General features: G+C 53.0%; 14 protein-coding genes, 6 long non-coding RNA genes and 1 pseudogene across 67 annotated transcripts; 11 read left to right on the forward strand and 10 right to left on the reverse strand.

Annotated features, from left to right (window-relative positions):
- Positions 1–1,107: 1,107 nt before the first annotated feature.
- SLC35E2B (solute carrier family 35 member E2B) lies at positions 1,108–24,756 on the forward strand. Of its 11 annotated transcripts, none has more exons than XM_072820110.1 (11): positions 1,108–1,204; positions 3,776–3,891; positions 4,465–4,481; positions 11,145–11,522; positions 11,722–11,857; positions 12,250–12,377; positions 13,778–13,898; positions 15,605–15,658; positions 16,139–16,211; positions 18,773–18,918; positions 21,728–24,756. In XM_072820110.1, the coding sequence occupies exons 4-11, from the start codon at positions 11,201–11,203 to the stop codon at positions 21,963–21,965; spliced, it is 1,218 nt and encodes a 405-aa protein (XP_072676211.1). In that variant the 5' UTR covers positions 1,108–1,204; positions 3,776–3,891; positions 4,465–4,481; positions 11,145–11,200; the 3' UTR covers positions 21,966–24,756. The 11 variants fall into 11 exon arrangements, with proteins under 11 accessions (XP_072676211.1, XP_072676210.1, XP_072676205.1 ...); XM_072820109.1 differs by lacking the exon at positions 4,465–4,481 and adding an exon at positions 6,239–6,414; XM_072820103.1 differs by lacking the exon at positions 4,465–4,481 and adding an exon at positions 3,296–3,350 and having other exon boundaries at positions 1,131–1,204.
- Positions 24,757–26,435: 1,679 nt separating this feature from the next.
- On the forward strand, positions 26,436–42,321 carry CDK11B (cyclin dependent kinase 11B). 6 transcript variants are annotated; one of them, XM_072820100.1, is made up of 21 exons: positions 26,470–26,594; positions 27,067–27,190; positions 27,263–27,309; positions 27,973–28,088; positions 30,101–30,228; positions 31,859–31,997; positions 36,459–36,595; positions 37,088–37,210; positions 37,526–37,621; positions 37,700–37,858; positions 38,144–38,209; positions 38,672–38,847; positions 39,241–39,331; positions 40,213–40,334; positions 40,486–40,591; positions 40,822–40,943; positions 41,022–41,129; positions 41,207–41,323; positions 41,442–41,590; positions 41,683–41,872; positions 41,970–42,321. In XM_072820100.1, the coding sequence occupies exons 3-21, from the start codon at positions 27,301–27,303 to the stop codon at positions 42,060–42,062; spliced, it is 2,247 nt and encodes a 748-aa protein (XP_072676201.1). In that variant the 5' UTR covers positions 26,470–26,594; positions 27,067–27,190; positions 27,263–27,300; the 3' UTR covers positions 42,063–42,321. The 6 variants fall into 6 exon arrangements, with proteins under 6 accessions (XP_072676196.1, XP_072676198.1, XP_072676199.1 ...); XM_072820095.1 differs by lacking the exon at positions 27,263–27,309 and having other exon boundaries at positions 26,436–26,594; XM_072820097.1 differs by lacking the exon at positions 27,263–27,309 and having other exon boundaries at positions 26,436–26,594; positions 38,678–38,847.
- A 977-nt stretch (positions 42,322–43,298) lies between these two features.
- On the reverse strand, positions 43,299–45,790 carry MMP23B (matrix metallopeptidase 23B). Of its 4 annotated transcripts, none has more exons than XM_072820112.1 (8): positions 45,459–45,790; positions 44,989–45,128; positions 44,768–44,907; positions 44,536–44,703; positions 44,001–44,165; positions 43,817–43,927; positions 43,600–43,726; positions 43,299–43,519 (listed from the first exon to the last, which is right to left on the reverse strand). In XM_072820112.1, exons 1-8 carry the CDS (start codon positions 45,615–45,617, stop codon positions 43,345–43,347), a joined length of 1,185 nt encoding a protein of 394 aa, XP_072676213.1. In that variant the 5' UTR covers positions 45,618–45,790; the 3' UTR covers positions 43,299–43,344. The 4 variants fall into 4 exon arrangements, with proteins under 4 accessions (XP_072676213.1, XP_072676214.1, XP_072676216.1 ...); XM_072820113.1 differs by having other exon boundaries at positions 44,536–44,634; positions 45,459–45,773; XM_072820115.1 differs by lacking the exon at positions 44,001–44,165 and having other exon boundaries at positions 44,536–44,634; positions 45,459–45,764.
- Positions 45,791–47,034: 1,244 nt separating this feature from the next.
- On the reverse strand, positions 47,035–60,061 carry MIB2 (MIB E3 ubiquitin protein ligase 2). Of its 14 annotated transcripts, none has more exons than XM_072820090.1 (22): positions 59,816–60,059; positions 58,722–58,823; positions 58,006–58,159; positions 57,405–57,499; positions 53,392–53,661; positions 53,149–53,320; positions 52,093–52,199; positions 51,814–52,008; positions 51,508–51,650; positions 51,293–51,388; positions 50,256–50,360; positions 50,010–50,172; positions 49,795–49,928; positions 49,544–49,692; positions 49,302–49,458; positions 49,050–49,210; positions 48,824–48,950; positions 48,516–48,749; positions 47,891–48,069; positions 47,633–47,820; positions 47,475–47,540; positions 47,035–47,394 (listed from the first exon to the last, which is right to left on the reverse strand). In XM_072820090.1, exons 5-22 carry the CDS (start codon positions 53,636–53,638, stop codon positions 47,156–47,158), a joined length of 2,862 nt encoding a protein of 953 aa, XP_072676191.1. In that variant the 5' UTR covers positions 53,639–53,661; positions 57,405–57,499; positions 58,006–58,159; positions 58,722–58,823; positions 59,816–60,059; the 3' UTR covers positions 47,035–47,155. The 14 variants fall into 14 exon arrangements, with proteins under 14 accessions (XP_072676191.1, XP_072676195.1, XP_072676183.1 ...); XM_072820094.1 differs by having other exon boundaries at positions 51,293–51,400; positions 53,609–53,661; positions 59,816–60,058; XM_072820082.1 differs by having other exon boundaries at positions 51,293–51,400; positions 59,816–60,058.
- A 76-nt stretch (positions 60,062–60,137) lies between these two features.
- LOC140625791 (uncharacterized) lies at positions 60,138–67,148 on the reverse strand (annotated as a pseudogene).
- Positions 67,149–75,310: 8,162 nt separating this feature from the next.
- Positions 75,311–77,843, reverse strand: LOC140630258 (uncharacterized). Its single transcript, XR_012028047.1, has 3 exons — positions 77,595–77,843; positions 77,131–77,448; positions 75,311–75,885 (listed from the first exon to the last, which is right to left on the reverse strand). It is a non-coding gene; the product is annotated as an uncharacterized lncRNA (long non-coding RNA).
- A 276-nt stretch (positions 77,844–78,119) lies between these two features.
- Positions 78,120–80,143, forward strand: FNDC10 (fibronectin type III domain containing 10). Its single transcript, XM_072820116.1, has one exon. The coding sequence runs from the start codon at positions 78,120–78,122 to the stop codon at positions 78,810–78,812; it is 693 nt and encodes a 230-aa protein (XP_072676217.1). The 3' UTR covers positions 78,813–80,143.
- Positions 80,144–88,298: 8,155 nt separating this feature from the next.
- Positions 88,299–90,181, reverse strand: LOC140630269 (uncharacterized). Its single transcript, XR_012028054.1, has 2 exons — positions 89,890–90,181; positions 88,299–89,374 (listed from the first exon to the last, which is right to left on the reverse strand). It is a non-coding gene; the product is annotated as an uncharacterized lncRNA (long non-coding RNA).
- A 52-nt stretch (positions 90,182–90,233) lies between these two features.
- On the forward strand, positions 90,234–119,883 carry SSU72 (SSU72 homolog, RNA polymerase II CTD phosphatase). Its single transcript, XM_072820122.1, has 5 exons — positions 90,234–90,673; positions 101,704–101,847; positions 117,198–117,337; positions 117,858–117,976; positions 119,392–119,883. Exons 1-5 carry the CDS (start codon positions 90,594–90,596, stop codon positions 119,491–119,493), a joined length of 585 nt encoding a protein of 194 aa, XP_072676223.1. The 5' UTR covers positions 90,234–90,593; the 3' UTR covers positions 119,494–119,883.
- LOC140630268 (uncharacterized) lies at positions 101,854–115,635 on the forward strand. Its single transcript, XR_012028053.1, has 3 exons — positions 101,854–109,165; positions 111,342–111,596; positions 114,446–115,635. It is a non-coding gene; the product is annotated as an uncharacterized lncRNA (long non-coding RNA).
- LOC140630270 (uncharacterized) lies at positions 117,627–119,490 on the reverse strand. The gene is made up of 2 exons (XR_012028055.1): positions 119,353–119,490; positions 117,627–119,034 (listed from the first exon to the last, which is right to left on the reverse strand). It is a non-coding gene; the product is annotated as an uncharacterized lncRNA (long non-coding RNA).
- Positions 119,884–120,859: 976 nt separating the features above from the next.
- TMEM240 (transmembrane protein 240) lies at positions 120,860–127,093 on the forward strand. The gene is made up of 4 exons (XM_072820120.1): positions 120,860–121,017; positions 121,456–121,562; positions 125,890–126,098; positions 126,305–127,093. Exons 1-4 carry the CDS (start codon positions 120,961–120,963, stop codon positions 126,451–126,453), a joined length of 522 nt encoding a protein of 173 aa, XP_072676221.1. The 5' UTR covers positions 120,860–120,960; the 3' UTR covers positions 126,454–127,093.
- On the reverse strand, positions 124,709–126,140 carry LOC140630265 (uncharacterized). The gene is made up of 2 exons (XR_012028052.1): positions 125,727–126,140; positions 124,709–125,222 (listed from the first exon to the last, which is right to left on the reverse strand). It is a non-coding gene; the product is annotated as an uncharacterized lncRNA (long non-coding RNA).
- An 87-nt stretch (positions 127,094–127,180) lies between the features above and the next one.
- On the reverse strand, positions 127,181–153,246 carry LOC140630260 (ATPase family AAA domain-containing protein 3). 3 transcript variants are annotated; one of them, XR_012028048.1, is made up of 17 exons: positions 152,940–153,243; positions 148,631–148,707; positions 147,817–147,918; positions 147,439–147,498; positions 145,989–146,058; positions 145,520–145,685; positions 145,253–145,322; positions 140,640–140,795; positions 139,627–139,683; positions 139,278–139,403; positions 138,912–139,036; positions 138,378–138,429; positions 137,980–138,050; positions 136,956–137,123; positions 135,551–135,659; positions 127,552–128,105; positions 127,181–127,518 (listed from the first exon to the last, which is right to left on the reverse strand). XR_012028048.1 is itself a non-coding variant. In XM_072820117.1 (16 exons), exons 1-16 carry the CDS (start codon positions 153,139–153,141, stop codon positions 127,941–127,943), a joined length of 1,776 nt encoding a protein of 591 aa, XP_072676218.1. In that variant the 5' UTR covers positions 153,142–153,243; the 3' UTR covers positions 127,181–127,940. The 3 variants fall into 3 exon arrangements, 1 of the variants encoding a protein (XP_072676218.1); XR_012028049.1 differs by lacking the exon at positions 140,640–140,795 and having other exon boundaries at positions 152,940–153,246; XM_072820117.1 differs by having other exon boundaries at positions 127,181–128,105.
- Positions 153,247–153,254: 8 nt separating this feature from the next.
- LOC140630264 (uncharacterized) lies at positions 153,255–154,906 on the forward strand. Its single transcript, XR_012028051.1, has 2 exons — positions 153,255–153,694; positions 154,647–154,906. It is a non-coding gene; the product is annotated as an uncharacterized lncRNA (long non-coding RNA).
- Positions 154,907–157,111: 2,205 nt separating this feature from the next.
- On the reverse strand, positions 157,112–162,441 carry VWA1 (von Willebrand factor A domain containing 1). Of its 2 annotated transcripts, XM_072820118.1 has the most exons (4): positions 162,279–162,436; positions 160,651–161,208; positions 158,653–158,931; positions 157,112–158,529 (listed from the first exon to the last, which is right to left on the reverse strand). In XM_072820118.1, exons 1-4 carry the CDS (start codon positions 162,349–162,351, stop codon positions 158,192–158,194), a joined length of 1,248 nt encoding a protein of 415 aa, XP_072676219.1. In that variant the 5' UTR covers positions 162,352–162,436; the 3' UTR covers positions 157,112–158,191. The 2 variants fall into 2 exon arrangements, 1 of the variants encoding a protein (XP_072676219.1); XR_012028050.1 differs by lacking the exon at positions 157,112–158,529 and having other exon boundaries at positions 158,793–158,931; positions 160,651–160,813; positions 162,279–162,441.
- Positions 162,442–167,341: 4,900 nt separating this feature from the next.
- On the reverse strand, positions 167,342–171,118 carry TMEM278 (transmembrane protein 278). The gene is made up of 2 exons (XM_072820119.1): positions 170,556–171,118; positions 167,342–169,595 (listed from the first exon to the last, which is right to left on the reverse strand). Exons 1-2 carry the CDS (start codon positions 170,829–170,831, stop codon positions 169,335–169,337), a joined length of 537 nt encoding a protein of 178 aa, XP_072676220.1. The 5' UTR covers positions 170,832–171,118; the 3' UTR covers positions 167,342–169,334.
- Positions 171,119–172,461: 1,343 nt separating this feature from the next.
- On the forward strand, positions 172,462–177,737 carry ANKRD65 (ankyrin repeat domain 65). Its single transcript, XM_072820121.1, has 3 exons — positions 172,462–173,490; positions 173,621–174,152; positions 174,692–177,737. Exons 1-3 carry the CDS (start codon positions 173,171–173,173, stop codon positions 175,130–175,132), a joined length of 1,293 nt encoding a protein of 430 aa, XP_072676222.1. The 5' UTR covers positions 172,462–173,170; the 3' UTR covers positions 175,133–177,737.
- Positions 177,738–182,452: 4,715 nt separating this feature from the next.
- Positions 182,453–189,153, forward strand: MRPL20 (mitochondrial ribosomal protein L20). 3 transcript variants are annotated; one of them, XM_072820138.1, is made up of 4 exons: positions 182,453–182,619; positions 182,709–182,819; positions 184,970–185,047; positions 186,897–187,312. In XM_072820138.1, exons 1-4 carry the CDS (start codon positions 182,533–182,535, stop codon positions 187,068–187,070), a joined length of 450 nt encoding a protein of 149 aa, XP_072676239.1. In that variant the 5' UTR covers positions 182,453–182,532; the 3' UTR covers positions 187,071–187,312. The 3 variants fall into 3 exon arrangements, with proteins under 3 accessions (XP_072676239.1, XP_072676238.1, XP_072676240.1); XM_072820137.1 differs by lacking the exon at positions 186,897–187,312 and adding an exon at positions 188,834–189,153 and having other exon boundaries at positions 182,457–182,619; XM_072820139.1 differs by lacking the exon at positions 184,970–185,047 and having other exon boundaries at positions 182,459–182,619.
- A 611-nt stretch (positions 189,154–189,764) lies between these two features.
- CCNL2 (cyclin L2) lies at positions 189,765–198,280 on the forward strand. Of its 8 annotated transcripts, none has more exons than XM_072820123.1 (11): positions 189,933–190,250; positions 190,485–190,559; positions 190,764–190,873; positions 191,729–191,849; positions 192,826–192,890; positions 195,342–195,441; positions 195,647–195,751; positions 195,837–195,978; positions 196,809–196,920; positions 197,004–197,096; positions 197,247–198,280. In XM_072820123.1, the coding sequence occupies exons 1-11, from the start codon at positions 189,957–189,959 to the stop codon at positions 197,599–197,601; spliced, it is 1,572 nt and encodes a 523-aa protein (XP_072676224.1). In that variant the 5' UTR covers positions 189,933–189,956; the 3' UTR covers positions 197,602–198,280. The 8 variants fall into 8 exon arrangements, 6 of the variants coding, with proteins under 6 accessions (XP_072676229.1, XP_072676224.1, XP_072676225.1 ...); XM_072820124.1 differs by having other exon boundaries at positions 189,942–190,250; positions 196,812–196,920; XR_012028057.1 differs by lacking the exons at positions 195,647–195,751; positions 195,837–195,978; positions 196,809–196,920; positions 197,004–197,096; positions 197,247–198,280 and adding an exon at positions 193,477–193,601 and having other exon boundaries at positions 189,765–190,250.
- A 765-nt stretch (positions 198,281–199,045) lies between these two features.
- Positions 199,046–200,656, forward strand: AURKAIP1 (aurora kinase A interacting protein 1). 5 transcript variants are annotated; one of them, XM_072820134.1, is made up of 4 exons: positions 199,046–199,279; positions 199,570–199,654; positions 199,951–200,396; positions 200,482–200,656. In XM_072820134.1, exons 2-4 carry the CDS (start codon positions 199,606–199,608, stop codon positions 200,581–200,583), a joined length of 597 nt encoding a protein of 198 aa, XP_072676235.1. In that variant the 5' UTR covers positions 199,046–199,279; positions 199,570–199,605; the 3' UTR covers positions 200,584–200,656. The 5 variants fall into 5 exon arrangements, with proteins under 5 accessions (XP_072676235.1, XP_072676233.1, XP_072676234.1 ...); XM_072820132.1 differs by having other exon boundaries at positions 199,048–199,181; XM_072820133.1 differs by having other exon boundaries at positions 199,171–199,285.
- Positions 200,657–209,675: the final 9,019 nt, after the last annotated feature.

Genomic DNA, 209,675 nt, shown 5'->3' on the forward strand with positions numbered 1-209,675 from the left:
AGGTCCTAGGCTCACATGATACCATTTCAAAACTGTGTCCCCAGATGAAACCTAAGAAAGATTTTGCTGTAAGAATGTTGAATTTTTATGAATTTGCTTTTGAAATTATCTGGTTATAAACAACTCACTCTCAAAACTCAAGACCACAGGGCAGTCATAAAGTATCTCAGGGTTTTGTGCAAAGAAGAAAAAACTTTTTTAAAAAAAATATTTTATTTATTTATTCATGATAGACATAGAGAGGCAGAGACACAGGAAGAAGGAGAACCAGGCTCCATGCAGGGAGCCCCACACAGGACTCGATCCCTGGACTCCAGGTTCACACCCTGGGCCAAAGGCAGGCACCCAACCGCTGAGCCACCAAGAGATCCCCAGAAAAATCTATTCTGTGAACTTTTGTTTAGATGGATGAAGCCCTTCTAAATACTTAAGGGATGATGAAGACGGCATCATATTATTATGTTCTGAGATAGCCATGTTAAGTAAACACTAATTTGGCTTTTGCTGCTTTCCTTTCTCATTTTTCACCTTTGGTGGGGCTCCTGGGCAGCCCTGGGGGCTCTCTCCCAGGCTTGGCCCACCCTGTGGATGAGCCTAGAAAAAGCCCAACCTGAGAGCACTGTCTGCTAACTAGTCTGAAGTACTAATTTTAAATCTCTGTAAAGAAAAGAAAAAATAAATCGCTGTAAAGAAAAACAAGTGAGGGACGCGTGGGTGGCTTACTGGTCCTGATCCCAGGGTCCTGGGATTGAGGCCCCCCACCCCGCACGGTGGGGCTTCCTGCTTCCCTCTCTCCCTCTGCCCCTCCCCTGCTTGTGCTCTCAACTAAATAAATAGTATCTTTAAAAAGAAAAAAGAAAGTTGGCCTGGTTGGCCTGGATTTCCTGGCCCATCCCTCCAAGTCAAGGCCGGCCCAGTGGTCCCCAGGGGAATTAGAGGCCAGTGCACGTGCGCGCATACACACCCCCGTCTGGGCCGCGGTGGTGGGTTCCAGGGCGCTGAGGCCCGGCACCAGGCCTCGCCCCTAGTTCCGCGGCGGCGGCAGGGGAGCCCAGGGGCTCAGAAGTCCAAGAAGCCGGGCCCCAGGCGCGGCGGCAGCTCTGGAGGCGTCACTTCCGGCGCGTCGCTTCCGGCCGGTGGCATCCGTCCTCCCCCGGCCCGGCGGTCGCGTAGAGCGGGGCGGAGGGACGATGGCCGCCCCATGGTGAGGCGCTGCTCGCCCGGCCTCCGCTGCCTACGGGACAGAAGGGTCTGCTCGGGGCTTCCCGGCGCACGCGAAACGGCCCCGCCCGCGCCTCAGCCGCGCGCAGAGCCCTCGGGGCGTCGCAGCCCGCCCACCCCGACCCCAAGGCCGCGCGCCGCGCGCTCCGTCTGTACCCGGACGCCGCGCTCTCCGGCCGGCGGCCCGCAGCCCACCTTAAATGCTGCGCGCCCTTAAGGCCCCGCCGTGGGGCGGGGTCGCCCCGTGTGTGGAGGGCGCCGCGCCCCCCGCCCGCCGTGCCGGGGGAGCTCGGCCCTCCCCAGAGTCCGGCGGCCCAGTCCTCGAGGCCGGCCGGTGAGCAGGCCCCGAGGCCCCGAGGTGGGCGCGTGTCGTCCAGGCTCGCGGGCGGAGGCCCCGGGCGTGTGCGCCCGGATGCGCACGGAGACCCCGCGCCGCTGTGGTCCCGCGGCCCCGCTGCGACCGGTGGGTGGAGGGGCCCGGCGGGCGCCCCGGAGCCCCGCATCCCCCTCTGCAGAGCAGGGCCCGGGACGCGGGGGGCCGCTCTGGCTGCGGGGAGCCCCCAGGCTGGGTCATTGTCTCGGGGGTGGTGGCCAGTCGGCCCGCAAAACGCTCAATAAAAGAAGCGGTCAGGTTGCCTCCAGTAGCTGCCGCACGCGCTGCGGCCCTAAGCCCGGCCGTCTGGCTCCCGGCCCCCTCCTCCCCCTCCTCCGAGAAGCCCCCTGGCCCACCCCCAGCGCCTTCGCCCGGCCCGACCCGCCTCCTCCCACGCGCTTGCTCCGCCCACCTCCAGCCGCAGCCTCGCTGGCCCGAGGGCTCGCCCGCCCTTCCTGGCCGCCGGGGCCCAGCGGGGTGGGGGCAGCGCTGGGGGCACGGCCTGGAGCGGAGCCGGGTGGCCGACGCTGCATCCGCCCTGGGGCCCGGGGTGCCGTCGCGCACGGATGTCCTGCCGCGGGAAGCTGACCTCCGTGCAGTGGCCGAGTTGCCAGGCTGCCCAGGACCGTCCGTGAGTCGGGCTCCGGCGACGCCGCTGGGTGTACCGGCCGCGGCCACCAGGCCCCCTGCCCCGCGTCGCTCACCGCTGCTGTGAAGGGGGAGCCTGCTTAGACGTGCAGTCTTTGTTCAGTGGCTTCTTTAAAGTTTGGCTTTTTTAATGGAGTGGAATGTACTTTACCGAAAGTATTTGAATTTGCAAGTAACATTTTAAAGCAGAATGAAAGCGTATTTAACAGCATGAGAATGGGCATTAAGAGCGGAATAGAAAGGATTTTAGATGAGACAAATCCACTTGCAATGTAAACAAATTACAAAGTGGAGAGAAGCAAACCAGGATTTTAATGAACGTGGGACTACGCCTGTCAGAGTTGCCGGTTCCTCTGAATCTTGTGTGCTTTTTAAATTGGGGCACATCGTGCAAAGGTCTAAGAACTCTGCTCTCACTTTATCTATGACAAATATTTTTTTTTTCAAAACTTGTCGAGCTACATTATGCCACCTTGGTAATAGGCCAGTGTTTATTACATACATACTCCATTGGATACTCGGATAGTGTCCAGCTTTTCAGTGATAAAAACGACTATCTGTCTATTCCAGTATGTACAAAGGGCCAGCATGACCTTTGTTAAATTGTTTCTTTAGGACAGATTTCTCAGAGATGAAGTTTTTATTCATTTATTTTTTAAGATTTATTTTTTCATGAGAGACACAGAGAGAGAGAGGCAGAGACAGGCAGAGGGAGAAGCAGGCTCCATGCAGGGAGCCCGATGTGGGACTCAATCCCAGAACTCCATGATCACGACCTGAGCCAAGGGCAGATGCTCAACCACTGAGCCACCCAGGTGCCCCTCCAGAGATGGAATTTTTTAATTATAGTGTATAAAACTTGTAGACTTTCAGTAAATTTTATCTAAAATGCCCTGCTGACAATTTGAACCAATCTAGATTTCCTTACCATGTGTTTGAGAACATCTTGAGTTGTTTGTTCTAGAACAGGAATTGTTATTCTCAGGCTGATGAGCCTTGGAATTTAGGACTCTGCATAATTGGCTGGGGAAACATCAACGTCTTTATTTTCAGCAACCTCCAGCCGAACGTTTCTTCAGTGGTGAATGTTCCACGGTGACACTAGCAGGTAGCAGCAGCAGATCCCAGGCCCCTTCCTGTCCCTGAGCCCCTCACTGCAAAGTTGAACAGAGTTCCAGTCCCCCTACCTCCCCACACCTGTTTAGGACATGTTAGGTAGTGGGGCACTTAAAGTCAAGATGTCACGTGTGCACATTCTGAGGACAGCTCTGGGCAGGAGAGCAGTCAAGAGCTGCTCCCTGGACGAGTAAAGATGATTTATTAGCTACCTACTCCATGCTGGTCAGAAAGCGTTATGCCTTAGTTCTTGTTTGTGATACTATCTGAGAGGGAGATCACTCAGACCTTTATCACCAGTGACCTGGGGGTAGCCAGTGCTCCACCCTGTTTCCAGGCAGACTTGAAATCTACTGTTGGCTCTTAAAGCCAATTCTTTCTTGTCAGATGAAGGCTGCTGACCTTTAGTTTTTGCAGGACAAGAATTGCTTCTCTCTGAAAGCAACTTGAATCACATGGTCCAAGAAAGAAGAGGCTGAGGAAACACGGGAGCTGGAGTCCAGGAAGGCATTTGTGACCCCACCAGGACTTTGGTGAGTGTGACCCTTTGAGCTCAGGACCATCTGGCCTGCAGCTTTTTGTGTGTGCTGCCCAGCATTGGATCCTGGAGCAGCTGTACCGTTCCAAGCTTAAACTCCGGGCTAACGGCTGATTATAAACCTGATTTCATTTGATCCACGTTGAGACCTTTGTGTCTCAACTCCGTTTGTATATTGCTATATGTTACTCGTTTTTACTGTTGTCTGATGTCACATTGTATGAAAATTCCCTGCTTGACGTGTCCGTCCTCCTGTGAATAGATAGCTGGGTTTCTGCTGCAGATGCTCTTACTGGTGTCTTGTGGTGCACACGGGCTGGACTATCTGCAGGAGATGTTCTCTAGGATGCAGTGGTTTGCAGGATCATGGTGAAGGCTGCCCGGTGGTGATTATCTAATTGTACCCTCCCTTCTACATCAGTCTGTTGATTTTGTAGTGGAAGGAAGAGCTTTCTTCTCTAACCTGTTTATCAATGGATGTTTGGGTACTTGTTTTATTCAGTAGGTTCTAACTTTGTGCCATCATTATTGACTTTCTCTTTCACACTGCCCCTGGATCTCTCTGGAGAATATTCTGTTCAGAAGGTACACGGGTGGGTTCTTTGTCTTCTGTCTTCACTGTGACTATGTCATTTATTTGGTTTGTGGTTTGGTTCACCTCTGTTTGTATCGCACTTCAGAAATTTTATTGAGTTGGGTTATTTTTGTTTTTTAAGCATGTGGAACATTAATATAGTTCCAGAAGTCATAACTGTCTGAACAGATGCATTTGAGAACTGTTGTCTGCTCATATTCCCTCTCCAATCCCCTTCCTGCCCTGTCACCAGTCTCTTTGGGCTTGGGCTTATCTTCCTCATGTTTATTGTTGTTCAATGTGATTTTATTTTATTTTTAAAAGATTTTATTTATTTATACGAGAGAGGCAGAGACACAGAGGGAAAAGTAGGCTCCATGCAGGAAACCCGATGCGGGACTTGATCCCAGGACTCCAGGATCACGCTGAGTCAAAGGCAGACACTCAACCACTGAGCCACCCAGGCATCCCTTATTTATTTATTTTTAGTCATCTCTACACCAGTGTGGGGCTCAAACTCATTACCCTAAAACCAAGAGCCACACAATCCCCAACCAAGCTAGCTGAGCACCCCTGCTTCATCTCTTTAAATTGCTTGTCTTCCCTGGTTTTCTCTGCTGGAACTTTCATGCTTATTTTTTTTTTTAAGATTTTATTTATTTTTTCATGAGAGAGAGAGGCAGAGACATAGGCAGAGGGACAAGCAGGCTTCATGCAGGAAGCCCTATGTGGGACTCGATCCCGGGTCTCCAGGATCACGCCCTGGGCTGAAGGCAGGCCTTCCACCATTGAGCTACCCAGGCGTCCCTTTCATGCTTATTTTTTCTCCATACTTGGGTTACCGTCACTGTATTATTTTGATTTCAGTCTCTGTGCTGCATTCCAGATAATTTCCTCAGACATTTTTCTGAGGAACATTCTGAGGAACATTTTCAGACGCAGTAACTGTTTTCAGCTCTGTCGTGTCTGTGTAACCCATTAATTGAGATGTTTTGTATTTCAGATTTTTCAAACTTATTTTGAGGAACTTGTAGACTTACAGAAGAAACAACTGTACCTGTATGCTCTTCTCCCAGCTCCCCTCCTGATGTCCTCCATGACTTCAGTGAGATTTACTAAGTATTACCGGTGCATTGTTCCCATCTAAATATCCATACAAAACTACCACTTAACCTGCAGACTGTGTTCAACTGTGGCGAGCTTGCCACTGACGTCCGTTCTCTGATGTGCGCTCCTGTCTGGGTGCTATCCCACATTGCATTCAGTGGCTGTGTTCCAGTGGTCTTTGCCGGTTCTTGACTTTGTGACCTGAGGACTTTTGGGTTTGTCTGACATATTTTCTCGACTAGATTTTCAGTCATGTGTCTGTGGCATGAAAACCACAGCAGTGCCAGGTTCTCCTTTAGTGCCTTAGATCAGGACAAACATGATGTCTCTCTGTCTCTAGTGATTTCAGCTTTGGGCGATGTCTGCCAGTGTCTTGGGCTAAAGTCATGCCTCTCCCCTCTGATTAGATAGCACCTGAAAGGGAGCAGTTTGGATACAAACACATCCTTTTTTCAGCCCTGCAATCGGGCAACTCCTCTCTGGACATTCATCCCTCCTGGCATCTTGGATGGCATCTTGGGTCCCTGCATGGTGTCCTGTCACTCTTCTGCCCTTGGCTTGTCTGCCCCTCCCTGGAGCGCCAGGCAACTGCCCCTCCCCAACGGGCAGCCCTTCTCAGCAGGTAATCTTTGATCTTTGATCCCTATCCATTGATCTTCAGGCCTGAACTGAGCAGGATTTTCTCCAGAGCTAATTTCTTCTCCTGGTACCAGACTACGGGTGTGACTCGGAGCAGGACCCAGAGAGCAGGTCCAGCTTCATGGCCCACCTGCCTCAAGTACCCCCGGCTCCTACTAGGGGATCCTGTCCTGAGTTGGAGCTTCCTCAGAGCCTCTGGTGAGATTTCGCTTCTGCTATCCTACACCTGATTTCCAAAGGCCCTTTTTGATGACATCTCCCTGTGGCTGGTGCTTCGTGTCTCTGGCACCCCCCTTCCTGGGACCTGCTACCTCCTCCTCTGGCCTCCTTCCAGCCCCTTCCTCTAGTTCCTTGTCTTGCTCTTCTCCCAGCTGCATTCTCTGTCCAAGACTCTCCTGGGGGGTCGTGATTTCCATACTCAAAAATCTGTTCTTTGCCTGTTGAATCTTTCAGAGAAGAGTCTCCTGGTCTCCTGCCTGTCCTCTCTGTGATCTTCAGTCCCTGCTTTCTCTGCAGACCAAGGCCTATTTCCACCCCCTAACCCCAGTCCCTGGAGGAGTCTGAGTGCTGTCACTCTCCTGGCTGAGCCCCTTGACATTCTTGCTTTCTTGCTTCTCTCCCCAACCTCCATGGGCTTCTATCTCACCAAACAAAGCAAGGAAGCAGTTGGGAATCCTGGTGTGACTGATAAGTCTTGATGTGAAGGATAGAGGCAGACCCAGTGTCTGTCATGCCTTGGACGGCTCCAGACCTGGTTTTCATATTTGGACTTGGTGTGGGAACCATGAACACTTGGAGGGCTCCTGCCCCTCAGTTACTCTGGCTGGACATGAGGCCAGGGGTCTGCCTGTCGCTGTGCCTGGTTGTCACGTTGGCTCATCACTGGGCTGAGTAGGCTGCCTGTGAAGATGTTGATGGTCACGGAAAGATTGTTCACTGGAAGGTGAGCATTTCTTGGTGGCCCAAGCATCTATCCTGGGCTTCCTGAGCCCTGTTCTGAACATGGGGGATGGGAGCACTGGTGTGGTGGCTGCTGGGGCCCCAGCACCTGATGGTAGCCTCTGTGTGTATGGGAGGAGGGGAAAGTGCAACCTCTCGCGCACAGGAAGAGGAAGCTCCCAGGCACCAAGGAGCAGATGGTGAGGGTGGCCACCCCCAGTTACCAAGAGAGGCCCTCACCCTCTGAAGGTGGGTCTACAGGGCTGGACAGCAAGCTTCAGATCTGGGGATCTGGGGGCGGGCAGGCAAATTAGGTCTACTAGAAGGTGCTGTGAGCCCTGCCCTCCCCTCACCATACAGCTTCCCTGCTTGGTTCTCACCAATGGGCTCTGGCCTAAACAAGCATGGAAGCATGGTGTCAGCAGCTGCGGGGGCTTGGGAACCAGCTGAGGACCTGGAAGATGCTACTCCTGTTGACGAGAGCTCTTCAAGGTGCATGGGGCTCTTTTCCACATGGAAATCTTGAGCTTATAGAAGAGTTTAGAAAATAGTATGCTGCCTCCCTACACACCTGCATGCCCTTTGCTTTCCCTCGAGTCCCATCCTTGCTGTCTCCCCCACCCCATGAACCTGAACCTCAGTTCCCTGCTCCCCACTCTTTTTCAGAACCTTTTCTATTTTCATTTCAAAATAATATTGGGGTTTTGGCATGTTTAACAGCCTTATGGGGAAACATGTTGAATATTTCCTTCTACTGCTTGGTCTTATCATTTCAGACCTCCAGCAGCTTTAAGATTTCCCTATTGGCTCTCATGGCAGAGCCCCGCATCCAGCTGCTGTAGGCCTTGGCCTCACAGATGTGCTATGATCTGTTTCTGCCTCAGTAGACATTTAGGCTGTGTTTTGCTGCTAACAGAAATGCTAGGGGCACTTGAGGTGCTCAGTCAGCTAAGCCTCCGACTCCTGATTTCAGCTCAGGTTATGACCTCGAGGTCCTGGGATGAGCCCAGCATTGGGCTTCATGCTCTGCGAGGAGTATGCTTCTCCCTCTCCCTCTGCCCCTCCCCCACCATGTGCTTGCAGTCTCTCTCAAATAAATAAACCTTAGAGAAAAGGAAAGAAAGAAAGAAATGCTACATTAAACCCCATCCCCAGGCAAAGATATGAGCATGCTTGAAGGGCTCATGGATCCCCTAGAACCACCAGCTCCGTTTCTACAGCCAGCCTCAGCCATGCACCCTGTGGGTCATCTCTTCTTTTATTGTTTCTTGTCACTCGCAGAGACTCTTGAAGGGTCACATCCACACCAATTAGGTCTGGAACCTGCTTGCATTTGTGCTGCTGGGTGTGTTCAGCCTGGAACATTTAGTGACGGAACCCACAGAGCACCTCAATCACCCCGAACAAAACTGTGGGACTGGGCTGGAGAAGAGGAGGCAGAACAGGGGCACTGCAGTGGAGCCGGGCATTGTCAGTGTCCTGAGGCGTTGAGGAGCTCGTGCTCAAGAGGAGGCAGTAGGAGCCCATGGAAGGAAGGGCCAGGCACACCCCATAGGACCAGGTCATACATTCTGGGAAGGCTGCTCTGGTACAGCCACAGTTGGGATGCATGTAGGCAGCCTGGGCTAGATGCGGGTGCTTGCTGGGGCCTGTGGTGCTGAGTTCATGGTGGACAGAAGGACAGATATTGGGGGTCAAGGCATGGTGGGGGGAGGATGGCCGAGTCTCTGGTGCTACCTGTGCCTGGGGGATAGGAGCCAACTTTTGGGCGTGGGGAAAATGAGTCTTAGGTTTGGGGCACCTGGGTGGCTCAGTGGTTGAGCACCTGCCTTTGGCTCAGTCGTGATCCTGGGGTCCTGGGATCGAGTCCTGCACCAGGCCCCTTGTGGGGAGCCTGCTTCTCTCTCTGTGTCTCTGTCTCTTTCTGTGTGTCTCATGAATAAATCAATAAAATTGTTAAAAACATGGGACACCTGGGTGGCTCAGCGGTTGAGCATCTGCCTTTGACTCAGGGTGTGATCCCGGAGTCCTGGGATCGAGTCCCATATCAGGCTTCCAGCATGAAGCCTGCTTCTCCCTCGGCCTGTCTCTCTGCCTCTCTCTCTCTCTGTCTCTCATGAATAAATAAATTTAAAAAATAAAATCTTAAAAAAAATTGTTAAAAACAAAACAACCCAAAGTCTTAAGCTTGAGGAGCTTTTGGGCACTTGTCTGCAGATGAACATCAGAGGGCAGCCCAGGTGACTCAGCGGTTTAGCGCCACCTTCAGCCCAGGGCCTGATCCTGGAGACCTGGGATAGAGTTCCACATCAGGCTTCCTGCATGGAGCCTGCTTCTCCCTCTGCCTATGTCTCTGCCCCTCTCTCTCTCTCTGTGTATCTCTCATGAATAAATAAATAAAATCTTAAAAAAAAAAAAAAAAGATGAACAGCAGAGCAGCAGAGCGGGCAGGCTGAGCTGCCAAGGGAGGTCCTGCTGGAGGTGCCAGCCTACAAGAGAGGAGCTGCCAAGCCCCTGCTAGTGGTGCAGCCAGCTTAGCACCTAGATGCCTCATGCTACACACCGTGGAGTCAGGGATGCAGTGTGATGGAGATTCTTTTAGATGTATCATGGGCAAGAGGAAACACACAGACATCAGAAGCTGTGGGAACAGGAGGCTTGCTAGGGACTCAGGTTTGAAGTCACTGGGGGAGGAGGTGGGACTCTGGCCCTCCTGAGATGGGGGCAGGCAGTTGTCACAGAGGACTTGCCTGGCCGCCATGGGAGAAGCTGGATCTGATTAAGCCTGTGATCTTAGGAAAAAGGACGGAGGCTCACTTAAGAAGCTGCTACCACAGGTCTGAGACCAGTCGCTAGGGGTTTGGTATGCTGCAGGTTTTGTCTAGAAAGTAGACACTTTTAGGGCATGTGACAGAGGCGGACCCCAAACCCTCACCCTGGGCCCAGGGTGGACAGTGGCCCCACACAACGTGATCTGCTAGAAGTGATTGTCATGTGACCCCCGGGGCTGGAGCCCACTGACACACAGAGAATCAGGGTGGTGCTACTAAGGTCTCGGGTAAGGAACTGTCAGAGAACATAGAACAGAAGATGTAAGAAGGAACCAAAAGATCAGGAAAGAACGAAACACAGGGGCCCCCTAGCCGGCCTGGTTGAAAGAGCATACGACTCCTGATCCTGAGACCATGAGTTTGAGCCCTATGTTAGGTGTCGAGATTACTGTAAAAAAAATTTTTTTTTATTTAGTTAAAAAAGAACAAGATACTGTGAGAAAAACTGATCAATTTCAGGTGGAAACAAATAGAACTGGTTAATATATGAACAGTCAGGGTGCCTGGGTGGCTCAGCAGTTGAGCACCTGTCTTCTGCTCACATCATTGTCCCAGGGTCCTGGGATCGAGTCCCATATCAGGCTCCCCATGGGAGCCTGGGATCGAGTCCTATATCGGGCTCCCCACGGGGAGCCTGCTTCTGTCTCTGCCTGTGTCTCTGCCTCTCTCTGTGTCTCTCATGAATAAATAAATAAAATCTTTAAAAATATACGTGTATATGAACAGTCAGGTAAGGGCGTGGGAGAGCAGCAAGGGTATCCATTTGGCACCAAGACCCACCGGCGGCCTGGGTGTGGCCTATCCTCTGGGAACCAGTGGGAAGGTGTGCAGCCCCTGGGGTGGCCTCAGGAGCCTGGGGGTTTGGCGGCCTGCAGGGGGGCATCCTGGGGTCTGCAGACAGTGGGCAGGTAAGGAAGGGCAGCTGGTGGAGGCTGTGGTTCTCAGCACCTCAGGCAGTGGAGATGGTTGCCATTGGGGTCCTTCCTCCCAGCACAGGATGCTTTCACACAGATGTGAAAAGAAAGCCAAAATTCCACGTTTGCAGTTACTCCAAATTGGTGGTTACAACTTTTGAGGATGTTAAGATGTTCACAGTGAGTACTGCGCTTTCCTTATGGCTTGGGAGGGCAAGTCACAGTCCATGCTCTGTCCCTGCAGGTCCTCACCCCAGAGTCAGCCTAACTCATGCTGCCCTTGGCCTTGAGGAGACAAGCATGTCGGCCTCAGCCAAATCACTGGCACTGGCAGAGCTGGTCCCCGGCCCCGAGGACAAGCCCAAGGGAAGGCCGCTCCTTGCCTGGGGGTCTCTCTTTGGCCACCGCAGTGAGAAGATTGTTTTCGCCAGGGGCGAGGGAGCCCCTGAGGAGAATGTGCTCACCATAACCATCACGGAGACCACGGTCATAGAGTCGGACCTGGGCGTGTGGAGCTCGCGGGCTCTGCTGTACCTCACGCTGTGGTTCTTCTTCAGCTTCTGTACCCTTTTTCTCAACAAGTACATCCTGTCCTTGCTGGAAGGGGAGCCCAGCATGCTAGGTAGGTAACACAGGGCCCACCTTCCAGGGGTCAAGGCCAGGCTCCTGGGACTTGCAGGGCAGGGCTGGTTGCATGAATTGGTCCTTGGGAAGGAGGGGCTATGGGTCGGGGTGTCGGATGTGTCTGGGTGCAGAACCGCATGCTCCGTCTGCCTACACGCTAGGAAGGGAGTTCACACGCTCTCCTCTCCCTCCTTCAGGTGCAGTGCAGATGTTGTCAACTACGTTCATTGGATGCATTAAAATATTTGTTCCTTGCTGTTTATATCAACACAAAACCCGCCTTTCTTATCCACCCAATTTCATTATGATCATGCTGTTCGTGGGTCTAATGAGGTAAGGAATCTGATGTTCCAGTTGTGTGTTGCATGGAATGTCTTGGCCTCGCTAGGAGTGGGAGGCCAGTGGACTGACTCTACAACCACGTGATCACAGGCATGTTTCTGTTGTGGACTTTATGTAGTCATAAGAGCTGTCTGGATTTTAGGACAACAAATGTATTGGTTTTGTGGATCTGAATGCAATCAGATTTCTTTCTGGAAGTCATGAGTCTAATTTAATAATGTTTTGAGAGTGATGCCCTTCATTTCAATGGGCCCGCCACTCTGGGGACATGGAGCAGCACCCCACAGTTTGCAGGGGTGCACCTAGGACTCCCCAGGGGAAGCAAGGAGGGGGGCGGGCAGCTGGATCTTCTGTCCCACTGACACTTTTTGGCTTATTTTTAGGTTTGCAACAGTGGTTTTGGGTCTGGTCAGCCTGAAAAACGTGGCGGTTTCATTTGCTGAGACAGTGAAGAGCTCTGCTCCCATTTTCACTGTGATTATGTCCCGGATGATCCTGGGGGAGTACACGGGTGAGTGTTCCTCTGGCCCCAGCGCCTCTTCCCCCTTGGGTAGGGGGTTCTTTCAGCAACAGCATGGTACTGGGGCTCACCTCTCCAAGGTGGATGGTTCACATTTTGTGAACATGCCCTGGTGTAGGGAGTCTCCCACCACAATCTGCAGTCTATGTGGGGCCTGTCAGGGGGACACCCAGCAGAGCCTTGGACTCTATCCCAGGGCCCTGAGCATGCCCACACCCATGGATACCTCCCAACTGCAAAAGCAAGTCCTTCCTAAGGGCAAAACAGCACTTGTAGCCTCCTGTTCTCTGAGTTTTCACACATACAGTCCATCATGAAACAGACATTTTTGGCGGGCTGGAGGACAAGACCACATGCTAGAGAACCGAGGCGGGGCTCACAGGCAGAGTGCTCAACATGCCAGGTTCCCTTCCTTCAGCTCTCAGCCTGGCAACTGCATAGGCCTGGGGGCTGCTTCTCAGTGTGCTGGTGGCTCCCTAGAGACCTGGGTCTGAACAGCACTGTCCTGTGCCAGGAGGTGGCCATTGTCTCCAAAGGTCAGAGTGGAACTCTAACATGGAAGACTCTTTCCCTCGTCTACTTTGAATTTCACAGTAAACTAAATAGTATCTGAAACTGAAGCAACCAGAGGCCCAGTATCCTGTTTCCAAAGTGAGTGCTGTTCCGTCCTGCTCAATGGACTTTTTTTTACAAAGATTTTTTTTTTTAAGATTTTATTTATTTATTAATGAGAGACACAGAGAGAGGCAGAGACACAGGCAGAGGGAGAAGCAGGCTCCTGTGAAGAGCCCAATGTGGGACTCGATCCCAGGACCCCGGGATCACGCCCTGAACCAAAGTCAGACACTCAATCACTGAGCCACCCAGGTGCCCCTCAATGACATTTTTAACCTTTTGTGTCGAGTTTGTTCCTTGGATTTCAGAATGAGGCAGAGAAATAATCTCCACATAGATTGCAGATTGTGGTGGGGGACTCCGTACACCAGGCCATGAAACTGCCCCCACCCCTGGCTCCCCCTTTTGGACAGACTGGTCTGGAGACTGCTTGTCCACCCTCCTCATTCTCAAGCGAATTTCTGTGATGCCCGGCCAGGCAGGGCTCAGGGTCCCCCGGCTTATGCATCTTGCCCGTGGACCCAGCAGACACACCTCATGGAGAAAGGCCTCACAAGTCTACTGGCCTGGGAGATGGTGGCGAGCTTATTGCGGGTATGGACGTTGATGTGTTGTAATTTCCCTCTAGTGTAAAGACTCGGAAGCTGCTTGTTTTTGAATGAAAGTGGAATTAGCAGCTTCCATGAGGGGTATGAAGATGGCCTTGGTGCCCAGAAGAGATTTTGCAGCAGGAAGACTGACCACCACATCTCTTTTGTGTATTTTGTCCTTTCTAGGGCTGCTGGTCAACCTCTCCCTCATCCCTGTCATGGGAGGCCTGGCACTGTGCACGGCCACAGAGATAAGCTTCAATGTCCTGGGGTTTTCGGCTGCATTGTCCACTAACATCATGGACTGGTGAGTCAGGAAGAGCATGGGGACACATGGTGTTATCGGGATGGTGGACATTTAAGTTCATATTAACCCAGAATTACATCTCACAGTTCAAAGCTGGACACATCTGATGCTGCCTTTTCCTAAATACCAAATGCCTCATATCCCAATAAGGTAACCTTTTCTCAAAAAAAAACAAAAACAAAAAAACAACTAGAATTTGACAACATGTGGTCTTAGTATTAAAAAGACTCATTGCAGGGACATGGTTAACTAACAAATGCCGAATGCCCTTGTGGGGAAATGCCTCTACGTTCAGCTAAACAAAGGGGAAGAGGCCGTCCGATGCCTAGAACAAAGGGGCACTTTCTGGTCCATGCCAGGGCCATGAGAGGCCGTGCCCATAGGGGCAGCCAGTGTCAAGTGCCAGACGAAAGGCACCACCTGGGAGGTTCCTTGTCCTGCAGCAGAAGGGGACATATGTTACGTTCTCGGTTGCTCTTTGGATTCTTGAGAGCAGCCATTCTGTATCCTGTATAGGCCATGGTGATGAGGTCCACGCTGAGGCCGTGGCTAGCCCTACTCTTCGAGAAGTAGTGATAGCTTCTAGGTCTCCTGTTTCTGGGAAAGAGAGGAAACAGCCACATGGGTGTTTATTATTGCTTTCCTGTTTAAGTCAGACAGGCTCACCCTGAGGTTTTCAATACTAGGGCCAAGTGAAAATTTAAAAGTCACCTTTAATTTCATTTTTGACATTTAGATGTATTTCCTTCCGGCTTTTTCCCCCTGTATTTGTAGCTCCTAGAAATCTAATACAGCCTCATCATGCATTCAGCCTGTGCCTGGCTCTGCTCCCTCTGTGTGGTCCTGTGAGCATCCCATGCTGGCACCAGGGGCTCTCAGAAACCTTAGCCTTATGATTGCCTCCTGCAAATTAGTGACTCCTTGCCTACATGTGCAGGGAGTGTCTCTTCACATGAGCTCCACTGGAGTTTCTGACGCTGTGCAGGGTAAATGCCCATCAGAGAGACAGAGCCTGTGAGCATCCACAAGGGCCCTTGAGCCATGCTGCCAGGGTTGCCCACAAGATTGTTTTGATTTCTAGTTCCTTAGTGAGGGCTTTAGTCTTTTCTGGTCCTCAATAAAGTTTTTGCATCAAAACAAAATGAAACAAACCTCTGCTTCTAGAGTCCAGAGAACAGAGTCCCTAGGGGAAGTGACAAGCCCTTTGGTTCCTGAGGAAGCTAAGTGCTGTTTCATTTTCTCGTTGGCCACGTGTGTATTTCCCCTGTGGTTTGTCTGTTCCGTTCAGGAATTTTGTCCATTGTTTTTTCACTGGTGTCTTCATGAGCTTAGACTGTTTTGTTCACTTTTTTCCACGTGTTGAGTCCTCAGGTGCCCAGCCTGTGGCAGTTACTGATTTTTGGGGACTCTTGGCTCAAGGTGAGGTTTTATGCAGCACTTCGGTCAGGATTCTCTGACGCCTAAGATCTGGGTGACCTCAGGCACATCACTCAATCTCTGAGTACCTCAGTTTACCCTTCTGTAAAGGGGGCCATTCATGGAGTCCCCCTCACAGTGAAACAACACCCAGGATATCTCCAGGATGGCCTGGCTCCTAGCAGACATGCAGGGCCATCATTGCTTAGAAGGAGGCAGACACGAGGTCCCTTTGAGGTCCACGCTAACTTCTTGCATCGCCAGCTAACCTCTTCTTTTCTTTATTCTAGTTTGCAAAATGTTTTTTCAAAAAAACTCCTGAGCGGGGACAAATACAGGTTCTCGTAAGTATTGTTAGCCCATGAAACTCCCCAACTTTTAGGCCTGAGAGGACCTTTTGCCCCTTTGAGCTTTCAGAATCCACGTAGACCTGACACTTTTCCCACTTGGGCTTAAATGGCTTTTAAAACTACTTTTTGGAGGGGGTGCTTGGCTGGCCCAGTCGGAGGAACAGGCGACTCTTGGTTGCAGGGTGTGAGTTTGAGCCCCATGTTGGGTGCAGAGATTACTAAAAGAAAAAAGAAAAGAAACTTTGAAGAATAAATAAATAAAAGTACTTTGTGGAAACTTGGAAGAAAAACCCCTTATGTTTCCAGCTGCCTTTTAATCTGCGGTAGCCACGCAGACTGGCCATCACACACAGGCCCTCCCTGTCCCCCACGACAAAACAAACTTGTCACGCACTGGGTATTCTAGAGCTGCCTGCTGGAGGCCTGGCCTCTGCCATGGAGAGAGGCCCTCAGGTCCCTGTGTTGCCCCTGCAGGGCGGCAGAGCTGCAGTTCTACACCAGTGCCGCAGCCGTGGCCATGCTGGTTCCCGCCTGGATCTTCTTCATGGTGAGTGTCAGGACACCACCTGGCGCCTGGGCTGCTGTTTACCTGTAGTGATAGTGACTTGGGAGCAGGACGCTTTAACTTTCCAGGTCATGTGGATAGCTCCTTGGTGTCATGGCTTTGCTGCATCATTCACAAAGTGTCAGCAATGTGCCCTTGAGGCAAAGGCAGAGAAAGTGGAAGCCAAACCTTGTACGGGTCTCTGACATGGGCTTGTGCATGTAGAGGCCAATCTGTAGCTGTGGGAGTTTCCTGAAATTTTTGTGTGAGGGTTTCTAGACTTGTTTATTTCTATTTTTTTTATTATTATTATTTATGATAGTCACAGAGAAAGAGAGAGAGAGAGGCAGAGACATAGAGGGAGAAGCAGGCTCCATGCACTGGGAGCCCGACGTGGGATTCGATCCCGGGTCTCTAGGATCGCGCCCTGGGCCAAAGGCAGGTGCTAAACCGCTGCGCCACCCAGGGATCCCTGTTTATTTCTATTTTAAAATAACATGTGCAAAAAAATAATAAAATAACGTAACGTAACATAACATAACATAACATGTGCCTAGCTATAGAGCAATGAACGGGCAGGAGTATATAAACAAGAAAGTCTGTCTCCTGATCTCTCCTGGACCCACTCCTTCCTACAAAGTTCCCTTCCAGACCTGTCTACATGGCTAGAAACATACTCAAATATACATGTATGTAGTATGATTCCACTAGTGTTATAAAAGAGATCTTTTTTTTTTTTTTTTTAAACACAAACAGAACTGGGCTGTTTTGTCCTTTGTCTGTGTTCCGAAGTGTGGCTGTGCCCTGATTTGTCACTGCCCCATCAACAGACACCTGACTGCTTGGTGCATTTCATACAGAACAAGGAGTTTCTTGTGTTATGTCGTTAGCAGATGAGATTGTTTCTGTAGGATACATTTTTGGAATTGGAACAATTGATTGAAAGAATGTGCATACCTGAAAATATTTTTATTGGTAAAATGTACATAAACATAAAATTCACCATTCCAACCATTTTAAAGTGTACATCAAATATGTCCACATTGTTGTATAATCACCATCACCATCTGTTTGTAGACTTTCACTGTGTCCCCATGAAACAGTAGCTTCCCATTTCCCTCTTGGGGGAGGCGAGACTCTGCTTGTCCCTGTTAGGGTCCCTGGCGGGGCCATTAAGTGGGGACGATCCCCCAGACTGATTTAACATAAGCTTCACATGACACGGGGCCCCGAGGAATCCGAGATCCAGAGGGGCACAGCAAGCCTGTGTGCTCACCTGCAGGCTGAGCAGGGAGAGGGGACTGCAGGAGGGCGGTGGCGTGCTGGCTGCAGGCAGATGGGGACAACATTAGCAGGGCCCGCCCAACTCTCCGTCTCTGGCAGTGAGTGTATGTATATTTTTCCTCCCACTGCATGGGCGTCCTCCACGGGGTCCTGTCTCCTGCTTCTCGGGGAGAAAAAGGGAGGTCAGAGCCCTTCTTGCTCTTGCTGGTTTTTTTTTTTTTCCTCTTGCTGTTTTTAAGGGTCTTCAGACCAAAGTAATCCTGATGCCAAAGTGGCATATTTGTGTTCTGAGCTCCTTCACCCCCGGCCCAGCCCCCAGCACCTACACTGTAGTTGGATCCGTAAGGATACAGGTCCTTCAGACAAGTAGAATCCTGTGGGATTTGTCCTCTGGGGACTGGCTTATGTCACTGAGCATGTTGTCCTCAAGGACCATCCACGTAGAAGGTGTCAGCACTTCCTTCATTTTTTCTTTTTAAGATTTTATTTATTCATGAGAGACACACAGAGGCAGAGACACAAGCAGAGGGAGAAGCAGGCTTCATGCAGGAAGCCGGATGTGGGACTTGATCCCGGGACTCCAGGATCATGCCCTGAGCCAAAGGCAGACGCTCATCCGCTGAGCCATCCAGGTGTTCTCAGCACTTCCTTCTTTTTAAGACTGAGGACCATTCCCTGTGTTGTTGGGCCATGTTCTGTTTGTCCACCCATCAATGGACACCTGGGTTGCTTCCACATTTTGGCTCTGGTGAAAAGTCCTGCTGTGAATGTGAGCATGCATATAAGACACTGCTTAGTTCTTTTGGGCTTATATCCAGAAGTAGGGTTGCTGGTTTTTGCAGTAGTTCTCTGTTTAACTTTTTGAAGACCAACCAAACTGTTTTCCAAAGTAGCAGCACCATGTTTCCTTCCTGCCAACAGTGCACGAGGGCTGCAACTGCCCTACAATCTTGCCTGCACTTGTCATTTCTGTTCTTTCAGTTTTGGTGGTAGCCATCCTAATGGGTGTGAGATAGTCTTCTGTTGCGCTGTTGGTTTTTATTTCCCTGATGATCAGTGATGTCGAGCACCTTCTCGTGTGCTTACTGGCCATGTGTATATGCATGTTTAGAATGTTGGTAGATGCTGTTTGGTTGTCACCCCAGAAGGCTATTTTCAGAGCACTCCTCAACAACAGTTTACCCAGATTACTAGGTACCTGTGACCCCACTCTTTTCTGTGGGTGAGCAGTGAAAGGAAGACTGGCCCCAGCAGAGCATTGTTTTTGTTCTGGCACATAGGACTTGCCAGTGATCGGCAGAAGTGGGAAGAGCTTCAGTTACAGCCAGGATGTCGTGTTGTTGCTGCTGATGGATGGTGTTCTGTTCCACCTACAGAGTGTCACGGCCTATGCCCTCATGGGTAAAATTTCTCCTGTGACTTTCAGGTAAGCATAGTAGCTTCCCGAGAGATGAAACATGTCCAGGTAATTTGCAAAGAACAAGGTTTTATTTTATTTTATTTTATTTTATTTTATTTATTTTATTTTATTTTATTTTATTTTATATTTTTTAAGAACAAGAATTTAAATCCAGGTATTGTTATAAAAGGTATTTGTGATTGTCAGATGCTGAAGTGAGGGTCGTGGCCTCAATTTATGATCACTAGGTTGTGCTGTTTTGGTGCTATTTGAAATACAGCGAAGCACATGACATAAATCTTTAGGGAACCTGCTTCCACAAGGAGTCTACACATTAGCATGGAAACTGTCCAGAGTGGTTCGAATATTTTCTGTCTGGACTAGCATGTCAGTACAACTGCCTGTGATGCTGGAATGTTCTTCTTCCGGCTTCTCAGCAGGGGAGCCATGAGCACCTGTGGTGTGGTGAGTGCAGTAAGCAACTGAATTCTTTTTTTTTTTTTTTTTTAAGATTTTATTTATTGGAACCCTGGGTGGCGCAGCGGTTTAGCGCCTGCCTTTGGCCCAGGGCGCGATCCTAGAGACCCGGGATCGAATCCCACGTCAGGCTCCCAGTGCATGGAGCCTGCTTCTCCCTCTGCCTATGTCTCTGCCTCTCTCTCTCTCTCTCTCTCTCTCTCTCTCTCTCTGTGACTATCATAAATAAATAAAAATAAAAAAAAAAGATTTTATTTATTTATTTATTTATTTATTTATTTATTTATTTGAGAGAGCGAGAGCACACAAGCGAATAAGCAGAGGGAACAGTAGGAACACCTGGGTGGCTCAGCGGTTAAGCCTCTGCATGTGGCTCAGGATGTGATCCTGGGGTCCCAGGATCAAGTCCCATATCGGGCTCCCTGCATGGAGCCTGCTTCTCCCTCTGCCTATGTCTCTGCCTCTCTGTGTCTCTCATGAATAAATAAATAAGATCTTCAAAAAAAAAAAAAAAAAAAAGCAGGAGGAAGTATAGAGGAGAGGCAGAGGGAGAAGCAAGAGTCCTTGCTGAGCAGAGAGCCAAGTATGAGGCTTGATCCCGGGACCCTGTGGTCATGACCGGAGCCAGAGTCAGATGCTTAACTGACTGAACCAGCCAGGTGCCCCAAGGAACTGAATTCCTAATTTTATCTATGGTTCCCATATGGCAGTCTTAGGCTCCCATATTGAAGGCACAGCCCTGGAAACTGAGAAGTGAGCCAGTGGCCTCACTGGCTTCTCTTCATTTCTGTAACTGGAAGCGTTTAATGAAAGCACCATTTCAAGACTGCAGTTTTAAGTAACAAGCAGAAAAGCATGAGCTCATGTCACCAGTGGGCCTAGAAACTAACCTCAGCAGCTTTGGCCACATCATGTCATGGAAGTCAGTGGGGCCTTTTTTTTTTTTTTTTTTTTTTTAAACTTCTGAACTGGTGGCAGAGAAGTGGAAGTATCTGCAGTTGTGAAGACCTTGGTGGGCTGGCTTGAATTGCACTGCTCGAAAGCCTCACTCATCAGGCTTCGCCAGTCAGACCTCTGTCTCCCTGTGGCCTTTCTGAGGCAGCTCTCACTCCTCCCTACTCACATTGGTCTGGCCTGGGTCAGTGCAGCAGCTGTCTGGTGCACCAGTCACGTTCTGTATTCTGGAGGTCAAGGGCTGGAGCCAGTGCCAGGGCTGGAGCCAGTGCTGTGCCCTGACCTGGGACTCAGGTAGTCCTCTCGTTTCCTGGGTCCTGAGTGGGAAAGGTCTGCAAGAATGTTGATTTTTATGTTCTCCTGAAGCCCATGGCAGTAACTGTCTCTGTCACAAGTCCTAGTAACCATTTGGGGCCAGGAATTATTTCCAAATATCCCAAACTTTTTCAGCAATTGTTAGTGATAGTTCAAAAAAGGGCAAAAAGCAGAAAACCAATTCTTTTTACAGAAGATAGCTTTTTTATGTATTTCATTCATATCATAAGAGCAATACTTAACTCATGATAGGAAGTTTGGAAAAATACAAAAAGTAAAGCATAAGTAGTCCACAATTCCCAGACACCAGCACTGTTAACAGTTCAATGTATTTCACATTAACTTCATTTTTATGGGGTCTTTGCCTTACTCGCACGGTGCTATTTTCACTGATCAGACAGTCTCCTCGAGAGGCTGGGTGTTGTCCCTGTGGCCTCTCTGGGGCAATTCCAGCTCCTCCTGGCCCATATTGGTCTGGCCCTTGTAGTAAGGGCACTATAGCCATCTGCAAAGTCCTCTTGTTCTTTTTTTTTTTTTTTTTTTTAGTCCTCTTGTTCTTTAGACAGCAAGCTGAACTATTTAGGGGCAAATGTTTACTTAAAAGTATTTAAAAAAAAATGTATCTCAGGGCAGCCTAAGTGCTCAGCAGTTTAGCGCCGCCTTCGGTCCAGGGCGTGATCCTAGAGACCCGGGATCAAGTCCCACGTCGGCTCCCTGCATGGAGCCTGCTTCTCCCTCGGCCTGTCTCTGCCTTTCTCTCTCTCTCTCTCTCTCTCTCTCTCTCTCCCTCTCTTTCTCTTTCTCTTTCTCTTTCTTTCTCTCTCTTTCATGAATAAATAAATAAAATCTTTAAAAAATAAAAATAAAAAAAATAAAAGTATTTCAGTGTCAGAAAAGGATGAAGCATATAAAACAAAATATTTAGTCTAGATGATGGGAATATGGCTGTTCATTATAACCTGTCCCTGCTTCTCTGACACCTTTCCCAATAAAAAGAAAGGAGGAGGAAGCCAGCAAGGGAGTGCCCCTGGCCTGTGCAGGTGGGTGGGCAGGTGGGTCAAACCCAGGCCGTAACCCCCTGTCATTGCAGTGTCGCCAGCACCGTGAAGCACGCCTTGTCCATTTGGCTCAGTATTATAGTGTTCGGCAACAGAGTCACCAGCCTGTCAGCTATCGGCACCATCCTCGTGACAGCTGGTGTCCTGCTCTACAACAAAGCCAAGCAGCGCCAGCGGGAGGCCATGCAGAGCCTGGCTGTGGCCACCAGCCGGACACCAGAGGATGAAGGGGAGCCACTGACCTCCAAGGACCCCAGACCACACCACTGAACTCTGGAAGCCTCGGCAGGTGCCCAGGGCCCCGAGGCGCCGCCCACTGCTGCTGTCCTCCTCGCTGACACGGACATCCAGCCTCCTGGGCCAGTGGGGTGCAGGAGGCTGAGGGATGTGCCGCCTTCCCTGCTCCTTTCTTGGGTTTTCAGTGAAAACCAATGGGAACTAGAACAGGGATCCCAAACGTCAGCTTCCTGGGGTGGAGACCAGAGCCAGCTGCTGCTGAGCCATGGCCACGTAATGTGAAAACCCCCTCCTGCTGACCCTGTGGTGAGCACACTGGCTTCTGCACGCTCTCACTAGCACGCAGAGCTGGCTGCAGCGAGCCCAGGTCCTAGTTCCTCTGTGGGTAACAGCCACAGCTGCCAACATGCACCATTCCTGCTGCTTGGTGCTTGCCATTGGAGGCCAGTGAAGGCATGCCCTGCCCTTCCACCATCTGGGGAGACTGCCCTGCTGAGACAGGCCGAGGTGCCCACTGCCTGGGTTGGAGGCCACAGCAGCCAAGTGACCACAGAGTCAGGAAAGAATGGAAAGGGAACAGAAGGGCACAGTAATAAGGGTCCCTGCTGCTGACAGCAGGCTATTGGGCCCTTGCCTTCCTGCCCTCCCACCCAAGGTGTCCTCTCCACCCCAAAACTCCCAACATCCACTACCACTTAGGGAAAGGCCACTTGTGGAAGGGAAGGTGCCCCGCCCCTTCCAGGGTCTCTGCTGCACTAGGCCCCCTACCTCCTGAGGGTCCCAACCCTTACCTGTGGCAGGCCTTCAGTCAGGGACCCCTAATATAGTGATTGCTGGTTCCAGAGGTGGAGGACAGACATGTGGCATTTACTCAGGACAGGGATATACCGACATTCCTTTTTGTTTTTTGGGCCCCTGTGTGTAACCTAGAGGTGCTCCTGCCATCACCCAGCTAGTCAGGGCCCACACCATACTTTGTCTTGTGGACAAGGGTGTTAAAGGTTTCCCTCATGAATGAATGAACAGGGAAGCGTTGGGAAGGATATTTGGAGTGTTCACAGTTTTTGTCACACTGCACTGAAAATGACAGTGAAGTTTTTAAAGAAGGAAGCAGGTGGCTTCTGGAAGGCATCCCCCACGGCAGGTAACCCGCACTGAACCTGCCGCCTGGCTTGGCCTGCTTCCCACCTCCCAGAACAGAGTCCACCACACTGGGTATCTGAGTCCTCTGTTGAGTTCAGGCTCCTACCCTCTTCACTCTGTTGATCTCACATCCTGGTGGGATTTCTGATTGAGGCGCAGTCTGCTACCAGCCAGGCTTTGCAACCTCTCCATGGTGCCAAGCTGAAGCACTGGGGCATGTCACCTGCAGCCTGACTTCAAGGACGGAGGACAGAGGACATAGTCTCTGAGTCCTGCCCCCACTGAGTGAACCAGCCAACATGAGTGCCTCAGGCACTAATGGCTCCCTCATCTGATTTCCTCTCCCTGTTGTTCACGTCCTTGGCTCCCATCATCTCTTCTCTGGTTTTCCAGTTGGCTTCTTGACTGGAAAATGTAAAAATAGGCCCTCCTAGAGATCAATCTCTTGGACACAAAGAGCAATAATCACGTCTCATTAACTTCTGCCTACTTGAAAAAGCTTGCCATGATGATGGGTTAAAATTAGACCTTTAAAACTACAACCTTTTTTTTTTTTTAATCAATGCCCATATTTTCCACCAAAAACAAATAAAAAACTACAACCTTTTTATGAAGTTGACTTCCTGTGTCTAGAGGACAGGCAGGTGTGTGCTCGCCTGCATACCAAGCTCACCTCCACCATGAAGCTGTTTCTAATGAGACTTTCCCCAGGTTTCTATCCCCTTTCCTCTCTGCTTCCTTCAAAAACAACAGCGAAGAGGACTCGCTGGAGGTGGCTGGGGTGGCAGGATGTGCGTGGATCTGTGAGGACCAGGGGAAAGCACAGCTTCCACAGGGCCCTGCCCCTGCCCTTCGAGAATGTGGCTTCCATGGCCAGCTACTGATGGGATGTGAGCAGAGATCACATCTGCAGTCATCCTGTTGCAAGATGATTTCTGTTGCCTCTCTCATGGATGTGGTTATTTGAGTGTAATGAGATGGGCAGAGCCTGCTTCTGAGCCTCATGAGAGACCTGGGTCCAAGTCTCCTATGGAACCAACCACCTTGCATGTCACCTGCCCTGTCTCCTCTCACAAGTGGCTGTCTGCTAGTTTTGATTTTCCAGATTCTTGGATCAGAAACAAAATGAAGATTTTTTCTAAAGTATTACCAAACGTAATTTCCAACAAAACTGCTTTTGAGACATTGCCTCAGAACACAAGCTATGGTCAGCACTGCCCTCGCCTGGGGCTTACATTCCTTCTTCCATTGACTGGTCTCCGCCCTGAAGCCGTCCACATACTGCATGTCCAGGACAGTCCTGCCAGGAGACAAAACCCATGGCCTGTCTTGGCCATTTGTTGAATGAATGTATAGACATATGTTTTTTATTAGCTCTATGTAGTAGTGTTTATAGTATGTTCTTATTGAACCATTGAAGACATGCTTGTATCAACATTGACACTGGGTGTCATCACTTACTTGGTCATTTCCTACCATGTCCATGGTTGTTGTCTGTGCCTTTGCAAAAAAACACTTCAAACAGGTCTCAAGTCAGGTTATCTGCTACCTACATCGCTATCTAGAGATGTACGTATGTCTGGCTTTCAATGAAACTTCCACTGAAGAGCATAAAAAAATTAAAAAAAAATCCAAGTCATTATTTCCCGTGTATCAGCATTAAAATAATCTGCCCTGGGAAGCTGAGAAGATTCTTGCACAATCCAAAATGTGTCTTTAATTTGAGAAAAATATACATGGTGAATCAGAAACGGTCACATGCTGCACAAAAAACATCGGCCAAGTGCAGTTGTGCTTGTAACCTCCCCTGGAAATGCTCTTCCCAGAACCAGTGGGTTCTGGGCAGGCCAATAGGGTTGACGTGTGTACCACGGGGGTTTTTACATCCGAGTGATGTGCTTTCCCAAGGCCTGAAAGTATTTTCATGATTTCCCTGGGTTTGAATAATTAAACAAGGATATTATTGCAGATAAAAATCTTTTTTTGCCTTTGACCAACATCATACTAAGACCTTCATTCTTTCACAAAATCTGTACATGCTCTGGTTGGGTCCTCTTCATTTCCTTAGTTTATAAAAAAGGAATGCCCCAGCTACCTTGGTGAATCTGCCTGTTTCCTCTGTCCTGGCTGAGGAGCCAAGAGCAGAGGTGAGCTTGTGCTAACGACCCTGCTGCTTGGTTGAAACCTTTCGACTTTGCTGTCTCCGAAGAATTTCTTCCAGTTTTCCTGAGGGTTCCGATTCAGGGATTCATGGGCACTGGATCCTTCCCCAGATTCCAAACGGAATTGCAAGCTATTCTAACTGGTTTGAAACAAAACCAAACCACTTTTAAAAATATTTTTATTTGGGGGACACCTGGACGGCTCAGTGGTTGAGCGTCTGTCTTTGCCTCAAGGCGTGGCTGGCTCGCTGCATGAATCCCTCTATGTCTCTCGCCCCCCCCCCCCCACGTATCTCTCATGAATAAATTTAAAAAATTTTTAAAGCAATCTCTAAACCCAATGTGGAGCTCAATCTACAATCTCGAGACGAAGTAACATGCTCCACCAACGGAGTCCACCAGGTACCCCAAATCTCCGCACCCCTCCCCTTTTGAGTAAAACATACTTATTGGCTGTTTCTAGTCTGTGTGCAGATGCGTGAGTTGAGTCTGAACCTGCCAAGGGGGCGTCCTCGACCCTAGGTCCGGGAGGGTCTGTCACCGAACCTTTCCCACACTGAAAAACTTGAAAATCACGTCCGTGATTGTCTACATCAGAACCAAGGTGTAGGGGCAGCCCCGGTGGCTCAGCGGGTTAGCGCCGCCTGCAGCCCTGGGCGTGATCCTGGAGACGCTGGATCGAGTCCCACGTCAGGCTCCCTGCATGGAGCCTGCTTCTCCCTCTGCCTGCGTCTCTGCCTCTCTCTTTCTCTGTCTCTATGAATAAATAATAAATAAAATCTTTAAAAAAAAAAAAAAAGAACCAAGGTGTATTTGCTTTACACCCAACAAAACAGAATGGACAGCGCGCTGTGTTCAGACGATCAGCACTGTTGGACTCGTGACGTTCTGGTCTCCATCCTCCACCTGGAATTCGGGTTCTGCACCAACAGTGGGCGCGGACCATGTAAGTGCGTCCTCGCTGCCCTCCTGACCCCGGAAGCCGAGGACGGCAGTCTTCATCCACCGCCTCTCCCACTTCAGGTACCTTTCCTATAGACGCCCGTGCCCTCACTGTCCCTGGGGCCCTTTCCAACCGCAAAGCCTGGGAGGTAGGAGAAGGGACCGGGCGGGACCGGGGAGCTGGGGGAAGCGCTTGGGTCGGCCACTGCCGCGCGGGCTCCGGGACCGGAAGTGACGTGAGGCCGCGCGCCGGATGTCCTCGTCGCGAGGGGCGGCGGGCTACGCCCCCGTGCGCCATCTGTCCGCGCCGACGCAGGAAGTGGGGACGCTACTGGCGCGCGCCGGGCGCTGTTTCTCCTCAGGCTCGGGGACCGGCGGTAGCGGCGACGGTAGCAGCAGCGGCAACAGCACAGGGGTGAGTGGCGGAGGGCCGGAGCGGGCGGCAGGCGCAGCCGCCTCCCTGAGCTCTTGGGACCAAGCGGACCCCGCGCGGCGCTGGGCGTTGAGGCGGCGTCGGGCCCGAACCCGGGCTCGTGGCGGCCGAGCCGAGGGACGAGGGTCCCAGCCGCCGCCGCGTCGCAGCGCCCCACGCCGGCCGCCCGGACCCTCCTGACGTCAGACCTCGGGCGCGGGGGGCCGGGGAGCGGGCTCCGCACCAAGGGGCTGTCCTGCCACCGGGGCGCGGGGGCGGCCCCCACCCGTCCGGCAGCTCCCCTCACGCCCCCTTGACGGCGCCCCCCCCCCCGACGGCTGCCCCGACTACGCCCACTCCCATCACGGTAGTTGCCCTCACACCCGCCCCGACGACAACCTCTGCCGCCCCGTCGGCGCCTTCGCAGCCACACTGCCAGCGTCCTGCCCTTGCTCCAATTCTCTTCTCTTTGCAGTGTCTTAACTCCAATGGGTGATGAAAAGGACTCTTGGAAAGTGAAAACTTTAGATGAGATTCTTCAGGAAAAGAAAAGACGGAAGGAACAAGAAGAGAAAGCAGAGATAAAACGCTTAAAAAATGTAAGCCATGTTTTTTAAGTAAGTGGTTTTCTTAAAGGAGATTTAATTTCTTTGCCCTCGTTTTTCCATTAGAACAACGCTTCTTCGGTGAAGTTCTTTTGTACTTCCAAATGTCTCAGGTGAGCCCAAAATCTATTCTAAAATTAACAAAAACATTCAAATACTCAGTTTACATTGAAGACACGTTGATAACGTATTACAGCTGTGTGTAGATGGCAGGATCTACATGGAGCATGAAGTACTTTGAGCCTAAATTCATTAGTGCTATTGAACTAAATTTTCTCATATCAGTATTTCTGTTTGTGGCACCATCTCTAAGTTTGTTAAGGATAGTAGGAAGTTACGTTGGAATTAATATTCTGTCTTTTCCTTTTTTGGTTTGCATAACATATTTAGAGAAACTTTTGGTAATTTTGAAAGGGATATTGGCAGAAGTAGCTTCTGATAATGCTAGTCACCCTTAACTATTTCTGAGATAGCACAAAGTATTTGGCATAAAATATGCTTTAAGGCTCAATTTCAGGTTATATAAACAAGTAGCATACTTGGCAGAGTCTTAATATTCCTGATCCTGTATACTGGTTTCAGATTTTTCATCTCAGTTTCTGAATTTACAGAGTTTTAATCATAACGTTGTATGATTTGAGTGAATGTTTTTTATATTTCATAACATTGGTCCTTTCAAAATATATGTGAAACTTTGTTTTTGGATGTTGGCAAGGTTTGATTATCATTAAAAAGACACTTATCTGTGAGGAAAATGACTTTCTCTTGCTTCTTAGTCTGATGACCGGGATTCCAAGCGGGATTCCCTTGAGGAGGGGGAGCTGAGGGACCACCGCATGGAGATTACAATACGGAATTCGCCATACAGAAGAGAGGACTCCATGGAAGACAGGTGGGGGTGAGGTGCACAATGAGGAAGGTGTCCAGGCTACACATGTGCTTCACTGTGGAGGCAGGATTGGTCCCACCATTACTTTGAAACTGTAGTCGTTTTCTTTTTTATTTTATTTTATTACTTATTTGTCAGAAGAGGGAGGAAGAGCATGTGAGCACAAGCAAGGGGAATGGTAGGCAGAGGGGAAGCAAACTCCCTGCTGAACAAGGAGCCCCATGTAGGACTCATCCCAGGACCCTAGGATTATTACCTGAACTGAAGGCAGAAGCTTAACTACAGTGTCCCCTTAATCGTGACTTTAGGTGTACCTCACAGTTGAGATGGACTCCGCATGGTATCAGTTGCTACCTCACATCTCTTATGAAAAGATTGAATGAGGGGTGACAGTGGCTCAGTTGAAGTGTCTGCCTTCAGCTCAGGTCATGATCTCAGGGTCCTGGGATCAAACCTCACATCAGGCTCTCTGCTCAGCAGGGAGTCTGTTTCTCCCTCTTCCTTTGCCCCTTCCTCTCCACAAGTGGTCTGTCTCTCACTTTCTTTCTCTCAAATAAATAAAATTTTTTAAAAAGAAGGAAAAGATTGAGTGTATATCCCTTTCCTTGCAGTTGTCATTTAGTCAAATCTACCCCATTCACAGGTTACATTTATTTATTCTTTATTACTTTTTAAGATTTTTATTTTTTTGGCGGGGGAAGAGTGTGTGAGCAGAGGGAGGGGCAGAAGCAGAGAAGGAGAGACAGACACCTCACTGAGCAGGGAGCCCGACGTGGGGCTTGATCCCAGGACTCTGAGATCATGACCTGAGCTGAAGGCAAGACATTTACAACTGAGTCCCCCAGGCGTCCCTCCCAAGGTACATTTACATAATTGTGCTGTGTGCTTTTGATGAGTAAAATCACTGCCTAAAATTGTACACAGATAAACCACACTACAGTACTGAAGTATATTAAGCAAGGCCTGTGGGCAGAAACATTTAGAAAAATGTTCTATCTAGCATTTCTTCCTGCCCCACTTGATTCCTTCTTTTTTTTTTTTTTTTTTTACACTTGATTCCTTCTTGTATCCATCTTCAGCGCCCAATTATCCATCAAATAATTTTTTAAAAAATTTTTATTTATTTATGGTAGTCACAGAGAGAGAGAGAGAGAGGCAGAGACACAGGCAGAGGGAGAAGCAGGCTCCATGCACAAGGAGCCCGACGTGGGATTCGATCCCGGGTCTCCAGGATCGCGCCCTGGGCCAAAGGCAGGTGCTAAACCGCTGCGCCATCCAGGGATCCCTCCATCAAATAATTAAAGCCAACCTAACCAGAAATTAAGAAACAGACGTAGGGATCCCTGGGTGGCGCAGCGGTTTAGCGCCTGCCTTTGGCCCAGGGCGCGATCCTGGAGACCCGGGATCGAATCCCACGTCGGGCTCCTTGTGCATGGAGCCTGCTTCTCCCTCTGCCTGTGTCTCTGCCTCTCTCTCTCTCTCTGTGTGACTATCATAAATAAATAAAGAAAGAAAGAAACAAACAAACAAACAAACAAACAAACGTAGATCAAGAAGTCTCCCGGGATTTTGGTCATATAGGCCATTGAAGATATCATTGAGGGACATTTGGGGGTCATTAAATTACCATAATATCTTTTTTTTAACAGCATTGTTGATGTATAAATGATAAATTACATATATATGAAGCGTGCAGTTTGATGTATTCGTATACACTTGTGTGGTTGTCACTGTAATCCGGGTAATGAGCATGTCCATTGCCCTCTAAAGTTTCCTCAGAGAGACGTCGTTATACATACACATTGGTTTTTCACTTATACTTTTGATTTGAGTCTGTATTTAATAAGCAGTCTTGGCTTAAGTTTTGTAGTGTCCTGTTTAAAATGATGGTTTAGATTAAACTTTTTTGTATTCTGAACACTGCATTTTTCTGGGTTGGAGAAGCTCCATGGTGCTCTGATGTTCCTTGCATTACTTTCTTTACTATGATGTGACGCTGTTGTGTCTTATTTCAGAGGAGAGGAAGATGATTCTTTGGCTATCAAACCACCACAACAAATGTCTCGGAAAGAAAAAGCTCATCACAGGAAAGATGAAAAGAGGAAAGAGAAACGTAGGCATCGTAGCCATTCAGCGGAAGGGGGTACAGAAGCTTTATTTTTGAGTTTTTATTTATTTGTATCATGTTCAAGAATGGTCTGTTTCCTATATCATGATCTGCTGCTTTCTCCATAGCACAATTGAAAGAGAAGAGAAAGTGAAATTTTAGTTGAAAGCATAAATATTTTGTGGATCATTCTGATGTTTTTTTCCCCCCTTGTTATGTTTTGGGTTAGTTTAAATGTAATTCTGTCTTAATTCAACAAATATAGGGGATATATTTGCAATATTTATAGCAACTCAGTGTTGAATTAATTTAACTGGGGATAAAAAAGGATGATTGATGGAAGTCCAGATGGGTTTGATGTTCTACCATTATTATTAAAGAGTTCTTTTATGTTTAAGACCTTATGTATTTATTCACAAGAGACACAGAGGTAGAGACAAAAGCAGAGGGATAAGCAGGCTCCCTGTGGGGAGCCCAATACCAGACTTAATCCCAGGACCCTGGGATAACACCTTGAGCCAAAGGCAGATGCTCAACCACTGAGCTACCCAGACGTCCATATTAAGAGATTCTTAAGGATATTAATTAAGATGCCTTGGCATCTAGTTTTAATCTCATTGTTAAAAATGGCAGTTGATGAACAGGGTTCTGTCCCACCAGATGGAAATCCACCAGAAGGAGCTAAGCTTTGTCCTGTGTTCTTTATGAACAGTGCTGTTTGTTGGTTTTTAATTATGAAACTAGTATATAGCTGACCCTTGAACAACACGGGCTCAAATTCTGGGGTCTATTTGTATACGGCTATTTACTGGTAAACCCAGGATGGTACCACAAACCTTTTGCCTCTCTCCTTTTTAATATTTTATTTATTCATTCATGAAAAACATAGGCAGAAGGAGAAGCAGGTTCCCTGCAGGGAGCCCAATGCAGGACTTGATCCCAGGACCCCAAGATCACACACTCAACCCCTGAGCCACCCAGGTGTCCCTCCTAATTCTTCTAATGATATCTCTTTTCTGTAGCTTACAGGTTTGTAAGAGTACAGTAGGGAACACATATAACACACAAAAGAGGTGTTACTCAACTGTGTTGCCACTAAGACTTATTAAATGTTCAGGCTCAGTTATCCTTGGATTTCTGACTGCACTGGGTGTCCGTGCTCCTGCTGTGTGTTGTTCAGGGGTCAGCTAGTGTCCAATCATAGTTTAATACAGAAAATTGAAAGACAAGGCAAGAGTTACAATTCTATTCAGTCATAATCACGTTATTTTTTCCTTGTTTGGAGCCCCACTGCATTGGGTTTTAAGTCCTCACTGTTTGTTTGTTTGTTTTTTTAAACATAAAATTGTGATCATTTTTCCAAGTCATTAATTAAATATTCTTTTCTTCATGGGGTATTTTATTTTATTTTATTTTATTTTTTTTTTAAGATTTTATTTATTCTTGAGAGAGAGAAGGAGAGACAGAGCCAGAGACACAGGCAGAGGGAGAAGCAGGCTCCATGCACCGGGAGCCAGACGTGGGATTCGATCCTGGGTCTCCAGGATCGCGCCCTGGGCCAAAGGCAGGCGCCAAACCGCTGCGCCACCCAGGGATCCCTCATGGGGTATTTTAAATTAAGTTTTGGGAGTTGGATCCCTTTATGTGACACTCTCTTTCTCCTTAGGGAAGCACGCTAGAGCAAAGGAAAAAGAACGAGAGCACGAGCGCCGGAAGCGACACCGAGAGGAGCAGGATAAGGCTCGCAGAGAGTGGGAGAGGCAGAAGAGGAGGGAGATGGCTCGGGAACACTCCAGGAGGGAGAGGTGAGTGAGCGCAATTTGCTAAGGAGCCTGAACTGAGCACTCCTGATGGCCAGCAGCCCCACAAAGTGACGAAAGACACACACAATAACCTGGCAGCATAACACAGATGTGATGCAGAAGTGGTTTGGGAGCCCAGAGTCATGGTGCAGTATTGTAGGGTGGTGCTAACCAAGACATCTGTCCTGCGGGGATTGAGTTTTTACTGCATCTTTATTTATTATTATTTTTAAAGATTTTATTTATTCATGAGAGGCGCGCGCGCACACACACACACACACACACACACACACACACACGGGCGGGGTGGGTGGAGCAGAGATACAGGCAGAGGGAGAAGCAGGCTCCATGCAGGGAGCCCGATGTGGGACTTGATCCCGGGACTCCAGGATCATGCCCTGGGCTGAAGGCGGGCACTCAACTGCTGAGCCACCTAGGCGTCCCTTTACTTCATCTGTAAAGACAGAAATGGGTGTGGGTCTTCCTGAGAAAAAATTGTGAAGGAAATGGAACTCTGTGTGTTGGTTTCCTACAGGTGGAGGCTGCTGGGGGAAGTACTTGGAGCAAGGGGGACGGCCTGGCCATTGTGTCTCGAGACCCTGTATAAGAGTGTGATTTGTACTTGAAGGAAGGGGCATTGCTAGCAGGAGCTGGGTCTATTAACTCAGACGCAGGAGTGAAGTTTCGAGGCCAAATGCATAATGATGGAAAGGGAAAGGAAGGTAGAATAGGAAGAAGTGATATTCATAGATCTTGTCAGCTGTTTCCTGGTAAGGGGGAGGAGGAATTGTAAATACCTCTGAGCTTGGTACTTTAGGTTGGGGCATGCCTTGTGAGAAGGATGGGAGTGCTATGTACTATGTTTTCGTTGCAGTACTGTGTTCGAGTATAGTAAGGCCCTCTCGGAGGTAGCCCATTTCATGTATAGAAATTCTGACACACACACACACAAAAAAAGAAATTCTGACACACACTCTGTGCCCAAGAGAAGTCTGATGTAGAGTGATTTCATCATTTGCTCTGGGCAAGTATTTATTGAGGCCCTGCTCTGTACTAAGCTCTGTTCTAGGTGGCCTAAGCCAGGAAAACCAAGGAAATACATTGCTTAGAGTTCTCTGCATCATAGCAGAAATAGACTGTGGTTTTTTTCAAACAAGGAAATCCTAAAGACTTTGTAGCAGCCTGGGAGCTGAGACACCAGACTCTTAGACATTAGTCTCCAACTACACATCTGTGTGTACTTGGATTCCGAAGAGAAAGCATCTCTTTAGCCCTAGATCTGTTCACATGGGCCAGTAGAAACCAAGTGTTCCAGATTAGCAAGAACTTGAAATGGAGCAACAGAAATTATACTCTGAAGAATGGAGAGAATTGATGAAAGATGAACAGAGCCTCAAAGGTCTGTGGGACAGCATTTTGTTCTAACATCCTATAATTGGCGATCCCAGGAGAGAAGGAAGCAGCACAAAGATTTTTTTTTATATAATGAAAAACATTTATACATTTAAGAAGCTCAGTACCCCAGTAGGATAAATATAAAGTCAAATCAAAGTGAAACTGGTGAAGGACACCTGGGTGGTTCAATGCTTGAGTGTCTGCCTTTGGCTCAGGGCGTGATCCTGGTCCCAGGATCGAGTACCGCATTGGGCTCTCTGCGAGGAGCATGCTTCTCCCTCATTCTGTCTGTCTGCCCCTCTCTCTGTGTCTCTCATGAATGAATGCTCCCTTTGTCTATCTGCCTCTCTATGTGTCTCATGAATTAATTAATTAGTTAAACAGTGAAACTGGTTTCACTTTTCACAGAAGAAAATCTAGAAAGGCAGCAGGAGAAAAAATTACATAAAAGGGGGGCTTTAGTGTGATTGGTGGCTGACTTCTCAGAATCAGTGGGGGGCAGAAGGCAGAAGGTAGTGGAATGGCATGGTCGCACTGCTGAAAGAAAACCTGGCAACTGGGAATTCTGTATCCAGCAAAACTGCTCTTCAAAAGTGAGGAGAGATAAAGATAAACTGGTGGAATCCATTGTTAGTAAGACCCACCTTAAATACTCAGAAAAGACCTTTGTTTTGAATGGAAATGACAGCAGAAAGTAATCCTATTCAGGAGGAAAGAGAAGCTCCAGAAATGGTAAAGGCATAGGTTAACATAACAGAATCTACAAATGTTCCTTATTAACCTAATAAGGTGCATACTGCTATTGCTAGAGCAACTGCTAGGAAAATAACCAACAAAGTAGTACAAACAGGTATTAACATGGCATTCTAAAAAATCCTTGTTTAAACCCAAAACGGGATCCCTGGGTGGCTCAGCGGTTTAGCACCTACCTTTGGCCCGGGACGTGATCCTGGAGACCCAGGATCGGGTCCCTTGTCGGGCTTCCTGAATGGAGCCTGCTGCACCCTCTGTGTCTCTGCCTGTCTCTCTCTCTGTGTGTCTCTCATAAATAAATAAATCTTAAAAAAAAAAAAAAAAAAAAGGCAGAGAAACAGGACCTAAAAAAAAACAGAAAGAAGACATCAAAACAACAACAAAACTAAGTTCAGCCAAATCCGTAATTACATGAAACATGCAGTAGTTTCTATATCTCAAAGGGGTTCTTTGATAGCAAAGCAAGGTCCAGTATGTATGTTGTCTGTAAGGAAGACCTCTTAGAGTGAAGGACAAAAGTAGGGCAAAATTAAACGTGTGGACGGAGATGTATCATACCCACAGCAACCACAGAGCACCAGTGGCTCAGCAATAGGCATGGCATCAGAGTTCTCTAACAAGTCAGACCAGCACTGACACAGGCTTCCCAAAGACAGAAGGGTCTGTACGTCAGGAAGAAGTGATGGTAGTGAAAGAGTATGTGCCTGACAGCAGAAAGAATACATGATGCAAAAACAAACAGCTGAAAGAAATAGGCAGTTCATCAAATCTAATTGGAAATTTCAGTCCCGATACTCTTGTTGATAGAACAACTAGACAAAACAAGGATGTAAGGTGTCTAGAAAGTAGCCTGTACCGGCTCAGTCTCACCTGCATACAGCACTCCATCCACAGCTGCAGAGTACACACTCACTTCAAGAGGGGATATTGTCCAACACAGATCACATGTGGTCCACACAACAAGTTTCAAATCCCAGAGAATTAAAATTGTACAAAGCACACCTTACCACAAAAGGATTAAAGTAGAAATCAACACAAAGCTGGGGAAATCCTCAACTTTGAATGTTCGGATATTCAACAGTCTTTTTCCAAATCACCCATGACCCAAAGAAGAAATTAAAAGGAAAAGCAGGGGCACTGGGTGGTTTAGTCAGTTAAGCGTCTGACTCTTGATCTCAGGGTCATGAGTTCAAGCCCTGCTTTGGGCGCCTCACTGAGCATGGAACTTAAAAAAAAAAAAAAACTTGAACTGCAGGAAAAACACAGCATGCCAAAAGTTAGGGATACAGAAAAAGCCGTGTTGTAGAGTGAGATGTTTTGGTTTTTAAGCACTGATAAACAGAAAAGGAAATTGTCAGTCAGCATCCTGAGCTACCCCCAGAAAGCAGAAGAGAGAAGCAGGCTCAACCCAAAGCAAGCAGAAGGAATGTCCACAGAATCCCAAGCAGAGAAACAGTTTCGTGGGGCAGGCTAGAAGCTAGCCACAGATGGGCATGAGGGGCCATATCAGCTGATGGAAATGTTTTAAAACTGGCTTGTGATGATTACACAATTTTATAAATATATGAAAAATGGAATTCTGTGGTTGGATTTCATGTATTAAATTAGTTTTTATTTTGCAACAGTTTGGACTCTGGGCACATACAGAATAGTTCTAGAATCCCAGCCTTCTGCAGTGGTAGCCTCTGATGGGCCCCAAGTTGGTACCAGTGATTGTACCACAGGCCTTGTTCCATTTTCACCATTCTTTATGCTCATTTCTGTTTGTGTGTACTGATACTCTTTTTTTCTTTTTTAAAAATATATTAGCTTTTTTTTTTTAAGATTTTATTTATTTATTCATGAGAGATAACACACAGGCTCGTGGAGCCTGCCTCTCCCTCTGCCTGTGTCTCTGCCTTTCTCTGTGTGTGTGTCTCTCATGAATAAATAAAATCTTTTTAAAAAATAAATTTAAAAAAATAAAAAGCTCAAAAAAAAATAAAAATAAATAAAAAAAAATAAAAATAAATAAAAAGCTCTTTATGGTGCACCTGAGTGGCTTAGTTGGTTAAGTCTCTGCCTTTGGCTCAGGTTATGCTCTCAGGGTTCTGTGATCAAGCCTTGTGTTGGGCTTCCTGCTCAGCGGGGAGTCTGCTTCTCCCTCTGCCACTCACTTTAATTGTTCTCTCTCTTTGTCAAATAAAATCTTTAAAGAGCCCTTTATGGATTGAACAACCTAAATGGCGATTTTTAAATTTCAGCAAAAAGCTCTTGGGGTAAAAAAAGAAAACTTTGTGTTTGCGGAGAGAGAGAGTTGGGCTGTGCTTGTTGCAGGGACCGCCTTGAGCAGCTGGAGAGGAAGCGGGAGAGGGAACGGAAGATGCGTGAGCAGCAGAAAGAGCAGCGGGAACAGAAAGAACGGGAGCGGCGCGCTGAGGAGCGACGCAAGGAACGCGAGGCCCGGAGGGAAGGTGTGTGGGGGCGCACTCTGCGGTTGGGGTGCTGTTCCCATGGGTGAGCTCAGGGCTGCGTAGTGACCCTGAAGGATGAAGTGCTCTGGATGGTGGCAGAGCCAAGTGGGGACAGGCCGTGGGGCTCAGGCTGGGGAAGGCCACAGTTCCTTGAGGTATGAGGTGAGGGTGTGCAGCCACAGGACCTTCCCAGGCCTGGTTCTGGACAGCTGCACCAGGTGCCACATGTCACTTGTGTCTGCTGCCCACGCTGGTGAGGCATAGGCTTGAAGAGGTAGGTGGTGGCTCTCTCTTTTCTGACCAATAGAGAAGATTCTGGAAGGTCCATGTGGGTCCTCAGAAAGAGTTCGCTGCCTCCATGCCAGTGCGGCCAGGGCTATGAGTACGTGTAGTGCGTCACCACCAGCCAGGGTGTGGGTGGGATCTGATCGAGGTTGGGCTCTGCTGGAGATGGTGCTGCCACACCACCTCCCACTGTGTTTGGCGCCCCAGTTTCTGCACATCACCGAACGATGAGAGAAGACTATGGTGACAAAGTGAAAGCAAGCCACTGGAGTCGCAGCCCGCTACGGCCACCTCGGGAAAGGTTTGAGCTGACGGACGGCCGGAAGCCAGGTGAGGGTGCGCAGAACCTCCTGGGGTCAGCCTGCGACAGCTTTCTGGTGACAAATAGTCTAGCACAAAATTCACTCTTTTTGTGCAATGAAATGATAGGCTCAAGTGTTTTCGTATTGTGTGGTGGGACCATCGTTTGTGTGAAGCCTATTTGTCTGTTGGTGGGGACATTGGTTACAGGTCTTTGAGAGCAGTGTGGGTGAGCTGTGTTGTCCTACAGACCACAGTCTCTGCGAGAGACTGATGGAGCTGCCATCAGGTCTTGTTTATTGTAAAATGTTTTCCATGTTCACCTTTGATGGTTTGTTTCGTAAGTAAAAGAAGAGAAAATGGAAGAGAGAGACCTGCTGTCTGATCTACAAGACGTCAGTGATAGTGAAAGGAAAAGCAGCTCTGCCGAGTCCTCATCAGGTAACCACCGGCTCTGCTGCCACACGGGGAGGGCCCACCACCCCCTGCCATGCACTTCCAGCTGTTTTCTTCCTGAAGCGGAGTCGGGGTCGGGTTCAGAGGAGGAGGAGGAGGAAGAAGAGGAGGAGGAAGAGGAGGAAGAGGAGGAGGGGAGCAGCAGTGAAGAATCAGAGGAGGAGGAGGAAGAGGAAGAGGAGACAGGAAGCAACTCCGAGGATGCGTCTGGGCAGTCGGCTGGTGAGGAGGGCACAGGGCACCATGGTTTCATTTGGTGTTTAGAAACGAGAGAAATCATTTGAACTCTTGATTTAAAAATATTTCCAAACAGAAAATCCTATGGTATCTGGGACTCACATGAGACTCTAAAATTGATTATTTACAGTGGTTCTTGCTTTCCATTAGCTGAAGGAGATCCTGTTTGTGCCTCTAGAGGTTCTGGAGAGCCCTAGAAAGAGGCAGAACCCAAACTTGTGTGGTGCGGGGGCCTTGCAGGTCTGAGCAGACGTCCTCTCTGTCTTACAGAGGAAGTGAGTGAGGACGAGATGAGTGAGGACGGGGAGCGGGAGAGCGAGAACCACGTCCTTGTTGGTGAGCGGCATCCCTGTTGGATGGTCCTTCCCTCCACTGCCCCTTGGCACTGCAGCCCTTTCTGAAGCAAGTAGATCACCGTCTTGTGTGCGTAGCCTGACCAAGAGACATAAGCAGCCAACTCCCTGAGAGATGCGCTTGTGACTGTGGAGGGCCAGCATCCCTTCCTGGGGCCATACTGAGCATTGTCCGGAGTGTCACCATGGCTTAGATGTGGCAGGGAGGTGCCCTCAGGCCCTGAGACAAGTCCTGGGTGTGCTGCCTCTGAGCACAGTCAGCACCTCCTGGTGCTCACAGCTGAGCTGGTAAACCCCAAGACCCCAGCGCCCTCTGTCCAGGATGGTGGGATACGCAGCCCGTATACAGCATCCACATGCCCTCACTGTTCCCCCTGCCCCAGGGCAGGAGAGGGGTGATGACGATGCTTGTTCCTGGTTCCATAATTGGGTTTAATTTTTGAAGTTCCAGAGTCCCGATTTGATCGAGACTCCGGTGACAGTGAGGAAGGGGAGGAAGAAGCCGGTGAGGGCACTCCACAGAGCAGTGCCCTGACTGAAGGAGACTTCGTGCCCGACTCTCCTGCCTTGTCACCCATTGAACTCAAACAGGAGCTGCCCAAGTACCTCCCTGCCCTGCAGGTCAGACGTCCTCCCCACCCCGGGGTTATTTCAGCTTTGCTGATTGTGGACAAGGCCGGTAGCTAAGAACACATGGGGGGGGCCCCTGGTGGGTATCTGCCACCAGGGTCATACATGCAGCCAGGGAAGCCAGGGCTTTGGAGATGGGGTGCTGTGGGTGCTACTGCCCTCAGTGTTCTCTTATTGTGGGGCCTGCAGGCCAGGCCTGGCTCAGAAGGATGGGTCCTTCTGAGGTTTTGTTCATGTTGGTTTTATCTCTTAAGAAGCATATCCTCACTGAAGAAACTGGAGAGGAGGGCTACTCCTGGCACCACCCCCAGATTCCAGGCAGGGTTTACTGCATGTGTAAGTACGGCTGCAGCTGCTGCATCCTCACAACCTGCTGCTTTCCAGGGCTGTCGAAGTGTGGAGGAATTCCAGTGCCTGAACAGGATCGAAGAAGGCACTTATGGGGTAGTGTACAGAGCAAAGGACAAGAAGACAGGTGTGTACAGTGTTGGGGTGTCCCCCGAGGGGGGAAGGGGAGATGTGGCACAGAGAACCTATCCTCAGGCAGGAAGGAGTTTCTTCTGAGGAACATTGTCCATGGGTGTACCCACTGCAATTTCTCGGGCCCAACCTGTCATGTTTACTGTGCACAGCGTCTCCGAGGCCATCTGCAGGCACTGCGACAGAGGCAGGGTGTCCTGCTGGAGCCACAGCCAGTTTGCAGGTACTGAGATCCAGGCGTGGCTGTCCTGGCCTTTGGCACCCTCGGTGTCAAGGTCCTTGAACACAGTTCCAATTCTCCTGGGAGTCCTCCCTCCCCAGATGCCTGGGTATGGACTCATCTTACCTGTGAGCGCCAGCTAATGACTCGTGGGCCCATGAGCAGTTGACTTGTTGGTGCCTGTGGAGTCCAGAGGTCAGCCAGACCATGAGGCTCTGCACTTGCTTGGTTGTGACAGCAGGTACTTCGGCCCCATAGCAGAGTATGGAGTCTGGTGAGCGGTAGCACCTGAGCAGGTGTGTGAGCCATGGACCGGAAGTTTCCCCAGCACCCGAAGCTGGGTATTGGAAACTCAGGGAAGCCACCTAAGACCCTGGTGGATGTTTCTGTGTTGAAATGTTGAGGTTTGCTGAGTCTCATTGCAAATCACAGAGAGAAATGGGAAAATTCTCAGCTATTTTGGACAAAAGCTGGTCTAGAAATAGGCCTAATGTTTCTGTTGGGCAACAGATTTGGGCTTTTTTATGTGGTGCTGATGTGATACGGGACTTTCCAATTAAAACAAGGCTTTTCAGTGCAAAACAAACGCTTCCCAGGTCCCAGCCAAATGTGTGTATGTAAAAGGTTTTCTCAGACTGTCTCTGAATCATTTTCAGATGAAATTGTGGCCTTGAAGCGGCTGAAGATGGAGAAGGAGAAAGAGGGCTTCCCGATCACATCTCTCAGAGAGATCAACACCATCCTGAAGGCGCAGCACCCCAATATCGTCACTGTCCGGGTATGGCAGCCCCCAAAATGTCCATGCCTTGATGCTCATCACATGGTCTAGTTCCCTACCGTCTCTGCATGCCCATGCCCCAGGAATCAACCACTGCATGGGTGGAGCCTGAGAGGAGCAGGGCACCCACAGACCGGCTTTCCTTCTCTAGGAAATTGTCGTGGGCAGCAATATGGACAAGATCTACATAGTGATGAACTACGTGGAACATGACCTCAAAAGCCTGATGGAGACCATGAAGCAGCCTTTCCTGCCAGGTGGGGCCCTCTGGCCAGTGTCTCCAACGAGAAACATCCCATGCTTGGGCTGCCCAAGCTGCAGGCCGTGTCCCTGACCTTGTAACTCTGACCTCCTCATGCTGTGCACGAGTGTTTGCGCATGTGAGGGCCATGCTGAGCTGGGAGCCTCCCCAGGATGGACACACCCCAAGAAGCCTGGTCGCTCCTGAGGTGGGTAGATAACCTGGGACTGACCCTTTGCTCTCTAGGGGAGGTGAAGACCCTGATGATCCAGCTGCTGCGTGGGGTGAAGCACTTACATGACAACTGGATCCTGCACCGGGACCTCAAGACATCCAACCTGCTGCTGAGCCACGCCGGCATCCTCAAGGTAATAGGGCTCACCCCATGGGGCCCCTGATGCCCGGGCCTCGGGGGCCTGCCCATAGCCCACCCTCCATCCTTGCAGGTTGGGGACTTTGGCCTGGCAAGGGAGTATGGGTCCCCTCTGAAGGCCTACACTCCAGTCGTGGTGACCCTGTGGTACCGTGCCCCAGAGCTGCTGCTGGGTGCCAAGGTGAGTGCCGGGGGCTGTGGGGGCCTAACCTGCGCTCACTGCCCCACCAGCCCTGAGTGTGCCCCCTGGCCTCCCAGGAGTACTCCACGGCTGTGGACATGTGGTCGGTGGGCTGCATCTTTGGGGAGCTGCTGACTCAGAAGCCACTATTCCCTGGGAAGTCGGAAATCGATCAGATCAACAAAGTGTTTAAGGTTTGTCTGTGGCTCCTACCTGCAGGGCATCCTGTGAGGTGTACGCAGGCACCCCAAACCAGATCCTTCCCTGCAGGCTGTGGCTGCTCTGAGACATCTCTCTTTGTCTCTCTCTCAGGACCTGGGGACCCCCAGTGAGAAAATCTGGCCTGGCTACAATGACCTCCCCGCAGTCAAGAAGATGACCTTTACTGAATACCCCTATAATAATCTCCGCAAACGCTTTGGGGCCCTGCTCTCAGACCAGGGTTTCGATCTCATGAACAAGTGTGTAAACATGCAGGGCGTGCGCCCCCTATGCCCCAGCCCACGCCCACCCCTACCCCTGTGCCAAGTGTCAATTGCTCTTGTCCTCCCAGGTTCCTGACCTACTTCCCTGGGCGGAGAGTCAGTGCAGAGGATGGCCTCAAGCATGAGTACTTCCGAGAGACGCCCCTCCCCATCGACCCGTCGATGTTCCCCACGTGGCCCGCCAAGAGTGAGCAGCAAAGGGTGAAGCGTGGCACGAGCCCACGGCCGCCGGAAGGAGGCCTAGGCTACAGCCAGCTGGTGAGGGGCAGGGCTAGCAGAGGAGGAGGGAAGGTGTGGGGGTTCCCTGAGGCGGGGCTGGCCCAGCCGGGGCCCCACGGCACCACTTGCTCCCCAGGGCGACGACGACCTGAAGGAGACGGGTTTCCACCTCACGACCACAAACCAGGGGGCCTCAGCCGCGGGCCCTGGCTTCAGCCTCAAGTTCTGAGGTTCTGTACGGAGCCCACCCCAGCCCCATGGGGGCCGCTCAGGAACACTCGGCGGGGGTCGGTGCTGGAGGCAGCATGCAGGTCCAGACCCAAGCCCTGCTTTGTGTGTACTCAGCTGCCACAGGCTGGGACGGCCCTGGATCTCCACCTCAAGTCTCAGACTGCCTGTTCTGTTTGCTTTTCCACGTTTCATTTTTATTTTATCTTGGCTTGTAAATTTGTAGAATTAAATCACATTTTCCTTGTTGTGGAAGGAAAGGCTATATTTTTTCAGATGTGTCAGACTTGCCCTGCAAGGAGTGGGCGGGCATCAGTAGGTGGCCAGTGTGGACAGCATATCCCCGACACGCAGACTTGTATGCTGACCCCTGGGGGCTGTGGTGTGAGAATATAGCCTTGATTTGGAATGGAGCCGTGGGGTGGGTGTGGGGGGGATTTTTCTACTTTTAATCTTCACTCTCCTGCTTCACACCTTCCTGCCCCTCAGGGCATCCACAGACCCAGGCACCCCAGAGCCTGGTGTGTGAGCCCTTGGCCACAGTGAGTTTTGTACAAGATCATTAACGCATTTTAAGACCACAGTAAAATATTCCTGGAGGAAAGCTGTGGTATGTCCTTTTCAGCCCCTAGGGGACTGGTCCTTCACTCGTGCTGCCTGGAGGGGCCTCAGGCCCATGCTCTCTGGAAAAAGGATGGTGGGAGGGTGGGAGGAAGGATGCCTCTGACCCATGTGTCCCGCCAGGTCTCCAGCTCCCAGTCTAGCTGGACAGGGTGTAGCTCTGGCAAAGGGGGCCACCTGCCCTTGCGGGGGCCTTCCACCTGCCCCTTGTATTGGCACTACCACAGATCCTGTCTGGGGCCCCACTCCTGGGCCTCACTTGCCCCAACCCCCATCCCTCTCCCCCCAGAGGCCTGCCCTTCACAGCCTTCCTGCCTCACCCATCCCTGAGCAAACCTACCACATACCCAGGCCCCCCGGGATCCTCGGGTTCAGCCTGCTCTCCCAAAGATGCTGTTCACATTTGGGTGTCAGTTTACCCCATTTCTCCAGGACCAGCCAGGAAAAACCCTCTTGGCCTTGGCTTCTGAGGACTGCACCCACACCCCAGGCCACTGCAGGGAAGTCAGGAGTCCTGGCCCCAGGCTCCCCACGTCAAGCTGAGCACAGGCTGAATGGCCCCACCCCACAGAGCCCAAAGCTGATCCCCCTCCCTTCCAAGAAAGGTTGCGCAGACTTCAGAGAATAAGTGCTTTATCAGCAGCCTCAGCCTGGCAGGACACTCAGCCCCGCACTCGGACTCGCCAGGAGTAGGTGCTGAGCACACGCTGCCGCCGGCGCACCACACACGTATACGTGCCCTCGTTGATGGCGTTGGCAATGATGCTCAGATGTGCTTCGCCCAGCGCCAGGTAGCCAGGGTAGGAGAACTCCAGGGGTTCCTGGTCCTTGTACCAGCTGCGAGGAGGGTAGGAGGGCTGGCCAGGGTCCTGAGCCCCCACTGCCCCCCCTCGGGGTCATGGGGCAGGGCCACTCACTACACTTTGCCTTTCTTGTGAAGGATCTTCTGGCCACATCGGAAGGTCACATTCCGACCCTCAGGCACCAGCCTGGTCTTGGTCCTGGGTGGTGGTGCAGTGGCGGCCACCGTGGGGAAGGGGAACTCTATTCGGTGTGGGGGAAGAGGGGTCAGAGGGGCCACATAGTGCCCTGCCTCTGACCAGACCCAAGCCAGGAATTGGGACCCAGCCTCACCATAGCAGAAGTCACAGCTGCTGGGGCAGAGCCTCTTCATGAGCCTCCGGCGGGTGTCACAAAATCCCCTCCGAGCCCAGGATGTGCACACGAACAGCCGGTCTAGGCAGCCTGCAGGAGGGCAACATGGCCTTAGGGCCGGCCTGCCAGCCCGCTGGCCTGCCCACCTGCCCACAGCACTCACCATAGAGTCGGTGCAGCCCCCACAGTTCATCCTGCGACAGGGTCTTCCAGCCACGCAGAGTGGCATTAAGGTGCATGAGCGCCCGGCCATGCTGTGAGTGCATCAGGCCCAGCGCATGGCCAATCTCATGGGCCGCCACGTGCACCAGGTCAGTGAGCCAAACGCCTGCAGGTCCCGTGGGTCAGGCCCTCGAACCCTGGCCCAGCTCTCCCAGCTTTGCCCACCAGCCTCACTTGCCATGGCCACATCTGCAGTGTGGCCACAGAGCCTCCCTCAGCACAGCCATGGGAAGATAAGAATGTTCCAGGCCAGCAGAGGCAGTGAGCTCGGCCCCCAGGAATGTAACTCCAGCTCCCTCTCCAGCAGCAGGGGGCGGGGGTGGGGGGTGGTTCGGGGCTCCTGGAACCCAGGCCTATGGCCTCCTCCCAGCCTCTTCTTCCTGCCTCCTCAACCCCAAATCGCAGCCACCACCCCCAAAGCCCTCCTGCTCTGCCCACCGAGGTGCAGAGGGCCCCACAGGAGGCCAGGCCATCACCTTTCTTCCAGCTGTAGCGTGTGGGACCCAGGACCCAGTATTCGCTGTCATCAAAGTGGATGCCGCCGTGCGGGGGAAAGAAGGCGTGAGCCAGCTCGCCTGTTGGGCCATCGAAGCAGTGGTGCAGCGCGGAGACCAGGCAGTCCGTATGGTTGACCGGGTAGAAGCCTGGGGGAGCACAGGGCTGAGAGGGGGCCACAGGGCCAGGTGGGGGCGGGGGCACGGCGCCCACCTATGCGCAGGTCGCTGGGCTGCTCAGGGGCCACCTCTCGGAAGCTGAAGGGGGACACGTCACTCCACATGCGAAAGGCAGTGGCCAGGCCCCGCCGGGTCTCACTGGGGCTCAGCAGGTTCCGTGGGAAGGAGAGGATCCTGGGATGGGGGTCAAGGTCAGGGGTGGCGGCCAGGCTGGGCAAGTTCCCTCAGCCCCACCATCTGGGCCCCCGGTCACACCTGTAGGTGAGGTTGAAGTGGTCCCAGCGCAGCCTGGCTGGGGTCAGCGTGTAGCGGCGTCTGCGGGGTGCCTGGAGGGGCAGGGGACTGGGTCCTGGGGTGGCGAAGACACCCACAGGGTAGGGTGCGGCGAGGTCTCCCTTCAAGGAAAGCGAGTACTCTTGGGGAGGAAGTAGGGATCATCCCCACATCTGAAAACACTCAGAGAAAGAACTAAAGAAAATGGGGCGGGGTGCGTGGTTCAGGGACCTTTTTTGGTCTCTGCATTTTCAGGTTTTTCACCCGGCAACGGTGTTACTTTACAGCCTGGGTGGGGGGGAAGGTGACTGACCACAGGCGGGGTCCGAGTGGGTGGAGCCGGAGGCCTGATGCCGGCTTCCCCCTCCCCCTTCCCTCCCCCCAACCAGGGACATGCAGGCTCCTGGACCCTCAGGCCGCTGGCCCCTCTGCCCATCCCCGGCTGCTCTCACCTGCGCTGCGCTGGCCCCCAGCCGGGCTGCAGGGGCCCCGGGCCGCGCCAGCAGCAGGAGCACCGGCAACAGGCACAGGGCGCCCAGCACAGCTCCCAGCCAGCGAGCCTGGGCTTGGGCCCCCGACGCTGCTGAGGACACGCAGGCCCCGAGGCCCATGGCGCCTGCGGACTCGCTGTCGGGGCCTAGAGCCCACTGGGGCTGGGCGGGGAGGCGCTGCAGTCGGCTCCGGTTACAGGGGTGGGTGCTGGGGGAGGCGCGCCCCTGAAGGGAACCAGCTGGCCGTCCCCGCCGTCAGGACAGCCCCGCCGCCTGCCTGGAGTGCGGACCCGGGGCCTGTGGGTCGGTGGCAGCAGCCTGGGCAGGGCCTGCTGGGCGGGGTCACTTGGGGAGGGGGGGACGAGGAGGGCCCAGCAGCAAGGAAAGGGACAGATGCCAGAGGCTCAGGCCCAGGGAAGGGTAGTCAGTTGGGGTCCTGAGAGAGCTCTTTTCCTGGATGGGGTGTCCCCCAGTCCCCCTACTCCTGAATGAGACCTGGGAGTGGAGCCTGCATTCTAGCCAACTTGGGACCTGTCCCCTGCCCTTGGAGCTGCCTGACCAGGTCTCTGAGAGGGGTGGGGATGAGGAGAGTGGAGTACTGGGCACTGGGCAGGGAAGAGGTCGGGGCGAGACGCGGGGGAGGGGGCAGGCGGAATGGGGATGGTGCCAGGGAGGACCCAGATGCGGGAGCTGGCGGGAAGAGACCCCATGGGAGCTAGTGGGGAAGCTCATGGAGTGCGGCGGCTGTGGGAGCCAAGAACTGTTCCCCTGGCTGGGGCCAAGGTCTGGAACAGCCGGATGGGAAGGCGAGGAAACAGCGTCCTGAGGCCGGAAGCCTCCAGCCTCAAAGGGTTATTGGTGTGGGCCCCTCGGGGCTGGGGGACCTGGGATTGGGGACGCCTGGCCAGAGGGACAGGGAGCAGAGGGAGAGGCAGAGGGCCAGACCAGCTGGGGGGCTTGGCTGTCCCCATTCTCCATCCAGGCCTGGCGCCCAGTGACAGCAGCACAGCGGGCCAGCGGGGTCAGTGCCAAGTTGCTGGCCGACAGCCCTGAGGCTCTGGGGGAGCATTCCGGGTGGTTCTTGGAAAGCGCCCTGCCAGCCAGAGCCCAGGCGAGAGCTGCGCCCCGCTCTCCAAGGCTAAATATTTGCCCCCACAGGAGGTCCTCCTGCCCTGTGTCTGCCTCCCACGCTCCATGGTCCCAAGACCCTAGGGGTCTCAGGCCGAAAACTAACACCTCCCCCAACTCCCTGGGTCAGAGGCGACTGCACAGCCTGCCCAGGGGAGGAGGAAGGGGCAGGGGTCGGAGGGAGACACACACCCCCCCCCCCCCCCGCCCCCGACAGACACTGGGGTAATGGCCAAGCCTTGGCTTCCGGGGGACATCACGCTCCTGGGCGCCGTCCTTCCACGAACCCAGGCCAGGACGGTGGACGCTGGACACCGCTGGACGCGGGGGCCGGTCCAGAGCGCAGAGCCAGGGCAGCAGCGGACCTGCGCCACCCGCCCCCACCCCGCCCCAGGCAGGCAACAGACGTAAAAGTCCGAGAATCTTTTTATAAAACACGTGGTGGGGGCTTGCGAAGGCGACGGCGGGACGTGGCTCCGGAACGTGGCGGGGCGCGGCCGGGAGTGCGGGGGGGGGGGGGGGGGCACGGGCTACACGAAGATCTGGATGCGGTCGCGGATGGGCTGGCGGCAGATGGGGCAGGCGCTGAGCGCGGCGCCGCAGGGTGCGCACGCGCCGTGGCCGCACTGGAACACGAGGCGGATGTGGCTGTCGATGCAGATGGGGCAGGTGATGCGCTCCTCCATCTGCCGGTAGCGACTCTGCAGCTCCTCCACCAGCTGCCGCGGCGGGCCGGACGCGGGGGTCGCGCTGGCCACCTCTGTGCCGTCTGCCGGGGGGATCGGGGTCAGGGGCGGGGCGGCGGGGGCGGGACGTGCGCACAGAAGCAGGCGGGGCTGAGCCACCCACCTGGTCGCAGCTTCTTGCCGATGACCACCTGGCATCTGATGCACTTCTTCATCCTGCGAGCGCACTCTGCGGGGGGCGGGGGAGGGGAGAGGAAGCCGGAGCCCGGTTGGGCGGGCCCAAGGGGACCGGGGACATGCCCCCCGGCCCCCCGCACTCACCCTCGCACACAGTGCGGTGCTGGCACGGCGAGAACAGCACCAGCAGCGCCAGCTCCGAGCACACCAGGCACTCGGCGGCCTCGGGCCCCGACGGCGCAGCCACGTGCAGGTTCGTCACGGTGTTGGGGGTGCCAAGCACCAGCCTCGGGCCCGGGGCCGCACCCCCGCTGCCGCCCGCGTGCCTCTCCCTGCGGTTGGAGGAGGGGGCTTGAACGGGCCCGGGGCACCGGGGCCCGCCCCCCACCCCGCCGGGCTCACCGGAAGCGCTGCGCACAGCCCTGCAGGGCCTTGAGTACACGGCCCTCGGCGGCCAGGTCCAGCGGGCTGCGGCCGCGGTGGTTGGCGTAGCTCACGTCGGCGCCCTCCAGCGCCAGGAAGCATGCGACCGCCGCTCCCACCGTCAGCTCCCCGCTGCCCGGGAGGCCTGAGGCCTGGAGCTGGACGGCAGACACAGGCAGGCCGGTGAAGGCAGGCCCTGGGCATGCAGGAGCCTCTCCCAGCACCCGGCCCCTGGGGCTTCGGTGTGAGGCTGCTGGAACAGGAGGGAGGCAGGTGGCCGGGCCAAGCGCCCAGCCAGGGAACTCCGGGGTAGGGGCAGAGTTCTGATGGACCCCACCCTGCCCTGCTGTGTGTGCCCTATCCCCTCTTCCCAAGCCGGCCAGGAGCACATCTTCTCAGGGAACCTGGGCCACTCTGCGGTGACTGAGGTCACAGAAAACATCTTTAGCAAACCGCAGTCCCCTGGACTCACCCACCCCCAAGAAGGCCTGGCTCCCTGGTCAGACACCCACAGTGGAGGTGGCCAGTCCCTCAGGCCCCACTTCTGGCCTGCAGCCAGGCTCTCTGGCCCACCTCTTCAGTACCCAGATCCACACTTCCTCACCCTGGACAGCAGCTGCAAGGGCCCTGGGTCCCCCCCGGCCCCATCTGCTGCCAGGGGCAGCAGCTGATGACGCTGCAGGGCCACGTGCAAGGCTGTGTCCCCTTCCTCATCCTCGGCGTTGACACTGCAGCCCGCGTCCACTAGCAGCGGCACCAGCCCCACATGAGCCTGCTGCACGGCCAGGTGCAGGGGGGACTGGAGCTTACGGTTGCGAACGTTCACATCACAGCGGCCCTGAGAAGAGGTAAAGGCTCAGCCCAGGGACCCCAGGTCAGCCCTGGCCCCCGAGGCCCTGTGCTGGTCCACACCTCTCGGATCAGAATCTGGGCCACTTCCCGGTGGTTGTTGAGGGCAGCCAGGTGTAAGGCTGTGAAGCCATCCTCCTTCTTGGCGTCCACCAGCTGTCGTGCCCGAGCTAGAATCCTCCTGACAGCTCTGTGGGAGCAGGGAGACATGTCTGGGGTCCGGAATGGCCTCAGTGTCCCAGCAGCACCACGGGAGCTTGGCCACCAGCTGCACCCACCCCACACTCACAGCGTGTGGCCCTTGAGGGATGCGTGATGCAGCAGGGTGAAGCCCTGGCTGTTAGTGGCCGTGACATCAACACCTGGCACCTCAGTGAGGACCTCCACGATGCCGCTGGCGCCGGCGCCCGCCGAGATGGCACAGTGCAGAGGTGTGTCCGCGTGTGCATCCTGCCGGCAGTGGTCAACGGTCACCCAGCAGGAAGGTAAATGCCACTGTATCGTTGGGCCCAGGGGTACAGCCAAAGGACTCCGCACTTACAGGCAGGTTGACGTCACAGCCACGTTCACAGAGGACCTTCACCACCTCCAGGAAGCCCCTCTGCACAGCCACATGCAGTGCTGCGCTCCGGGTGCTGTTAAGAGCATTGGCCCCACACCCGGAGCTCAGGAGCAACCGGGCAGCCTCAGGCTGGTTCCTGACAGAAGAGGAAGCAGGAGGGTCCTGTGCCTACTGGCTGGACCTGCACCCCAGCCCCCACCGTGTCCCTGCCAGGGCCTCACCCCAAGGCTGCATAGTGCAGCGCCGTATTGCCCTCATCATCTGCCAGGTCCATGCCCGCTCGTGCCTGCAGCAGCAGCCGCACCAGCTCCACCTGGCCTAGGTAGGCGGCCACCTGCAGAGCGGTCCTGCCCTGGTTCTTGGTGTCCACCTACCAGGAGAGCCAGCAGGTCAGTCCCCAGCCCTCCAGCCCATCCTTGGGGCAGGCCAGTGGAAGGGAGGATGGCAGGTAGGGCGAGTGTCAGGGCCTTGCCTGCTCTGGGTGCCGCCTCAGCTGGTCCAGAGCCCCAGCCATACTGCCCAAGGCCACCTCCACCACCAGTCTCCCTGGGTGCTCCAGGTCACTCTTCTGGGCTCGAAGCTTCTCCAGAGCAACACTCAGGAAGCCTGGGTGGGGCAGGGCTTCAGTTAAGTGGAGGCCAAAGGCAGCCCTGCCTCCTGCCGGCCACCCAAGGTGGGCACACCCACTTTTGTTCTCCCTGGCACGTTCGGCCACATCCAGGTTGGCATCCTCCTCAGGCCGGTAGGCCACCAGGCAGGAGGGGCTGAAGGTCCACAGCTGACCACCGACTGCCACACGCAGGTTACCGTCTCTGAAAACTTTCACCACCTTCCCAATGCGGCCCAGGGCCTAGGTGGGGAGAGAGGAGGGTCATGGGCAGATCTCCCACCAGGTGAGAGAGGTGGGGTGGGGGTGGGATCAACAGTACTCACGGGGGCCATGTCATCTGTCCACTCGCCATGCCCAGCCTGCAGCCGCTTCACTGTGTCAAGGTCATCGATGACCCGTACCACATCGCCCACCCAGAAGGCATTGTGCTGAGTGAGAGAGAGGGGCACATGAGGGGCACCCCCAAGCATGTGTGGCTGCCCAAGGCCATGGGGTGGGAAGGCACCTCCACGGAGCTCCAAAGGACTGACAGGCGTGAACCTGACCCCAGCCCCCATCTGAGAGCTGGATGAGGGCCACAAGTGACCAGGGCAGCCCTGGGTAGCCAGCCCCAGAGCCATGGGAGTGACAGCCATAGAACTGGGCAGTGGCATCCAGACCAGACCAAAGCCGACATGGGTGAAGGCCAAGGCAGGCCTGTCCCTACACACTGACAGAGGAGCAGACGGCATGGCCAAAACTAGTCCGGACCAGCCCAGGGGATGGGGGTGGGGCCCTGGCACAAGAGCCGTGGGAGGCAGGGTCAGGAACCATTCCTCCCCCATCCCCAAGCCTTTCCTGGCCACTTCTCCACACCTGTGCCCTCCCCTGTCTGACTTCTGACATCCCGCAACCCCCAGGCCAGGACTCCAGGTCCAGAGCCAGCGAGAGGGGTATAAGCCCTCAGCCAGGGCCCCCAACTAAACCACCCTGCTCCCCAGCAGCACTCACTATACCCAGCCCTGTGCCCACTGCCTGGTTAAGTGTTCACCCTCTTCCTCAAGGGCCTCCCCACCAGTCCCACGTGCTCCCCACACCACACCCACCAGGACATTTTAGAAAGTCACCTCCCACCTCTAATGTTGCAGTGGGTCCCTCAGGCCAGGAGGAGAAAGGCCAGGGCCTGGGCTGCCAGCCCCCGCCTCCCCCAGCACCACACTCTCATGACTGAGTCCCCTCCCTGTGCAACTCAGCCCCTCTAGACCCCATGAAGCCCTCCCCTCTTCCTTCAGGGCTGGAGAAGGGCATTCCCAGAGCCGAGCAGGTACACAGACGGGGTGCAGAAGCGAACAGTTGGGGCTCAGCCCAGCCCCCCATGCACCTTGGTGAGAGCCCCAGGGTGGAAGGTCCAGCGGGTCTCACGGCCGAACTGCACACGCACATCCCCACGGTCCGTGATGCGGTGCACGGTGCCCGTCTGTCCGATAAACTGTGGCGGGTCACGGAGGCTGTGGCTGGGTGGAGCGGGAGGGCTGGGGGTCCAGAGGACACAGGGACAGGAAGGGCACAGGGGGCTCAGCGGGTGGGGCGGCTCACCTCCGCCATCCTGGGGTTCCACCCGCCGTGGCCTTCCTGCATCTCCCTCAGGATGTCTGTGTCCAGCAGACACTTAACCTTGTCCCCGTGCTGGAAAGGCTGGCTGTCGGCACTCACCCTGCGCTGCAGCTCTGCTGGCTTACCTGGGGGTGGGCGACAGGCCCCCCTCCTCAGTGGCATCCCACCTCGGCAGCATCCCCCACCCCCGGCCATGTCACAGGTCAGCCCCCACCCAGCACTGCCCCAGGACACAGCAAGGGCAGGAGGGTAGCTGGGCAGGCAGGGTGCCATCCCTGGGACCCCTACCAAGCTTCGGGAGGTGCTCCTTGTAGTAGAAGCCACCAGCTGCCTCGTTCACACACTTGAGGTCCACCTTGCCCTTGTGACCCACACGGTACACATTGGTGGTGCCATCAGCCCACGTCACACTGGCCACACTCCGGCCCGTCTCCACATCCCAGCCACGGATGTCCACCACTCGGCCCAGCTTCCCTTCCCCTCCTGGGGAGACAAGGGCCCTGTTGCAGGCTCAGCCTGTGCCAGGAAGCTTAGCCACGGCCACCGGCAGCCCAGACCCTCACTCACCATCCTGCGAACCCCACTCCCAGTCAGGGCCCCGCACCACCTTCGCCCCCTGGAAGATGCCCCTCAATGGGATCCTCGGGAGGCCCTGGCGGGGACTCAGCGTGACCCTGCAAGAAAGCGAGTGGGCACTGGACCATGCGACAAGCAGGGAGGTAGTGCGAGCCCTATGGCCCACCCAGTTGTTGCCCCAGGATGGCTGGCATGGCAGGTTATTGTCCTCCCCTAGGCCACTTGCAGCATGGCCTCGTGCTGTTCCTCCACACCTGGTGCCTCCTAATGAGCCACCTGCTATCAGGGTTGTCCCCAGAGCTCAGTGCATAGCCTGGCTCTCAGGGTACGGCTCGGCACAAAGAATCAGAAGAACCAGTAACACGGACTCCCCCAGAGGTGGCCACAGACCGCCGACCCCTGCTCCCACTCTGGGCAGCAGGTGGCTGGCACCGAGCATGCATCACTCCCTGCCACGTGTGAGACCTTGTAGGTGGGGTCTCGGGGCATCTAGACAGCCACCCCAGCCCCGGGGACACCTCCCAGCTTCATCCACTGCCCACCCTCAGCGAAGGAGGCCCCCTGCAGGCCAACAGCGTCTCCCCAGCTGTGCCTCTGGGTCAGTTCCCAGCACGGGGTGCCCAGGGCTCCCATGGCGGACACTGGCCACACAGCCACACACAGGTCCGCTCAGCGCTCCCTCCTCCTCCACCCCTACAGGGCCACTGCCAGGACAAGACCCTGCGCACAGCACCCACCCCTGCAGACCTGCTCCAATGGTTGGTTTGGGTTACCCTTCCACAGGGGGTGGGGGTCGGTGGCGACCGCCAGGCCTCTGTGGTGACCGGGACCTTGGCCGCTCCTCCAGGAAGCAGCTCAGAAAGGGCTCCAGCCACAGCCCGGAGGGGAATGCCTCCCCACCCCCACCACTCCAGGAGGCCAAGGCCTGCTCAGGCGCATGCTTGCTTGTCCCAAACCTGGGGCACGGGCAAGCTGGGAGGCGGTGCCACCAAAGCCTCGAGCCCTCCAGAGCAGCGCACGGCCACAGGGGCAGCGGGCAGAACTCACGGGCGGGAGTGGGCTGTCTCGTAGCGCTCGAAGGCGTGGGTGAGGTCATGCTTGTTGTGCATGTAGCACTGCGTGCACAGGTCGTAGTCGAAGCAGACGCGGCACTTCCAGCGCATGCCTCGCAGGCCGTGCTTCTTGCAGCAGTCGCAGATGATGTTGGGGTGGCGGACGCCTGGGGGCAGGGCGGGGTCAGCGAGTGTGGACCCTTCAGCCCCTCCCCCCCACCACCACAGCCGCACACACCGATCTGGGCGTTGTCATAGAGCAGCAGGTCGTGGGCACCCTGGTAGCCAGCGCGGTAGTTGGTGCGGGTGCCGTGGTCCCACTGCACAACTACCGTGCGGTCGGGGGTCGAGGGGCTACCATGGCGGCCGAGCTCCACCACTGTGCCCACGCCGCCCTCACCGCCATCCTGCTGGCCCCACTTCCAGTCCACGCCGCGTACCACACGCATGCCCACCTGCACACCTGCCTGGGGGTCTGGGTCCATGGTGGGCAGGACTGCTCCGGGACCTGCAGGCAGACGGTACCCTCAGGCCACATGGAGAAGGCCACACAGGCTCTCACCAGTTCTGGGAGGGCTGCCAGGGACACGGGGGAAGGAGGAGGTGGGGACACGTCTTGGAGAGCTAGGCAGGGAGGGGCATGAGGGCATGTGCAAATGCCCTGAGGCAGAGAGAAGCGTGATAAGCATGTGTGCTACAGCCCAAAGGAGGTGCACCTGGCTACTGGCCAGCAGCAGGGGACACAAGCTGCAGAGATGCAACATGGCACCTGTCCTGGAGGAAAGGTAGGACCCTTCTTTGGAAAGGCCCCTCCAGCCACTATGAGATGCTGTGGTGAACACAGGCAGAGGTCCAGGGGCAGTCCTAGAGAGAGGCCCGTGGACCCCCAGGGAACAAGACTTGGCAAATACCCAAAGAGTGGCCGCCTGTGCTCAGAGATCCAGTTCTGGGTGGTCGGCCATCAGTACACATTTGTTCTAAAATTAATGGATTTGGGACACCCAGGGGGCGCTCAGTCGGTTAAGCATCTGCCCTCAGCTAACAATCCCAGGGTCCTGGGATGGAGCCCCACATCAGGTTCTCTGTTCAGCAAGGAGTCTGCTTCTCCCTCTCCCCCAACTTGTGCTGTCAAATAAATAAAGCCTTCACAAAAACCCAGACTCTCTCTCACGCAGCCAGTTGGTAAGTGACACTGCGCTGACGTCAGGAACCAGTGTGTGCAGGCACCACAGAGGGCTTGTCTCTAGATCATATGGGGAACTCAGATGGACACAAAGCAGGTGACCCAAGAGTAAAGGGGCATCTGCCCAAAGACTAATAAACACAGGTTCCGGCCACCAGGCCACTGCCTCCGAGTGGAACGCTGCCCTAGGGCAGTGGACAGTGCCTGGGGTCACTCAGGGCCCCACTTCCGGGGTCTTCCCTGGAGAATTGTGGCCCACCCACTCCGGATTTGTACCAGAGGGCAGTGGCGGCTATGTACAGAGCAGCTCTGATCCCATGCCCTTCCAGGTGAACTGGTCATGAGATGTGACATACTCCCTGGGAGCACAAACCCACCACGCGATGCACGTGCCAGCTCCGCAGATGTGCAAGGAAAGCCACCAGGTGCCTGCTATCTGAATCCATTTATGGAAAGTACACAAACAGGGCAAGCAAACTCAGGGTGATGGCGGCAGGGAACCTGCTGGAGGCAGCCCCAGGGGCTCTGGGACCCAGGGACACGCTATGTCTTGACCTGGGTGCTAACTACGTGCCTATTCACTTCGCAAATCTGGATCCCTTATGACCTGGGACCTGTGTTAGATGTGTTTCTTCAACAAAGTTTTTTAAATTAATGACACAAATAGATTTGAGTAACTGTTAAGAGAGAAAGTCAACAGGACTCAGAGAGGACCCAGAGACTCCCCGATAGTAAGCGAGCAATCAGCACGCCATTTCTGGACGTGGTCTGCAGTGTTGCCAGCAGGGCCCTGAGGCTGGAAAAGGAGCTAAAGAGCAGACAGGCTCCTTCCAGCTCCCATGAGTGCCCAGTGGCCCCGCCTGGCCACAGGACACTGGCCAGCAATATGGAGGAAAACCGTATCATGCCTCTACTTAGGCCCCTCCCCAGGGTCCTGGGTCCTGCCCCACCCCCAAATCTGACACTCACCATATCACAGGCCTGGCTCCCTCAGGAAACACTGCCAGCCAGCTGAGGCCACAGGTGAGCAGTGAGGAGGGGCAGTGGCCAGGTTTTGCCAGGAGCAGGGGCCGAGCCCCACGGGCCCTCTGACATCCACCGTCTGCCCAGGTCCACGCCAAGACCCATGTCCAGCACAGGATAGGCAGGGAAGGGGCACTGCCCATGGGGCTGGGCCTCAGTCCATGCCCAGCCTGGTGTTTGAGTCAATGACCGCCTCATATTCTCAGGGGTATGAACCACCTAGCCAGCTCCAACGTCTGCACATTCTCCTCCCTCCTGGACGGGTTCCCTATGGCAGCTGCTGCTTCACCTTGTGCAGGCAGGACCTCTGGGGCTTTCACAGAAGCAGGTGGATGTCTTAGGACAAACCTTTCCAACCCATGGACTAATTATGAGCCTTTCCTCAAAGAAACTCCTCATTGCTTGTTCATCTCGAGAGCCTCACCTCTTGGGCCACTTGGCCTCCCCGTACTGCTGCTTCTCAGCCCCCTTCCCTTCTGGTCTCTGGCCCTTGCTAAGGCACGGCACCTGGGCCTGAGACCGCTGCAGGCTCCGTTACCAAAAACTTCTCTCTTCCACAGAGCACAGCCAAGCCCAGGTCAGCCACAGTATGGACGCCCCCCCCCCCCCCCGAGAATGCCTGTGACTCTTAAATGCCAGCAAGCTGCAGATGAGGGGAGGCATCCTGTGGGCTGCACCTGGGCAAGGAGGTACAGCGGGCCCTCCACGTGTGGCCTCAGCCACCTGCCTGGTGCCTGCCCATTAGCAGCTGCTACAGATGTCTGACTTGGACAGAGCAGCACAGCCTGAGCTGGTGGCCTGCTGGCAGCGTGGTGGCATGCCCCTTAATGCACAGGTCCGACCCCCTACCCTGCCTTCCTCTGCCGATCCTCTTTCATGCCAAGAACCCACCAGAAATAGCAGCACTGGGCAGGTCACACTGGGCTACTCCTTGCTCTCCCCAGATGCTCTTGCTGAGCGACACTCAGCTAGCATGCATCTCGTCCCAGGCAACCACAAACCTAGACAAGTGTGGGCAGACAGGCCAACTAAAGATCCCTGATGGCAGGAGAAGCCCATCTGCAGAGCCCCAAAACAGGCTCCACACAGAAATAAAGGACTCAGAGCAGGTAAGGACCCAAGTGGCATGAGCCATTCTAGGGCCAGGATGGCATGCCCTCAACCTGCCCAGCCGGCCACACCTGCCTGCCCACTGCCCTTACACTGCATGATCATTTCCAACAAGACATAGGGGACAAACCAAGGAGAATGAGTTGTAGCCCACGCCTGGCCTGGCTCTATGGCAATGGGCAAAAAATGAGGTGCGGGGTAGAAGAGTGCCCAGAAGTTTCTGTGAGAAGCCAGGACTGGGCTTTAGCCCACGACAGTGCCACGTGGGGCAGCAGTACAGTCCAGCCTGTAGCAAGAGGTGCTTCTGGCCAGCCTCCACTGCATTCACACACAATCAGTTGTACCCCATGCCTAGCAGGGGAACTGCCAGCCTTCCCAGGGCTGTTCCTCACAGGAACCCAGAAACCTGCGTGGGACACAGTCAGATGGGACCCGCTGAGCCGTGGGCTTCCTCCGGCCCCTCACCTTGGGTACCCAGACCAGCACCCCCTGAGGAAGATGGTGGAGGACAGAGGAGCAGCCTGCTCTGGAGACACCCACAGCCTTAGCCCTGGGATCCCCTTGTCTCCCCTCCAGCACCTGATCCCCACCAGTCATGAGGTCTGCCCTCTGCTTTGGCATCTCCATCCAGCATGGTGGCACCTTGGTTCAGGCCTGACCCTGAACCTCCAACAACCCCATTGTCCCTTCCTACATGTCACTATGGGCACAGGGCACTCAGTTCCTGGGCCTCAGAAACATCTCAGCACAGTATCCTAGCACCCTCGTGACGTGGGCCAGGTAGCTTTCCAGGTCTCTCCATCATTCCTTTACACCTACCACTTTCACTTTGCCTGGGCTCCATCACTGATGTCCCCAGGGCCCAGCACACGCTGAGCATGCCCCATGTGACATCGGGTGCCCACCCCTCCTAGTATTAGGACCCACTACTTTACTTCAGAAGGTCCCACCGGGCTGTGCAGGGAGGAGGTGGCAAGTGGGAAATGGACCAGGGTCAGCAGTCAGGAGGCAGCAACCAAACCCAGAGAGGCTAGAGAGAAGAAAAGCACCCGTTTCAGTGGGAAATTCAACCAAAGAGTTATTTTTCTTCTTTTACCAGAAATGCTGTCCTCTGACATTGTCCACAGAGCTTATAGGCTGTAGCCCTGCCTAGCACCCAAATCCCTGTAGAGGCAGTCACTACAGATGTTTAAAACCACTCTGAAGCAGGGCGCCTGGGTGACACAGTCAGTTAAGCACCCAAATCTTGGTTTTAGCTCAGGTCGTGATCTCAGGCTCATGAGATAAGCCCCATCAGCTTATGGGTCCGCTTACCACGGAGTCTGATTAAGATTCTCTCTCCAAAAAAAAAAAAAAAAAAAAAAAAGATTCTCTCTCCCTCGTCCTCTGCCCCTCCCCCCCTGCCCTCAACCCCACTGGTGCGTGAGCAAGCAACAGCTCACTCTCTCTCAAACTCTCAAAAAAGCAAAAAGACTCAAGACAGTCAGAGTGTGAGGACTCAAGGGACAGATACACGTTAGCAAGACTATAACTTACCTTAGCACACAAACCAGTCTCGTGTCAGCATTCCAGACATTTAGCGGCTACTTCTCGGGTCACAAATTTGACAGCCACCAAGATTTCCTGTTGGAAACTAGCAGCCATGCCGACACAGAACACAGCAAACCAAACAGGCAGCCAGCAAGCAAGTCTGGAGAAAATGGTTTTTAAAAGGCAGTTTTACACTTCTGGTATTTACCACCTCAACCAAACAGGCGGACATCTGGGTCTGTTCTGTTGGGTAATAGTTTTTCTTATCTCAAGGAACTGCCAGCTCTTGGAGGCAGAAGGATTTCCAAAACATACCTTAGGACAGTGTAGAAATACGAGATTTTCCCTATTTGTGAATATTTTATTGGAAGAACTTTTAAAAGCCATAAAGATTAAATCCCACTTAGCTAGGAAGTTGGCAAATTGCCTTTATTCAATAGAATACAGTTACATGACACTGACACGACATGCAACAGGCAGCAGCCACCCCTTTCCCTGTGCCTCGGGCTGTGCCTGATGATGCTGTTTGAATCAACACCATGAGGGGCACAGTCGACTGGCCAAACTTGGTGAATCACAGGCTCCTGTCATGTAGCAGCTCTGGCTAAGACCAAGGTGGACATCCTGGGTGGGGGTGCAGGGGAGTCTGGCCCATGAGGGACTGGGGTGAAGCCCTGAGACAGCCCAGGAAACCCAACGAGGCCCAACACGAAGACACCTGCCTTCCGAAGGCCTAAAGTAAGTGCAGGGCTGTCATCACCCGGATCTCAGCCCCGAATCTTGTCCCCTCAGGCACCATGCAGACCGGGGTGTCACAGGGGCACCTAAAGCGGGAGCAAGGCATTCAGATACTTGTTGCACCTGGAGCAACAGGCCAGGAGGGGACCTGCCAGGAAGGACCGGGTTTGCCTGGACTTCCATTTGCCTGCCTCATCCCCAGCCCCACAGGTGCCTACCAGGAAGAACTGTTTGGCACCTTTCCTCATTTCTTCAATCACTTCTGAACGCAGAGGACTGACAAGCAGAATTATCTATCACACACACACCCTCCACCCCACACACACACTCAAAACAACCAAAACTCCTCTGACATGACATCAAACAGTAACCAAAGTATGCAACAGCCAAATCCAAACTATCACACCGCAAGCCTGTCAAGAGCTCACCTGTCTGGCCGTCCAGTCGCGCCCTCCCCCCCGCACCCCCTGACAGTACTGGACTGCAGCCCTGATGCCTGGAGACCTGGGGACTGGCCTGCAGCCTTGCTGAGCTTCAGCGCGAGCCCTGGGCCATCCAGCCCTATGGCGCCTGGGAGATGCCAAGACGCACAGTTAGCACGTCCTACAGGACCGCGGCGGGCAGGGCCGACCCGTCCGCTCCCGCGCTGCCCGCCGTCTACATGCCCATTTCCATGCCAACACCAACGCGGCCAGCGCCGCTCCGGGGCGCCTGCCCCCTGCCTTGCAGGGATCCTCTGGCTCTGGCGGCCTCGCGCCTGCTGCAGCAGCGAGTGTGGGGCGCGCAGGGGCCGCAGCGCCCGAGCACCACCTGCCGCCGGGACTGGAGCCGGAGGGCTGGTGGCCCGGGCGCTGCGGACGTCAGGGCCTGGCACTGCGCCCCGACCAAGACTCGCCAGGGGCAGCGTAGGAGGGCCGGGCCGGACTGGGCAAGGCGGGCGCGCACCCCCAGCGTGACCCCGCCCCGCCAGGCCAGGGCCGCCCCGCCTCCTGCCACCCCATCCCCCCCCTGCCTCAGGAAGCGCCCGGGGCCCCGGTCGCGGCCAGACCCTAGTGCCCCCGTCGACCCCTCCACTTGCCCGGAAGTTTGCGTCCCGCCCGCTCGGCCCGGGGTTCGGGGCTCGAGAAGCGCTGAGTCTATCTGCTAGTGGCCTGCTGAGCGGCCTTGGCGTGTGTAGCAGCCTGCCTGCGACCCCTCCGCTGCTGGCCCCCGCCAGCCAGGCCGTTCTGCCGCGCAGAGACCACCGGCTGAGGCAACCGAGGACCCCGAGCTCGGGGCTCCTGCGGCCGCCGCGCGGCCTGCCGGGAGTTGTAGTTTGCAGCCCGCCAGGGCCAGAGCCGGGGGGCGGGTCCGAACCACGACTCCCAGGAGGCCCCGCGGAGGCGGTGACGCACGCGGCCTCAGGGGGCGGGGCGTGACGGAGGAAGTCCCGGCCCCTGCCCGGACAGCGACGGGAAAGGTCCGGGCTCGCCTCCGTGGCACACGCGAACGGAGAGCGCGTTCACGTAGGACAGCGTGTGACAGGCGTCGTCAAAAGCCGGCGGCTGCCTTGGTGGACCCTTCAGCACGCCAAGGGTCCGGGGAGGCGCGGAGCTGAGCAGCCTGGACAGGAAGGAACTGGGCTCCTCGTCGGGTTGGGCGCCGGGGCCCTAGTGCCCCGGAGGCCACCGAGAACCGGGCTTGTACGGGCCGGGCAAAGAAAGTGGGCCAAGCCGCCGGGAGCCGAGGTCAGCGCCGCCCGTACGCTGAACTTGCGGTCACGCCCCCTCGCAGGGAGGGGCGGGGCCCTCCCCGGAAGTGCGTCACGGTCGCGCCGGCATTACGTACCGCGGCTTGGAGAGACCGGGCGAGGAGACGCGGCCCGTTGCCGTGGAGACGGAGGCAGCGGCCTGCAGAGGCGTTCTCGACCCAGAGTCTCTGAAAATCAGTGACACCAGTGTGCGGCTTTGGTTCCGGCAGAATTGAAGCCTCGCGATGAAGAGCAGCAGTCTTGCCGTCGCCCCCAGCGGCACGTCCTTTCGGCCCTTGTACGGTCCGCCGGCCGAAGCCTTCCGGATCTGAACAGAGGCCACTGCCTTGGGGTTCCCGGTGGACACGCTGTGGGCCACCTGAGGCCTGAGCTGTGGGCCCAGTGAGACCTGAGGCCTGAGTTGTGGACCCTCTGAGACCTGAGGCCTGAGCCCGCAGGCCCGCAGTGCCGCCGCCCCAGTGGTGGCCCATTGTCACCTCTGCCTGACTCTGTCCTCCGCTGTCCGCTTCACACGTACCTGTTGTTCTCATGCCTACATCTTTGCTAAGCCATATTTGGTTTTTCCAGACGCTCTGATGTTTTTGCACAGGCCTACCGATGATCCTGTCCGCCTTGTCCCAGTCCCCGTCCCCGTCCCCACACCATGGGCAGGCCCCTCTGGCCTTGCTCTGCGGTCACCCTGCCTGGAACCCATGCATCTCCCTTCAGTTTACTCTCCCTTCCACTAGCTTCCTGGAAAGGGTCAGTGTCTAGAGTATGTTCTGTGCTCATCTCTGATAGACTGCGCCGCAGACAGTAGAATTCTAGTTGGGAAACGCTTTACCTTCAGAATGTCTCACATAGTACTGTTTGCTTCCCTCCTCCAGGGATGCTATTGAAAAGTACAAACCTATTCTGAGTCCTGGTCGATGGTTTCTTCTCTGCGCATTCTCCCTGAAAGCTTTTAGGATCTTCCCTTTCTCCTTGGTGCTCAGAAGTATCACACCAATATGCTTTGATGTGAGCCTCACTTTGTTCTGTGTACACATTTCTCTTCATCCTGGAGGCTCTCTTTCTTCCTTCAGTTGGGGAACCTAAAAATTCCCCTCTTGTTTTCCTGTGTTTTTTTCTAAGATTTATTTATTTGAGAGAGAGCACACACACAGGAAGAAGGAGAGAGAAACCCAAGCAGACGGCATGCCCAGCACAGAGCCCAACATAGGGCTGCACTCGGGCTCCATCTCATGACTCTGAGATCAGGACCCAGACGCTTAATGGGCTGCACCACCCAGGCAACCCTTGTTTGCTCCTGATGGGATCCCAGTTTGTCAGATTCTCATTGCACTTCTTGGACTAATCCTGTAACTTTATTCTCTAACCCAGTGTTTTTCTGGTAGATATCCTTAAATTTACTGTCCATCTCTTCTCTTGGTTAGTTAACCTGTGATTTTGTGACTTATAACAGTAAACATGCACTTGGTTTGCATCCCTGTTTCTAGCACAGAGCTCCTAAAATGTTTGAACTTCCTAAGTAAAAACAGTCCTAAAGCTCTGTCTTGATACTCATAAAACGCCTCTTTCAGGGATCCCTGGGTGGCGCAGCGGTTTGGCGCCTGCCTTTGGCCCAGGGCGCGATCCTGGAGACCCGGGATCGAATCCCACGTCGGGCTCCCGGTGCATGGAGCCTGCTTCTCCCTCTGCCTGTGTCTCTGTGCCTCTCTCTCTCTCCGTGACTATCATAAATAAATAAAAATTTAAAAAAAAAAAAAACACCTCTTTCAGTCACATCTGCATTTATATTGATAAGGTGGTTTTTGGGAATACTTTGTTAACCTTAAAAATAAAACAGTTGTTTTACCCACAAAAAGTGGGCTTATTTGGTAATAACAGAGAATTAACATGGATACCTGGGTGGCTCAGTGGTTGAGCGTCTGCTTTTGGCTCAGGGCGTGATCCCTGAGTCCCAGGATTGAGTCCGCCTGGGGCTCCTTGCATGGAGCCTGCTTCTCCTCTCTCTGCCTATGTCTCTGCCTGTCTCTCTATGTCTCTCATAAATAAATAAAATCTTAAAAAGAAAAAACAGAATTACATTTCAGGACACATAAGCTATGGCAAAACTACAGATAAGTCCAGAGAACGAAGGCAGAATTGTTATTTTATGGAGCAAGGGGAGGTTGGGAGGGTTGTTTTGAATGAAAGCCCATTGGAGAGAAACAGGAGTTGAGGATGATGATGGTTTCTCACTGGCTGAGCTGCAGAGGCAGTGGATTTCTTGTAGGAGATGCAATGCACATCTTTTCCTATTGGGGCCTGTAATTGACAGTTCTTTCCTGTTGATGATTCTCTTGAGGAGGCCTTTCTTCCTGTAATTGAGATTGAATGCTACAGCTCCTTTCAGCTTCCCCTTCTAGCATTAGCAGTCCACTTTAGTGAGGTTTTCCTTTATTAGTTTTCACGCTCCTAGGGATGAGCAATGGGGAGACCAGCCACGGGATGAGAGGCTTGGAACTCAGTCTCACCCCCTGACCTCCAGAGGTCATAAATAAAATCTTTAAAAAAAGAAAAAAAGAAAAAAAATTGGAACATGAGTGGCGCCTGGATTGCTCAGTCGGTGAAGCGTCTGCCTTCGGCTCAGATCATAATCTTGGGGTCCTACAATGGAGCCCTGTGTCAAGCTCCCTGGGCAGCAGAGAGTCTGCAGCTCCCTCTCCCCTGCCCCCCCCCCCACTCATTTTCTCTCTCTCTCTCTCTCTCTCAAGATTTTATTTATTTATTCATGAGAGACACATAGAGAGGAGAGAGGGCAGAGACACAGGCAGAGGGAGAAGCAGGCTCCATGCAGGGACCCTGACGCAGGACTCTATCCTGGGTCTCCAGGATCAGGCCCTGGGCTGAAGGAGGCGCTAAACCACTGAGGCACCCAGGCTGCCCCCCCCCCTTTTTTTTTTAATTGTCTTTTTTCATGAGAGACTCAGAGAGAGAGAGAAAGGCAGAGACACAGGCAGAGAGAGAAGCAGGCTCCATGAAGCAAGCCCAATGTGGGACTCGATCCCAGGATCATGCCCCAAGCCGAAGGCAGACACTTTAACCACTGAGCCATCCAGGCGTCCCCTCGTTTTCTCTCTTGAGTGCAAGCTCTCTCACTCTTTCTCTCTCAGATGCAATCTTTAAAAATATATATTAAAAAAGAAAAAATGGATGATAAAAAGTTGGAGCAAGAAAGAATGGAACAATAATGGTCACAACTGGGGATCCCTGGGTGGCTCAGAGGTTTGGCGCCTGCCTTTGTCTCTGCCTCCCTCTTTATCTGTGTCTCTCATGAATAAATAAATCTTTAAAAAAAAATAATGGTCACAATTTTCCAGAAAAATAAAAGTAGGCCACAGAAGAGGCTAATGGAGGCAATGGCCATTGTTTACCTCAGAGAAGTAAATTTATGGTGCTGAGGAAGACCAAGGCACTGGGGATGTTGACTCTGCAGTTGGAAACTGCACAGAGGAAGTCTCTGTGCAGTTCCCAAGAAGAACAAAGGGGACCTGAAGTCACCAAAGAATAGGGATTTAGATGACATCACTGGACAAAAATGCTGCTGACTAGGGGCCTGGACGGCTAGGTCAGCTGAATGTCTCACCTCTGATTTCCGTTCAGGTCATGAACTCAGGGTCGTGAGATTGAGCTCTGTGTCAGGTTGCACACTCAGCAGGGAGTCTGCTTGGGATTCTCTCTCCCTCTGCCCCTCCTGCTTATGAACTTTCTCTCTCTGTCTCTGTCTCTCTGTCTCTGTCTCTCTGTCTCTCAAATAAATAGATCTTTTAAAAAATGCTTTGACTGAAATTCTACTGGATTCCACAGACGGAAAAATTTGTCACATAGGCAAAGGTGTACCCTGCAAGCAACAGAAGCCCCTGTGAAGAGAACACAGCCCTGTGCTTCCCTCACTAGGAAGACGGTTGAAAACAGGAAGAGCCAGATCATGTCTCCAGATCTTTGCACGATTCCAGAAGGGTGACTCTCCAGGTAGGGGGCACACTTCTACATCTTTTCCTAAAAGGAAAAACAGATATAGGGGTCGATCTCTGACATTAAAGCTACATGTAATAGAAGTAAAAGTTACTTCCTCAGAATTACAATCTCAAGCAGTAGGAGCAAAGATGGGGAAAAGCAAAGAAATCTTGGACCTTCCCGAGAGAGGCAGAGAAGGCACTCAAGAAATGGATGAACCGATTGGTCCAGAGGCAGTAGGAGCTGATATGGGTATAAATTTGATCGGTGTGGACATCCCAACAGGACCAGCTGTAACGTGAGGACCAGCCACCCTTACTTGTCATGAGCACTGGAGAAGGATGTAGATGAGCATGCCATGACACTTAAAACATTCTGTGCGGGGCATCTGGGTGGCTCAGTTGATTAAGCGACCGACTCTTGATTTCAGCTCTCATCATGATCCTCAGGGTCTTGAGATCAAGCCCCATGTCAAGCTCTGCACTCAGTGGGGAGTCGACTTATCTCCCTCTGCCCCTTGCTCGGCTTACTCTCTTTCGAATCTTTAAAAAAAAAATAAAATAAGTGATGCTTGGGTGGCTCAGTGGTTGAGTGTCTGCCTTTGGCTCAGGGTGTGATCCCGGGGTCCAGGGATCAAGTGCCACGTTGGACTCCTTGCAAGGAGCCTGCTTCTCCCTCCCCTCTGCCTGTGTCTCTGCCTCTCTCTATCTGTGTCTCCCATGAATAAATAAAATATTTATAAATAAATAAATAAACAGATAAATAAACAAACAAATAAATAAAATCTTTTTAAAATAAATAAAATAAATAGAACACTCCATGGATTCTTTTTTTTTTTAAATATTATTTATTTATTTATTTATTTATTTATTTATTTATTTATTTATGATAGTCAGAGAGAGAGAGAGAGAGAGAGAAGCAGAGACACAGGCAGAGGGAGAAGCAGGCTCCATGCACCGGGAGCCCGACGTGGGACTCGATCCCGGGCCTCCAGGATCGCGCCCTGGGCCAAAGGCAGGCACCAAACCACTGCGCCACCCAGGGATCCCCACTCCATGGATTCTAAGGGCTCGTCTCCATACAGAAGTACATTGTGGCTGTGTACATGAAACCATAATCTTCTTTTTCTTTTTCTTTTTTTTTAGTTTTTGGTTTTTATTTAAGTGATCTCTACACTCAGTGTGGGGCTCGAACTCACGACCTTCCGCTCAGGTCATGATCCCAGGGTCCAGGATGGAGCCGCACATCAGGCTCCCTTATCAGCCAGGAGGCTGCTTCTCCCTCTCCCTCTGCCTGTCACTCAGCCTACTTGTGCTCTCTCTCTCTCAGCCAAATAAATCACTAAAAACTTTTTTGTTTTTACTGCAAAGAAAATTTATTTTACATATTGCTAGCTATGAATTTTTATCATTAGTTCTTATATAAATACCACCTCCTGCCACCATCCAAATGGCAGGACCATTTTATGTCCGCATGTCACTCTGTATTTATAAAAAGAATTTGCATGACTTACATAAATGTAACTATCAGTAAAGGTTTAACAATGAAGATGCAATCTAACATCCACAATATCTGATGTTTTGCAGACAGCAATGTACAAGAGATGTACTTTTAATTATCTTTCATTTGAGTTACCTTAGTTAAAATATAAATTGATAAAAAGATATGAAAATATATATATATAAGTTGATAATTTATAAGTTCTTAGTCTCCTAAGGAGATTTTCTTTTTTTTTTTTTAATTTTTATTTATTTATGATAGTCACACAGAGAGAGAGAGAGAGAGAGAGGCAGAGACATAGGCAGAGGGAGAAGCAGGCTCCATGTACCAGGAGGCCGACGTGGGATTCGATGCCGGGTCTCCAGGATCGCGCCCTGGGCCAAAGGCAGGCGCCAAACCGCTGCGCCACCCAGGGATCCCTCCTAAGGAGATTTTCAAACACACGTATAGACATAGAGTGAAAATTTTATTTATTTTTATTTTTATTTGTTAAAGATTTATTTATTTATGATAGACATAGAGACAGAGAGAGGCAGAGACACAGGAGGAGGAAGAAGCAGGCCCATGCCGGGAGCCTGATGTGGGACTCGATCCCGGGACTCCAAGATCGCGCCCTGGGCCAAAGGCAGACTCTAAACCTAAACCGCTGAGCCACCCAGGGATCCCCTGAGAGTGAAAATTTTAAAGAAATATCTTCCATATCCACAACCTCTTGTAATTTCTGCACCATTTTCTCTTCCAGCTGCTTTCCTTTGCCTGCAAGATGGGCCTGGATAAGATGAATGTTTTGCTGGACTTCTTTGATGTCCTGAACTTTCTATAATTCTTTATCTTTCTTTAATCTATTCATTATAAATTTAGTTTGGCACTTCTGTTTGATCTCTTCAACTCTCTTCATTGCATCAGTAGTTGTATTCCATAACTCTCACTGGTATTTGACAGGTTCATTTCTACGGTTTTCAAATTCAAATGAATTATCCACTGTAAGCTTTTTACCAGCTGCTTTACTGAATGCTTTAGTCCACCTGACTTTGTGAGGATTGCGCTTCTTTTTACAGTTTTTATGACACTTGGATTTACAGAATCTGAATACCTTGCAATCATTGTGGACAAACACAATGCCGTGGCTGGGGTAAATAGGACCCCAACAGAAATAACACTTCTCAATACACATGTTGAAAGTGTGTGGGTTCCCACTGACCAAATGCCTCTGTGTGTGTGTTTCTCATGAATAAATAAATTAATATTTGTAAAAAAAATAGAAAAGATTTTCTTTATTCATGAGAGACACACAGAAAGAGAGAGGCAGAGACACAGGCAGAGGGAGAAGCAGGCTACATGCAGGGAGCCCAATGTGGGACTCGATCCTGGGACTCCAGGATCATGCCCTGGGCCGAAGGCAGGGGCCAAACTGCCGAGCCACCCAGGGATCCCCAAGAAAATCTTTTTAAAAAATAAAGACTTATTTATTTGTTTTTTAAAAAAATATTTTATTTACTTATTCATAGAGAAATAGGCAGAGGGAGAAGCAGGCTCCATGCAAGAAGCCTGACGTGGGGCTCGATCCCAGGTCTCCAGGATCACACCCCAGGCTGAAGGCAGTGCTAAACCGCTGAGCCACCCGGGCTGCCCTAAATTCTACTTCTGAAGCTGACACTACACTATATGTTAACTAGCTAGAATTTAAATTTAAAAAATGATAATTAAAGGTCATACATTAAAAAAGTAAGAATCCGGGATCCCTGGGTGGCGCAGCGGTTTGGCGCCTGCCTTTGGCCCAGGGCGCGATCCTGGAGACCCGGGATCGAATCCCACATCAGGCTCCCGGTGCATGGAGCCTGCTTCTCCCTCTGCCTATGTCTCTGCCTCTCTCTCTCTCTCTCTGTGACTATCATAAATAAATAAAAATTAAAAAAAAAAAAGCAAGAATCCCCAGAACATTTACCACAAACAAAATGAAGGGATATGAGCCCTACTAGATGGTAAAGCTTATTCACATCCAAATAATTAAAACAGAGTGGAATCCAGAAGCACTGCATGGAATTCCTGTAGTATTAGGGGTGGGCCTCCCCATCATAAATTCCTGAAGAAAGGGGGGACCATTTAATAAAGTTGATTCTGGAGCTTGTGTCTTGTGCCAGAACAAATCCCAAGTTGATCAAAATTCGACCTGGAATAAATAAAATTATGGCAGCCTAGAGGAAACCAAAGAAGAATCCCCCCCCCTTTTTTTCTCCCTGAAGATTTTATTTTTCAGTGATCTCTACACCCAACCTGAGGCTTAAACTGAGGGCCTCCAGATCAGGTGGCTGTTTCCACCCAGCCAGCCAGCCATGTGCCCCAAGAATCCTTTTTTTTTTTTTTTTTTTTAAGATTTATTCATGAGAAACACAGAGAGAGAGGCAGAGACACAGGCAGAGGGAGAAGCAGGCTCCATGCAGGGAGCCTAATGTGGGACTTGATCCCAGGACCCCAGGATCAGGCCCTGGGCCCAAGGCAGGCACTAAATCGCTAAGCCATCCAGTGATCCCCAGAGAATCCTTTTTTTATTTTTTTATTTTATTTATTTATTTTTAAATTTTTATTTATTTATGATAGTCACAGAGAGAGAGAGAGAGAGAGAGAGGCAGAGACACAGGCAGAGGGAGAAGCAGGCTCCATGCACCAGGAGCCTGACGTGGGATTCGATCCCGGGTCTCCAGGATCGCGCCCTGGGCCAAAGGCAGGCGCTAAACCGCTGTGCCACCCGGGGATCCCGAGAATCCTTTTTTTAACATCAACTTGAAAGTTTTTATAAACGTTACCCCAAATCCAGAAGTGATAAATAATGGGTGTTACATTTTACTACGTAAAAATGAAGCATTTTTGCCTGGCAGAACCCTTACGAGAAAATCCAAAGGACCACAATCCCCGAGTGATTTACAACCAACAGTACAAGTAAAAGTCAAGGGCAAGACTAATTGGTAAGATGAAAAGAAAATCGGCCAAGTACACCACAAGGACAGAAAAAGAAGTCTTTTTTTTTTTTTTTTTTAAGTGAAAGTTCAAGCAGTTTCTTTAAAGGCAAGAACCCACCCCCCACGCCCAGGACACTTCCTGAAGGGGAGAATCACGTGGTTGCTGCTGGGACCCTTGCAGTGCCCCGCGTGACCAGCAGGTGGTGATGCTGCCGGGTCGGCAGCGCCCCCTCCCGGAGGCGGCGTGAAGCGCGCGCCCAGGTTCCTAGAGGCCTGGTTGCATCCGCTCCAGGGCCTAGGCGCGCTGGTTCGCACAGCGTCTGTTCCCGGGTAGCGTGTGCAGCAGGTGTATAGTGCTGAAAACGGAAAGCAAAGCTTGCCAGCCACGGGTTGCTGCCGCAGCCTCGCACTGCATCCACAGGCATCTCATCAGGGAGGAAAGGCAAAAGGAGAGAGCACTGAGTATGCTACGGCTGTAAACACAGGGCGAGGACTCGCTAATTGCCTCTGCGGGGAAGCACACCTGCCGACCACCGTGGCCGCCTGCGCCTTAGGGAACAGTTCCCCAAGCGTATTTTTTATTTTTTTAAATTATATATATATATATGATTTATTTATTTATTTATGATAGACATAGAGAGACAGAGAGAGGGCAGCCCGGGTGGCTCAGCGGGTTAGCGCCGCCTGCAGCCCAGGGCGTGATCCTGGAGACCCGGGATCAAGTCCCACGTCGGGCTCCCTGCATGGAGCCTGCTTCTCCCTCTGCCTGTGTCTCTGCCTCTCTCTCTCTCTCCGTGTCTTTCATGAATAAATAAATTTAAAAAAAAAAAAAAAAAGAGAGACATAGAGAGAGGCAGAGACACAGGAGGAGGGAGAAGTAGGCTCCACGCAGGGAGCCCAACGTGGGACTCGATCCTTGGTCTCCAGGATCACACCCTGGGCTGCAGGCAGCGCTAAACCGCTGCGCTGCCGGGGCTGCCCGCCAAACGTATTTTTATAACCACGTATTTGTGAGCCAGGTTTTGCCCCTGAAAAAAAAAAAAATCGAATGATGAAATAAACCAACTATTGAGCAAGAAGAGGCCCACTTTCCGCAACAACGTGGATTTAATCACTTGAAAGTCCTCAGTGGAATGATGGAAAATTGTGTAGAATGTAGAAAGTGTCATTTTATGTGCATGGCTGAGCTGAGGGAAATGAGTGCAGGGAACCAGGAACCAAAGTGCCCCACCTCCCCACAGAGAGGAGGGGGAGCCCACAGAGGAGAGGGTGGGGGGGGGCACTGTCTGCAGGGGTGGGCGGGGCGAGAGGCACTGCCTGCAGAGGCGCGGGGAGGGGGGGGGACGCTGTCCCCAGAGGCCAGGGTGGGGGGCACTGTCTGCAGAGGGGGGCGGTCAGGAGGGGGGACACTGCCCACAGAAGTGGAGGGGGGTGGGGGGCACTGCCCTCGGTGGGCCGGGAAGGGGGGGACGCCGAGAACCAGCAGGTGCGCTCAGTGTACTGCAGGCATCCTGCCTTCTCTCTGGTCTCCCTGGCCAGCAGGGCCCCGTGTCCTTCAATGACTCAGGGACAAGTGAGCAGGTCCTGCATGATTAGCCACTGGGTGGCAGGGGCGCGCTCACGCAGGGCTGGGAGGAGTGGCTCCGACTTAGACGTTTCCTTGTGTCCTCGTGTCCTCGGGGGACCAGCGCTGAGGACGACGCCTTCAGGAAAAACACTGCATGGCGCAGGGGGGGGGGGGGCGGGGGATCCCTGGGTGGCTAAGCTGTTCGGTGCCTGCTTTTGGCCCAGGGCGTGGTCCTGGAGTCCCGGATCCAGTCTGGGATCGAGTCCCGCGTCAGGCTCCCGGCACGGAGCCTGCTTCTCCCTCTGCCTGTGTGTCTCTGCCTCTCTCTATGTCTCTCATGAATAAATAAATAAAATCTTAAAAAAATCTTAAAAAAAAAGATTTTATTTAGGATCAGGCCCTGAGTCAAAGGCAGACGCCCAACCATTAAGCCACCCAGGTGTCCCAATAAATAAAATCTTAAAAAGAAAAAAGAAAAAGAAGAACACTGCATGGAGGAGGATATGAAACAGAGACTTTGATGCTTTTTAAGTAATGAGACCAGCACAGTTATGAGATTCAGCATAACTTTTTGCAGAAAGGGAGAAAATAGAGATTCCAGTGCTTTCCTCTGGCTTCACAGGGAAGTCTCTCACATGTCCTCCAGAAAAGAACACGTCAGTTTAGATAGCAGTTACTAATGATGGATCCAACCAGAATGTTGGATTTGGGGGTGACAGGTCACACTCTTAGAAGTCCAGGTGTGGGAGAAGGTGCCCTTGTGCAGACAGCATGACCAGAATCACCTTTACAGCATCAGCAGGAAAACAGGAGAGGCTTCTCCCAATGCTCCACGCCAAACTTTCCCAGGGTCTGGATATCTGCGGATGCCAGAGAGCAGGAGCGCTGAGTGTCCCTCTCTCATCCCCCCAAGATCCCTGTCCTGCAGCAGCTGGGAACAGAGCAAGGCCAGAGGCAATAGCTCTCCTGTAAAACTTCTGGAAACACTGGCCTGCAGAGCTCAAACTTACCAAAGGGCGGAGTAGACTTTTCCTAGCAAGAACAGAGCGCCACACAGGACCGTTTTTAGGAGTGGACGAGAGGGTACAATTACATATGCAGCAAGAACAAAAACACTGTGGACATGTTCATGCTGAAACATTTGAGAACAAAATGGATAATTTCCTAAAGAAACTGAGTAGACTTAAGTCAGTAGAGTGTCCTGTGGGGAGGTGGGGAGGGGCCACAATGCCCTGACCACAGCAGGCCCACTCCTGCTCTGCCTTCCTGATGTCCTTGGCCACCACTGGCTGCACAAGGGTCTCTGTCCCAGAGCAGAAGCTGCACTTGTGGGGGGCACAGGGTAACTACAGTGACATTGCGTGTCAACTATACTTCTGTTAAAAAAAATCCTATATGAAGGAGAAAAAAAAAGCGGAAATGAACCTGATGGAAATTGGGTGACCTCTGCGTGTACCTTCTTCCTGACCCTTGGAAACAATACACGCAGATTGTACTCTGCTCTGCTCGCCACTCTTATTGCTCAATTTAAGGCATGTGAGGCCAAAGCCACTGTCTTGCCAAGGCCTGTCCTAATCTGTTCGGGGAGGGGGTGGTAAGGTACAGAGCCATGGGCAGCACCTGAGGGGGAGCCCCATCAGGAGTCCCTGCACCTGCAGACTCCTTGATGGGGTCCTGGGTGGGACATGGCTCCATGTTCCAGCCTCCCAGACCCCCTGAGCCTCAGTTTCCCTTCTACACCGGGTGGAATCAGCCTGTTTGCCCTGCTGGTTGTCACGTGGCCCTTTGGACTCAATGGCCACCCTGTCACACTTGGCTACCTATACTAGGTAGTGAAGGGATTGGGGTCACAAGCCAGGCTTACAGTCCTTCCTGTCCTCGGAGTCTCAGCCATGCACGAAGTGCTGTGCTCCCATCTGCCCATGTCTCGGGAAGCCACTGGAACCCCAGAGCAGCTGCCCAAACCCCAGAGTTCAGAGCCAGGCAGGCCACAGGGACCCTGGAATTTGGGACTTGCCCTACAAGTGAGAAAACAAGACTAAGTGGTGGTGGGGACAGCAGATGGCAGCCTGCTGCCCATACTGCCCTGGAGATGTGCTTCCAAGTACCCAGAACAGTCGGTCAGCCTCTGCACCAGCTTCTCCCACTCAGAAGCAAAGGTGATGATGGGTAAGGCAGGCAGAGGGTCCCACGGCACACCTTGGAGCATCGCCCAGTGCCAGGGCATCTGTTGTTGCTTTCTTTTTTTTTTTTTTTTTTTAAGATTTTACTTATTTATTCATAGAGATGCAGAGAGAGAGAGAGAGAGGCAGAGACACAGGCAGAGGGAGAAGCAGGCTCCATGCAGAGAGCCCGACGTGGGACTTGATCCAGGGTCTCCAGATCACGCCCTAGGCTGCAGGCGGCGCTAAACCGCTGCACCACCGGGGCTGCCCTGTTGTTGCTTTCAATGGTCGTGTCCCAGGGCTGAGGTGACTCTGGTACTGAGGCCTGCCCCTGGGGCCCTGGCATCTGGGGACAGGAGCAGCCATTCAGAAAGTGTTTTCTCTGCCCTCCCTGTTGGCCACTAGTGGCCACCATGCCCTGGGCCTGGGATCTGTGGGGCATCTTCCCCCAAGTTCATTGCTCATACATCTTGATGCCCACTGTGGATGCCTGCCGGGGGCAGGGCAGTGGGGGAGCGGTGGAGGCCACCCCCTCCCCCAGCTCAGGCCACACAGATGGCCAGGCCATGGCACAGTGTGGCCCAGTGGTGGCTGAGGCACTTGCAGGGTAACTGGGCCACACTCCTGCTTTTGTGGACAGAGGCAGGAGATAGCACATGAGAAAGGCCACCTCCTAGAGAGGAACTGAGACTTACCTTCCACTTGAGGTGAAGGCTTTGCCCACTTCCAGAAGCCAGATTCTGAGAACGAGGCATGGCTCCCAACAAAGGCCATCTGCCCCAATGTCGGGTCCAGGGCCTACCCCTTGCCTTGCTAGGATCACAGTCCGACCCTAGTGCCTTGGGGCTCGGCCAGAGCTTAGCTGTCAGGGCCCTGCTTCTCCAGAAGAGAAAGGTGTCCCTGCAACTGGAAGAAGGGAGTGGAATGGTAGTGTTCAGTGCCCTGGGAGGCCCAGAGGGCTGTGGCCCCCACAGTGCTCACACAGTCTGAGCAGCAGCCAGCCATGTCCCTATGTCTCTATGATCCAGGTCCCAGCAGGTCTGCTGCCAGCTTCAGGGAGGCCCCTGGCTCTCTCCAGGCCCTGACCAGGATGACCATGTTTTCTGCAAGCTCCCCTCCCTTGGAGGGGGCAATCCCTAGAAGTTGTCACTTCAGGCTGCTCTGGCTGTCCTGATGGGCAGAAGCATTTCCAGCAGGTAGGAGCAGCAACTAAAGGGACTCTATGGGTGGCCATGCCCACTGGGCTCTGGGACAGGCCAGGAAGCTCATGGGCTGCATGCAGGTAAGGAATGGGCCACAGTGGGGGTGTAGAAAGGATGAGGGCCATGAGGCTTCTGGGGACACCCTTTCTCCTTTATCAAGACTTATTTATTTGAGGGAATCCCTGGGTGGCTCAGTGGTTTAGCGCCTGCCTCTGGCCCGGGGCACGATCCTGGAGTCCTGGGATCGAGTTCTGCGTCGGGCTCCTGGCATGGAGCCTGCTTCTCCCTTTGCCTGTGTCTCTACCTCTCTCTCTATGTCTATCATTAATAAATAAATAAAATCTTAGAAAAAAAAGACTTATTTATTTGAGAGAGTGAGAGAGGGAGGGAGAATGAGTGAGCCTGGGGAGGGGCAGAGGGAGAGGAAGAAAGAGTCCCAGGCAGACTCCTTGCTGAGCGGTGAGGCCGAGTTGGGGCTCGATTCCACCATCTGAACCAAAACCAAGAGTCAGATGCTTAACCAACTGCGCCACTGAGGTGCCCCTGGGACACCCCTTTTTTTGGGGGGACACCCCTTTTAAGGTCAGTGTGGTACCTCCAAACAGGACAAGAAGACTGTCTGGTATTTATTTTTCTGGCACCTTCTATTTATACTCATGATATGAAGTATCTTACAAAAAACCTCTGTTAATGAAATGTAAATGTGCTTTTAAAAAGGTTTTATTTGAGAAAGAGTAAGAGTGAGAGAGAGAGTGTCTGCGCACACGAGCTGGGGAGGTTGGGGGGAGCCCAACAAGCAGCCCCCCCCTCCATTGAGCCCAGCAAGGGTGTGGGAGGTGGAGCTGGGGGAAGATGCTCAGTTCTGCAGGGAGGGCCCATCAGGCAGAGACAGTGACCTGGGGTTCCAAAAAAGAAAAGGGGTCATGGTGGAGGAGTGGGAGGTGACGTTGGTGAGGGTGGTGGTCCTGCATCCAGTGGGACTCCGAGTCTCAACATTGGAAAAGAGTGTTTCAATGTTTATACAAAAGGAGATTTCCTGGCTCCAGTGACTGAAGTTCGGGAGATCCTTGCTTTAGGCAAGGTTGGATCCAGACATTTGGAGCAAACACCCTGGCGGGGTTTCTTTCATCTCCCTGGGGTTGGTTTCATTCTCAGACCAGCTCTTCCCACACAACACCTTTAGACAACAGCTGGCAGTCCACCCCAGCTAGTGGATTCCAGGGGAGCAATCCCCCTTCCCTGCGAGCTTCAGCAAAGGCCTCGAGGCCTAAGGGGACCAAATGGTCTGACTGGCCAAGGCCTGCGTCCCTGGGCAAGGATGGGTGAGTCCCACCCAGACCTCCACAGATGAGGACGAAGAATGGAGCTTCCCAGAGAGAAATGGGGGGTCACTACTACTGGAAGTCAGAATGGTTGTGGGGCGGGTGGGCACCACCCTGGCCACGATGCTGTGGGAGCTCCCTGGGGCTTAGCTTCAGCTGCCCAGTTGGGCCTTGTCTCTTCCCTCTCATGTCAGCCTGGTGGCACCCAGCACCCAGCCACCACACCTGCAGAGTCCAGGCTCCTTCCTCTGGTTGCCAGTAGGACAGCCTAGAAAGGTGGCTCTGGTCAGAGGTGGGGTGACACATCTTCCAGCCCACCTCCCCCTCGCCTCTGGGGTCCTGAGAGAGGCCAATGAAGGGAAAGCTTCTGGCGTGTGTGTGCGAACTTGGGGAACACGCCACATGTCTTCTGCACACAGGAGGCGGTCCATGCTGTTTGGTGTGCCTTGGGCCCTCATCTTTGCAGTTGTGCCCACACACCCTTCTGGGGGTACGGAGGCCACCAGAACCACGTTCAGCTTCCTGGGGAAGGCGGGTGCTGACCTTAAGCCTCCTCCTCCCCTCCCCTTAACAGAGCAGAGATTACAACAGGCTCAGATGACCCTCCAAACCCCACCAGCACCTGTATTTCTGGGCGGGGGCTGCTGAAGGGCTCTTGCTGGAGGCTCTCAGGACTTGGGTCCAGGATCAGAGATGGACTGTCCCTGTGGCGCCAGAGAAAAGGGCCCCAATCCTCCCATATTCCCTTGAGGCTGTGGCTAGTGGCAGTGCAGGTTCCAGGCCCTCACAGAGCCACACCCTGAGACTCGGGTAGGACTAGGGAAGATGTCCCTACTGGCCATTGGCAGGGGTAGCTGTGCAGGTAAAGGGTGGGGGAGTCCCTCAGTCTCTGAGCACAGTTCCTTTGCTTCATCAGCCCAAAACCCTCACATGGGAAGAAAGGCTTTCTCCCATCTGCCCTCCCTAATCCTGCTACAGCTTAACAGAAAGTACACAGGGGCACCTGGGCACAGTGCTTCCCCCACCGTGCTCTTTGCCCCCAGTAGGCAAGATGCCCTGGACCGAACAAATGCCCACAGGGAGGGTGGGGAACAGCAGAGCCCACAGCCCCATGGTTAGCCCTTCTACCATCCAGGAGTTGCCCTGACCGGGAAAAGCTCCGTACTGGAGAGCCCCCAGCCTCAGGACAGGCTCAGGGTATGGGCACCAGATTCCCCAAGAGGGCATCAGGCTGGCTTTAAGTGGATCTCTCTACCTGCCAACTTTCAAAACCCTTTACAGCCCTCCTGTTTCCCGCCTGGCTCTTCCCCCTCCATTGGGCTTCTACCCTCCCTTCAGGCCCAGAGATGCCAGAGTAGTGATCTGGGCCACTGGACAGTATGGGGCCTCCTCTCTCCCCCCACACTGTCACCTGGGACAGAGTGGCTGCAGTTCCTTCCACTGCAAACCGAGGCCCAGGGAGCTGGGATAGGGACATGGGGGTTGCTAGATCATCATCACTTTCTGCTTCCCCACGGAAGCTCCTGAGTTCCCCCATCAAGCTGGGACAGGAGTCCAAGCCCAGGGATCTCTGGACCTGATGGGAGGGTAGAAGCCAGGGCCAGGGCCAGGGAGTGACCCTCCCCAAATCTTTACCCCCAACCCTTCCCCCACTAGGTATAGAGACCTGGAGAGATCCAGTTCAGGGTCCCAAGTAGCTGATGGGGCCTGGTGTTGAGGTCAGGGTCCCCGAGGCTGGTAATGAGGCATGCTGGGCCTGGCCTGGGTACAGGGTCCTGACCCTCAGCCTCCAGCTTTGCTAGAATCTTTGAAATCTGGTGCTGACCCAGAATTTTTGGGGATGACCAGGAATTAGTAAGGCTGGGGGTGGGGATGTGGAGAGGAGGCCTCCATGAGCACTGCAGCTCACACAGGACCCCCCCCCCCCCCATCCCAGGTGAAAACCGTACCTGGGAACTGCTACAAGGGAACCCAAGGTCCACCGCACAGAGGCCAGGGACCACTCCTCATCTCCCTGCCAGGACACGGAGGGGCCTCTCAGCCAGAGACGGCCCCCTGCCCCTGAGGCATTTCTGCTTCAAGTGCAGACGGGTTAGGCAGACCCCTGGCCCTGGAGGGGCTCTAGGAGGGATGGTTCTGAGGTGCTGAGGCCTCCGGCAGCTCCTGGAGACCACAGTAGGAGATGGGGGACGTTCCTCCTTCCCGGGTGGTGCACCGGCTGAACCTGTGGGACCCAGAGCACCGAGAGGGCTCGCCCCGGGCCGCGTCTGTGGGTGGAAGAGACGCGCGGAGGGCTGGTTAGAGCTCAGCCTGGTCTCCGGCAAGAAGCGCGGAGTTTTCAGCAAACGAAGCCTCCTCTCTCCCGCGCCCCTGCCGCCTTCTCCCTTCCCCGGCAGGGCCAACCGACCCTTACTCTGGGTCCCACCGCGCCTCTGGGAGGGGCGGCCTGCGGCACACCGACCCGAGTCCTGCGCGCTCCCCTTGGTCGCTAGGGGCTGCCCTCGGGGGCCACGACCGGGATCCCCAGTCCCCGAAAGCCTCAGCAGAGGCCTGGCGGGGGCGCGGAGGGACAGGAACCCGTTCACTCGGGGACAGAAGACGGGACAGGCCAGTGTGGGTCGCAGGGGCCCCCAGCACCCCACACTCCAGGGGTCTTGCCCCGGTCGCCCCCTCCCCTTCGCGATCCGCCCTCCGTGGGCCGCGGGCCCGCGAGGGTTAAGGGGGGCGGGGCGTGGGGCGGCCCCGCCCCCGCCGCCACGCCGGGTCCGAGCGCGCACGGGGCGCGGGGGCGGGTCGGAGCGGGAGGCGGCGGCGGCGGAGGGCGCGGCGCGCCGGGGAGCGCGGGGAGCGGCGGCGGCGCGGCCCGCGTGACCCTCCGCCGCGCCCGTGAGCCCGCGAGCCCGCGAGCCCGCGCCCCGCCGCGCCGCCCAGCCGCAGGATGCGCGCCCCGCCGCTGCTGCTGCTGCTGGCCGCCTGCGCGCCGCCGCCCCGCGCCACCGCCGCCGCCGCCCCGACGCCTCCGGGTTGGGAGCCGGCGGCCGACGCGCCCTGGTGCCCCTACAAGGTGCTGCCCGAGGGCCCCGAGGCGGGCGGCGGACGCCTGTGCTTCCGCAGCCCCGCGCGCGGCTTCCGCTGCCAGGCGCCCGGCTGCGCGGCGCACGCCTCGGCCGGCCGCTCCCTGCGCGCCAGCGTCCTGCGCAACCGTAGCGTGCTGCTGCAGTGGCGCCTGGCGCCGGCCGAGGCGCACCGCGTGCGCGCCTTCGCGCTCAACTGCTCGTGGCGCGGCGCCTACACGCGCTTCCCGTGCGAGCGCGTGCTGCTCGGCGCCTCCTGCCGCGACTACCTGCTGCCCGACGTGCACGACGGCGTGCGCTACCGCCTGTGCCTGCAGCCGCTGCCGCTGCGCGCCGAGCCCGCCGCCGCCGCCGCCCCCCCGGAGCCCGCCGCGCCCGCCGAGTGCGTGGAGTTCGCAGCCGAGCCGGCCGGCATGCGGGAGATCGTAGTGGCCATGACGGCGGTGGGCGGCTCCATCTGCGTCATGCTGGTGGTCATCTGCCTGCTCGTGGCCTACATCACCGAGAACCTCATGCACCCAGCTTTCGGGCGCCCCGGCCTGCGCAGGCAGCCCTGAAGCACCGGGCGGTCGCCCCACCGGGGCTCTGCCGGCCGGAGACTGGCGCCCGCTCCCCACTCCTCGCTCCTGCTCCCTCCTTAGGATCTCCACGCAGGGCCTGCTGGAGACTGGTAGGGCCCCGGCCCCACGCCTGGGCCTCGGAGTCATTGCACGACCTTTGGAGCCCGGCAGCTGCCTCCCAGACTCCAGCTCGGGACTCACCCTTGGGCCTGCGCAGGGGTGCCAGCCTCGTCTAGGGCTCTCCCTGCTTTCCAGAGGCCTTTATAGGGGCCACCGGGACATAACAGCCCCTTCTAGCAAGAGCCATTGGAACCCCAGGTCATCACCCTGCACCTCCAGCCTGTGCCAAGTTGGAAAAAACAGGCTGTCATCATTGCTTGGTCACTGTGTGCTTTGCCAACTGGAGGAGGCCCCTTGGAGCCTGTCCTCTCCCCACCTCACCCCAGTGGGCTTAGATTAGCGTCGTGCCTTAGTGTCTTGGGCCCACTGCGGGAGCCAACCACCCGTCCTGTGCTGACCAAGGGGTTCTGTGGCCCTGGTCCTGGCCAGAGCCCCTTGAGAAACCTCCTTTCAAGCTTTGCAGGAGCCCCAAGTGTGGGTAAGGAGTGTGCGATGGTGTTCCCCTACCTGGGTGACAGGCTGGGAACCATGATGTAGCGCAGCAGGTGAACCCCACCTGCACTTGCCATGTCCAGGGCTGAATGTTCTCTGACCTTCCGGGAAGCTGGCAGCTCTTCAGGGCTGCGTCTCATTTTCTTTTGTGGGTGCTGCTTCTGATGAGGGCTTTCAGTGAGTGGGGGCAAGTGGCTGGGAAGACGGCTTGTCTCAGAGGACAGTGTTGCATCTGGAGAGCAGAATTGATGCCGGCCTTTCCCGGCACAACTTGCCACTGTGGTGTTTATCCCAGGCCTCAACCACAGCATGATGGACAGCACCACTCCACCTCTTACTCGCGTTGGCAGCCAAGAGCCCAGGATATGGCTGGTGATGCTGCTACCCACTGGACTGTCCCTTTCTGGGAAGACCCAAGCACCCTGGCCAAGGTTGCTCCTTGAGCTGGGCACCTGGCATCACCAAGAGGGGTAAGGCACACCTCGGCTCTCCGCAAGTCCCTGACTGACCATCCTGGACCTTGTACTTCTGGAGTCACTGTGGCTAACCCCTCTCCACCGTCACCCCAGCAGCCTCCAGTGACCCCAGGTCCTGGCTGGTGTCCCCACAGTGCCCGCTCCCTACCTCTCTGTCTTTGCTCGGCCTGCCCCTGGCATGGCGCTGGTCAGGCGTGAGCCTGGCGTCAATGTCTAAATGTCCATCATTTTAGACCAAAACCACTGTCTTGTGTGCTTACTGGGGAGAGGGAAGGGAGGGGTGGGGGGGAAGTGGGTCCCTTTCCCAGTTCCAAAGCACCCTGTTTCAAGCAGGGGACGGGTGCTTCTGTTTGCCCTCAAACCTTGGAAAAGCATCTTTTCCTAGGCCTGCTGTGTTGGGGTGGGGGGCGTTCGGACAGCATTTGCTGCAGTTAGAAATAGCCCAGTCTCACTGGTGACCCAGTTTTGTGACATGCAGCAATTAGGCAGCTCCAGGAGGGTCCCCTCGCCGGCCTCGCCCTTCCTGGGGAGCGGGATGGTGGGCGGAGGGGCTTGGGGGATGTGCACTAGATCACAACCCACCTTCCCAAAAGCCCTCCTCCTCCTTGGCTGTCCTTGGCTGTCCTTGAGATCCTGGAGCTGGCTGTGACCCTGAGGATCAAACACAGCTGGGGGCGGGCCAGGATCTGAGGAGTGACTCATCCCTTCAGAGAGGGCGGGGTAAAGCTACATGTCTAGACAGCCCCTGGCAGGAGTGGGAGGGGTTCTGCTTCTAGCAGTCTTCATTCTGGTGGGGGCGGGGCGGGGGTGGTGGTGGTGGTGGTGCAGGGGGCTTTGCTGGCTGCAGCCCCTCTTGACCTGTTGTGCACTTGGGCATCTTACACAGGGTAGAAGTGGGAGTCCTTGGCAGCCCTGGTGTGAGGAGCCCTGTCGTCCATCCTCAGCTCCTGAGTGCAGTTGGGTTCCAGGACTGGAGCCATTGTGAGGTTCTGTGAGGCCTGCTCTCATCCCTTTCTTGTCCTCCCCTGGCCCTCCACCTAGTTTGGGGCTTCTTTGTGGGGTTGTGCTCATACCAGCTGGACCCAGAAGCCCGTCCCATTAGCTGCTCCACAAGGCTGGTTTGTAGCCTTCTGCTCCATAGAGTTTCATTCCAGGGGCTTCTGGAAGCATTTGAGCCCAGCTTTAGGTTTGCCAAGACAGAGCTGAGCAGCCGTGCCCCAGCACCGTCCAGTAGGGCATCCTGGGTTTGGGAGACACCCCAGAGCTGGTCTCAGGCTGAGCACTTCTTTTGAGTTCCCTGTCATCCTCACAAACTGTGCGTTCTTCATGTGCCCATCATTCTCCCAGGAGTGACAGGAACACCAGGATCCTAGCCCAGCCAGTCCACCCAAAAGACTGACCCATACCTCCTCCATCCCTACCAGCTTCTAGAGGAGCCTCCCTCCCCTGCCCCCTTCTCTCCCTACTTCTCTCCTTGTCATTGTCTCTGCTCTCCTTGTAGCCACTCCGGCTCTAACTGGCCAGTGGATAGACCTGTCACTGTCCTGTAACATCTTCATGGCTGCCCTGGACTCTGCAGGTGGGGTCCAGATACCTCATTTGTGGGTCAAGACTTTTCCTTTCTCATTGGTGCCTGAAAACACGTCAGGTTATTAATTTTTTGATGTGGAATAGAAGCAACTGCTCTGGTCCTGCTACACTGAAGGTTTTCCTGGCCTGTCAGCCTGGCTCTGCCTTTGAAGAGCCATGTAGCCTTTGGAAGCCTCTATTTCTTTCTTTGCAAAATACAAACGGTCCTGGAACCTAACTCACAGGTTTCTTTTAAAGCTTACATGAGATCAGGCAGGTAGAGATGAATACTTATGCCACCAGTTACTGGGGCATAAGTACCTGGGGCTGAGACCCCAGGGCTACATCTTCAGCCTAACCCTATGCAAAATCTAGATTGGTGGTCCTCCTTGAAATTCCCATTATGATGGCTTCTGTGTACAAACCCCTGATTCCTTGCTCACTCCCCAAAGCTGATTCACAGCCTATAGTCCTTGCCCAGCCAACAGGAAAGAGCCACCATCATCCTGTGAATACAGGCCCAAGACCCTCCATGGCTGGCTCTGGGGCTTAGCAGTGATTGCAGGATGCTGACCTGCCTGCCCAGGGCCCCTCCCCACCGTCCAAGGCAACTGCCTGCTCCCCTGGTCCCAGAGGGTGGGCCCAGGCTCCTGCCGTGAGCCTCAGAGGTTGTAAAGCTAGAGAGCAGGTGGGGGAGACAGCGAAAGGCAGAGAGGCAAAGTTTCACAACGAACAGGTTGTGGAGCTGGTGTTTCCCCGTTACCTCAGGGCTGGGGGTCAGGGCTGTTGGGTCTGGCTTTCAGGGACGTTCAGGAGCTGCCAAGAACGCTGGCCTGGGGGACCGGTGGTTTGGCCGCTTCAGCCTGGGTCTGGAGAGGTGGGGCTGACACCCAGAGCCTCCTAGCCCCACCACATCTCTGCCACGTCCATTTCTTCCCTAACTGCTGTCATGTCTTGTTTAGCTTTGATAATATACGCGGTTAAGATCTTTATCTGTTTTCTGGGTATGGCTTTCTGCTATGCCTCTTTTATCTGCAGGGGCATTACTATGCTTTTCTTACTGTAAATCTGCGTGGGGTTCAGCTGCTACTCTGTTCTCTTGGTCACGTATAACAGAGATGCTTTCCCTAGGCTCCTAGGTGAGGAGTAGGGGGGCCGAGATAGCTTCCCTGACATTCCTACTCTGTTAAATGATGTGGGATACAAAGGCAGAAGAAAATTTACATTTCCTAGCTGCCTACAGCCCATTGACAAGTCCTTGTAACGGAAGGACCTTACTAGGGACTTGGCTGTCTGCATGTTAATACCTTGCTGACGGCAAAAAGCAATCTTATCCCGACCTCCAGGACCCTGTGAGTCCATGCTAGCATATAAAAATTCCTTTGGAAACTTCCTTTATCTCTACCCCACCCTCAGACATACGTTGACCATCATCCCCCAAGCACATGACCCACCAATATCCATCTGAAGGGTCTCATGACTTAGGTTTTATTAGACAGTAATAAATGACCTCCCAACAACCAGCCCCCTCAAGGTCCTAGAAACCTTGCTTCCAAATTCCTTAGAGACTCACATTCTCCCTAACCCCCTCCCAACTTGAGTCTATAATGAGCTGGCCCCTCCTCAGGACCCAGATGCAGCTATTCCTGCCCTCCGGTCCTGTCCCAGTGCTTTAATAAAACCATCTTTTGGGATGCCTGGATGGCTCAGCGGTTGGGCGCCTGCCTTCAGCTGAGGGCATGATCCTGGAGTCCCTGGATCGAGTCCCGCATCAGGCTCCCTGCATGGAGCCTGCTTCTCCTTCTGCTTATGTCTCTGCCTCTCTTCTCTCTCTCTGTCTCATGAATAAATAATTAAAAAAAAAAAACACCTTTTTTGCTGGGGCACGTGGGGGGCTTAGTCGGTGAAGCATCTGGCCTTCGGCTAAGGTCATAATCTTGGGGTCCTTGGATTGAGCCCCACGTCGGGCTCCCCGCTCAACAGGGAGTCTGCTTCTCCCTCTCCCTCTGCCCTTCCTCATGCTTGTGCTCTGTCAAATAAACAAAATCTTTTTAAAAAACCAAACACAAATACCACTTTTTTTGCACAAAAGACATCTCAAGAATTCCTTCTTGGCTATTGGCTTTGAACCCTAACATCTTTCCAACATCATTAAATATGTAGCCTCATTGTGTCTGGGATCTGCCTTTCTTCTCCCCTCGTCCACTTTTATCTGAACTTGGATTTCCTTTGCCCTGGTGTCTCCATCCTGCTCAGTTTGGGTTCTTTCATGCCCGTTCCCTTTTTCTCTATTAGCAACCACTCTGATGTGTCCTGTTTGGTTTTTGTTTTTTTTAACTTACCTCAAAGTTGTGCTGTGGATCTTTATTATCTTTACTCAACACAATATATGGGATTTATCCATGTTGCAGAATGCACAAATATTTTTTTAAAGATTTTATTTATTTATTCATGAGACACACACACACACACACAGAGGCAGAGACACAGGCAGGGGGAGAAGCAGGCTCCATGCAAGGAGCCCGATGTGGGACTCGATCCTGAGTCCCCAGGATCACACCCTGGGCTGCAGGCAGCACTAAACCACTGCGCCACCGGGGCTGCCCCTTAAAGATTTTATTTATTCATTCATGAGACACACACACACACACACACACACACACACACACACACACACACAGAGAGAGAGGCAGAGATACAGGCAGAAAGAGAAGCAGGTTCGATGCAGGGACCCCAACGTGGGACTCGATCCCTGGTCTCTAGGATCACACGCCGGGCTGAAGGCGGCACTAAACCACTGAGTCACTGGGGCTGCCCCCCTATCAATTTATTCTAAATGACTAAAAAAGCACTTAACGCTCCTATCAGCAGTACGCTTGAGGTTTTATTTCCCTAATTTCTCACAAATACTGTGTATCAGCTTTCTTTTGCCGTCTGCTAGCTGTGTAGCAGTGACCTGAGGCTGCAAGTTACTTACAATTTTTTTTTTAATTTTTATTTATTTATGATAGTCACACAGAGAGAGAGAGGGAGGCAGAGACACAGGCAGAGGGAGAAGCAGGCTCCATGCACCGGGAGCCTGACGTGGGATTCGATCCCGGGTCTCCAGGATCGCGCCCTGGGCCAAAGGCAGGCGCCAAACCGCTGCGCCACCCAGGGATCCCACAATTTTTTTTTTTTTTTAAGATTTTGAGAGAGTGGGAGAGCAGACAGGGAGGGGCAGGAGATAGAATCCTAAGCCAACTTCTTGCGGAGCGCAGAGCCTAACATGGGGCTCAGTTCCATGACCTCAAGATCATAAGCTGAGCGGAAACCAAGAGTAGGATGCTTAACTGACTGAGCTGTCCAAGCGCCCCACCTACTATCCTTATGAGACATTTGAATTTCTCCTTGAATGAAGTGTTTATTCCTATTCTTTGTACATTTTTCTATTGCTATGAATTTTTCCTTTGGATTTTCAAGAGTTCCACAAATATTCTAGATCAGCACTGCTCAATAGGGCTTTCTGAAATTATGAAACTTTTTTTTAAATCTGTGCTGGGTTAGTTTTCCAGGGTTATTATAACAAATCACCATAAACTGGATGGCTTAAAACAGCAGACATTCCAACAGTTTTGGAGGCTAGACGTCTGAAATAAAAAGGTCAGCTGTGTTGGCTCCTTCTGAAGGCTCTGAGGGGAAAATCTGTTTGGTGCCTCTCTCCAGGTTCTGTTAAAAAGAAATCCTTAATTCTAGTGACAGGAGACCTTTTGTTTTCTACTACGTGTTGTATGCATCTTTTTGGTTTGAAGCAATCCTTGCACACACAAGGAATACAGATACCTTCCTTGGGTGCCTGACTGGCTGTCAGAAGAGCAGGGAACTATTAATACCGGGGTCATGAGTTCAAGCCCTATGATGGACATAGGGCTTACTTAAAAAATGTATTTTCCTGTTTTTTCAACTGGCTCTGATTTTATACCTCTTATATATACCCTTAATGCATATATGCATTATGCATATACCTTTTATATATTCCCTTAATCTATCTAGAGCTTTGTATAATATGTGAAGTTGAGATCCAGCTTTTTATATCCATACACTGAACCAATTTTCCCATCCCATTGTACAGAAACAATCCATTCTTTCCTAGTATGTAGTGCTCCCATCATTTACCATGTTCCCACATTTACATGGGTCTGTTTATGGCTATTGCATTCTGTAGGTCGGTGTGTCTTTTCCTACAGTACCATATTTACTATCTTTATTAAAACTTTATAGGGTGAGTTTCCACATTTTATGTTTTTTTAAATTTTTTTAATTTTTATTTTTTTATTTATGATAGTCACAGAGAGAGAAAGAGAGGGAGGCAGAGACATAGGCAGAGAGAGAAGCAGGCTCCATGCACCGGGAGCCCGATGTGGGATTCGATCCCGGGTCTCCAGGATCGCGCCCTGGGCCAAAGGCAGGCGCCAAACCGCTGCGCCACCCAGGGATCCCAATTTATGGTTTTAAAAAGACTTAATGAGATTTCTAGTTCAAGCCAAGATGAAGATTTTTAGTTCAAGCCAAGATGAAATAACAGGAACCAGAATTATTTCCTACCTGAAAACTAAAAAACACAAAATATGTAAAACAAAAGTTCTAAGCACTGAAGGGCTGTGACCCTTGAGAGAAAGGAACAAATGAATTTTTTTTAAGATTTTATTTATTTATTCATGAGAGACAGAGGCAGACACAGGCAGAGGGAGAAGCAGGCTCCATGCAGGGAGCCTGATGTGGAACTTGATCCTGGAACCCTGGGATCATGCCGAGTCGAAGGCAGATGCTCAACTGCTGAACCACCCAGGCATCCCCAAATGAATTGAGTTCTAAGACTGCTTCAGCTTTCCATTTGGTTTTCAGAATGCGCAGCAAGGAGGAAGAACTTGGGCAGAGCCCAGTGGTTGGCCTGAGCTGAATGGATGGGTCTGGGAGGAAGGGAGGCGAAGTTGGCCAGAGTTCACAGGTGAAACATTGAAGTAAGAAGAGAATACATGGGGATGAATAGCTTAGTACTGACTAGTATGTATGAGGGGACCATGAGGCCAAGAGAAGAACCAACAAAGACAATTAGAGGGAAACCTCCCAGAGCTGAAGCAGAGCCAGGAGCAGTGCCCCCAACAACCAGCCAAAGTGCATGTCTGCTGTTTGGGGCCTAATAACACCTGTATCAGCTGTTTGGCATTGCTGTGCAGCTCACTGATGCTCTTTGTATGTCTTCAATTTCATTTTCTGTGATGTCTAATATACTATTATTTCCTTTTTTTTTATTTCCTTTTTTTTTTAAGATTTTATTCATGAGAGAGAGAGAGAGAGAGAGAGAGAGAGGCAGAAACACAGGCAGGAGAAGCAAGGTCCATGCAGGGAGCCCGATGTGGGACCTGATCCCACGGACTCCAGGATCACACCCTGCGCCGAAGGCTGAGCCACCCAGGGAACCCCTATACCATTATTTCCACCCAGTGTATTTTTCATATAGATATTTCAGCACAAATCATAAAAGAACAAATTGATTAACATAGTTTATTAAGCTTATGAACTTTTGTCTTTCAAAAGACATTGATGAGAGGAAGAAAATACTTGTAAATTACATATCTGATATGTATGTATGTATATATATGTAAAACAGATACACAGCTTGAAACTCTATATGATAAATGTATAAATGATTCAGACACTTCACTGAAGATGTAGCAATGACCAACAAGCACATTAAAATATGTTCAGTTTCACTAGTCATTAAGAAAATACACATTAAAAAAATATATATATACATTAAAACCACAAGAAGAGGGGCACATGGCTAACTCAGTTGGTAAAGTGTGTGACTCCTAATTCCAGAGTCATGACTTTGAGCCCCACATTGGGCATGGAGCCAACTTAAAAAAGAAAAAAAAAGTAAAACCAAATTAAGAGATCATAAGATACTACATATTAGACTGTCCAAAACTAAAAAGACTAATCATATCAAGTGTTGGTAAGGTAACTGCAACACTGCTAGTGGGGAGGCAAGCTAGCATGTCCACTTTTAATACAATCTGTGAGGGACACCTGGGTGGCTCAATGATCAAGTGTCTGCCTTTGGCTCAGGGCGTGATCCTAGAATCCCACATCGGACTCCCTGCATGGAGCCTGCTTCTCACTCTGCCTGTCTCTGTCTCTCTCTCATGAATAAACAAATAAAAATAAAAAAATAGTAATACAACCTGTCAGTTTCTTAAAAAGTTAAACACACACACAAACATGACCTAATCATCCTACTCTAGAAGCAAAGTATGTCTGTAAAAAAACTCTCATATGGATGTTCAAAGCAGCTTTATGTAATAGATAAAAGGGAAAACCCAAATGTCAGTCAAGAGATGAAAAAAGTCAAGAGATGAATAAAGAGCCTGGGTGGCTCAGCGGTTTAGCACCGCCTTCAGCCCAGGGCCTGATTCTGGAGACCCGGGATCCAGTCCCACATCGGGAGCCTGCTTCTGCTTCTGCCTCTGCCAGTGCCTCTGCCTCTCTCATGAATAAATAAATAAATAAAATCTTAAAAAAAAAAAAAGAGATAAAGTATAGCCCACACATATACTGGAATACTACTCCACAGTGAAATGAACCACAGCTGATTTGTGCAACATCTGCTCTACAAGCACTCAGCAAGTGCCTCCACAGGGTCAACGGCTTTATTTTTTTATTTTTATTTTTATTTTTTTTAAATTTTTTAAGGTATTTATTTATTTATGATAGTCACAGAGAGAGAGAGGCAGAGACACAGGCAGAGGGAGAAGCAGGCTCCATGCACCGGGAGCCCGACGTGGGATTCGATCCCAGGTCTCCAGGATCGCGCCCTGGGCCAAAGGCAGGTGCCAAACCGCTGTGCCATCCAGGGATCCCGGGTCAACGGCTTTAAAAAAAAAAAAAGCAAAAAAGCCTCTGTTTCATCTGGAAGAGGCCTCACGCCTCTAGAGCTGTCTGTGAATATAGTGTTGGGAGCACAGGAAGGCCAGTGGGAGGAAAGAGGGGAGAGAGTAAACTTTCTTCAAGCTGGTGATATTTATCTGACTCTCAATCCCTGGACTGAGACTTGAGTTTTGGGGGTGGTATTTACAGAGGTAAAAAAGGCACAAGACAAGCAGTTTTCAGTTGATGGGCCATTAAGTTCCAAACCAGGAGTAGGAAGGAGGTAACAGCCTGGTACTGTCAGACCACAAAGCCTTTCAATTTAGGTTAGTATGTTCTGAGCACACTGGGGAAGCCATTGAGGGGTTTTGTTCTTAACATGAAAACAGCTGGGACACCTGGGTGGCTCAGCAGCTGGACGTCTTCCTTTGACTCAGGGTGAGATCCTGGGGTCTGGGATTGGGTCCCCCATCAGGCTCCTGCGGAGAGCCTGCTTCTCCCTCTGCCTGTGTCTGCCTCTTTCTCTGTCTCTTATGAATAAATAAAATCTTAAAAAAAGAAAAAAAAAAAGGAAATAGCTCTAGTATTTGTTGTGAATGTAAAAGAAAATAGGTGTTCATCACAAAAAACTAGGTGTTCCTCATAGAAAACTAAGGGAATTAAAAAAATATAAAGGACGTAAACGTAACGTAAGCACCCTTAACTCTACCACCCTTAAGTACCTGCATCACACTCTTTGGTGTGTTTTTCTCCCTACATTCTGCACATATTCAGACAAAGCAGGCGGGCAGAGTGTACTCCTTCCCCGGTTCTTCCCTCAAACACCCACGTCCTTCCAGGTAAATGCTTCCTCGGGGCAGTCACATCCTGTCCTCCGCTCACCACAACCATGTCCAGCGACCCTGGAAGATCCTGAGGGCCTAGGGACGCCTCTTTTCTCGGGGTTGTGAGTTCCAGCCCCGCCTTGAGTACAGAGATGACTGAATGTAAGATCTTAAAGAAAAAAAGGAAAAAATTCTGAGAGCCTCGTTCTCAGCTTTGTTCTTTTTTTTTCTTCTCTTTAGATTTTTAAAATTCGACAGAGATAGAACAAGTAGGGGGAGGGGAAGAGGGAGAGGGAGAAGCCGACTCCCTGCTGAGCTGGGATTGCCGATGCGGGGCTTGACCCAGGATCCTGGGATCATGGCCTGAGTCGCAGACGTTTAACCAGCTGAGCCATCCAGGCTCCCCTCACCGCCTGACTGGTGGGCGTTCCGTTCCCTTCCCTCCGCTCCCCGGAGTTTCTCTGCCAACAACGTGCCGCCGGGCGCCCCCGGCCTCTGCCCCAGGCCCAGTCTCGGACCCAGCACCCTCCAGCACGCTCGCTTCCGCGCCAGCGGCATCTTCCCGCCGTCACCCACCCTCTCGGATCCTCACTTGTCGCCCAGGCCCCTTCGCTGCGCCCCCTCTGCGCCGGAATCAAAGGCCCTGCGACCCCACCGCTCAGCCCCCAGAGCCTCCAAACCAACCCTCGCGCCCAGCCAATCTGCACTCCCACTCGAGGATCCTTCACGAATCCTCTTCAAAAGCTTCCAGAACTGCGACTAAACGTTCAACTTGGCAGGGCCGAGGAGAGCGACGCGCTCACGACAGACCAGGAAGCGGCCGATCCAACAGAGGTGCGGGGTCTGGGCCCGGCTCGGCCGCAGCAACGAGACCCCGAGGCCCACCGAGGCAGAGAAGGAGCGCGCGGCAACTGCGGACCCACAACCTGCGGGCGCAGCGTCCACCGCGTCACTCCCGGCGACGTCGGCGGGACGATTGAGGTGTCAAGGGCGACGGCGCGACGTCCGCGCGTCACTGCCGGCGACGGCGTCGCGGTTTCGTGACGTAGATGCCTGCGCGGGGCTCCGGGCCGACGCAGGCCCCTCTGAGGAGCTCCCGCTGCGGCCGCCCACGCCAGGAGCCGGGGTGCGCTCGCCCGAGACCCGGGCCTGGGGGCGGGGCCTCTCCCCTCCAGCGGCCGCGAGTTATGGGCCGGCGCGAGTAGGCCGCCCGGACGCCGTGCAAACGCCCACCCCGCGCGTCCCGACGCGCTACGTCGCCGACGCTACCGCCGCCGCCTTGGCGTCATGATTTCCGGGCGCCGTGGCCGCCATATTGCTCGCGCGGAAGCGCCGCGGCTGGGTGGCGGTCTCGAAGCGGTGGCGTCGCGGTCGGTGCGGCCGCTGCTATGCCGTCGTCGCCGCTGCGGGTGGCGGTGGTGTGCTCGAGCAACCAGAACCGGAGTATGGAGGCGCACAACATCCTCAGGTAGTTGGGGCCTCCGCCCTGGCCTCGCGCGCCCTGTCGGACGCCGGCTGACCGGCCGTCCTTCCGGCCCCGCCGCCCGCCCGGACCGGTGCTGGGCGGCAACGGCGGTGGTCCGGGCCCCGCTCCCTGCACGCCCGACGCCAGTAGTAGGGCTCGGGGGCTCCGGGGACGAGCGCAGCGAGGAGTGCACAGGCTCGGTCGTCTGCGGGCCCTGCGCCTGCCTGTGCGTCCCGGGAAGTTTCAGGTTTTGAGCCCAGAGGTTCCCGGGCGCGCAGACCTCCAAGCTCCCGGTAAACCCAGGGTTGGTGGTTTTGCATCTACTCCGCTCGCGTATCTGTGCACCTCAGAATAGCGCAGCTTCGGTGGGATTCCGTCCCCGGGCCGGTAAGTGAGAGATCAGGATAGGGTCTACGGCAGGCGCCGTCGTCCGGTCCCAGCTCTGCCGGAGGACGTGCACAGCTAACCTCGGGATAAAGCAAAAGCCCGAACACGGAAACGGCCTATTTTGTTTTATTTACTTCGTAAATTTGTGTATTTGCTCCTATCTACGTTTTCGAGTTTCGGGCCAAAAAAAAAAAAAAAAATGCTCTTCCTCCCAAAGCCTGCAGCTGGTAATTTCTGGACTCCATGCGAACTCAGCTTTGCGCTTCTGGTTTGTTTGTCAGTACTGACTTCTCTTTTGTGACCCTGGCATTGTACGTGTTTAATAAAAGTTTATTCCTGCTTGGTAAGTTTTCTCGTTCAAAATCACTTTGCAGACTGTGGAATTAACTATTTGTGTTTGTGTTAAAGTTTGGTGTACACGTCAACTTTGATAGGGAAGTAAAATTGAAACCGCCTTTTTTCCCAAAATTTCCACATAACATAAAGGACAGCAGTGCCGCCGTAGCAGCCTCCTGCTTACCACATTCCAATTTTCTCTCCTCAGTAACTTGGAAAACTAAATATTTCTTTTAAATATTTAGTTTTTAGTTTTAGTTTTCTAAATACCTCCTCTCATCTTTTAATGAAGGTGGAAGTGTCAGGGTTCCAGGATCTATTAAGAGTTTAATTTTTCCTAACCTCCCACACCGGCGATTTGCTTAATGTCATTTTTTGGTTAGAGTGGGATACTTTGAACCTAACAATTCAACGTAAACGTTGTTTTTAAACAGAAACTTTAAAAAAATAATTAAACAGAAAGTTTTAAAACTGCAAACTTGCTTTAAAGCTAGAAAATGTGCTATTGTTTACAGTCATTAGAAGTTGAGTAAATTTAAGCGGGAGAATGTAAAGTTAACAACACTCCTGGAAAATAACTCAAGGAAAGTGGAAGTTTAATGTTCTCAGAAAGAGTGATCTGGAGAGCACCTCATTCTGCTGGCTCTGGCTGTGATCTTTAGTTTAAGGTCTGGCGCTATATCTGCATAACAAAGTTGAGGTGAAATCTTACAAAAGGGAAATGGTTTTTTTTAGTTCTCTGTAGCAATTTTGTTAATAGAACCAGTTCCAGAACTTGGCCGTCGGATACGTCTTTTAGACCATCACTACAAGATGACAGGTCCTTGTGTAGTTCAAAGCAGTGGCAGGTGGCCCAGCATGGATTATCCTATGGAAAAGGGGCACAGGAAAACCTCTACAGATAATCGCCAGGTAGAAATGCTTAAGTGTGCTTTTACCCATTTCACTGTGTTTCAAATTTACTTAAAAAAGAGATTCAGGGGGGATCCCTGGGTGGCGCAGCGGTTTGGCGCCTGCCTTTGGCCCAGGGCGTGATCCTGGAGACCCGGGATCGAATCCCACGTCGGGCTCCCGGTGCATGGAGCCTGCTTCTCCCTCTGCCTGTGTCTCTGCCTCTCTTTCTCTCTCTGTGACTATCATAAATAAATAAAACTTAAAAAAATATTTAAAAAAAAAAAAAAAAAGAGATTCAGGGGACGCCTGGGTGGCTCAGCAGTTGAGCGTCTGCCTTCAGCTCAGGGAGTGATCCTGGGGTCCTGGGATTGAGTCCCACAATGGGCTCCCTGCATGGAGCCTGCTTCTCCCTTTGCCTATGTCTCTGCCTCTCTCTCTCATAAATAAATAAATAAATCTTTAAAAAAAAAGAGACTCGGAATGGAGGCAAAAGGTAAGTTTAGAGTAACCTGTGTTATTGACATCGTGAATGTGGCTATTTGGGGAGAGATTTTCCTTTGTCATAAACTAGTGTTTGTTTATAAAAAGATCTCTCCATAAACAAAATACACTGAAGATAGAGGTGATGACAGTCACAGGATCCTTGTAGCACCTTCTGGGTATCTCCTGTGTGTATATGCAGGAGGTTAAGGTGTTGTTTTGTAATTTTTTTCAAGTGATGTTATATTTTGGTTCTTATTTGGATGTATTGAGTTTGAATACATCTGTTTATATTGAGTAGCAGCAGTGGTTACAGAATCAGCACACAGTCATCCAGAGGAGTTCCGTGCAGCAATTAATTTTGTAGCCAGCCCCCCATTAGTAGGCGTTTTGGCTGTTTTTTTTACCTTTCACTCTTAAAATGTCAATATCCTGGTGCCATATAAATATAAACTTTACATAGTTATCTGATTGTTTCCTTGGATGAATTCCTGGGGGTAGACTGCTGAGTCAAAAGGTAGGCCTATTTCACATTTTCATACATTTTGCCAGACTGTCTTCCAGAAAGGTACCTAAGTATAGAATTGATGTTTTCTCAATCTGGGTATTCTTTTCTTTTCTTTTCTTTTCTTTTCTTTTCTTTTCTTTTCTTTTCTTTTCTTTTCTTTTCTTTTCTTTTCTTTCTTTTCTTTTCTTTTCTTTTCTTTTCTCTTTTCTTTTCTCTTTTCTTTTCTTTTCTTTTCTTTTCTTTTCTTTCTTTTTCTTTCTTTTTTTCACGCTACTAAGGCAAAAGAGGATCTCCCCCTCTTTTAGTTTTAAAGTAGTATTGAGATGCAACAACTTCTGTCATTTTCACTTTTGACAATTATTTATTGTTTTGTCTCTGTTTGGATTATTTACAGCATTTAGAAGCTTGATGATCTTTAAGAACTTGATGTGGTTTTGTCACCACATGAGACCTTATGAACATTAGGGCCTTCAAGAGGACTTTTGTGAAACAGGAAAGCTTCTGAAATGAAATATTAAAAGGAATGCAGTTAATTAAATCCACACAGGAGGTAGTTTGATTGCTGAAACCCTATTTGATATTTTATTTTTGAGCTATTGAAAATCAGCTTTGACAATTTTTCTGACAAGTCAAATACAGATTGTAACAAATGTTGGCATTTTTAGTCATAATGTTTCCTGTTTCATTTTGATCTTTTGAGGCTAAACTGTTTCAAATACCAGCCCTGGGAGTTCTTTAGGGTTTTTTGTTTTTTTGTTTTGTTTTTTTTTTTGTTTGTTTGTTTGTTTTAATTCTTTAGGTTTTTTAGGAGAGTTTCCACAAAGGCTTCTGTTTTTGGTGTGCAGTGGATTGAGATTTCCCTTTGGAGCCAATTTTATTTTCTTGTTCAGAGTGATCTCCTGGATGTTAAGGAGCATGTTGATTTTTGGAAGTTCTTTCATGGACTTATGCATATTGCTGAACTGAGTTCACAAGTCTGTTTTCAGCCCTAAGGCACTGATTTGAGGAACATGAGCAGGGAGGCTGCAAATGAGGAAACTAGGTTGAGGGTCAGTCTCTTGAGCTGCTCTCTGCTAGGTGCTTTCTAAATACCATTTGATTTCATCCTTGCAACTTTAGGATGTCCACACTTAACACAGGTGACGAGGCAGTATTCAGAACAAGAAGCCCTGACTCCTGAATGACAGCAAGGATTTGGATATGTGGGTATCTGATTAGAATGAGTAACAGAATCGAGACTCCAGATGGGAAAAGCATCGGCTGTAAAAGGGTCAAGGGTGAGGGCAGGGCAACAGAATCAGCTATGGTCCTGTGGTTCTCCATTTTGGATAGGGCTCCCAAATCATGACCAGAGCATGTATGTAGGCCCCCAGCCACACTGGGATAGGGGCAAAATTGTCCTCTCCCAGATGGGACCAAGTCTCAGGCTGCCTGTAGTTGTGCCATAAGAGCGTACGCAGTCATGGCACTAGACCCTTCCTGGTCTTGGACCCATTCCAGAAGTCTCTTTTCCTTTACCAGGGAGAGATAGTCGGCTCTGCCCTGTAGCCTCTCTGGCTGCATCTTTACTTTGGTTCTGGGTACCCTTGAAGAAAGTAAACTAGAAGCCATTTGGAAAGGTGAGAGGATTAAAAATCATGTTTTTAAGAATGACAGAGACTGCAGAAGAAGCGCCTACAGAGGAACACATTTACCTTCCTGGGTTTTAATGGACTGCGTTGTTTTTTTGTCTTCAGGAGGCAGAACTAAAGTGAGGAGGATGGTTGGAGAAAGGTCAGTTTTTGTGCGAACATGGATTCAAAACTGAGTAGACCAAGCATGGTAACAGGTCCGACGGCTAAAACATTTCTTTCCTGCATAAAGGATCATCTTCTCTAATCTTTTATACATGAGAACAGGTGGAGTCCAAAGCAGGAAAGACAGTGCAGCAGGTTCACCCTGTTAGTAACATGTTGCTGTATAGGGTCACTTCGTGTTGGGGCAGGAGAGCAGCATATTGGTGGTGATTTGTTGCTGACCCATCCGAAGTACCAGATCTGGAGGTCCCACTCTGCTGGCACTGTGCACAGGGAAGACACTGGAGAGATAGAGCAACCAGCAGAGCAAGGTGGCCCACGAGAAGCCAAGGTTAAGGAAAAGTAGCTGTGGAGGGAGGAACGTCTAAGCAGGGGTGCTGATGGGGGGCTGGACATAAGGGTGCACTTGTCACAAGCTTGACACAGTCATCCCACCCTTAGTTCAGTTTTATTATTTTTTTAAAAGATTTTATTTATTCATGAGAGACACAGAGAGAGAGGCAGAGACAGGCAGAGGGAGAAGCAGGCTCCATGCTGGGAACCCGATGTGGGACTCGATCCTGGGTCTCCAGGATCACGCCCTGGGCTGAAGGCGATGATAAACCGCTGAGCCACCCGGGCTGTCCAGTTGTTCAGTTTTATTGTTGACCTTGTGGGAGGATAAGAAAGGGAGATGTAAACCCTAGAACATATTTACTGAAATGTGTTTACAGCCCACATTTAGCAGGGGATGACATTAATTTTACTGGAGCACTAACATTTCAGAAGAGTTCATTTTGCAGGCTTTTGTGACTTCCGGGACAGTGACATTGCAGGCAGGCCTTCAAAGTTTGGTGGCTTCTGAGCATTTGATTTGTGTTCTGTAAATATGAGATCATCACATAGGTAGGCTGATTAGCAGTGAGTGATGTGCCTATAGGGAAGGTGACCTGGGATTGGGAGCGCATCGTGCCCTACTTAGAGACAGGGTGTGCTTTCACAGAGTTGGCAGTGGGTCTAGGATTTCAGTCTTGGCCAAAGAAGTGTATGAAATTCAATTAATAATCATATGATGGAAAATAGAAAACATAATACAATCCATGCTGTTAATTTGGATTTTTTTTAAATTTTTTTTTATTTACTTATGATAGTCACACACACACACAGAGAGAGAGAGAGGCAGAGACATAGGCAGAGGGAGAAGCAGGCTCCATGCACCGGGAGCCCGACGTGGGACCCGATCCCTGGGCCAAAGGCAGGCGCCAAACCTCTGCGCCACCCAGGGATCCCTTAATTTGGATATTAACTTGTGATTCTTTTTGGTGTTCATTTGAACATCGTCATTTTACCTTTAGCTATTGGGATAATGGTGGAAACAATTTCTCTTCCTCCAAATTTGACATTTTCTGTTATAAGTTCTTTATCTTATTTTTTTTTTTAAGATTTTATCCATGAGAGACAGAGGTGTAGGCTGAGGGAGAAGTAGGCTCCCCTTGAGGAGCCCAATGCAGGACTCAATCCCAGGACCTTGAGATCACGACCCGAGCCAAAGGCAGACACTCAACCATTGATCCACTCAGGTGCTCCTGTGAGAAGTTCTTTATGATAGATTTTTTTGGTACTTGTGAAGACATTTGATAAACACTTGTCTGGAATAGTTGGCCTTTGAGACAAAGCCTCTTGGTCAGGAATATTTTTTTAGCCTTTAGTTCTTTTATGTAAGATCGTTGTCACACCGCTGTTGTGCTGCTCTGGCAGTTGCATCAGCTCAGAAAAAACCACGCTTCTGTTGCTAATTAGCCTTTTTGCCACTTGGGAACATTCTGTTGGGGGAAGAACAAGCCACATTGTTTTATTTTTAAATACACTTGACTGCCATTTCAGAAAGTTGAGAAGGATGGTGAGGACAGGCCACTACACCATATCTTATGGCGGGCAGCTTCCTCTGTTCAGAGTTCTACCTGTCCCTTTGGAGATCCAGCGCTCATCCCCTCGAAGGCCTTGTAAAGGATCAGCCAGGTGGAATATTGGGCTCAATTATCTTTGGGATGATCTACTTTTACAGATATGGACAGACTAGGGGATCCCTGGGTGGCGCAGCGGTTTGGCGCCTGCCTTTGGCCCAGGGCGCGATCCTGGAGACCCGGGATCGAGTCCCACGTCGGGCTCCCGGTGCATGGAGCCTGCTTCTCCCTCTGCCTGTGTCTCTGCCTCTCTCTCTCTCTCTCTGTGACTATCATAAATTAAAAAAAAAAAAAATTACAGATATGGACAGACTAAAGTGGAGAATGTTCCATTTGGACACCTAATGCAAGCGTCAGACCCTACATAAAATGTGTAGAAGAGATAGTTGGGTCTGCCAGGTGGCACTGTCCAGGCAATTCAGACTCGGGCTGCCCCAGCAGGATGGGGATGTGAGTCTCTGGTTCAGGAGCCTCCCGAGAACCCTGTGGGTAGCTTTCGGGTACCCTGTCTTCCCTACCCCAGCCTGAAACACCTTGGGGCCCTGTCCAGGGTCTGTATCATGGGGTGTGTGCTGTGAAACTCCTTGAGGTGCTCTGTCTCCTAATTCCCACTCCCTGGTCCCCTCTGCTCCTGCCCATGGCTTTCTCCATCACTGTCCTCACTGTCCTGTGTACTGGATGTTTTACCTACTTTGTCACTGCCACCTCCCCCCCCCCCCCCCCCCTTTTCAGTTATCGAAGGACAGAAGGTTGGGTCTGGGTTGTTTTTTTTGTTTTGTTTTTTTAAGATTTTATTCATGAGAGAGAGAGGCATAGACACAGGCAGAGGGAGAAGCAGGGTTCTTTTGGGAAGCCCTATGGAGGAGATCCCAGGACCCCTGGGATCACGACCTGAACCAAAGGCAGGCTTTCAACCACTGAGCCACCAGGCGTTCCGAGTTGGGTATGTTATGATTATTATTGTATCTGTAATATGTTGAATCAAAATGAAGGATAAACCTGCCACCCCTGGGATCCCTGGGTGGCTCAGCGGTTTAACGCCTATCTTTGGCCCAGGGCGTGATCCTAGAGACCCAGGATCGAGTCCTGCGTCAGGCTCCCTGCATGGAGCCTGCTTCTCCCTCTGCCTGTGTCTCTGCCTCTCCCCACCCCCACCCCGTGTGTCTATCATGAATAAATAAATAAAATCTTAAAACAAAAACAAAAAAACCCTGCCACCCCTGAAAGTGGTGGTGGTTTTTAATGTTTGAAGCTGTAGTCATGTCCTTGGGCGGGCTTATTTCCGTGGACTCGTGGTTTCTTAGCACAGGTCCCTTCATTCCCCTGCCAGCTGAAGAGGCAGTGCTTTACATTCAGGTATTGGGTGTGTGAATGGCCCAGTGCTCTCGGAGTAAAGCTGCCCCTGAATACAGGTGAAGTGGTCGGTGGAGTTGACTTACCAGCATCCAGGATACTTGTGCTTCTGGGCACCTTTGTTTTTCCAGCAGTCACACAGTAAACTGAAAGGAGACCTGAGTTAGCAGGGTTAGAGGAAGGTCATGCTGCCGACCCTGGGTTAGTTTCAGGAGTAATTCTCTTTATCCCTCAATAATGTGCAGTTTTGTTTTGTTTTGTTTTTAACGTGCAGCTTTTATATTTCAACAGCCTTTAAGCTGCTGTAACAGTGGCAGGGTCCCAGGCAGTGGGAGAGTCTTTAGGACACCTCAGGGAAGTGGCTTGGAGTGTAAAAAGCAAGCTTCTTGTTTCAGACTGTTCTTCCAGAGTGGTGCAGACTTCGGCTCACCCCAGTGTGTTCTCTGTGGCTCTCATGGCCATGACCTGCTCTGCTGGGACAGTTTTAGGAGAATGGGACCTGCACAGAAGGAAGTGCCCTGCTGACCTTTCTTGCATGGAGGTGAGCAGGTAGTGGGTGGCTGGGCAACAGCTTGTTAACCTCCTCCGCTGTTGAGATGACCTTCGTCACAGGCTTGTTGGTGCTTTGGCAGAAAATATTTATTGTATGTAATCTGGTGAGGAAATAAGTTCAGATTTGGGGTGAAGATGGTCTGCATGGACATTCTTGGGGCACTCAAGTCGAGGTGTGCTGCATATCCGTGGTCTGTGGCTGTGATCAAGTGTCAGAAATGTTGGTTGTATTTAGGGTCATTTTAACAGTTCAGTTATACGTGGGTCTTGGTTTGCTAATCCAAAATCTCTGTTATGCTGTGTTCTTTGTCACAAGTGACTTTCTGGGGGCCTGCTTGCACAGCTCAGGCTTCTAGAGATGCAGGTACATGACTCAGTTCTTACCAACCTCAGAGGACTCAGATGAAGTGTTTAAAGAAAACGACAAGAATGCTTTTTAAGATTACTGTTTCCATGTATGCTTACTTGATGCTTTGTGTGGGTGCCAGGTGGGCAGGCGTGGAGGTGTCTTTTCCTTGGGGACACAGTGCTGCCCAGTCCCTTGAGCCACTAGAGTTGGACGTGTTTCCACTCTGCTTTTGCTGTGAATAATTGCAGGAGATTCTGGTGTATGTGGTGCTCCTCGCCTTGTTCACGTGGTCTACGATAACCTGCTGGATGGAGGGACACAACTGATTCTTGTCTTCTTTGGTTATGGTCAGGGCTGCAGTGAGCATCATCTGGGGACATTTGCAGATGCATACATGTGTCCTGTAGGATGGTCTTCCAGAGTGAAGTGTCTGTGTTGGAGGGCACAGTGATTTTTCACTTGGTGGATGTTGGCACCTTCTCCAGAAGTTCACGAGTCACATCCAGCTGCACCATTTGACTGAGGTTTTCCTTCCTTGTAAAATTGTTATTCATTTGCCATTTGCCAGATGTTGATTGTGTGCCGGCTGTGTGCTGCTATGGGTGCTAGGGACACAGCAGCGAGCAGAGGGACCACATCCCTACTGCATGGCGCTGACATGGCAGTGGGAGAGTGCTAACCCATAAACAGCCTTGGACCTTAATATGATGTGTTTCTCTTATGATGAAGGAGATTAAGCTGTTTCCTTCCCTGTGACTTTTATGTTCATACCTTTGCCTCTCTGTGGGGCTTATTCATTTTATTTTATTTTATTTATTTATTTATTTTTAAGATTTTATTTATTTATTCATGATAGTCACAGAGAGAGAGAGAGAGAGGCAGAGACACAGGCAGAGGGAGAAGCAGGCTCCATGCACCGGGAGCCCGATGTGGGATTCAATCCCGGGTCTCCAGGATCATACCCTGGGCCAAAGGCAGGCGCCAAACCGCTGCGCCACCCAGGGATCCCCTCATTTCATTTTATATGTCAGACTCTGCACTCTTGACATTTTGGGTTGGAGGACTCTCCTGTTCATCATAGGAGGTTTAGCAGCCTCCCTGGTCTCTAGATGCCAGGAGCACCTTTCATTGTGAAAACCAAATCTATCTCCAGGCATAGTCACATAAGAGTTACAGTAAAACTTAGGAAAGCGTGAGACCATTACCACCAGGGATTTCAGAGCCAGGTGAGCCTGTGGGGAGGATCGGGGCGCCAATGGAAACACATGGCCCCTTAAGTCTGTGAGGTTTGTTTTCAGATAACATTTTTTATGTCACTTAAAATGATAATGATTTATGTTGTCAGTCACAGGGGCTGCGCTTCATGCACATTCCCCTAGTTTCGTAATAGACATGTCTTTTGCTCCTTCGCTTTTCTTGGACTCCAGGTTACAAGAGTCTCCATAGCTCAGAAGCTGTCTGTTCTTAACCCTCAGGGCCGATGTGATAATGTAACAGGCTGCGGAGGTGCCCCTGTAGGCCCAATGCCCCTGGGCTCTCAGTTTGGTTTCCTGGCAAGCCCACATCACAGGACATCAGGAACTGAACTCAGGGTGCTCCTGTGGTGTCGTGTGCTGTCAAGTCTATGGGAGTTTCTTAGGAGTCACAAAATAGGGGTCCTGTGAACCTGAACCCTCTACAGAGGTCAGGGCAGTGGTCAGGTATGTTTCAGAAGAAATCTTCCCTAACCCTGCGTGTCTGTCAGTCCTCTGAGGGTCAGAGAGGTTCTAGAGAGGTGCATTGAACAAGCTGTACTCCTCACACGCCACCTTGTAACTGGGTTCACAAACCTTTTGTCTTTCTTCTGCAGTGGTTTCATCCAATTTTTGTATGATATGCTATAGGATTTTTATTTAAGATTGGCTTATTTATGGGACTCCTGGGTGGCTCAGTGGTTGAGTGTCTGCCTTTGGCTCAGGGTGTGATCCTGGGGTCTGGGGATTGAGTCCCGCATTGGGCTCCCTGCGGGGAGTCTGCTTCTCCCTCTGCCTATGTCGCTGTCTCTCTGTCTGTCGTGAATAAATAAAATCTTTTTAAAAAATTGATTTATTTATTCATGTGTGTATGCACACGAGTATTGGGAGGTGCAGAAAGGAGAGAGAGAATCTCAAGCAGACTGCACTGAGCACAGAGCCCGATGCATGACCCTGAGATCAGGAGCTGAGCTAAAACCAAGAGTCAGACATTTAACTCACTGCGCCACCCAGGCACCCCAGTATGCTACAGAATTTTTAAAAATTTGTGAATAAAATGCTTAAAGTTAAGAATATAAGAACCTGTTTGTAGTATCAACAGATACTCATTTTGTCTATATTCTGCTTCATATTCCTTGGTTTTAGAATTTTGTGTCTCAATCCAACTGTGATTTTTTTTTTCTTTCCTTCTGTGTCTTTCAGCAAACGTGGATTCAGTGTCCGGTCCTTTGGAACAGGAACTCATGTGAAGCTCCCAGGACCAGCACCTGACAAGCCAAATGTTTATGATTTCAAAACTACATACGATCAGATGTACAATGATCTCCTTAGGAAGGATAAAGAACTGTATCCCAGTGGGTTGCCCTTTTACAAACCCCTGTACTTGTCTCTGGCAGGTGTAATCTGTGGCATGTGTTGATCAGGGGTGCCTGTGACGCAGCTACATAGTGGCTGCCTCTGCATGTGCTGAGTCATGGCACACTTGATGCAAAAATGATGTTAAGGCGCGTTCAGATGTCAACGTAGAGCCCATGTTGACAAAGCCAAGGGCAGGTTCTGATGTAACAAGAAACAGGGCAGTGTAGGTGAGGAAGGCAGAGTGGAGTTGTTTTTCCCACTGCGGGGCTGCCCACCACTCTCTGCAGGTAGGTGTGTGTGCGCACACATGTGAGCACCATGTGCACTGATTCACATGTAGGCAGGCTGCTTCACACATCTCTGCCACATTTGCTACCAAAGGAAGCATGTTAGAAACAAATAATCCGAGAGAACTTGACTTCATTTCAGGAAGAGGCAAAACAGACTGGATCTGCTACTTAAGACTCATGTGAAAGAAAGGTATTTATTATTATTATTATTACTCATTTTTAGAGAGAGAGAGCTCACAAGCGGGAGGGGCAGAGGGAGAAGGAGAGAGAATCCCAAGCCGACTCCATGCTGAGTGTAGAGCCCAACACAGGGCTCAATCTCACAACCCTAAGATGACAACCTGAGCTCAAACCAAGAGTCGGACACTTAACTGCACCACCCAGGTGCCCCAAGAAAGGTATTTTTTAAAGAGATGTTTATGAGAATGACGTCCGGCTATACAGTGGTTAAGATCATTGTTGCCTGGCATTTGACCAGGATACTTCATGATCATCTGTGCTGCTTTAGAACTCTTGGGCCTTCCCTGTTACAGTGAGGGATTTCTAGTTCTCGGGATGGAGCCCAAACATACGCCAAGCAAAAGGAATATAAACACTGGAGAGAAAACTCTGCCTTCATGTTGGTGCTTTTGTAATTTTTAATAAACTACGAATGTTTTCTGTAAATCTGTAGATTACTTAGCTGGGAGTGTGACCCCAAAGGCCATTTCAAGCAAAGTATAAAAGTGGACCCTGACAGTTACCCCTGTGTTCTTCTCCCTCATCTACCATTAATTGTCAAGGGCATTGAGGTGCAGATGCCATAGCCAAACGTGTGGGGCTGGCTGCGGATTGCTGTGGGTGGTGGGTCACCTGTGGTGCACTGCGCCCAGGAGTCTAGGAGGCAGATCCGAGGTTCTCCTGGGAAGTCCTGTGTGCCTCCTTTCTCAGAAGCTGCAGAGCCTGTGCTGGGGAGAAGACCCTAAGTATTTCTGTTGAGCTGTGCTCTGGTCTCTGCATTGCAGGGCCATGTGCTGCTCACATCCTTGGGCCAAGAAGGAAGGCTGTGCTCTGGCTCACCTAGAGGCAGTGTCTCAGGCTTCTCTCCCTGAAATTCTTTGTGTTGACCACAAGCCCTCTTATCCTGGAGAAACCTGTGACCTTAACTCTGAGTTTTTCTAGCTTGGTATGAATTCTCCATGTGTTGTTAAGCTTATCTTGAGACCTCATCTGTCTTTGAAGATTCTTATTCAGCTAGCACCATTCATTTTTAAACTCTGGTACTCAACGAGAGAAACGAAAAATAACACACTTGTTCATACTCCCATATTTATTAGAAATTAGGCTTTTTGACGTTGGAGCTGACTGATCTTTTTGTTTCTAGGAGTGGGCAGCACTTAACCACATTTTAAAGAGACTGGAAAAAAGGATTTGGAGTAGGAGGGTTGATGTGTAGGTCTTAGCAGTTCTGAATGAAGGAGCAGAGTCCAGCTGCTCAGAATTCAGAATTTCCTTTGTGGGCTGACTTTGTACAGATGCATGGTCTCTCCACGAAGCATCCAGTCCAGAAGACAGCCACCCGTGTGTGCCTTTGATGCATTGTGGGGAAGGTGTGGTGGTTGGGGGGACATGGCTGTTCCTACTGTCACCAGCAGTATTTACCTCCTGAGACCCTATGTAGGAAGGTCAACTTTAGATCTCCCCTTTTGATTGTACCTTGCAAAGCTCTGGGAGAAACTCCTTTTTTGGTTTATTGACTTCACTTGGGTGGAATATCTGTCTTCTAGGAAAGGTGCTGTGCTTGGTGCTTAGCTCACCTAACTACAGCCCTGGGCCAGTAAAGAAGGGTCATCTGCTCCAGGAAGGCGTGTCACGGTGCACACTGGCAAGACTCTGGGGACAGAGGCACAAGTCTTTCATGTATGAGGGGAGCAGAGGTAGGAGGTGGTGGAGGAGGATCAGCTGTGTATTGGGGGGTCACATGTCTGGTGTTGGAGGTGCCCTGAGAACACAGGAGGGGAACACTTGACTAGCTGGGGACACATATCCAGCTGCTGGGAGGCCTGGCGTTTTGGTTGCTTCCGAGTTGGCATAAGATACAAGCAGATATGTGCAAAAAGCCAAGTCTGTAAGCTAGAATACCGGGGCTTTTGTGGAAGTGATGGTTATAACCTGAAGTGGAAAGCTAGAAAAGTATTTTAGGGTGTAAACTGCAGATAAAGCACATCCACTAAATGTTCTACTTTTTAAGGGAGAGAGTGACATGACAGGAGGAAACTAGTCGCACCTGGTTGGCGGAGCCTGGCGGTGAGGCTGAGTGATGGGGGGGGGGGGGGCTGTGGTGGGGGGAAGCACTCCTGGGGCTGAGTCAGGAACTAGGATGCTGAAGGGACCCTGAGGTTATTAAGCTTTAGTAAGTTTTGGCCAGTGGTCCTATTTGTGTAAAAGCACATTATTTCTTAAAATATTTGGCTCTTTGTAGGTGGTTTTCCGTCTGCGGGCAGGGTGGGCCTCCTGCCTCAGATTCTTGACAGGTGACACTTGAGTGGCCAAGCATGGGTCTGTGGTCCCTGCAGGACCTGCCCCTGGGAGGTCTGGGGGCCAGGGATGCTAGTTGGGATGGAAACCGTGTTAAACTAACCCTAAACCAGTTAGTGAAGCTAGGCTGGGCTGGTTACCAGTTCCCTGTGAGGATTATCTACCAGTAGTACAGGGAATCCAAGTTCACCTGATTCTCCAGACAAACAGAAATGTCTGATGAGGGGAACCGTTTGTTTTTTACAGAAGAGCAGTGTTGGGGGGAATCTGTGGAGCAGGCAAAGTGCACTGTGGGCACTAGTGTATTTTACAGGGTTGTGCAGCCATGTCTATGGTAGATTTTAAGACATTTTACAATTTTATTTAAATTTTTTTTTTTAATTTTTTTCTATTTTTTTAATCTTTTTTTTTTTTTTTTTTAAGATTTTTTATTTAGTAGAGACAGAGAGAGAGAGAGAGAGAGTCAGAGACGCAGGCAGAGGGAGAAGCAGGCTCCATGCAGGGAGCCCGATGCGGGACTCGATTCCCGGTCTCCAGGATCAGGCCCTGGGCTGAAGGCAGCGCTAAACCACTGAGCCACCCGGGCCGCCCCTAATTTTTTTCTAAAGATTTTATTTACTTGAGAGAGAGAGGCAGAGACACAGGCAGAGGGAGAAGCAGACTCCCTGTGGGGACCCCGATGGGGGACTTGATCCTAGGACCCTAGGATCACAGCCTGAGCCAAAGGGAGATGCACAACCACTAAACCACCCAGGTGTCCCTGTCCACTTTTTAAAAAAAATTCAGTTAATTAACATAGTGTATCATTAGTTTCAGAGGTAGATGTCAGTGATTCATCAGTGTATAAGACACCCAGTGCTCATCCCACCATATGCCCTCCTTAATGCCTGTCACCCAGTTACCCCATCCCCCCCACCCAGATTTTAGGACATTGTCATCCATCCCCCCATGACCCCCTGTCCCCTGGCAACTCCTGGTCTACCTTTTGTCTCAGGGTTTACCTCTCCCAAACATTTCTATACATGGAGTCCTGCAACATGTGGTCTTCTGGAGCAGGATTCTCCCATCATGTTTGCAGGGCTCACCCATGTCTTGGCTTTCGTGAGGATCAAACCGGTTTTGTTTTGTTTTTGTTTTTTTTTAAGATTTTTTTATTTATTCATTGGAGAGGGAGCAGCAGGGAGAGGGAGAAGCAGACTCCTTGCTGAGCTGGGAGCCTGATGCAGGGCTTGAACCCAGGACCTGAAGATCATGACCTGAGCTGAAGGCAGACTCCTAACCATCTGAACCACCCAGGCGCCCCCACACTGTCTATTTTTAAATATAATTTTTTCTCTTTTTTTTTTTTTATTTATTTATGATAGTCACACACAAATTGAGAGAGAGAGAGGCAGAGACACAGGCAGAGGGAGAAGCAGGCTCCATGCACCGGGAGCCCGACGTGGGATTCGATCCCGGGATCCCGATCCCGATCCAGGATCGCACCCTGGGCCAAAGGCAGGCGCTAAACCGCTGCGCCACCCAGGGATCCCTATAATTTTTTTCTCTTAACCTTAACTTTTTTCTTCCTTTGCCTTGAAGTTGTTTTGAATACAAAGCAGCCTTAAACTTAGTGTTTTGCCCTATGGGCTTTAGCGAAGCTCCCAGGGTAGAGTGGTGGAGGCTTCCAGTTTTTGTCCTTTACCTATGGAGCTGTGTGCTGGGCTGGAGCTGCCCCAGGCTCTCCATCACTTAATGAACGGAGTCTGCAGCTGAACCATCAGCTTGCCTGAGGACCCTCACTGGAACGACAATATAGTTCCTTCTACCTGTCAGAGTGGCTGGGGTGGGGCCTCATGCCCAGATCATGGGGCTCTGTGGGGTGTCTCTGGGATGAGGGCTACAGTGTCTACAGGAGGCACGATGGGGTCTTAGAAATTCAAGTTAGATGCCCACTTCAAACCTCTCAGGAGATGACCACTTTGTGAACTACAAAGTCACTTAAAATCACTTGTCTAAAAAGCAGGTAAATGTGCAGTTCTAATCGTCAGTGACTTTTTAAAATTTATTTTTTAAATTTGTATTTATTTATTCATGAGAGACACAGAGTCAGAGACAGGGAAAAGCAGGCTCCCTGCAGGGAGTCCGATGCGGGACCCCATCCTGGGACTCTAAGATCAGGAGCCAAAGGCAGAAGCTCAACCACCTAGCCACCCACACGTCCCCAGTGACATTTTTAATACGGGTGACCGCTTGCTCCCTAAACTGATTGGAAACACAGGTAGAATTAACATTTCCTGGGTCCTTTGTCCACATAATTAGGAGACACTTGGTGTGAGCCTGTATCCAGCAGACGTGTCTGATTTCTCTCCAGCTATTGTCCTAACCTTAGCAGTTGGGCTTTCTTTAAACCACACACTCATTTTCATCCTCTCACACTTTAGGCCTTGGGTTAATGTTTGTGTGCAAGTGACCCTGAGTGACATGGATCACTGATACACAGATTTTCTTGATGATCCAGTCCAGTGCTGTAAATGCTTTGTCTCTTCTCTTGATTTCCTTAACATCTTTTTTTTCTGTAGCTTAACTTTATTCCAACAATACAGTATATGACATATACAAACTGTTAGTGGACCTTTGGTCTCAGTGAGGTTTTGGAGTCAGTCATACTTGGATTTTTTGCCTGCAGGGGGCGCCCCTCACCTCGATGTTTTCCAGCTATAGACCAATCTCTGCGCGCATTTTCTTGTGTTGCAGTAAAAGCTGAAAATAAAAATAATTTCTACGATTGTAGGTCCCCACAGCTTGCTGACCTCTGTCCTGGATCCAGGCCAGTGGACACAGAAGCTCAAGGGGAGCCTGTCCTCCCTGAGGCCAGTTCTGCAGTGGGGCTACTAGCCTTTTTCTTTTTTGGGGGCCCCTGGGGGGAGGCTTTTGTTTCAAGCTCAGCATGCCTTCCCCTTCTGTGCCTGGCCGCTGGGTCCCCACAGCTCTGCTCATGCCTGTGCTTTTTGACCTGCCTCTGTGGGTTCAGGTTCTGCTCCGTTAGCCACATCCTGGCCTGCTCACCTTGCCTGTGGTCCCTGGCTGCCCATATGGCTCACCACACTGGGGCATATTGGACAGCAATACTTCTGCTGTATTGGACCTTATCTAATTTCATGTCAGTTGGCAGCTATGTTTTTAGAAGCTTTTGAAAGTAGTGTGTATCTGTTTAACAAATGAGCATATCCCTAAGCCAAACACTGATTTCTAGAGAAACCGATCTAGTGTTGCTGATATTTAAGCTTTCAGGTTTTAGAAAAGCACTTGTACCTAAAATATAAATCATGGCCTTAAGATACTACAGAGGAGGCAGAAGAACCGCCACTGTGTGGAGATGCCAGATGTTGAAAAGAGACGATTGGTTGGGGTAGCGGCCGGGGGGACTGGTGCATCTAGGTGTAACAGAACCACACTGACCTCGCCCACTGCTTCCAGAACTTGCCCAGGGCCAGGAACACACCTGGTCTTCCCAGCCCACGGTAGGTGAGATGCTGACACCAGGTGTGTTGAAAGTGGGCTACATGACGTGAATCATGCTGGTGGTTTCATTTTGCCTAATAACCTCAAGGGTAGTGGGAAGAGGGTGTTGTAGACGGGCCAGGACTCCTGGCTGCCGAGCCTCATATTGGGGAAACAGTTGGCTTGGGCTCCAGTGGCTCAGGAGCTACCTGAAATTCCTCCAGGAGTTCCTGGGTTCTTGTGTGTGCAGCCTGCGTGCTTTGCAAAAACTACTTTGATTTCCAAAATGAATTTATTTCTTACTATATGTAAAGAAGTCCTAGCTTGAAAGCTTTTTATGTAGTGGTTCTCAAGGCGTGGTTCCAGGATTTCCAGGATTCCAGCTGTCCCCATAGCCCTTTCAGAAGATCCCAGGCTTAAAGCCATTTGCTGTTTGCTGTTCTCAGTCTCCCCAAAGTGTGCCAAGGGCTCTGTCAGGCTCCCGCCCACTGCGTACCAGTCCTCCCTGTGATGCCTGATGGGCTGTGTTTGTATTGTGAAGACCTGCAACAGCCCCAGATTGGCCCCAAGCCTGTGAATTCCCTGAAGCACCAGGCTCAGACTCCAGGTGTTGTTTTCCTCTCACGACAGGAAGGAAGGGGGATAGAGCTACTCGGTGTGGTTGGCCACTGTGACACCTGTGGAGCACGAGACCCTGGGGGCTGTAATGAGGCTGCTGTGCGTCACTCCAGCCTACAGCTTGCTAGTTTAAGAGCAGCTGTAAGAAACCTTGCTTCCAAAATGCTTTTTAGTGCTTTTCTCTGAAAATATGGGCTGAATGGTGTCTCCTGTGGCCCTGTGGGTTAGGGGTGGTCTGAATTCCTTTACTTGGGCCTTCCTCTTTGTCCTCTGCATGGTAGCACTTGGCCTGCTTCTCAGGGAGTCACATGTGCAGTATCCTTTGGCCTCTCTGCCCTGAATGGAAACTCGGAGTTGGTGCCAGCCTATGCACGTTGCCAGCACTGGATGGAATCCAGGTGAGCTGCCATGAGCTCTGATGGAGGTGGGCTTGATGGGCATGTGGGAATGTGTCCTCTTCCCAGGGCTGGGGAGACTGCCCAGGATGGACATGCAGGGGGCAAGGAGTGGGTTGAGTAGGAGGGCTCCAGGGAGACACCAAGCTGAGCAGGAGGTATGGATCTGGGGTTCCAGGGGTCCCCACAGTCCCACCAACCTTGGGGGTGGAGTGCCCATAGAGAGAGTCCTGAGTAAAGACACTGGTCTAGCTGTGTCTCCCTTGGTACTGACTATGAGAGTTTGGAGCATAGGTGCCACATCAGGGCATCACCCTGCCCCAGCTGTGTTGCCAGCAGATGCTCCCGGCCATGTGTCCAAGTGTGGCTCCCAGTGGGTGTGTAACCCATAAAACAAGGGGCTTCATCAGAGTGCCTGTGAGGACACATGTCCTGTAGAGTTGACAGAACTGTCAGCACCTTCAGGGAGGGCCTGGTTCCTGCCCCACTCAGGGCACATGGGGCATCACCGTTTCCCCCAAGAGGAAGATTTCCAGGTCTTTATGAGGAAGAGCCCCCCCCGGCCACATTTCATGCATGCAGTTCTGGACACATCCCAGTTAGTGGGAGATGCTCAGCAGGATTTCCTGCAGACAGGGAACCTCGCTGAGCCTTGCCGTGTTGGCCGCACGTTCCCCCCCCCCCCCCCCCCGTCTGTGTCCTTAGGGGTCTGTGGATCAGGCTACTCCTGCTGGTCCCCATGAGCAGTCCTGCTGGGGGCAGGTGGGTTGGTTTCCAGTGACCATTGGCTTCTTGTTTGGGCCGATTCTTCCCTCTGAGGCAGACAGGTTTGTTGCACAAAATGCATCATTTGGACAGTGTGGAAGCTGCGCAAGGGGCAGGGGAGGATGTTGGCAGAGTAAGGCAGGGCCGGTTTCAGCTCAAGGACCAACCTAGGCTTTGTCTCGTTACTGTGTCCTGTTCCTGCTTTTGGCTTACCTTTTTTTCTTTAAGATTCTTCAATTTTGTGATGACAACTATTTTTCTTTAAATCACTAAGTAACTAGAATTTCTGAGGAAGAGGAGTCGTTTTATTTTTTTCTTCCTACTCAGTTGCAGTAATATCAGGCGTTGGGGGAGTTGCAAACCATTCTCTGACAGCAGAGCTCTGTGTGTTGCCACGCATTCTGTCCACACGGATGGCAGACACTTTCCAGAGAGCAGCAGTGTGGTGTGTGTCCATCCTGCTGGGCTCAGTCTTCCTCTCCACGTGATGCTTGGGATTTAGTCCAGTTTTGAACCATTTATGTAGAAAAGACATGTTGAAAAAAAAAGGCAAAACATGTTGCAGATGAATTCATAACTTTAAATCTTAAAATTTCAGAAAGTTTCACTAAAATTCATATTCAGTCTCAGCTTTTTGTTTTGAGGTTAAATTTTTTTCTTAAATTTTTTTATTTGTTTGAGAGAGAGCACAAGCAGGGAGGGAGTGACAGAGGGAGAAGCAGACTCCCCACTGAGCAGGGAGCTGGATGCAGGACTCTATCCCAGGACCCTGGGACCACAACCTGAGCTGAAGGCAGACGCTTCACCAGCTGAGCCACCCAGGCCCCTGAGGTTGAAAGTTTTATAAAATTGAACAGATGGGGGTAGGTTTGTGTCCTAAACCAAGATTAAGGAGGGGGGTGGGGCGCCTGGGTGGCTCAGTAAGTAGAGCATGTGACTAGATCTTGGGGTGAAGACTTAGAACCCCATGTTGGGTGTAGAGTCTACTTTTTTTTTTTTTTTTTTTTTTTTTTAAGATTTTATTCATGAGAGAGACACAGGCAGAGGGAGAAACAGCTCCATGCTGGGAGCCCGATGTGGGACTTGATCCCTGTACCCTGGGATCATGCCCTGAGCCGAAGACAGATGCCCAAACGCTGAGCGACCCAGGCTTTCCTATAGTCTACTTTAAAAACACATGAGGGCAGCCCGGGTGGCTCAGCAGTTTGGTGCCGCCTTCAGCCTAAAGCGTGATCCTGGAGACCTGGGATCAAGTCCCACATCGGGCTCCCTGCACGGAGCCTGCTTCTCCCTCTGCCTGTCTCTGCCTCTCTCTCTGTGTCTCTCATGAATAAATAAAATCTTTTTTAAAAAAGTTTAAAAACACACATGAAGGGGCAGTGAATGCAGTTTTTTATCTAATTTTGCTGGACAGTGCATTATGATGGATCCTTGTCATCTGTTCACATCAAGCCGACTTAACAGTGGCCAGAGGGAGACCCTTGGTGTCGCTAAGGCAAGAAGAGCCCCAGGCCAGGTCCTGAAATTTGACCTCACTGCCCTCCCTGGCATGAAGGATCCAAAGAATTGTCCTGCCAAACGCTGTTCAAAAGGGCGTGTTTCCTTTGAAGAAATGGGATGGCCTAATCTGCTCTGCAGTCCACTGATGCTTCATGCAGATGAATTTGAGGTGAGCAGAAGCTCCTGTGCTGCGTGTGATGCATTCTGTCCACACAGGGCAAGCACGCACTTTCCAGAAGCATCTGTTCCAAGCAGCACAACTTGCAAAGTATCAGGTTAGGCACTTGAGGGCAGCATTTTTCTGCATCCTGAGTGCTGATCAATCCGACAAGTTGAGAGCGACCCCACACCTCAGAACCGAAAACGTCCCCAGTGAGGCTAGGGGCCGACTGCTGCCCACACCTACCACTTGTGGAGGAGAGGCTATCGGTGCCCTGTAGTGCAGCGGCCCAAGTGTGCAGGGCGAGAGCAGCCAGCAAGTGTCGGCTGCGACTTGAGGGGATGGTCCAACTTGGGCACGCCCTGGGGGCATGCACAGTATGATTATAAATACAAATGTCTCCTTTCCCACACATTAGCCTGGCGAAAGTGACTGGGCTGCTACTGTGGTTCTGTGCACTGTGGGTGCCTCTGCTCTGCCGTTTCTGCTGTTTGCCCCTGCTGCCCACAGCCTTGCCTCCCAGGGCTGTGTCGCCATTTAGAGCGTTCGCACTGTGGGGTTGCAGGTTGGTGCCCGCGGGGAGCCTCTGCTCCCCACACTGGGAACATGCAAACCTCAAGGCTTGCTTTCCTAATGTTATTTTTTCCTATAAGTAACACTTGTGCCTAAAAATGGTGCTGTTGACATATTCTGGCAGGCTCTCAGGGGCTGTGTTCTCTAGGAGGTGCCGAGTGTGCAACACGGCGGTTTCCTGTTGCCACTTCTACTACTTCTGCCTCTGCAGGATCCAGTGTGTTCTTGGGTGTTCTGTCTGGGGGCGTGGGCTGTTTAACATAAAATTAACCTGAAAGGTTCCCATGGAGGCAGGAGTGCGCCTGTCCTGACCTCTGGTGGCCAGTGCCTGTGGTTCTTGGGTTTTTGTTTTAATGAGGCCTTAAACTAAACCCTGGAGGTTTTGTTAAAACAGATTATCAGTGATACTGGAGACCCCCTGCAGTGTCTGGCCCTGAGTGTGTGGGCTCGGGCACCCCCTGAGTGGGCTCAGAGCAGACCATCTTGCGCATACTGTGTGGCCCAGGGGTCAGGGAGGGCACCCGCCCATGTGTTCACCGAATGCTAGACCTCGCTGGGCCACAGGCTGGCTCCGTTCACTCCTCCATTGGCCCTGATTTGAAGTGAAGGCAGAAGTGTTCCTGCTGCATAATCCTGAGATGGGGTGGGGAGACTCCATTTCCTGCTGAGGGGAGCAGCCTGCAAGGTTCCAGCTGCATGGAGGGGGCTCCCTGGACATCTCCCCCACTTAACGTGTGGCGCACAATCCAGAGGGAAGCCCCAGGGGTAGGAAGGCCAGCAGAAAAGAGAAAGAAGGGCTCCTGACTGGGGGCTGTCCCTCATGGTAGATTTGGGATTGAGAGATTGCCCTGGGCTTCCCAGGAGCATGGCCTTGCTGATCCTCATGTGCTCTGTCCTCGAGCCTCGGGGGTGGGGTGGGGTGGGGGGCTTTCAGAAGCTCCAGTCCCCTCCTGGTGTGCAGCTGGCTATTGTCCATCTCAGGACCATGGGCCTGCGCTCAGCGGGGTGGTGGCCTCTTCAAAATCACCCACTCCCATTGCTGTGTCTCGACTGGCTCCCAGGGCCCACCCTGCAGGATGGGTGACACAGGCATTCCTGAGCTAGGCAGCCTCTGAAGATCTTGCCCCAGAGAGTCCCTGGGTCTCCGAATAAGAAATCTTGCTCCATGTCTTATAGTTTATTTGATCAAGCCTAAAATTGGAAGTAAAACTAGATTACAGGATTCAAAAAGATGAACAGGTTCTCTGTGTGGCCCACTCTCAGGGATCCTCCGCTACACAGGATTGAGGTTTACCTCCAAGGTCAGAAAGTGGAAAGACCTGAATGAGGCATTGGCTGGCTTTGGGGACAGCAGACCTTGATAACCTCCCAGGGTGTCCTCATATCCGTTCCCCCGGCATCTCCATTAGGGAAGTGTGGGCAGCATTTGGTCAAACTAGGGCCTGACAAGCCGCCAGGAGCATGTTAACCCCTATGGAAGGTGTGAGGGGAGCCCCGTGCGCCTCTGTCTGGCTCTGCTGGCCCATGGTGAAGCTTCAACTTCCCTGGCTGCTAAGAGGGAATACGTGGGGCCCATTGGGTGGTGTTGCCCTGTGTTCCTGCCCCTATCGGCAAGAACTGTGAGGCCACTTTGCTCTGAAGCCCCTTTTCAACTGGGTGCCCGTCACCCTCTGAGGTGGTTTCCGCTCAGAGACCCTGCTCTGTCCTCGCTGTCCCAACCCTGTCTTACCTGGCTTTGTTTTATGTTTGGTTTGTGACATTTGTGGGGGAAATGAGGCTTGAGCTGTGCTCACCCGTCCTTGGCAAGTGCCTCTGTCCAGCCAGGACTGGCAGAGCCAAGGGGAGCAGATCCTGCCTCAACGTGGCTCCACAGTAAATCCATGACCTTGGAGGGTGAGCATCGGGTCCCTCGTTCGGATTTTTGCCAGCACCTTTCCTTGCTCTGGAAACGGCTCTTCTGCTCATCTCGCTTGTTTGCCTTTAGATTAACCCTCTGCCTCCCCTCCACCTCCTTTGTGGAAACCTCGGGTTTGAGCCAGGGTTCTGCAGGTGGGCTCCACAGGCATGGGCCTTGCTCCCTCTGTCCCTTCCAACACCCTCCTCCCAGAACAGCAAGCCAAGCATCCTCTGCATGGAAACGGGCTTCCACATGCTTCCTTTGGGGTGAGGGCCTGTCTCTGGAGGACCCAGCATTCATGTCCATTAGATGGGCTGCTGAAGTCCGTGTTTTGGGGGAATCACTGTAGAGATAAACATCTGGCTAAATCTCTCTTTCTTGTACCAAGAACACTGTGGTTGAAGCGGAACCTGATGTTGGAACAGTTGCCCTGAATCAGAACTAGACTAACATGCCTCAGCTCTCAGGACAGGAGCAAGTGTGCAGGACAGATGCCGAGTCCAGAAGGACAGCCTTCCCAGGCGCCTCCAGCCTGGCCTCCTGGGGTACGCTGACCCTGGACATGGGGCCTGCGACCAGGTTGCCCCCCCGACCCTCAGGTCCCTGTCCATCTCTGCTCCACGGGACTTGTGTTTCAGCTTTGCAGAGAAGACAGATCTATTGTGGCTGCTTGTGTCTTTTCTCATCTCCCGCTTCTCTTTCCAAGGACGTGTCTTCCCTCCTGCATCTGGTGAGCTTGCCCTTAGGTTTCGTTTGGCCTACACACAAATGTTGACATAATAGCTTTTAAAGATCACGTGCTCTGTGCTGGCACGGTCTGGAGGGTCTATGTGATGGTTAAGACCGTGGAGTGGTCAATGTGATCCTTCCTTGGGCCCTCCCACCCTCAAGGTACACCCCCGCATCTGTGCTGGCCTTGCAGCTGGCGGGGGGTGGGAGTACAGACGGACACACCTGCTGCCTTCACCTGTTGCAGGTGAGAACAGTAAAGACAGGTGTCTTCTGAAGGCCTGGGCTAGGAGTGAACGAAACAGGGGTGAGCTGGGAGTGCATGGTGGCCTCTTGGCCTCAGACCATGTGACTCAGCAGGGCAAGGTGATGGGACTTCACTCGGCATCTCAGTGGCTTCATCCCCATTTCCTCTGCCTTCCAGAAGTATCTTGGGGTTCACTTGCAGGTTGGAGCTTTGTGAAGAGGTCCCCTGATTGATCCTGGGGCACTTTGGGCCAGGGTGCTAGGGAGAGTGGGTGCCCACATGCCACATTCTATGCGTTCAGCCACCTAGGAACCCGGTTGCCCAGCCAGTCAAGGGAGCTCATTTCTCAGGAGGTGAGACTCGCCTGCTGCTCTGCCATCACTGGAGGCACCATCCTGCCTCTGGGATTGGCTGGCAGCCGTCCAGGATGATGTGATACAGCGTCTCACTGCCCTCTCTACCCATGCAGAGGTGGGCCTTCCTCCAGAAGTGGGACCCTCTGTGACCAGCTGTGCTTCAGCCTTGCTCTGTTCCTTCACGTCCTGTCCTGTCCTGGTGAGGTTTCCAATGGGGCTCCAGTTCCCTGTGACTCGGAGCTACAGGTGGGTTTGTGTCCAGGGCTCCTTGCTGCGCACTTCCTGCTTGGCCCAGCCTGTGCTTTGCGTCTTCTGATGTTTGCCAGGAAATAGTTACCACATCCCTCATAACGCTGATAAAGGTTAGGGTTTGATCCCTGAACTAAGCACTTTTTCCTTAATGACATGAATCCTAGTTTCATTTGTTTTTCTTTACATCAATAATTGAGGCTTACATAGAGGAGGAATAGTTGTGTGAGGCCTTGGAGTGCCTGGTGGCTGGCCATCCCTCCTCAAGGGTGATTCCTGGGAGCTACAGTGGGTCCCAGAGCTGTGCTCTGCTGGATGGCAGGTCTGTCTCTGAGGACATGATAGAGGTCCAGAGTCTTCATCTGCTTGGCCAGTGTACAGGGAGCAGGATCACAGGCTGTTCTGAATGCTTGAGCTGCCTCTGCCCATCCTGCTCTGACACATTGGCCTCCCCTAAGCCATTCTTTACCCTGGACTTCAATGCTAAGCATTTGAAGGACCATGTGCTACCTGACCATGGAGCAGTACAGCCACTGGGGCGGAGCAGGGAGGTGCAGGCAGCAGCCACCAGGACAAGCACATGGGAGATGATCAGGAGCCAGAGCCCTCTCAGCTAATAGTCAAGTGTCTTTTCAACTTAACACTCTTAGACCATTTGAATATATTCTAGAAGCCATTTTCACTGTCCAAAAAGGTAGGCAAATGTGTTTTCAGTAATAGCTTAAGTAAATTGTTACAATTTAAAATCTAGGAAAGCCATGAAACCTTTTGCTCAGAAGTCCTCGGTCAGCTAGTCTGTGTCTCTTGAATAGGATTAAGGAGATGCTGATCCCCAGCTGTCTAGAAGGACCTTTAGAGACCATGGGCTATGTGTGCATGTTGAGGGCCCTTGGCCCAGTTCCTTGGGGGCGATGAACCCTGTCCCTAGGGCCCAGAGTATAGACAGGGCCACTGGGGATGGGTAAGGGTAACACCTGCTCTGGGGCCTGTGCATCCCCTCAGCTCTGAGGGACTCTGGGCTGGGGCCACTCTCACTCTCTGTTCCCAGCTGACCTGGGCTTCTCCCCCTGTGCCCACTTCTTTCTCAGAAGTTCCCTATTTCAGTGGTCTCCAGATCTTATTGGTACCACTGTAACTGAGCCCTTGGGGGACTGACTGTCTCTGCTGAAGGGCTTGTGTTCAGTGGGAATGGTCACCAAGTTGCTTCAAGAGGAGTCAGAGCAGCAGGTTACAGAAAGATAAGCAAAGGTTGCAGACACCAGGTCTGCTTTCTAGAGAACATTGGTCTGAGGGCTGCAGCCAGCCTGGCAGGCTGAGGGGAGCAAGTACATGCTGCTCAGGGCCAGTCTGCAGGGCCTAGAGTGAGCACCTCCCCCACTGGCTTGTCTTTTGCAGGACCCTGGGGACAGGCACGGCCTGCTCCCCAGAACTGCCTCAACCCCTCCACTGCTTTGATGCACTGCTGGAGAGGGGCCTGGCGGCCCTGCTGGCGCTCACACTGAGGCACTGGGCTGGGATTGATAAAAGTCTTTATAAAGTTCCTTGACTCTAGCACTTAGCTATACGCAGAATGGCATCTTACATATGTTGGACAGAAATAAGAGGATCAAGCCTCGGCCAGAAAGGTTCCAGAACTGCAGAGACCTGTTCGATCTGATCCTCACCTGTGAAGAGAGAGTGTACGATCAGGTGGTAGAAGGTAAGGCCCCAGACTGAGTGTGCCCCGTGCCTGGGCTCTCATCTCTGCCCATCACGGTCACCGTGGCTGCCCTGACGTATCTGTTGGTTCCTGTGGGCTGAGAAGGTGGGTATGGCCGTAGTGAGGTGGCTGGGACTCTCCTGCCTCCGTGGCCTCTGGCTGGCCACATGCATCGGAGCAGAGCACCAGTGTGTGGGCTGACTCTGTGGTGCAGGTTTTAAGGTCTTTGGGGCACAGGAAGAGTATGTGTGAAGTGGAGGAACCAGGGGACTGGTTTTTCATGAGTGAAATGCTCTGGGATGCTTTCCCCCAGGACAGCCTGGCTGTTCGTGAGACGAGGTCGAGAATCACCATGTTTCCTTGAGTTATACGGTGTTCAGTGTGAGTCTCCTTCTCAGGAAGGAAGTCCTCAGCCTGGTTTATCACCCCAAGGCCAGAGGCGGCTGGAGCCGGTGGCCCCTTGCCCTCCTGTGACCTGGTTCCGAGGCCTCTGACAGTTGTGTCATCTTGTTCCTGTCAGATCTGAATTCCAGAGAGCAGGAGACCTGCCAGCCGGTGCACGTGATCAATGTGGACATTCAGGACAACCACGAGGAGGCCACCCTGGGGGCATTCCTCATCTGTGAGCTGTGCCAGTGTGTGAGTATCCTGCACCTGCTCCTGGGCCCAGGACCCTCTCCTCCTGACACACGATTTTACCAGGAAAGGGGCTATCATGCGATTCCATTTGTGCTCACGTTTGACTTACTTTCAAATACTAAAACCCAAGTAGATGCAGAGCTGCCCACAGGTTTGCATATCGACCAAACGGCTTTGGCTTAACTTGCCCCCTATGCTTTCTGTTTGCTTGATGGTCATGCAGTGCCCTGCTCAGTCTGGCCGTGTGTGCCCATAAGAGCTTCTGCCAAAACCCTAGTCATATCTGGCAGAGCCCAGGGGCCCCAGAGGTGGTGTCCAAGCTCCGTGGATGCTGTAATGTGCTCCTCTTCACCCTCAGGACCGATCAGTCCTTGGACTTCCCCCCGGTGGCCCTGGGTATCCTCCCTTGTGTAGAAAATCATGGGGGCTTTGCAGCTGCTGTGCAGCTGTGCTCAGAGCAAAAACATTTCCTCTTAGATACGACAAAAGGACCTAGGGACCTACCCAGGAAGAGACCCATATGTCCTATACTGTTTTCCTCCTGGGAGATTTGCATTTAGGTCAGCTGACTTTGAGTGACAGAAAAATGAGGGAGACAGATGGCTTACCAAGAAGTCCAGAGACAGGTGGGCCTGGACTCATTTGCCATGTGAGGGGCCCAGGTCCTGCTTTCATGTTGTTGCGCCCAGAACAGCTTCTGTTCCCAAGATGCCTCATGGCCCAGCGTGGCTGCTGAAGCTCTAGCAGTTGTGCCTTTGTTCTGGCCACCACGCAAGAGAAAGGGCTGAAGAGGGACACATGTCCCAGAAGTTGCACACGTGACTTCCATTTGGGTCACCCTGATTAGAAACAAGTTACAGAGGGGTTGCTCTTCACATCAGAGAGGCACTGCTTACAGGCTAGGCCTGGGGCCAATGACCAGCCTCAGCCGCCGTCCAGCCCATACCAGCCCTGAATCATCCTTGGGCTGTCCATCGGCAGCACTTGCTCCTTTAGGGCAGTGGTTCGCCACCAGGGGATGTCTGGCCATATCTGCACACACATATGGATCTCACAACCTGGAGGGATGGTAGTGACAGCTAGTGGGTGGAGGCCACTGAAGGGTATGGGCCAGCTTTCTCACTCAGTGCCCTAGCAGGCGACTACCTTTGCAGAGTGTGGGCAGGGGGTCTGTGAAGTTCCAAAGGTCACGTCCTGGGGCAGCCGCTCTGTGCCTCGGGGTGCAACTATCCTGAACCCTCCATCCTCAGGCCGCGGCCTGGGGTGGGTGAGAAGGAGCCTCCAGGGCCCAGGACGGCCCCAGGACAGGTGGGAGGCAGCTCAGCGGTGATAGACCAAACCCCCAGCCCCGGCTGTGCCCACGGGGGCGCCCCTACCTCTGCACCTGCTCTAGTCGGCCTGTGTGCTCCCTCCAGATTCAGCACACGGAGGACATGGAGAACGAGATCGACGAGCTGCTTCAGGAGTTCGAGGAGAAGAGTGGCAGAGCCTTCCTGCACACGGTCTGCTTCTACTGAGCCGCCTGGCCTGGCGCGCCGCCCCCTCCTGAAGCGCCTTGTTGAGCTTCCTTTTGTTAATATTTTTTCCCTCCTGATATTTGTTTTTACCTTTAGGTATTCTGCCGGCCGACGGTAGCAGTACCCAATAAATTGTACATATGAAACGCAAAGCTACACATAAATGCCAGATTAAAAACAATCAAGTTTCTCTGTCCGCTTTGACTTAACGAGTGGGATGTTGATTATAAAGTTTTTTTTTTCTTTAACCAAAACAGTAAACAACGGTTTCTAGTACCTTTCCCCCATGCATTTGTGGCTTCATTGTGGCTCCTTCGTTCCACCCTCAAACATGCTGTAATGTACAAATAATCTGAATAAAGCAATGGGCTTGGTCTTACTAGGAAAGAATTTAACAGTGGTCCAATAAGTTGATGTTGCCATTTGTCTTTGCTCTGGCCTGGTCCTGCTGGCCTGGGCCCTCTGGAGGGACCCCTGGGCCTGACCCTGCCACTCACACCATTTCTGAAGTTGGGAGGTGGGACCCTGAGCCTGTGGGGGCCCTGACTTCCTAGCAGTACCCTGAGGTCCTGCTGCCCACGAGGACTGCTGGAAGCATGGAGCCCTTCTCCTATGGCAGCTTCTGGGGCCGGTATCAGATGTCCCCTCACTTCCCCATGACCCCTCCTGACTTCCAGAGGTTTTGGAAAACCTCAGGTCTCCATGGGGAAGTGTCGGGGACTCCTGAGTTCATGTGCCATCCTGGGGCTGTGGACTCCTCCCCAGGCTCCCGGGTTCAGGGGGCAGCCTGAGGAGAGCAGTGGACAGTGGCCTGGACTTTCAGGCTGCCCAGTCCCGAAGGGAGGATGCCACCACTGTGGGGCATTCTTTGGTCTTTGCTGGGCCATTGGCTATGGCTTTGGAGTGAGCTCCCTGGCAGCTCCCCAGCGGCCCTGCAGGCCCTCTGCTAAAGGCAGGTGCTTGCGACCCCGAAACCCTGGAGGAAGGTCCGGGGAGGAGCCCCAGGGCCCTCTCCAGGACTGCTCGTTCTGGTCGGGACGTGGCCTGGGGCCAGGGGCGCCGGGCGGGAGACGACGGCCCGGCCTGGCCAAATGGGGACGAGATCCCGCCCCGCGGCCCCCGGGGAGGGGTCCGGCCGGCGGCGCGGGGCGGGGCGGGCAGCGCGGCCCCTCCCGGGAGGCGGGCGCGGAGGGCGGGCAGGCGGTGGAGGCCGGAGCGGCACGGAGCGCGCGGAGGGAGGAGGCCGAGGGCGGAGCGGAGCGCGCGGGCGCGGCGAGCGCGGCGGCCGGGCGGCCGAGCGACCCCGGGAGCGGCCGCGTCCCCTGCCCGCCCCGCCCCGCGCCTCCCTCCCCGGCGGGTGCGCGGCGGGCTGACCTCTGCGGAGGCGGCGGGGGCCCAGCATCGGGCCGGGGCCGGGGGGGCGCCGGGGCCGGGGGGCGGCGCTCCGGCCCGGCCCGGCCCCGCCCGATGTCCATGAGCGCGAACACCATGATCTTCATGATTCTGGGGGCGTCGATCGTGATGGTGAGCGGAGGGGCTTCCCGTGCGCCCGCGCCCGCCTCCCGCGCCCGCGCGCCGCCTCCCCCACCTCCCGCGCCTTGTTTACCGGCCCGCGCGGCCTGCGCTCCCCATCCCGGGCTGCCCCGCGCTCCCCATCCCGGCCTGCGCTCCCCATCCCGGGCTGGCCCGCGCTCCCCATCCCGGCCTGCGCTCCCCATCCCGGCCTGCGCTCCCGGTCCTGGGCTGCGCTCCCCACCTCCGGGCAGCGCCGCGATCCCCATCCTGGCCTGGGCTTCCCATCCTGACTGCCCCCAGCTCCCCGATTCTGGGGCTGCCCCGGGGACCCCTCTCCCTGGCCTGCGCTCCCCTAGCCTCAGCGCGCCGCCCCCACCCCTCCACCCTACGCCCCAGGGCCCCAGCCAGGCCCGCTCCTCCGCGCTGACCGGTCATGGGCTCTTCCAGGCCATCGCGTGCTTGATGGACATGAACGCATTGCTGGACCGATTCCACAACTACATCCTCCCGCATCTGCGGGGCGAGGACCGCGTCTGCCACTGCAACTGTGGCCGGTGAGTCCGCGCCCGGTGGGGCACACGCGTGATCACACATGTGCGGTGGTGGCAGGGCCCAGGGGGCACTGGCAAGCCCCAAGCAGGCCTGGCTGCAGGACTGCGCTAGGCCCACGGGGGAAGGACTGCCCAGCCTCTGCTGGGCACCTGGGGATTGGCCAATCCGGTTCCAGGAGGGGGAGCATGCCTGAGTAGTTAGGACCCCCTCCCAAAATGCCTGTAGTGCAAGGGCCTTTGCCAGGGTGAGGGGCAGGATGGGCCCCAGGCCTCCTGGTCCAGGGCCTGGAGGCCAGGAAAGCAACAGCCCAGCCCTGTGTGTCAGGAGGGATCCTGGGCAGGGCTGTGCCCACAGAGTACACCATCCTCCCCAGGCCCTGCACTAATGTTCATGAACTTTCCTGCAAGCCAGGTACAGGGAAGTGCAGAAGGTCAAGGTGGGCAGGGCCTACCTCGAGGGCATCTGGTCCAACCCTCTGGTTGCACGGAGGAGGAACTGAGGCAAAGCTGGGTGTGGCTTGCTCAAGGTCATTCAGAGAGCCGGGGGAGGAGCCCAGGCCCCCTACATGCACTGTGTGCACATGTAGCAACGGAGTCTTCCTGGCCATGCATGTTTGTACGTCCATGTACAAAATAAACATCTTCTCATGAGACGCGCATATGTGTACTGTCTGTGCATATACATGTACGTACACATAGCACACGCACACACTCGCATGCACACCATCCCCCCAGGAAGCCCTCACACTGGGACCAAATAGAGAGCAGAAAGATGCTTGAGTGGATAGGGACTTGCCCAAGGTCACACAGCTAGCAAGGAACTTGGGGCATGAGCCCAGAAGCTGTGTTCCTCACCCCTGGCCTGTATTTCTGCTCCAGGGACATGTATGCACACAATGGGTGGGGTGTGTATGTGTGTGTGCAAGAGAGACAGGACAGTTACATGCCTCATTAAGCATGCTACATGCCTGTGGGTGCAGAGCAGTAGGTGGGAGCAGAACATAGAGACATTAGGGAAGGTGGAGGGGGGAGTTTAAACAACCCTCACGTGTGCTGCCCAGGAACCACCAAGAGTTTGCTGGGTGGGTGGCCACTCTTTTCCAGAGATCCCCATATTCTTTCCTGGTGCACACAGCCCCAAACTAAGGAAAGGCATGAGATCAGCACCATTGCCTCCGACACAGCCATGACTATGGGCAGGTTAAACCAAGGTGTTCCTGAGACCCTCCTAGAGGCTGGCAGTGTGCACACACCAGGCCCAGACTTTTAGTCCTGTAGACATGACGAATGCACATTTTACATGTGTGGGCTATTGTGTAATGACCCGCGTGTATGTGCCTGTGACCTCACACTGGGGACCCATCTGGGCAGACAGGGTGTGTTTGCAGAGTGTATTTGCCCAGGATGCATGTATGCGTCATATGCAGCATCCAGAGTATGTGTGGACTCAGGTAAAATGAGTGCCCACAGAGTGCAAGCTGAGGCTAGGTTAGCATGTCTGTGGATGCAGAAATCATGGAGAGCCACCCCTGTTGCAGATGTGGAGTTTCTGGGTGTGTGTGTCCACATGTGTGCTGTGTCCACATCACTTCATACAGGATACGTGAACTCAGTGTATAACGTATTCTTATATCTTGACATATATGTGTATGCACAGTACATGTATATCATAAATACAACATACAGCAAAGACTGTGCTCCATGTGGGCACAGCGAGTGTGTCTGCAGAGAACAGTTTTGCACATGAAGTATGTGTGTAAACCATGTACACAAATTGCCACAATGGACTTTATCCATGTGTGCACATGCCATGTGGAGCGAGCCTGCACATGTGTATGCCTTTGACATGCCTGTATGGAGAATTTTACACGGAGGACACATGTGTAAATGAATGCTCTGAAGTACATGTGCCAGCAGGCAGTGTCTGCGTGCACACAAACCCACGCAGATGCCACAGCCTCCACAGAGGGTAGCTGTGTGCCAGACTGCGTGCATGTGCGTACACATGTGATGCGCACTGTGCTCATGCCTGGGCAAGTGTGCACATGCACACATGTGGAACTCGTGGGCCTGAGTCCATGGTATACACGCCATGTCTTGTGCATGTGGCCAGCGTGTATACACAACACACATCAGACCTCAGGCAGGCACAGGTAGCATGCGTGGCCCAGGCAAGACTCAAGTATGTACACATCATAAAAATACGTGTGCAAGTGTGAGACCTGAGCCCCTGCCCCCAGGGGCCTGACTTGGTGAAGGAGGAGGGGCAGGGGCCGGGAGGAACAGCAGATGCCAGGCCAGTGATGGGGGCACAGGTGGTGATCTCTGACCCTCTGGAGGTCCTGAGCCACCAGGGGTGGTTGGGGCCCTGGCCTCACCTGGCTCACAGGGCCCCAGGTGCATTTCTGGCTTCTTGGCAGCTTGATCTTCAAGTTCCCTGCCTCCCCAGCTGTGTGTCGGGGGCAGGGAGCAGCAGGACTGCGGAAGGCCCTGTCAGGGGTCCTGGGCCCAGAAGGCTGGGTAGGGCAGGAGGTGACAGTGGAGACTCTGTGTTAGTAGCACCTGTGTGGCCTGCCTGCCCTGGTCACCCATGTGATTGGGGCCTTGCACGGGTCGGGAATGGTGTCCACTCCTAGGGGACCGGCAGCTGCTGCACATTCTGGGAGGGGACTAATACTTCTCCATCACTTATTGGTGGCTACTGACAGACTGTGCTCAGACAAGCATGGCTGCCAGGTATCGGGCCATCCTTGCTGACTGCGCCGCAGGGCTCGTGGCCTCTGCTCTGTGGGGCTGTGGCCATGGCCCCACTGCTGGGACTGGTCCCACCCTGGACATGCTGAGCAGAATGGCCTCCAGGAGTTCCCAGAAGGAGCAGGAGGGGTGTGAGGAGAGGCCTGCCTGCTGCCGACCCCGCGGGGCTCCTACCGGGAGGAAGACACTGCATGGACCCGCTGGTGCAGGGACACCTGGAGGAGGGAACCGCAGGGGACTTGGGGGAGTAGTGGGCTTTCCATTTTTGAGACAGTCCCTGTGGGGGCGTGTGGAACATGGCCAGTTGTGAGGCTGTGGTGGGAGATAGGGACTGTCTCAGCTGAACACCAGGCGGAGGTGCCGGCATCTAACTGAGGCAAAGATGGGAGAAGAGGTTCGGGGAGGGAGGAGCTATTTTTAGGTATGAATTTGAGGTGTCTGTAGATCCCACGTGGAGATGCCACACAGGCAGCGAGAGCTCAGAGCAGACGGGGTGGGGGGCAGGCAGGAGAGGTGGAGAAACCAGCAAAGGAGCTCAGGGAGGAGAGGGGACCATGAGAGGTGGGCCTCTGGGAAGGAGGCCTCCAGAACCGTCCCCATGCTGCCAGGCAGGAGGAAGGGTTGCAGCCAGCGGGGATGACAAGACCCAAGGGTGGAACCCAGAGGTCCCTCTCCTGGGCTCTCCTGTGGGCCAAACAGGAGGTCAAGGTGGGGACAGGCCCAGATCTGTTGTCCTGGGTGCTGATCTCCTGAGTGGGGCCACCCCACCCAGGATCTCTAGGCCCAGGAGAGCTTCTTGGAGGAGGAGGGAATCTTGACAGGCCTGATGCTGGATGGAGCCTTGTGAGGAGAATTCAGAGTTCCTTAGAGGCAAACAGTTCTGCAGTTCAGAGGGTTCGTGGCCTGAGCCTGGACAGTGGAGGGAAGGGAGGGTGAGAAACACCGCATGGCCTTGGTGGGAGATGGAACCGGCAAGAGTCCAGGGAACCCTGCCTGGGCAGCTGGAACATCCCAGGAGTGGCAGAGCAGGCCACAGACATGTGGCTCCGTGGAGACAGGGCAGGAGAACCCCCCTGGGAGAGGGGGTGAGAGATGGACTCCAGGCAGAGCCCCCTGGGCCTCCCCACAGAGAAGTGAGGAAGGGGAGATGCCTGCAAAGGATGAAGGAGCAGAAGGAAGACCAGAGGCCCAAGGGGCCTTGGGCAGAAAGGACAAGGATGAAAGGGCCAGAGAAGGGAGGACAGAGGGGCAGAGCCAGGGGCCAGCAAATGGGCGGTGACCCAGCAGGGTCGCCTCTGAGCCCCTGCGCCAGAGGAGGGAGGAGGGAGATACATGGGCAAGCGCCCCCCCCCCGCCCCGCCCCCCGGGCGCTTCGCTCCAACCACTGGCCTCACACCCCGGACAGCCTCTTGCCTGGTGAGCCGGCCCTGCCTGGGCGAGTCCGCCGGCCCCTTCCTGACCTCAGCTCGGCCCGAGGGCTGCTTTAGGACCAGCAGGGCGGGCGAAGGGGGCCGCTTCCTGCCGGGGTCGCCGCCCGCCCCGCGGGACAGGTGCCAGCCCGCCCTGCCGCCCCCAGGCACCACATCCACTACGTGATCCCTTACGACGGGGACCAGTCGGTGGTGGACGCCTCCGAGAACTACTTCGTGACCGACAACGTCACCAAGCAGGAGATCGACCTCATGCTGGGGCTGCTGCTGGGCTTCTGCATCAGCTGGTTCCTGGTGTGGATGGACGGCGTCCTGCACTGCGCCGTGCGCGCCTGGAGGGCTGGCCGGCGCTACGGTGAGTGAGGGCGGCGGGGCACGGGCCCCGCCCCGGGGTCACCCCGGCCCTGCCCCGCCCCCGGCTAACGGGTCCAGGCCCCGCCTCCCACAAGACCCTGCCGGTGCCCCCCCCACCGGCCCCGCCCCGCCCCCACCAGAACACGCCCCCAAGGACAGCCACGCCCCCTTAGACACGCCGCGCCCTGACCGCGCCCCCCTCCGCAGATGGCTCGTGGACCTGGCTGCCCAAGCTGTGCAGCCTGCGGGAGCTGGGCCGGCGGCCGCACAGGCCCTTCGAGGAGGCGGCCGGCAACATGGTGCACGTGAAGCAGAAACTCTACCACAACGGCCACCCGAGCCCGCGGCATCTCTGAGCCGCGCGCAGGACTCGCGGGGCCTTCGGCCAACGCGCCCACGCACACGGGACTGGACGGCCGCCCCGGGCCAGGGCGCCCGCAGCTGCCGGGCGTGTCCAGCGGAAGGTGCTGTCTCCTCTTCTTTTTATAAAGGGGGTCGGGGCGGGGAAGGCCGCCGGTCTGGGGGCAGGACCCTGGCCTCCCGGGCTGGACGGGGCGCGGGAACCGGGGCGGGGGGCACGGGCACCTGTGCGGGCCGCCAGGACCACCTGCTCGCCCCCACGCGCTGCAGTCTCGCCTGTGCCGGGCCCACGTCTGTTACTTAAACCCGGCTGTTTCCTGTGCGCCCGGCGGCCTCTTGGGGCCAGTCCTGGCAGAGGGAAACGAGGCCAGGAGAGGGTCTTGGCAGGGAAGGGGGCGGCCCCCGGCCGCGCCCACGTCTGCACACGGGAGCATGTGCATGGGGCGTGTGCGTCCGCGGGCCGCAATGGGGGTGGAGGGCGGGGGGCAGGGGTCTGGTGGAGGCCCCAGCCTAGCAGCAATAAGGCCCCCGAGCCCCACTGCGGCAAGTGTGGCCACCCTGCCCAGGGCATCCCCGGTCGGGCGCCTCACTGTGACCCCCACCCCTGCTGGTCAGTAAATTCTCCAGAAAGCTCCAGCCTCTGCCTCTTCTTTCATCTCTGAACCTGTAACCCCTTCAACCCCTGCCCCCCCAAATCAGCCATGAGATACACATTGTGAGGTATCCTGTCAAGAGTTTTTATTGGATTCTGATAAAAAGACCCCAACTCCAATGGATGGAGGGCCACATCCCTTGGGTAAGGGAAACCCCACCACACACCAGAAGTTCCTGGCCAATGGGTCTGGGGTCTTGCAGGCACTCGCACCAATTGCTGGCAGCTAGTTCTTACCCCTGGGTGCATCACAGTCAGATGTGTGCAGGGCTTCTCCCTCTCCCTAGTTCAGGGAGTGGGGGCAGACTGGGAGAAGCAGCTCCCACCCAGCAGTACAATGACGTGCTCTGCACAACCCTCACTTGCTGGGTAAGACTGGGCAAGGTCAGGCCCCTACCCATGCCCCGACCTCCCTCACCTAGGCCCCTACCCATGCCCCGACCTCCCTCACCTAGGCCCCTCTGGTCACAGATGTAGCAGCCAGGAGAGCTTAGCCAGCACCTGAGAACCGGCAGTGCCAACTTCACCACTGTTCCTAGGCATGGGTCTGGCTTGGAAACATATCTCCCAGTAGCGTCCTGGGGTCAGGGGATGGCCCCAGCCTGGCTCTCTCCAGCAAGCACCACAGTCTGGAGGACAGAGGAGCCAACCCCACCACAAAGACGCCACAGCTGCCGCTGGTCCCAAGCAGAGGCCTTTAATGCTGTCCTGGCCCTGACTGGAGGAGTATTTAAAAATGCTGAGGTGGGCGGCTGTGTAGGCCGATCACCATGAGATGTGGGCATCTTGGTGCTTCTTCCTGGTAAAGCCATCTGGGTACTCAGGCCCAGCTCATTCAGCCTGTGTACTTGGGATCAGGAACTGGGCACCCTCAGGTCTGGTCCCCTCAGCCTTCAACCACTGCATCTTCTGCTGGTGCTGCTGCATGGCATCCTGGACTCGGGCATCCATCATCGCCTCAGTGAGGACCCCATCCTCGGAAGCATATGCCATGGCCTGGCAGGAAAAGAGAGTACTGATGCAGGGCACCCAGAGTGGCCACCTGCAGGGGAAAAGTGTCTCCCAGCCCCAGGCTTTCAGAGCACGCCAGTCACCAGGAACCACCCACCCTGCAGGACAGGGCCAGACCCAGGGATGAGGCAGCCTGCCTTGCCCCACCCATGTGCTTGCCTATGGAGATGCCCTCCAAGACCCTGAAAGACTTCCTGGGGGTGGGGGCAGACTGGGATGTGGAGTCCACCAAGGAGATTGCTAGCCGGTAACTTCCACAGGCCTGTGCTCAGTCTTAGGAAGGGACTGGCCCCCCAGCAGAACACACACATGCCAACATGCCAAAAGCACATGCTTTGCTTCCCCGTGTGCAGGTGTGTCCACACATACACGCGTGCTTACAAGTGAATCCACAGCCCAGGGCAGCCACCATCCTTGCAATGCCTGTGGCTTTGCCCACATCCCCCGTTGGCACCAGTGCTATGTTCTCACATCTCTGAATTTCTCAATGACTTTCTAAAAACAGAAAGCTTCCAGCTGTCAGGAAGCAGTTCAGCACCCCCACCGTAGACCCGAAAGGCCTCTACTTCAGAGACCAAAGCTCCCCTCAGGCCAGGGCATAGATAACAGAACCACCACATACCACTGAGGGGCAGGTCCATTTTGATACTGAGGGGAGGGCAGGGCCCCTAGGAAGAGAGCTCCCTGGGAGCCCCCAGCAATTCCAGCTTGGTCAGAATATCCCACCAGGCTCCACTGCCCCTGATCACTGGGCACCCAAAGCACCTGGAAGCTTCCCTGGTGGGAGGTACAGGGAGTCAGGAGCCCCTTTGAGAAGGCATGTCTGCCCAAGGAGGCCAGGATCCCTACTGGGGGATGGCTGAACTTAGTACCATAGAGAAACCTGGGGGGCACCACCCTCAACAGGTCACATCCCTGTGATGTTGTACAGATGTCATGCGTCTCCTGTCAGGATGTGACCAGAAGGGTACCTCATCTCTGGGATCTTCTCCCAAAACCTACAATCTCAGTCTAACTGTGAGAAAAACATCAGGACAATCTCTTTAACACCTACCTGATCAGCACTCCTCAAAACTGCCAGGATCATCAAAAACAAGAGTCATCTAAGGAACTGTCATAGCCCAGAGGAGCTGAAGCAGACATGGCAACTGAATAACATGGGAGACCTTGGAGGGGATCAGGAAAAGATTAAGTCTGAGGTGGAGTCTACAGTGACATGGCCAATGTGCATCATGAAAGAAGTCTCGGCATGGGGGTGGGGGAGGCTCCATGTCATCCTTGCAACTTTCCCGTGAGCCTGAGATTATTGAGACGTAGGAAACTGCGTTAAAAACAACAAAAAAAACCAGCAAACTCTGGACTCGATGGGCTCACCAATGAATTCTGTCAACACTTACAAACATTGATCCTCCTCGAACTCTGCCAAAATATTGATGAGGAAGGAACACTTCCTAACTCATTCTGAGCCCAGCATAACTTTGATATTAAAATCAGACAAAAACGCCCAATAAAACTACTGAGCAATACCCTCTATGAACAATGATGCAAAATTCTTCAATAAAATACTTGCAAACCAAATCAGTAGCACAGTGAGGGAATTCTACCCAATGGCCAGGTGGGATTTACTCCTGGAAAGCACGATCATGGAGCACAGGAAAATTAATCAACATGACGTACCATGTTAACAGAATGAAGAACAAAAACTATACGATCATTTCAATTGATGCAGAGAATGAATTTGACAAAATTCAACACTCTTTCTTGGTGAAAACATTTAATAAACTAGGAATAGAGGAAATTTTTCTTAACTTTCTAAAGGTCATATATGAAGAATCCACACAGCAAACACATTAACAATGTGAAAGCCTGAGAGCAGTTCCTCTCAGGTCAGGAACAAGTCACGCACGGATGCCCACTCTCACCACTTCTATTCAACATAGTACTAGAAATCCTAGGCAGAGCAATTACGCAAGAAAAAGAAATAAAAGGGATCCAGATTGGCAGGGGAGAAGTAAAATTATGTTTCCAGATGATATAATTTTATATGTAGTAAACCCTAAAGATTCTCCCCAAAAGTTAAAACTAATAAATTAAGGTCACTCATTGAGTGAAGTGTCTGACTCTTGATCTCAGCTCAGGTCCTGATCTCAGGGCATGAAGCCCACTTCAAAATTTTAAAAATTAAAAGATATCAAAAAATAAAATAAAATAAAATAAAATAAAAATTAAAAGATATCAAAATTAGATACCAAATTAGATATGCACATTCATATGTTGGAAGACTTAAACTTGTTATGTCCAAGTGATCTACAGATTCACCGCAATCCTTATCAAAAATCTCAATGACCTTTTTACAGAAATAGTAATTAAAAAAAAAAAAAAATCCATCCTAAAGGGCAGCGCGGGTGGGGCAGTGGTTTAGCACTGCCTTCAGCCCAGGGCTTGATCCTGGAGAACAGGGATCCCTGCGTGGAGCCTGCTTCTCCCTCTGCCTGTGTCTCTGCCTCTCTGTGTGTGTGTCTGTCATGAATAAATAAATAAAATCTTTTTTAAAAAAGAAATCCATTGTAAAAATCATATAGAATTCTTTTATATGAATTTGGCTTCTTAAGGGAGGCCAAATAACCAAAACAGTCTCGGGTAAGATTTTCAGGTTTCATATTTCCTGATTTTAAAATTGACTACAAATCAGTGTGGTATTGGCATGACAGTGATACAGACCAGTGGAGCAGAATGGAGAGCCCAGAAACCCTCACATGTATGGTCAGATGACTTCCAAGAAGGATGCCAAGACCATTCAAAGGGAAGAGGACAGTCTTTTCAACCAATGTACGCGGAACACTGGATATCCACATGCAAAAGAATGATGGTGAACCCCTACCTCACACCACATACAAAACTGAACTAAACATAAATCACACCAAGGACGCCTGGGTGGCTCAGTGGTTGAACATCTGCCTTTGGTTTAGGGAGTAATCCCAAATTCCCGGGATCGGGTCCCGCATCAGGCTCCTTGCATGGAGCATATTTCTCCTCACTCTGCCTGTGTCTCTGCTTCTCTTTCTGTGTTTCTCATGAATAAATAAAATCTTAAAAAAACCAAAAAACCAAAAAAACCATGAACCACCTAGTTGTAAGACCTCAAATTATAAAGCTACTAGAAGAAAATGCAGAGGAAACTTCCAAACATTGGATTTAGTGATGATTTCTTGGCTATGACACTGAAAGCACAGATGAGAAACAAAACAAATTGAACTATTAGCAAAATAAAAATCTTTTGTGTACCAAAATCTTAAAAAAAAGGGGGGGGGAGGCCACTCAGCTGGCTCAATCAGTAGAGTATATGACTCTTTATCTCTGGATGGTGAGTCTGAGCCCCATGTTGGGTATAGATTACTTAAAAATAAAATCTTAAACCTTTTGTGCATCAAAGGACACTATCAACAAAATAAAGAGTGAAGGGTAGCCCCAGTGGTGCAGCGGTTTAGCACCGCCTACGGCTGGGGGTGTGATCCTGGAGACCCAGGATCAGGTCCCACGTCGGGCTCCCTACATGGAGTCTGCTTCTCCCTCTGCCTGTGTCTCTGCCTCTCTCTCTCTGTGTCTCTATGAATAAATAAATTAAAAAATCTTAAAAAAAAAAAAAAGAGTGAAAAGCAACCCATTGAAGGGCAGAAAATTTCTATAAATCACCTATCTGATTAAAGGTTAGTATCCACTATACATAAAGAACTCCTAGGACACCTGGGTGGCTCAGCAGTTAGGCATCTGCCTTCAGCTCAGGGTGTGATCCTAGAGTTCTGGGGTTGAATCTCACATCGGGCTCCCTGCATGGAGCCTGCTTCTTCCTCTGCCTGTCTCTCTCTCTGTCTCTCATGAATAAAAAAAATCTTAAAAAACAAAAAGAAAACAAACCCTCCTAAAGTTCAACAAAAAATAACCCTATTCATAAATGGGCTAAGGACATGGATAGACATTCCTGTAATAAAATATACATGCTGAGGGGGTCCTGTGTGGCTCAGGCACCTTCAGCTCAGGTCATGATCCCAGAATCCTGGTATTGAGCCCAGTGTCCCATTCCCTGCTTAGCAGGAAGCCTGCTTCTCCCTCTCTGCCCACTCATGCTCTCTCTCAAATAAATAAATCATCTTTATTAAAAAAACACAAAAAACATAGCACATGGCCAGAAAGCACACGAGATATCCATGTCAATAATCATCAGAGAAACGCAACTCAAATTGCAATGATACATCACTTCACATCCACAAAGATGTCTGTTTTTCAAAAAAACCAGAAGATAACAAATGTTGGTGAGAGGGGTGAGAAACCACCTTGTGTGCACTTCTGCTGAGAATGTAAAGTGGTGTAACCACTGTGGGAAATGGCATGGCAGCTCCTCAAACATTAAAAATAGTACCTTCAGGGATCCCTGGGTGGCGCAGCGGTTTGGCGCCTGCCTTTGGCCCAGGGCGTGATCCTGGAGACCCGGGATCGAATCCCACATCGGGCTCCCGGTGCATGGAGCCTGCTTCTCCCTCTGCCTGTGTCTCTGCCTCTCTCTCTCTCTCTCTCTCTCTCTGTGACTATCATAAATAAATAAAAATTAAAAAAAAAAATAGTACCTTCACTTGAGTATATACTCAAAAGGAATGAAGAGTGCAGTGTCAGATACCTGTACACCCACGTTCACACCAGCATTATTCACAATGGCCACTCAAAGGTCCATCTCAATGGATGAATGGATTAATGAAATACATCCACAAGGGACTACAATTCCTCCTTAAAAGGGAAGAAAATGTTGACACGTGCTACAAGACAGATGGACCTGAGGACATTATGCTTAGTGAAATCAGTCACAAAAGGACAAATACTGCAGGGTTCCACTCATATGCATTGCCTAGAGGAATTACATTCACAGAAAGTGGATGTGTGGGTGCAAAGGACCAGGGAGGGGGATGGGGATTAGTGTTTAACAGAGTGGCATCTCAGCTTGGGAAGATGTTCTGGAGACAGATGGTGGTGATGGTTCCACAGCAACAGGAATGCGCTTAAAGCCAAGTATGTACCTTAAAACGGTTAAAATGATAAATTTCCTTTAAAGAATAACAACACAGTGAATTCCCACAACAGAGTGGTTAAGAGGCAGCATGAACTCCACAGATAAAACCATCATACAAGCAGCAGGGACTTTAGAGTGAGTACATGAAGGGACCCCCAAGCAGTCTAGCCCAGGAGGAGGGGCAGAGCAGGCAGGAGCAAGCCCAACCATCAGCACTACGCCCGAGGGCACAAGAGCATGTGAGCACACTCCTCTTGAGCCAGGGGTACACAACACACTGTGGTACCTCCTCTCTGTCCCTCACTCTCCTCTCCCGTGAGCATGATAGGATGATCTGACATGTCTTGGGCTGAGCTCACTGGTCAATGACTGGATACACCCTGGTGGAGGACTGGACCTCCCAGGGAAAGCATCCCAGGGGCTCTGGGAATCTATCCACTGCCTCCCACACTTGTGTGGCATCTGACAGTAAACAGCTCTCTATCCACCAGGCTTGTTGCAACCAGCTGACATGTGATGTGGACAGAAAGGAGGTATGCTGGTTCATGGTGGAAACACTGAGAAGCAGGGATGGTTTGCTGTCAGGGCCTGAATGTGTCCCTAAATTCATACAGTGAAGCCTTTATCCCCTAGTGCAGCTGTATTTAGAGTTGGAGTGTCTAAGGAAGTGATTAATGTTCAAGGAGGTCATGAGAGTGGGGCCCTGATCCTATGGGACAAGTGTCCTTAAACACCAGAGCTCTCTCTGCCACATGACGAGGACAAAGCCAAAAAACAACCATCTGAAAGGCAGGAAGGGGGCCACCCTGGCTGACACCCTGATCTGGGACTTCCTACCTTCGGAACCTTCGAAGGAAAGGAAAGTCTATGGTTAGTGACCCTGGGCTGCAGTACTATTAGAGCAGTGCAAGCTGACAGGTGTCCTATCCTATACCCTGTTGGTTGTGGAAACAGAGCCACCCTCATGAGACGTGGATCCTGAAGAACGACAGCTTGGAGCAGAGCACTCAGCTGATCCATGCAGGGAGAACTCAGTCTGGAGCTGTCACAGCAGCACAACCCAGCTCTCTCAGACTAACACAGTCCCTATGTACCCAAGCTACCATGTTCGAATCAAAGTAGGTATCTAATTAACAAAATAGATGTTCACTTAAAAGCACTGTTGTATTTCTAATGTTTGGATTGTCATGTAGCCTCAGACAGATCTGAGCACAGACCCCACAGAGGAAGCGATGTCAGCACAAAACTAAGGGATGGTCAGAGACAGGAGCCAGTCAGCACCCTGCACCTATAGGGATTTTCACTCCTCAGCGATCACCAATCTGCAAATGCTTTCTGGATGGCTGCACTGAGGACTCCTGGGGATCAGCTGGCTTTTCTGCCCTGGGAGTACGGGGGGTGGGGCGGGGAGACTGTGGACATTTCAGGAGCAAACAGTGGGTGCTGGGAATGACAAGAACTACCCTAGGCTGTGTGCCCTTGGGCCACAGAACAAGGATAAAGTCAACTCGTGTGATCCATGCTACCCTCAGGACACCACAATAAACTACATGGAGCAGACAATCCTCAACACTCATGGTCTCCATCTGGAGAATTGCTGGGAAGGAGATGCCTGACCCCTTATCAGATCAGATTCACTCATTCTTCCTCATCTCACTTGCCCTCTGAGGAGCCAGATAGCTCACAGGATGCCCTATGTGCCCCCCATGGTCCCTTAACCCCCACTAACTATAGAATTACCTGTCCCAAATGTGCTAGGACCCAGCTTGGAACAGACTCCAGTGGTTACTGAGACATCAAGGCCTATGGAACACTGATGCCCATATGGACACTTGGTTCATTCCCAGGGAACACACATGATTTCAGAGAAGCCCCACCTGATTTGGACTAAAACCACAATGAGGGCAGCCTGGGTGGCTTAGTGGTTTAGCGCTGCCTTTGGCCCAGGGCATGATCCTGGAGACCCGAGATCAAGTCCCATGTCCGGCTCCCTGCATGGAGCCTGCTTCTCTCTCTGCCTGTGTCTCTGCCTCTCTCTTTCTCTCTCTCTCTGTGTGTCTCTCAGGAGTAAATAAATAAAATCTTTAAAATAAATGAATAAATGAATGAATGAATGAGTAAATAAATAAACCCACAATGACAATGAGTAGGCCATAATACATAAAGCCAGTGATACCTCTCCACACCTTCCCTGCAGTGGAGGCAGAAACAGGTGGTGGCTGGAAAGTAGGGCAGGGCATCACATCTGTGTACAGAAAATCCTTCCAACAGAAACACCTCGGGGGAGGCAGGGGTCGGCACCAGCCATCTTCATGTGACTATTTCCCAATGGGCCAAGCTCGCAGCTGTAAGGCAAGTGTCCCCTGCTCACCTGCCATGCCACAGCAAGCTGGGAGATCTCCCGGCCCGACATGCCCTCTGTCAGCTGTGCAATCTCGGAGCACTTCTTCCCGTAGTCAAACTGAGCGAGCTTCAAGCGCCTGGGAAGGAGGAATTCCCACATGATGCTCTGGGTGCCTGAGGGACTCAGGGCAAGATTGGAGGTCGAGGAGGGCCCCTTGGTTCCTACATGAAAGGACAAGTGGGGTATCTGCCAGTGACAGCAACCCCAACTGAATGCCCCAATTTTTAAAGAGCCAAACTCTGCCCTAATATCTGCTCTTGATGCCTGGTCTGCCTTTTTTTACCCCGCTGGGCACCTCTCTTCTTTCTGGGCTATGTGCAGAAAGCAGTGCATGATGCACTGTCGGGGCAGGAACCACGTCCTTCTCACTCAGACCTCCTGCAGGGCCCATACAGCACAGCAGCTGCAGAAATCCTGTCCAGCGTGAGCTGCTAATAAACAAGTGGGAAATCAAAGGAAAGGTGACACGTCCAGGTTAGAGTGCTGTTTCACATCTCTTGTTCGTGTGCTGACCCCTCCCCAATCAGGTCTGGCTGAAGACCCAGGAGAATGGGTCAAACACTCACAGAAAAAAAGATCTCAGAAAGTCAGACCACATTTGATATTTGGGCTGCAGTCAGGCTAGAATGAACCACTGGAACAGTGAGGAGTACTGGGGCCACCCGGGTGCAAAGGAGAGAGGCCCAGATAGTGGAACGCAAGGGCTCAGGCAGCAGAGGGACAGTAGGAGCTGGCAGGCAAAGCCCGTCCTAGAACAGAAGACGGCTCTCACTGCCACCAGCGACAGGAGGGATTCAGGTCAGTGCTGCTTTGAGATCTGGCTCCCTGGAGATGGTTAAAAATAGGCCATCGCCTATTTGGAGCACTGTGGACAGAGTGATGAGTGAGGGTGGCGCGGACAGAATGTGGAGGGCTCCCCCATTGCCTGGTGACTTCCGCAGAACTGAGGCCTTGCAGTGTGCTGGCAAGGTGCCTGAGACTCCCGGGAGTCAGGGTGAGTAGTGAACAACGGTAAGTCCACCTCCAAGACTGCCCAATCAGCCCCGAAGTGAACAAAGCTCGGCCAATGTCTGGCAACTGCCATGCCGGTCCCTTCACTCTCCAGGGCTTGACTGCAGCCTAGATTCCTCAAAAGCCGCAAACTGTTAAGAAATCCTTCATGTGAGACAAAAGGATGGAGATGCTGGTTTGTTGACAGTGGAAGACTAAGTCAAAAACCCAGCAAAAAGCAGGATAGAGGCATGGGGTCCAGCAGGTGAACACACCTGAACCCAATGTGAAACCACAGGCTTAGGACTGGGGTGTAGCACCTGAGCCAGGAGCTGGTGGGGTGCCAAGGGCCCCACAGCACTTGGGCCATCAGGACACTTACTGCTTTCCTTCTGTGGCTGGCTTCAGAACATACTTGTCAAAATACATCCTCACCAGGCGCTCCCGCTCCTCCCGCCCGGGCAGGTCAAAGCGGACCATCTCGTCAATGCGGTCGTTGACAGCCCAGTCAAACTGCTCGGGTTGGTTGCTGGCCAGGACCAGCATGAACCTGAAGCCAGCAGACAGCAGGGGTTAAGGGGCTGCTCAAGCTGGGCACTTGCCCCCAGAGTAGGGGCCTCTCAAACCCACATAGAACAATTTTCTAGCAGAATCTATCTGGTAGCTTTTAACCCAGAAAATGTCAGGAAGGCCCAGCATTGTCCAGCCACCCATCCCTCCCTCCCACACTTCTCTGCGGACCAACAGTCCAGCCTGATGTGGTGGCCACATAAGCTGTGCTATGCACAGGAGGAACAGGGAACCCATGGTCTGAGACAGACCTCTGCCCCTCCCCAACCTAATCTACAGGGTCTGGGGTTTTGCTAATTGAGCAGAAGCGCCAACTCAGCAGGAATCTGGACCAGACTTCCAAGGGGTCTGAGCAGGGGCGGGGAGTCTCTGCTGGCAGCAGCTGTGGCAGGGAAGGGGGACACATATGACTTGGTGGCTGCATAGCTGAGCAGCAAGGATAGGTGTGCCCCTGCGTGACCAGTGGGCACAGTACTAGAAGGCCCTCAATGATCCAGGAGAGCAATAATAGAGGATTTGTGAGCCCTTTACTGGAGCAACCAATGTCCCAGGGGACCTGGCCGTGGGGTGACCATCCCAATAGCCCATCGCTGGAGGGCAGCCAGAAACACCAAGTACAGTGACCTGTGGGTTAGGACTTGCCACCAGGCTGTCCTGAGACTCCCCCAGCATGTTTTCTCAGGGGTCTCCACAAAGTACCCCTTCACCCCGACTAGCCCTTCCCATCACCCTTGGGGCCCGGCCTATTCCAGTTCTGCCCCCAGCAGGCACGTGAGCTCAAATGGAACCTCAGTTTCCCTCTAGGAAGGGGCTCCGCACCGGCGGGTGGCCCTCACTTGCTGCTGTGCTGCCCCGTCCGGTGCAGGAATGCATTCAGGGTGGCCCTGAGATCCTCACTTATCTTCTCCTGCAGAGAAAGTTCTGGTGTCAGGGGGAAGGCAGCCAAGGGAAGTTGAAGGCTCCACTCCAACCCTCTGGGAGCCACACACAACAAGGTCTCCATGAAACTTAACTCCAGGGAAAACTCTAAAAATGCCACAGGATCAACTCCTGTTTCTCAGACCAAATTTATGAAGAAAGCGTGGCTGAGGAGCAGGTTTGGGTGAGACTCTATTGTGAGCGACCAGCAATCTCCCTGTAAAGTGCCAATGCAGCCACTGAACACACCACTCCTGATCGCTCACCTATGCCAGCCAGGCCCAGCAGGCCAGAAAGAAGCTTCCAGAATACTTACAGTCGCTCGCTTCCTGAGGAAGGCATCGGCTTCATCCACGAAGAGCAGGAGGCTGTGAAAGAGAAAAGACCAAATGAGAAGTAGGTGAGGGCCACCCAATGCACACTAAGGTGCTGAGCACACAGCAACTGAACTCAGTTTCAGGAACCCAAAGCACCTGCTAACCTCAGTGGTGGTAGGGACCCCAGGCCCGAGAGGGGTATGCCCAGTGCCAGTATTGTGGGAAAGCAACTGGTTCATACTAAACATCCTAATTTGGCAGTAAATTATTGTGACTTCAATGTGTCAATGTCAGAGGCAGGAAGAGGCCTGTGATAAGCACAAGCCACCAGGAATCCATCCTTGGGGTGAACTTCTCCCTCAGATTCTATCCCAGAGCGTTCCAGTCTTGTGTGCAACCATGTAGTTGGGCTGCAGGGAAAGTCACTGACCTCCCCTACCCCCTACCCCGACAGCTAGAGCTCAGTGGCCACTAGAAATCTGGACTGTATGCGCATGCTTGGGGGTAGCCATCCCAGGAGGGGCCCAGCTCACCCTCGCCGGCTGGTGCTGGCCCAGTCGAAGACCTTGTGCATGGCAGTCACGCCGTCCCGCCCCATCGGGGCCACATCCCCGCCTGTCATGATGGCGTAGTCCATGCCTGAATGCAGCGCCAGTTTCTGGGGGGGGCGGGGGGGGGGCAGGCGGCGCGGGCAGAGGGCAAAGCGTGTTTACTCCCCTACCCTTCACAGCCCGTGTAGACTGAGCTTAGCCCCACTACCAGCTGCTGCTAGGGGTCCCCCTTGACTGGAGAGCTGGCCCCCCACATGAGCCCTGATTCCCAGCGCCGTATCCCTACAAGCCCCAGCTGCAGCCCCTGCCCATGGCAACCCATCCCGCTGTGTGGCCAAGTGCCCCCACCTTGGCGAACAGTGTCTTGCCGGTGCCAGGAGGCCCATATGCCAGAATATTCCTGTATAGGCTCCTGTTTTTCATGGTGTTCCTCGTTGCTATGGCGATATCCCGCACGCGTGCTTCCAGGCTGGGCTGCCAGGGCACATGGCAGTTTGAGGGACGCTCTGTTGCCAGGATGCTCCTCCTGAGCATCTGGACCAACCCCAAGAGGCAGCTTACCCCAGGTTGGGCCTCAGGCAGCAAATTCTACTTTAGGAATAAGAAGCAGCCCCATCCTATAGAAAAGCTCCCCCAGCGGAAGGGCACCTCCCACCCCAATGCTCCTGACAGCCCCCAGAAGGGTAGTACCACTTACACTGAGGACGACGCCCTCTAGTGCGTCCTGAGGCTTACTGAGGAGCCGCCTGCTGACCTACAGACAGAAAGGAGGAACATGGACACAGGCTCATCTGCAGAGCCTATCAAACAGGAATGGAGTGCCGGGCACAACCAGACCACCGCATGGAAACAACTGCCGTGGCGATCACACTCCAGGCCGCACAGGACTGGGCCCTGCTCCCGCTCTAGAAGGGTCACACAGGGCTGGCTGTGGCACTGGGCTAGACGATTTACAGAGAGAGCACACGAGAGCGCCACAGCACAGAGCCCAACTCGGTGCCTGATCCCACGACAGTGAGATCACGACCTGAGCTGCAATCAAGAGCCAAATACTAAAGTGACAGAGCCACCCAGGAGGCCCTTCAGATTCTTTACTGATCTTGGGATAACTGGGTGGTGCAGTCGGGTAGTGCCTGCCTTCAGCTCAGGTCATGATTCTGGGGTCCTGGGATCAAGCCCCACATCAGGCTTCCTGCTTGGCAAGGAGTCTGCTCCTCCCCCCTGCTTGTGCTCTCTAATAAATAAAATCTTACAAGAAAAAAAAAATTCTTTACTGATCTTTATTTTTCCAATTATCCACAAGCACAAGTGATTGCTTTGGAGATGCAGCCACAGCCCATGGATGGACATGGAGTGACAACTGGAGTGACATGAAGCTGGGCAGGAAGCCTGGCTCTCCTAGAGGAGGAGAGCAGACACCATACTACTTCCAGCAACTTCTCTCACAGGAGCCCCAGGAGGACAGGCACATCAACAGATCCAGAGGCAACGGAGTGGACTAGGCTGAGGGTCTCTGCACTGCAAATGTGCACAGGCTCCCAGGACAACATCAAGGAGTAAAAAGCCACAACCAAATCCAATGAGCCAGAGAGAATAGACAGTATTTGGATGAAGAGGGGAAAGTGAAAATACATGTTCACAACTTGGCTGAAATGTCGGAAGGAACTGGGCAGGACATGCCACTCCAGTGAGGACTGAGCCCACAATTACCTGCACAGGGTGTCTCAGAGCCTCCAGCACCGTGATACGAGACGTCTCTCGCACCAGGGACGGCTTCCCCAGCCGGGCTTCAATGTACCGTCCAGCAACAGATGTGGCATTCTTAGCAGAGTAGACTCCGAGGGCCAGCAGTGTCAGCCCAGCCACCTGGAGCGGGGCAGCAGGAAGGTGAATGCCTTCCACCCATCCTGTGCCACACTGTTTAGTAGTCGGCACTGGGCCCTCACCTCATCCCATCCCATGAGAGGTGGTGACAAGGCTGACACAGGAGCATCCCAGCTGGTGCTCGATGTCATATGATTGCAGACATTTCCAGACAGGCGACCTATCAAAAAGCTTACCATAACCACTCTTTCTCAGAAAGCTACTGGAGGATGCACTCCAGCTATACTAGGGAAGCTTCCAGGCGACAAGAGCCTCAGCTGTAGACAGAGATCCTGAGGCTCATGGGGGACAGACCAAACACGGGGGCAGGGGTGGGGAGCACAATCACAGGGCACATGACCAACAGTAAGAAGAGGTTTCTGGAAAGTACACCAACACTTAGAAACTCAACCGAAACATCTTCCCTCCAAGACAACCTGGCCACTGCAGGGGAAAACAACGACTCTTAAACCACACACACAAGGTTCCAGGAGACCAGATGGCGATCACAGTGACAGAAACAAGGGCCCAAAGGGACTGTGATGGGGGAGGTGGGACTGCACCCGCCCCAAAGTAGCCATCAGCTTCCGAATCTGACATTGCCCAGCATTCTCCAGCGACCACCCCTCTACCCATCTCACTGGGAAGGTTGATGATTGACTTAGGAGCAGCTTATCAAACAGGAAGAATGGCCAAGAGGCATTTTCCCCCTCAGCCAGTCCTGTGTCCGGAATCCCTGCTGGTTTTGTCAGGGGGCAGGCCGGGACTGCTAGCCCACAACACCGCCCTGGGCAGGCAGGGATTCCAAACTGAAGATGGACATTAGAGACTCAACTAGCAAACACAGATGTTTACAACAGCTGGAAAGCACTAAAGAGATCTGAGTACACGGGGTACCACAAGACTAGTCGGAATGCTCTTAATTCACCTTAAAACACTTGAGGGGGCGGGGGACCAGGTGGGGGGGGCAGTCAGTTGAGTGTCTTGACTCTGGTTTTGGCTCAGATCATGACCTCTCAGTAATGGAATTGGGTCCTGCATCCAGCTCTGAGCTCAGTGTGGACTCTGCCCAGATTCTCTCCCCTTCTACCTCTCCCCACTGCTCACACGTACGTCTCCATTTTTCACACTAAAATAAATAAACTCTTAATAAAATAAAAAATAAAACACTTCAGGGAAAAATGAGTAGTAAAATGGACACCCCAGAAAGGTGACCCCCACTGGAGGCAGGGGATGATGGATGTGGGTCACTGGAAGTTTTCTTTAAAAAGTTAAAATAGAGTTCCTTTTAGAGACACTGTGGCAAAGCCAAAAGTAGGAAAAAGTGGTGTCACCTGGTGTCAGGACCCCAGGATATAAAGGTTCAGCTACCCCCAAGGTCAAGTCCACCCAGGGCTCCTCTCACTGTCTCCTGTGCCTCAGCCAGTTCACACATCTCTCTCTGTGACCCTTTGTCACAGAGAGAGATGCTACAATAGGATGCTACTCTGACCATGCAGCAGTGGGCACTGGGGAGGGTGTGCACCTTCACAGCCCAGACACAGTGAGATGCCTACAGGTGCCTCCCAGAAAGGCCAACCTGCCTCTCCTATCAAAACAGAGGGAGGGCACCCGGCTGGCTGAATAGGAAAAGCATGTGACTCAATCTTGGGGTCGTGAGTTAAGCTGCACGTTGGATGTAGAACTTATTTAAAAAAAAAGAATGGAGGGATGCCTGGGTGGCTCAGCGGTTGAGCGTCTGCCTTCAGCCCAGGGCATGATCCTGGAGTCCCAAGATTGAGTCCCACATTGGGCTCTCTGCATGGAGTCTGCTGCTCTCTCTGCCTGTGTCTCTCATGAATAAATATTAAAAAAAAAAAAAAAAGAGGGATCCCTGGGTGGCGCAGCGGTTTAGCGCCTGCCTTTGGCCCAGAGCGCGATCCTGGAGACCCGGGATTGAATCCCATGTTGGGCTCCCGGTGCATGGAGCCTGCTTCTCCCTCTGCCTGTGTCTCTGCCTCTCCCTCTCTTTGTGTGACTATCATAAATAAATAAAAATTAATTTGAAAAAAAAAAAAAAGAATGGAGAGGAAGCAGCATGGCAGCTCACCCAGATGTAAAGCCACACAGCTTAAAGAAAAAAAAAAAAAAAAAAAAAAAAAGCCACACAGCTCCTTCCTCAGAACTTCTTGCCACTTTGCTGGGTCTCTGCCTAAACTGGCCCTAAGGGCCTCTGACCACCCACACATAACCTCCTTCAGCCCTGCATGATGCAGGGTCATGAGAAAGACATCAGACATGTGAGTAGATGGTGAAAAGCCACTGCTTATTTACCAAAACTACAGTAACAAGACCTGAGTTCTTCCTGCAGGTTCATTAGCCTCTTCCTTCCCTGCAACACTCACAATCCAGTGGCCAATTTCAGACATAAGCTGGGAAGCAAGCCCCTGAGGTTTAGAACATCTTTATCTGTGGCTTTCAACTGCGAGCCTCCACATCCACATAGAGGCCACTGCAGGGCTGAGCACAGCTCAGAGTGGTGGCCAGGTCTCCTGTGTACAGGCCATGCCCTCCATCACTCAAAGCTAAACTTCTTTCTGAAGTTTCTGAAGCTTCTTTCTTCTTTTTCTGAATAAATGAATTCCACAGTTAAACGAAAGCCAGTAGTTCCTTCAAACAATGAACAGGTCAGCATACTGACTGCACCAATTTTATCATGTACAGCTCTCTTTGTCAATACTGACAGGCACTGACATTTAGATTCCAGACTCTGTGTCACCTGGCACAGCACCTGCGACAATGTGCAAGTGCCAGAGTCCCAAAGAAGAGATGGGCAAGGAGGAGGGTCAGGAGGGAGGTAAGCATGCAGGTAAGGCACCAAGGCTTGAGGTAGGAGCTTGGACACAGTGCAGCCAAGCCCACACCAGCTCTGTCCACAAGGTTTGGATGTGTATCCCTACCCAGATCTGTGCTAGAATGAATGCTGGGTGTCCCTCCTGCATGAACCCTGCTCTGAGCCAAGGGCACCCAAGGCAGACAGGAGGAAAGCCCATTTTCTTCATCTGAACACGAGGCTGCAGTCCTAGCAGCTCCCTGTGCAATGAATGGAAGGATATGGTCAGACCCCCAAGCCAGCACCTACCTCCAGGCAGCCCTGTTCTGAAGCCAGAGCAACTGCCCCGCTTACCCAGCCCCAACAGGCCTCAGGCTGCACTACCCACGGAGCCTACACCCACATTTAGCAGGATCCCCACTACCAACCAGGTGTTACTCAAAAGATGTTTGGGAAGAGTGTGATGGGTGCCCTTGTTCACCCCAAGTCACTGGCTGAGTCAGAGGACTCCAGGGTCCATTTTAAGAACCAGTAAAAAAAAAAAAAAAAAAAAAAAGAACCAGCAGTCAGGTGTGCCTGGGTGACTCCATCAATGAAGCATCTGCCTTCAGCTAGGGTCATGATCCTGCGGTCCTGGGATGGAGCCCCAGGTCAGGCTCCCTGCTCAGCAGGGGGTCTGCTTACCCCCCCACCTCGTGTGTACACATCCTAACAAATAAATAAAATCTTAAAACAAAAAAAATCCCAGCATTCTCACTAGCTGCAGGTTTCCTCGCTAACCTTCCCTAGATAGTCCAGACCCTGCTTTCCTCGAGCCACAAACTGACCTCATCTATCACCCCTCACTGTCTCCAGAATGATGCTGGAACTCCGTACAAAGCAAGGCACTTGCAGAAACCACCTCAAAGGTCAGAAGGCCAGGAACGCAGATGCTCAGGACACTCACGGTCAGCATGGTTACTTGCCTCACCCCTTGCTAAGACATCAGTACCATGTGAGCAGGCACCCAGTCACACTGTGCAGCCTAGACGGGTTGGTACAATGCTGGCATGCAGAAGTACTTACAGAATTGGGGGGCTTTTTAGGAACCAGTCCTAGCCAATGCCCTTCCCTCTGCCTTGAGTGCTAAAGAGCTGCATGGCACAGAACATGTGCCTGGAGTCCTACAGCCTTGTTGGCTGCCTTCTGCTTCCCACCAGAGGGTGGGAACCCTCACAGGCACATGGTTTAAAGGGGGTTCACTGCCACATCTCTGGGACCCCCTGGAGTTTTAGCTGGGCCTCATACCTGAGGCCACCAGGTAGATTTCCAGTTACACCTTCTAAAGGGCAACCCTTTTTAGGAAGAGGGAAACTGAAACTCTAGCACCTCCTCCCACATCATCCAGCCCCTCTACCAGCACATCTGCTGCCAGTGTCAACACTGACTTGTTCACGTGCCCTCCACCCAGAGGCTGCACCACATCCTGTTTTCACCAGAGGGGAGCGAGAAGGAACAACGGCAGCACATGCTTACACCTTGGACCTGCTTGGCACACTTCCCACCACTGAGTACCAGGCACTTTTCAGTGCTGGCAGGAGGGAGGGACATGACCCACCGGAGACCCCGACATAGGCCACAAGCAGGAATATGTGGCAGGGATGTTTACCGTGGCTGTCACTTTGTCCCAGTCTGTCACGAAGGTACGGAATCCTTCACCAAACAGGGTGCCAGCTGTCCTGTAGAGGAAGCAGCAATGTGACCAGGGAAGAATGGATCTAGGCAGTTGGCTGGAGAAAGGGCCAGGGCTTTGAAGGTCAGCCCTGAAGGTGAGCACATGGGAGCACCTGTTGAGGCTGCCTCCTGACACAGGTGAAGGGCCAGAAGACATCTGCGACAGGACTCTGCCAGGGGCCCACTGGGGATTGGGCCTCACCTGATGGACTCCAGGATGGTCTGGCGGTGCTCAGCAGCCTTCAAGCGTATCTGCTCACGAATAATGTCCGCGTTCTCACGCTCAGCCTTGGCCCGTGCCCGAGCCTCGGCCTCCACGCGAAGCATTTCATTCTTGTGGCGCAATTCCATCTCCCGTTCCACTGTGGCTGCCCAGGGAAACAACAGGAAGATGGTGTTCAGCCCAGGGTCCCTAATCCCTTCCAGTGAGGCCCCGGCAACTGTTCTCACAGGAGGGAGGCAACACATGGCAGACCCTGTGGGAACACCTAGCCTGCCTAGGTCTCTGCTACAAAGTCCCAACTGAAGGACATGGAGCCCCTAGGAGACCCCATCGGGAGCATTTGGAATGTTGCTTGCCTACAGCCTGCTTTCCCTAGAAGCCTTTCTCTAGCCCAGGTCAGCTCCAAGGACACAGCCACCCAAACCCCAGGCAGAAATGACAACTCTACCTCTCCTCATGGCCTCCTGCTTCTGCACCGACTCCTCCTGCTTCCGTAAATTCTCCTCATTGAGAAGTTGCTGAGAAGCAGCCACAGAGGAAAGGGAAAAGTTTTCAAAATTATGAAACAATCAGGAGCACCTGGGTGGCTCAGTCTTCTGAGTGTCAGACTCATGGGATTGAGCTGCATGTCGGGCTCTGTGCTCAACAGGGAGACTGCCTGAATCTCACTCCTCTTCCATCTGTGCCTCCTCCTTGCTTATGCACATTCTCTCTCTCAAGAATAAATAAATACCATTTAAAAAATATTATGAAAGATCAACAATCTAAGAGAGGAGATACTCCAACCTGTGGGGAAGCCTCTGTTCCCCTGAGAACTTCTCTGAGAATGACGCCCCAAGGCCTACACACACTATAGCCCTCTACAAGCAAGTTTGAATCTCACCTAGGACATGTGCACATGTGCATGAAGTGGGGGGCGGTGGCACAGGAGCTCATGCTCTAGCAAAGTTCTGCCACAGGGCAGACCTCTGGGCATCCCCAGTCCAGTCTTCATTTTTTTTTTTTATATTTTATTTATTCATGAGAGACACAGAGAGAGAGGCAGAGACACAGGCAGAGGGAGAAGCAGACTCCATGCAGGGAGCCTAATGTGGGACTTGATCCTGGGACTCCAGGATCACACCCTGGGCCGAAGGCATGCACTAAACCGCTGAGCCCCCAGTCTAGTCTTCAAAACACTGTCTTTCCCCTATTAGGTTTACTTTTCTTTTTTTTTGAAAAAATTTTTTATTTAAATTGTAGTTAACACAGAGTGCAATATTGGTTTCAGGAGTAGAATTGAGTGGTTCATCACTTACAACACCCAGTGCCCATCCCATCATGTGCCCTCCTGAATGCTCATCCCCCTCTGCCCCTCCCCTCTTCCCATCCAACAAATCTATTTGTTTGTTCTCTGTTAAGAATTTTTTATGGTTTGTTTCCCTCCATCCTTTGTTCTCCCCCCTTCCCCCATGTTCACCTGTTTTGTTTCTTAAATTACACATATGGGTGAAATCCTTCGATATTTGTCTTTCTGTGACTGACTTGGCATAACATTCTCTAGCTTCCAACCATGTTGTAGAAAATGGTAAGATTTCATTCTTTCAGATAACCCAAGTTTCCCTGGGAAATTTAAAAGCTGTAATGCCGTAACGGGTACAGATGTTTGGAAACCACCTTACCATGAACATGTCACAGCCAGGTTTCCAGATTCTCACCCAGAACCCTCAGCACAGCCAGAGCCTGGGGGCCGGTGTGTTGTGTGTGTAAAAGCATGCACATGCATGCTTTCCTGGGACCCAGCACTAACGGTTGGTAAAACAACTCTGAATTCTGGCCTACCCGCTGCCCCAAAAGATGCCTGTGCTCTCAGGGAAGACAGAGGCAGCACCCCTTCCATGCAAGTGTGCTAAGCTCACCTGTTGCTTCAACTGGTCGTCATAGCGCTGCCGGGCCAGCTTGTCTTGGTACTGGGCTCTCTAGGGAGGAAGAGGGCAGTGTGAATATGGCTCAGCTGGAAAAACTGGTGTATGGCCTGAAACCAGCATAAGAATCCAGACTTTACTGGGTGTTGGCCTCAGAGAAGCCACCCACCTCCACCTGCTGTTAACGAACACACTTGGGACTCGTGTGCTCCCCATCATACTGAGCACTGACGGATCCATGGGTTTTTGAGGTTTGCACAAGGTCATCCCAGAGCCTCAACGAGGCAGTAACTGACCCAGACTGAACGTTAGGACCCTGGTGTGCCCCCAAAGTGCTCCACCCTGGCCCCCCTGTGCCCATGTGATCCTTACAGCCTGGTGTTGCCGTGTCTCCTCACTCAGAGTCTTCCTCCTTTCCTCAGCCTGCACGCGGATCTGCTCACTCTTCAGCTGCTCCACAGCAGCCTCGTATTCCTATAGAATATACCAGCTGCTGCAAGCCTAGAGACTGTTGGGGCCTCCTCCTCAGGGCTCTGAGCTCAGGGCTCACACTGCCTCAACAACCCTCTCCCCTGTGGGCTCCAAAGGGGCTGGACAGGAGCAGGCGGTGTGTCCAGAAGACATAGCCTGGACCAGCACCCTACGTATCTGCTGGCCACTTGGGCACCAAGCCCCAGGATGACCCAGACCCACAGGTAGGGAAGCACCAGGGAACCAGACAGGGTGGGCCCCCAAGGAGCGAGACAGTATCCTGGGAAGTCTGTCACTCCCTTCCCCAACACTGCTTCCACAGTGCCTTATATAATGTGCTCACTTTTTAATTATGCTTTACAACAGCCAATGGTGGAGGGCAGAGCCTGTGCCTTTTTTATGCTTGCTACATGCTCAGCATAAAGGTCCTGCCGGATGCAGAGAAACCAGGTCAGAATCTCCCTTGGGGAGACCAGATGGTCCTCACCTACAACAGCCCTTCCAGGTAGTTCTGCTACTGTACTCGGGCCACAAATCCACTGTCTTTGACCTCCTCCTATTTCCTTCTTAACCATAAGCAAGAAAGCAAATTTGAGAAAGGAGAGGTCTGAAGCACCCACCCTGTGCCTACTGCCTACGTGCACATCTCTTTCCAGGTCCTTCCTCTGCCGCAGGGATGAGGCTGACCACTGCCAGCACCACACCCACTACTTACCTTTAGCTTGGACTGTTGCTCCAGCTGCAATGTCTGCTCCTGCATCTGTGCAAGACTCAGTGCCTCCTTAGCATGTCCTGTAGGGAAGAGGAAGAGAGCAGGTGTCAGGACACTGGGGCACCAGGCAAGCATTCATGCGTGCCAAGGGGCTTTCAGGGAGACCACAGCTAATCTCAACCACAAAACACATGTTCCCACTCTCATTCCTAGGCCAGATCTTGTTTGGTGACCCCACCCTCCAAAGACCACAGCCCCTTCTCGTCACCTATGTCTGCCCCACCCCCAACAGAAAATCCCACATACAAGACCTTATCCTCCCCGCCCCCCCCCCCCCCCCCGTAGCTGTCACATCCTGGAGAGCTATCAGAAAGGCTATCCCATGCTAGTTGAGAGTAGGATGGTCAACATGGCAGTCATTTCCCAATTAAACAAAAAACAATGGGTGGCTACAGTACCATATTTTTCGTGGTAGGCCCATTTCTTTTAAGTCTCTAGTATCTATTATTATTATTACTCTTAAAGTTATATTTATTTATTCCCAAGAGACAGAGAGAGGCAGAGACACAGGCAGAGGCAGAGGCAGAGGGAGAAGCAGGCTCCATGCAGGGAGCCCAATGCAGGACTCGATTCCGGGTCTCCAGGATTACACCCTAGACTGAAGGCAGACACTTAACCGCTGAACCAACCAGGCGTCCCTCCAATACCTATTATTAATCTGCTATCAAACATACACAGGTAACACAAAGGATTAGGAATAAACAATTATGTTAGAAATAAGCCAACGCACAGAGTGATGGCTCTTCACAGACTTCGTGTTATAAACACATATGTTATAAATATCTTTTTTGTGTATTTTATTCATAAGGCGTAATTCATATCCATCAATACTTGGCTATTCTGGAAAAAAACTAATTTCTGGTGCTCTCCTTGCCAAAAAAGCCTGTGCACCCAGCTTCTTAAATATTTCAGTGATGACACAGTTCTCCCCCATATATAAGGTTTCACCATAAAAAAATGTTCTAATACATAACAGCATGGAAAGAAGGTAGGGAACCTCTGTGAACCCAGTTCCCTGACACTACAACGTACATAGCTTTCTCCCTTTGCGGACCTCACATCTATCCTTCAACCTCGGTGTCATGGTCTGTGTTACTTTTCGAAGCCTTCAAACCCAGTACCCAACACGCCCAAGCTGCAGCAAACACATCAGTAATTAGAGCATGACTTCTGTGTGTAGTTCTATAAGCAACCCACACATCGAAATGGACGTGGAAGTCACGGTGTTCAGTCTGTTAGGGAAGGCAGTATGGCGAGAACATATTGCCTAACCCTGGGAAGTACCTTCAGAGCCAGTCCAGACTGGGCTGACACAGCCTCCACAACTCACCTCAAGGCTCTTCCCTAGGGCCCTGGTGATCAGGGGTGCAGGACACCTGAGGACCTGCCCCCAAGGAGAGGCAGCACAAAGGCACCAGGTCCCATACCCTGCACTGTAAATCTGGGAAGCCACAAAGCCAAAGCTTGAACAGACTTTAGGAGCCCCTTTAACATAAATGACACTTGACCAGGAGGGAGTGAGACCAACAACAGTGCTCATCTGGATGCAGCATAGAGGAGCGTGGGTGCCACAGATCAACAATGCTGAGATTAGGTCCTAGCTGCCCTTTGTACTCACAGCATGACCTTCGGCCAGTCAGGTTAACCTCACCTGAAAACAGAGATCTCTCAGCCACTGACTGTCAAAAGAGGGAAACAAAAGAGCAGGTAACCTCAGCACAGTGCCTGGCATCCACATGCCCCACTAAGCACAAGCTACAATTTCAACACTACCGATGATCATTTACCGCCTTGAAATCATCCTGTAACAGGAGTGGTGCATTCCAAAGCATTAGTTTAGTACCCACTACAGGCAAAGTGCTCTTTTACACAACCACCTTCATAGGGTTATACCTGGAGCACTCAGGTAAGCCTAGAGACTAGAGAATGAAGAAGCATCAGGCTGGGCCCAAAGGACAGAGCAAGTGGTCATACCGCAGGAGCAGCTGAGGACATCTTAGTTTGCTTGGAGACAGTAGTAAGGTCAAATGAACAGCCTGGGCCTAACCAGGCAGGCACTGCTGCCTATGAGCTGAGCATGCCACAAAGACGGGTTTGCAGAGGGGTTGTTGAGTAAAGGGGCATGAGGCGGCACCCTGGGAAGAAGTGTTTGGGGACAGAAGGAGGTGATACGTCAGGGTAAAACCTCTCCCACTGGCTAGCAGTTAGGCCAGGAAGATGGCAGGAACAAAAATGAAGGAGGGAGCACCCAGCTGACGGAGTTGGTGGAGCGTGTGACTCTTGATCTCAGGGCTGGGAGTTTGAGCTCCACATTGGGTGTAAAAATTACTTAAAAATTTTAAAAAATAAAATGAAGTAGGGCCCACACTTAGAATAGAACTCCTAGATGTAGAGACTGATGGGGGACCATCACTTCCAGACACTGGCCCCTGGGGACTCTGCAGAAGATGCTGCTTGGTGGAGAAATGAAGGCGTGGTCATGGGAGAGCAAAAGCCAAGGCCCTGAGGACCAGGTGGAGTATATTGTGGGGGAGGAGCTCTGTGGCTATTCAGAGACATAATTCCATGAGGAAGGGTCCCTACGTACCCCCTCTTAGACACACTCAAGGCTATTCACCAAAGCCCATATAATTACATGTGTTTGGAGATAGTAGGATTCAGCTTCCAAGAAAGAGAGAACTTTGAAATTCTATGCACGACTGAGTGGAAGAAATGTCCCAAGAGCTGGGCAGAAAGATTTGCCCCAACTAAACCTCTGACAAGAAATTGAGTCATGTGTCAAAAATCTGTCATCTGGGCAGCACGGGTGGCTCAGCGGTTTAGCACTGCATCCGTCCAGGGCGTGATCCTGGAGACCCAGGATCAAGTCCTATGTCAGGCTCCCTGCATGGAGCCTGCTTCTCCCTCTGCCTGTGTCTCTGCCTCTCTCTCTCTCTGGGTGTCTCTCATGAATAAATAAATAAAACCTTAATAAAAAAAAGAAAATCCTGGGGATCCCTGGGTGGCGCAGTGGTTTGGCGCCTGCCTTTGGCCCAGGGCGCGATCCTGGAGACCCGGGATCGAATCCCACATCGGGCTTCCGGTGCATGGAGCCTGCTTCTCCCTCTGCCTATGTCTCTGCCTCTCTCTTTCTCTCTCTGTGACTATCATAAATAAATAAAAATTAAAATAAAAAAAAAAAAAACACTTGACTTTAAAAAAAAAAAAGAAAAGAAAATCCTGTCATTATCTGAGGTGCCCTGATGCCCAGCCCAACCAGGGTTTCTCAAACTACCCTGGTAACTGAAATTACCTTGCAAACTCAATACACGTGGTTTGGGACCAGTGGTGTTCCAGCTAGGCCTAAGGAAGCAGGCTGTCCTAGGCCCAACCCAAACGTAAATGTTTTTAATGTTCCTCCGGGGATCCTTGCACGAGGGTGTTCTCACAGCCCTGGGGAAGTGCAGGGACTGAACCACGAAGTGCCAGGCCTCCCCCTCCTCAGACTTCTGTTTAGACCTGTTTACAACGTGACTTCTCCATACAACCTCGGAAAAAAAGACTACCTCCGTTCAAACAAAAGTTTGAGAACTACTGTGTTCTTCCGATCAATATTTATTCTGCACCTTCTGTATCCTAGGTCCTCACACCCTTACCCTACAGCCTAAATCAAAAATCGTTAAGCCAATGTGATAAAAGAGAGTGGGGAAGAAAAGACGTGAGTTTAGTGAAGGTCCAGCAGATAACGGTGCCTCAAAGGCCTGGGTCAGGAAGGCCATCAGGTGGGGCCGGAACAGACTGATCTGGTGGTTTTACAGACCCCACCTATCGGAACGCTAATGCTTTCCAACGAGCACACATCTGCTTTATTTTCCATAAAACCAGTGGCCCTCAACTGCGGGTCCCTTCTCAAGGGGAAAACTGCTAACAACACTGCACTCGGCTCCCAGAGTTGGCCGGGCTTCGGCCACGTGGCTGCAGCTCCCCTGGTCGACAGTAACTGAGGAACTCCAGCCCGAGCACCTGCCACCTGCGACCTCTCAAAGTTCGTCTGCACCAGCTTCCTCACCAAAGGACGCGTCGCAACTGGGAAGGTGCTGGTACCCCACCCTCCCCGCACGCACGGCGGCTTCAGCCACCAGGCTGATTCCCGCAGAGCGGTGTCCCCACCGGGCAGGTGCGGCGGACACAGCTGCGCACCTCTCCTGCGCCCAGGGACCCGGCACGCCCGGCGCTCGGAAGGCTGGCCCCCCGCCCCCGCCGCTGCACTTACTCGAGTGCTCCAGCTCCCGCGCCGCCTTGGCCGCACGTTCCAGGCCCGTGGGGTCAAAGTTGCTCCATTTGTCCTTGGGAGCCGGCCGGTCCCCCCCGCCGCGGTCTCCGCCGCCCTCGGCCCCGGGCTGAGCGGGCGGCAGGGACAGCGGCGGCCCCGCGCCCTCGCCCTTGGGGCCCTTGATCCCGAAGAGCCAAGACATGGCGCGCGAGAGCCGCCCGGCACGGTCGCCGCGGGGAGCTCTGGCGGAGCTGAAGCGTGCGGGTCCGGGCAACCTCCACGCGGAGCGAGCCGGTGGTCAGAGGGCCTGCGCAGGCGCAAGGACGCCCCTTTCTCCCAGGCGACGGAAGCGCAAGAGGGCCACGTATGGTGCGGCGTTCCGATTAGCCGCCGCTCCGCGACGTCACCAGCCGCGTCGCCACGATTGCCCAGACTGGCCCTGGGGGCGGGCCGTCGAGGGGCGGGGCGAATCGCCCCGTTACGGGGACCGATCAGGGACAAAGTCGGTTGGTGGACGCACGTGTCCTGCTGCTGTAGGCCTCCGCGCTACCCCAATGGAGCGGGGGCGGAGAGACCGGTGCCCGGGAGCCGGAGCGGGGTTCGCGTGGTCCGGGCAACGCGGCGTAGGGAGAGCCTGCGGAAAGCGGCGGTCGGGTGGAAGCCGGTGGGGCCCCAGGCGGCGGAAGACAAGCTCCTTAAGGGGCCTCCGCAGAGCTCCATCCTCAGTGCGCCTGCGATCTTCGTGCCGCAACAGGGTGGGTGAGGATGGGATGGATACGGATCTCAAGCCCAGGAGTCCCACGACACGGCGCCCTCCGCGGAGGTGGAGCCTCCGAGGCTGCGTGCCGGCCCCGCCCGGGAGTCCGAGGGCCGGGGCCGGGGCCGGGGGAGGGTGGACGGAGAAGGCGCTGCTTCGACTTAGCAAAGTTCGCTTCTGGGGCCAACATCTGAGTTGCCCTTTTCGTCTCCTTGACGGGCCGGTGAAGTCCCAGAATGAGGGGGAACCTCCCCCACACACACACACACACACACTAGATTGGAGAGTTTCTTTCTAATTAAGATTTTATTTGTTCATGAGACACACACACACAGAGAGGCAGAGACACAGGCAGAGGGAGAAGCAGGCTCCATGCACCGGGAGCCCGACGTGGGACTCGATCCTGGGTCTCCTGGATCACGCCCTGGGCTGAAGGCGGCGCTAAACCGCTGAGCCACCCGGGCTACCAGATTGGAGAATTTTGAGCCTGGGTGAAAATATGGGGAAAATTGGGAAGCCTGGGTGGCTCAGCGGATGAGCCTCTGACTTTGGCCCAGGGCGTGACCCTGGAGTCCCAGGATCGAGTCCCACATCGGGCTTCCTGCTTCTCCCTCTGCCTATGTCTCTTTTTTTTAACTTTATCATTTTTATTTTTTAAAGATTTTTATTTACTTATTCATAGAGACAGAGAGAGAGAGAGGCAGAGACTCAGGCAGAGGGAGAAGCAGGCTCCATGCAGAGAGCCCGACGTGGGACTCGATCCAGGGTCTCCAGGATCAAGCCCTGGGCTGCAGGCGGCGCTAAACTGCTGCGCCACCAGGGCTGCCCTGTCTATGTCTCTCTCTCTCTCTCTCTGTCTCTGCCCCCCCCCCAGCCCCCGTGTCTTTCCCCTCAAAGAAAAGGAGGGGAAAATTAAAGATAATTCTGTGATCTTTCACCCACCCACATAGAGAAGGCTAGATGAGTTTCCCAGCCAGATGCCCTCCCTGTCCAACAGCAGTGGACCGGCCACCAGCTGCACCTCCCACAGCACCCCATAGAGGCTCTGCTGGAACGAGAAGAGGAAGTGGGTAAAAGGCATCCACTCTGCTCCGTCCAGCCCAGGCCAGCATTTGGCAAGCTTGTGTACTTTTATATAAAAAGGAATGGCTTTGAGAATAGTCTTGCATTTAAAAACCAGTTTCAAAAAAATAAAATCAGTTTCATTTAACTTGCCTTAATTCGAAAAACAGAAAGAGGTGATGGTTGTTTAAGGATTTAGGTAAGGTAGGTGCACTCCCTTTGATGGGGGAGAGGGGGTCCCAGTTTCCCTCATCTAAGAGCTCCGTACTTTGCAATTTCCCTCTCTCTCTATGTAGATACTTTTTTAAAAAAAAAGATTTTATTTATTCACGAGAGACAGAGAGAGAGGCAGAGACATAGAGGGAGAGACAAGCCCTATGCAGGAAGCCCGATATGGGACTCGATCTTGGAACTGCGGATCATGCCCTGAGCCAAAGGCAGATGCTCAACCGTTAAGCCACCCAGGCATCCCTATGTAGATACTTTTTGAAAAAACAAAAAACTTTTTTTTCAAGTAGTCTTACCCATTGTGGGATTTGAACGCCCGACACTCTACGTATGGAGCTAGTCAGATGCCCCATACTTTTCAATTTCTTTTAAGATTTTTATTTATTCATGAAGAGGTGGAGACACAGGCAGAGGGATATGCAGGCTCCCTTCAGGGAGCCCCACCCGGGACTCACTCAGTCATGCACCCCAGGATCACACCTGGGCTGAAAGCAGAGGCTCAACCACAGGACCACTTAGGCGTCCCCCGATTTTTGATGGGCGGTACAAAACATCCTATCCAGGGCACCTGGGGGGCTCAGCTGGTGAAGCCTGTGCCTTCAGCTTAGGTCATGGTCCCAGGGTCCTGGGATCGAGTCCTGCATCCCTGCTTCCCCACATCCCTGCAGTAGGGGCCCTGCTCAGCAGAGGGTCCACTTGTCCCTCTCCTTCTGCCCCCTCGCTCCCGCTTGTTCTTTCTCTCTCTAATAAAGTCTCAAAACAAACAGAAGGGGGGGCACCTGGGTGGCTCAGTGGTTGAGCATTTTAAAATCTTAGACCGGGAGCCATTGTGGAGGGCAGACACATCTTTCCTAAAAACACTTAGTTAATAAAAGGGAATTACGATGATGCATTAACATTTAGCAGAGAAATGTGGGGTTGTCTGCTGCTTGTGCTGAGCTGTTATGCAGCCGGATTCCCTGACATCCCCTGCCCAGCATGTGGCTTTCTTCTCTGAGGGAGTTCTCCACCACTGAAGACCAGGAAGAAGGACTGCACAAATTGGAGATACAAGTGGACATCTTGGTCCCCAAACTGTCCATGAGCCCACAAAAAGAGGACATAGGTGCCCCTGGGGAGCCCCACTCAGCCCCTGCAGGCTGGAAGGGGGTCCTCTCTGGCTGCCCAATAGGCTTGGACCTACGGGTACCCAGGGGATCAGGGTGGGGCATACTAGCCTGCATGTGGGTTCTGATCAGGCCCAAGTTCCAGGCCTGGGGAAGGTTTCCCTCTCCAGTTGACACTGCCCCGGGAGGGAGCCAGCTGACTCGGCTGCCCTGCTAGCCACTGGTCAGTGCGTAAGCAAACTCCTGCATTGGCACACACAGGCCACACAATCCCACTTGACTTCCCTGGGCGTGATTCCCTGGGGGTTTTGGGGACAAGTAGGAGAAACCCAATGTCACTCAGCAATGCCTCCCTACTCTGAGCACGTCTGGCCTGGCTGGGCACTACCAGGGGACCCTGGACCCACCACCTTAACTCCTCTCCCCATTCTGCTTGTTCTGGTCCCACAGGCAAACCCTGGGCTCTGGCACAGCTGGCCCCCACAATGTTCAGTACATGGAGCCAGTGGGCGGTGCAGGCCTTCAGTGCTTTGTCAGGGAGCCATGGGATTCTTGGAGTCTGGTTCTTGACAAATGGTCAGCTGAAGGCTGACCCGGAACACATGCCCACCAACCCAGAGTGGGCAAACTGAGAACACTGTCAGGGACACGAAGACCACCCTCCTAGACCCTGCAGTTTGCTTGGGTTCCGGTCTCAATTTCCCATTAGTAGGCCGCTCTGGGAAGTCAGACTGCTGCTGAGAGTGATCTTGCCAGCAGAGGGCGCTAGGGCCACACTCCTAGGCTGAAGGCTCTGGTGGCTACAGCCCTGCCCTGTCCCTGAGACCCCATAGGACCAGCCAGGGCTCCCTGAAGAGGAGCTGCAGGTGGCAGGACGTCCTGAGTCTCAGTACCAGGAGGGGCTCAGCTCCTCTCCCCTTCTCCAGCGCCAGGCACAAATGTGGCCTTCCGTGTGAGTGCTTTCACAGAGCTGGAGCGTTGGGACAAGGTTGCAAAGCACTCCACGGAGACTGCAGGGCTCAGTTTACATCTAATTTACTGTATTTTAAAGTCTGGATGTTAGTGGGGAGGAGGCAAAGTGAGCACTGAGTGGTGCAGACAGAGGAGTACATGCCTTGGTGGGACCGAGGGACACCAGGTTCTGCTCTCAGGACTTGCCGGGTGGCCCCAGGATAATAGTCATGACAGGAGGTGGGGTAAGAAGATGCCGCAGAGAATCGCTGGGGTGAACCCACCCAGGGGAACCACATCTGTGGAAGCTGCCCACTCAGAAGCAGCACTCCCTTGGGGTGCTGGGAGCAAAGAGCCCTCCTGTCTCCAGAAAGGTGTCATCTGCATCCCGGTGGCTGTCCTGCGGCAGGAAGGCAAGGCCACTGTCCCCAGCAGGCACTACCCTCAGGCCAACTAAACACCCCCGGTAAAGACCATGTTACTGCTCACCCAACTGCTGACCACACCATCAACCTGCCACCACTCCTCCTTCCCTGCCGTTTTACAGATCCTGTCCCCTTGTGGGAAGACTTTGGACCCTGGCCAGAGGCAGCTCCTTGCCCCCCTCATCCACCTTCTACCAACATCTAGGATCTGAGTGGCCGCAGGGACTCAGAACCATCATCTGGACCAAGCCCTCTCAACCCAATGCCAGCCCTTGCCACCAGAGGGTCTGGTCCTTCACACAGTGAGAGGTCTAGCCGCTCTGCTCAGCTGCCTCCTGTCCTGGGCTCAGGCCAGTCCTGGATCTGAGGTTCTCAGGCTGCCTCGGATCCCCTGTCCACCTTCCTGCTAAATCTTGCCCAAAGGACAGCGCCATGTGCCCAGCTCTTGGCCCAGGTAGGGCAGGGGGTCGCGATGGCACGAGCTGCGGCCACAGCGGCAGCAGAGGGTCAGGCCCAGAGGGTCAGGCGGGGGAGTCAGGTGAGGCCTGCGTCCTAGCAGGCAGCCGCCCGGGCAGGGCGGACCTTCCGCCGCAGAAGAGTTCTGGTGGTGGTGGTGGGGGTTCGGGCGGAATCGCCGCGGGGCAGGCCCTGGTTTCGGCGGTGGGCACCTCCCCCGCCGGGTTCGGGAGAAGGGGGCCCTCGGTGTGGGGCGGCGCGGCCGGCTCACTGCTCCCGGCCCCCGGCCCCCGGCGGCAGCGGGCGCGGGGCGCGGCTGCGCTCGCCGTCCGGCGTGCAGGCCTTGGCAGACAGCGCCCTCTCGCGGCCCGAACGGAAGGCCGCCGTGACGGTCACCAGGTAGGCGGTACCGGGCGCCAGGCCCTGCAGGGTGGTGCTGTTGCGACCCGCGGGCACCTCCAGGCGCTGCGCCTCGCCGCCCAGAAGCGGCCCGACCTGCACGTGATAGCCCAGCACCGCGGCGGGGCCCAGCGCCGGGGCCCAGGTCACCCGCAGGCTGCGCGGCCGGGCGTGCGAGATGACGATGCGCTCTGGCCCGGCCTCCTCTGGAGAGGTGGAGAGAAGGGAGGGGGAGCGCACGTGAGCTGGGCGGACCCTCAGGCCCCGCCCCCGCCCCGCGGTCGCGGCCGCCCCACCCCACCCCAGCCCGCCCTCCACGCCCAGCTCACCCGGCAGCGTGTGCACCCGCAGGTACTGCGGCCTCACCAGGCGCACGTTTGACTCGGGCACCAGAGCCACATCGTAGTCCGTGTCAGGGGCGAGGTCGACCCAGGCCCAGCCCGTGGCGTTCCCGGGTAGTTGCTGGCGACGCACAGTCCCTGGCTCCGCGCTGGGTGCCAGCTCCAACACGTAGTAGCCAGAGCCTTGGGTCAGCAGGGGCGGCCAGGTCAGGCGGAAGCCGCTGGACGTGACCTCGGAGGCACGGAGCTGCTGTGGCCGCATGGCCTCTGCGGGTGGTGCATGGGGTCAGGCTTCCTCTTGCCCTGCATGGGGCCCCGACTTCGGACTCAGGGAGGCCCGGGCAGGGAGAGGTGGGGACCTGGAGCACTAGGGAGCCAGGCTCCGCAATGCCAGCTGTGCTCATGACCCACACACCGGCGACGACAGTGCAGTCGCCCACTTGGGACGCCACCTGGCGCTTCCCTGCCTGCCTCAGCCATAAACCCGGACAGGTGAGGAGGTATAATGGCCACTTCCTGTCCACTCCAGTGGCCTGAATAAGGGCCCCTCAAAGGTAGTGTCTGAGAATAGAGCACCAGCCACGCCCCAGCCCGAGTGGCCAGCACAGGTGTGGTCAGCTCAGCTCTGGAGAGTCAAGGCAAAGGGGCGCCATCGGTGCAGCCAGAAGATGGGAGGCCATGCGTGGGTGGGTGGACACCCTGAGGAGTGGTGATGTGACAACCCCAGGAGGAGCTGTACATGGGGTCACAGTACTGCCTGCCTCAGGTTTCTTGGAGGGGGGCTCCTGGGTGGGACCCCCAAATGTGCATTACTCCTGAGCCTGTGACCCCACGTGGCCCCATCTGAGTGACCATGCAAGCACATAAGGTTGATAAATGTCTGGGCAGGATTATGCCCATTGGGATCCTGATGCTTCCTCCTTTAATGCTGGGTGCTACAGCAGTCAGCCTGGCACTCATCCTCCTGCCCATCCCCCCATATGCAGACCCCACCCTACATACAGCCTCACTGCCCTGCAGCCTTGGGTCTTTCCTGTCCAGCTGCTTGCCTTTCCTCCTGCTGTCCCCTGTGGGCTCAGCTGCAGTTGACTCAGGGGCTACCAGGGGCCCATGTCCCTGGGGGAAACCTTTGGGAGGACCCCCACCCCTTTGCAATCCAGTCCAACCCCTTCCGGTTTTTGGTGGATGATTAACCCACAGGCAGAGACTTAGGAAGAACCCTGGGGTTAGTGGCATTTTTCAGTGGATAGAGCTGGCTGAACCAGTAATCAGGCTGTTCATCTCCAGCCCCTCTCACTGTGAGGTTTCCCTGGGGGTGGAGGGTGCCAAGGGTGGTCCCTAAGAAAGTTGGTGGGGAGCTGCTAGCCCCTGCAGTGGGCCCTGCCTGCTCTAGCCTTCTCTCCAGCAATCCTAAAAACCACCATTGGTGTGAACCCACTCACACTCCTCTGTGACGGTCCCTACCCCTGGGGTAGTAGGGCCTAAGCTCTGTGGGAGGCAGTCCTGGCCCTTCCTGACCTTGCTCTCTCATTCCCAGGCATGGTAGGACTTGACACACATACAGGAGTCTGTGCTGTCCATCTGCAGAGTCCTGGGGCTTGTACCCTCCCTCTTCCTCTCATGTACCCACATCCCACCAAATGCAGCCCCTTGGTCTCCTGGCCCACTTCAGGCCCCCAACTGATGGGTAGGTCTCCTGGCCCACTTCAGGCCCCCAACTGATGGGTAGGCCCATCATCAGAGAACCCCACCTGGAGGTGTTTACTCAAGCCTGGCTCTCTGTCCTGCTGCAGCCCAGGCAGGGGGGCCTACGGGGCACACAGTTGGAGCTGTCCCTAAAGGATACTCAGAGAAGCCATGTGTGTCACCTCCCTGCTGGACCCCCAACCCACACTGACTCCAGAGCCCTGGCCCCTGCTCCAGGCACTCCAGTTCCTCTCACCCCACCTCTTCCTGGGGCCCTTGCTGGGGTCTCCCAGGCCCTACCAAGAATGGATCCCGTCAGCTCCTGGGCAATGATGTGCAGGTCATCGACATCCACAAACTGCAGGTGCTTCTCAGGAGGGGCCGAGGCAGCAGCTGACAGCTCCAGGAGGTTGCCACGGCCAGTACTGACGATGAAGACAGTGACACCCAGGTCCTTCAGCTCCTGCATGGGGGGCCCCACGGGGTCGCTGGAGCCGCCGTCTGTCACCCACACCAGCACTTTGGGCACCCCTGGCCGGGCCCCTGCCACCTCTGCAAACAGCTGCTCCTTGGCGTAAGCCAGCGCCAGGCCAGTGTTGGTGTCGCCCATGCGCTGAGCTGCAGCCCGTATGGCATCCTGGACAGCCTCACCTGAGCTGTGCTGGCCGAAGGGGAACTCGGTGTACGGGCGGCTGCCCACATGTACCAGGCTGGCACGCAGAGCCCCGGGGCCCAGGGGCAGCAGGGCCACCAGCTGCCCCAAAAACTCCCGAACTCGGGAAAACTCATAATGAGACACGCTGGCAGAGCTGTCCAACAGAAACAGCAGGTCCCCCTGGGGGGCTGAGGCTGGGGCGCCTGGGGGAGAGGGGAGAGTTCAGCCCCAGGTGGTAGCCCCCAGAGAGCCCCACACCCAGGGCAGAACCCCCAGGGCCTGAGCTTTCCTGAAGCTGGAACTTGCCCAAGTAGGCCCTGAAAGCCTGCTTCACCCCACCCCCAAAGGTCCTGACAGTGGCACCTGTGGGGGAACAAGGGGAGGGGTCCTGAGCCAATAAGTGGCCCACAATCTCAGTAGGGTCTAGCTCTGCCCCCTGGCCATGTACCTGGGGTGCTCTCTGGGCTCAAATCTTATATGTAAAGGAGAGCTAACCCCTCAAAGCCCCAGCATCCTCCCTTTGCTCAGCAGACTCTGTGCAGGGTGGAGCCAAGGGTCCCGGCCCAGCCCCTAGGAGTATGAGTGGACAGGCTTGGGTCACAGGGGGTTCCTTCCCTCAGGCTTGGCTTCCAGAGAACCAGCCTCCAGGCTGGAGCTCAGGCCCACAGCCCTGCCTCTAGGTAAAGCAACTAGTGTGTGTCAGGGGGCACAAAGCAGCTGGGGAGACTGGGCACTGAGGGGGACAGAGAATGATCACAGCCGGTGCAGCCAGGCTGGAGTCGTGACCCCACTTACAGATGATGTCACGCCTCCTCCCGAGCCATCCCCTGCTCCATCTGGACCCAGGAAGTGGTTACCTGCTGCAGCAGCCTGAGGCCCCCCCCACCCCTCCCAGGCCTTCCCCCTCCTCCCGGCACCCCTTCCACCACTGGGCCAAGGGCTGACAGGATTCTCTTCTGTGCCTTGCGGCCTGTTTTCCCCAATCCAGCCCTCTTACCATCCCATCCCTCATCCCAAGGAGAAAAAAACTGAGGCAGAGACCGCCTCCCCGACAGACACCTCCCCCTACCTTTCCACACGCCCCACCCCCCTAATCTGGTGCCTGCCTCGCAGCCCGGGGCACCTGGACCCGCCCACCGCAGGTGCGTGGGGTACCCTGCGGCGGTCCGGACCCAGCGGGCCGCAGCGGGAAGGCTAGAGGTGCCCTGCGCCGGCGGCCGGGGGCAGGGGCGCCGCCCGAGCTGGACTGCAGCCCGCCGCCTGCCTCACTCACCACGTTCGGCGCCGCTCCGCGCCAGCGCCAGCCGCAGGCTCAGGGCCAGGCTGAGCGCCTTCCAGGCCAGCATCGCGCGCTAAGGGAAGGGGCGCGCTCGTCCTCCGCTCTCGGCTCGCTCTCTCGGGGACTGCAGGGCGCGCCGCCGCGCAGGCCGGACCCGGCCCCGCCCCCTGGGGCCCCGCCCCCGAGACCCAGGCCCCGCCCCCGGGAGCACAGGCCCCGCGTGCAGAAGCGCACAGACTCCGGGAGGCTTGCACGCCGACAGACCCGGGCGGGCAGCGACACGCCGCGCTCCAGAGCTGTGACCGCGGCACCCACGCGTGGACGTGCAGACACACATCCCCACCTCTCTGTCCTGGTTGGGAGGCCTCGGGCTCCGGGCTGTCCCCTGCCCCTGGGCGGGAGCAGAGCAGGGAACTATGACGCTGGGCACCCCCCCAAGCCCACCGCCCGTGACCCCTCAGTGCTAGTAGTCCCTGAAATCAGGCCCAAGGGCAGTCCAGGTGTGCGACGGGGCTGGGGGTGACACCCAGAGCAACCTCAGGCTAGCGAGGTCCAGGCCCTGGACTCACTTCTACCACAGGGCTGAGAGAAGGGTAGGCATTGGAGGCTGGACACTTAGAAAGAAAACAGGGCATTGGGAGGGGCAGAGGCCAGAAGGACACAAAGCCCCCTACTCCACCTGACTCCCTGGAAGAAGAGACTTAGGAGCAGGGAATGGCTGTTCAGGCCCTGTCCAGTGTGACCATGCTGGAATGATTGTTGTTCTCATATCCCCTGCCCAATGAAGGGCCCAGGGCCTAACCCCAGATCAAACGCCAGGACCAAGGGCAGGCCCCCAGCCCTCTGGAGGGACCCATGAGCAAGCCGGGAACCTTGCCATCTGGGATTCTGGTGGGGCCAGGCCAGGCATGGCTGACTGCAGGGGGCACCCTGGGTACCACTTTGGCCTTCAGGGCAGATTCCCTACCCTTAGGTGGGGCAGGGCAAGGTCTTCCAGGCAGGAGCTGAGGGTCCAGATGAGGTCCCTCAGTACTGGTAAGACCACTGCCCTCTCCCAGCCACTGTGTGGAGCCGGGAGGGCACAGGTCCCCAGTGCGAGGTGGCAGTGGTGCCTTTGCCAGGATGTCCACTCCCTTCCCCACTCTGCAGGAGGATGCTCAGCAGCAAGGACGGATGGGACTCAATGGTTTTCCTTCCTCCCTTTATGGCAGGTGAGACACTCTGTTAGACAGGCTGGAGCTCCAACTTTGCCTAAAAAAGGAAGTGGCTCAGCCAAGCTGGAGGAGCTGGGGCAGGAACGAGCGAGAACTGTGTCCCCGCTGCCCCCACCCCCTCAGACGGAGTCTTGGCAGTGCTGGTGCTGGCTCAGCTCCACAGACCTCAGGCTGCTGTTGGGACCAGAAACTGCCTGGTGCTTCCGCCTGGGCCCCGTTGAAGGGGGTGGGACACGGGCTTGGTCCCCTGAAGTCCGGGGCGTGCCTCCCAGGGGGGCCTTGCCTGGCACCCAGCCCTGAGACAAACCAGGCAGACCAGGGCTGCAGCTGGCGGGGACACTGAGTGGACGCCAGGGCCAGGTGGTGGCAGCTGGGGGCTGGGGCTTCCGCCAAGAGCCAACCCAGGGGGCTCCGGGGTTGAGGTACCCAGGTAAACATGTGCGAACACCTCGTGGCTCATCCTCCCTCTTACTGGGCACCCACTGTCGGGGGCAGGGAGCTGGGCCATGGTGGGCTGCTGCCCTGTGGTGAGGCAGCAGCCACTTTGCTTGTTCCCCAACCCCTGTGGAGCCAGCAGAGCCTGGTCACACTGTGGCCTGTGCTGCTGGGCTGACAGAGAAGTTTCCCTCCCTTCTGGAAAAACTGAGCGGGTCTTCTTGGCCACAACTCAGGCCCTCAAGGAAGCAGCCGCCCTCCTCCCTCCAGCCTCTCCTACCAAGGGAGAAAGGATGAGAGGCCCAGTGTGAGGATGGGTCTGCTGACGCCCCTGCCTGGGCTTGGCTGAACTCAGCCACCAGCCCCAGTAGAGTTCCTTTTCAGTTCTTCGGCTCATTCTTCCTGCTCATGCTGAGCTCTTACCTGACCCCTGGGAGATGGCCCCCTCCCCCCTGCCTGCATCTGGTCAGTTCTACTCCCCCAGCCCCTGTACTGCCCTGAGGCTCTCCTGGCCACACTGACCCTGCTGCCAGCATCATGGCAAGTCTCATTCCAGTGTCCTGCACTCCTCAAGGGGAGACACAGGCAGATGGAGGGTCCCCAGGGAGAGCAAGGGTCAGCCAGGAGTGTAATAGTCGTCAGGGTCAGGCCTGTGCTTGAGGCAGACGCCAGAGGAAGCACAAACATAATTGTCCGGAAACCTCTCAGAAGAAAGACAGGCTGGGAGGCCGGGGGGTTGAGAAGGACACAGTGAGCCAGGACACAGCAGGCCCTGCCCACCCGCCCTCTTCCTCCCCCAGGCCTGGCCCCTGCCTGGGCCTGGTGTGACTGAGGCGGGCCTCCCCCACTCCCCCACCCCGCAGCCTTGGCCCAGTCTGAGAGCCCCAGAGCATCACTTCCTGGCACTGGCCCATCCCATCCCACTGGTCCACAGGCAGGTGGAGGGGGTTCCATGAAACCCAGGGACATTGCTCTCTGAAGGCCCTGGCCCTGCCCCCACTGGTTCCACGGAACAGTCCCTCCTCCGCACAGACCAGGCCTCTGCAGAGAAGAAGGGCCTTTTGTCCCTAGCTCACTGTGGTCATGTTGACCCTCAGGAAAGGGCAGTTCGCAAGGCCTATGACCCCAGCCTGAGGGCACTCTGGGCCTAAGGGGTGGAGCAGTGTGGGCCCCTTCCCTCACCAGTGGGGCACCCTGTGCTTCTAACTTTCATGTGTTTGTATCTCACATAGATGTACCCATGCACATTACTTGAGGACACTGAAAGAGGAACAGGGGTTGCTATGGTCCTGAGTTGGGGGTGTGGGACAAGCTGGAGGCCCCAGATCCCACCACATGGTAGCTAGTGGGGCAGCGGGTGAGGGCAGCAAGAGAAGCAGGTCCTCTCAGAAGGGAACTTGGGCCATGCTGCCACTCACCCAGCTGCCCCACCCACACATTCTTCTAGACTCCACCTGCTCGTTCATGGTCAGGGACATGCTAGCACCTAAAGGACTGGTCCTGAGGGTCTGCAGGTCCTGTTGTCTCACTCCGCAGGAGCCCAGGCCAGCCCTCTGTGGTCCTACAGCTGAACCCCACTCAGGGCGGGCAGCCTGGGCATTAGGTGGGTATCACCCTGTCTGTGTTCATCCCAGCAAGTCTGTGCTGGGGCCAACCTCATGCCAAATTCTGCATCGGGGACATGCAGGCACCCTGTCCTCCGAGGGCTGCCAGGCTGGAAGGGGGATAAGCATGCTTGCCAAGATTCAAGTCTACTTATTTTCCCTGTACCAGGTGGGCATGAGCTACAGGAAGTGCCAAGACCCTAGGGTGGAAGCTGGCTGGTGTGTGTAAGGGCAGTAAGGAGGCCTGGGGGCAGAAAGGGTGGGGAAGGTTGTAGGGCTTTCATGGGCAAGGCAAGAGCCCATGCCATGTATGGGGCAGGGTTGATGCCAGGGTCCTAATGCTACTCATCTAAGGGGCCCCAAGGTAGTTGCCATCTTAGGTAGATGCTAAAGGACAGGGGAAGGAGGCAGAAATGAAGGCCAGCTTCCAGGCTCCTGAGTGCGTAGCTTGTGCAGAGACCTGAGTAGTGTGCCTTTCCTGCAGTGGGACCCCAGCTTTTGTTCCCTCTGCTGGAAATTTACAGGAAGATAATCACCATACCCAGCCCCAGCCCCAGGCAGGGTCCAGGCCAGTTTGGATTGGTAAGCAGAGAGCAGGGAGGGACAGACCAGTGTCAATACTTTGGTAGGGGCTCCCCAGAGATCAGGATAGGGCCCTGGGGGCAGAATGAGGAACTTAGCCTTCAGAGATAGCACTACGCAGCTCACTCACCTATTCCAGCCCAGAACCCCTTGCCTAGCCCGCATGCCTAGATGGGAGCAGGGCTTAGACCAGGTGTGTGGCTGACAGGAATGAACTGGCCAAATCCCCAGGACCCCTACTAGCTGCCACCATTGTCTGAGGGTGTGCCTGCAAACACCTGAGCTCCCAGGAAATACTTCGTGAATGAATAAATGATCTTGGGCAGGTCCAGGAGCCTTATGGAGCCCAATCTCCTGATCTGTGGGGTTGGAACCATGTCTCTGCCTGGGGTATTAGGGAAAGCAGACAGAGGGACACATGCACATGCACTCACACAGGCGCACACTATGGAGACCCCTCCCCCACGACCAGGAACACTCTTACAGGGCAGGGATCTGGGCACCCGGGAAAAAAGCATTTGTTGCCCAAAGTAGAGGTCTCTGCCTGCCCCACCAGTAACTAAAGGCCACCGCCCTTGACTTTCCCCCACTGGACCTCTAAAAGCCAACTGCTGAGCCCCTTCTGTTAACCTCCTACAGCGCCCCCACAGGTTCTCCTTTTGTGAGTGGCTGTGCAGAGCTGGAGCTGAGGCAGGTCATCCCTGGGGTCAGTTAGAGGCCATGCAGTGCCCCTGGGGGAGGCCTGGGAAGTTGGGACACACCTTAGGAACCCGAGGTTCTGGCAGCTGAGCTCCCCATGAAGGCCTCCCCCCTACCCCCCCACCAGGCCCAGCTGTTGTTTTGATGACTCTGGGGCCAGACAGATCCTCAGGAGAGTCCTCATCTTCGAAGCCTAGCCAGAGCCTGCCCAACCTTGGGCAGGAGGGGAAGGAAGGCGGCTTCAGACCAGGGGAAGCTCTCCTTGGGCGCTGGGCAGCCGGCCAGGCCCCTGTCTGACTGGGCGCAGACAATTGGAAAACCCCAAGAACTCCTGTGGGATCTAAGCCAGCCACACACCGAGCTCTGCTCAAGGCCACGGAACAACCCCTGATCCTTGTCATAGCCTAAACCCTGAGCTCTGGCCCTGCCACTCACACAGAGACCTGCCGACAACATGGTATGCTAGATCCTTTAAAAGGTCTTTCAGCTAACCCTAGATTCTGGACAAATAACAAGATACACATTTTAGTAGTTTTTTTTTTTTTTTAAGTAATCTGTACACCCAACATGGGGCTTGAACTGACAACTCTGAGATCAAGAGTCACATGCTCTACTGACTGAGCCAGCCAGTTGCCCCAAGAAACACAGTTTTAAGACACTGCTGGGCTTACAGGGAAGTAAATATCTTCTAAGGTTCCCCCCAAATTAAAAACACTAAAAATAAATAAACAGAAGAATAATGAACAGAAACTCAGGAAGACAAAAGGAAACAGGTGGGGTATCAGGGAGGCCCCTCGACGAAGGGATGGGGAGCCACAGGTGCAATTACAGAAGCTGGCCCAGGACCCAAGCCAGGCCCAGATAGGGCATGCCGTGCAGAGGGAATCCCTCCTGGAAGGACATGCCTGCAGGATGCTCACAGGTGCAGGTTGACAGTGGAAAATGAGCATCCATTCAAAGAAACACTATACTGTTAGTGAGAATCAGCAGAAACAACAAATAACAGATTCAGACCCCCAGAGAGTAAGAAATTAGAATTGTTAGGTACAGAATATAAAATAACTGTGGGTAGGGGCACCTGGGTAGCTCAGTCAGTTGAGCATCTGCCTTCAGCTCAGGTCATTATCTCGGGGTCTTGGGATCAAGCCCACATGGGGGTTCCCGCTCAGCTGGGAGTCTGTTTCTCTTCTGCCTCTGAGCCTTCCCCCCACCTCGTGCACTCTCGCATTCTCTGTCTCAAATAAATAAATAAATAAATAAAATCTTTAAAAAAATAACTGTGGGTGAAATGCTCAAGAAATTGAAGCAAAACTGGAATCCCAAAATTGAGATGCACGGAGACTCTCTCCCATCTGATGAGATTTGAATAAGAAACAAGTATAACTTTTTGATATAATAAAATAACTTAAAATTAATTAAATGAATGAGCTAATTGGCAGATTAGACATTAGACACAACCAACGAATTAGTGAACTGGAAGAAGATAAAGAAATTGCTCAGAATGCAGCCCAGAGAGCCAGGAAGACAAAAATACAAGAGACAGGCAAGTGGACACCAGGAGGAAAGGGGAAGAGATGCTCCCAAAAAAGAATGCAAACAATCAACGAGAGGCCAATTTGGTGACATAGGTAACGGCTGAGAATTCTCTAGAACTGATGGGAAGCACAGTGTATACTGAATGGGTGAATAAGAACACATCCACGGCTAGAAACATGCTTAAAGGGCAGCCTGGGTGGCTCAGCGGTTTAGTGCCGCCGTCAGCCCAGGGCATGATCCTGGAGAGCCAGGATCGTGTCCCAGTCCGGCTCCCTGCATGGAGCCTGCTTCTCCCTCTACCTGTGTCTCTGCCTCTGTGTGTGTGTGTCTCTCATGAATAAATAAATAAAATCTTTAAAAAGAAAAGAAATATGCTTAAAGCCAAAGATTGCAAAAGATAGAGAAGATCTTAAAATTATCCAGAGAGACTGAGCTCTTAACTCTGGCACCTGTCTAGATGCTAGCCCAGGTCACAAGCCGAGCCCTGACCCCCAGCCCAGGTTGAACCCTGCAAGCCCTGGGGCTGTTGGCCACTGCTGAGCTTCTGGAACTATGTGCCTCTGGCGGAGTGTGGAAGTCTCCCGCGCAAGTCTCAGCACCGGTGGAACCCTCTGCAGACCCACTGACTGACCAGACAAGGGGCCGCAGGGCTGCGGGACAGAAGCCAGGAAGGCCATCTTTTTCTGAGCCTGGCCATGCGCCCCTACTCTGAGAGGCATTTCCCTCCTCCCTGGGGGCTTCCCGGTTCCTCGCAATGACAGGGAACTGCGGGGATAGGGAGACCTTGGGGACAGGCGGACCTCGGTCCGGGGGAGTCCGGTGCCATCTCGCGGCCACTCCAAGCACTGCGCACGAAGCCCCGAGGTAGGCCCGCAATTTTCTAGGACGGAACCTGGACGCAGACCCCGCGATTGCAAGCCGGGGGCTCCCTCATGGGGCGGGGGATTTGGAGGTCTCGTCCTATGGAGGGGCATCTGGGGTCACACCCAGGCGCAGAGCTGTTCCTCCTCGTCGGGGTGGCGTCCCACCCGCCCACGGTCGCTGGACCCCTGGTGGCGGCGAGGTCCAGGGGGCCAAGCTGGGGGCGGCAGCAGCGTGCGGAGGCGCCGGGCCAGGCGGGTGCGGACGGCGGAAGCGAGCACGAGCAGAGGAGGCAGCGAGAGGAAGCCGAGAACGATGAGTGCCGCGGAGCCTCTATCCGACAGCAGCGTGCGGCACGCGGGGCGAGGTGCCGGGTGAACCTGGGGGCGAGGCGGGCAGTCAGGCAGGGCGGCGAGCGGCCAGAAGCAGGTGGCTCTGCGGGGGCCTGGGGGCGGGGCCCGAAGTCGGGGGCGGGGCCGTGGGGCGGGGCCTGGTAAAGGACTGGGGGCTGGAGTAGGTGGACCCAGCTAGGCGCGCGGTCAGTTAGCCCCTGAGGGGTGGGACCTGGGCCCAAGTCTGAGGGCTTGCGGGGTGGGCTGGCTGGGCCCCGGCATTAGTGAGTTGAAAATAGAAGAACCGGAGCCCAAGCAGCATATGACCTGCGCAGGAGGCCCTTGAGGGGAGGCTCAGAGCCTTGCACCGGATCGTCCCATCCCCACGGTCCTTCCGTGTCTGCTCTCCTGGGGCCCTTCCCTGTGTTGGCACTGACCTGGAGCTCCTTCCCGGGGCTCTCACCGGACGCATCACCTTCCCTTTTGCAGCCTTGCAGTCTGTGCCCCTCCCCCGCCTCTGACCGACCCCTTCCCCCCTTCTGACCGACCAAACCAGAGCTCATTGCACGTGAGGAAGTCCAGCCCAGGGCAGGAGCAGTCTACAAGGGGCTGTGGGTGCGCGTAGGGGTGGCGGACTGGAGAACTTTGGCAATATCTCCACCTTCTCTTCCTGGGACCTCCCTCTTCTTCCCCCCATGCCCAGCTGTCCAGGCCCTGGTGGCCCTTGGTACAAGGCTAGGGGGCCTCGGAAGGGGAGGGAGCAGGTCTGATCCAGTGACAAACAAAAGCTCTTCTTTTGCTGTGGCTGCGGGGTGTGTGTGTGTGTGTGTGTGTGTGTGGTTGGCAGAAGCAGGGGCTTACCAGGGAGGGACACAGATGTCTCTGGGACAAGGGGGCCATGCTGGGAGGAGGGAATTCACCTAGAGCCCCAGGGCCCACACTTCTCAGGACCCCCACTCCCTAGGGCCCCAGCCAGCCCCCACCCTGCCCATGGATGGCTTAGCTCACCCTTGAGTGGCACAGGAATCCCAGGTACACGATGGCAGCTGCTGGCAGCAGTACTAGCACGAACACAGTTGCAGGCAGCAGCAGGTGCAGCAAAAGTCTGGCCAGGGCTTGGCCAGGCAGCAACAGAGTCCCAAGGCCTCGGACAGCCAGCCCTACCCACCCTGGGGACCTCAGGGCTGAGGCCTGGCTGTCAGGAAATCTTCCCGGCAGCATGGGTGCTGTGTCTGAAGTGCCCCCTCCCTCATCCTCCTCTGTCTCCTTCTCCTGTTCACTCATGCTCTTGCAGGCAACACACCTGGTGGGTTCACAGAGGTATTCAGATGGCAGGACTTAGGTCTTCAGGTCAGACTTCCACCTAGACCCCAGCAACCTTAGAGGACCCAGATGGGGGAGAGCACGCTGGCCCACGTAGGTGCAGCTCTGACCATCAGTCTCTGAGGTCACACCCCAGCCTCAGTTTGCCCTGCTGCCAGGCTGGGCTTCCCTCTGCCAGGCGACTACAGCTCCAGCCCTGCTCAGTCTCTGCAGCCAGCTCCTGTGTGTTCTGGTCAGGGCTGCACAGCTGTCCTAGCTCTGGGGGCCCTCCTCCCTCCTGGTCCCACCCCCTCCTCGCTTCCAGCTCCCTCTCACAACGACTTCATTTCATAGGTCTTGACTCTGACAACTGCCCCATCAGTTGCCCCTGTGTTGAGGTGGCCACCCACTGCACTTCCTGACCTTAGTCCCTGCTGGTGCCCTCATCCCCAAACCTGGCCTCTGTCAGCCTCAGTAAAACAGGGAAAACACTGGGTGCCTAGACCGTAGGGGTGTTGAGAGGGCATGTGAAGCACTTAGTGCAGGACTTAGCACACAGTAGGCGCTCAGTAACAGCAGCTACGGTTATCAGCATCCTTTCTGTTGAAGCCTTGTCCATCCTGAAAACAGTGGGAGTGTGCATTTTGTTATTTCACCTGGGGAGAACGCATTCCCAGGTACTCCGTAAACCCCAACTAATTTCCCTCCAAATTACTAAAATGCTCTGAGCTCCTAACAGATGTTAGGTTTTTCTTGCATAGCATTTGGCATTTTAAAAACCGCTTACATAACTAGCTGACATTCAAAGAGTAGGTTGCCTGTGAGCTGAATGAACAAGCTGTGCGATCAGGTATGAGCATCTCCCCTTCACTCCTTCTCCCACCATTGGCTTTATTACATCCAACTTCTAACATTTTCCAGTGTGTAAATTCCCTTTGGACACAAATGAATGGTGGAGGATGGCAGTCAGTGCAAGCAGGTTTAAGGAATGCAAGCCTAATACATGCTCCTGTGAGAATGCCAACTGAGGTTCCCTGCAACACATGCCAAGCCCTGTTGCTCGACACACACAATTGTTTTCACAGGCATAAACATAACAAGATCTTATAGTGGCTGTTTATTTATTCAGATAATGAAATGAGGGTAAAAAAATGTTGCAAACAATACTGTTCAGATGGATGCAGAGTTCAGGTGGAAAAGGTACCAGCCAAATCTCCTAAGCTCCACCCTCTGCTTGGTCAGTCTTGCATTTATTCGCTCATGCTATAAGCACCCCTGAGCTCCCTCAGTGTGCCAGGACTGCTCTAGGCCGGGATGCCATAGGCCCAATGTGGGCCTCTGCTCTTCAGGGGATTGTTCTGTGTGGGTGCCCCAACAGGCCTGCATGCATTTATAGCTGAGTGAGGCAGAAGTTGGGATGACCCGCCACACAGCTGGCCCTCACAGTCTCCTGCCTTCAGGAAGGCAGTTTCTAGGCTTACCTGGGTCTCACGAGGTATTGGATTTTCCACCCGTCCTCCCAGGGTGCGGTGTCCACGGAAGTAGCTCTTCCATATCAGGGCTCCTGGGCACCCCACCCCCACCCCCCCGCGGCCTGTCAAGGGATGCAGGGAACTGATACCTCCGCTCCCTTGCTTTGGCTGGCCACTTAGGTAGTACCTACCCTCAAGGGGCTCCCTACTTTCCATAGTGTCACCCAAGTTGCTGAGCATCCATGGTAAATCAATCCTGGTGTGGAGGAGTTTACCTCCACAGCCTGGAATCAGGAGAGAAGCCAAGCTCTAGCCCCAGAGGTGGTCTTAGCCAGCAGGGACAGGAGTAGGGGATGAGGAGCAAGACCTGAGGGAGGGACCCAAAGGAAGGCATGTGGGTGCCTCCCTGGGGCAAGTCATGGCACATCAGAGGCTGTGGGCGTGTTTCTGCCTGCCTGGCCTTTGTTTCCCTGGAGGGAGGCCAAGCCAGGAGCCCTGGCAATTGGCAGGGGAGGAAAAGTGCTGGAGCAGGGACTGCTGCCAGCAGGCGGGGTATCCTCTTAAGTGGCTGGGTAAACAGTGCATAGAAGTGGCCCTGACCCTGGCGCAGGGGGAGCACTGCTATCCCCACCCCACAGCCTTGGTTCCAGCCTTCTAGCCCTTCGCAAGCAGCCCCACCTCCACTCTTTCAGAAGGTGTTTCATGAGAGGGCTGTCAGGCTGTGGCTTGGCCAGGAACCACATGGAGAGGACCCCTAGTTGGATGACAGAGTCCCAGGGTGGACTCCCTTTAGGGGTAACTAGGAGCTAAACCCTTCAGAAGGCTAAGTGGTAACCTGGTCCCTGGGGAATGGTGGTGGTGGTGGGCAGTTCATATTGGCCTGAGGACACATGGACAGGGGCTGGACAGGGGTCTCCAGTATCCATGAAGGATTCTTGTTCTTCCCAGATGGACTCTGGAAGCTCCCAACCAGGGGGGAAGGACATGACAGAGGCAGGAGGTGAGCAGGAACTTCGGTGGGTGGAACTGGGCTCAGAGGAGGCCCTGGGAGCCAGGACAGAGGGGCCCAGTGACCCACAAGCCTGGGGCCTCCTGCTGCAAGCTGTGTGGAGGGGTCACCTTGGCCTGGCCAGGAAGCTACTGCGTCAAGGGGCCAGCGTGGAAGAGAGGTGAGCCCCAGGGTTGGACCAAGAATCTTCACCAGGGCGGGGTTGGTGGGGGTCCCTTGTCTGGGCCCGGGGGAAAGGGCCCCTCTACCGGCGCCCCTGCCCGCGGCCACGCCAGCCTCGTTGCCCACAGGGACCACAGGGGCAGGACCCCGCTCCACCTGGCGGTGCTGCGCGGCCACGTGCCCCTGGTGCGTCTGCTGCTGCAGCGAGGGGCCGCCGTGGGAGCGGCCGACCACGCGGGGCGCACTCCACTCCACGAGGCCGCCTGGCATGGGTCCTCGCGGGTGGCTGAGCTCCTTCTGCGGCGGGGGGCCCTGGCGGCGGCGCGCTCGGGGGCTGGCCTCACCCCGCTGCACTGGGCCGCGGCGCTGGGCCGCACGCTGCTGGCGGGGCGCCTGTTGGGCGCGCCGAGCCCGGGCCCCGCGTTGGCGGATGCGCGCGGCTGGACGGCTGCGCACTGGGCGGCTGCGGGCGGACGGCTGCCGGTGCTGGAGCTCCTGGCGGCTGACGGCGCTGGCCTGGACGGCGCCCTGCTGGTGGCGGCCGCTGCTGGGCGCGTGGCGGCGCTGCGCCTCCTCCTAGCGCTCGGGGCGCGGGTGGACGCCCGGGACAGCGCGGGGACCACGGCGCTCGGCGTTGCGGCGAGTCTGGGCCGCAGGCAGGTACATCGCAGTGTGTTTGTCCAGTGTGTCTGCCGGGAGGCCACAGTCAGGCGGGCACCTGGGCAGGTGGAGCGGGACTGGAGGGTAGGAACAGGGTGGGGAGAGGTCGTTGTCAGGAGCCAGAAAGCTGCATTGACTGTGTCTCCCGTTTGTAACCTCTCTTGGGAGCCTGGGGTGGGGGAGCATGCATGGCCGGGCATTCGGACTTCATGCGGGTGACTGGCAGCAGCAAATACATATGAGCACCAGGGCTATGCTTGAGTCCAGCAGGGCCCTGGGTAGTGAAGGGAGGCCATGGGCTGCTTAGTCTTGGATTTTATCTGAGGATGTTTAGGAGGACAGGTGGTTGTCAGAGTGGAATCTCCCCAGGGTGGCAGAGGGGCTGGCTCATTTTTACTAAATGGGGAAGCAGTGCAGAGAAAGAGGCTGTTAGGCGGGGGAAGCCAGATGACGTGCGGGTCAGATAGAAACTGTGACCCCAGCCCTTCATCTGCGTGGGCCATGGCCAACCTCTGCCCTCTCCTTCCCTTCTCTTCCAGGACATGGAGGTGCTGCTTGACCATGGGGCAGACCCCAGCCTCAAGGACAGGCACAGTCGCTCTGCACTCCATAGGGCTGCTGCTGGGGGGCACCTGCCTGCTGCCCAGCTGCTAGCAGCCTGGGGAGTGGAGGTGGATGCTCGAGACTCATTGGGACTCACACCCCTACACCATGCTGCCCGGGGAGGCCATGCAGAGGTTGCCAGCCACCTCCTGGACAGGGGAGCGCAGGTCAATGCCACTGGATGGCTCCATAGCACCCCCCTTCACCTTGCCAGGGAGCATGGCCATGGCCCCACTGCAGACCTTTTGCTGAGCCGAGGGGCTAGCCCCACCCTGAGGACACAATGGGGTGAAGTGGCCCAGGACCTGGTGTCCCTGGAGGCTTGCGCCAAGAGCTGCCCACCTTTTGCAGAGAGCAGGAGTGGGAGGGGCACATAGCTGCAGAGGCCCTGAGCTGGACAGAAGTCTCCTGGCTCCCACAGCCTTCAGTGCTCCAGGTTCCTCTCTTCTGGACTGAGGCTGCCTGCCTGCCTGCGGGGAGGACGGCTGAGAGGTTCCCGGAAGAGAAGGAAGCAGTGGCTTGAGCTCCAGTAATGAACCTGTGACTGCCCACTGCTCCCTGGGGGCACATCACCCCTACAGCTCCAGATTCCTCCACACTGTTTAGCAGAGAGCCTGAGTAGTGGCAGCAGATTTGAGTAAGATGTGGCAATCTCCCCTGAATCCACCCTAGGTTTGTCACCCGCAGCAGCTCTCACTGTCCATGGGGATGTTCTTCCTATGTCACGTGAGATCCAGTATCTGTCTTCTGGCATCCATTTGTTACACGGCCAAATTAGTGGCCACAGTTGCTTACATCTCCCCTCTGTCCAGGGCCTGCTCCCAGAATTGCTGTCTCCTCTCTCATACATCCAGTGGATATTCCCTCTGTCCTAAATTATCTAAGGTCAGGCACCAGACAACTAGAGGCAGGCCCTATGCACCAAGGACCACTGGGATATTGGACAAGCCAATCCCAAATGTTTCCCTTGCTCTGCCTTGTCTTTCCTGTGAGAACCCCTATAAAGGCTCTGGCCCGAGCTTTCTGCTTCTTCCTGCTTCTGCCTCCAAGGGACATTGGTGCCTCTCTTTGGCCCTGTAGGGCATGGCATGTCCTCTCGTCTCAGGAAACGCAAGTAATAAGATATGTTCTTTCAATGGTGTCAGCCTCTCCCTGTCATCACTCAGCCATTTCCATAAATTAAAACTCCTGTGGCACAATTGAAACAGAGGGACAGTTGTTTCTTATGGTCTACCTCTGGATCTTCATAGAAAATCATCACCATTATTCAATTTAAAACTATAGTTTTTCTGAGAGATGGCTTTATGGGACAGATTTCATTTTTCAAAAGAGTGTTGTGTGCCAAATTAGCGCCTCTGCTTACAGGCCATGGAAATGCTTGGATTTACATCCAGGGCAATAGGAAGACTTGAGGGAGTTTATGTAAATGTGACATGGTCTGATCTGCTCAGGCACCTGCCAAATACAAAGTTGATGTGCCTAGGGAAGGGAGGTACAGGGAAACCAGTGAGATAGTGGCACCTTGGCCACCAGGGTGGTATATGCAGGCAGAATTGGGCTGATACTGTGGGCAGAGCCCTCTGGACTTGCTGATGGACTGGACATGGGAGACCAGGGAGAGAGGGCATATCAGTGACTCCTAGTGAGACCTAGGGCTGAGCTGGAGGGGTGTGGAGAGCAGACACACAGGGGATAAGGGAAAGTGGGGACTGCAGTGACATCTTTGGGATCCTCAGGGAGGATGGTCTTCAAAGGCACAGGATGGCTGTACACCCAGCTGCCCAGCAGTCTGTAGGCTCTACCTTCAGAGCATACCCAGCACCCAACTGCCTCTCACCTTCTCCATTGGATCTACTATGGTCCAAGCCACAGTCAGCTTTGCCTGAAATGTAATGTTGCCACAGCTAAGCCAGCTTCCAGCGTAACTGGTTTTCCTGCTTGAGCACTTGCCTCCCTGCAGTCTGTTCTGCAAATGGCAGCTGTAAGTTTATTAAGTTGGATGATGCTACTCTCCTGCTCAGAATGCCCCCAGTGACTCTTCCGTTCACAAGGTGAAAACTCAGTGTCGCATATTGTATTGTCCAGATACCCTAGTGACCTCACCCAGCTCACATGCTCTCTTTTTTTTTTTTTTTTTTTTTAATATTTTACTTATTTAGGGCAGCCCCGGTGGCGCAGCGGTTTAGTGCCACCTGCAGCCTGGGGTGTGATCCTGGGGACCCGGGATAGAGTTCCACGTCAGGCTCCCTGCATAGAGCTTGCTTCTCCCCCTGCCTGTGTCTCTGCCTCTCTCTCTCTGTGTCTCTCATGAATAAATAAATAAAATCTTAAAAAATATATTTTACTTATGTATTCATGAGAGACATACACAGAGAGAGGCAGGGACATAGGCAGAGGGATAAGCAGACTCCCCTCAGGGAGCCTGATGCAGGACTCAATCCCCTGACTGGGATCACACCCTGAGCCAAAAGCAGACACTCAACCGCTGAGTGACCCAGGGGTCATTCACATCTTCTTTCTACAATGTGATCTCCATGTTCCTCCTGTGCAAATTAACAACAGAAAGCCTCACGAAAATATAGTTGGAGAGGTTCGGGTGGGAGAGGAGGCTCTCAGGCCCTACCACTCCTCAGCAACTGCTGACCCAACAAGAAGAGAGGGACCCTGCAGATGGGTGTTACTTCATCAGCTCAGCAGGAGATAGGAGGCTTTCCTTATCTCCCAGCAACAGCTCAGCCTGAGAGACCATAACAATCCAGCCAATGAGAGGCAGCCCCAGCCCAGCCAATGAGAGACAGATGCAGTTCATCCAGTGAGAGACAGCCACAGCCCTGCCAGCGAGAAGCCACTATACTTCACACTCTCAGTTTACTCCAGTGGACATTTTGTTTCTACCAGCTCCTTTGTTGTCTCAACTCCTCACTTTCCTCTATAAAATATCCTCTTTGGTTGTTCTCCGGGTATTGTAGTAACTTGCTTGTCCTGGACTGTAATTCTCTTTTCTCAAATAAACATATATATTATATAATATATATATATATATATATATATATTTATATATTTATATATTTTTTTCTGGTAAAACGACTGGCAATTTCATTTTATTTTTTTTAAACATTTTATTTATTTATTCATGAGAGACACAGAGAGGCAGAGACACAGGCAGAGGGAGAAGCGGACTCCCCGCAGGGAGCCCGATGTGGGACTCGATCCTGGATCTACAGGATCAGGCCCTGGGCCAAAGGCAGGCACTAAACCACTGAGCCACCCAGGGATCCCGCAATTTTATTTTTAATCTTAACATTCCCATCCAGAGCTAGACTCTGTCTTTGCCCTTTGACATTGAGTGAACTTTTGTGACTATTCAGGCTCCTGAAATGATGCTGTGCGGTTCTCTCAGGTGAGCAAAGAAGGAGATAAAGTATTACCTTGCCCTTCAGCCATTATGTATGGAATGACAGCCCTGAAGCCATTGTGCTGCGAGGAAGCCTGAATGCAGCATGGTAAATAACCAGAACATGAAGTCCTTTCAAGACCAAGGCCCTACACATCCTCACCAGTTTCCATCTCTGGCTTCTGACTTCTTACTGAAGTTCAGAGGTCCTTGGGACTCTCGTTTGCCTCACTCCCACCACACTGGTCTTTTGACTGTTCTTGACCACACCAGGTGTACTCCTACCTCTAGTCCTTTGCACTTGCTGACTCCTCTGCCTGCCATACTCTTCCTACAGATACCTGCCTGCCCCAATCAGTAACTCCCTTCTTTGGACCCTCTAATTTAAAATTGCACCGTCCCAAAAGGGAAAGCTCTTCTTTGAGTAGAATCCCAATAAATATGGAAAGAATGATGGGGCTAGAAAATCAACAATGAATGAACGCAAATTTGATGAGAAACTTTGTTGTCTCAAAGTGTGGTAGCCACAGAGGGGTGCTGCTTAGGTACCCATTCCAGACTGCACTCACCATTCAGGTTCAAGTCCACCACAGCATCTCTTAGCAAATGGTATGCTTCTCCTGGTGGCTCTAGACACAGGCTGAACATGGTGAAAGTACTGGAGTCTCCCATTTCTGCCTAACATGAGGCATCTCTAATAGGGATCTCTGCTCAGAACTACTGGGTGAGTGCACATGTTGTCTGATCTGCATCCTATCTGAGGCCTCTCCACTGTGAGAGAGCAAGCACAAAAATGGGGAGCAAAAGGGGGAGAGGGAGAAGCAGGGGGCTCAATCCCAGGACCCGGAGATCACGACCAGAGCAGAAGGCAGACATTTAACTGACTGAGCCTCCCAGGCACCCCTGCTTCCTCCCCCTTTTTTTTTTTTTTAAATTTTTATTTATTTATTTATGATAGTCACACACAGAGAGAGAGGCAGAGACACAGGCAGAGGGAGAAGCAGGCTCCATGCACCGGGAGCCCGACGTGGGATTCGATCCCGGGTCTCCAGGATCGCGCCCTGAGCCAAAGGCAGGCGCCAAACCGCTGCGCCACCCAGGGATCCCTGCTTCCTCCCCCTTAACAAACATTACATAAGACACCTCTGTACTCCTACCTCCATCTCAGGGACCTATAGGAAACCTTGTAATGAATCACAAAGAATTTCTCTACAAGCTACTTATTACTTACAACCAAGTGGTCAGAGCTGATAGCACTCATGGTGTGGTAGGCTGTCATCAAGGCCTCCTAATACTATGCACTGACAAAGACACAATATAATTTCTGTAGTATTCTGCCAAAAATGTATGACCTGATTCTACTTTTTTTTTTTGTTTGTTTGTTTTTGTGTTTTTTTTTATTCTACTTTTTTTTTTAAGGATTTTATTTATTCATTTATGAAAGACACAGAGAGGCAGAGACATAGGCATAGGGAGAAGCAGGCTCCATGCAGGAAGCACGATGTAGGACTCGATCCTGGACTCCAGGATCACGCCCTGGGCTGAAGGCAGACACTAAACCGCTGAGCCACACAGGCGTCCTGACCTGATTTTATTTGTAAGGAAATCTCAGACAAACTCAGACATTCTACAAAATAAATAACCTGTACTCGTTTTTTTTTTTTAATATTTTATTTATTTATTTATTTATTTATTTATTTATTTATTTATGAGAGACACAGAGAGAGAGAGAGAGAGAGAGAGAGAGGCAGAGACAAGGCAGAGGGAGAAGCAGTCCCAATGTGGGACTCAATCCCGCGACTCCAGGATCACGCCCTGGGCTGAAGGTGGCACTAAACCGCTGAGCCACGGGAGCTGCCCCAAAAGATTGTTTTTTGTTTTTTAAAGATTTTATTTGTTCATGAGAGACACACAGAGAGAGAGGCAGAAACACAGGCAGAGGGAGAAGCACTCTCCATGCAAGGAGCCTGATGTGGGACTCGATCCCAGGGCTCCAGGATCACGCCCTAGGCCGAAGGCAGGCACTCAACTGCTGAGCCACCTAGGCGTCCCAAAAAATTGTTTTTTAATCCAAGACTCGTAACAAAGCAGCAAGACAAGTGAGTACAGGTTATTTTATTTTATTTTTAAAGACTTTATTTATTTATTCATGGGAGATACAGAGAGAAAGAGAGGCAGAGATACAGGCAGAGGGAGAAGCAGGCTCCCCGCAGGGAGCCTGATGTAGGACTCGATCCCAGGTCTCCAGGATCACGCCCTGGGCTGAAGGCGGTGCTAAACCGCTGAGCCACCCGGGCTGCCCCCAACCTCTTGAAAAACACCAGGGTCAAGAAAGATAAAGACAAGCTGAGGATTAAACTAAAAATTAGACACAAGTAAATGCAGTGCATGATCCTGGACAGGGTAAAGAGCAATAAAAACATTTAACAGCAAGCACCTGTTGGCTCAGGTCAGTGGAGTGTGCAACCAGCTCAGTCAATGGAGTGTGCAACCCTTTTATTTATTATTTATTTAGAGCCTGACTTGGGGCTTGATCCCAGGACCCTGGGATCATGACCTGAGCCGAAGGCAGGCGCTTAACTGACTAAACCACCCAGATGCCCCTACTTATTTAGCGTAGAGAGAGAGTACATATGAAGGGGAGGGGCAGAGGGAGGGAAAGAGAATCCTCAAGCGGACTCCCTGCGGGTGGAGCTCAGAGCCCCACTTAGGGCTCAATCTCACCACCTTGAGATCATGACCTGGGCACAAACCAAGAGTTAGATGCTTAACTGTGCCATGAGGGTGCCCCAAGTGTGCAACCCCTGTGTGTGGTCCATTTAAAAAAAAAAAAAAAGAACAGTTAACAAAATTGAAATAGAACTTGTGGATTAGATAACAGCATTAAATTCCCCAATTTTGATCGTTTTACTGTGGTTTGCATGAGTATGTCCTTGTTGTTAGGAAATACATGGTCAAGTATTTAGATATTTGCAACCTCCTCTGATACTCCAGGAAAAAAAAAAAAAAACAACAACAAACCGTACTATTGAGTTTATAAACGTTTATAGAAAGAATAATTTTGGGATCCCTGGGTGGTGCAGCGGTTTAGTGCCTGCCTTTGGCCCAGGGCATGATCCTGGAGACCGGGGATCAAATCCCACGTCAGGCTCCTGGTACATGGAGCCTGCTTCTCCCTCTGCCTGTGTCTCGGCCTCTCTCTCTCTCTCACTGTGTGCCTATCATAAATAAATAAAAATTAAAAAAAAAGAGAAAGAATAATTTTTAAAAAAGATCTTGTTTGAGAGAGTATGAGCAGGGGGGAGGGGCGAGGGAGAAACAGGCTGCGAAGCAGGGAACCAGAAGTGGGGCTCCATCCTAGGACCCTGAGATCATGACCCAAGCTAAAGGCAGGTGCTTAACCGCCTGAAAGACCCAGGTACCCCTAGAAAGAATAATTTTAAAATGTAGGAAAAAATATAAACAGTTGATGCTATTGGGTAAAGCACATTGGGGAATTTCATGAAGTAGTCTTGCAATCTTTCTGTAATTAAAAAAGTTAGAAAGAAAGTGCACTCTCCCATTCTGCCCCCCCCCCCACTTCGTTACCTTTCATTATAATGGTAATATAACGGTACGGTGGTAAATACACATAAAATTTACCACCAGATCGTTTCAATATTTAGTATGCGTGCTGCGGAAGCGAGCTCCCGTCTTGGCCATTTTACGTATGTTAATTTTTTATTTTTTATTTATTTATTTTTTTTCGTATGTTAATTTTTTGAACATTTATTTATTTACCCATGAGAGACACAGACTGAGAGAGAGAGAGCAGAGAGAGGCAGAGGGAGAAGCAAGCTCCACGCAGGGAGCCCGATGCGGGACTCGATCCCAGGGATCACGACCTGAGCTGACCGCAGGCGCCAACCGCTGAGCCACCCAGGCGTCCCCGTTTTGGCCATTTTAGAGCGCACAAGTGGACGGCGTTCAGCATCCTTAAGGCGTCAAGCAGCCCTCCGCCGCACGCAGTGGCAGAACAGTCCCCCCCGCCTGCAGCCCCGCCCCCACAGGGGCCCCCGAGCCCGCCGGCAGCCCGCCCCCCCGCGCCAGCTTCCGTCTGCGGACCTGCCTACTCCCGGCGTCTCCAACAAGTGGGACCATTAGTATTTACCTTCTCCCCCGTACCTACTGCGTCTGGCCCGCTACACACTCAAGACCGGGAGCCCCACTCCCGCCTCGAGCAAAGACTCGGGCTGTGAGTGGCGGGGGCGCCGGGCACACTCGCGGCACCCCGGAAATCCCCGTTGGGACTCTGACCCGGAAGCGCTCGGGCGCCGCCACCACTTCCTCTAGGTGCGGCACGGCGCGCGCGCGGCGGAGTGGAGACGCCGGCCCGCAGGCGCCATGGTCTTCCTCACCGCGCAGCTCTGGCTGCGGAGCCGCCTCACGGACCGCTACTGGCGGGTCCAGAAGGTGCTGCAGCACGCGCGGGTGAGTCGGCCGCGCACGCCCCGCACCCACCCCCGCGTGTCCTCCCGGCCCTGGCCGCGCTGAACCCCCTTTCCCGTTTCTTGACCCAGCACTTCCGAGGAAGGAAGAATCGGTGCTACAAGCTGGCGGTGAGAGCCGTGACCAGAGCGTTTGTGAAATGCACAAAAGCGCGGAGACTGAAGAAGAGGAACATGCGGACTGTAAGCGCTGACCCGGGGGCTGGGCTTCCCCTCCCCCTGTGCCGCTTGCTCCTGACCCTCTCCGCCCCCATCTCGGGATGGCGTCCCCATCCTCCGCACTACTGTCGCCTCCCACACCCGAACCCCCGGCAATTCCTGCCTGCCCCGCGCCTCGCCCCCCGTGGAAGCCGACTCCAGGCCCACTGGGTCCCTGAGACCGTCTCTGGCCACTTCCCCTCGCCCACTTGCTGTAGGTCCTCTCTTGGCTTCCCAGGTGCATCTGCGAGAAGCCTAGCCTGCTTCCTTACGTGTTCTTCGCATTTGGCGTTTCTTTTGCGTGCCCGGGTCACGCCCCACCTCCCTGTGGCGCATCTCCCTCATTGGGGTTGGGGTTAGGGAATTGAGCGTCCTTTCTGCAGCATCTTTGACTTGGTTGGTTGGTTATTGCTCCCCACCCCCAAAGTAAGTTTTAGGTGGGATTTTCCGCTCTGCTGAATGCTGTAACCTCCGGCCTAGATCAGTAACAATTTATAAGTATTGGATGAACGAATAAGGAAGAGGGAGTAATTCTGACCCTTTAAAGTCACAAATGCCTCATTAACTGTTGATCAGGGTCACAGCATGATAAGCAATCCCTGTGCACGATGGTCTCATGTGCAGGAGTGACCTCTGTATCCCAGCTTTGTCATTTATGCCTTTCATTTATGCAGAATGGTAGAGGTGGTGCCACTTGCTGTGACCCTGCATGGATCTGGTCAGTCCAAATGTATGGGAAGACTTGTGAGCAGTGTCTGGTAACACACATGCATTTGCTGCTCACAGAGGGGTGAGGTCCCTGTACAGCAGCTGCCTCATCTAGGAACTTGTTAGCAATGCAGATTCTCAGGGCCCACTACACCTATTGAGTCAGAAAGCCTGGAGGTGGGTTCTAGAAATCTGTTTAAATAAACCACTACACACGGTTCTCATGCACATTTAAAAATTGGAACCACTGAAGTAAAGGAATAAAATGAACTTGAGTAAGATCTTAGGATTGAGGGGATCCCTGGGTGGCGCAGCGGTTTGGCGCCTGCCTTTGGCCGGGGGTGCGATCCTGGAGACCCGGAATCGAATCCCACATCGGGCTCCTGGTGCATGGAGCCCGCTTCTCCCTCTGCCTGTGTCTTTGCCTCTCTCTCTCTGTGTGACTATCATAAATAAATAAAAATTTTTTAAAAAGTTAAAAAAAAAGATCTTAAGATTGAGTATAGAATGGCTTAAGAATCCAATCCCTTATTTTTATTTTAAAATTTTAAAGTAATCTGTACAACCTGGAGATTCAGAGTTGCAGGCTCTACCATCTGAGCCAGTCAGGTGTCCCATAATCCAACCTGTTATTTAACAGACCAGATCTATTGGGAATCTTCCACGTAACAGACTTACCTTTCTAGGTCGTGCTGCACCAAACCACTAGCCTTGATTTCTTGCAGTTTTCAGACCTTTGGCTGTGCCTGGAACTTACCCTGCTACCACTTGCCAGGAAGTTCTCTGTGATGCCTCCCCTCCTATCTCCTCCAGCCCTGTACCTCCTTCAAGACCGTTTTACCTCCAACTCCATGAAGCTTCCATCTCAAGTTTTTCATCCCCACCTGGTAGCACTGATCTCGGTGGCTGTTCTGATTCATTCACATGGATCCTTTCTGGATTGAGCTGTGTCTGACACAGAAGCCTTTGCTCACATTTGTATTCTCAGGATCCCAAAATGTGTGTTGAATTAATGCTTTACAGCATGTGATTTCCCTATTTATTTAGAAGGAAGCTGGCATTTGAATGAAGAACATCAAATTCTGCTGACTATACTGCAGACCAGTGTGCCTAAATATAAATCACAGGCTTTTCTACTCCTTTTTTTTTTTTAAGATTTTATTTATTTATTCATGAGAGACAGAGAGAGAGGCAGAGGGAGAAGCAGGCTCCCAGAGAGGAGCCTGATGCGGGACTCGATCCCTGGTCTCCAGGATCACACCCTGGGTTGAAGGCAGGCGCTCAACCACTGAGCGGTCCCAGGCTTTTCTATTCCTATTCATTTTTGCAAAAAGAGTTGTTTGATTTTTAGTTGACTCAGAACGTTTGTTGGGAGGTGTGGACATAATGCACATGTGGTCCTTAAGCATCTCAATGTTCCATTTCAGCTCTGGATTAATCGAATCACAGCTGCCTCCCAGGAACATGGCCTGAAGTACCCGGCATTCATTGTCAATTTAATTAAGGTACGGTTGAGGATGTGGTCCTGTTGAATGTTGAAATCTATAGAAAGCAGCCTGACTGGGGTGCTCCAGTGCAATAGGCCATGGAGTGTTAGCTCCTGATATGTTCTCAAGGTGGAGTTCTGGCAGGTTCAAGGACTCATCACAGTTGCTTTGCCTTTGCTCTGCTGGTAGCAGAATTGGAAATATGGTAACTGGTACCAGGACATGAGCCACTGTGTTTTTCCATCAAGAGAAAGAGCAGAAAACTTGGACTTCACTTTAAAGTGTAATTTGAGTTGTGCACTGAAAGATTTCTGATTAGGTAGCAGGTGAAGTTGAAACTCATAGTCAAACAGCATGGGGACTTATCCTGGACAGGACAGATTAAGCATGTGTCACAAAATCTTGGTTAATTGTTCGATTTGGTGTTTATCCTAATCCCTCTCCTTTTTTTTTTTTTTTTTAAATTTTTATTTATTTATGATAGTCACACAGAGAGAGAGAGGCAGAGACATAGGCAGAGGGAGAAGCAGGCTCCATGCACCGGTAGCCCAATGTGGGATTCGATCCCGGGTCTCCAGAATCGTGCCCTGGGCCAAAGGCAGGCGCTAAACCGCTGCGCCACCCAGGGATCCCTAATCCCTCTCCTTTTGTGTACATTTTATTATTAAAATTTTTATTTATTCATGAGAGAAGCAGAGACATAGGCAGAGGGAGAGGCAGCCTCCTTGCAGGGTGCCTAGTGTGAGACTTGATCCCTGGACCTCAGGATCATGCCCTGAGACTAAGGCAGATGCTCAACCAGGGAGCCACCCACGCATCCCTCTTGTTTTTTTTCTTAAAAAGAGGAGTGGGGGGGGAAAAAAGGAGTGGGTGTTGTGTTTCTAGCTTGTACCACACCCTGTCTTTGGTAATTTGCAAGGATCCTCATGCCTAACATTGCCGTTTTACTGATGAAGACCCTAGGCCCAGAATAGACCTTGTGCAAGGCTCAGGTAGTAGAGTAGGAGCCACCCCTGCATAGTTGGGGTTAACGTGCAGGGATCATCCTTTCTTTTGCTTCTTATGTTCATCAGTTTTTGGAAGTCACGTGCAGTTTTACTTGATAGGACATCTGGTTTCATTTTCTTGTGGGAATTGAGAATACCTGCTTTTGTTCCTTAATCCTCTGCCTGTATCTCATATACTTTTCTGTGTCTCACTTCATTGTTTGTAGGAGAGTTGTGATTTCTTCTTCAAAGTTGACTTAAAGGGTTACCCCAGGCCAGCAATCGTAGTTGTGTCTGGGTGATGGTAGATCATTGACTCCAAAAAAGTCCCCCCCCCGCCCCAAACAAGTTTATTAGTTCCATGGCTGGCACCAGGACTGGAAGCCAATATTCTTGTTCATGTGTCATCACCTCTTGCAGGGATGCCTTCCTCTTGTCCTTGTTCATATTTATCCTCCAGCATGCTGCTTGAGCACATTCTCCACACACTCTTCACCTCCCCAGAGACCATTTGTCCCATGAGGGAAGAGACTGCCCTGGAGGCGTGCATAGTATGCTCAGCAGAGGAGATGCTTTTGGCTGACTCAACATAGGACAGCTGTATTCAGTCTTGTCGTTTTTTCAATAAAAACACATTTCTTTATTTTTAAATTTTTTTTAAAAATTTATTTATGATAGTCACAGAGAGAGAGAGAGAGAGAGGCAGAGACACAGGCAGAGGGAGAAGCAGGCTCCATGCAGCGGGAGCCCGATGTGGGATTCGATCCCGGGACTCCAGGATCGCGCCCTGGGCCAAAGGCAGGCGCCAAACCGCTACGCCACCCAGGGATCCCCTAAAAACACATTTCTGATGCTGACACAGGCTCTGATTTTCTTCCCAGTGCCAGGTGGAGCTCAACAGGAAAGTACTTGCGGATCTAGCCATCTATGAACCAAAGACTTTTAAATCTTTGGCTGCTTTGGCCAAAAGGAGGCGACTGGAAGGATTTGCTGCTGCCTTAGGGGATGGCAAAGAGCCTGAAGGCATATTTTCCAGAGTGGTGCAGCATCACTGAGGGGGATTCCAACATTGCCTGCCCTTTGTAGCTGAATGTCTTAGGAAAAGTGTTTTTCCCCCTGATAATCACAGTGGTTAACATAGGGGCTAAAAGTTATGTCACCATGTGTGTAAGTTTGGTCAGCAATTATATTAGTTTGCATTTTAGTGACAGGTGTAAGAGAAAGGCCCCTTCTTCCCTTACTGGGACAAATCTAGAAATCTTACACAGATGTGCAAATAAAGCTCGTGTGGTGTTCAGCGTTTTGAGTTGTGTTCTCTGGCATAAGTACACATACCTTGGGTGCCTTGTGGGGTAAGGGGAGGAGACTGTTAGGGTGAGGGGTCAACTATGAATGAGCTCCTGCAGGTGGGGAGATTTGTGCCAGATATCTGAACTCTAATGCTAGCTCCTCTCAGGGCTATGTGGGTAGCCTGTCCTTAGAACCCAAGCCTACCTGCCCCACTCTGGCCCTCCCCAGGTCTCCACTTTCCAGCAAGGACCTTGTTGCTCGGCTCTTTAGTCACCCTGAGTTGAGTGCAAGTTTCAATTTCTCTGCTTTTTCCCTCATTCCCCCGCCTAACCTTACATCACCTGTGGGGAGACCTGAACATAAGGGTTTTGGGTCCCTTTTCCAGATACTCTACTTCAGTAAGTACAGAATCAAGCCTAGGAACAATTTCCCAACATCCTCACTCCCCTGATAGAGACCAACTTATAGCAACTGTAACTCTGCCCCACCCATATGTCTGGCATCTACCCCCTGCTCCGGGCCAGGTCCCTTCCATTACCCCCCGTTTCTCTCACTGTACTTTGTACTTCTCACTGTACTTTGTACTCCTTCTCAATGTACTTTGAGCTCCTTCCAGCTTGAGTCTGTTCCTCTCTTGCCCAGCTCTGGTCTCTACCTCTTGCTTCCTGCCACTGGTCTATAGTTGGTCCCATCATGTCCAGATAACTCTCATCAAAGCCATCTGGAACCAAAATCCAACACATAGTCAGCCCTTGACCTCCAAGGACCATGGACTTCCTCCCCTCCCTCTCCTTGCACTGTTTCCCTCTGCTCTGCCCTCTGCCCCCAGGAAAGTTCTTCAGGCCTACAGTAGCAGTTGTCGGCCTTTATCTGGCAATGTACACCTACCTACCCAAAATGAGTGCCCATCTTTCCTCCACCACTCCTAATGCTCCCATGCTGGGTCCTCCATCCTTTGTCAGCAGTCTTCTTGGAGTCACTGGGTTCCTATTGAGGACTCAAGACCCACCTCCATACTCATGGAAAGCCAATCAAAATCTGGCTACCTACTACTTGGTGACCTCTCGATGGTCTTTTCTTCCTCCTCCCTGCAGGCCAACATGTCTTCTGGCTCAGTTACTGTACTGGCCTCCTAACAGGCTCCCCCTCCTGGCTCTTTTCACTGAGTCTAATGATGACCAGACCGTTTGGAGGTGTGAGGTTGTCTTGTTCACTAGCTCTGCACACAAGGTGCTCAGTGTACACCAATCATCAGTGAGTGGGTTTTGAATACACACCGGGGTGGAGGACACATAGTCCTTTGGTGTAGGGTACTGAACTCTGTGTGCAGTAAGCTGCTATGTAGGAACTGCTTTTGTCCATCTCAATAAAGGACAGGAAAATGTAAATAACTGTGGGCTGCTCCCAGCACCCCTCCCCCTCCAGCAACAAGACCCAAATTTTCCTTCAGGTCAGCCTGGGTTCATGGCAGGGACAAGGAGAAACAAGCTGTTGCCTGACAAAAGAATGTTCCTCCTTTCCCCAACAGTGTGCTGCTCAGTCCACAGAGCGGGGCACCCTGGAGCTGGCAGCCTGGGATCAGGGGAGATGGGACCCTGTGACCGTGTTGCCCATGAAGATGAAGATGAAGAGAGGGAGGCAGGCGCTGTATGAGTCACCAGGGGTGAAAGCCAGAGATGCCTCTGGGTTTGGGAGTTTGAGTTGGGTGTAGTAACTAGTATCTCCAAGCGTCTGGAGCTTCCCCACCGTAGGCTTTTTCCCTGTCATCTCCTCTCCAGCGTACCCCACCCCCAGAAGTTCTTGCACTAGTCATGACGAAAGTCTGGGCTAGCTGTGCAGCAAGACAACGAATCCCGCAGCTGCTGCCCTGGTACGGGACTGGCCGGTAGAAGCGATGAGGCATCAAGAGCGGCTCCCCACTGAGGAACGACGTCCGAGCTCCCTTCCTGCCCGTCCGGAGCCACTCGTGCCTTAACCCAGGCTTCGCAGAAACCTCGAACTCGACGTTTAGTTATTCCTCCCTTGTCCCTGTGAGCTCAGGGAGGACCCGGGTGGGCGCAGGTAAACCGCATCTCGTTGCTGCGGGCATGGGCTGGGGACAACTTACCCGCACGCCAACTCTTCCTCGCGCTCAGCCACCCCAGGGGGCCTCCAAGGCCTGCGATCTCCGCGGAAACAAAACCGCCACGCGCCCGCATGTGCCCTCACTGACCTGGAGCGGTTTCGGGCCCGGTCGCGGGGACCTACCCCCCGCCCCACCTCAGGACAGGCCGGGGCTGTGCGGTGAGAGCTCCCCCAGCTGCCGGCTCTCCGTGCAAAGGGTACGACGCCTCCCGGGTAGGCCCGAGCCTCAGGGTACCTGCGGCGGGCCACCAGCCGTAGCGCTTCCGGGTCGGGCCGTGACCCGGGTTTTACACGGGCGCCGCGGGGCACCCTGGGTGACGAGCCCGCCCCCGCCCGTCCTGAACTACGGCGTCGACGTCCGCCAGAACGCTGACGGATAGGTCGCGCAGCCAATCGCGGCGAGGTAGCGCCGGGCGGCCCGCAGGTCGAGCCAATGACGCGCGGAGGGGCGGGGCGGCCGTGGCCGTGGAGCGTCGCGAGGAGCCGCCCTGCCGGGAAGAAGCCCGAAGGGGAGTCGGCGGTACAAAATGGCGGCGGCGGCGGCGACGGTCGCGGCTGGGGCTCCCGGGCCGGCGGCCCCCGCGGCAGCGGCCTGCACCCCGGGCTCGGGGAGCGCAGGTCCCGGGGCGCAGGGGATGCTGATCGGGGACCGGCTGTATTCCGGGGTGCTCATCACCTTGGAGAACTGCCTCCTGCCCGACGACAAGCTCCGCTTCACGCCGTCCATGTCTAGCGGCCTCGACACCGACACGGAGACCGACCTCCGCGTGGTGGGCTGCGAGCTCATCCAGGCGGCCGGCATCCTGCTCCGCCTGCCGCAGGTGAGGGCGCGGCCACGAGCCACGGGCCGAGGTAACCGCCGCGCCGGCGCTGTGGAGGCGGCCGGACCCTTTGTTGGCGGCGGGCGGCCGACGCCGTTCTCGGGAGGCTGGGTGGGCGGCGGGGCCGCGGGGCCCCGGTGGCTTGCCAGCGTGCGCGCCAGCGTCTCCGTTCGTCGCACGGAGCGAGAGGCTTCACCGCGAAGCTTTTACAAGCGACGGAACATTTCTTTCCAGGTGGCCATGGCTACCGGGCAGGTGCTGTTCCAGCGGTTCTTCTACACCAAGTCTTTTGTGAAGCATTCCATGGAGGTAATGGCTCTGTCGTGTCGGGGAGGGGCAGCGGCGTGGTGGTGCGGGGTGGCGTGCTGTCCTTGAGTGCCTGCGCTCAGAGTGCTCTCGCCGCGGCGGCCCTTTATGCGAGGCCCTGCTCTGCGCCCGTCGCTCTCTTTGAGTCGTCGGAGGCCGGTATGATGGGAAGGGACACATCTATGTGTTGACATGCTTGCATTTCAGCACGTGTCAATGGCTTGTGTTCACCTGGCCTCCAAGATAGAGGAGGCCCCGAGACGGATACGGGATGTCATCAACGTTTTTCATCGCCTTCGGCATCTGAGAGAGAAAAAGTGAGTCTTTGTCAGAGCTGTTGTAAATATCGGTCGCCTTGTTCTGTGGTTAAGTTTCACTAACGTTTCTGAAACAAAACTAAGGGTTTGAGCTGTTAAACTTGTGTACAGGAGAGGCCTGCTGCCCAGGAGGTACCCCGCAGATGCCGTTCGATGAGTGAAGGAACCCCAGTAAAAAGGGCAGGGCACCGTGGGTACGGTTTTATGAACATTGGTCTCCCTGTTTGCTAATGCCTGTCTCCGAATGTTCTAGAGTTGGATTCACAACTTCCACACCATTGACATTTTAGGCTGTATGATTCTTCATTGTGAGGACTGTTTTGTGCATTGTAGGATGGTTAACAGTACCCTGGTCTCTGAACTGGATGTTAACGGTTCATCTCTCAGTTGTGACAGCCAGAAATGTCTCCAGACTTGGCCCGGAGATAGCAAATTGCTCCTGGTTGAGAACCACTGTCTAGACAACCCAAACTTTATACTCCTCAAGGTCATGGAAGCCTTTTGGAAAATAGAGTTTTAGGCTGTTTAAATATCCTACATTGTTGGTACTGTGGTTTTCCGTTCACTTATAACAGATACATTTGTGTCTTGAGTCAGGTAAAGTGAGATTAGTACTTGTATGATGAGATCGTGAAATCTTATGCTCTGTGTTTGTTGCTTGTAAGGAAAAGTATTGAAAATGGATAATCAAGTTAGCTCTGGGGTTTTAGGAAGATTCTCTGGTTAAAGGAAACAAAGTGAACTAGCTACAGCTATATTATATTTACAGTGGATTTTCACCATTTGGAGGTAATTGGGATTCGAAAGACATCGTTTTATTTGACCCTTATGTAGACATGTGCTTTGTCTGTGTAGGAAACCTGTGCCTCTACTGTTGGATCAAGATTATGTTAATTTAAAGAATCAGATTATAAAAGCAGAAAGACGAGTTCTCAAAGAGCTGGGTTTCTGTGTCCACGTGAAGCACCCTCACAAGGTGGGTATGTGGCCCAGCTGCCACGGGAGCCCACCTGACTGCTCCGTTCTCACCAAGATTGAAAATTCTGAAGAGGATTAAATGTGTTCCTGACTTGGTTTTCCAATTTATATCTAAAGTCTGAAAGTTTCTTACTTGTTAATTGCCTTTATACTACCTGTTAATTTTACTAGTATGTTTTCAAGAGCTTTGGAAACGGAATCTTTTGAGTTTGAGCTTTCAAAAATAGTGATGAATTTGTAAAAATGAGATCTGTCAGTTTCTGTTTTTTTTCCTCAACAACTAATTTTCTAAAGTTGCTGTTTTCTTTAGTGGGGGAATTAGAAGGATTCTGAACCCTTTATTTCTAAATTAACTAAAGCAGCTTTGCAGCACATGACAGTTGAGGATGGCTCCTATATAGTACCATGGGAACTTTTAATGCGACACACATAAATTTTTTTTTTAAAGAAAAGATTGCAATTTGCGTCTTTGCTTTTATTTGTTTTTTATTGGTGAATTTCTTCGTATTATTTTCTCTCTTGCTTGTTTGACTTTCTGACATCAAATCAAATTCTTGATAAGTTAACATAGATTTTAGAGCTTTTTAAAAATTTGCTGAAGTATTTTTACACCATATTTTGTGTAAGGTGGTGACTAGGGTACAGAGATGTTTAAGACAAGCTAATCTCACTGATGGAAACTATGTCGAAGATGAGAATGAGCATCTGCCTTGTGATGGCCATGAAAAGTGCGGCTGCCTTTGCTGTGAGTGCAGCCTGGTCCTCACATGCTTTTGTGGTGCCTGGGTTGGAAAGCAGGTAGTGGGGCCTGTCAGCAAAAACTCCCCTCCAGCTGAGCTGTGCACCAGGCATATGACCAGGAGTCACCTCTGGGATCTAGCATGAGGCTCATATTTACTGCATGGACGCTCTCAAGATCTGAATTTTGGGTTCTCGAGGTTTTTGGTAATAACTACCTGACCTGTATCTTCCAGATAATCGTTATGTACCTTCAGGTGTTAGAGTGTGAGCGTAACCAGCACCTGGTCCAGACCTCATGGTGAGTTGACCTTCCTTGCTTGTTTTATGAGACCAGCAAGGGCAGTGCAGGAATATGTTGATTTGAGGCACTTGGGCAGTGGGTAGTCAGTCCCATGACTTGGTTGTGGGCTTGAGTTGTCTGAGTGCCCAGTGTTCCTGCAGTGTAAATTCTAACCAGCCTCCCAAAGTATCAGCCACTAGTATAACGGTAAGGTGGCCCATACCCTCCCCCGACCTTCCAGGAGAGCATTCACTGGGCTTCCCTTTGGAGACTGTTGACTTGGCATATCGGGATCTTTCCCACAGGTGCCAACGTCGATGTAGTGACTTTATTATCTTCTTTGAAGTTGCTTCTAACTGCTTCTTATTACAATCCTGTGGGAGAAGGAGGGTTAGGGTAAAGTTTTTCTGGGGACCAGTATTAACAATGCATATGTTAGAAATGAAGCCTAAAGTAATAGTCAGTGCTGGGTACTTTGTGAATTTTTTCCCACGGAGTTAAGTCTGTAAGGGTCATATTTTTGCTGCCTGAATTGTCTGGTGCTATGCCATATCTAATAGAGAACCTATTTTGACTTTTCTTTTCTGTACTCTTTCAATCAAAGGGTAGCCTCTGAGGGTAAGTGACTAAGACTTCTCCTCTACTGTCCAAGCGCTTTGGTGCAGGGACAGCGGCCGTCCTCAGCCAATCCAGTGCAGGCTCTCCACCGAAGGCTGGCTCTAGATGGTGGTATGCGCACGATAGTATAGTGCTGGCCGACTGCTGCTGTGGTTCTCTGACGGTTGTGCTTCTTGTTAATCCTCTGTCGTGCTTTGGTAATTGTATTGATTAGAGTTAACTGTCTTGACTTGAAATTTGTCCCTTTAAAACTGCTGTACCTGTGCAATAAAGATGCAGTACCTTTCTCTTAAAAAAATTTCTATGGAAAGCTGTAAGAATTGGCTGATGGGAATTCAGACTTCAGTGTGGGATTATGGCATTATTCCTGGAAGTCCTAAAGTTGCTCTTTTCAGCAGCTAAGTGTTGATACATTCTAGTAAAAGGTGTGCATCTTTAAATTATTTCATGGACACTTTTTATATTGTAACTTAGATAAGCAATAAGTTTAAATATACATCTCAAGGAATTCATTTGTTTTGTTTTTAGGATTTAAAAGTTAATAGATTAATGTTATTACTATTTGAGTATTGAATATTAGAACCAAAAAAGTTACTGATGCTTATGTTTATGAAGTGTTTGAACTGTTCACTTGCAATGCTCTGAGACCTACGGCCTTGGTGCCATTATGTAGGTTTTTTTCCTTGATTATCTCTTGATGCCTGGAGCAAGAACTTCCAGAGCCAGGTGCCCCTAGCTGGCATATGTTGAATATATCACTGAGAAGTCTGAGTGGGTTTGTGTATCACCTTCTCCAGGGTTTAGGGCAAAGTTACCAGGGTTGGGGTGGGGGTTTATCAAATCACACAGCCGACTTGGCTACCCTGTGGGTGTGGCCTGACTCTAAGGGTTGCCATAGTGGGGTATGTTAGGAGCAACAAATGTATGCTCTGTTTGACTGTTTTCTCATGGAATTAATGTGTTGTTTTTGCAATAATGATGAAATTAATATGAGATCTGATTTTGGTCTGTTAAATCTTAGACATGTTTTTAAAGGAAAATGTTGAAAACGTAGCCAATTTTAAAATCCTTAAGCTTTTTAAACATGCAAATGTTTTGTATTTTTATATCTTCTAAAGTAATGTTTTAAATGTATTGATTATGATGAAACTTGTAGTGTTTTATTGCTTTTGTCTGATTTTATGAATGTTCATTTTAAGACTCGTTATTGAAATGGGACAATTTGGAAACCGTTCTTTGATAAACCTGAGAAGAGGACTTCCCTTTGGGCATTGAGCCTTCCTCTGCATGATGTCCCCATGCGCCCGAGGGTGTTTTCCCTTTCCAAGTGGACTCATGGAAGGAGAAGGGCCAAGCCCTGAGCGCCTCTTCAAGGAAAAGAGATGCAAGAGGACGGCTTGTCTCAGAAGAGCCCTCGCAGGCTGCCTGCTCAGCCCATTCATTTGAGTTTGCATGTTTCTCTGCACTATGGATTTTGAGCATTTAGATATTCATCAAGTACATTTCAACCACTACAGTAGACATTTTCTCTCTGAGGCATTGTGCTTTGCACGAGAACAGCCAGAAGTTGAGGGAAAAGTAAAGTTAAAGTCGGTTCTCTTTCATAGCAACATGTGTTGTCTGACATTCAGCCAGCTTTTTAGATTTTTTTTCCAGTAAATTCCCTGTTTTCCTGTCCTGTATTCGCAAAAAGCAGTTAGAATGTCTCTCCAGGAATCCTGAGCCTCACAGGACTGTGTAGCTCTAAGCCTAGGAGTAGACTGCATAGAGTAGTGATCTTATCTAGATGACGTGCACGGGTATCCTGGGGGTGTCCGGGGCGTTGCAGTCTTTCCTGCATTTGGTTTTCAGGAATTACATGAATGACAGCCTACGCACAGATGTGTTCGTGAGGTTCCAGCCTGAGAGCATTGCCTGTGCTTGCATTTATCTTGCTGCCCGGACACTGGAGGTCAGTGTTGTGCCACCACAGGGGATCCTGGTCTGATTCTTTCTCCAGCCTTCAGTAAACTTCTATGTAGTGTTCTTCAGATTATGTGCATCAATGCCAATAAAAAGCCTGTTTCTGGGTGACCAGAAAGGCTTGTTTTTTATTGCCCGAAGAATCTTCGTGGCCATGAAAAAAAGTATTAAAGTGATGATATTTGTGTTTACAGATCCCTTTGCCCAATCGTCCCCATTGGTTTCTTTTGTTTGGAGCAACTGAAGAAGAAATTCAAGAAATCTGCTTAAAAATCCTTCAGCTTTATACTCGGAAAAAGGTTCTATGTTTTTTCATGTAACATATGCATTTGTGTTACCTAGAAGTACCTGGTTCTGAATCTTTTTGGATTTTGACTCCCACAGGTTGATCTGACACACCTTGAAAGTGAAGTAGAGAAGAGAAGGCATGCCATTGAAGAGGCCAAGGCACAAGCTAGAGGCCTGCTGCCTACTAGCACCCAGGCTCTGGACAATGCTTCAGGGTTCTCACCTGCCCCCAAGCTCGGTGAGCATGAGTGTAAGGATGTGGGGCCCTCCTTTCCTCCAGATTTCTCTTGGAATTGTGTGTCTGCTAGCCTGAGCACTCGGCAGGAACCACGGTCCCCAGCAGACATTTGTTGATCTGTGAAGTGAGGGGGCGCTCCTAAAGTTTTCGTTTTTATATTTTATTTTCAAGACTTAATTGATTTGAGAGTATGAGAGCATGTGCCATGAGGGGTGGCAGAGGGAGAGGGAGAGGCAGGCTCCCCAATGAGCAGGGAGCCTGACGTGGGGATTGATCCCAGGACCCTAGGATCATGACCAATTCGAAGGCAGATGCTTAACTGACTGAGGCACCTAGGCAGGCGCCCCAGGATTTTACTTTTAAGTAATCTTTACACCCAGTGTCAAGCTTGAACTTAAAAGCCTGAGATCAAGAATTGCATGCACCCCAACTGAGCCAGCCAGGCATACCTTATTTTTATATTTTCATTAGCAAGGGACGTGGACAGGCTTTCCAAAATCCTTTTTTTAATCCAGCCCACCTAATTAGCTTATTTTCTGATGAAAATTTTTATAAATCTGGGGTAGTAGATTATTTTGTTGGGTTGTAGCATGTCCCCAGTCCCTGAGAGAAAGCGAGGGAGACAGGTGGCTTATCTGTGTCTGTTGTCTTTTGGGTGCATGGTTAGGTTCTGAGTCCCAGGCCACGACCAGGGAGTCTCCTTACATCCCATATTAGTGGTGGTGTCTTGCTGTGCTAATATGTTTTCTATCACAACAGGTTCCTGATGGTCAGGTTTTTTTTTTTTTTTCCCTGATGGTCAGGTTTTAAACTTTCTGTATTTGGTCTAGCAGAATCCCCCAAAGAAGGGAAAGGAAACAAAGCTTCCCCGCTCTCTGTGAGAAACGCCAAGAGGAAAACGGATGGCGTGAAGAAGATCAAGGCTGACAGCCCAGTAAATGGGTGAGTACCCATGCATCCCAAGCAGGCCTTCAGGGTGGGCTACAGAGACTTCAAGCCTGTAACTGCTCCCACTGTGTTCTCAGCTTGCCAAAGGGGCGAGGGAGTCGAAGTCGGAGCGGCAGTCGTGAGCAGAGCTACTCAAGGTCCCCATCACGATCTGCTTCTCCTAAGAGGAGGTATGTGCTTGCTGCCCAGAGCTCCCCTGGTTGGGGGGTGGGGCTGCACCTGGCAAGGGGATGTTTTCCCCAGGGTGGCTGGTGATGTGGCTGCCGGAGGTGGTTGGGGTGAATGGTCACCTACTTGGTGGTGCTTGTCCTTCCTCACAGAAAAAGTGACAGTGGCTCCACGTCTGGTGGGTCCAAGTCTCAGAGCCGCTCACGGAGCAGGAGTGACTCCCCACCGAGACAGGCACACAGAGGTGCTCCGTACAAGGGCTCCAAGGTGAGGAGCTACCGGAAGTCTAAGGACTGCAAGTACCCCACCCAGAAACCACACAAATCCCGGAGCCGGAGCTCCTCTCGCTCTCGAAGCCGCTCACGGGAGCGGGCAGATAATTCTGGGAAATATAAGAAAAAAAGTCATTACTATAGAGATCAGCGAAGGGAGCGTTCTCGGTCTTACGAGCGAACAGGTCATCGCTACGAGCGGGATCACCCTGGTCACAGCAGGCATCGGAGGTGAGGTGCTGGGCTCCCAGAGCGCTGCCCTCTGATCCTTGGTGTGCACACCAGGCAGGGCATGACTGCCTTGTGGTGTGTGACTCTTTTTGGAAATGGCTGTTAACTCTGGACCTCGTGATTTTGGAGATGGAATCAAGAGGCCGGCGAGGTGCCCTTTAGGCCGGCCTGGGCACGGTACACACCGGTGCCAGCACAGGGCCCACCTCAGCAGCCAGCCCTGTGGCAGCTGGATGTGGAAGCGGACACGTACATCCTAGTGGTGTGGCTTGGTGCTAATGACAGGCTGTGTCTTTACTCCCATACCAATACTCAATTACGTTAAACCAAGAAAATGACTTTTAGAACCTTTGCCTATATTAGGTTGTACTTCTGTACATATTTTGCAGTGTTTCACGATGAGAAAATGGCCTTAATAGCCCCTTATTCTCTATCCGCCCTGTAAATAAACATGTGTTTAATACAAGTTAAAGCTATATATGAAAACTCAGAACTTGAATTCTGTCAGCTTAAAACTTGTGTAGAGAATTCTGATTTTTAAAATGTGAAGGTATTTAGATCTGTGTTGAAAGTCGTATATTTTTATCTGTGCGATGCTGTGTGCAGGCCACCAGCTCCCAAATAGAGGTTTCCTATATATGCATTTTACGTGATTAAATAAACACAATTCTCTCTACTCAGGACATTCGGAAGGTTCAGAAATGTGTGGTTTGTTCTGCTTGCTCGTTCCTGTGCACGCCCTGTAGTCCCGGCTCTCGTCTCATTGAGTGCTGGACTGCTCTTCCACCGAGGCTCGTGATGAGCTTGAGCCATGTCTGCTGCCCGACAAACGCCACTTTCTGGGCCCTCACGGAGGGAGGGTCGGGGAAGGACAAAATGGTCCTGCAATCCTCTTAGTCCTGAAGGACAGCAAGTGTGGGTCGGGTAGGTGGCGGCTGGGAGGGCAGCTGGGGCGTGGGCCCCAGGAAAGGCGAGGGCGGTGGGTCCAGGGGGCTCACTCGTTCCGGTGACCTGCCGGTAAAATGCCCGGAGGGAGGGAGGGTGGAGGCCTTGCTGCTTGGGAATCCTAGCGACACCTCCTGGGAGGTCGGGGCGCCCGCAGTCAAGTCCCTGGGGCGGAGGTCCACTGTCCACGCCGACCTTAGCAAGACCGCTGGCGGGGTACATCCTGGGGAGCTACACCCGGGCTGCCTGCGGTCTTTGGGTGTCCTCCCGCTGGCACAGGAGAGGAGCTCTCGGCCTTCAAAAGCGCCATGTTCTCCATGCACCCCCGGCGCCTCCCGCGGGGCTCCTCTTGACCCTGGATATGGGATCCAGGCCGTTCGCTCACCAGCCGCTGTCGGCTCCCCGAGAACTCTTTCCGTCGCTGGGCCGACGCCACGTCCGCCTGCCTCGGATTGGTCGGTCGTGATGCGAGGCTTTACTGCACAGGCGCACAGGGCATCTTATGGGAAATGTAGTTTCCTCGCCGCCATAAGGGAGAGGCTGAGGCTGCGGGCTGTGGGCGGAGAGGGCCGCCCCTCTGGCCGGAAACCGCCGCTATCTGGGCCCGGCTGGACCTGCACCGCGGCGGAGTCGGACGCCGTGAGGGCGCCAGGGGGCGCTGGGAGGAGGGGGTCGCACGCGAGGCCGGGGGCCGGTTTGGGGAAGGACCGGAAGTGCCTGAAGTCGGCGCCGGAGTGGTCAGTGTCAGGTCCCCGGGCTAGGTGGGGGTAGGGTCTGCGGGAGACCGCGGCTGCGGGGCCGCTCGAGTGAGGCCGGGCTAGGACGGGGACCGCCGCCTCGGGGCCTGCAAGCCCTGACGGCCGTGCGCCCAAGGCGGGTCCCTGGGCGGGCGCCGAGGCTCGTGGGGGTCGGCTGCGGAGGCTCCAGGTGCAGTCAGAGCCGCGGCGGGACAAGGTGATGAGGGTGACGGGCAGGAACCCGGCCGCCCCGCGTAACCCCCCGCTCACCTACATTGCCTATATTGCAGCCCCTGGAGCGCCTGGGGTCCCCACAACCACGGACCATGCTCCTGGTGCGCCTGATCCCGCTGCTGAGGGCTGTTCCTCGGGCAGGTAAGGGACCCCGGGGTGTAGAGGCACCCTGCTTTAGGAATGTGGAGCGAGGAGTCCCTGCCCCCCCCTTCCCCCGCCCTCAACCTGCCCGTGCGTCCCACTGGAGGTGGGCCAGCCAACAACCAAGTAGCAAAAAGGGAAGGCCTGGGCTTGAGAACGGCAGCGTGAGTTCCTGCAGGGAACAAGGTGCGGGGCATCCCCCTCCGTGTGGACAGCGCTGCTCCCCAGCCGCGGTGGCTGGGCTCAGCCCTAGCATCGCTGCTTGGGTGGTAACTGTGCCTTTCCCTGTTCTGCAGGCTGCAGTCGGCCCTGGCCGGCCTCGGGGCTGCTGGGCAGGCGAGCCTGCAGGCCCTGCTACAGCACACAGCCAGCCCGCCCAAGTGGAGTTGCCTCCATCCCTGGGAAGAGGTTCCAGCTGGAGCTTGAGGAGATGCTGGTCCCTAGGAAGATGTCTATCAGCCCCCTGGAGAGCTGGCTGAGCGCCCACTACCTCCTACCCAGACTAGAGGCCAGGGCCCCAGGGACCCTGGCTCCATCCCAACTCTATGAGTGTCCGCCTAGCCAGGTGGGCCAGGGGGCTGAGAAGGGGATGGAGGAGGTCTGGGATGCTCCCCAGATGCAGTGCAAAAATGTGCTGAAGATTCGCCGGCGAAAGATGAACCATCACAAGTACCGTAAGCTAGTCAAGAGGACCCGGTTCCTGCGGCGGAAGGTCCGAGAAGGACGCCTAAGACGGAAGCAGGTAAGCGCGAGCCTTTCAACCTGGGATGGAAATGTGTGACTGTGCTACAGACCGACCAGTCCATTGTCCCTTCCTGTGCCCGCAGATCAAGTTCGAGAGAGACCTGAGGCGTATCTGGCTGAAGGCAGGCCTGAAGGAAGCCCCTGCAGGTTGGCAGACCCCCAAGATCTACCTGAAAGGCAAATGAATCTAGTGCTCCTCTCCCCTGACCTATTACTGCTGGCAACCCACTGTAATAAATGTTCTGGAACTCCTCTGTCCCTGACTGTCCTGTATCCCCTGCTGCCTAAGTGTCACCTGTCTTGGGATGGATGCTGGTGCCAACCTCCAGTTTCCTAGGAGACACAAGAGCCCCAGGATGCAGATAGGGATCCCTTCCCTGAGAAGACTCTTATTCTGGAGCTGAGCCCACAGGAGTGACAGGCTCCTCATTTACTAATATGATGTCAGAACAGCTGTAGACAGAGGCCCAGGCCCACTCTCATGTACTGTCTTCTACAGGAGGAGTCAGACTCTTAAGCCTCTGATGGCAGAAGCACCAGGGGACAGTGCTGGGGGCCTAGGGGGCCAGACTATGAGAGGGAACAGGGAGGGGGGCAGCAGTGCCCCACAGACCCAGACCTCAAATGGCTGCCTGAGATGTCCTGCTCAGCGAGGACTGGGGACCACTGGTCTCCTTTGGGTTCCTTGGCTTTTGCCCCCTCATGGGACCCTGGCTGGGGGCTGATAGGAAAGGATGGCTGGGAGGGTGTCCTCTGGCAGGTTCAGGGTTGGGGGTGGCTGAGAAACGAATGCTGTTTGTGGAATTGGAGGAGCCCTGGAGCATCTGTGTAGACCAGTGGATCTCCACATCCAGGCTTGGTGAGGGTGGGCTGCAAGCAGGGGAGCTTGGTCAGAGCCATGAACATGGTAGAGGCTGTTCTCCAGCCTCTGCCCTGCTTCCTGGTGGCAGAGTTAAAGGATAGGTCTGAGTCATCCCAGCATCCTGATGCTGGTACCTTTCCTGGATCCCCTCCACCCATAAGGGCAACACCACTTCTCCCCAGGCTGTGGGGATTTTCTGTCTTGTCACAGAAACATGTCTGGGAACAGGGTTGAGTTCTCTGCCAGTTAGGCAGGTCTTGGGGAGGCCTGCCACGTGGGCTACCCAGCAGTTTCTCTGGAATGGCACAGACTATGTTGCTCACCCCACGTTTCAGTGAGCCAGGCAGGCCCCTGCCCTGTGCATGGCAGCTAGCCAGCTGGGTAAGCAGGCTTCTACTCACTGGGCTGCACTGGGTCCCTTTCTGTCAGGGGACATAGCACACGGAGGGGCTGTGTATGATGGACAGTGAGGAGTGTGAAGCTGGCTATGATCTGGAGGAGACCTGATACCATGGAAGGTGCAGGCCTGCTTCCGCATGCAGCTGCTGAGGGCCAGCAGTTGGGCTCCCAGCAGCCCCTGTGGTGGGGGCTGGGAACCAGGACAGCCAGAGCACCCTGCCAGCCCAGTCACCTGAGAGGGCCCAAGGGCCCTGTTAGGCCCCCAGCTAGGGTCACAGGCATCCTTCCTGGGTTTTGGGTTTCCTCATTTGGGGGCGCGAGGGCAAAGGTGCCATGGTGCAGTGGTGAGGCCTCTTGAGGTGGAGGGGACTGTGCCCTGTTAGTACCAGGTCTGGCCTCTGCTCCGCCTGGCATCTCAGCCTGGCCTCTGCCTGCCAGTGGTGTCGGCAGCTGCTGGGTGGCTGCTCCCATATCTCCCAGCCATGTTGCATTGGCTGCTCCGTGGCTCCCTCCACCCTTCCCTGGTGGGTGAGAGGAGCAGTGGATGCTAAGTTGATCTGCTATCTGGAGACAAAGCTCTGTGAGCAGCTTGGCTGGGCTGTGATTCCAGGGGTGTGATGGGCTGGTCTGTGCAGGAAGCCACAGGTCCACACTCCTGGGAGCTGGCAGCTGGCACCAGCTGCTTCACCTGGGGTGAGTGCCAGCTGAGGGGTTGGGCTCCTGGCCACATGTGGAGACCTTGGTTGTCTCAGTTGGGGGTGGTCCCACTGACAACAGTGGACAGAGGCTAGGAATGCTGCTATAAATGCCCTACAACGCACAGGGCAGCTGACACCTGAGAATAGGTTGTCCCAGACATCAGTGATACTACGGTTGAGACCGCTGTTCCAGATGTCACTGATCCTGTGGGGTCAGGTCCTGAACTGGCCCAGACCCCACATCCTTGTCTCCCTGCTGCTGCCTGGGCTGCCTGTGTGCAGAGCTTGTCCTGCCTGTGGCTTGGATGTATTTGGGCCCCAACCACGACCTCAGGAGGCAATTTTGGTGTTTCTGTTTTTATCTCTGCAGTTCCTCCCAGGCTGTAAGAAACCACCCCTTCCCTCTTCTGTATGGGGCCTCCACCCTGCCCCCCCCCAGGCTGTGGGATGTACAGCCCCTTCTCCCTGCTGGCCCCAGGCACCCCCCACAGTGAAAGGGCAGAGGCAGGAGGGGTGTGGCAGAGTGCCGCTCCTGGCATTGCCTAGGGCTTGGTTTCTGGCCAGAGGAGGCCCCAGCCAGGGCCAGAGGTATTGGGGGTGTTCTTGGGCATCTGCTGGGGGCTCTGCCTCTTGGCCCCAAAGTAGAGGCATCTCTGAGCTCAGCCCCCATTCCTTGTCACTTGGCTGCTCCATGCAGCCAGTGTCTTCTGGCCTGTGTGTTCCTGGCCACACGGTGGGCCATGGAAGGAGCCAGACAGGCTCAGGCCTCAGGGTAGGATGCTGAGGCTGGATGTTGGGTCCTGAGAGGGGCTGGTTGTGGCCTGCTTATGGCAGATGAGCTGGGAACAGCTGCACTCCCTGTTGTCCAAGGAGTATGCAGGCTGGTGAGAGTGACACAGCCTCCAAATGGAACGGAGATGGAGAAAGAAGCCTGTTTCGCGGGCCTGGCCAGCTGAGCTCTGTGAGAAGGGTCACTGGAATGTGGGTGGGGACAGTCCTCTCTAGGGCTAAGTTCTGGGGAAAGCCCTTGAAGGGCTCTTGATCTGTGGCTCCTGGGATGGGGCTGAGGAGTCCAGAGCTGGGTCTGGAGTTAGCCTCAGGATAGGGACCAGTGGAGACAGCCCCTACCACTTGTCAGGGTACCCAGAGTCCAGCCCATGCTCCCATCAAATTCTGTCCACTGCCGACCTCAGTCTTCTAGGGCCATTTGGATGAGGAATCCGATCCAGGACATTGAGTCGCATGACAGCTGAGTGCTAGGGCTAGAACTAGAGTCCAGGGAGGGTGAGTGGGGTGTCTGGACAGCGTCTGGGGGCCTGGGGTTCTCTTTAGGAGGTGGGGTGGCCTGTGTATCTGCTGAGGACCACTCCCAGATGTACAGGGGAGGGAAGCTCTGAACGCTCCCTGATGACCCAGGGGGGCAGGGAGTTGGGACAACAGCAGAGCTGTCAGGGCTCCTGAGGCAAAGGGGAGGGAAGGCCTCAGGCTGGGTACATGCTTGTGCCACCTCCTAGAGAACATGGTCAAAACCAGGGTTGAGCTACGTTGGGTGGTATTAATAGCACGTGCATCTCATAAAGTGTAAATTGTAGAGTGTACTTGTCCCAGTAAATTTGGGAGCACAGGTTTCTGCCACAACTGGATGCACGGTGAGTGCTTTGTGACCTGGCACTCTGTGCCCCACATCCTTGCCCCCAGTGCTGGCCTCACCTTGGTGTGGACAATCTGCAGTCCAGGAGGAGATTGATCCAGCTCAGAGTCCTGCTGAGCAGAGCTAGCCGACCTTCAGGGTCTGCTGTGTGGGTGGACGGGGCCCCTGAGGCCACCAAGACCCTCTCATGGACAGGGCTGTCCTGCCCACCATCTGTCCCAGCTGAGGTGGGTCATGTATGCAGGGCTGGGCTCCAACATGGCCTTCCCTCTGCACCCAGATCCGGGGGCTCTGGGCCCTTCCCCTCCTCCAAAAAGGAGTGTGTTCACTTTGATTGGCCTTGTTGGTTTCAGTACTTTGTATTTGCAGTTATTTTTTAACTTCCCAGCCAAGTAAGATTGTAGCTCCATGTGAAGTTGTTCTACAAAGCTGATAACAAAACAGTTTCCTTCTTGCCCACTTGAGTCTGACCAAGCTGGCAACCACGGCTTCTTCAGTGGACTCCCTCCTGGTGGGCATGCCACAGCCTGACAGCACTTGCATGGTCTCTGGGCTCAGCAAGATCACATTTTCCTTTTCATACAACTGTTTGTTTCCTTGTTTTTATATTTATCAAAATTCAGCCCTAAATTTGCTGACAGAATTTTAAAAGTCACAGTTTTGGTCAAATTTCTGAAATGATTCTTGTTCACATGGAGTAGCCTCCTGGTGTCCCCTGTCTGGGCTGCCCTGGGCCCCATCTGCTGGGTCCTGGTCACCATGTTCTCCCTTGTTTTCATGGAGTATGTTTGTCTTTTTCCATTTTTTTTTAAAGGTTTATTTATTTGAGAGAGAGCATGCACAGGTGGGGGTGGGAGGGACAGAGGGAGAATCTCAAGCAGACTCCCTGCTAAGCACAGAGCTTGATCCCACTACCCTGAGATTACAACCTGAGCTGAAACTAAGAGTCAGACACTCAACTGACAGCCCCCCAGGTACCCCCATGGAGTATATTTTTCTGGAAAGTGCTCATGGGAGCTAGATCATACAACAAGGACTAATTGACGTGTGTGAGTGGGTTCCCTGCAGTCCCAGGTGCTGTACTAGGTTCTTTATAGGAGCTGCTTCATTTCCTAGTAACAGTAAATCTGTGATCAGCTAGTTTTATCCAACAGCAGAGGTTACCTCACCTACAGTCACAAAGCTCAGAACCTGTTCATGATTCAGCTACAAGTCTGACTCTGAAACTTAATTTAAGAAAATTATTTTAATAGAAGTTTTGCCTGTGAATGCTGAACTAGGTCAGTAGTTCAATAGTGCTATGAAAAATAGCACACCACCTTTCCCAGGGTCAGTTTTAGCCCTCTTAGATGATTCTTTTGGCATTTATTGTCCTATCTTTAAGTTGGTGGCTTTTACATTGTTTTTGACAAAAACTCGAATATATTTTGGGGCACCTGGATGGCTCAGTCGATTAACATCTGCCTTCAGCCTCAGGTCGTGACCCCAGGGTCCTGGGATCAAGCCCCACGTTGTGCTCCCTGCTCATTGGGAAGTCTGCTTCTCCGTCTCCTCTGTCCTTCCCCCTGCTTGTGCTCTCTCTCTGTCAAGTAAATCTTTTTTAAAAAATTGATATCACTACCTGGTGCTTACACACACGCACAGAACTGCAAGGTTTTTAAAAAATATATTTTATTTTTCTATTCATGAGAGACACACAGAGAGAGAGAGGCAGAGACACAGGCAGAGGGAGAAGCAGGCTCCTCACAGGTAGCCTGTCTCAGGACTTGATTCCCGGACCCTGGGATCATGACCAAAGCGGAGGGCAGATGCTCAACTCACTGAGCCACCCAGGTGTCCCAGAACTGAAAGATTTAAAAAGCAACACTTACACTTACTCCTCCTAAGTGTAATAATCTCAGATATATTCTTTCTATTTCTTTTTTTAAAAGGTTTTATTTATTTATTTGAGAGAGAGGGAAAGGAGAAGTAAGCCACCAACTTGTTTTCTTGAAGCTTCTCTTTTTCCTTGTTCTGCAGTGTTCACAGTGATGTAGTTCACTACAGATCTGTTTCCACTTGGAAAAGCCTGATGCAATCTAGAAAGTCTTGGGAAATCCTCCGAGCTGCTGTGCTGTCACCTGCCCACCCTCTCTCCTTTCCCATTTCCTATCTCATTGGCATTTTCAACATTTTCTTTTAATCTATTTAATGAAATTTTAAAAATTTCAGTTACATAATTTTTAATTTCTAAGAGGCTTTGTGTTTTGGGTATTTTGGGGAGATATTTTTAATAGCGCTCACTCTGTTTATGTTTCACAGATGTGATGTCATCTCTTCTGTAAGGATATTAATGATACCTATATTCTCAAGCACAGTGCCCCCATCACCCCTGTCTAGTTTCTGCTTCTGAGATGGTTTTTCTGTTTGTTGACTTTGGTCTCTGTTTTCCATGTTAGTGGGTTTCCTCTGGTAAAACTTATATTTATGTGTGGTCTACAGAGCTCTGCAAGAAATGTCCAAGACACCCAGAAATACTCTCAAAGCACCCTTTCTGTCCACTTGTAGTGGGAGCCAGGATGCTTTGGAGATGTAGCTGCTTCCAGGTGCAGCTGTCAACTTGAGGAATTAAAGCACACAACCCCTCATTCAACTGGAATTTCGGATAAGGAACACGTAGTTTTCATTATATGTGTGTCCTGTGTGGTACTTAATCTGGTGACTCTAACACTGGGTCTGGCAAGAAGCATATGGAACTGGGGCGTCTTTTCATACCAGATGGAATAAGCATTGTCGAAGGCTTATGTGGGTGTGTCAGAGGGCTCAGGAGCCAGCATGGAAGGCTTTCACTGGCCAAGTGAGAAAGCGTCAGAAAGAATATAAACCACACTGGGCTGAAGCATAAAGTGAAATCCACTGGGCAACTGGAGGACTGATCGAGAGGTCATGAGGCATGTAGCCCTCCTGAAATTGATTACATTCTTTGATTGGAAGACTGAGAAGATTTTTATGAGTATATTAGTATAACTTTCTATCTTACTGAAAACCAAAAATGATGTATGAGATTATAAAGTCTCTGAAGTTTGATGGAATGCCCATTCTGATGGGCTTAAATAGGGTAATACATGCTTGTATAGATTTAAAATAGAGAACATGACAGTTCCAAAGGAAAAAAAAATTTAGCTTCTAATGCCTTAGGAATGTTCACCCTTTAAGAAAGGTCATTTTCTTGCAGAATCTACAGCTCAAAAAGAAAGAAAAAAGCAGGGATAATGGTTGATTGTTGGATAAGAAGCAAAGATGTAAATTCATGCAGAGAGCAAGTAATGCCAAGGGGACTTCAATTCAGATAAACATTCATTCAGTGTCGCTTAAATGTCAGGCTGAAAAATGTAGAGTCTGACAGCTTCTATCAGAAAAAGTTCAGGTAATATATTTTTAAGATTTTATTTATTTATTCATGAAAGAAAGAGATAGAGGCAGAGACACAGGCAGAGGGGGAAGCAGGCTCTATGCAGGGAACCTGATGTAGGACTCGATCCCAGGACTCCAGGATCCTGTGCTGGGCTGAAGGCAGAAGCTTAACTGCTGAGCTACCCAGGTGTCCCTCAGGTAATATTTTTAATCAAGGTGAATCCTTGGACAAATTAGACTCGTTTTATGATTTTGATTTAAAACAACTATGTGGGGACACCTGGGTGGCTCAGTTGGTGAAGCAGCTGTCTTCAGCTTGAGTCATGTTCCTGGGGTCCTGGGATTGAGTCCTGTGTAGGGCTCCCTGCTCAGTGGGGGGTCTGCTTCTCCGTCTCCCTCTGCCTCCCCATGCTTGTGCGCACTCTCTCTCTCTCTCTCTGTCAAATAAATAAAGTCTTAAAAAAATAAAACAGTTATAAGATGATAGAAAGTTACAGCTTCTGGAAAGATTAGGTTATTTACTGATGATGCAAAACTTGCATAAACTTTACTAAATGTCCTGGTCTGGTTTTAAGGTCAGGTGAGTTATCTTTATTGAGCTTTTTTTTTTTTTTTTTTTTAAAGTAGTGTCCACATCCAGCACAGAGCCCGACTGGGGCTTGAACTCATGACCCTGGATCCTGACCTGATCTGAAATCCAGAGTCAGATGCACAGACTGAGTCCCCCAGGTGCCTCGGGTAAGTTACTTTACCAGAAAATATTTACAGTCACATAAATGTACACATCTGTGTTTATGTTGAAATAACTGTTCTCTATCATAAAATATGTCTTCTGTAAACCTCAGTGCTCTGAATTATTTGCATTTCATTACACCATTCATCTCTCACTTCCTGTGGTATATTATCTCTGAAGATGTCACAACAACTTCCCCTTCCCAGTACACATGCTGCTTGGCAACGTGAGATTGCTGTCCTTCCTATTGAGAGCTGGGGTCTGACTCCCGGCCCTTGAGGGCTGCCTGGCACCTGCTCTGACTCTCTGAGTGTGGTCAAGTGCTGCCGAGCTTTCATGTTGGGGCCTGGCAGCTTCCATCAGCAGGAGGAAGGCTAGGCTAGACTACTGAGTACCAAGAGGTTGTGAGGCCACACGGACAGAGAGGACCATGTGGGTGGGGGGGCCACATGGACAGGGAATGGGCCATGTAGACACAGAGAGGACCCAGCTGATGGCCACTTTGAGGCCCCAGGTGCCAGAGGGAAGCTGTCTGGATCCTCTGGCCCCCGGTGAGCCATTCTACCAGCACTATGTGGGACACAGACAGGCTGTCCTGTCGGACTTCTTGAGCAGTAAAAGATCCCAGACACAGGTCTGGTCTCCTGCCCCATGCTGTGTGGTGGGGGCTAGGATGCTGCAAGCCATGGCTCTGCCATAGGTGCATAAATCATGGACTGTTCTAGGGTGTCAGAAGGGCATGTATAGGAGGGTCTGCTTTGGGTAAACGCGACCACCCTGGACACCTACCGCACTCTCTCCTGTGGCCATGTCAGGGCTCCAGGATGCCTTTCCACCAGATACTTTCTCTTTTCATCAGGAAAAGCATCTCTGTCGCCCAGACTCAGCCTCCTTGGGGCCTCCCCAGGGGTCTCGAGCTGATCCCACCAAGGCTTGAAGCAGACGGCCTGGAAACACATTCAGCTCAGCCCAAGATCCGCAAGATGAGGCAGAGTAAGTGACAGTCCCAACTGAGAGTGCAGGTGGGGGTGCTGGGCATGCAAGGCAGTGGGAACCCTCCCAGCTGCACTGCCCAAGGTGCATTGCAGGGTGAAGCAGGGTTGGTATCCCTGTGGACAGTGCTGCAGAAAGATTACCAAGGCCAGGTCAAGGCTTCGAGATGGCCGAGGGACCTTGTGTCATGGGAAGACACCGCTGACCCACCCAGCCCAGCCAGACACACAGGAAAACCCCTTCCTGCTGTGTGTTCCTGCTGGGGGAGCTCACACCCATGCTTGCTGTAAAGTGGAGATGCTCGGAGAAGTCCCAGGCCCAAGGGCACCGCCCGTTGTGAGGCTGGTACGGTGGAGGGTCAGCAACCTGACAGCTGGCACATCACACAACCACTGCAGGCCTGTCTCTTTTCTAACAGGACCTAACTGGATAAACCAAATCTGTCACCAACGGAGAGGTCGGTAAAGTGAACTTCCCTCCGTGGACCCGGGAAGCTACCTCATGTGGATGCAGTGCTCTGGGTCCTCTCAGGAGGCTGGGCTGGTGGC

This window comes from Canis lupus, chromosome 3 (genome assembly GCF_048164855.1).
Source record: "Canis lupus baileyi chromosome 3, mCanLup2.hap1, whole genome shotgun sequence".
Lineage (NCBI taxonomy): Eukaryota > Metazoa > Chordata > Mammalia > Carnivora > Canidae > Canis > Canis lupus.

Excerpts from the sequence above, each read along its gene's own strand:
- SLC35E2B (XM_072820101.1), top strand. The coding sequence starts at position 6,086 with ATGGCATCTTGGGTCCCTGCATGGTGTCCTGTCACTCTTCTGCCCTTG. Across the intron at positions 11,523-11,721 it reads AGGGGAGCCCAGCATGCTAG|GTGCAGTGCAGATGTTGTCA; the intron begins GTAGGTAACACA and ends TCCCTCCTTCAG. Across the intron at positions 15,659-16,138 it reads GGGGACAAATACAGGTTCTC|GGCGGCAGAGCTGCAGTTCT; the intron begins GTAAGTATTGTT and ends TTGCCCCTGCAG.
- CDK11B (XM_072820095.1), top strand. The coding sequence starts at position 27,080 with ATGGGTGATGAAAAGGACTCTTGGAAAGTGAAAACTTTAGATGAGATT. Across the intron at positions 41,324-41,441 it reads AGATCAACAAAGTGTTTAAG|GACCTGGGGACCCCCAGTGA; the intron begins GTTTGTCTGTGG and ends TCTCTCTCTCAG. Across the intron at positions 41,873-41,969 it reads GCCTAGGCTACAGCCAGCTG|GGCGACGACGACCTGAAGGA; the intron begins GTGAGGGGCAGG and ends CTTGCTCCCCAG.
- MMP23B (XM_072820112.1), bottom strand. The coding sequence starts at position 45,617 with ATGGGCCTCGGGGCCTGCGTGTCCTCAGCAGCGTCGGGGGCCCAAGCC. Across the intron at positions 45,129-45,458 it reads TGGGGGCCAGCGCAGCGCAG|GGAGACCTCGCCGCACCCTA; the intron begins GTGAGAGCAGCC and ends CTTTCCTTGAAG. Across the intron at positions 44,166-44,535 it reads ACGCTACAGCTGGAAGAAAG|GCGTTTGGCTCACTGACCTG; the intron begins GTGATGGCCTGG and ends CGGGACCTGCAG.
- MIB2 (XM_072820081.1), bottom strand. The coding sequence starts at position 55,502 with ATGGGCAGTGCCCCTTCCCTGCCTATCCTGTGCTGGACATGGGTCTTG. Across the intron at positions 49,693-49,794 it reads TGAGGCGGCACCCAGAGCAG|GTGGACACCAAGAACCAGGG; the intron begins GCAAGGCCCTGA and ends CTCTCCTGGTAG. Across the intron at positions 48,070-48,515 it reads CCTTGCAGCTGCTGTCCAGG|CTCCAGGCCTCAGGCCTCCC; the intron begins GTGAGGAAGTGT and ends TCTGCCGTCCAG.
- FNDC10 (XM_072820116.1), top strand. The coding sequence starts at position 78,120 with ATGCGCGCCCCGCCGCTGCTGCTGCTGCTGGCCGCCTGCGCGCCGCCG.
- SSU72 (XM_072820122.1), top strand. The coding sequence starts at position 90,594 with ATGCCGTCGTCGCCGCTGCGGGTGGCGGTGGTGTGCTCGAGCAACCAG. Across the intron at positions 101,848-117,197 it reads CTTAGGAAGGATAAAGAACT|CTATACGCAGAATGGCATCT; the intron begins GTATCCCAGTGG and ends TCTAGCACTTAG. Across the intron at positions 117,977-119,391 it reads TCTGTGAGCTGTGCCAGTGT|ATTCAGCACACGGAGGACAT; the intron begins GTGAGTATCCTG and ends TGCTCCCTCCAG.
- TMEM240 (XM_072820120.1), top strand. The coding sequence starts at position 120,961 with ATGTCCATGAGCGCGAACACCATGATCTTCATGATTCTGGGGGCGTCG. Across the intron at positions 121,018-121,455 it reads TGGGGGCGTCGATCGTGATG|GCCATCGCGTGCTTGATGGA; the intron begins GTGAGCGGAGGG and ends GGGCTCTTCCAG. Across the intron at positions 121,563-125,889 it reads TGCCACTGCAACTGTGGCCG|GCACCACATCCACTACGTGA; the intron begins GTGAGTCCGCGC and ends TGCCGCCCCCAG.
- LOC140630260 (XM_072820117.1), bottom strand. The coding sequence starts at position 153,141 with ATGTCTTGGCTCTTCGGGATCAAGGGCCCCAAGGGCGAGGGCGCGGGG. Across the intron at positions 145,686-145,988 it reads GCAGGAGGCCATGAGGAGAG|CCACAGTGGAACGGGAGATG; the intron begins GTAGAGTTGTCA and ends TTCCCTGGGCAG. Across the intron at positions 128,106-135,550 it reads AGCTTGCTGTGGCATGGCAG|GCCATGGCATATGCTTCCGA; the intron begins GTGAGCAGGGGA and ends TTTTCCTGCCAG.
- VWA1 (XM_072820118.1), bottom strand. The coding sequence starts at position 162,351 with ATGCTGGCCTGGAAGGCGCTCAGCCTGGCCCTGAGCCTGCGGCTGGCG. Across the intron at positions 158,932-160,650 it reads GCTGACGGGATCCATTCTTG|AGGCCATGCGGCCACAGCAG; the intron begins GTAGGGCCTGGG and ends CACCACCCGCAG. Across the intron at positions 158,530-158,652 it reads GCGGGTGCACACGCTGCCGG|AGGAGGCCGGGCCAGAGCGC; the intron begins GTGAGCTGGGCG and ends CCACCTCTCCAG.
- TMEM278 (XM_072820119.1), bottom strand. The coding sequence starts at position 170,831 with ATGAGTGAACAGGAGAAGGAGACAGAGGAGGATGAGGGAGGGGGCACT. Across the intron at positions 169,596-170,555 it reads GATTCCTGTGCCACTCAAGG|GTTCACCCGGCACCTCGCCC; the intron begins GTGAGCTAAGCC and ends CCTCGCCCCCAG.
- ANKRD65 (XM_072820121.1), top strand. The coding sequence starts at position 173,171 with ATGGTGGTGGTGGTGGGCAGTTCATATTGGCCTGAGGACACATGGACA. Across the intron at positions 173,491-173,620 it reads GGGGCCAGCGTGGAAGAGAG|GGACCACAGGGGCAGGACCC; the intron begins GTGAGCCCCAGG and ends CGTTGCCCACAG. Across the intron at positions 174,153-174,691 it reads CGAGTCTGGGCCGCAGGCAG|GACATGGAGGTGCTGCTTGA; the intron begins GTACATCGCAGT and ends CTTCTCTTCCAG.
- MRPL20 (XM_072820137.1), top strand. The coding sequence starts at position 182,533 with ATGGTCTTCCTCACCGCGCAGCTCTGGCTGCGGAGCCGCCTCACGGAC. Across the intron at positions 182,620-182,708 it reads AGGTGCTGCAGCACGCGCGG|CACTTCCGAGGAAGGAAGAA; the intron begins GTGAGTCGGCCG and ends TTCTTGACCCAG. Across the intron at positions 185,048-188,833 it reads TCATTGTCAATTTAATTAAG|TGTGCTGCTCAGTCCACAGA; the intron begins GTACGGTTGAGG and ends TTTCCCCAACAG.
- CCNL2 (XM_072820123.1), top strand. The coding sequence starts at position 189,957 with ATGGCGGCGGCGGCGGCGACGGTCGCGGCTGGGGCTCCCGGGCCGGCG. Across the intron at positions 190,874-191,728 it reads CGGCATCTGAGAGAGAAAAA|GAAACCTGTGCCTCTACTGT; the intron begins GTGAGTCTTTGT and ends TTGTCTGTGTAG. Across the intron at positions 192,891-195,341 it reads CACCTGGTCCAGACCTCATG|GAATTACATGAATGACAGCC; the intron begins GTGAGTTGACCT and ends TTTGGTTTTCAG.
- AURKAIP1 (XM_072820134.1), top strand. The coding sequence starts at position 199,606 with ATGCTCCTGGTGCGCCTGATCCCGCTGCTGAGGGCTGTTCCTCGGGCA. Across the intron at positions 199,655-199,950 it reads GAGGGCTGTTCCTCGGGCAG|GCTGCAGTCGGCCCTGGCCG; the intron begins GTAAGGGACCCC and ends CCTGTTCTGCAG. Across the intron at positions 200,397-200,481 it reads GACGCCTAAGACGGAAGCAG|ATCAAGTTCGAGAGAGACCT; the intron begins GTAAGCGCGAGC and ends CTGTGCCCGCAG.